This window comes from Thamnophis elegans, chromosome 8 (genome assembly GCF_009769535.1).
Source record: "Thamnophis elegans isolate rThaEle1 chromosome 8, rThaEle1.pri, whole genome shotgun sequence".
Taxonomy (NCBI): domain Eukaryota; kingdom Metazoa; phylum Chordata; class Lepidosauria; order Squamata; family Colubridae; genus Thamnophis; species Thamnophis elegans.
This window is the reverse complement of record NC_045548.1, coordinates 28,896,271-29,152,873: the sequence shown is the minus strand read 5'-3', so window position 1 is coordinate 29,152,873 and position 256,603 is coordinate 28,896,271. Positions and strand designations below refer to the sequence as shown.

Genomic DNA, 256,603 nt, shown 5'->3' with positions numbered 1-256,603 from the left:
ACAAGTGGCTGTCCAGTCTCTTCTGAAAGACCTCGAGTGATGAAGCACCCACAACTTCTGAATGCAAGTCGTTCCACTCCGTAATTGTTTTCAATGTTAGGAAATTTCTTCTTAGTTCTAGATTGCTCCTCTCCTTCATTAATTTCCATCCATTATTTCTTGTCTTGCCTTCTGGTTCTTTGAAAAATAACTTGACTGACCTCTTCTTTGTGGCAGATCCTCAAATATTGGGACACTGCTATCATGTCACCTCTAGTCCTTCTTTTCACTAGACTAAATAAATGCAATTCCTGAAGAAGGATTAAAGCACAGGGGACTGGCAAAGCCCCAAAACAATGGCAAACAATGCTTTATTTTTGAAAAAATATTTATTCACTACATTTTTATATATCTCATCTCAGCCAAGTGAGTGTTGCCTATAATGTTGTCAAGAAAACTGTAGGGAGGTGTTGTCATCAACAAGCGAAATTTAAATTCTCCGCTTAGCATACTTCACTAATGAAAAACAATGCTCCTGAAAACCAATGGACGTTTAGTTATAAAACTATCTACTATTCCTCTTTATTTTTATTTATTTATTTTGCTACGCCAGGGATTCCTATAGCCGTCTCGCCCTCGCCCTCCCCGCCGTCGAGCTAAGGAAAGGAGGAACGGGGGCGGAGTAGTCTGGTCTGTTATCCTATAGAGAAACGGGAGCTGCGGTAGAATTAAAGCAATCCCTCTACTGTTGCAGCCGGCATCTGTGCCGCTTTCGGAGAGCGCCATCCTTACCGTTGCAACCATCTCTCTCTCCCTCCCGTACCTCGGCGTTGTAATGTAAGGTGGGGGTCGCGATTTCCTCGACGCGTCTAGAAATGAAGTTAGAAGAGCTATCGGTGTACTTGGAAAGTAAGGAGGGCCTGTTGGCCTCGGGGATCGGCTGGTCTCTGGTACTGTGCTTTGGAGCAGCGTATGTCTGCTATTATCTCAGGACGATCGCCAAGGTAAGGAAGGCTTTCTGTTCTCTCGCCGCCTTTTAAAAGTGGTCCGGGAAACCCACCTGATGGCGGACAGAAAGCGGGTCAGTCAGGTCAAACGCCTCTCGTCGCCAGGCTCTGACCCACTTCGAAAGAGACACGTTAAGTTATCCATAGTTAACGTTATAAGCTAGGCCTTGAGGGCAGCAAACGGTTGGGATTTCGGCGTCTGAGAAAGCCGGGCGCTTTAGGAGAGAGAAAGCAAGGGGCGAGATTTCCCCTTCCACATTTTAAATGAATAAAACGAAAATCGGCTTGATTTTTTTTGAGGGGGGAGAGGTGTTGTTTTTCCTGTGTAACCTGGTGATTGCGCAGGACACACTGCAGAGGAACCCGGTGCCAGGGGAGAGCAAACGACCACGCATACAGGAAAATCTAGGCTAAGGACTGAAATAAATGGAATGCATTGTTCTTTCTTACTACAGCATTAACACTTTGAAATAAGGCCCCTAATTCATTGGTCTTTTCCGAAAATACAATTCAGATGGTATTTTTTTGGGGGGGGGGACGACGACGACGACGACGACGACTTCCAGAATTTTAGCCAGAGGAAATGGCAGCAGTTTTATTCAGAGGACACTAGACAGGACAGCTTAAAAACTGTGTTCTTTGTGTGACATATAGCTCTGCTATTCCTATGTAGCAAGCCAAAGGAATAAATTTGTATTCATAGTAATATTACCCTCTTTGCCACTTTTAGCTATTCTCAACTCTTTTGCTAGGCAAGGTTGTGTGAATGACTTATTAGCTAAATAAGTCTTAATGAAATCATGGTCAAAAATATTTGAATGTGCTTATCCTCATAATAAATGTGGGCAGCATACAGTTAAAAAAACAATACCATTATAATAAAAGAGAAAAAGAAGGTGATTGCCTGCAGACCAGTGAAGCCAGCACATTCAAGGCATTCCCACAGAAGGCACATATTTTCCAGTACAGTATCCTGGAAAGAACAGGGCTGCTAGAGCATATTTAAAAGGCAGCAGGATCAGAGATACTTTAAAGTCCTTTATCATCCCATCCCCACTAACCTTAGGCACTGAGATAAGTACTCAGCCTTATCATTTGATTGATGCAGGGTTGAGATACAAACTTGGGTATCATCAACATATCAATGATACTGACCCTGTGGTGATGAATGACCTCACCTACTGGCTTCAAGCAGATGTTAAACAAGAGAGGCAAATTGTGGGCCTCAGGCTCAGTCCTTCCACACTGGAAAAACACAGTGACTGATGGTGTGAAATGTCAAGGAGAATCGAGGCAATAAGGGCTGCCCCCATCTCAGCCCTTCCAGAGATCATCAATAAGCATAAAGAAGCTTGAAACTTGACTGAAGAGTCAAATAATTTGCTTCCTCTCAGGCTCTCTGAAGTTGCTACCTCATAATTGCTGCAAAAAATTGCATTAAAATTACAAATGTGGAAGGACATCTGGATTTTTATGTAGGTTAACAGAATTTGCACTGTGACTCAGATTACAAGCACACATACTGGAAGAGCAAGCATTTTTTTTAAAGCCCTTGCTCAGTTATTGTCTTGAGTAAAATGTTTCCTTTGTCTTCTGCAATGTAGGGGAAAATGGAGTGAATCATTATTAAGACTTCGCTTATGTGTCCACAGATGTTGGTAACAGGCTTACATCTAGAAAGTAATGGAGAAGATATTGACATTCTTCCTTTAGAAAAACAGGTTTAACTTACTATAAATCATTCTCTGCACATTACACATTGCTAGGGTTAAGGATCTTGGCATTCTCCAGTGCACTGCTCGGAGAGTCCAAGCGTGGGTTAACACAGCCTATCTGCCCTTGGACTGAGTGATGTTTTTCTCTTGACCACGCCTCCCTTTGCCTCACCATGCTCAGTTAAAAAACTCAGTCCGCCCGTTGGGACTCTTTTGGGAGTGCTCCAGTTCAAGGACAGATAGGCTGGAGTTTTTCCCACTTTCTTGGACCACCTTGATTCATCCTTATATTTAGTAGATTGTGCAGATTCGTTGGAAGGCTGAGAGGTCACCCGGGCCATCCCTGTCACCGCCGGTCGCAAGCGGTCCAGGGCGTGTGAGCCGCTTGCCCAGCGGCTGCTGGCGAGCGGCGGGGGTGGTAGGAGGCACACCCAGGCATTGGATCCAGGCTCTCTCCCCCAACCGCCATTCAGTGAAAGCTCGCCGGGCGTTTTCACCGCTAGCTGGAGCGGTTTCCTTTCTGCCCGGCAACAGCGGCGACGGTTAGCTGCTTCGTGCACTTTTCCCCTCAGGAGATTTGGATTTGGCAGGAGGAGGCTGCGTGCGCACCAGCCGCCATTTTGATTCGCCAGAGCAAGGTCGTCGAGAGAAGAAGTTTCTCCAGCTTCGAGAGAGCGAAGTCCAAGCTTCAGCCAGGGGAAAAGACTCGTCTCACCTCTCAGCGAACGCAGAATGCTGCAGGGAGGAACGGGGCCAGTCCGGGGCGCCGGCTGGCCTTCCTTTCCGAAGCTAAGTCTCGGGGCACCGAGGGCAGTGGGAGAAAGGACCCTGGCCTACAGGCGGCCCTTCCCTCCCGAAGTGTCTGTGAAGGCGCTTTCCGAGCTGGCTGGCCAACGCGTGTGCCCGTTCCTGCAGCAGCTACCTTCCAGGCCTGTGGTAACTTGAGCATGGCTGAGGAGTGCAGGAAGGCCTTGGAGGAACAAGCAGGGCCCTCCAGCAAGCGCAGCAAGCTGGATCCCGTGGCTAAGAAAGGCAAAGGGCACAAGGGTCCTAGTGGCAGGTCTTCCCCAGGGACTGCAGGGACCACAGTGGAAACCAGGGAGGTGTGTAGGCCCCACCAGCAGGCGGAACCCCCCTCGGCTCCTCATAGCAGGGACAATTCCCCCTATATTAGGGAAGCCCAATCCCCAGGGGGCAGCGAATTCTTTTCGGGAGAGGACTGTGAATCCAGGGATCCCTCACCAGAGGCTTCCTGAGGTTATCCTGATTCCCCTAGCTCTTCCATCAGAGAAGAACAAGATTCCCTTCTGGGCTCCCTGCGTGGGGAGGGCGGATCCAGCTCAGGCAGAGCAGGCCGCAGCAGGCCCCACAAGCATCGCCCAGGGAAAGGCAAAAGTCAGGCCCTTTCGGCTGAAATGAGGAAGGCCATTTCCCAAGGGATAGCGGAGGGGATCAAACATAGGGGCTCTCGCAAGGCTAAGGCCCCCAAGAAGAAGCATCAGGCCAAGGCCTCCACCTCTAAGGAGCCGGCCTCTACTTCTGCTTCATCCTCTTCCTCTAACTCCGACTCTTCCAGCTCTGAGCAGGAGGGGGCTGAGGGATTCGTGCTGTCTGAAGATGAAGATCTGCCCCCTGACAAGCCGGCCTTTACTGGCCTTTTCAAGCCGTCATTATTTAAATCAATTCTGCACAAAGCTATGACGGCTATGGAGCTAGGCCCCACTTCTAAGCCTGAGGCTGCACAGGCCTCCACATCCAAAGATCACAAGCATGGGCTATTTAAAGAGACAGTTTCTGCCCCAGAAGTCATCCCTGTCCCTGACCTCTTCATGGATGTCGTTCAGCGCCAGTGGGTTCAACCAGGCACGCTGACCAACCCCAGTGGGGGGGATAAGATCCTTTATTCTGTGGAAGGGAAAATGGAGGACATCCTGAAGTTTCCAGAAGTGGATGGCCTGGTAGTGTCCTTAACATCTAACTCTAACCTGCCAGCGGAGCTTCTGGAGGGATTGAAGGCCGAGGACAAGAGGTCGGAGAAGGCGTGCTACAAAACTCACATGGCATCCGCCTGGGCCATTAAGGCGTCCACCTCTGCCTCATTTTTTACCAGGGCTACCTTATTCTGATTAAGACAGCTCAGATCCAGACCACCTCCCAGGAAATCCCGGTGGCGCCATGAGCTCACAAAAATTATTACTGCAATTGAGTACTCGGCCAACGCCTCCTTGACTGCTGCCAAATTCGCGTCCAGGGCTCTCGCCTCCAACATCACTTCTCGCCGCCTCCTGTGGCTTCGGCACTGGCAAGCCGAAATGAAGGCCAAATGGAAGCTGGCATCAGCTCCCTTCAAGGGAGGTCTCTTGTTCGGAGATGCCCTGGACAAGTTTGTCACCGAAACCAAAGACAAACGAAAAATACTTCCAGCTATGCTGAAAAGAGGCGAGCGTAAGGGATTCGGTTCCTTTCGTAAACAACCTTACAGGAACCAGGAGTCAGGGCCTTCACCTCAAACATCCTCTTATCAGAGGCCCTTTCAGCAAGGGGGAGACAGACACCAGGACAGACCCTCCTTTGGGTCTCGTGCCAGACAATCCCAGTCTTCCTTTCGGAAGCCATTCCGAGGAGGCAGCAACAATAATGGCAGCTCCTGTCCCTTTCGTAAGGGGAAGTGACGATCACAGGGGTCCTCCCATAGCGGGTCGGCTGCAGCTGTATGCCGATAGGTGGGAGGAGATAACATTGGACAAGTGGGTCCTCAACACCATTCGGAAGGGCCTGGTTCTGGACTTTCTAACCTTTCCCCAGAGGAAGTTCCTGCGCTCTCCTACCCCCAGGAACCTAGAAAAGAGGGATCGCATGCGGGCCGAAATCCTCCATCTCCTCCAGATAGTGGCCATAGAACCAGTCCCCAGAGATCAGGAGGTGAGGGGTTTCTATTCCATCCTCTTCCTAGTCCCGAAGAGTTTGGGTGGGTGGGTGGAGGGCCATCTTGGATCTCAAAAACCTGAATCAGGATCTAGCCTACAAGAGGTTCAAGATGCAGTCGCTCCACTCCATCCTGGACTGTGTGAGGGAGGGGGACCTATTGACCTCAATAGATCTCAAAGAGGCCTACCTGCATGTCCCCATCCATGCAGCCCACAGGCGGTTCCTGAGGTTTTGTTCGGAAGGGAAGCATTATCAATACAAAGCGCTCCCCTTCGGGTTATCATCAGCGCCCAGAACATTTACCAAGATACTGGCAGTGTTAGCGGCCCATCTCCGCAGCCATCCGGTCCGCCTGGAATGTTATTTGGACAATATAATTATCCATTCTCTCACCACCGAGCAGCTCACCGCGATGTCACACTGACTGTGCAGACGCTGCAAGACCATGGCTTCTCTGTCAACTTGGAGAAAAGCCAGTTCCGGCCGTCCACCCGCATTCAGCATCTGGGTGCAGTCATCGACTCCTCCTCCTGCCAGATATTTCTGTCGCCGGATCGGCTGTCCAACCTGAGGCACAGAGTGAAGCGCTGCAGTCTTTCCAGGTTGGTGCCGATAGTCCAGCTGTCTCAGCTCCTGAGGATCATGATATCGTGCTTGAAAGTGGTCCCCTGGGCCCGTCTCCACGCCAGGGAGCTGCAGTGGGTTCTGCTGCCGATGCAGAGGGCAAAAATCAGCAACTCCCACAGGCGCATTCGGCTCCCGCAGAAGATGATCCGATCTCTGGCCTGGTGGAGGTCCAAGGCAGTCAGGAAGGGCTGCCTGTTCAAAGAGCCAGAAAGAGTCGTTGTCACCACGTACACCAGCCTTCTGGGGTGGGGCGCCCATTGTCAGGGTCAGCTTGCCCAAGGTCAATGGACTCAGAGGGAGACTGCCCACAGCATCAACTGGCTGGAACTGAGGGTGGCCCGACTTGCACTGTGAAGGTTTGCCAGTCTCGTAAGGGGGACTCACGTTCTGTTAATGATGGACAATGTGGCGACAAAAGCCCATATAAACAGACAGGGGGGCACTCACTCAAAGGCTCTCATGCTCGAGGCAGAGGCTCTGGGCAGGTGGGCGGAACATCATCTGGCTTCTCTCAGTGCAGATCATATCTCCAGGACCAGCAACCGTGAGGCAGATTGGCTGAGCCGCCAATGCATCAACCACTCGGAGTGGCGCCTGCACCCGGACCTGTTCCAGCAGATCGTGAGGAGATTCGGCAAACTGCAAGTAGACCTGTTTGCCACACACACCAACACACATCTCCCACGTTTCTTCAACCATTACCACTCACCTCTGGCGGAGGGGACGAACGCACTGAGGTCCAAATGGCCTCAGGGACTGTTATATGCGTTCCCTCCTCTACCCCTTATCCCTCAGGTGGTGAGCAAGCTCCTGACCGAAAGAGCAGACCTTCTTCTGGTGGCCCCCTTTTGGCCCAGAAGACCCTGGTACGCAGACCTGGTCAGCCTCTCAGTTCAGAGACCGTGGCGAATCCCTCAGGGCCAAATCTCCCTCAGCCAAGGGGCCATCAGTCATCCGGACCCTCAGTGGCTGCAGCTAGCCGTCTGGCACTTGAGGGGGAACTCCTGAGGAAGCTGAACTTCTCTGACCAGGTCATTCGAACGATTCAGGCGTCCAGGAGACCTTCTACTACTAGGATCTATGATGCCACCTGGGCTGCCTTCTCTCAGTGGTGCAAGACCAGGGACATTGTGGACTCTTCAGCCTCCGTTCCCCAGACCCTAGACTTTTTGCAGGAGGGTCTGGATAAGGGTCTAGCTGTTAGTACACTTAGATGTCAGGTTGCAGCACTGTCCACCATCCTGGCCAGGGGTTCCTCGCATTCTCTGAGTCAACACCCTCAGATCAAGAGTTTTCTCAAAGGAGCTGCAAACATCAGCCCTCCGGCAGTTCACCGGTACCTGTCCTGGGACCTGCCATTTGTCTTGAGAGCTCTAACGAAACCTCCATTTGAGCCTCTGCGCACGGCCAGTCTACGCCACCTAGCTATCAAGACTGCCTTTTTGGTGGCTATCACGTCTGCACGCAGGGTGTCCGAGCTGGCAGCTCTTTCTGTCAGGGAGGATCTGTGCGTGGTTCACCCCAACAGGGTCATTCTGAGACTCGACCCTTCCTTTACCCCGAAAATTAACTCTCTGTTTCACAGGACTCAAGAGATTATATTACCCAACTTCTGTCCCAATCCTTCTCACCCTAGAGAGCGTGAATGGCATAAGTTGGATGTGAGGCGTGCCGTTCGTACCTATGTAAAGAGGACTAAAGAATTCCGCCGTTCAGAGGCGTTTTTCATCTCCTTTCTTCCTGCGTCCCTTGGCCGCAAGGTCTTATCGCACACAGTGGGTCGTTGGTTGCGCGCTGGCATCAAATTGGCATATGAGCACCAGGGCAAGATGGCTCCGGGCCGGGTCACTGCACATTTGACTAGAAGCGCTGCAGCATCAGCGGCCTGGGCTACCCAAGCATCTATCCTAGACATTTGCAGGGCGGCCACGTGGGCTTCATCCACTGCTTTCATAAGGAACTATAAAATTGACACCTTTGCCTCAGCCGAAGCCTCCTTTGGGAGAAGAGTATTACAAAGCGTAGCTGAAAATCCAGAGGCTCCGGTTCTTCCCCACCCTGGGACTCAATAGCTTGGGCATATCCCACACTTGGACTCTCCGAGCAGTGCACTGGAGAAAGACCGTTGACTTACCTGAACGGTCGTTCTCGGGGCACTGCGAGGAGAGTCCAAACCCGCCCGGGGTGTTTTTCTTACATGTTGTGACTGTATTGACTGTAACTAATTACAGGACTGTCTACCTTCGTTTTTTAACTGAGCATGGTGAGGCAAAGGGAGGCGTGGTCAAGAGAAAAACATCACTCAATCCAAGGGCAGATAGGCTGTGTTAACTCACGCTTGGACTCTCCTCGCAGTGCCCCGAGAACGACCGTTCAGGTAACCAACGGTCTTTTTGGCAATTTCTTAATTCCTCTCTTCTATGTGCCTGGTGCAGGCTTGGATATGTAAGAATAATGTAAGATAGTACGTTAAGATATTTTACAATAGCCACAGTTACAATACTCTGTTAATCTCTCTCCCCCCCTTACACAATTATCTTTTATTTTTCCTATGTACATGGAACCTAATAATGGTACATTCTTGGGAAAATGTACTGTTACAAGTACATATGCTATGTACATAATTGCTTTACTTGCTGTACTACTCCTTTTTTGAGCCTGCTGAGCTTTGTAGATATAGATTCCTTGTCTGCAAGTTTAAAAACTTGCAAGAGACTTAATCCAATCTTTATCTTTGCAGGCAATTATTTCTGAAATTTGCAAAATGTTACCCTGCTTTGCTCCTATTTATTTCAATGAGGACTTCAGCAAATTTCTTCACAATATTGCACTTCTGATTTGTTATTCCCAGTCCATCTCAGATCTATTTCCAGAACAGCAGATTCATTGTGCCTCCCTGTAAACTTTCTCTAATATTGTCTGATGTTTCCTCGTTTCTAAATGTCTTTCTAGAAACCTCAGCTGATAACTGGCAATGAGAACTTGTGCCAATTTCTGCAGGACCAATGCCCGGTGTTGACAGAAATATACTACCCCACTGTATGGTGCTGGGAAGGCCATTTGCAAACACTTCTACGCCCTTTCATTACATCTAAACCAAATGTGCAATATAGGAAGTAAGTGCTGTTTTCTTTCCTACACAGCTGTTCCTTCCAGAAACTATAGGAATATCCATTCTATATATAAAACCAAATATTTGCTTAAATCTTTCTTCCTTTTCCTTTCTATCCTTTCCTTCCTTTTATCCATCCTTCTTTCTTTTCTTCTTTCTTTCGTCTAGACTGACTTTGAGTACTTGTCTATCACATGTTCTACGAATGTGTAGAGAGGAGAGCACAGGCACTCCATAGACCTCTGCATCTTTCCCAGAAGAAAAATTTGGAATCTGTACTTTTAGTTGCCTGCACATAAATGTCTACATCAAATAAAAACCTTAAGTGTATAGGTATACAGCAATATTTTGGTAGAGGAATTGGTAAGAATGAGCCAATGCAAATGCAAAAGTTCTCCTCTCACAGCATATTCTTGGAACATCTGAAGAATCACTTCTGAGCTTTTAGAAGAGAAGAGTAACATTTTAGAATGCAAACTACAGGCTATGGAATTTTTTCTAAAGGTGATTTTGCACTTACCATTAGTCCAGATGTTATATAGACTTGCATTATATTTTAAAACTTCTTTCAATAAACATGAATAAGAACAAATAAAGTTACAGTAACTCTACTATCATTAACAATGTCATGTTGGTAAAAAGGGTATTTATGAAAAGTCAATTTAGGAACAAATTTGTTACTATATCTAGCTACCGTTTTCTTTCTATTTCACAAAATTCCTTTCCGTTGCTTTTTAAATGGGAATAATTTACAACAGAAGCTTTCAACATTTAGTTATATTTCTGTTCAATACCTCTTATATACAAGTGAATTGGTGTAACTTATTTGTTAAGTAATTTGCTTAGTAAATGTGACAAGAAAAGTCGTAAAATGAGGCAAAACTCACTTAACAAATTTCTCACTTAGTAACATAAATTTTGGGCTGAATTGTGGTCAGAAGTTGTGGTCATGAGGACTACTTGTATTCCAAGAGCTGTATTTAATTATTTCCCTTTATGTGAGAAGTTTCTTTTCTCTCACTTTACAAATGAAAGACATGGCAACTTTTGGAGCATCTTTGGGAACTGACTGAGGGGGCTAATGTGCAATCTTACATTGAATAGGGGCCTGGTTTTACACTGCATTTCTGTAAAACTGTTTACTGTTATTGTTGTTCTTTTTCTCAGTGAACTTGTTACAGCTACAGATGGAGGACAGATTTCCCTGGACTGGTTTGATAATGACAATAGCATACAGTACCCTGATTCTAGCACCAGACCTACTGTCCTATTGCTGCCTGGCCTCACAGGAACAAGCAAGGAATCATATATTCTTCATATGATTCAACAGAGCAAAACACTGGGATACAGGTATAATAATTTGTCCTTGACATTTCTGTTATAATTTTGTTTGTGCAATGGAAACTGTGATTGTCTATAATACATGCAAGAAATTAGAGAAAATTTCCATCCCTGATTATGCTTTAAAATGCATGATAAATTCACAAATGTTTATGGGCCCCTTTGGAAAAGGTTCCCAGAAGTGATGAGAATTAGCTTCAAGATAATTAGGCCACATCAGAGACCCAGTTCAATGTACAAGGCTAGAAGTGGTGAAAAATGTTACAAATAAAATTAAATAAAGGGAACAAATATGAAACTGGCATTTCCATAGAATCTTGGAAATTGAATGAGACTCCTTCTTGGGTCTCATTATGAAAGGCCATCTTGTCCTCAAGCCCTTTAAATTTTTAAAATAAAAAGCCACATCCTATTATACACATTTTTCCATATCCCTCTCTTGTCCCCAGGTGTTCTTGTAAAGATGCTACATTTGTAGCCTCCTTAGAAGCAATTCCCATAACTTCTCTGAAGTATGAATCCTGAGGATATAAAAAAAGCAAACCTAATCAGCAATCCTGACAAACCATACTGTATCAACTGAGGTTAGTTGCAGAACATGGTAGCTTCCCATCATATGTGATGTTGGATGAGAAAACAGTTTTGTGTCTCTTTGTTTATGGCTACTGTACCTGGACAATGAAAATGTTAATACTCTCATCTAGTAATTATGTTGATTTTTTTTCAACCCAGATCTTAGAGCTCTAATGTTAGACCCCCTCCTCCAATATTTATTCTGACAGGACAGATATAATAGGACTCATTCAAAAACAAAACAAAAAGTAACATGCATGTAAAGTAGCCAACTGTGCTTTTTTGTGGTGCTTACAGTCCTTAAAAAGTTCTAATGGAACTTCACCCCTGTAGTTTGCTCCCATTCCTCTGCATGGAAAGCTGCTTGTGTTTCATCATCCTAGTTCAAAGCATGGATTTCTTGCATGTTTGTGAAGGAATGTCATGTCTGTTTTAACTGGCAAGATACTTTTTTAGAAATATGCTCCGGCAGGAGACTTTTGATAAAATAGATTTTCCCTGGCTCAGTGTGACTTTCCCAAGAATCAGTCAGGCCCAGCCCAACAGCATTGGGCTCTGGAAAAATGGAGGCTCCCCCAATAGAATAGTAGGTGGAAGCCAACTACAGGCAAATTGTCTCCTGACATGGTAGCATGGTGGCTGCTTTGCGTGTGCCTTGGACAGGCGTGGTTTTCAAATCCACTCATAAACTGATTCAGCTGTGTATAGTGTACAACTTGTAGGGTTTTCAGCTGAGCTAGTCGAACCAAAGGCTAACACAGGCCCATGTTTGCTAAAGGCAGGATCAAACTGATAGGGTCATTGTCCTAAGTCAGTTTGTACTGAGTGTTGGCTACTGCTGTTTTATGAAATAATAGAAAATACTTGTAGCTTGGGCTTTAGACTTTGGCAGTGATTTGCTCTCCAAAGATTGTTTCAATTTAGTTTCTGAATGTTTCGTTATCAGACTAGGTAACACAATCAGCAGGCTTGTCTTGTCCTATTCCTCTTTAGCTTATAAATCTTGTGTGCCAGTGTGATCAGTTGGAATAGGACAAGAAAGTCCTGCTGATAATGTTACCAAGACTGGTAACAAAATGTTCAGGAACTAAATTGAAACTGCTGTTTTATTTCCAGATCATTTTGTCACGTCAATAAGCTTCATCTTGTGAAGTTTTTTCTTCCTTCAAGCCATTTTGCAGGAACCCATCTGCAATGTTATTTAGAGCTGAGTGCAGGGGATCTTCAAAGCGTATCAGCCCAGAGTCAAATCCCAGATTTTTCTGCAGTTGAATTCTCATCTTATAAATCTCACTACAAGTCCATGTATTTCTTCAGTGTACTTTATTCTTATTCTACGTTTCCTCTCATCTATAAACAAATGACTTTTGGGGCCTTTCACCCTCATTCTGCTTATCAGCCAGCTTCTTACCATACTTCTAATTCCTCCTTCCTGCCCCCACCCTTCCCAGCAAAATAGCTATAGGTTTGCAAGACCTTTTCATGTATTGTCTCCATCCAAACCCTCATTGCCTACAATCGTGGTTTGGGCTGGTCATCCCAACTCCACTCTTCCCTCTTCCCTTCTACCTCCTGGCCTAAAACGCTCATCCCTTCATCTTTCTTAAGGACCTGCTTGGCTTTTGCCTGTGAGGGTGATTCCAACTTTGTTCCCTAGCAGTGTTTTCAAGAGACTTAAAGATTATAGTCTGCTGCAAACAGCAACTGGATTGCTCCCATACAAAAACATTGTGATTGTTTGGGGGTTCAGACATACAGAAAGGCAGAGAGAGAGATAAATTAACAACAGCGGGCAAATTAAAAAGAGAAGGACAAACTGATGAGACATGGCATTCTGGGTGCAAAGACTGTTACTCTTCTCAGCCTGAAGCCCACTTGCACCATGGAATTGATCTTTTGTTAATAAAGAGACACTTGCCACCCTTAGTCCGCTGTAGGTATTACACTACAACATAAACACTGCATTTTTCAGTGAGAGTTGAAAGTACCTCATCACCTTCATCAAAATTGGCTGCAGCATGTGCACCAGAGGGAAACATGTTAATGAGGAAGTCAGCTATTCCCTTCCTACGGATCCATATTCTCAGCCTTCTTCCTGTTCTTATCTATATAGCTACAGATGATTTATTATGGGCTACAGAAAAAAAAAAGACAGATACAGAAAACGTACATCTGTGGAAAATTCATGTTTTTATTCCTTGTTTTGAATCTTTTGGCAAATAAAAAAAACAATTGAAACAGCTTTCAGATATGTGGCTCTTCACTTCCAAGAATACTCAAATGAACAGTTCTGGTAAACAGTGCTCTTTGTTTGTCTTTTAAAGGTGTGTGGTTTTTAACTATCGAGGAATTGCTGGTGAAAATCTCTTGGTAAGAATTGCTCTTAAGTAAAGTAAGAACATTGAGCAAATGTAATGTAGTGAGTATAACTGAAAGAACGTTACCATTCTTTACGTGTTGAAAAACTTAATTCCTTGGTGGTTTTTCTAAATTTATTTTTATTTATCAAATTTTGAAATTACCCATCTCCCTCAGGAGGACTCTGGGTAGTATATAAAATGGACAAAAATGACAAGTATGATTAAGAAATCAATGTTAAATGTGGATTAACAGGTGGGAGGACAATGTTCAGGGAATTAATCATCTGTGTGTTCCTCTGTGAGCTTTAAGCAAGGCCGCAGTGTTTTGAAAGGCCAGGAGAGTAAGAGCCCCACCTCACCTTTTGTGGGGGCAATGTTCCAGAGAATTGTATTTATTGTGAATCTATGTTTAAGCTTGTTAAAACCTTCTAAGCTAGAGCAGCAGTGTTTGTTAGCTGGAGATAATGGCAGAATTTCAACAGCAGAAAGAAACTTTAAGTCTGCAAAAGATACTCTCAGAATTATAGAAATTATCAAATACATATGAGAGGATAGAGAAGAAGTTGGAAGAGTTAGACCATCTAACAGTAAAATATGATGAAGAAATTGGTGAATTAAATTGAAGCACTAATTCCATTTAATACTGTGTTCCTTAAGTTGAACAAAAGGGAGACGGGGGAACCCTTGCAGGGCAGAGCTGAAGAGTTTGCCCAATTTCTCGCGGACAAAATTGCTCGGTTTCGGTCGGACTTGGACTCCATCCCCGCAGCTCCAGCCGAGACACAGGGGGATCAAGTAGAACAACTCTGGGTTGAGTTTCAGGATGTTACCCCCGGGGATGTGGACAAGGCCATGAGAGCTGTAAGTACCTCCACCTGTGTTCTGGATCCGTGTCCCTCATGGCTAGTTACGAACTGCAGTGAGGTGACACGAGGCTGGATCCAGGCGGTTGTGACCGCCTCCCTTCGGGAGGGGAACTTCCCCGCCGCACTGAAAGCGGCGGTGGTGAGACCCCTCCTAAAGAAACCATCTTTGGATCCAGCTGTCCTTAATAGTTATCGCCCGGTCTCCAACCTTCCCTTCCTGGGGAAGGTTGTTGAGAAGGTGGTGGCCTTCCAGCTCCAACGGTCCTTGGAGGAAGCAGACTACCTAGACCCCTTCCAGTCAGGCTTCAGACCCGGCTACAGCACAGAAACCGCTTTGGTCGCATTGATGGATGATCTCTGGAGAGCCAGAGATGAAGGACATTCCTCCATCCTGGTCCTCCTTGACCTCTCAGCGGCTTTCGATACCGTCGACCATGGTATCCTTCTGCGACGACTGCGGGAGGTGGGAGTGGGAGGCACCGTGCTACGGTGGTTCTCCTCCTACCTCTCGGACAGGTCGCAGTCGGTGTTAGTGGGGGGGCAGAGATCGTCCCCTAGGCCCCTAAATTATGGGGTGCCTCAGGGTTCGGTCTTATCCCCCCTACTATTCAACATCTACATGAAACCGCTGGGAGAGATCATCCGCAGGCACGGGATTAGATACCATCAATATGCGGACGATACTCAATTGTATCTGTCCGCCCCGTGCCAACTCAATGAAGCGGTAGATGTGATGAGCCGGGGTCTTGAGGCCGTTATGGGCTGGATGAGGGCTAACAAGCTTGTGCTCAACCCAGAAAAGACCGAGTGGCTGTTGTGTTTCCCTCCCAAAGATCTGACTAGTATACCATCACTCAGGCTGGGGGGTCAAATTGTATACCCCTCAGAGAGGGTTCGCAACTTGGGAGTCCTCCTGGATCCACAGCTGTCATTTGACCACCACCTAACGGCTGTGACCAGGGGGGCATTCGCCCAGGTTCGCCTGGTGCGCCAGTTGCGACCCTACCTGAATCGGGAGGCGCTCACAACAGTCACTCGGGCCCTAGTGATCTCCAGGCTGGAATACTGCAATGTGCTCTACATGGGGCTGCCCTTGAAGAGCATCCGGCGACTTCAGCTAGTGCAGAACGCAGCCGCGCGAGTGATTGCGGGTGTACCTCGATTCACCCGCATAACACCTATCCTCCGCGAGCTGCGCTGGCTACCTGTCGATCTCCGGATGCGCTTCAAGGTGCTATTAATCACCCATAAAGCCCTACATGGCAGTGGATCTGGATACTTGAGAGACCGCCTTCTGCCAATTACCTCCCTGCGACCAATAAGATCACATAGATTAGGCCTCCTCCGTATTCCATCGGCCAGCCAGTGTCGGCTGGCAACCACAAGGAGGAGGGCCTTCTCAGCAGTAGCCCCGGCCCTTTGGAACGAGCTCCCTGTGGAGATTCGTACCCTCTCCACCGTCCAAGCCTTCCGCACAGCCCTGAAGAACTGGCTCGCCCGTCAGGCCTGGGGATAAGGATAATTGCCCCTCCCCAATGTTGTATGGATGTTGCCTACTATTTTTAGTATATGTCTCTATTTTGTTGTCTGTATCCCCCCTTCCTAGTTTTATGTGAGCCGCCCTGAGTCCCCTCAGGGAAAAGGGCGGCCTACAAATTCTAATAAAACTAAAACTAAAACTAAAACTAAGTGTTCCCAGAAAGAAGGCAAAAATCTCTCCTCACATATATTGCATTCCTTTAGATTGCATCTGCTAACGCTAATATGTAATATAAAATGTAAGATCTGGTAATTGTCAAAATACAGGGCAGAAGAAAACAATGGTGAAATAGGATTGGCATTGAGAACCAGCATTTTCAGCCAGTTGCCAAGCTTTAAATGAATTAAGGGAATTCTCCATTCTTTCTGCCTTTGCTGTTGTTTTTCCACTTTGTTGCTTACTCCCCCAGAAGAAAATGGCAGAAGACAAAGGCTCCTAATCACTGTCACAGATTAATTGCGCTACTTATCCAAGAAACAGCAGTTGCTCCTTCAGGGCAATGGGATGGAAAGCCCAGGCTCCATGTCACCCAGAGGAGGGAGGGGTTGCCTTTGCTGTTCACCATCCAGGTGAGATGCAACAGCTGTTCCTCATGCTTTTGCAGCTCTCTGGGAGTGGAATAGTAGTTATAGTGGACTAGTAGTAGACCTGCTAGTTTTCTCTGCAATTAACAAGATGATGAGAGAAACCACCACATCCTAGGAGGAAATTCACCAGAAGGAGGCAAGAGAAATCTACCAAAGGCACCTAATTAACAGCATTCTCTCAACCCTTGTTTTTAGAATGAACTATATTCTGAGAATCCAACAGTTAAAAAAGCAAGGCATGAATAATATAAATAAAATTTATGTTTCACCTTTTGAAGTAGATTTGTAGAAAGCGCAGGGATCAGCAGAAGACAGGCCTCTAGGTTCTCAGTCAGATAAGCAACCATTTTTAGATAGCAGGGAGGATTTAATATATTTTACTATAATCTGCACATTTTAATTGACTTCATTTGTTTTCATTATCTCCTGCGTGTTCCATAAATCACTTATTATATTGTTCATATTTCTGCAATCTATCAGGGATCCTGATCTAAGCTTGAAGGAGTTCCTTTGTTTGCAATGAGGATAAAATAGGATTTTGCAAGGAGATGGTGCTTGCCATGTCATATTTACAATTTTGAAGAATTTAACTTGTTCTATACTTTAGATTTCAAATTATTTTGCTAAATTAGAGTTGTAGGAGTTTCCTTTGCAGACTTGAAACTTTTCTGTTTTCTTGAGCGCATCTCATTATATTGTTTGAAAATTTTAATTTATAGCATGCAAGACAAAATGCAGCACCTGGATCTACTCCAAAAGTTGCCCAAATACAATGACCGATATCATTTAATCTTCAATGTAGGAGATAGGAAGCTTAATAGATGCATGAGGACCAATCACATGACCTATGTTTACGTTTAGTACAATTTAAATTCAATCAGTGAGAGCCAGTTTAGTGTAGTGGTTAAGGCATTAGGCTAGACACTTTGAATTCTAGCCCTCTGGGTGATCTTGGGCCAATCACTTCCTCTCAGCCCTAGACAGGAGGCAATGACAGACCACTGCTGAAAAACCTTGCCAAGAAAACTGCAGGGACTTGTCCAGGCAGTCTCCAAAAAGTGGATATAATTGAACAGAAAAAAATCAATCCCCCCCAAAATTTGTTTTTACAGTAGCCTTTAGCAAACGGCATAAAAAGCTAATTGGTCTGGATTTAAAAGGACTGCATGTTCCTGACCTAGGGAATTATATTTAGCTCAGGCAAGACGTATGCATAGTTTTGCTTAGGCTAGCAGAACGATGCACAAATCCATGATATCCAAAGCCCAATGAGTTGATCTCACTCCAGTTCTCTGAGCATTTAGTTTTGCAGCACACCAACCACTCTACAAATGTATGCTTTAAAAATATAGGTGGGGTGGAAGCCCAGCAAATGCTAAAACGATAGCATAAGTATAGGTAGGCTTTGGTTTAAAACCTCTATTGAGTCCAAAATGTCTGTTGTTAAATGAGACAGTTGTTAAGTGAGTTTTACCTCATTTTGTTACCACAGTTGTTAAGTGAATCACTGCAATTGTTAAGTTAGTAACACGGTTGTAAAGTGAATCTGACTTCTCCACTGACTTTGTCAGAAGGTCACAAAAGGTGATCACATGACCCCAGGACTCTGCAGTCATCATAAATATGAGCCAGTCGTCAAGCATTCAAATGTTGGTAGTGTGACCATGAGGATGTTACAATGGTTGTATTAAAAATGATCATGAGTCACTTTTTTCACTGCCATTATAACTTCGAACAGTTGAAAAATGAAAGGTAATAAGTCAAGGATTACCTGTACAGTGGTAACCAAAGCATCACATTAGAAACGGCAGGTGTAACGTCAGATAAATTTGTTTGGATAAGTCTCCATCCAAATATGTAATACATGAGAGCTAGAGCAGCAACTTTCACCGAAAAAGGTATTTCTTTTATAATGTGAATTATGACAGTTTTCATGTTGAGTCATCCCTAGAAATTAATTAGGAATCAAATGTGAAGTTCTTCACTGAAATTAGGTCCATTCCAATTTTTGCTCCTGATCTAAAATATCAATAGAGATTTTCAAGGTAGAGAATGATTAGCCAACCTGGAAATGGTAGAATTTCACATATATCACAGTTATAAGGTGCCTTGTCTCTGGAAGTGATTATAGGGGGTGAAGCAAACTTCAGTTGATGAAAAGCATACCAGTTAAAGTTTATTTACAGTCATAGTTCAAAATAAAGTACACTGTAGTACAGTCAAATAAAGCAAAGTTGCTTGAGGGAACAGAGAGACGGAGATACAAGTTTGGGAAAATATAATAATAGAATTATAGATCATCCCAGCAGAATTAAATTACTCAGCAGTCATTATCAACCTCAGGGCCTTCTCATGGCACTTATAATCAAAGTAAATGGGGTAACTTCTAACAACAATGAAACATTCCTACAAAGAGGTATATGTAGGTGATAGATAAAACTTTATTATTATTCGTGATCAGTAAAACAAATCTATTTATTTTGTGTTCATTACATCAGGTTTATAAATTCATTTGTCATGTATACATTCATTTGTACTGTATATATCTATGTTTGTACAGATAGTCCTTGACTTACAAAAGTTCATTTAGTAACTATAGTTACAGTGGCACTGAAAAAAGTGACATGATCATTTTTCACACTTACGACCGTTGCAGCATCCCCATTGTCATGTGATCAAAATTCAGACAATTGGGAACTGTCTCATATTCATGACCGTTGCGGTGTCTCAGGGTCATGTGATCACCTTTTGTGCCCTTCTGATAAGCAAAGTCAATGGGAAAACCAGATTTACTTAACAACTGTGGCAAGAAAAGTGACAAGATGGAGCAAAATTCACTAAAATGTCTCACTTAGCAACAAAAATGTTGGGCTCGATTGTGGTTGTAAGTTGAAGACTACCTATATACTTTCATTCATTTCTATATTCGTTATTCAATATTCATTATTTCATTGTGAAATAATTTTATCCTATCCTCTGTTAATACAGATACTATATCTGTATAATTCTTTTGTGTATTGCACAAAAACTAGCACAGAACTTCAATGCAAATACTGTTCTCTTTGAATATTGGTCTTATATTGCAAGTTAGATATGCCCCACATCTTTCTGAGAACTGAACTTTCACAGTGTAAGGTACATCTCTATGATACAAACAAGGTAGCAACTTACTAATAACCATTTGAAGTTCATCATCTTCACATGGACACCACTGATTAGAGCAAGGCACTCTCCTTAAACTTTGTTCAGAAGGAACAATTTGATTATATTTAAGCAAGTTCACATGAAGGCTCCTCTCTGGTTTGTATCTATGAAAATTATATGTGTTGCTGCTATGAGTATGATCAGAGAGTATATTCCAGTGGTGGGTTGCAGACGGTACACCCCGGTACAGGCATACCGGAGCCTGCCCGGAGCACCGGGTACCGTTTCAGTACGGTGTTCCGGAAGGCCTGCCCACCCGGGTTTCTTACCTGTCTTTAAATCCTTTGGCGCTTACACGCATGGCGCATACAGCACCTGTGCGACGTTCCGCCCAGCAGCTGGAGCATCGCAGAGGCTTGCGGAGGCATCGCTGGATGGTAAGACTCATGTGCGCACTGCATGTGTATACACGCGTGCTGCACGCGTTCATGTGGAGGACACCGGGCCCCGTTGCAACCGTACCAATTGCAAAGGGATCCGGAACCCACCAAGGGTATATTCCTGCTTGGCAGTGAATTCTGTATAATTTAAACATCAACCTCTTAATTTATTGTTTAATGATCTCTTAGCTTTTATACATCTAAAGCAGAGGTATCAAATTCATGGCCCATGGGCCGGATGCATCACACTCTGGCCATGCCCACCCCCATTTTAGCGAAGGGGAAAAAAAGTCGCCATATGTCATGTGACGATAATGTGACTCTGTAAGTTTGACATCCCCGATCTGGAGGGATGGAAGTTCATAAACCAAATCAACAGTTTTTCCTGTACTACTTTGCTCTAGGATAATTGGTAGTTTTCCAACAATACCAGTGGTGTTAGCTCAGATGGGGAAAACATTTGAGTCAGTAATTTAAAATGTTACGCCAGGTTTGTGTTTTATTAATATGTGAAACTAGTGTATACATTGAATAGCCTTACATGTTTAGTTTGATAGCTTCAAACTATTTATAATACATTCTTTTCAGTCATTGAATTTTCTGTCTCTTTTAAGATAAATATAGAAAAATATACAGTGATAGATCAAGTATTTATTTTAATTATATCTCAGAAATAAAAATATATTTTAACTGGATTTTGAAATTATATATGTTAACATTATATTTCATTCTAAAGTAGAGGCATTTATAATCTCTGAATATGCATAATTACATACAGTCATATTGAGTTTGAAAAAATAATCAAGGCAGATATTACAGTTAAGAATCCATAAGTGAACAGATGCAATATTCCTGTTTTTTTTTTAAATAGTCCCTGATTAAAATATATATACATATAAATAATGCTTAAAGAAGACTTTGCACAATTACTTTAGGAAGGCAGATCTTTTTAAGTGGGGCTGAATATAGATTATTCTTTTAAAAACAGTATAATTAATCTATAATTTTACAGTAATTCTGTTATTTGCCATTTATGAACAGCCATTTCAAATAGGGATGTTGTATGATATTAAAAGACAAGTAATTTGTTCAATTATCAATTACTAATGAACTAAAATTCATATTTTGCTCTGACTCAATATACAACCTGATTATATAATTTATTCTCCTTTAGGCTCACCCCCATCTTTCAAACCCTGTTTCTTCCTCTAAAATTTCTAGTATATCTTTGATCCTCATTCATTTATATGCCTCTGTCTCTACCTTTCTTATCTCCTTCCTTTTAGTCCTCCATCTCCCTTCTTCCTCAGGTTAAATCACATAATAAATCATAACAAAATACTTAAGATAAACAGCTCAAGTGTCAACTTTACCAACTTCAGTTCTACCACCTGCAGCCTAAGTGAAGGAGTTTAGTTATTGCACTGACTTTAAAATAGCTCAGCCTGGATTTGTAGCTTAATGTGTCCATAAATGTATGAGCCAAGGTGGCGCAGTGGTTAAATGCAGCACTGCAGGCTACTGCTAGATCAGCAGTTCAGCGGTTCAAATCTCACCGGCTCAGGGTTGACTCAGCCTTCCATCCTTCCGAGGTGGGTAAAATGAGGACCCAGATTGTTGGGGGCAATATGCTGACTCTCTGTAAACCGCTTAGAGAGGCCTGAAAGGCCTATGAAGCGGTATATAAGTCTACTGCTATTGCTATAAAGGACTGAACTGTCCTCTGGATCTCTCAGGTGTTTCTACTTTAATTGCTACCTTGTAAAATAAATTATACATAAATACATCAGGGAGTGTAAGAGATGTGCAGCTGGTTCAGGAACTGTTTCTGGCAAATTCCTTCAGCTTTCTAATTGAAAAAGAGAAACTCATTCTAGTTTGTTTTATGAGTTGATTTTATACTGAGTTAAAGAGCATGCAACATTTTGAACCTTCAAATTAGATAAATAGTAAGAATTGTATTAGGCTTTAGTAGGCTATAAAATTAAATGTGGCAAACTCATTTAACAAAGCAGGTAGGGTAGATTTTGGTTTAGGGGTGGGCTTCAAAAATTTCAGAAACGCGTTCTCTACCTGGTTGGATGGGTGTGGCCATGGTGGGCATAGCCTAGTCGGCCTCCTGCATCACGTTTTCACCTTCCCCAGGCTCCAGAGGCTTTCCTCAAGCCTCTGAGAGGGCGAAAACTGCCTCCCCCAGGCTCCAGAGACCTTCTGGGAGGTGCATTTTTCCCCCAGTCTCCGCACAGGCCCTGCATTTACCTCACATCCAAAATGGGCCACATGGAGACATCTGGGCGGGGTAGGGTGAGCAAGGCCAGCCAGGGTGTGATTTGGAGATTCTCTGAACCGGCCATAATGTTAGCTATGGGTTCTCCCGAACCTGGGTGAACCCATAGCAGCCCACCCGTCTGGGCTGCTTCAAGTGAAAACCTTGAACATCTACAAAAGTATCATATACCTGTAGAGAAATCTCTTCTGTCCTAGGATAAAATAACTATAGTGCAGTCCTTTCCATTGTGTCTGGGCATATGTGCCTTGTTAGTAGTCACTGTATCTGATGATATGTATCTGAAACTGGGTTAAGTTGCAAATGTATAAAGTAAATGATATACGTGCATTTCTTGAACTACTACACTGATTAGGCTCATGTAATGTATTAAGCTAATATCAAACAAATCACAATGCTTTGGATGATTCTTGCATCTATGCCTTCTTGAATAACCAAGATTAAATCTATTTATATTTATTAGCACATAATTGACAGAAATTTACTAATGGCAGAAGATTTGTTTATTTTTAATCTTCCTTATCCTGTAGTTATTATCTTGAGGGTTGGGGAATCCTTGAGAGCAGTTCAGGAGGCAGCACAGGAAACGCAGTGAAAGGGAGGAATCAGCCAATGTTCTTCCCCAATGGAGGGCTAATGTTAGTTCTTTCTCCGTGAAATTACAATCTTCAACCTTCTAAAGCAGTGGGTCTCAACCTTCCTAATGCCGCGGCCCTTTAATACAGTTCCTCATGTTGTTGTGAACCCCAACCATAAAATTATTTTACGTTTTCTGTATTTTTTTGACAATATGTGTTTTCCGATGGTCTTAGGCGACCCCTGTGAAAGGGTCGTTTGACCCCCAGAGGGGTCCCGACCCACAGGTTGAGAATCACTGTTCTAAAGTGTCATTAGAGCTATATTAATACACTGCATGTATTGCACTCAATAGCATCCTGCTTTGCTTCAGTCTTATTTGAAGTTAACCTAAGTTATGAGTATACTGTTTTTCATTTTGGGGCTCTTTGTAGACGCCAAGAACATACTGTGCTGCTAATACAGAGGATCTGGAAACAATTATTGATTATATACATAAGTTATATGCTTCAACTGCAATGATGGCAGCAGGTGTTTCGATGGGAGGGTAAGTATTTTTGTAATGGAAATCCCAAAGTTGTAGATTTATCACATTGGGGAATAAATTGATTCTGAAGAAGGCCATTCACCCATACTCACTAAAATCTTAGTGGCATCTGATGGCAAGCAGATAAAAGCTCATTAGATAAATATTAAGAAATGTTTAATCTCATTCTTTCCCTCACAGGAATACTATATCAGTTGACTGAAGGAAGTCACAAAAATCTTCATGAGCAATTTCCACTGGTGGAATCAAATCCTAAAACACAATTTAGTATTAAACTCAGATTTGAACACATTGATGCTAAAATAGTAAATATTGTATTATTAAAATCCTATTGTTATTTCAGCCTTGTTAACAAAATAAACATATACTAAAAATTAATCTAGGTAGAGAAGAAATAAAGATTAGAAATTGATCTAAAGAATGTTAATGGTGCTTTGTCTTGAGTGACTTGTCTTACGTTTCACTAGAAACATCTTTCTTTAAAAACAAAAATCTTATCCCCAGCGTGGGTCCCTTTTAGGAACAGCATAGAAAGGTGTGGCAGATATACCAGCCTTTCAGTATATCATAATGGATTTCTGGATCCAACTCAAGTGATTCAATGCAAGCCTTTTGAGTTCCAAATTTGAAAACTGGCATCATAATAAATTAACAATGAATTAACACTGCAACTGGAATTGTTTACCATTGAATCTGTCTCAGAGGTTACAAAAGCTAGTGCAAATATTCAGGATAGGTACAAATACTTTGTGAGATCATTTTTTTCCCAGACTTCTCTTTCTCTCCTGTTTGTAGCATGCTTCTTTTAAACTATTTGGGCAAAACTGGGAAAAAAACACCATTAAAAGCAGCTGCAGTGTTTTCAACAGGATGGAATGCTTTTGAATCTGCAGACTCACTGGAAAAACCAGTAAATTGGCTTCTTTTTAATTATTATTTAACCAGCTGTCTAAAGTCTTCACTCACTAGGTAAGTGAAAGCCAAGAACATTTTGAAAAAAAATTGTTAGTATGAAATTCAATTCCAGTGAAAAATGTTGTCTAAAGAATCAACTTCACCTAAGATCATCCCTCCTAAGATTGCTGTCTGTTGCCCTATCGATGTAGAACAACAATTATGTTGCAAGTCAGGGAAAAAAAGTCCTTCAGTACATACACTGAAAAATTGTATGCAGTCTGATCTGCTATGGTAATACCTGATTCCAACCTCAATTCAGGAATGAATTCTTTAGTTGACCTTAGCCAAGCCATCACTTCAGTTTTTGCCTTAACGTGCAGATGTTAAGAGTCTGAAGATTAGTGATTTGTCATCATTGTTTCTCCAGCAAAAGGGATCGAGGAAAGAAGAACCAGTTTTAATCTCATAACTTTTCCCCCAAAATCTTTTATTAGTTTATCAAAAATATAAAATACAAAGAAAAATGAAAATAGTAGGAATGTAGGGGAGGAAAAAGGGAAGAGGAAGAAGTATAGAGGAAAGGGGGGGAAGCATTGACTTCCAACTCTTTAGTGCAGTAGAATAAGAAAATAACATACAGCCTCAACTTTTTACTTTTACATAATAATATATACTAGCCAGTTATATAACAACAAACCTATCTAATCAGCAAAACCCAAACACAAAGTTTCAGTTTTTTCCATCTCAATCACAAAGTCCAGAAACGAGTTTTAGTCTCATGATTGAATGTCTTATTCTTCACGCTATGGCAGAGATCAAAACTTTTATCTTTAACATTATTTCTCTGAAACATTCTGGGATCTTCAATATTGCAGTAATACAGCTGCCCACAAGAATTTCAATAAACATCATTTATAGTGTGGTACAGGATGGCCATTGAGCCATTTATTTTTGAACTGACATACTGTACATGGGTATCATTTAATGGCATGGAGCACAATATCTTTCAGGCATCCAGTGATTACATCCTGAAAGTGAATTGAACCAAAGTTACAAATTTTCAGTCACTATAGCTTTATGTCTTCATAACAACTTATCCATGATTTACTAAATTAGCATTTTTCCTGAATTCATTGGTCATAATTGCTGTGACCTGGAACCAAAAGCTAGACACTATAAAGACTAGAATATTGTGCAAATTCGGATTTGTTTGACAGCTTTTAATTTGGTTTCTGTATTTTTTTATAGACATCGGCAAGTATTTGATGAGCTATTTAACATGAATCTTGTAATGAAGGTATGAGTGAATCATTTGTTTCTAAACTTTATTTTTTATTAATGAAGATAAATTCATAATTTTAATTCCATATTTCAGGCTAAGACTATTAGGGAATTTGACAAACAGTTTACCACAGTCATGTTTGGCTATCCTTCAGTTGAAGCTTACTATGAAGATGCTAGTCCATGTCATAAACTGAAGAAAATTGGAATTCCAGTGTTGTGCTTAAATTCTCTGGATGATGCATTTTCACCAGATCATGGCAAGTTTTATTTTTTGTTCTGTTATGATGATGCTCTTAATTGATCTTGAATTGACTGCCCTTAGAAATAAATTTGCATTGTATAATTTTAAAATATTTACAGAGTAAGGCAGCAATGAAATAGGATACGGATGTGCCAACGCAAAGATTGCCAAATTTGGTTTCAAGTAAAAGTATTTTATAAACTATAGTTTATAGCCTTATTTAAAAAGAGAGGTTTTACGTAATAGTTTATAGCCTTGCTTAAAAAGATGGATTTGATATAACCTCGGAATCCATTTTTTGATCCAGATGCAAAGTAGCCAATTATCATTCCTAATTTCTAGTCTTGTAATCCAAAAGAATGTTTACATATTGTGTGTGTGTGTGTGTATGTATGTATGTATGTATGTGTGTGTATATATATATATATATATATATATATATATATATATATATATATATATATATACACACACACACACACCTTTATAACCAGTACTTATCGTTTATTAATCTGTTTCCTACATCCAAATATCTAAGTAAATCATTAAGTTCCAGTACTTGCAAATAATTTTATGAGAGTATTAATATATTTTTCTCTTTCCCTGCTACCTGTTTTATTTCTTCAGCTATACCAGTGGAAATTGCAAAAGAAAATACTAATATAGCTTTGATCCTTACTTCCTATGGAGGCCATATTGGTTTTCTGGAAGGATTGTGGCCAAGAAAGTGCACATATATGGACAGAATCTTCAAACAATTTGTTCAAGCTGTGTTTGAGCATGGGAGAAAAATTGTTACTCTCTAGCAATTTATCCAAATGATGGTTGGAGCACAGTGTCAGAGTAATTAATCTTAATGCACATACTTAACACTTAATCAACCAGAAAATGAAGAAAATCCATGATTCAGAGCAAAATATAATTTTGCTTAAATATTTTTGCAGTATTATTGTTTTTGTCTCATATGACTTTTAAAATATAATTAAAACCATTCATAAAATTGCACTTATCTAAAATGATTAGATATTACTCAGGTGTTTTAATTTCAATAATTCAAATGTAGGAATCAGACATTTGATTACTTGTTCTAATGCACTTTATGTTCACAAATATGTGAGAGCACAGGAACAGCTTCTATGTGGGTTCAGGCAATGGCTAGGAAATGCTAAATACATATTTTAAAAATTAATAAAAATAACAGTTCAAGAAGCCATAGATTGTAGCAGTTATTTGTTTTTGCATCTGTTACACAAATACATTGCAAACTCTTATGTTTAAAGCTTTAAGTTGTTCTAGGTGTCTTATTTTTAAAATTGTTATCAAATTATAACATTTATATTTATACCAAGTATTTTATCTTAAAATGCAGAACAGAAATAAACTGCTTTTTAAAAAAACAAAAGCTAATTCTTCATTTTATAATTCTTGCATTTAAGGCTTACATAGTTTACATAGTTTTGTGTGATTGTGATGGGTAAAATATGGTTCATATGAAGACAATTTAGCTTTTCTTTGAATAAGAGTTGACAGGAATAGCAATAGCAATAGCAGTTAGACTTATATACCGCTTCATAGGGCTTTCAGCTGTCTCTAAGCGGTTTACAGAGTCAGCATATCGCCCCCACAGTCTGGATCCTCATGTCACCCACCTTGGAAGGATGGAAGGCTGAGTCAACCTTGAGCCGGTGAGATTAGAACCGCTGAACTGCAAATAACAGTCAGCTGAAGTGGCCTGCAGTACTGCACCTTAACCACTGCGCCACCTCAGCTCTTAAATCAGTACTGTAAATTGTTTGACTCCCACTGGATTTTTTCCAGTTCTCAATCCTTATGTTTAGAACTTTAGAAAAAAATACAAAATATTTTCAATACCTTCAGGAAAAAGAAAAGGTGATTCTTTGCAATTTTAGGAGGTCATTGAAACTGACTACAGTTGCTTCCTCCCAAAATGTTTTTATAATGTTTAGTGGGTAAAGCACATGATACTAAACAGCCATGTCAGAATTAAAGGGTGAGTTAACTCTAGTTGGCATTTGATGAATTAGATTCCTCTACCTATTCCCACCTTTCTTTCATTCATCATTCTAATAAAATCTTGTTCAAAAACTTTTTCTATTATAGGCTTTTCCATTGTAAAAGACAACATGTTGGTGAGGATGAAAACTGAATATATGTTGTAAAAATCAAGCAGGAGCTTGGAGTTATGATTTCCTAAGGTGAATTATAAGCTCATAATAAGAAAAAAAATCAGAAATGAGGTTATCGGAAAGGCTTCAATAAGGAATATTTTAAAATACTGTAGTCATAACTACATTCCATTCTGAGTCTCATTTCTGAACTTCCCCCTAAAATAAACATCATTTGTTATATGCAATACAACATTGATTAATTAGAATGCATAAAAAGTATTCTTACTTTACTCAGAAGTATAGTTGAATTCTGAGTTTTCTCAGTGAAAGAGCTGAGTTTAAACTAGGACGACAGTTTATTTTGGGCTGGGGGAAAATCCATTGCTAATGTCCAAAAGCAGTATTACAGTAAATCACAAATTCGAATGTCTCAGAATTGTCAGGTAAGATATATTAGAGGAACTTTATCAAAAAATTCTATAAGGAATAGTATTCTTAATTACTTATTTTTTCTTCAAGGAGTTAACCGTACTTTTATTAGAATTAGTCCAGAACCTTCCAATTCCAAGTAGTTACTGGTATCTTGCCACCCCAAGGAAGTGGTCTGCTGTCCTCTTTTTATGGCTTGTTTTCAAGAGTCTTTTACTTTGATCAACTCTTACTGATTTCATGCCCCTCCCCCATTTCCTTTGTAGTTCTCTAATTTCCTGGTGAGTCTTTCCCATCTGAATATTAACCAGATCTGACCTCAGTTTGCTTTTTTGAGATCACTTACCAAGATTCATAAGAACTAGTACTATACTGTATATTTTTAATCTTTCAAGTTATGTTTTATCCTATTCAGCTTTTAGATAGAACTATTATATTCCACTTTTGATAGTAACATTTTCTAATGTATCCAATACACTGCAAGCTTTCATTTGTATTATTACATTCATTTTTATCATTCTCTTTCTATGTAATTTGATTCCTCCCAGGGTATTTTACAGATGATGCATCATTTCTCCAGATATCTCGTCCTTGCTTTTTAGCAGAGCTTTCATTACTGCTTCATCCATCCCTTTTGACTCACATTCATCAGAGGCTCACAAAGATTGCTGGCATTGGGAAACCTTTATCTCTATTGGAGCATCGCAGTGTTTGTCAAAAGCTAATGACTGATATTAATAGCCTTAAGTGGAACCAGTTTCCTAAATGCCATTCCTTAATACGGCCCAAATGGCACAACATAAGAGGTACATAAGAGGAAGTGTCATATTTTTTCAGAGGATTCTTAGAAACAGACTAGTAGACCTAGACTGTAAAAATTTGGAATGTTATATTACATCATATTATGTTACATTATATTCATGAACATATTTTCATGGAAAAAATAAAACGTGGAAAGGGGCAAATCTGAAGCTCTCGTAAGGATAATTTAACTGTTTATGACTTTCCTCTAGAAAAGAAAAGTAAACCAAGCAAACCAAGAAAAACTTTACAAAAAGCATATTCTAATAAAAATATTTAAGATCAAATTGTACACAAGTAGTCCATAGATTATGAAAGCAATTTTTAACCTACCCTGTTAGCTTCTCCACTGACTACTTTTGGGAAGCTGGCCGGAAGGTCACAAATAGTGATCCCATGACTGCATCCATGTGAGCCAGTTGCCAAGCACCCAAATTGGGATCATATGACAATGGGGGAACCACAACAGTCAGACTAGTCACATCACTCCTTGAGCACCACTGTGACTTTGAACAATCAATGAAGAGATGAGGAATACCTGTACATATAACCTCACTTAATGACAGTAGCTGTAAAGCACAGCAGTGACTATATCACTTACCATCAGAAATCCAAGCCTTCCCCATTGCTGCTGTTAAGTGAGACAGGGGTTGTTAAGTGAGGAGCTCCTTGCAACTTCCTGTATTCTTGCAACAAACGAAAGGGGAAGTTGTCAGGAATTCCCAAGACCTAAAACAGCTTGCAAGCAAGCTTACTGATAGATAAGCAGTTGCTGCTGGATGGGGGAGTGGGGTAAGAGGGTGGCCAGTGAGCTTGAAGGGGCCAGGGTGGCTACTGCCAGGCACAGGACTCTGAGCGACTTCCTGGATCAACTTCAACTTTCCCTGCCAACAGGAAAGGTTGCCAAATTGGCAATCGTGAGATTGAGAGACAGCACAACCAGGACAAATGTGAAGTGGTAGACAAATTGCAATCACATGACTGCAGGAGTGCTGGGCCAGCCAGAACTTCGGGGCTGGTCGTTAAGTCCCCTTTATTCAGAACCATCATAATTTTGAACCGTTGACGAACACATGGTCATTAACGGAGAACTGCATGCAAATTTACTTTAAAAAAATCAATGTTCATACTTGTCCCATGAAAGACTGCCTTAATTACGGTAATACCATTTGTCCATACAAGGTAAATAGCTAAAGAACACAATATTTAAAAAAAAATAATCTAAAGGACATCTTTCTGAAATAAAGGCCGTATGGCATTCCAATCATATTACATCATATTTTATCTTTAATATTTCTTTGCAGCAAACCTGTACTCGCGCATTGCTTAAGACACATTAGTCAGAAGCAGGAATCTAAAGCATTCTGAAGAAAACTACGCCATGCTTCGTAAGAGAGACACTCCTGATTGTAAACAGAACGGGCATTAACTGGTTTTGAAGAACTCTATGGTTCTGGAAACCGGCTCTAGGCACTTTTAATCAACTGCGCATGTGCAACAGCTACTTTCGCAACTCCTTTCGGAAATCCGGTTTGACGTCACTGTTTAAGGAGACAAGCGAGTCTGTTCGGTGTCAGGTGGTAGCGTTCTGGGGCGGAGACTTTGTTGTTGTAAAGAGCGAGAGAAAAAGGTAATCGCTGATACACTTCTGGTTCCCCAGTACAGAACTTTGGGAAAAGAATATTTTGCCGAATTTAAAATGTGATTGTTTTTCAGTAAAGTAGTAAAACAGAAATAAAGCGGATCGATTTAAATAACATTGGACATTTATTAGATGAATTCGATTTCTTTGATTTATAGTAAGAGATATGCTACTAAAGTTTAATAACTTGACGCTCCTTATTGTTAGTAGCTTTACAGCGTGCGAAGCAAAGTTTTTAATCCAATGACAACGCTCTCCTCGGGATTCCAACATTTCCTCAAAGAACGGAGGAAAGAAATTAGTCACAAGTTTGAATCTGTTCATTAAACTGTTAGCCACATTTCCTGGATGACCTTGACAACAATAATATGTTAAACCTACACGCCGCCGGACTCTCAACGACTTTTCCTCGCAGATTTCACTGCTTATTAGTTTGAGAGTGTCTAGATGCTTCTGTTAGTTGAAACAAAATGTCCAGTTTTGTAACAACTGGACAATAATGAAGGAATTGAGTAGTCAGTTGTTGTTAGTTTTGCAACTGCAGCATTTCTAGATTTGTCTGCAGCATTAAACTTCCAGATTTGGAGGCAACTTGTTGGAGCTGGTTAAGACTGTGGTGCAAGTCATCGGATTTCTTTGACATAAATGATGAATACATCGGCTGCGAAATTTGATCAGCGAACCTTTGGATGACTTGATGTAATCCGAGTTTTCTGCAATTCCTTTTTTTTGGGGGGGGGTCATCTAGCGGTCGTCCGATTTTTTTTATTTTTATTTTTGCATTCCAGACAGAGACCCTAAATAGATTCTACGGGGGAGCCTTTTCCTTCGAGCAAAGCATGCTTAGCTTTCTTCCTTTTCTAACGCACTTTCTCCTTGACATAAAAGCAAAAGTGCCCTAACAGGGACGAGGCAAACTTGTTCTTTAAGAGCAGCGGTCTCCAACCTTGGCCATTTTAAGACTTGTGGACTTCAACTCCCAGAGTTCCTCAGCCAGCTTTGCTGGGAGTTGAAGTCCACAAGTCTTAAAGTGGGCAAGGTTGGAGACCCCTGTTTTAGGGAACTGCAACAATCACTCGTCTCCCAATGTGCGAGAGGGGCAGAACTTGTAAAAGATCTGCGGCCTTTAAAACACGCCGGTCTCCTTCCCCTCACCCTCACCCCCGTATATGGCGGACCTTGAAACCTGCATCAGACAACCGGAAATCCATCTTGGAAGCGACTTCAGGCCCGACCCTTCCCCCCCCCGCGCCTCTTCAATCCGGATGCGAGAGGCGTTGTGGTCGCCTCGGCTCGCTCCTTGTTCTTTCGTGCCGGCCGGGTGACATGGGGAGTTGGCGGCGCTGACGCGGAAGCCGAGACGATACCGGTAGTTTCCCGAGCACTTTGTTCCTTTGCGGCTCTTCCGACTCCTTTGTGGGTCCGTCGTTGGGCAGGTAAGGCCTGCCGGGGGTAAAAAGTGGGGTCGCTCGGCTCCCTTATTCTAGGTGACGAGAAGGGGCGCAGGGGGGAAAAAGGGGGGGGGGAAACAGGGGAGGCCTTGCTGCGCCCGGCTCAGTTAATCCTTCTGGCCCGTCCAGGGCCGCTGGAACAAGACTAATATAGACCCATAAATCAATGTCGTAATTGTACATTTATTAATCACATTCAAACGTACTTGGAAATATATTAAATATATAGAGATGAATATATATTTAAATATGTCCTCCTGTTTTTTCCTTGTCCTAAACATCAACAGCACCTTTCTTTTTCCTCCATTTTTTTGACGTCCTTCCTAAAGATCTACCTATTATTCCACACTGCCTTTGACTTTTAACTCTTCCTTCAAACCTTAATTACACTCAACTAATACGCTGAATTTTCCTCCCCTCTTTTTTTTTGTTCTTCCTTGTTTACTGTCTATTGGGGTGGTAAAATCCAGATTCCATCCCTGCTGCCTGTGAAGTTTTAACATATGCTTTAAATGATCCAATATTGTTTTTCTTTTTAAAAATTTGGTTTTGTAATTTTTTTTTTTAAAAAACCCTCTTCAAGGGCCCCAGAACAGTATACTGGCTGCACCCCTTTCTCCTCAGGCCTGGGCCCATCCGTAATGCCTGGTAAGAAGCCAGGCTAATGATCAAAGGACCTTGGCGGTGAGGAAACCCGCCTTTGGAGGGTTCCTGGTGCTCTGTAAGCTTGGTGGTTTTCTCTCAGACATTTCATTACCAAACTAGGTAACTTCATCGGAGGCACCTGCGAGAAAAAACACCAACCTCAGAGGGCACCAAGGACCCCACAGTCCCAAATGTTTTCTTCTGTGGAGGAGGAGCCACCTGGTGGCTCTGCCTACCTTTGGCTTTCCCTTTCCTGTAGCCCAGTATTAGATTTAACAGATTAACAGAGTTGGAAGGGACTTTGCAGGTCATCTAGTCCAACCCCCTGCCCAAGCAGGAGACCTATATCTGCCTCTACCCAGGATTGAACTCACAACCTCCTGATTATGAGGCAAGAGCTCCACATTCTGAGGAAAGTCTGGAAAGGATTCCCTTTGGGGCCGCAGAGGGATTCTTTCAGTGTGAAGTTTTTGAGGCATGTGCTGCGTTACTCGGTTTGCTTTTCTTACAGGATTGCAGTATGGTTAATCTGTGGTCCTTGTTTTACTCATAGTTTGTTCCACTAATAATCTGCTTCACAGGCTAGGTTGAGTCATAAACCATGGCTGCAGCCAGAGGGGTTGCTGTGCACATTCTGCTAAGTCAAACCCCAAATGGCTTCACTTGACACTAGCATTAGAAATTCATGCTTCCTGAATCTTCTCCTGTCCCCTGGAAGCCGTTCAAATGTTATTCTATCCTGTGGTTTGTGGAGGTGCGCTAGCTGGCCTTTTTTTTTTAAAGCAACCATGTATTTTGATGGTTAAGGCAGACATTAAGCAGGCTTTTGAAGCTAATTTCTACTGTGGATTGTTGATCTCAAACTGTTTTTGCTTACCTTGATCTAAACAATGTGATTTTTCTCTGCCCTGGGATTGCGCTTTGTTTTCTCTGTATTATGCACTGTTCTGCTTTAATAATAAGATTGAACCTTACATACATTCCGAAATTGTATTACTGGTTCTCCATGATAAATGCGCAAGTTAATGTATTCTGTAACCCTGGCTAAATGTTCTTGATATTTACATAGTGTAAAATATGTGGAACCTGTGTATAGTTTGAGAAAGTGGCAGTGTAAAATGTAGGTAGCCTTTTACATAACCCTAGATTGTTATCCCACATATACAGAATCGGGGTGTAGTCAGTTCTACTACACATGTTGCATCAGTTATTCCCAGATTCTTCTTACTTCTCTTAATAAATAGTTTACTATAGTAGTTTTACTATAATATAGTAGTTTTATTTGCTTCAAAGTCTTAATTTTTCCTCCATTCCTTGAATCCTATATTCATATGCCTCACGATTAATTGAAAACAAAATGGGTGAAAGAATACTGCCTTTCAGTTTTTCCTTCTTAGGAAAAAGAATAAGTTGAGAAATATGTGTGTTATATGTATAATGTCTGTGTGATGTACTTAATCATGAAAAGACTTTTCATAGATGCAACTGTCTGATATTAGTTGATTTAGGATCCAAGTCAACTTCTGTCACAACCAAGCAAAGAAGTTTAGAATAAGCTTAAACTGAAAATATGTTACGAAGGCTTAAAATGGAAGACAGTAGATCATTAGAAGCTCTTCTCCTCACCATGATTGGGATACCTCTGACGTTTTTTTTGGGGGGGGGGTTATGAAATGCACATAGATCTTCGTTTCTTGGCATTGAAAGTTTCCAAGTTACAGTAGAAATTTACAGAACATTCAGGGGATGTACATATTTCTTCAATGCATTTGGGACAAATATATTACATCTCTATTTGTTACTGTTTAATGAGTAAGAAAAGTTGTTTATTTCCCCCCAAAACTTATATAATGGCAAAGTTACAGGAATTTTAAAATAATTTCTGGGCCCATAAGTCTTCTTAGAGAATGATGTAAAGCAAAAAACCGTACACTTATGGCCCTGATAATGTTAGATATACAGTAAACCATAACTGTTAGTATGTTAGTTTTTCATGATATGTGTAATTTAATCTTCACTGACATTAGAATATTGTAGGAAAAGCATGATAAAGAATAATATGAACATCAAAGGATGAAATGAGACATATAATCCAGATGTTTTCCAAATATATGTTGCATATCCTAAAATTGCAATGAAACTATTTTTTAATTAGACATCTGTGCTCAAAAGTAGTGGCACTACCACTAATATTTTATTGTTCCTGTGTTTATAGGATATATATAATGCTCTCTTTGGATGTAAATTCATAAGGAATGCATTTTTCACAGATCACTACACTTCTACTGAAGCAGAATTTGCTTACAAAACAATACTTGTGAGTAAACCAAGTCAACATGTTAAGCTTCTAATTTAAAATGTATTTTTCAAGAGTATAGTTATAAACGAATATCCTTTTCTTTCAGAAATGGCAGCACAGAAAAGGAAATCTGTGCTGGTAGAATCCTCTGCTAAGCGGCGGAAATTGAATAAAAGTAATAAATCAGTTTCTACTAGCAAAGAAAGAAAAGTACAGGATGCTAAATGCATATCAAATAAGAAAGCAGTGCCGAAGAAAGAAGTGCCCCAAGTCTCTACCACTACTAACAGGTCAGCTGTCAATAAGTTTATAAATAGAGCTGCTCTGCCATATTCCCAAAATAAGCAAGCACAAAGGAACTCCAAACAGACTTTAAATGAGTTAAAGAAGAAAGCATGTAAAATGGTGTGCATGAAAAGGACATCCTTAACATCTTTAGGTAAATTACGTCCTGCACAAACATCTCTGAAATCTTCCAAACTAAAGCATGCTAATTCTCTGAATCTTTCAAAATCTTCTTCCAAAATCTGTTCTAGGGGGAAGAGAAAATGCAACATTGTCAAAAATAAAACTTCCTATGAAAACAAGAAACCAAATAAATCACCTGTAGATTCTAAAACACGTTCTACTGAAGCTCAGTGTAAAAGACATGCAGCCCGGTGTGGTAAAACAAGTCATAAGAACCTGCATTCGAAATCACGACCAATCAAAGAAAATACCAGAAGAATTACAAAATCTGGAAAATATATTAGTAGTAGTAACTTAGAGGTTCAGAATTCTAAAACCCCTTCTCTTAAAAAAACAGCTTCTCAAAACAGTGAAGCAAGATGGACTAAAACTTCAAGTGAAAAGCCTTGTGATATTGACCACAGAAACATAGGGAAAAAATCAGTGGGCAATGATTCTATTAAAGCTGTCAGAATTAGGCAAGAACAATTACCTGTTAAACAAACTAAAAAAGTACCTGAGAAGGACACAGTGCAGGACCTTTCAAAGTCACAACATGCTGTTTCACATGGACATCAAACTAGAAGATCGCCAAGATTTCAGCAGTCGTCTGATGTTTCTTCAATATCTTTGAGAAGCAGAAAAGTCAAAGAAACACGTGCTTCTGTTACAAAGCAATGTAACCAGATGAAAAAGCTAATGCCGCAACTTAAACCTGAAAAATTGAAACATGTCCACCAGAAACCAGGAAAGTCTGCAGAAGACAATGATCATCAAATTGAAAGAAGAAAAATATCAGATAATAAAAAAAGGGGTTGCTTCTCCCCAAAAAAACATGAAGCGGATTCTGAAATCAGTGATTCAATTATATCTCAAGATAAGCCAAGAGAACTGAGAAATAATTTGGAAAGTAATAAAGAATCAGAAAAGGTTGCCAACACAATTTCCTGTCCTATAAATTCAGCTTGCAGTATAATAAGCAAAGCAAAGTCAAAGCACAAAAATGGAAAAATCGTTGTAAAAGCAGATAGAGTTTTACCAGTACAACCTGTTTGCCAACGAGAGGATGTGGTAAAATCTAAAAAGATTAGCATTCTTGAACTGTGTGAAGAAATTGCAGGTGAGATTGAATCAGACACAGTAGAGGTAAAAAGAATTTCTCCTAATCCTGACTATAGAAAAGAGGAGGAAAAAAATCCAGTGCTTGAATTGCCACAGGACATAGTATTAAATGATGGGAAAACTAACCAGAACTCTCAATGTAAGAGGTTTTTTCCCAGCAAAAAAGGGATGTCTGTCAAATGTACTGTAAATGGCAGACATAGCACAGTGAACAAGAATTCTAAGTGGACCAAAATAAAATTAACTAGGGTCAATCATGTGAGCCATAGTATCTCAAGTACTCCAAAGCTTGATGTTTTAAAATGTAATGATCCTGAAGAACAACAAGCCAGAACTGTAGAAATACACCTTCCAGAAGTTCAAAGGAAATTGTCTCAACACAATGATAGCACAATATGTGAACAGAAGTTAAATAAACCTGATTTTGAAGGAATCCAGATTAAAGATAGAATACTACATGCCAAACAGTCCACTGTACAGAAAATAGAGAATGGTTTGTCTGAGGCAAAACATTGTCCTGGGCCAACAGCAGATAAGGTAATTATTTTGTAATTTTGTGATATAATAGTATGACTTTGTATTTTATTGCGGAATTAGTTTGTTTCATGGGGCAATATGATGTACTTTGAGGATGAGTATAATGCAGTACATTCTGTTTAAAATAACCCATTATCTCTATCATGCATGTATCATTTATAATTTATTACATCATTTATCACACATGCCGTAATAACTTTGCAGCTTGACTATTGCAACATGCCTACAGTGGGGCAAAAAAGTATTTAGTCAGCCACCAATTGTGCAAGTTCTCCCACTTAAAAAGATGAGAGAGGCCTGTAATTGACATCCTAGGTAGACCTCAACTATGAGAGACAAAATGAGAAAACAAATCCAGACAATCACATTGTCTGATTTGGAAAGAATTTTTTTGCAAATTATGGTGGAAAATAAGTATTTGGTCACCTACAAACAAGCAAGATTTCTGGCTCTCATAGACCTGCAACTTCTTCTTTAAAAGGCTCCTTTGTCCTCCACTCATTACCTGTATTAATGGCACCTACTTGAACTTGTTAGCACTATAAAAGACACCTGTCCACAACCTCAAACAGTCACACTCGAAACTCCACTATGGTGAAGACCAAAGAGCTGTCGAAGGACACCAGAAACAAAATTGTAGACCTGCACCAGGCTGGGAAGACTGAATCTGCAATAGGCAAGCAGCTTGGTGTGAAAAAATCAACTGTGGGAGCAATAATTAGAAAATGGAAAACATACAAGACCACTGATAATCTCCCTCGATCTGGGACTCCACACAAGATCTCACCCCGTGGGGTGAAAATGATCACAAGAAGGGTGAGCAAAAATTCCAGAACCACACAAGAGGACCTAGTGAATGACCTGCAGAGAGCTGGGACCAACGTAACAAAGGCTACCATTAGTAACACACTACACCGCCAGGGACTCAGATCCTGCAGTGAAGGTTGAAGGTTTATTGTATTTATATGCTGTCCTATTCCCGAAGGGACTCAGGGCAGCTAACAAACCCAAGGGGGGGGGGTAAAACAAGAAGGGAATACAACAAACAAAGTACAAGAGAATTTAAAAAGATAGTCAACAGTCACACAATTCGAGGGGGGAAGGGAACTTGTCAACCCCAGGCCTGCCGGCACAGCCAGGTTTTAACGGCTTTGCGGAAAGCCTGGAGGGAGGTGAGGGTCCGAATCTCCATGGGGAGTTCGTTCCAAAGGGCCGGAGCAGCCACAGAGAAGACCCTCCTCTGGGTAGTAGCCAGATGACATTGGCCAGTAGATGGAACCCAGAGGAGGCCTAATCTGGGGGATCTAATGGGCCTTTGGGAGGTAATTGGCAGCAGGCGGTCTCAAGTACCCAGGTCCAATACCATGAAGGGCTTTATAAGTGACGACTAGCACCTTGAAGCGTATCCGGAGACCAATAGGTAGCCAGTGCAGCTCGCAGAGGATAGGTGTAACGTGGGTGTACCGAGGTGCACCCACAATCGCTCGCGCGGCTGCATTCTGGACGAGCTGAAGTCTCCAAATGCTCTTCAAGGGCTGCCCCATGTAGAGCGCATTGCAGTAGTCCAGTCTTGAGGTCTAGACATGCCAGATGTGTCCCCCTGCTTAAGCCAGTACATGTCCGGGCCCACCTGAAGTTTGCTAGAGAGCATTTGGATGATCCAGAAGAGGATTGGGAGAATGTCATATGGTCAGATGAAACCAAAGTAGAACTGTTTGGTAGAAACACAACACGTCGTGTTTGGAGGAGAGAGAATTCTGAGTTGCATCCAAAGAATACCATACCTACTGTGAAGCACGGGGGTGGCAACATCATGCTTTGGGGCTGTCTCTCTGCAAAGGGACCAGGACGACTGATCTGTGTACAGGAAAGAATGAATGGGGCCATGTATCGTGAGATTTTGAGTGCAAACCTTCCATCAGCAAGAGCATTGAAGATGTAACGTGGCTGGGTCTTTCAGCAGGACAATGATCCCAAACACACCGCCCGGGCAACAATGGAGTGGCTTCGTAAGAAGCATTTCAAGGTCCTGGAGGGGCCTAGCCAGTCTCCAGATCTCAACCCCATAGAAAACCTTTGGAGGGAGTTGAAAGTCTGTGTTGCCCAGCGACAGCCCCAAAACATCACTGTTCTAGAGGAGATCTGCATGGAGGAATGGGCCAACATATCAGCAACAGTGTGTGCCAACCTTGTGAAGACCTAAAGACAACGCTTGACCTCTGTCATTGCCAACAAAGGATATATAACACAGTATTGAGATGAACTTTTGATATTGACCAAATACTTATTTTCCACCATAATTTGCAAAAAAAATATTTCCAAATCAGACAATGTGATTGTTTGGATTTGTCTTCTTATTTTGTCTCTCATAGTTGAGGTCTACCTATGATGTCAATTACAGGCCTCTCTCATCTTTTTAAGTGGGAAAACTTGCACAATTTGTGGCTGACTAAATACTTTTTTGCCCCACTGTATATGGGGCTGAACTTGGAGACCACCCGGAAGTTTCAAATGATCCAGAATAAAGTGGCATAAGCAATGATGGGCATTCTTGGTATGCCCATGTAACACCTCTGCTTCGTGAACTATACTGGTTGCATCCAGTGCAATTGGCTGGCTTCTGGGTGTGATTCAAGGTGCCGGCTGCTATCTATAAAACCTTACATGGCATCAGGACTCATTATTTGAGGGACTGCCTGTCTCTCATTGTATCTGTTTGACCACTTTCATCTTACAGGGTTGGCATACTTTGGGTTCCTTCAGTTAATTTGTATCATTGAGTGGGACCCTGGAAGAGTGCCTTTTCTGTGACAGTGCTTGGCTGTGGAAGATCCAGATCCCCCCCCCCAAATTCTACTGATGTTCAGAAAAGCGGTGAAGACTTGGCTCTTCACCCAAGCTTTTGGCAAGGGAGAGTGAGACCTCTCACCTGACTCCATCTGATCTGTCACGAACAGGGTAGCACTAAGAGGCAATACATTACTAAAAACTAACTGTAAAAAGATGGTTTGAAATATTTTGTCCACATTTTTTCATATAGGTAACTGAGCATCATGGGAAAGACAGTTAAGTTCAACACAATATAAGTTGACTTATCTTTTAGATTTGAGAGATTTTCTTTGCTAGTTCATTGGGAACTAGAGGTATCTCTGAAATAGAGTTTGTGCATGTACTACACAGTTATTTACTATACCTCTTGAAGCCATAGATAGGTGGTATATGCAAACATAGCTATATCTCAGTATGATTTGCTAAGTTTATAGGGTACTTTAAAGGATGGAAAGTTTCTAATGTTAACATGTTTTCTGCAACTTCTTAAAGCAGCTGCATTTTTTTCAGAGCCTGTTTAGATGCCCATTGCAGTGCTGTGCCATTTTAGGGAAAGGGACATTTAGTTTACATTCAAATATATGTTCCTGAATGCTTCAAAGCACCTTTTTGCTTTGAATCAGAGCTCTGCACAACCCTAAGATTCCTTGAAGATTGAAAGTATTGTTTAGAATTTCTAAATTCTTTATACATTTGCACAAAGAAAACTGGTTAATATTCTCATGAGATAAATTACCTCTAGCCCAGCTATTGCAGAAGTCCTTATAATTTATTGCATCTCAATAATTTAATTATGCAAACATGGTAGAAGTTTCTTAAAGTGAGCAGGAAGAAAAATTTAAATTTTTGAATTGGTAAGATCTGTTGTATGTTTGAATAAATGACTCTTGTATATCTATATCTATATCTTTAGAGTTTCAATTTAGTGTTCGCTACACATCCAGAAAATACTTCAGTGAAAATAATTTCAGAACAAGAATCAGTAGTGAAGCAAATGAAAAGAGAGACAACAGAAATCAAACCTCAAGGTAAACGTCAAATTATATCTCATATTAAAGCATATTTAATTATAGATAAAATAATTTATAGTTTAAATTCAAATTTATGTGTTATGATATATTTAAAAAACTATCTGATCAAATAATCATGGAACTTGGAAGGAAGCAAGGGTAATCAGATGCAACTTTATTTCCATTAATAGGCTAACCTGTGCTTAGAGGATTGCTAATAGTATACCATAGATGTTAGCCTCTGTTTTGCTGCTTGCTTTTCGGCTGCCATTGAAACGGGGAGGGGGGGCATGGTATTTGGGTGTGGGAATTATTCTTTGCAGGAGGGCTGTTAATTGGGGGTTGTTCTCATCATCTACTGCGCATGTGGCAAGGAGAGGAGTTTTCTGCCAAGGCCAACTGTCTGGCATACCAACCTGATGATGATTTTTGAACATGTCAGCTGTGGAGATATTGGATTGGACTATGGGCTGGGGTTACCAAGGGGAGGGGAATGGGTCATGTATTGATATCTATGCTTGTGCGCGCTTTTGCTCAGATCCAGCTTTGCTTAGCTTCTATTTAATTATAACCAGTAAAAGTACTCTTAATTCTGCAAAATGAAGTTGAGTGGTTTCTTTCTTGGTTATTAAGTGAAGCAGCCCTGGCAATAAGGCTTATCATAAAAATGGCAAAATGAGGCTACTTATAGCTTTTTTTGAACTGATCTTACCATTGGCAAATTAAATTTAACTGATTTGCTAATATATTGACCAATGTATGCATAACTGTAAGCCAAAATTTGTTTTTTCATGATATTTTCAATATTTTGTAATATGTCATAATGAATTAGATTCATAACAACACAAAGGGCAAAATGTAACAAACTATATCATTGATCAACTTGATGTATGAACTCAACATTACTGCAGACAGGCAAAGTAATCACTACTTGTTGAATCAATTCTTGGGGTTTTTTTTTCTTATAGCATCAAGAACAAAACAGATCAGAAAAACTAAATAGGAATAAGATGGCATTCTAGATTTAGACCCAGTGACTCTAATATAATACAGGCATTAAATTGCTGCTGGAAGTAATGCATAGTTACATGATTTATAAACTAGTAAAAACATGGTGCTGCTTCACTCTCCCCAGTCAAAACTGAAATACTGAGGGTTTTTTTTTTTCTTAAATGAAACCATCTTATTGGTTTGGCTTTCACAACTGCTATCAGTTGGGCTTTGTTGAGCTATGGGGTTTAGTGCCATGGTCTAGACAACAGCCTAGTCAGTCCCTGCACAGTTGCTGTGGTCTACGTAGCAGTCCATCTTGCTCCTAAAAATGCCAGCTTCTAGTTGTCAATGAAACTAAGGAAATCTGTTGCCTAGATCACATTCATTAAACCCTGAAGCCCAATATTGCCCTTTTTTATACACTTTGTGTATACAATATAAGACAAATATAATCTGTTATATTAAAGATACTTCATAATTCATAATCTATTCAACCTTTGTAGGTCTAAATTACATGAAGTGTGTGTCTTTCATTATATGTGTGTATGAGTTCATAGTATGCATTCTTAGCTAATATAAAACTGAAGGAGAACTTGCTTAAAGATAATTATCCCCCCAAGTAGTCTTTATTATATATTCATTGATAAATATGAAGTAATATGGAGTACTTGGTTGTCTTTGAGTTTGGTTGTTTGATTACAGATGTTTCAAACAAACATCCAAGTTCAGGAACATCAAGGACTCCAAGTTTAACCCTGAGCTACATATATTCTCCTCTAATGCAGTAACATATTGATTTATCGATAGATCCAGTTGGTAAACAGTTGGTTCAGACTCCTGCTAATAAAACCTCTGAGATAAATGAGAGCAGGTACAGTATTTTTAAAAATTATTTTATATTTTCTTATATTTTATGCTGCAATCTTTTACAAGTTTGTTTTAAATTTGCCAGTCAGTTGTTAAGAAATATCTAAGTATTATCAACTCAGACTTAACATTCTTTCTTTAATATTCCCTTTCCTAAGGATATAACCTGAGCTCAACTGGCCAAATAATCAGACACCTTGATCTTAGGCTGGTCTTGATAAAGGCAGATTTCTGTGAAATGAGATGTGTGGGTGAAGAAGCACACAGACCTGGCACCTCTGGTTGGGTAGAATTAGGGATATGGCCCTGAATGAGCTCTGGGTTGCATATCCTACAGCTGCCAAGATTCAGAAGAAAGGCTAACTGCAATTTTAGAGAGAGTCTAATGGGCCCAGTAGCACTGCACTGTAGATAATGGTTGCAAAGGATGATAAATGTGACTGTGGGTCTCTTCCCAGTTGCTGATCCTGAGCACTCCCCTGTTTGTTAGAGGAGTCAAGAGAGATGAAACGGGGGGGGGGGGGAGGGACCTAGTATAACAGTGCTACAATACCAAAACATAGTACAGCCCTGTAATGGTTCTCAACATGGGCATAAACCCATGTTGAGAATCAGACACTGACTGGCAAAATGTGAATACTTCTGTATTTAATGGCATCTGGACTGTCTGCAGATGTTTTGAGTGCTGCTATGCAGAAGCTCTGTTTGTACTAAAAGGAGTTGTTTCAGTAAGTTCTGGGAGGAAAATCATCAAATCACAGGGTCACCTGTCACAGTGAAGTGTCACTATACTATTGCTACTTAGTTGTATAACCATCAAGGCCAAGATAGGGATACTATTAAAATCTTGAACACAAGCAGATACAAGATTAAGTCTGGTAAGAAAAGATGTTGCTTGTTAGTTAGTAAGTTCTAGGAACTTAAGTTCCAGTGATTGTGCTTTCCCTGCAGGAGCAGATCTATGGTTAGGGGATCCTCTTGGATTTGCAGATCCTGCTGGAGAAGCAGGCAGAAGCCCTGGTAGGAAGACAGTGTACCAGTTACAGCCCTAACTGAGCTGGAAAAACTTAGATATTGTAACTTCTACTCTAGTTGTTGTGAGATTTACACTATTACAATGCATCATATACTTGTTGTCTTTCAAGATAATCTCCAAGATGCATCAGATTGTGGCAGCCAGGATATTAGAAAGAGATACCTATGTTGTAGCCACACCAATGTTGGCTGCCCATAGCTTCCAAGCTCGGTTCAGACAGTTAATTATTACCGAAAAGCCCTACACAGTACAACTCCAATCATATCAGAAGTCACTTTAACCAGTATGAGTCTTCCTGTCTTGTATAGTTGTACAGGAGGGGATCCATCCCACTGAACATAAAGACGGGTTGACTAGGATGCAGGACTGTTCCACAGTAGCTCTTGCCCTTGAAAGTACTTTGCCCCCAGATAACTGTCTGTCTGTAAAACTTCAGACTCTTCAGAAGACATCGAAATCATTACTTTTTAAACAGAAATTTAATAGCTAGCCATTTTCTTTGTGTAACTGTCAGTAATATGAGTTAATGGATTTATGCTGTTTTTATTGTTAGGGGCTCAACATTTGTACATTGCCTGACTCTTTTGAGAAGGCAGTATTAAAATGAAATAAGCAAACATTCAATAGAGACTTTTAAAAGGCTGTGACTTTTGCACCTAATAGATAAGGAGAGTTTCTGCATGTTTTTGTTTTGTTGCTGTGATTATCACTTTGAAAGCATTTGCTCTATATATCCTACTTTTTGATACTAAAATGAAGCAGGAACAGAATTGTTGTTCAAATAGGAAGTCTTCCCTTTATCCTGAAGAAAAAAGAAGGCATAGTTCCAACTTCCATCTTAAAGATATCTAAGTAAAATACAGGTAGTCTTTGACTTAGAACCATAACTGAGCCTGAAATTTCTGTTGTTAAGTGAGACATTTGTTAAATGAGTTTTGCCCTATTTTATGACCTTTCTTGCCACAGTTGCTAAGTGAATCACTACAGTCGATAAATTAGTAACCCGGATGTTAAATGAATCTGGCTTCCGCTCTGACTTCACTTGTCAGAAGATCACAAAATGTGATCCGTTGACCTGGGGACACAGCAACGGTCATAAATATGAACCAGTTGCCAAGCAGCTGAATTTTGATTACATGGTCATGGGGATGCTGCAAAGGTCGTAACTGAAAAATGGTCAGAAATCACTTTTTTCAGTGCCATTTTAACTTTGAACGGGCACTAAACGAATTGTTGTAAGTCAAGGACTAGCTGTAATTGCTTCCATTTATGAAATAAGGATTGAGGATGGAGTATGTGGAGGTAGTCTGTTTTTCCTTTTGCTAGGAAATACCATCATGCAAACACCACATCTCAACAGATTAGGTTCACTTTAAAAAAAAAATTAAAACCCAGCATGATAAGACATGAAGATCTTAAATAAAATCTTATTCTTTGTGGACAATCAAGCTGATATGTGCAGCCTTTGTTTTTCAGATCAGAAAGGGATTGGCCTATTCCTTTACAAACTTTGCTTGCTTTAAAATGTGAGAAACATTTTTTTGACAGAAGCGTAGCTAAATTATTTGATTGCCATTCTTCCAGGAGTTTAAGGTGTCTTGTATTGCACTCTGTTCTACTTAGATTTAATATTAATTCAGTTCAATTGTATGGAAGAGAGATACATTTTTATTATAATACATACATAAACAGTAACTTTTGTGAATTATTTTTATGCATAAAGGGCATCTGTGCCAAAGATTCCATTAACAACAAAATGTGATGGCTTTCTTACATCTGAAGAACATATTCAAAAATTAAAAGAAGCTGCAAAAGATGGCGATAAGCAGCTAATCATAGTAAGTATTTGTGGATAGCAAGTTACTGGTTGTTACTTTAAAACAATTATTCAATGTCTGTCAGGCTTTTATAAGTTAATAAAGTATAATATGTTAATGAAGTAGAAAAATATTCTTTCTCTTATTGTGTAAGTAGAAAAATGGGTTAAATCTAATTTAAAGGTTTCTTGTAATAGTATACGGTAATTTTCCATTCATTGTAGTGAAGAAATGTATTATATGTATTTGATGTACAGCAGATATGGCCATCCAGTATCTTGGACTGAAGGCTAAACCATAAAATATGGTTGCTGAAATTGGGTATGTTTAGTTTAATGAAAAGAAGGACTAGGGGTGACATGATAGCTTTGTTCCGATATCTACAATTGAGCCCAAAAATTATGTTGCTAGGTGAGAAGTTTGTTAAGCGAGTTTTGCCCTATTTTATGACCTTTCTTGCCATATTTGTTGTGAATCACTGCAGTTGTTAAATTAATAATACCATTGGTAAGTGAATATAGCTTTTCAATTGATTTGGCTTGTCAGAAAGTCACAAAAGGTGATCACGTGACCCTGAGATCAACTATCATAAATATGAACCAGTTGTCAAACATCCAAATGTAAATCACATGACCTTGGGGATAGTGCAGTGGTCATAACTGTGAAAAATGGTCTTATGTCACTTTTTTTAGTGCTGTTGTAAATTTGAACGGTCACTAAACAAAGTGTTGTAAGTCAAGGACTACCTGTATTGATTTCCTAGTTCTCGGTTCCCCAGTTCTTGATTTCCCTGGACTAACAAAAAATAATAGGAAAATGTGCTATTTTACCATACACATTTTAATTAACAGGAAAGATCATGTATAACCCTAAAAATATTGCCATGACCCAAGTTTGCTTCAAATCCCAACAAATGTATTTTGAATGCTCTTCATAGTTGCTATCCTTGATATTGAAAGTACTTTGTATATTTTAATGACATGGGTTTGCAGCTATTTATGTTCCATAAATTGTATTATTTGGTTAGGAAAGTTTCACAAGCTATATTTTAACTTTTAATATATAGGATGCAGGACAAAAACGGTTTGGAGCTATTTCCTGTAATATTTGTGGAATGCTCTATACAGCTTCAAATCCTGAGGATGAAACCCAGCATCTGTTCTTTCATAACCAGTTTATAAGTGCAGTAAAATATGTGGTAAGAATATTTTTTCTTTGCTCCGCTCCAAAGCATAAAATATTTTATATAGCATCTCCAAAATTATACTTAAAACAGCAGCAAATCCACTTAGAAATATTTTATTTGTTAGTTTAAATAAAATAATGAAACATGCTTGTTCACATTTCTCCTAACTAATTCTTCCGTGAGTAAATATTATATCACCTCTAAGTTACTTAATACTGTCTGTACTGTATAGTGCTTTGGATTCAATTCAAATCCAAAAAGGTATCCAGAGCACTTAGAAATCTGCCTGTCACCCTTTCCAGGAATCACATGTCAGATGCAGAAGGCATCCTTTGAAGCATTTTTGGAATCAAATCAAAAGCAATCTACAGCCCTATTGCACATGCATTATTTTATGCTTTCACATAGGCAGTGGAAATAATATTGCCCATAGTGGTATTTTAGTATAAAATTTTGTTTGGCTAGTAGAAAATAATTAGCATTTAATTGCGCAATTTATTTTTAAAAACCATATTTCATATAAGATTGTTGAACTGACCTTTTTCCCCCCCCAGCAATTTATGTTAGCAATAGCAATAGCAGTTAGACTTATATACCGCTTCATAGGGCTTTCAGCCCTCTCTAAGCAGTTTACAGAGTCAGCATATCACCCCCACAGTCTGGGTCCTCATTTCACCCACCTTGGAAGGATGGAAGGCTGAGTCAACCTTGAGCTGGTGAGATTAGAACTGCTGAACTGCAGATAACAGTCAGCTGAAGTGGCCTGCAGTACTGCACCCTAACCACTGCGCCACCTCGGCTCTTAATATTCAGAGTACTAGAACTCTATTTTCTTTATCATATGTGTTACCTTCCATAACTTGTATTTATATTGATAAGACCTCCAGGATAATTGAACTGAACTCCCCCAACTGCTTCCAAAGTCTACCACACAAATACAAACTTGTTCAAATCTAGCTGCTGATTTAATGATTTACAAAAGCTTTTACTAGTTTCATGACCTTATTGACCTTCCTATAAACTATTGCCTACCTATGGAAGAAATACATTACTAAAGCTCTGGAGAGCAGGACTTTTAAAGCATCTGGAAAAGCAGTGGTGGTGGGATAGTAAAAAAATGAATAATTGAATGATCAGAGCTTAAGGTAAAATTTGAACATCAGTTTTTTAACCTCTTACTTATTTTTGTTAGGCTGGAATTCAAAATAGAAAACCCAGAAGCTAGAATACAAGTTGCTTCTTCTATATTAGCCTATATTAATGTTTCATTACAGTCCAAATATATGCATTTTTTTATTGGTATTTGTTTCCAGCTAAAACTGGATTTTTTGAAACATCATAACCAAACTGGGTGGATTTATGGAAAATAAGTTAAATCTTTTATGTGATATAATTTTTTGTCCTTGTATATCACAAATAATAATTTAAACTAAGAGTAAAATTATGTTTCAAAAAACGTCAATTCTCAAATAATTATTGTTGCAGCCATTTATTTATTTTAGTTTAATTAATGTTTATGTCTTAAAATTATTCTCAACAAATACAATATTTTAAACACCATAAAAAATCAATTCAAGGTGCTCATATAATTTTTCCTTATTAAAACATCTGTGAATTAAATTTCTGTAGCTGCCATTGCAGATGTATTTGACATGAACAGTTCTTTCTTTTCTTTTTTAAAGTTTTTTTAATTAATTGAATAAAACAAAAGAAAAAGAATACATAAAATTATAGATCAATTATGGAGGGATGATGTGGCCATTGCTTTGGAATAAATTACCACTGGAACTAAATTAAATCCTTCTATATTACCCTCTAAGTCTAAGAGAAGGCTATAATCATATTTGACTTCTATTGTCTGAGTTTTTAATGTATAATATTTGTTTTTAATGATAGCTTTATTATTATAATATTTTTGTAAATTAGCTAAAGCCATTAAATGAGTGGATAGCGTAGATGTGGATATATATTTTCTAAATAAATAAAATAAATGCTAGAAAAGTATCATCCAACTAACCTTTTTCAGGTGTTAAAATAATATTTTGGGACTCTAAAATTAAGATGACTTGCTTTATGAATAGGTGGCTTAGAAATCTGATGAAATGAAATGATCAAATGTAATTGTTATCACAAGTGATACCAGAAAGATCTTTATTTGAATTATTGTGTTAGCCTCAAAAGATCAGGAAGTGAAGTTCCAATTAAACTGATTTATTACTAATCATGCCTATGCACAAGAATCTATACATCTAGTTAACACTATCTTGGCATTAAATAAGGGTCAACAGAATTCAAAAGGAGTTGCACTTAATCTGTTTGTGACCACATAAAGAAACTCTAAGCTAATTCCCCTTTTGGCCCCGTCCCCAGGTTCTGCCTCTTCTCCTACAAATTGATAGTATCATTTCGGCCTCTTTTCTTGGGTGAATGTTATAACAGTATGTAACAGTATGTAGTTATATACATATAAACAGTGTGTATATAAGTGTCAGTGGAATATAGTTAATTGTTTAATTTTTAGTGAGCTTTCTTTTTCTCTCCCCCCTTTTTAAAATGAACATAGGTTAGACTTTTGAATTTATTAGCCTACTTATGGTACTTTTCTTTAAACTTCCTATAAATACTGCTTTAGGCAGCCATTGCAAACAACATAAACTATAATTTATGGATAAAATTAAGTCTTAATAGACTTAAGTGGCTTTTTGTTTTGTTTTTTCATGCAGGTACTGATCATTTATCACCATCAGTGTGGATCTGAAGAAGAGTTAATTACCTCATTTTTGAGTATGTTTAACTTCAGATACACACAGCATAGCAACTGTCCCTTTTAGGGTATTAGAAGGTAGCTATTTGTTTATAGTCTCATTTTTGTGACTATTAGTTCTAATTAGTGACACAAATGATTTCATCTTTTGAACCACTGAACCACTGCATGCCATTCAGTTCACTGAAAACCTCCTGGAGGTCTGTTGCATGCCACTTATCAAAATGTACACATATTTGTGGAGGTAACTGTGTTAAAGAAATGCTATAATTGTACATATATATAAATATATAAAACATACATAAATGTACATATATACATATTCCTACTTGCACATACAAGCTCTGGACTGATTTTGGGGAAATTTGCTGAATGAACAAAATATTATTTTAGTGGAAAAGACTAGGGCTGCCCAATGCTTCATGTTTGAATCCAACAAAGTGCTGTATCGGCATCTCTCTACAACTCTTGAAAGCAGCGGCCTTTTCCTAGGATTATGTAACAGATATGGAGGGCATGTATTATGTTTGAACTCCTACGTATCTAGAACCAACTTTTGTCCAAAGTGTCACTCAGCCCTAAAAGAGTTGTAAAGTGCAAAATATTTTCATAGTTTTCTGTGGAAGCTTTTGAATTACACAAGCTATATTTATGGACAAGTATAACTCCATCAAGTCAGGAGTTTTGTTTGCTAAGCAAGGGTGAATTATTTAACACAAGCTAAAAGTATAATTGTAAACAATGTATTAAAGTTTTGTGTTTAGCTGAGCACTGTCTTTTCCTTTTTAGGGGTGGAAAAAAGAGAGAATTTTGTCTGAGTATCCTGATGGTAAGATTATAATGGTCCTTCCTGATGATCCCAAATATGCACTGAGAAAGGTAAGTGAAATGTCTTGAATTGTATTTTGTTTAATGGACAGGAAAAGGCTTTGCTACACTTTTTACAGTGGTTTGTTATTGTTAAGAATGTGCTAATAAACACCTGCAAATAAATTTTTTGATCACTGACGTTGCCAAATATATACAGGACTTTCCACGTTTTGATTATTTTAGCTATATTAACAAGAGACTGGCATGACAAGATGTTGGTAGAATATATGAATTTAATTTTCAGTTAAAAGATCATAGGGAGAAATAAACCATCTTCCCTAGAATATTTAAATAGAATTGTTTGCATGACATGACAAGTTTAGTAGCAGAAACAAACCAATGTGTCTTAAACTGCAATGTGGGAGAGATTGACAGCTTACTTGTGTACTATATCACTGCAATGCAAAATATCAGAAAATTTTGGCTAGAACAAACTTAGTGTCTCTATGATTATATTAAGCTTGTTTATACAACTTTACTATAATTTGAATTCTAGTTCTATTACATTCAAGTATACATTATACATTTTAAAGTTTTGTTTCACTATTGCAGTTTTGTTTTTCTATTATGCATATTTTCTGTGTGTGGGTAGATGTGTTAAATATATTTTCCTTCCCCAAATAGGTAAAATTTGATATAAATTACATACCCAAACACTAAATCTGTACCTATATATATTGAGTTTTGAACAATTATGAAAAAATACTTTTGTTTTTTAAATGTTTTCTGTTAGAGTGCATATTTTGTTCTTTTTAAAAAATATATGATTTTGAATATATTGGTTCTAAGACTTTTTATGTTGTTTATTTGGCAGGTTGATGAGATCAGAGAGATGGTTGATAATGATCTGGGATTCCAACAAGCTCCTCTAACATGTTCCAGAACTAAGACACTATTATTTATTTCTAATGATAAAAAAGTAATTGGCTGCTTAATTGCAGAATATATTCAATGGGTGAGTAAACTGTGGATAACTATTGTCCTGTTTGTTACATTTTTCTTAGAAAGTTTGTATATTTTTATTTAAAATGTGGAACCTCTGAGAATATTTCCGGTGAAAAATTAATAATTAAAATAAGGACATTTCTGTTTATAACTTAAAATGGGAAAAATGGATGGAGATAGAATGTAAAAATAAATACCAATTCTTAAGGTAGCAGTTATTGTAGTGACCACCTGAAATACATATAAGAGACGTCTTCTCATCTGTTAGGCTTCAATTTGAAAATTGCAGTGCAGCACTTGGTTGCAGAAAATACAGCAATCCAAGTTCTATACTAGTCAGTTGTGTTTTAATTCTTAGTGCTACTTCTAAATCTCTCAAATACTGGTGCAAAATTCATTATGATTTGAAGATGGCTGCAAAGAGAATCAAGTTTTTTCTGCCTTGTAATCCTTGTGCTGATTTTTCCTGCCATACTTTTTCATCCATTGGAGGAAGGACTCTCAGCAGGTCTGCATTTTGAGCTATTTGCTTGTGTGATGACTGTAAAAAGCTATTTCTTATATGGGAGAGGGGATGTGTAAAGTTCCTCAACCATCTGTTGGATAAGGAAGTGGCATGTGGATTTTCCCATAATTCTAGCCATCTTTTTTGTTTCAAATAGCAAGGCTACTGAAGATTTTAAAAAATTGTAGAACTATAGAACTATTCCAAGAAGTGTAGTCATCTTCACTAGGTGAAGTGTGAGGTGTGACACAATGAACTGTAGCTGCACTAGCTGGTCAGTTGGTATTTCCTTCTTGGGCAGCTGACATAAATCATGTGTATAAAATTCATTTTATATTGTAATGACCACTTTGTGTGGGGCTATTTAGCAAATATGACTGGATGTAAATACCATATTTGGAAAAGAGATAGTTAAAATAGGAATTAGTTATTACAAATACATTAATATTAAGATCAATCATAAATAATGCTAACTACTGTTGTTATTGTTTCCCAAGGGGTATAGAGTTATTGAAGAAAAGATTCCAGATATTAGTTCAGAAAATGATAAGCTCACTTTTGAAAGGCAAAAGGCCTGGTGCTGCTCAACAACTCCTGAGCCAGCCATCTGTGGTATTAGTCGCATTTGGGTGTTCAGCATGATGCGACGGAAAAAAATTGCTTCTCGGATGTTAGAATGTTTGAGGTAAGGACCTTTTGTATTAACGATTTACAGAGGCACCTACGTTACATTGAAAAAGGACAGGATTGCTCACATGGCATTTTAAATTTTCTGACACCCTCCCTGCTGTTGCCCCTGACTGTTATAACTCTAAATAAGATACAGTCTGTATTCAACTTTTACTTTTATCTTAGAGTAGTAAAATACCTCATATACTGTTTAATCAATTGGCAGTAAACCAATCCAAGTAAGAATTGTTAAATTGTTCATAACTTGTTCTTTGGAAACTTTTAATTATGAGAGCAGATGTGACTATTTCAGAGGTGTGATCATTTTAAGAGGAAGACAAGATTAGTTAGCATTTGAATACTGGCTTTTGAGAAGTATTAAAAGACATTGTATTTGGGGCAGTATTTTTATGTTTGTTAACTCCTTGATTCATCAGTATTATTTGCTCAGTAGGAAAGTATATGTTTTTAAAAAGTTTCTTTGCCAGTTTTATTTTGTCACAGTGATTTTTTTTTATCTTGTCTTTAATCAGAAACAATTTTATATATGGCTCATATTTAAGTAAAGAAGAAATTGCTTTTTCTGACCCTACCCCGGATGGAAAATTGTTTGCAACACGGTATTTTGGTACTAGTCAATTTTTGGTATATAATTTTCTCAGTGGACAACAGCCTCAAAGTGGTAACCTTTATTAAAAAAAGTAATGAGAAATCATTAACTCTGTTGCTTAATGTTGACCAACAGATTTGGACTTTTATTAGCAGTGAACTCAGGTGTAGTAACAACCAAAAAGATGATGGTTGTATTTTATTAAAACTGTAAATAGCACAGAAGTAGAATAATTTTAATATTTTTATAAAAAAATATTATCTCTAGTACACTAGCCATGTTTACATGCAGCAAATAATTTGTTCATAGTGGACTGTCAATTAGTGCAAGAACTATGGTCGCCATTTAAGTATATTTTGAAGTTCACAATGTAATGGTATACCTAAGGCAAGGAGAAAGTCAGTCTGTATTTGGTAAAGGTGTGAATCTGAGAATCCCCGTAGAAATTTAGACTGATAATTTCCATAGCTGTTTAGAGGTGTGAAAGTATTCTGTATTCAAGATCAGTAAAAAGTAGGGTCTAATCAGTGTATATAATTGGCTCACTATATTATGTTGAATGGAAATAATTTTAAAAAAAGATACTAGCTTCTTTTGAAAAGTATGCCTCCAACTATACTTTAGCAATAGCAAATTGGGTATATACTTTAATTTGTGGACTTCACGATACTTTAGCCTAAACCCCTCTTTATTTCAGAGGGTGTATATAATGAAAAACTACTGTGGCCTTCTTGACATGTATATAATGTAGATTTTAAAAATAAAACATTTGATAACTTTTAAATAATCTACTAATGATAAATGTATTTAAGCAATGTCTTTGATATTATTGACTATTAAAAGTTGATTGAAACACTGGTCTGGTGTAATAATGATTTTGGGTTGTTAACAGTTGCAGCATTTACATTTTGGTGATCACAAGCAGGTACCATATTTTTCAGACTATAAGACGCACCAAGGTTTTGAAGAGACAAATTAAAAAAAAGTAGGTAGGTAGAGGGATAGAGAGGGAGAGAAAGAGAGAAATACAGTAGGTATACAATACAATGCAGTAGCAGAGTTGGAAGAGACCTTGGAGGTCTTCTAATCCAACCCCCTGCCTAAGCAGGAAACCTTATACCGTTTCAGACAAATGGCTATCCAGCATCTTCTTAAAGACTTCTGTTGTCGGGGCATTCACAACTTCTGGAGGCAAGCTGTTCCACTGATTAATTGTTCTATCAGGAAATTTCTCCTCAGTTCTAAGTTGCTTTTCTCCTTGATTAGTTTCCACCCATTGCTTCTTGTTCTACCCTCAGGTTCCTTGGAGAATAGTTTGACTCCCTCTTCTTTGTGGCAACCCCTGAGATATTGGAACACTATCATGTCTCCCCTAGTCCTTCTTTCTATTAAACTAGACATATCCAGTTCTTGAAACCGTTCATATGTTTTAGACTCCAGTCCCCTAATCATTTTGTTGCTCTTCTCTGCACTCTTTCTAGAGTCTCCACATCTTTTCTACATCGTGGCGACCAGAACTGAATGCAGTATTCCAAGTATGGCCTTAATAAGCCATTATAACATCGTATTAACACTTCACGTCATCTTGATTCTATCCCTCTGTTTATATAACCTAGAACTGTGTTGGCTTTTTTGGCAGCTGCTGCGCACTGCTGGCTCATATTTAAATGGTTGTCCACTAGGACTCCAAGATCCCTTTCAGAGTTATTACTGTTGAGCAAGGTACCACCTATACTGTACCTGTGCATTTCATTTTTGTTGCCTAAATGTAGAACCTTACTCGTTTCACCATTGAATTTCATTTTATTAGATAGTGCCCAATGTTCAAGTTTGTCAAGATCCTTCTGTATCTTGAGCCTATCTTCTGGAGTGTTGGCTATTCCTGCCAGCTTGGTGTCATCTGCAAATTTGATGAGTTCCCTATTTATTCCCTCATCCAAATAATTGATGAAGATGTTGAAGAGTACTGGGCCCAAAACAGAGCTGTGGGGTACTCCACTGCATACTTCCTTGCATGAAGATGCAGTTCCATTGAGGAAACATGTTAAGTGCGGTTGGTCAGCCAGTTACAAATCCATCTGGTGGTGAACCCACATTCTTCTATTTTATCTAGTAGTAGGTTATGGTCTACCTTATCAAATGCCTTACTGAAGTCCAAGTAAACTATATCGACGGCATTCCTCTGGTCCACTAATTTTGTCACATTATCAAAGAATGCAATAAGATTAGTCTGGCATGATCTGTTTATGACAAACCTATGTTGGCTTTTGGCTATTACTTTGTTTGCTTCAAGGTGTTCGCTAATTCGTTGCTTGATTATCTTTTCCAGAATCTTTCCTGGTATTGAGGTCAGGCTGATAGGTCTGTAGTTTCCTGGATCTTTTTTTCCCTTTTTTTGAAGATGGGAACCACATCAGCTCTTTTCCAGTCCTCTGGCAGTTCCCCAGTGCTCCAGGATCTCTGAAAGATATAGTTCAGTGGTTCTGAGATCTCGTCTGCCAGTTCCTTCAGAACCCTGGGGGATGTAATCCATCCAGTCCTGGTGATTTGAACTCGTCTAGGGTAGACAGGTGCTCACTTACCATTTTCTTCCCTATTTCAATTTGTGTTCCTAATCTGATTTTTGTGGTGCTGTTTTTGATAGGTTGGACTGTTTTATCCCTTTGTGTAAAGACAGATGCAAAAAATGAGTTGAATAGTTCTGCTTTCTCCCTGTTGCTTGTCACCTTCTTGCCACTTTCTCCCAGCAATGAACCAATTGTTTCATTAACTTTTTTCTTGTTTTTAACATCTTGGAAGAAGCTTTTTTTGTTATTTTTTACTTTTGTGGCAAGCCTGTCTTCATTGTGAGCCTTAGCTTTCCTCACTTCATCTTTACATGCTTGGGCTGTTTGCTGATATTCTGTCTTAGTTATGTCCCCCCCTTTCCACTTTTTATACTTATCTTTTTTGTCTTTCAATTTGTCAGAGAGTTCTTTATGCAGCCATGCTGGTTTCTTTTGGGAGCTATTACTTTTCTTCTTCATTGGTATTGTGCTAGACTGGGCTTTTGCAATCTTATTTTTCAAAATTTCCCAAGCTTCTTGAGTTGTTTTCCCCTTAACGATTCTCATCTATGGAATTTTTCCCAAGCTCTAAGTTTATTGAAATTAGCTCTCTTAAAGTCCAAGCCTCTCGTTTCACTTTGTTCTATTATTTGTGTTTGTATAATGTTGAATTCCAATATTGCATGATCACTTACACCCAGGGTTCCTGTGGCTTCAACACCTTGTATCATTTCCTCTCTGTTAGTGAGAATTAAGTCCAATATGGCTGATCCCTTGTTCCCTTCTCTACTTTTTGGGAAACAAAGTTGTCTGCTAGGTTTGTTAGGAACCTGTTGGATCTTCCACTTGGTGCAGAGTTTGTTTTCCAGTTGATGTCAGGGTTGTTAAAATCTCCCATTACTATTGTGGTGTGCTTCCTATATACCTCAGTTATCTGACTAGCAAAAAGTTCATCTACTTCCTCTGCTTGGTTGGGTGGCCTGCAGTATAGACCTATGGCAATGTCATTTCCCCCTCAACCTTGCATTCAAGATAGTTCTCATCATTATTGTGCTCTATTACTGTAGAGAGGTAATTATTTATTATATATAGTGCAACTCCACCTCCTCTTTTAGGGAGCTAGGGAGAGAGTGAGGGTAGGGAGGGAGGGAGAGAGTGAGAGTAGTTAGGTAGTTAGGTAGATAAAGGGGGGGAGAGAGAGAGGGTAGGTAGGGGGGAGAGAGAGTGTGTGTAGGTAGGTAGAGGGCTAGAGAAATGATAGAGAAATACAGTAGATAGGTAGGGAGAGAGCGAGAGTAGGAAGATTAGTAGGTAGAGGAATAGAGAGAGAGAGAAATACAGTAGATAGGGAGAGAGAGAGTGGGTAGGTAGGGAGAGATATGTATATACAGTAGGTAGGTAGGTAGAGAGAGTAGGTAGGTAGGTAGATGTTTCTAGGTGTATTTATCCATGTGCTGAAGAAGGAAGTCGCTGACAATCTGCAGCACCTAAGACTTTGTTTCTGCTGGCACAGCACTTGATCAATGTAATTCTCATGAATCAGTTAAAGAGCTTTCCGAAAAGAAAAGAAAAAGTTTTCGCACTCTGCAAACCTCCCCAAAATGGTCCGTTTTTCACGAAAAAGGCCCCTTTCCCCCCCAAAAAGGTATGAATAGCCTTGGGGGGCCTTGCAGAGTGCTCCGGGGGGGACAAAAACGAGGAAAAAACGGCCCATTTTTTGTCAAAAAAAATTGCATGCATAGCCTGATGGAGGCTTATAGACGGCTAGTTTTTTGCTCATTTTTGCACTCCCCAGCCCCCAGGAGCTCTCTGAAAGCCTCCATAAGGCTATACACGGCCATTTTGGTGAAGGGGCAGGGCTTCGGGAGGCAAAAAATGCTGTATTCAGTGTATAAGACACACTCAAATTTTCAGCCTTTTTTTTTTTTTTTGAGGAAAAAAGGTGATTCTTATACTCCGAAAAATACAGTAACTTAATATTTCAAAGGCAATTTTCAATCTACATGTAGCTTGATTAGTTCAAAACAGTGCCTTATACAGTTTAATAGTCTAGTTCCAATGTTTTCTAGAAATGTCTCCAAATGGTCTGTTCTTCAGGAATGCAATGGATTTTGATGCTAGTACATTTTCAGGTTCATTATGTACAAAATAGGCTTGTGGCCCCATTCCTGGATAATTGTGTGTGAGAAAAAGATTTAGTACTGGGTAGGTAGTATGCAAGCCGTTTCCTACCCTGAATATGTCACAAACAGAATGGCTACCTTCATGTTTAGTCAGTGCTAATACAAGCACCTTTTCATGAGAAGATATTGTCGAATAATGTAGATTGATTAATTATTAACTTGTTAATTTAAGGTTATACTATACACAAAATATAAGCTTACCTCCTAAAACTTAAAATCTGGAAACATTCATAGAGCCTGCAAAAGAAATGCTGTAACCATGAATTACATAACATTTTTCCTTCTATTGAACTTTTTTTAATGTATGTCTGTCATCATTTTACAGAAGTGCAATTAAAATGGAGGGATAGAACTCCCATTGGCTATTCTTAAGGTTGGTTCTAGGCCATAAATCTCGGTGGCGCTTATAATTCATATTTCCTAAGGTGGGATAAAACAAATCTCTCTTTATTGAGGCAAGCCTATTGATCTTAACTAAGGTTTGGACCATGTGAGTCATCAGTTCATGAATTCTTCTCGACCACTTTCTGAATCTTAAGGTAATTTTTGTATCTTCTGTAACAGCAGCCATATATTTTTGAAAGCTTGTATGTATGATTTAGAAGCTGCTATGGCTGTCTTTGTAATTATTAAGCATTATATGAGCCTTGAAAAAGGCAATAGCTTTTTAACAAAGAGCTTCTTTTTCTGTGCATAATAAAACTCCTTGCGAATATTGTAGTATTGCTTCCTGACACGCTAAACATCTACAGTCACCTTGGATTAATGATTAGCTAGTACAAGTTTAAATGTTAGCTTATGTATTGGCTGTTCAAATTGTTACTAAGTTGTTCTATTAGTAATTGGTCAAAATAAAAATTCTGAGAAATCATAGTGTGAACCTGATATAGAAAGCATTAATTGATTAATCACTGGCATGGTGCAGAATCTGACAATAAAACAGAAGTACATCTAGCTGGTTCAACAATAAAGAAAAAATATTGTCTCTGCCCTGGTCTATGTTTAGACTAATGAGCATGTTATATGGATTGAACCAAGTGCCAGATAAAAGTGCCATTACATTGGTCTACACATATATATCATTAATAATGAGAATATTAAATATTTGCTTTCCAGTAGCAGTAGATAAGGGATGAACTACAGTAAAGGCTCTTACCTCCTTTAACTGGTTAGTATTAAATTACAATCAGGATTAGAGATTAGTTCCCCCATGCACAGACAACAATCACACTACTCTTTCTGAGGCTTAATAAGGCTTGATGTCACCAATATGTACTCTACAGGACCATTTAGTCCTATCTAATCCCAAGTAATACCTTTCTTTCCATCAGCAAAGGGGCATCTTGTGAACATACTAAAATTGCAATTTTTAACATTGGACATGTGCCAGTGTAAAGGAAAATTGAAATATTCATACACTGGTCTCTGTTTATTTGTATCTTCACAATATGGCTAAGCTTCTGAAATGGACAACAATGTAACCTAGCATACTTTTATCGGAAGTGATACAACAATATATGCCAAATGTTTTTCAACTATGGCAACCGTAAGATGTGTGGACTTTGATTCCCAGAATTCCCCAGCTCACATGCTAGGACAGTTGAAATCCACAGATCTTAAAAATGCCAAGCTATAAAACCACTGATTTTAGATGCTATTGTTTCTGAAAGTATAATTACTCAAAATAATTGTGAAACATTATTTCTAATTTTTCAAATACTAATTCTAAACTAAAAAATGTACATCACTTACCTTTTAAAAAAATAGAAGAACAAGCAAATCAAAACCAAATTAAAAGATTGATTGTATAGTTGAAAAAAGAGCCTTAAAAGTATTGTATTCGTGTGGACCAACAGAAAGTTTGCACTATATTAAGACCAATACTTCAAAGGTAATAACATTACTGAATTTAATGAAAGAACATTATAAACATACTATATAGACACAATTGCAGACAGCTTCAGTTAAAATAAATGTGAGGTAGACTGACTAGTGAATCTAAATTCACCATGTTTTGGTTAAAAGAATTTTACACCAAGGACTGCTTCAAATCTGAGAAATTTCCTACAGAGTGAGTAGCTCTATGTAGGAAACAAGATAAACAAGGAATTGTTGACAAACAAGCTGAATATGTGTTTTATATATACATATATGCATATACTGTATGTATGTATGTACACATGTTCTGTATGTTCTCCATAACAAATGTGGCATCTACATCATCACACTGTTGATTTACAGATCACGTACTTTATTTCTTAAAAGTTTATCTCAGTAGGAAACTGGTCAAGTGTGAAGCAGTCCTAAGAGAGCAACATTTACTCTCTTTTTAGAGATCACATAAAGCAACTGTATAAATTACAGAAATAGAATCTGAGTCATTTTTTAAAAAAAAATTACAGATTTTCAGTATAACCTGAGACTTGTCAATTATTTATATTTAACAAGCTCACAGGTAAAATAATGCTGGCCTTTTAATACATTCATATCATCACCTTGCTACAAGGCTTGTAAATGAAATAATATCATTACATTTGGTATCTTGCTCTGATCACCTGTCCCACTTATCATATTCAGTATTTATTTCACTATTACAGAAAACTTAACATTTAGATTGTAAAGATACTTACTGAAGAGGTTTCAAAGAATATTTAACCAAAACTCTTTTGTCTTTGCTTTTGTGAAACTACCGTATTTTTCGGAGTATAAGACACACCAGAGTATAAGGCGCACCAAGGTTTTGAAGAGGCAAATTTAATAAAAGTAGATAGTTAGATAGAGTGATAGAGAGGGAGAGAAAGAGAGAGAATACAATAGGTAGGTAGAGACAGAGTAAGGTAGGTAGGTAAATACAGGGATAGAGAGAGAGAGAGAGAGAGAGAAATAGAGACAGATAGAGAAATACAGTAGGTAGGTAGGTAGAGGGATAGAGAGAGAAATAGAAAGATAGAGAGAAATAAAGTAGATAGGTAGGGAGAGAGAGAGTAGGTAGGTTGGTATGTAGAGGGATAGAGAGAGAGAAATATGTGTGTGTGTGTGTGTGTGTGTATACACACACACACATATATATATGAGAGAGAGATACAGTAGGGAGGGAGGGTAGGTAGGTAGAGGGATAGAGAGAGAAATAGAAAGATAGAAATACAGTAGATAGATAGGGAGAGAGAGTGGGTAGGTAGGTAGGTAGAGGGATAGAGAGAAAGAGAGAAATACAGTAGGTAGGTGTATCTGCTAGCATAGCACTTGATCAATGTAATTCTCATCAATCAGTTAAAGAGCTTTCCAAAAGAGAAAAAAAAGTTTTTGCACTCTGCAAACCTCCCAAAAACGTCCCGTTTTTTGCAAAAACGGCCCCATTTTTTTAAAGGCATGAATAGCCTTGGGGGGCTTGCAGAGTGCTCTTGGGGAGATGGGGGGGGCAAAAACGAGCAAAAAAACCCGGCCCATTTTTGTCAAAAAATTGCATGCATAGCCTTATGGAGGTTTATAGAGTGCTCCTGGGGGCTGGGGGGGGGCAAAAATGGCTAGTTTTTTGCTCATTTCTGCCCTCCTCAGCCCCCAGGAGCTCCATAAGGGCATGCATGGCCATTTTGGTAATGGGTGGGGTTTCGGGAAGTAAAAAATGCTGTATTCGGTATATAAGATGCACCCAGGTTTTCAGCCTCTTTTGACGAAAAAAGGTGCGCCTTATATTTTGAAAAATACGGTATTTTGAACTATCAGTTGTTCTTGTCCAATTTAGAAAATATCTTTTAAGATTTTTCCACATAATCACACAAAGCATTGCTTAGAAAAGAGAATAGAGTTTTTATACATCAATGATAAACAAACAAAATATATTCCCGCACAATTTGTTCAACAGGGAGTGCACTAGTAAATTCTAAACAAAAACTGCACAATTTGGATAGCATGTGAGTTAAACACTTGCTCTGATTACACTCAACAGTAGTAAAAACCATATGGTGCATCAAATACAATAAGAACCTGCTACTCAGGAAATACATTTTCTTAGGTATAAAACATAGTGTTTGCTAACCACTTTTATTCTCCTTCAAAAATGGCCCTAAACCTCGATTGTGTGAAAAGACCCTTTATTCGTCAAATGCTCAGCTTCTATTTTTATACCTCTTATCAAGGGTCAAAGCACCTGGAATTTTAAGAACATAGTGCAAACTTCAAATATATAAAGAAGATTTCAAAAGCTTTCAATTTGCAAAATTTGCAATAAAATGGCAACTCTTTGGAAACATTTACAAATTATGTTCAGCCTCATAAAACTACAATGAAACCTAGATTATCTGACACCCCCTACTTGTAATTTTTATGTAAATTTTTATTCCCAAAATGTAAAGGTACTTATTAAAGTATAAGGCAAATGTTATAAGGGTTCCAAAAAAAGAATATACTAAAGTAAACAATTGTTCATTTGAAATATGCTACATTTATGTAAAAGTACAATAAAAACAATAGATTTGAAAACCATTACTTCCCTTTCAACTTCAATATATTATGCTTTTCATCATTTGTAAACAGCTCTTTCACAAGGTAAAAAAAGTTGCATGATTAACACTTTGTTCTAAATGCAGCTTGGGCAGGTGCTTCATTGAGAGTTGCAGGTATCATCCTTTGTATTTAAACAGCCCCAAACAAATTACTATTTGTTTTCATCATCTTATGAAATAGGCTGCACAACTTTAAATATCTGTGTAAGAAATGTAAGATTTGTGTCCAAAGGAAGAACTACAGTAAAGGATAACATAAAAGAAATTGAAAATTGACTAACAAGCAGGAAATAAGGGGAATTCTGTCTATAGGTAGTCTTCGACTTACAACAGTTCATTTAGTGACTGCTCAGTTAAAACGGCACTGAAAAAGTGACTTATGACCGTTTTTCACAATTACAGCCTCCCCCACAATCATTTGCAGCCTCCCCACAATCATGTGATCAAAATTCAGATATTGGGCAACTGGTTCATATATTTATGACCGTTGCTGTGTCCCGGGGTCATGTGATCACCTTTTGCAATCTTCTGACAAGCAAAGTCAATGGAAAGGCAGATTCACTTAATGGAATCAAGAAAGGTCATAAAATGAGGCAAAACTCATTTAACAACAGAAATGTTGGGCTCAATTGTGGTCGTAAGTCAAGGACTACCTGTTTTGTTAACTGCAGTGTGAAGACCTGATTGTACTAGACTCATTTAAACACTCAGCATATTTCACAGCACAAAGTGCTGGTGCAAAGAACCTCACTTTTACACAACTTAATGCCTATTTAAAATTTAATACATCTCTTTCTCCCTAATTCAAACAAATAAAAAGTCCAGGGCTTGATCCAGTCAAGCATATGCATGATATTTGCATATGAAGGACTTGTGCTAAGCTCAGGAAAGCTCCAGTTCTCCCATTCCCCACCAAAGTACAGACATGTGCAAGCAGTGCAAGAGGCATTGCAGCAAGAGATGCTCCGGACCTACCACCCATTTCCCTAATTCTGTGCCATCTAAAATCTCTTGAGCTTTGGAGCAGAAGCATGGTGCCAAGATGCCAGATCGAGACAGGACTACTGCCCTGTTATGGTGCCTCCATTTGGCCATTTGCTCACACTGGCAAATAGGGGGAACAGAGCTGTATGAGCCCCATGGAGCCAGTATTCAACTGCTTCAAACCATATAGACTGGCCCACTTTTCCAGGTGTGTTTTAGATTGTTGGAAAGCATGCTGTTGTTGGTCCCAATTCAGTGGAAAGTGATTCCTAAAGGACGTCTATAATTTAATTACATAATAAAGTACTAAGCCCTGTTTTTTCCTATTCTATGCTGAGTATCTTCATCACAGAATAGTAAAATGCTCTTCATAAAGCACAAAACATTTTCTAACCCCATCACTCGAAAAAGCCAAAGCATGTGAGGCATCCACTGCAGAAACAATTCCTGGAATTTCAGCTATGCAAGAAACAAGAAGGTTATTTAGCCATTTCAAAACAACATACCATAACACTGAGGACAGAAATCATTGGTGGAGCTTAAATACACTGAGGAAACAATATGCAAAAGCTATCTATTTAGGCTGGCTGAACAGATACTTTCCAAACCATGGTCAGTGATGATCTGAATGCAAAAGCAGGTTTGTACGCAGCCTCTCCTTTGGGATCCAGTTTCATATATATTGTTGAAGGGAAAAGAAAAATCATGTCACCTACACAGATTCTCTCTTCACAAAGGATCTCTGGATTTAAATCAATAACGATACCCCCAAGCTGCATCTTTATATAAATGCCTGCCATACATTCACTGATTTGTTCAGGCTTTTGAAGTAAACGTTTTAACTTGTGGAAACTTTGCCAAAACAGTTTTAATACATTAAAAAAAATTACAAACCGTCACCTAACACTGCACAGAAAGTGAATAAAGTTTATTCTTTCAAACACAAATATCTGTGTTTTGTAGTTTTAAACCCCTGAGTTTAGACCGTACAAAAAGTACAGATATGAAGAGAAATGGACAGCATTCCTCAGTACATCATCTTCAGACAAGCCCACTTGCCTTGTATGTGTCTCCTGTAATTCCAGCTGGCAGAGGCCAAAAGTAATTTCATCCCCCCTCCCCTTTAAAAGATTTCTCCATATCTTAGTCACAGTGGATATATCGTCTGCAAAATCAGTGGCCCAGGAGGAATCAACTTGAGATCAATGCTCTTTCAATCATAAAATAAGAGAGAAAACTTCTAAAACTGGGCCTCAATTCGGGGAAATCCTTAAAATAGTGACTGGACACAAGTCTTGGGTTGCACTTTGCTCCACAATGATTGTACATTAACCGAAAGAAGGAAAAAGAGATAATTCAGCTCATCGGGTTGTCTTGCATCCTGTGCCTTTGACTCAAGCTTTTACACATGGCGCCCAGTCAGAAAATAGAGCGGCTTGTCATCAGAGCTGTTAGCCGTTTGGAATTCATCTCTCAGACGGAACTGCCACTCATCTTCCAGCTCTAATCGCACAATGGTTTGACGCAAGGAGCTCCTGTCTTGGCATATCACACACAGTGTTGCACCTACAGTTAAAAGATGAAATTAATCAGCAGACAGTTTATACCACAGTTTAATTTCTACAACATTTATCTTCTGCGATAGCTCTCAATTGCTTGGAAACATTATTGCACGTTTTAAAAAAGTAACAGTAAAGAATAATAGTAAAGGAGCCCCAGTGGTCCAATGGTCAGAATGCAGTATTGCAGGCTAACTGCTCACAACCAGAAGTTTGATTCTGACCAGCTCATGGTTGACTCATCCTTCCATCCTTCCAAGATGAGTAAAATGAGAACTCAAATTGTTGGGGGCAATATGCCGACATAAATTGTCCGGAGAGTGCTGTAAAGTACTATAGGGTGGTACAAATGTCTTCAAATTAAGACAGAGATCATCGCATAAATCTCAAATCAAAGTATACAAAATACTTCCCTGATTTTCCTACCTAAGAAAACATAGAAATACAGAGATATTAATATGTTACAGATTTTATTACATCTATAGTGTTAGTTTTGGATTATTTCGGCTTTTTTGTGGAATCTGGATAAAAACAATGTATAATATGTTAAAAATATACTAAAATAATAAAAAATGCAAGGAAGAATCTGCACAGTGTCTCCTTTGGGTCATGGAACAAGGATGAAACTGTTAGTGACATTCCAGGGAACTGCCCAACTGCCTCTCTTATACAGAAGCATACCACATGTAGCCTTTCAGAAAAATATATTGTTGATGGACAGAGCCCCTGGGCTCTTTACAGTACTCAATACTGGAACTGGTTGTTCCAGTATTTCAGGAATAAAAAATAAACAATTTATAGGATATTAAGGAGCAGCTAATTCAAAATTATTTAATATGTTCCCAAATAATAGAGAGCAGACTGTGTTTAAATGAGTATGCATTTAAGAACCAAGAATGAGACTATTTTGCTTCTGGCTTTTTCATATTTTAGGGGTAAAGGTATTGGAGGATTAGAAAGTATAACTGGAACTAGAAGATAATGCTGTTTTTCATTACACTTCCACAACTTTGTCAAATAAGGGTTGTTACATTGCACAGCATATAATGGCAATGTCTGTTCAGTCTATCCTTGTTAGGAACGAGTTAGCAAATTCTATATAGAAATCACATTACCTTTCAGGAATTTGAACCTTTTAAGAAAGTCTGGTCCAACAAAGGAGTCACAAAGATAGAGAAGAAGACCACTGAAAAACACCCCTTCACAGTTGACATTAACCGAATGTGGACGTGAACTTACATAGCAAAGAGCTACCTATACCAGAAATGGGAACAGACACACATACATTTAAGTTTTCTTTCCTTAAAATGTTCTTATCTCAACATGAACATAAATATCTTATCAAATTAGCTTTAACAATCAATGGCAAATTCAAAACACATTCATATTTAGAATGTAGATTAACCTTTTAATAAATCACAACTGTTTCCAAAACACACAAAGAGAGTTTAAGAAAATTACGGCAAAAGTTGTTTAAACAGTAAAAAAGAAATGGGAAGAATCGACAATATGCTGAAGAGCATTATATTTGTCAATATCTTGGCAAACGGTTCTCAACATCCAAAATATTGATAAAGCAATTAAAAAGAATAATATCAGTCCTTTAGCTTGACCAAAAAAAAGATAAAAGTCTCAAGATTGGAATTGCCTTGCCACATTCATTACTTTCAAAGTAATGACTTTATTTCTACTGTGTTATAAAATACAAGGTTTCTGGATACGTACCTGCGGCCCAATATTCAAATAGCAATCAACAGCTAAGACTGGGTTTTTAAAATTGTAGATGGCCTTTGGGAAAAGCTTGTAAGTGGCATATTGAAGGAACTTCTCTAAAAGGAATTGAGCTGGAGCTGCCAAGAGGGTATGCTCGCTGTCTGGAGCACAAACATACTGAAGAGGTATTAGTGGAGTCAAACTTTCTGAGACCTAGACAGGAAAACAATACATCCATGTGAAATATACTGAGAATATTTAGGCAGTTCAGAGTACAACTAGTATTCAATTATCAGTTTAAAATGTTGGACAGAGTGGGGAAAAAATGGAGCTAAACCTGAACAGGTCTTGGGCACACTATCCCTCTCTGGACCTTCTCTTATTGTAGTGGTTGTGAAGTGGTACTTCAACAATAACAGCACACATCAGTGATGCTGGACAGCCAGTACTTCCTATACAGGAAGACAGCCAGTTTGGTCTAATGGTGAAGGCACCAGGCTACAAACTGGAAGGCTGTGAGTTCTAATTCCACCTTTAGGCATGAAAGCCGGCTGGGTGGCTTCGAACCAATCATTCTCTCTCAGTCCCAATCTGCCTCACAAGTTGTTGTTATGAGGAATATAAGAGGAGGAAGGAGTATTAGGTAGGTTTGCCATGTTAAGTTATTTGTAAAAATAATAAAGTTGGGAAACAAACAAACAAACAAGCAAACAAGAAGGGGGGAACCATTAAGAAAGAATTAAAATATTCCTATAACAAGCGTTCATATTTATACAGGGACTGTGTAATGATGGCATGTCTAAACTTATTTATAAACAATCCCCTTTTAGTTTTAGTAGAGTTTTAGTAGGAGTGTCCAAATCATTTCATCTGAAAAACATTTCAACATTTCACATTTACAGTAAATTGTTCCTAACATACTGATCCATTTGTGTCAAAAACATTTGTGTCAAAATCAAAGGCCTTGTTAAGCATGAAACACTTCTGAAATAATCAGAGCTATAGATTACAGCAACCTCTTTTGAACTCAAACTATTTCAAATTCAAAGTAGTTTACAACCTCAAAAGCTTTTTGTGATTTTTTTTCATTATTATTTCTAAAAGCAGCCTTTATTCTAGGCCTGATTCCTGCACTGCACTACAGCTTGTTAGAAGCATTCATTGAAATCAGTCAGGAAGCAAGCAGACATCTGGCAGCTGCAGAAGTAAAAGTGTCTATCAAATATGTTTATATTTGATTTCTTCTTTATGGACCCAATGATTAACCAATTCGAATAGTTGAATGATTATCAAGAAAGAAATTGAAGGCCTCTTGAAAAAGACAAGAGCACAGAGCCACAGTTGCCAAACAGGGTTCCTGCACAAAGCTGAAATATTTCATGATATACGTAAAGCATATGGATGGAAAGAGACTAATAAAATTGTATCACATGGAGAAATCAGCAAGTACAGAAATATAACCAATGAATAAGTAAAGCAATGGCTTGAAATGGAAGGAGACCAGAGACTATAAGTCATAAAACCCATTCAAACAGAACAAGAAATTCTTTTCCTCCTTTTCATCTAATAATCAACTAAGAGATTGTAAATCTACAGAAGAGCCCATTAAGGGTGGTAGGGGTGGAATCTAGTGCCAATTGCATTCTTCTAGATAATCCAGTGAGCAAGTTTGTCCGATAGTGAGAGGATCAGGACATGAACCAGCTGCTTTGTCATTTGAACACCTATAAAAAGTCAAGTGGGACTGAAACCAAAGGACACTTGAGACAAATCTATGTTGATGGTGAACAGGAAGATTACATCTTGCTGATCTCAGGGATATCGCAAAATCTCCGAGAAAAGCAAGGCAAAATCTTCTGCTGGCAATAAAAATTCCAGTCTATCAAGGCTGACAAAGTCAGGGCAATATGGAGAAGTGTTAAGCTGGTGAGAAACTTTTATTGTTTTAGAAAAAATGGACTGCCTATAAAATTTAAAAACTAACTTAAATCAAAGAATAGAAGAACTTAGCGGCAAATTTGATTTTTGTAATGGTTCTGGACAGTGGTTATCTTACTTTCTAAATGTTATTTACATAGATTGATTCTAAGTAAACCTTTTCAAATGGATGGATTACCCTAACATTACTTCTGACTCTCTGTAAGCTACAAATTGGCTGTTTACATCTTGACACTTTTATTGCTTGGCTGTTCTGGTTTAAGATCTGATAAGATTGTACAACTGTTCCTCTGTAGTTTGTTTTTGCTTGCGAGTGTGTTTCAATCTTGCTGAGCTTCTAAGAAAAAATACAACTGCGTATAAACATGGCGTCTCTTCAAGCGATACTTTTAGCTTTGAAGAGGGTGTTTGATACAGAGGAAAGAATTGAGAGAAAATTGGACTATTTGGTGCATTTGGCAACAAAATGTGATGAAAAAACTGAGGATGTTCATCAAATACAAAATAAGAAGATGGAAATTCAAAAAATTGAAATGGAAGAGTTTGAGCCTGTTGATATTCGTGGCAATTGGTTTATTTCTGAAGGAGGAAAGAATGGAATATTCGAAGAGGAATTAAATGGAGAGAAAACTTATTTCAAAGGACAGGACATAGAAGGAGAAGAAAGCATTAAAGAACTTATGGACTATGAAATACTATTTGCAAAATATTTGATAACACTGCTGAGAATTAAAGATAAGCTGGCAAAGGAAACAGAAGGAGGGCATCAACATTATATGAGAGATACTACAAACAAGAAGGTGCAAAGAGGACTCCGTACAGACTTATTTAAAAAGAAGTTTGGAGAATAGGATCCACAAATGGCAGTAGATATAAGATTGTTTTGCTATTGGAGAGATGCAGGTTGATAGATGGAAGAGTATAATTCAAAATTAGCTAAACTTAATTAAATCCAGTGATAATAGGTATAGTTAAATAAAAATTGATAATGATAGTAATGTATACAATGTTGAGCTGTTATGATAAGTAATAATTGGATATGAGAAGGGAAGGTTAGAAATATTTTTGGACTATATATAAAGATTATTAATAACAATAATAAAAAAACAAAATTAGACACAGTTAAGTTTTAACTAATAGGGGGAAAATGTTATGATATAGGATATAATTAAATAAAGAAAGGATAATGATAATAAATTATATACATGGAGGATTAGAAAATTTTGGTATTAAATATTATGGATGTTTAGCTAAAACAGGATATGAGGATTTAATGTTAATGGAGGATTTTATAAATAAGTAAATGAAATGCCAGCATGTGGTTATGTATTAAATCTTGGTATATTTTAGGATGAAGGACGTTTAAATAACTATAGTCAAATAAAAGTGGAGTCATGATGATAGTAATATAATAAATATTTGAGTTGATATTTGAATTAATATGAATTATATTTGATGATGGTGGAAGAGATGCACAAAAGCCTTTTGTAACCAGCTGATACACTTTCTACAGTATGTAAAGAAGGAGGATTTGTATGTTTGTTTTGAAAATAAAAAAAATTACAAAAAAAACCCAAAAACAAATGTTTGTGAATTGAATCAAGACCATTAAGGATATCCCCCAATGGATTCTCAAGGGTTAGGGTTAGGCATGATTTGTATGATTCCTTATTAGTACTGTCTCTTAATGACTGGGAAAGGAAAGTTAGTTACTGCTTCTGTTAAAGAAGCCTTAAATAATGATAATAATTACATTCCGTTCACCGACAAATGCGCACACGACAAAAGCACACCGACAAAACCGCGGCGAGAAAACTGTGATGTCGAAATCGCGCCCACATAGGAGCGCTGACAAAAGAGCGCCGACAGAAGCACGCCATCAACAAACAACGCGAAAACAACGTAAGAACCCTAAACCTAAACCTAACCCTTACCTTAAACCTAATCACGCTTCTGTCGGTGCTCTTTTGTCGGGTCATGATTACATTCATTACATTTGAATGTCACCTGACTCCTGTTGACTCGCCAATCAATTGCAAATCAGTCAGATCAACCAGATCATACCATGACACAATGCCAAGCACTGAATGTATCACTTGGATCTGCTGTGGCCTGTCGACCACCAGCCCCTCTAGCAGCCAAATCAGAGGAGGAGGAGGAGGGGTGGGAGTCAGGGTCAGAATCAAGGCAACCTGAGAGCTCCGAGGGGAAAGAAGGAATGGAGCTGGCAGAGAGAGAGCCTGAGCTGTCCGTCAGCCCTCAGATGGAGAGTCAACCGTCCCCAGGTCGAGGTGGCTGACGAGGAAGAGGCAGAACAGCTGGGTCCAGTGCCTGATGCACGGATCGCGCAGAAGGCAGAGAAGAGGAGAGCAGTGGAAATCTATGAGCCAATCCTTGGGAAGGAAGAGCCACTGCTGCTAGTGAAGCCCCACCCTAGCTCTGGGGATAAAAGGCAGGTGGCAGAGATAAATAGATGTGGCGGACGGATTTGTTAGTCTGTGATAAGAGATAAACTTTTTGCCGGGGCTGCCGGCAAAGGAATCTTTTGAGTTCACTTTAGAAGGTTTGTCATATTTGGGGAGCTGGGTCAGAACTGGACTACTACTCCTGGCCTAGACAGATCAATGATTTGTTCCTTGGAAATGTTCCCCCATACCTATGACTTCATAAGGAAATGGAAGTGGGGAGAAGAGAGGGGAATACAAAAAGCATCTTTTTCTACTCACCATGATTTTCGGTTTAATATCAAAATCCTTTTGACCGCCAACCTGGATATATTTTTTCATAAGGCTGAAGTTGTTAAAACAACAGATAAGCAGGCCACTGCTGTTTGTTCTCAGATTAAAATCTACATCTTCACAGAAATACCTATGCAAATGGACATAGATTTACATACAGTTATATAATCTGATGCTCTCCAAATAAGTTGATACTACAGTCCCTAGAATTTCTCTTTGGTATTAGATACCCTCATTGAGATTTCATAGAGCTGAAATCTTAGCTGAAAATCATAGGCTTAGGAAGCTAATTAAGACTTCTAGCTTAGAATTGTACAATACAAAATCACAGCAAAAGGCTCTATATGTACAAATATTTTACAGTTAACACTCCATATAATTTACACATTAAGATACAGTCACTTGCTTAGAGGTTTCACCTACATCACCTCCCAAATAAAACACCTAAAATAATGTTAATCCAAAGTTACTTCTTCCTGCCAGATAGCCCCTGGGAGGACAAATAAATTTCCTTGGTCCCAATTCTGAACCTTAGATAGTAAATGAGTTTCAAATTAGAAAATGATTGAAAATATTCATGGAGAAAGTGTTTGGTTACAAGACAATTTTCTTCCATGCTTGATTTCTGTTCCATACAATGTCCCAAGCTGCCAAAGAAGGAAGGTAAAATTAGCACCAGGCAGAAAAAATATTTTTCCTCCTCCTCCTTTCCCCATCCCTTATTAGTATTGATTTAACCTGATGAAATAAAATTCTGATCAAAATCTCATGGATGAAATAAGATGTTCTTGCATCTGAGTTTTCTACAAAGTGCTCAAGAGGAACGAAGGCAAACCTTTTGCCCTTCACTGTCCATTCCTCTTTCCAGCAGACATTAACCTCCTACTTTACCATGCTCCAAATAACTATTGAAGAAAAATGTCATGTATGAACTTGTCTCATTGACCTTTTTCTGGAGAGTAAATGTAGGCAGGCAAGGACAAGGAGAGAAAACATATGAAGACATCCAATCTAGCACCATATTTGACATGCATACTTTTACCCACCTGTTCAGATCATATTGCACATTTTGGGTCAGGTCTATGTTGAGCAGTATAAAATCATGTATGTGGCATCTGGAAAAGGGGACTTTGAGTGCTCTAGAATTCAATTTGCTGTTCCATTTCTGGATTCCCAATATTGCATAATGGACAATTTTGGGTGTGGCTTCAATATGCTGTAGAACACTCTTTAGAGATACATTTTTACTGGTTGATCCTTGATCTATACACTGACTACTGAAAGGCAAAAAGCCAAAAAAACTGGGTAGATTAAAACACAGTGATAACTACAACACATACATGAAGATAATATGCTTAGGAAATGAACATAGAAAATGGTACAACAAATGCTATTGGATCACTGTGAATCAGACTTAAGCTGCTATTCTACAGTCTTTCAGTCTTTTAAGCTAATCAAGAAGTGGCTATTTTTATGAAGATTCTTGTACTGGACGCCTTAGGAGGCTTCCACATAGCACCATTTTCACTCCCCAATATCTCTCAATTGTTTTCAAGCAACTGTGCGATTGTCTTGACTCCTCCAGATTTCAGCATGTAGAAAATGGACAAGGAATGCCATAAGCTAAACAATGTTTTATATCTGAACAACAAAAGAATGCAAAAAACATATCATGTCCTCAATGCATCATTCCAACCATTTCCATTTTGGAAGAACAAAATTATCTTACACACTCTATGTCCGGGAAAAGGGAAACAAAATAAATTATTTGCAACCATCTCCAATTCATATTTTCAATTCTATTAAATCAAATTCATTAATGGACACATACAACTGCATTATGATATTGAATAATGGCTTTAAAATTAGAAAGATAAACCACTGAATACACTTGAGATTATCCTTAGCATATTGCCCTTTATTTTTTTTAAAAAGCTGTCAAACAGTAGATATAGCACTGAACAGTGTTTCAAGTATTTTAGCTACTTTGGTGCAATATTTATATGATGAAGGTTTCCTAATAAAGCAAAGGTGCCATCTTACTAATCCTATCCTGTGTCATAAAATATCCCATTTTAGATGCCTAAAGGAATATCTATTTCATGTTATCAAATATCATCATCAGAGCAAACTGGCCCTTTCTTGCCTTGAACCAGTGGATATGACATTAGGACTGATCCAAGATTCGTTTCCTAGTTATTAGTGCCACATCAGCTTTGAGAAACTTACCTAGATTGTTCTTGGACAACATGACTGTTCCATAAGACACAAGAATCATCCATTACAACAATAAATGGCCAAACACACTGACGTTTAACTCCCAGTTCCTCCAAACGATTTCTTTCCAGTTCCAGGTTATGATAAGAAAGCTCTTTAATTAGGAATCTCGCAGCACCTGAAAATAGGTAACAGGGAGACTGGTATTTCTAATTTTTTGAGTGGCAAAAATGGGGTTGCATGAAAAATCCAAAGAGGAACAGATTCTAAATTAAAGCTAGATCAGTGTTTTTCAACCTCAGCAACTTTAAGATACAAAGTAGGATTTTTCTTAGTTTGTATTTTCAGTTTGCTTCTCTATTTTTTCAACTTTTTTAAAAATTTAAACAACACAGCCAAAAGATGAACAGAGGTAGATGCAAGCATTTTGTATTGACTCATCAGTACCTGCATTACAATAACACAGTTAAAATTATCCTCAAATATAAGATCTAGCAAGAGTATTAATTAAGCCTATAACATATCCAGGAAAGCAACCAATGGCCAGCCACCTTGCATGCGTAGAAACGGCTTTATGTCAATCTACGCCCCATGTGGGGCTGATTTTAATTGTGTTATTCTAATGTAGGTACTGATGAGTCAATACAGAATGCTTGCATCTACCTCTGTTCGTCTTTTGGCTGTATTGTTTAAATTATTAAAAGGACTGTTTTAAGTTTTTTCAAGTTTAAAGATTATTTTGTTAATTGTGCATCTATAATTATTTTTAGAAAAATAAATTCTTTTAAAAAGTAATAAAATGTACATGAATTTAACAATAGAAATAAGCAAGCTTACTTTTAAAGATGCTACAAAGAAGGGAAATTACTACTATTTAAAAGTTTACTGATAACTAGACTGAAATATTTTTATACATGTCCTTAATTGTGGATTTTTATCTTCTTTCTGTCTTGCAAACAAAAGGAAAATGCCATCTTCTAGACTTTTATCTTGTCTTACTCACCAACTCCTGCATTGTTGAACATGCCAGGTAGAACCAGCATGATATGGTTGGGCCAATATTTGCGGTAAAGTGGCATTTCATATTCCTTGACCACAAGAAGATGGAGGTGGCTGATGCCTTCCATGGCATGATAAAGATTCAAGAGACCATGTTCATGACGTCCACTTGAAGGTGTAAAAATAGGACTCTTTACTGCATTCAAATTCTGCAGGATGACAAGCCAAAGGAAATATAATGTGTCTCATATATGTGCGCATTGTCCATGATTTTAAGGTTACTTTTATTGTACCAGTCTACCAGAGCCTTCACCTCTCCACTATAAGCATCTTTACTGTTGTCCCAGATAAGACCCACCACTGACGTGTCATCCGCATACTTCACAATATGATTCGTAGAAGATTTGGCACAGCAGTCGTGGGTCATCAAGGTGAACAGTAGCGGACTCAAGACACAGCCCTGTAGTGGACCTGTACCAGTGGTGGGATTCAAAAATTTTTACTACCGGTTCTGGGGGCGTGGCTTGGTGGGCGTGGCAAGGAAAGGATACTTAAAATTGCCATTCCCATCTCACTCCAGGTGATGGATACTGTAAAATCTCTATTCCCTCCGACTCCAGGGGAAGGTTACTGCAAAATCCCCATTCCCTCCCAATCAGCTGGGAATCGGGAGGCAGAAAATAGATGGGGGTGGGGTCAGTCAGAAGTAGTATTTACCGGTTCTCCAACTACTCAAAATTTCTGCTACTGGTTCTCCAGAACTGATCAGAACCTGCTGAATACCACCTATGACCTGTACTCAAGGAGATGGCGTTGGAAACTTTTCTTCCAACTTGCACAAACTGAGGCCTATCAATAAGGAAATCAATCCTTACTTAAATCAATACTTGTATGTATCTATATAATTCACCACGTCAGTCAAAACACATTTCACTAACCTTATCAGACACAAGAGGAAGACGCATGCTTTCCAAATGTCTGCCCTGTTTACTGAAGACAAAATAGTTTTCTTTGGATTTAGGAATGATAAAATGTAGCTGAATCTCTTCTCCTAACATTGAGGATGAGAATGTAAAGGCATGTAGGGTAGAATCAGACATCTGCACACAAGGGAGAAAAAGATATTGTAACACACTAAAGAGACCAACTTGTAATATTAACCAGCTTTAGTTTATGAGGCTATATTATCAAATGTTATATTGTATATGTGGGCAGCGTATTTGGATTACTCTTATGAAAATCTTATCAGCAAAATAGGGTCTATTTTCAATAAATGAGATTTTGCATGCTGTTTGATTCATCTTCATTTTGCATCACAATTTAGGATAAGAATGTTTTCATATTGCTGGTAAAACGTTTCCCGTAGTCCAATACCAAGGAATATTGGCTAGAGCTATGTAATGCTTTCAGAAAAGATGTTTCACAACACACAGAAATATGAATATAGCATTTATCTACAATATAGATAAATGTTTCTGGCATCACATGAATACAGCAGATACCTGTACAATCCCATAAAATGACACAACTGAGTTAATAAGTAATCAGTAGTGCTGTGTTCATATTCCTATGTTTTTTCAAGAACCTTTTCCAACAAAAGCTAAAGCATCTGTAGTCATGTATTTAACATACAATAGCTTTTTCCAAAAGAGGAGACAAACACCTTATAAATTGCAAAATGCTTTCAATATTTTAATCACTATTCCATTCTGTTCTCATAAAAGCATCACTCTTAGTAACCATTTGTTTCCATCAATGGGACCCTGATGGAAAAAAATAATGCCTGCTAGATGGAAGCATTGCATACCGAAGGTGAAGGATTTGTGTCCATATATTGATGGCACTGTTCACAGTGGTGGAAAGTATTGTAAGCTGCGTACTTCGTCAGCATCATAGAAACAGTATTACGCTTTCTGAATTCTTCAACTTTGACTTCTCTGTTGGGTTCTGTGAAGAAAGGCAATGAAAGGGAAACAGCCAAATTAACAAATCCTAAAAATTATTTGCTAAAATACTCCAATAAAATTTCTGAAAATCTAGGTAGGAAGAAGAAACTAGTGTTCCCTCACCCTGCTTTATTTTTTGCAGTTGCTCTGTGTAGACTGGACTCATAAGAACATATTTGGGATCATGCACACTGAGATCAAAATTCATTTTACTGACAATTTCAACGTCAGGCCACTGATCACTGCCAGCCTGGGCAATTTCATTTTCTTCCACGTGATCTAAAACAAAATATGAATAACTAGTTAATACTCAAATCATAGTTTTGTGTTATCTAATTTCCTCATACAGATTACAATATTTTCAGTAAATATTACAATAACAATGTTAAGTATATAAAAACTATGAAGTGTTTTAGAGAAATTAGATAAATGTTTCTAAAAATAATATTTTATCATCAGGGAAAATGTTGGTCAAGAATAATTTGATATTCCTACTTCTGATTTGTCATTACTTCCTCCACTTTTTTGTGTTAATACAAGGTCAAATTTGTATTACTAGAGTTGGTTTTCTCTTTTCAGAGTACTCTGTAAGCTTCACACATATTAAAGAGAACTGTCTTGAGAAATTAGAACAGAGGTCCTTAGTACTCACTGATATTAATATCTTCCTCATCATATACGTCTACCTCCAGCAATCTGATCAGCATTCGAAAGAGAATTCGTAGGAATTGCAGATAAGAGCCAGTTTTCCCAACCTAAATAATAATAAAAAACAGCTTCTAAAAATATATTATCAGAAAGGTATATTCATTTTGTTCTGGGATCTGCTGCTTCAATCATTTCAAAAAATAATCACTGTTCGTTCAAGCTGTGACAAACAAAATATATGCATGGCAATACACTTTAGAGCACCAAGTTTCTATTAAGTGGGGTTTCAGAATATTAATTTTTTAAAATAAAAATTGACCTATCTTGTTGCACAATTAATTTTTCAAAATTAATAGTTATGCCTCAAAGTTATTTTAGATAAAGTTCTGGGATGTTAATAATTCATGAGCAGCTTATAAAATCAAATCATCTTCACAGAAATCTTGTTTAATTAATGTTTGGTTGCTCAAAATTTCATTGCTGTAATTTACTGAAGATTCAGTGATTTCTTGCAGGTAAGAAAATTACATGCTTACATTTGGACTTATTCAACAAAACAAAGATTCAGATTATAACACCTTCAAATGAATTATTTGATTCAAATGTTGTTATCTAATATTATTTAAATCAACTTCATACATAATCAATCAGCTCTTCTTCTCTTAGTGGAAATAAAATGCTCAATAACATTATTTCATTTATCCATTCTATTTTTCCTCACTATCCAATATCAAATATTGGATTTAACCAATTCAGGACTCATTCATTCATACAACTATACTACCAGTTGCTGGAAATTATTTTTATTTAAATCAGGTTTTTATCCATTTTTAAAAGAACAGAGAGCTTTTCAAGTCATACGCTTCATGTAAAGTTCATCACTTATTTTTAAAAAACTCTCTTTTCACTAAAACTTGTGGGAGGAACATGACAATTGTACAAGTCTAACATGAACTAAATTGTTACAGTAATTGTGAATTACTACACATTGTAATTTTTCCTATAAATCTATGAACTCCAAGCTTTCACATAAAGCACCAAAAATGTTAGAACTTGCAAATGTTGTCCGTGTACTGAGGTGAGTAGAATTTATTATCATTTGTTTAATAGCCTTCATCACTGTGAAAAGAAAATCACTGAATGATCAGGGACCTTAACAAAACGATCCATTCATTTTGAATTGCTGGAAAGGTATTACTAATCATCTCAGAGGTCTCATCAACCTTGGAAATTAATATTCTCTGATACTGTCTTTATAGGGGGTGGCCTGATGGCTCAGTGGTTAAGACATTGGGCTTCTCAACTGAAAAGCTGACAGCCCAGATACGAGACATGAGTGCTGCACAATGTGGTGAGCTCTCATTACATGCCCCAGCTTCTGTCAACCAAGTTGAGTAGATAATTAAGTACTGCTTCAGTGGGAAGGTTACTGCATTCTGTATTTTTACGCTGCCCACATGATGATGGAAGCATCTCTCAGGCTTCCTTGGCTAAGAATCAGAGATGATTACTGGCCCCTTCAGTCAGTCATGACTGGATGGGGGATACCTTTAAATCTTGATTTATAAAATGAAAGTGGCTTCCTCAAAAAACTGTTGCCCTAAAACTAAGATGAAGTCTTAGGTTAGGGCTGAAATTATTTCAGTGGATAAAGTTTGGATGATCAACTGTTTCCTGCTTTATATATTATTTTCAAGAAGCTTCAGTTATATTTTTGTGGACAAAATTTATTACAAATATTAAATAGACCCCAATCTCCACCATGTTCTGATATAAAGAAAATAATATTTTGTATCCCTGACTACAGATTTCCCCTTGCCTGCAGGAAATAGATGTATGTCATCAACAAGCATAAATATGCAAGGACCAAAAAGTTCTTTTAAAAATTATTACTCAGCTGTAAAATCTAAAAATATGTCCTATAGCATTTGACTGAAGACTTTGTGGGATTTGGGGCATATGATATGAGCAGATGATAAATCAGGAAAAAAAAACCCTCAATTATGAAGTTAAGACTGAGGCAGTAGAAGAAAGGGAAAACAATAGCTAAGGTGGAAACATGGAATCAAAAGGATCCCTGGAATTCCTTGCAAAAGCTGCAAGCCAAAGATTTATCAAGAAGGTCAACATCTTTCCTTGTAATGACCAACAGTCCAGTCCAACTCAATGGCACCCAACTATATGATAATAATTACTACTGTTTCTACTTATGCTAAGTATCAGAAATCTATTTGAAGCTGAGCTTCTGCAGTAGCTCATACTCAATAGGAAGAAATACTGTGAAATTCATTGACTATATTTGCACATATTGATAAATTGAGATTTGCTGTTTACTCTATTAGTGACTCTTTCCACAAGTAACTCAAACTAACAGGTAGGATATATAATATCTATAACCAGGCTCCAGAATATTTGTTTCCTGTATATTACCCCAATTAATTTGGAATTGCCCTAATTTATAAATGTAATTCTAGATTTTTCAGGAACAATTAACTAGAACTCTGGTTTAGATAGCATTAAACTTTAGCCCTTCCTAGTTATTTTTTATTAATGTCCATAAAGGAAGGACACAGTCATAGAAACAAGCGGGCATGCACTAATTTGTTGCTCATTCTTACAAACATGCAGAAGCATGCAAAATTCTGTTAAGAAACACAGAGAGTTAAGTAACCTGACACCAGCTCTGCTCTGAATCCAGTGAAGATGCCACCACATCTGCTCTGAAGCATAGATTTCATGGCTTGATTATACATAGGTTGAAAGAGAGAAAAAACCCAGTATAGTGTGCAAATGTCTCTGGAAGGTCATTGGTTTGGGGCCCAACTGACATCAAAAGAATTATATTTTCACTGCAAGGATGTAATGATTCACATTATAATTGAAGCATTTAATATTACAACCTGGAATAAAAGTTTCCAGGGAATTTACATGCTCCAAATACCACAGTGGCTTATAAATTATATTTCCCAAGGTGTATTTTATTATTAATAAATGTGAAGTACTAAATATTTTATTCCTTCTTATTTTGTAACAGCACCTTCCTTAACCTGCTTAGATGTTTTAGGAATTTGTACTTCCAGAATTCCTAGCCAACATAACTTAAAAGTGGGAAATAATAGCAATAACAGTAGACTTATATACCGCTTCATAGGGCTTTCAGCCCTCTCTAAGCGGTTTACAGAGTCAGCATATTGCCCCCAACAACAATCCGGGTCCTCATTTTACCCACCTCGGAAGGATGGAAGGCTGAGTCAACCCTGAGCCGGTGAGATTTGAACCGCTGAACTGCTGATCTAGCAGTCAGCCTGCAGTGCTGCATTTAACCACTGCGCCACCTTGGCTCATCAAGCACATCTTTCCAACTCATCTGGAAGAAGCCAGCCTAGAGAAGTCTGTTCTGCTCCATAATGTCTATTTACCTGAGGTGGCCCTGTAAGAAGTAGCCGTCGTGGATGAAAACTCCTGCTGCTAGTAGTTTCACCATGGTTGCTGTAGTCTGCATGGTGTTGCCGTGCAGCAGTCCACTGTCGATAGTAAAGAGACTGCTCTTCACTGGTCATATCCTTGTGAAGCAAAGGCCTCAGCGAGCTCACCCAAGACATGTCAGCATGAGGTAACAAAGCAGAAGAGAAAGGTGTCTGGCCACTTTTCTGTGAGCCAAGGAAACAATAGGCAGCTTTTGACAAAATCACAATTCGGGGTAAGCATATGTGCATTGTCTTGCAATTTTTCACTGGCTGGTTAGGCCATCGGAAGGTCTGGCTGACCGAAGGGGAAGCTGATGACAATTTAGTCGTGGTGCTGCTGGCTATCTGGTTGGCTAGAGAGTCACATTCTTGTTTCAAAGACTCCCCAGCCGCACAGCCTTCATCAACAGAGCTAGTGGCAACATTCTGGAAGTTCATAGACTGTGACAGTTTTTGAGACTTGTCTGTTGCACTGGAGGAGCTCACTCCATTTTCTGCTATAGATCCTGGAAGGTAGATTGAAAGGAAGGAAAAGGAAGGCCTGAAGGATATTCAGTAACATATAATGCATAATACATTTTTCTGCAACTTCTATACCAAAAATATCCTGCTTACATCTGGAGCTTTGAACAAAAGTTCAGGAGAGGATAGGTAAATAGATGTGAACAGAGAATGAATTCTATAGTACACATTTAAGGACATGCAGAAATGTAAACAGTCCATATCATCACATTCCTACAATTTGTAAAAGGTATAGGAATCTGTCATCAGCAAAAATGCATCAGGAATCAGCAAATGTTTAATGTGTAACCATCATTCCACAAAATATCTTCACAAATAAGATAATATTTTGAATAATTTTCTAAAAGATACATTACAAATGGCCAGAAACTGTGAAATATCATAACGTAAGATTCATGCAAGATTTATGTATCACAAAATTTCAGCCATGTAATCGAGAAATGTGTCATTGTAGTGCCATGCTGTAAAACTAGTGTACAATGTTTAGATGGCAAGGATTCATGTACAAAAAAATACTATCAATTTTTTTCTTCACCAGCCCTATGATATTAATAGCAACTAGAAAGCCAACAATTAAATATAATTTGCACTATGAAGGCAGCAATGATAAAAACATATTGTCTTTTGTCAACCAATTCCAACAAGTCTAATTTCTCCAAATTTCAAATACAATGATCTAAAAAGGAACATCTAATGAGAGTATAATTTCCACAGATTTAGGGCTACCAGTCTGGGTTGCAAAAATCCAGATGATCTTTATATGGCAGTAAAGATAGCAATTTGTTTGCATCTCTTTGGTGCCCTCTAATGGGTATCTGGATTTTTGTAGTCAAATACCCAGCACAAATCTTATACAGTAGAATAAGAACAAGAATCCTGTCCAGGAAGGAAAGAACAGATCTGAGTCAGGGTTTGATAAACATTTTGGGGTCATGGTCACATCAATATTTATTATTTTGTTAATGAGATTATAATTCTTGGAACAAAGTTTTTTTCCTCTTTTCACAAGTATTTTATTCTAACTACAGCATGTCTGAAAGAGACTTTCACTGTCTTCAGAGCTCAACAAATATTTGAATAAAAACAACTTTAGTATTAGTTCTACATACCCTGGCTACTATGTTCACTTTCTAGACAAGAAAAAAAGCACAATAGACCAAGATTCTCTCTGCTATTCAGCTGGCAGCAATGATTGTGCCATCCCTGCTCACTGAGCTATAGTCAATAAAGGTCAAAATTAGTCCACATCAGGAAAAATATATCTAATATTGGCTTAGAAAATAAATATCATTTTTTTTCATAATGCTAATTGGAAGAATGTTTCAGCCTTCCACTTATATTCAAGGCTATTTGAAATCCTGCATAAAGAAAAAGATATCCACTACTAATACTATGCAGTTACCTTCAAAGTATCTCAGACAAGAGGGATGCTATATTTAGATTCCATTATAGCAACTTACCAATTTCCTGGAAGTCAACTGAATGCTAACTATGGTCCTATGTCTAGACAAGATAAAGTGGCCATTCTAGGGGTGGACTGGAACAGGCAGGAGCCACTCTAGCCCAACAACTTTGTTGTAAGAAAGATAGAAAACTTAAGGTTTGAGATCTATAAGCAGTTCCTGAGCCCTTTTCTGAGGCAGAGACACCATCAACCTACATGATCATTAATTGGCAAGGGTTTCCTACTATTTTAAGGGAAAAATAAAAAAAAAATAATATTCTGGAAGCCTTAAAGCAGAGCTTTTTTAAATACCATTTTTAAAAGACTAAAAACCAAAGGAATAAAATGAAACTTACAAAATTTATGCTTCAAACCTAGGAAATTAGCCCCTGTGGGGCTACCCTTATGTGTGATGCAGTCCTTGCCAGTTGTGGCCTTCGTTTGCCTAAACATATTAAAGGCCACCTCTGACCATTCAATGCAGCCTTAGAATCAGGCATTTGAGCTAACTAGCCACTCCAGAGAACGTCACAATTTCAGTTCTCACCTGAGGAGTATCCAAGGTCCTAATAGCAATGAATAAAGGGACTACAGTGGCTGCCTCTCGCATGTTGACATGGGCGACTCTCATAGCCACCTTACAAGGCTTCATTCTGCTAAGGGCAGACTATATTGATTGGATGAATGTCTCATTAATAAGTGAGGGAGGAAACTGTGATAACTCTGAGGATGGCTATAACACTTCTACTTTAAATAATGGCTCCTCTTGAACTGCCTTTGCATTCCCATTTCACCTCTTTCATCTCCATCCCCTCCATTCTGAAATAATAAATCTGGATTGTATTAAAACTTCACCGATATCCATTCTGTTTTCCACTTGTCCTAGACTCTCCTAAAAATTACTGTGTTTTTTCTATTTTATTATAACCACTTGTTCTGCTATATCCTGGATTAGCAGTGCCTCCTGGACAAAAGGCATTCACTACAAGCTACAGCACTGTGAATGATAAAATTAAGAACCAACCTGAAGTTCCAGTCACAGCACTGCTGTTACTTTGTGGCCTCTCCAAGTCAATCAACAGCTCATCAGTATCATTCTCACCAATGCTGGTCTTCTCTTGCTCCTTTTCACTAAGGTCAAGAGCTACAATAGGTCCTCGAACTGCCTCCTTGGAAACATAGCAGCATGCTAGGCCTACTTCTTGTTCTAAGGCTGTGCGAGTTAAATAGCTTGAATCAATCAGTCGAAGATCACAGTATTTCAAAGACCTGGGGGGAAAGCAATATAGAAAGACTCGCTGAATGATGGGGTTGTTGTTTAAAGTGATAAGTGAACCATATGCACAAGGCAGGAAGAGTTTGTTTGGTTTTTTTGAGTTTTTATTTTAACTTTGCTAATAAAATTAAAAAACATTGAAAAAAAGGACAGAGTTTTTACCCAAATAAAATAAACTGCAAATGAACTGTAGTGCTTTATAAAATATGAACTTGTCAGAGTTGTTTGGTTGTGATATTTAGGATATACAGGCAGTCACCATGATTTTTCAACATTCTGTCAAACCACATTTTGTCTAATTACTAATCCGTGTTTTTGTTTGTTTGTTTGTTTGTTTAAATTAGGGTTTTAAATTATAAGACTAGATGGATCATTTCCTCAAATCAATGGAGAAATCTAATGCTTTTTATTAATATGTTTAATTAGATTCTCTTCATCTAGTTTTAGGATTTGTGTGGAGATCAGATTGTAGGTCATATTTATGCAAAAATATTGAAAGTTCAAAGATATTCACAAACTTTTATGATACTTTGTGCATCTATGGATATCTCTCCTCAGAATCTTCCAGGCATCAGGATCATTACTAAAAATTCTGGGACTTGAATCCCATACAACTAGGCAGCAACCAGATTGATAAAAACTAACTTCTAGCAGTTTATAGCCAGCAATGTGCAACAATTGCCAAAAAAGCCAACACAGTTCTAGGCTGTATAAACAGAGGGATGGAATCAAGATGACGGGAAGTGTTAATACCACTTTATAATGCCTTGGTAAGGCCACACTTGGAATACTGCATTCAGTTTTGGTCGCCACGATGTAAAAAAGATGTGGAGACTCTAGAAAGAGCGCAGAGAAGAGCAACAAAGATGATTAGGGAACTGGAGGCTAAAACATATGAAGAACGATTGCAGGAACTGAGTATGTCTAGTTTAATGAAAAGAAGGACTAGGGGAGACATGATAGCAGTGTTCCAATATCTCAGGGGTTGCCACAAAGAAGAGAGAGTCAAACTATTCTCCAAGGCACCTGAGGGTAGAACAAGAAGCAATCGGTAGAAACTAATCAAGGAGAGAAGCAACTTAGAACTGAGGAGAAATTTCCTGACAGTTAGAACAATTAATCAGTGGAACAACTTGCCTCCAGAAGTTGTGAATGCTTCAACACTGGAAGTTTTTAATAAGATGTTGGATAACCATTTGTCTGAAGTGGTGTAGGATTTTCTGCCTAGGCGGGGGGTTGGACTAGAAGACCTCCAAGGTCCCTTCCAACTCTGTTATTCTATTCTATTCTATTCTATTCTAGGCCTTATTTTTGGGGAGGCCTTATTATTTTTGATGTGCAGGAAGCGACGAGTGTGGTCACCTCATGGCTGTTGCTGTGTTGCAATATTATCGGGGAGGGATTATTTTCGGGGGAGGGATTATTTTAGTGCATGCACTCTAAAGTCTGATGGGGCTTATTATCCAGGAGGTCTTATTTTGGGGGAAACAGGTATGAAAATTCTATCTGTATTACTGAAGACATATGCTGGCTTCTTCTATATGTTATACTTAGGTTTGATAACAAACTGTGATCTTTGGGATTTGAAACTCAATCAAATATTTTTTTTCAATCAATACTGTCTATTTTCACAACTGCCTGTAGTTGCATATGATTTTTCACTTCAATTATAAGACAGAAAAATTACAAATGTGATGTTGAAGATTACCAGATTGTCACCTAAAGAAAGAATTGGAAATATTTAGATATTTTAGGAAGCTTTTATATTTGCACTATAGAGTAACTCAACATACCTGGGAAATGTTTCTCCTAATGGATCCTTGCCAGTTAAAACAACAATGCAAGGTAGACCTTCTAAATCTTGGTACGTATGAGGAAGCCAATCATCTTCTTCATTTCCTCTCCATGCCTATGAGAAAGAATAACAAAAAAGCTTTCAATCTCATTAAGGTTGTTTTTATATGAAAAAAAAATCCTAGTAGAGGATAGCCATCAAAAAGTAGAAAAAGTCTGTAAGCAGCAGGAAATGAGTTTCAATTTGTATACATTTCCTGTATACAAATTGAAACTCTTGCATTAGAAATCTTCTACAACTCAACTCCCAGAGCCAAAACAATGAAAAGTAAACTATGGCAGTTTCAAATAGTTGTTCCTTTCTTCCTTATACAAATGAAGTTACGGCATTTTTCAAATCTCATGTTCTTTTTTTAAAAAATTGCATTTCCCAGGTCTTTGTCTCCTTTACTAGGATCCAGCCATACTGGCTGTTTTGAAGGTCAGAAGACATGACTGAGAACCTTCAGAAACTCCATGGCGGAGAAAATTATTTTTGACAGAGAATCTATGTGCTTTCTTCTTCGCGCTCTGTGGTAGCTCTGAAGTTGGCAGGTAAAAATGGCTACATTCACACTAGGCAAGCTTATGAATTAGCATTATGTGTGATCTGTCTTTAAATCTTGCCATGTTTGGTACAAATTTCATCTGTTGTACAAACAAACCTACAAAAAAGTAGTGTATGTGGCGGGGTACATAACTAAACCCTACACAAAAAATATTCAATGTCTGATGATCTATTATCAGAGTCTGCCAATAGCACTTGAACAAGTACAAGCGGATCAGAATACTTTCATGTCTCTCAGTTAATATTCATAATTTGTGGCCATAATTCTGCAACATAGTTTTCTTTGTTTTATAAAATATATACAGTTTCATTAAAGAAGAGAGAATGCCAGTATTATATCCCCCTACTATATCCTGCTTCTATCCAATAGAACATCTCTGTGGCTTTGCCATAAGAAGTTTAACAGAGAAATCAAACAATGGATTGCTCTATGCTTCCATGCAAGCTTAGCAAACATAAACAAGCCTTTGAAGCTAACCTTTAATCTTTTCACAAAGTGCTTGGCAACCATAAGCTCTGAAGCTGGGTTCCCCAAAATGATCTCAAAACGATACTGTAGACCTAGTTTATCTCGTGCTTCTTGCAGCCTCTCTTTTGCCAGCATTGCCAGTTGCACGGAAGGAATTCGGATCACTAACATGTGGCCGCAGCCATTCTTATCCTTGCCAGGAGCAGTGATGATATCATCCATTATGCTGAGCGTTTCTGGTGTGCTGTGGTCTCTTAGTGAGGACATGGTAGTGAGAGCCATCAAGGCTTCCAAATACTGCTGAATGAGGAGGTAGCAACGAATCACCATACTGTGCAGCCTGGGATACCTTGAAAGGATGGAGTTTTTTTTTTAGTAATTTTGATATAAACATATCTGGCATGAAAGATGATACTTCTATTCTGGATAGTTGGAGTCCCCTGTGCTGTGTTGTGGGCATATAAGCAATGTGTTTAAATATATATTTTAATTTGAAGATAGAGATGACACAGATGATCTCTAGTAGAAACAATCTAAGCAAATACAAGAATTTCCCACGGAAGTAATATTACTATTTATAAATATTTATTTATTATTATAACCTCCAACCAACATGGTCCTACAGGCTGAAAATTCTGGTGTTTGTATCCCAACACAGCCAGTACTATAGGGTTGGAAAAGGTGCCTTAGTATTTTTATAACTGAACTTATTCCTGACTTATACAAAGAGTACTGGAAGAACCCAAAGACTCGGTGGTTTATGAACAGCAATCCCCTTAATGAATGGATGCTTGAAAGCAAACCAATAGTGCAATCTAAGCGAACGCTTTGATTTATCATAATTTTCAAGCTTACCACAAATTATTAGATGTCCTTTTGGCACCTTAGAGACAAATAAATGTATTATTACAAAAACCTATGGCCCCTTTAATCAAATGTGTGTGTGTGTGTGTGTGTGTGTGTGTATGTATGTATGTATATGTATGTATGTATGTATGTATGTATGTATGTATATGTAGTGATCCCAAAAACATAGACCAATAATAAATTTGGCAATGTGATGCAGTGAGTTTGACACCCATGGTCTAAAGTGTTACGAGACACATTGTTTTGATTCAACAATGTTCTCTCAAAACTGTCTCAATAATTAACTAAGTTTAAATCATTGAAAGATTATGTCAGGGGAGCAATTTTCAAGCCTATTAATTATTTCTTACATTTATTACATTACCACAATTTGGTGCATTTTTATTATTAGCCATTTTAAAAATCTTTTTAAAGTTAAATATATAAGAAATGAATTTATGTAAATACAATAATGATAGATTAGGTACATACTAGTCATTTTAAAATCATACTACTGAACTTAGAAAACTAAAAAGGATTAGATCTGATTAATATTTGGCTGAAATACAACCCCCCACCCCAAGTAAATACTAGGGCTGTGAGTTAGACTGGGAAGTTTTTAAAAAGTCATATCTTATTCTTTTTGGAATATATGACAAAAGCATTATTCTTTTAAGGCGGATCATGTTTTAAAAGATAGGATCACTCACAATGTAATTTAAAGACAACTGCTAACAGCCATCCTCAGATTTATACCAGAAAGATTTCAATATGAACAATATTAGTATTAGCATTCTTACTGTTTCCCTATTTACATGTAGAATTTATTAAATAAAAGAGACTTTCTGAGTTCCGAAACATACAGCTCCAACTTAGTACTATAACCAAAGCATTTACCTCTCTAAGAGTGTATTCACCATTTTTTCAAAAATGTCATCACATCTCAGAAGAGGGCTTGTGATTCCCCATTGCAGAGACTTGCTGTATTCATTCAAGCCAAAGTACAATTTCTCATCTTGGGTTATTTCCTCCTGTTTGATACATTTCAAACAAAGCTCAGATCAGATTATACTTACCCTGCATTTTATTGGCTTACAAGTCCAATTTAAGTACTATGGTTTTACAAGTCTTCATTTCTTAGAATTTAGATACAATAAATTGTCGATTATCTTCCTCTATATTAGGGGTGTCAAACTGGCGGCCCACAAACCGGATGTGTCATGTGCAGGCCACACCCACCCCAGCTCCACAAAGGGGAAAAAGTTGTGATACGACATATGACAGCAACTTGATGCCATGAGTTTGACATCATTTTTCTCATATGATGTAATTTATGCCTGTCATTTCCCCCCCACCCCAGGTATCCCCTAGCTTCAAAATTAAGGCAAATGGTAAAAAGGGATTTTGAAGTGAGGATCCCTCTGTGGCCAAAGCCTTAAAAATATTCCTAGCTTTTTCTACATTGCTACATTTTGAAGTGAGTTATTCTTTTAAAATACTATTAGTTGAAAATTTTAATCAGTATTTTATTTCTTTTCTTGTGTAATTCAATCCAGAAATCAAATTCATCACTGAAAGGCAAAATTTAAATTCCTGAAAATAAAGGTGGGATTAAATAATTTCTAGGACATCAAAGGTAAATAAAGGCATTGATAATCTGGCTGGTTAGTAAACAGAGTACTATAGAAGATGACTACCTTATGAAACCACTCCCTCCTTCAATAGAACCAGATTTTGATAATAAACAATCAAAATTAACTAACAAAGCAATCCCCCTCTTTATTATCAGTGCACATGCTATTAAGAAAACTTTAACATTACCTAAGTATTTTATTTGTAACCTTTAGACTCTTACCATATTGCCAAACTGTACCCAGTGCACCTCGTTCGCTGAGTTGATTCGGGATTGGAGAGTCTGAAGAGCATATGGGAAAGAACTCACTTGGAGGACAAGGAGATTGAAAGCTTCAAGGACTTCTCTGCAGTTTATCACTCTATCAGCAAGTCCTTGACAAGGCTCTCCATGAGACAGAGAGCTTGAGATAGCACTGGGAAGAGAGTCAAAACATAAAATGTCTAGTATACAAAAATAAAAAGATTAAAACAGAAACGACAAGATCCACTCAGTTCAAAAAGAAGCATGATCCATAGTTTTACCCACCCCTGTCGTATAAAACCAAAAGGTCACTTCTGTGAAACCTGTAGCACTGTTCCTGCTTAAATATTGGTACCAATGAAAGTTACCCTTATTTCATATAAAATATTTCCACACATTTAGAACAACAGAGAACCAATTTACACATAACTCCTCATTCTGGTAACAAAACCAAATCAATAATTACAGTTGTAACTGCCTCCTTCTGAATAAATTTAAAAAAAAACACCCCAAGACATCTTTAAAACAGGTTTGATATAGTTCAATGACCTAAGGCATTTAGTGTGACATAACTGATCACCGTATATACTCGAGTATAGGCCGACCCGAATATAAGCCGAGGCACCTAATTTTACCACAAAAAACTGGAAATTATTGACTCGAGTATAAGCCTAGGGTGGGAAATGCAGCAGCTACCGGTAAATTTCAAAAATAAAAATAGATACCAATAATGCCATTGCCCATTGAATAACATATACAGCCTGCCTGTGCCCATTAAATATACAGTAGCCATTGTAAAAATTTGCTCTGGATAACAAATTATTATCACACAATACCGGTGTATTCAATGAAATACTTCACTCACCTCATGATGATGATGTCCCACTGTGATGATGATGTCCCGTGCAGCCACGGGAGCGATGTCCCGCCTCCTATGACACACGGCACAGTGATTCCTATCATTGGATCACTGTACCAGAGGAGGTGGGACATTGCTATGTGGCTGCTTGCCATAACAAGGAGGAGGTGGGACATCGTTGCAGAGCGGCAGGAGGGGGAGGAAGGGGAATCGTAAGACAGCCCTGCATTACATTAGAACGTGAGGAGGGGGGATGGTGCGGTGCGCGCTGCGTGGCAAACTGACACAGAGGGAGGGGAAACTCACAGGGGCGCCGGGCCATTCACGAGCGTCACCCAGCGGCATGGCCCCGCCCATTTTTCTCCTCAATTTCGGGCAAATTTTTCACTGACTCGAGTATAAGCCGAGGTGGCTTTTTTCAGCCCAAAAAGTGGGCTGAAAAACTCGGCTTATACTTGAGTATATACGGTATAAGCAATCTGAGAAACACGCCCTCACTATTGGTTTATAATCTGAAGTCTATGGTTTCATTTTCAAACTTATCTGGCTTTACTTCAATGCCTTACCTTGTTAGATCCACATGAGCATTGTCATGCACAAGCACAAAAAGAGTATATGGATTCTGTTTCACTCGTCTCATGAAGCTATCAAACTTGGTTTGGACCTCATTGTCAAGCTGCACAACATATTTTTCTGCTCTTTGGTAAGCTGCTCCACTTTCTTCAAGCCCTAAATCTACAAGAACACCTAGAAGAAGAAACAAGAGTTTAGGTATTTAGGTAAAAGGTATTTAAATTATCAATCTGTATATGCCTATAAAATCCATGCTATATCTGTATGGATAGTATCATATACAAATGTGTCATGGCCCACCAGCTGCCAGTGAAGCTGGTGGCAGACTCTGACGATGAGGAGGTTGGGAGGAACTTGGGCCAGTTCTGGAATCTGGAGAAGGCTCTGATGAATTATCTGCATTGGGTGCATTGATAGAACCAGGCCATTCAATATTTTCCAGCTACCGGAGAGCCAGCTGCCTTTGGAGGCTGATATGAGTGAGGAGAAGGAACAGCTGGGGCCTGTTCCAGATGCAGATATACACAGAGCAATTAGGAGAGATGAGCAACAAAGGACAAGGAGTTGACTCAGGAAGTAAAGCACACATGAATGCTCCCTGGGAAATAAATAGAAGGAAAGGGGAGTGGTTGTCATAGGAGACAGTTCGTATTTCTGAAGATTTTGCTCATTGTGTTTTGTGCCAGAAAGACTGCTTGCCAGAACTTAATTTGCAACCTTTCTGCTGGGAGCTCACGGCCTTGCAATTATCAAAAGGAACTGATAAGGTCTGTTACTGCAGTTAACTACTTGAAGGACTATTGCCTGGTCTTTTTGGTGGCTGAATGCAATTAATCTACAAGAGTAAATAAAGAGGGGTTTTTTGTGTGACAAGGAGTCTGTTTCTTGCTTCTGCTAAGGCTGGGTCAGAACAAAATGTGCAACCATTGTTACAAGACCAAAATATTGTAATTGTGGCATATTGTGGCATATTTACTCAGTCTAATCACCTAGAAAAGAATAAGAAAAATCTTTGTGAACAAATGAGAACTAAGTTTTACTTTTCTTACAGCCTCTTATCCCAAAGAGGCCATTCAACAGCTTCAGAGACTATTTTTTCATCTATGAAATCTTCTGTGTTAAAAAGCCGTGTAGCTATTTGCACTAACACTTTGTGCTACCACTTTGTAAAGCTTTAGAAAATTGCTTCACAGTGCAATGTAAGCAAAGCATCTCTTTCTAAACAATAAGAACAGCTGTGCTTTTTGCAATGCTCATCCAACTGCTTCAGAAGGTGCTCAGTTTTCTTCATATGATTCAGAAAGAGATGTTTTATTCAAGCTTTACTGAAATTGCTTCAGATGAGAGGCCTATGAAATTATAAATCATAATAAAAAGTTCTAATAGGACTTTCAATGAACAGTCTCCTATATAGCTCTTCTATCTCCCCTTCGCCGGAAAATAAGTTTCTGCTGGATTTAATAAGCTTTTTGGTTATTTACCTGATTGTCGAATCCGCTGGATGGTTTGTTGAACAAGGACCTCTGAATGAGGAATGACAACAATAAAATCTACTTTGTTGAAGTGGCCCAGATCCAGACTTTGGTTGCCACTATCTGCTATGGCACACACTTGTGACAAGAGCTTTCTGGCAACTGTGAGTTGTGGTTGATAAATCTGGAAAGTTTCAGAATCAAAGTCTAGGATAAAGTAGAATCGTCATTTATTTTCTGGTCCAGAAGTTGGCACTGAAATCCACTGCTATATGTGGCCCCAAAATCCAATGTCTCTTGTATTTTATAAGTTATTATTTTAAAACAAAAAATATATAATATTATAATCTACATCCTAAAATAAGCCTCTTAGAATTAGCCCCTAATTCTACCCATATGCATTCATGTTGTATCATCATTCTGCTTAACTTTCTCCAGATGAAGCTTGTGATGGAGCTTTCTCCATCACAAACAATCTTAGTTGTAGCTCCTGGACACCAAACCATGTTAGTCTCTCTTGTGACTTAGAGCAGCCTTACCTAATTTGGCACCTTCCTGATGTGAGCTTATTGTAGCTCCCAGAATTCTAAAATTTCTGGAAAGACTTTTAGAAGTCATATTCCACACACATCTAAAAAATGAGAATTAGAGAACGCTGATCTGTAGAAGTCTGACCATTGGTTTTATCTCTGAAGTGAACTATGCCTAGCCTTGCTTTAAGAATATACTGTAAGAACTGGACTAGAATTCCACTCTTCCCTTAAAAGGTTTATGGTTTGGAGAAATACATACTAAAAGTAAATAATGTGTCAATAATATTTTGAATAAATATTATAATAATATAATATGACATACTGTAAAATTCATTAAATACATAGCATAAATAAATAATTTCAATTTTAAAACAATAGTCTAAATCTGTGCAGCTACAGTACACACACACACACAAACACAAAACATGTATGCTACTGATATACTGTTACTGATCATACATAATAATATTACTGACACATTATTTATTTTTAGTATGCTTTTTTATTTAAATGACTGCCAACAGAATAGTCTAATCCCTAGACCATTTTTTTAGAAATAAATTCAGTAAAATCAAAATAATTATTTAATGTAAATTTAAAGCTGTCATCTTTTGCCAATAGGATAAATATCATACTATTATTTTAGGGGAAAAATTCATTCTACCTGGAGAAAAACATAGCAATACTGATGTCCAAAATGCATGCAAACAGATATTCCTTTTAACTTTTACATTCATTAGAATATGAACTCCTTCCAAACTTGAGGAAACCCCCACCAGTAGTTTCATGATCTGATTTCAAGTTTTCTGTGGTTTCACTGTTTAAGCAGGTGATACAAAATTATCCAGTACCTATGAGGACCCTGACTGTTGGGGGCAATATGCTGATTCTGTAAACCACAGTGAGTGCTGTAAAGCGGTATTTATTTATTTATTTATTTATTTATTTATTTATTTATTTATTTATTAGACTTATATACCGCTTCATAGGGCTTTCAGCCCTCTCTAAGCGGTTTACAGATTTTTTAGCAAATTGAGTCAGCAAATTGCCCCCACAGTCTGGGTCCTCATTTCACCCACCTCGGAAGGATGGAAGGCTGAGTCAACCTTGAGTCGGTGAGATTTGAACCGCTGAACTGCAGATAACAGTCAGCTGAAGTGGCCTGCAGTACTGCATCCTAACCACTGCGCCACCTCGGTATGTATGTGCTATAGCTATTGCTATGTACAGACTAATGTTTGACATAAATTATTTCTTATGAGATACTCCTTACCCAGTACTTGAGTGGAAACCATGGCAGCTGCTTCTTGAGATGATACACATTCATTAACATCTCCACTGAACGGAATAACGACGTTATCTCCCCGTCTCTGTTGCATCATCTCTAATAACTTGTCCAACTCGTCACCTGGTAGAGAAGTCACTCATAGTATAAATATTTGTCTCATTAAATATTTTGTAAGAAATGGGGGAAAGTCATGTTATTACTTTAAACATGAGTACCCAGAGCCTCATTTATTCTCGGCTGTTTCATTACTTCAAGGTATGAATTTGTGGATGTGTATCAGAGTGGATTTGCTCAGGAGGGTCGTGCCAACACTTTAAAGCCAGGTGCTTCAGTTAAAAGGCCTGCAACTTTAAGGCAAGAACACCATTTGTGATGTAAAGTTTCACTCAATCAATGTTGAAGCGATGTTTTGTTTTTATAACTGATTGGGTGATTTTAGGAACCTCCTGCCAAAGTTAATTTCAAAGAGGAAACTGTAGACTGAGTGTGTTAGATTTTAGAATCAAAAGATTGAAAATAATAGTTGATTACCAGCATTGTTTGAAAAGAAAACTTATTCTATTGCCCTCAAATTTCTCTCCTGCCTGGGCAAAACACACAAGCTTGATAGAAGAGATAATTAAATTAATAAAGTTTGCACCAAATGATTCATTTGTATTAAACAGGAGGGGGAGCTCTTACAGCATAAGGTAATATTAAGAGGAAATAAATTGATGCTTTTAAGAACTGAGGAAAATAAAATTATTTTCTTCCTATTATCTCTTTTTCTTTACTTTTACACATGCACTCCTTCATAAAATTTCTGAACCAGTTTTATGGATCAAGATTACCTTAATCTTTTAAAATGATAGCCTGCAATAATCGGCATTAAATTTGTTAATTTCTGAGTTGATTATTTTTGTAAATGGACACATCAAAGTAATGGCAGACTGGAAGAAGGCGGGGCTTAGCAGTGAGAAGATGGAGTTTCAGGCTACTCCTGAAATTCCTCTATACCGAAGGATTTTTGGACGGGTTCTTTGAACTCTAGCTGTCCCGGAGACGACAGTGAAGGTGAGGAGAGACCCAGGACCTCAGAGACACCCGCAAGTCTCTGGGGGGGGGTATTAACTCCTCGTGCCAATTCCTTTCTGGATTAGCTGCGTGCTAACTGAAACTGCAGGTTGCCCCTAAGAATGGTAGAAGTGATGTCATCTGGTAAGCTGATTTTATTATCCAAGAGAGACTGTTCGCATTAAAAACTTAAGCTAACCTAAACCAAAGAATAGGAAAATTTAGCGGCGAATTGGCTTTTTTTAATTGATTTATGGCTGGTGGTTACTTTACTTCTTAAATGCTTCAAGAAACTCCTCGACATCCTCCCCCCTCTGACTCTCCCTAAGTGGATCGTAAAATTTATTTTCTACTAATTAGCCCGTCACGATTCGACATTTTTATTACTTTATTACTTGGCTCTGTTTACGATCAGATAAGATTGCACAGCCTGCAAGAGAATAAGAAAAGTGCTTCGAAGTCTGTGGGGAAAAAAAAAAAAGAGCTTGCAATTTTTAACTGCGACACATCATGGCGTCTCAAAATACCTCTAAGATTTCATTTCAGATTCTTTTTTCCACATGTAGAGGGCTTTTTGACTCTTATCAAAGGCTGGAAAGAAAATTGGATCATCTGATTTTAAAATATGAAGTAAAAACTGAGATCGTTGAATGTTTAAATGTTCCTGAAATACAAATGGAAAATGTGAGAAATGGTGTCTGGTCTATCTCAGAGGAAGAAAGGAGGGGGGGAGCTATAAAGAAGACTCATTTAAAGAGACAGAGTGCAGGAGGAATGGAAAATCCACCCTTGAGAATCAAAGTTAATTTGGAAAATTTTACAAGCCCAGGACAACATTATTATTTCATCACTGACATTCAGAGTCCAAAGATGCGAAATTATCTTTGTCTGGATTTGCTTATGAAAACATTTGGTAAATTTATCCAACGCGTGGCAATTGGTTTGAGAAGATTTTGCTATTGGAGAGACACTGGCTGACAGATGGACACTGGAGAGATGGACACTGGAGAGATGGACACAGATGGACACTGGAGAGACACTGGCTGACAGATGGAAGAACGTAATTTAAAATTAGCTAAATCTGATTACCTTAATGTGTAATAGATATAGCTGAATAATGACTGATATGGATAGTAATATATATAATTTGGAACTGGCTGATAGATTGAAGAATACAATTGAAAACTAGCTAAACCTAATTGCTTTTTTTTGTAACAGATATAGTTGAATAATAATTGATATTGATAGTAATGTATATAATGTGGAGTTGATATGATAACTAACAATTGGATATGAGAAAACATCTTTAGATTATACATAAAGAGTATTAACTACAATAATTATCACTATTAAAAAAACTAAATAAAATACATACAATCAAATGTTAATCAATACTGGGAAAATGTTATGATATATGATATAATTAAATATTATGGATGTCCAGCTAAAATAGGACATGAGGATTTGATGATAATAGAGGATTCTACAAATAAGTAAATGAATTGTCAGCATGTGTTATGGATTAATTCTTTAGCATAGCTAAGGATGAAGGACGTTTAAATAACCATAGGTAATTAAAACTGGAGGTATAATGATGTTGATATGGTAAATATTCGAGTTAAGATATTTGAATTAATATGAGCTAATGGAAGAGAAGCACCAAAGCATGTTGTAACCAGTTGATATACTTTTTTTTTTTTTTCATAATAGATACCTGTGTTTTGTTTTGTTTTCCTGCCTGGTCTCTTGTCGTTTTTGTCTTTTTTTGTATTATTTTTATTTTTTATTTTTTATTTTAATTTTTATTTTTTATTTGCCCTTTTTTTTTCCTTTTCCCACCGGTGTGGGCAGGTATTGTTCAAGATTATTACTTTTATTAATATTTCTAAATAATAATTACAGTTAAATGAAAATGGATATATAATAATGCTTGAGTTAATATGAGTTATGTTGGTTGACTGTGGAGGAGATGTACCAAAACTTATCTGTAATTGATTGATACATTTTCTACAGATGTAAAGAAAGAAGCTGTACCTGTTTTAAATTAAAATTAAAAAACATTTATTAAAAAAAAAAAGTAATGGCAGACTGTAAGATTCACTTACCTAAAGATGTGTTTTTGAAATGTGATGCCAGAAAACTAACTTTTCCTGTAATGAGCTCGTAACTTATCTCCTTTAAAAACTCACTGGTGGTAAGCATGCTCTCTGCCAGAGCTCTAGACTGGTATTGACCTATGGAAATATGAGAGGGTGAGGTGCGACAAGATAAAAAAAGATCAAGACTTTGCTTATGTGAATTTTACCTTTCTGTTTTTCTTTTAATACTTGCCAGAAAAGCTAAGTAGCCTTATGTAATGAAGACTCCAGTATATCTTTTATTTACTCAATCATCTTGACAATCTAAAACTTCTGGATATATAAACTTGTAATCTCTCATTATATAGTAAAGATTTTTTTAAACTACTCTTCCAGAAACCTATTAGTAGCTCACCTTCTAAAAGAGAAAGCATAACATTAACAAAAAGGATTTATTAATGGAAACTCTGCCTTCAGTCCCAACTACGTCAGATCTCACTGTACCAGCAAATGCATTTTGCATTCTAATCTATCATTAAAATACAAATTTGTTTTGTAGATTATTAATTTCCCACATCTGGGGACATATAGCTGATTGAATTAAATTACAACTCCTATATGTATTCATGTGTGGTGCTAATGTTTAAAATCTTACATACATTCACATAGAAACAAGTTTTATTTAACTATTACATTATCCAAGATTTCAAGGAGGCATAAATTAGAAGTCTGTCCCTAATTTTATCCTCCCCAAAATACATCTTGAGGTAGGATGACATAGTATTACTGGTCCAAGGTCATCCAGTTGACTCAGGGGTTGAGCAGGACTTGACTCTCCCTGGTCTAAATCCAACAAATGAACCACACACTGATATCTTTGAGTAAACATAGGTAAGATTGTTAAACCATTTAGCACTCTAAATCTGCAAAACAGTGATTGAAACATACAAATCTGTCTCTTTCTGTCACCATATTTGGTTTCTAACCTATATTAATAATAGCCAGTTTAAGCCACCAGACTAGAAATCAGGAGACTGAACTTTAGTCCTATCTTAGGTATGAAAGCCACTGGAGACTTTGGATCCAGTCATTCTTTCTCAGCCCAATTTACCTCACAACTTTGTTGTTATGGGAAAATAAGGGGAGGGAGGGGCATTAGGTATTTCCACCTTGAATTATTTTGGGTTACTTTTTAAAAATAATAAAGGTGGAATAATAATGTCTAAATAAAAAAATCAAACACAGAAATGGTACAAAACCTCCCATAGCTCTTTAGCTTCATTTAATGCCATTTGAGAAAGTCTGAATGTTTTTAAACCAAGAACCAAAAATAGCAACAGGTAAAAGTAGAAAATTTTAACAGACTATTTTGCAAGCTAGTTCTTTCCCATCCAGTAGATTAGTTCATTGTGCAAGTCAGAGTTAAATCTACTTTCCTCCATATCAGACATCGGATTATTTGCCTGAAGGGTTAATATCTAGTATATTGTTTTAAAATTAAAATGAAATGTTGCTCACTTGGGTGTGTATGTGTTGTGTTGTTTTGTTCTATTTCTTATCATAGAAATCGATCACATATTATTGCAGGAGGGAGGACAGTTCAACCACAACAAAGACTATGATTCTGGATATGAAATCAGTTGGGGCTAGAAAAGTACAAGAATTGAAGGGCTGAATGGGCTGGAGAAATCATTTACTCCCTCCATTTTCAAAAGGCACCAATGTTCTTGCTATCACCAATGAAGTGGGGGAGAAACATCTTTCTGGAACGTTTCTGAAAATCTGAATGTATCCATTTTACATTTCTAAGATAGTCAAGACTAACTTCTATGGAAAGTTTTTGATGGTTAAAGTTGATGGTATAACCCACATGCCAGGATACAGAATATTGTATATTGTCTTGTGAGTATTCATGTTGTCTATTTATGATTTTTGTTTGGAGTTGGTCGTATAAGCAGGTTATTTAAAAGTAGATTTCAGTCAGCCTTCTGTCTGTTTATCTCTCTGACTGGGATCCAACAATAACACAAAAACTATATGTTTGAAGCATGCTGATACACCAAATATTTGTATTACATTTCAGTAAAAATGTAGTTGATACTACACAAAAAATATACCTACCTAAAACTATCACACAGAACTCACTTCCTCTGATCTTCGAGGTGCAGATAGCAACCACATAATCGGGCACCTTCTGTTGGTGCTTCATTTCAGTCAGTGACCGCAGTGTTTCAGAAATGCCTTCTGCCAAGGAATTCTGAGTAACCACCACATGTACCATGTCTTGGGAAACGCTAGCAATTAACTTAGCAAGCCATGGAAGTTGAGCTGGCGACAAGGAGGTGCTCGGCGCATTCATTTGTAAGGATTGTTCCCTTGAAGTAAATTCCTGCATAGCTTTCAGCATGATCTGTTCAAATTCTTCCCTGAGAGGTATCTTATCAGGACCTGCAATGTCATTAAATATGGAATCAAAACATATCATAAACACCTCCTTCATCAACCTAACTTGTTTTGTTACTAGGTCAGAATCCTACCAAAATAATCCAATCAAAATAGAAAGTTTCCCCACTTAAAAACACCAGCATCTCACTGTGAATAGATTTAACTATTATCATAATATTCACAAAATAAGAACTATTTGGCAGAAATTAAGATGCTAAGTACAGAATAAGATATCAACAGGTTACTTGGTTTGTTTCTTACAATCGTTCCCTCACTCTCTTCTTGGCAGCCATCCTTTTGGTGGTGGGCTACTGTTCGCACCTCAGTGGCATTCTAGAACCTGCACTATATTGGATTGATAATGACTATCCGCATAAATTAGGAAACAATTGAAACAAAAGATTCTTCTATTTTTACCATTCCTGTAATTTTATTACAGTGTGTTTTTAGGGGGATAGCCAATGACAGAAGACTCCAGCAGTTGTTCCTTTGCCTTAATGCACAATCCACTATGCGGTCTCCAAGTACACTAACAGAGATAGAGATGGCAGCAATTTTATCATCATATACAAAAGTGTAAGAAGAATGTGTATAAATCTGCATGCCTGTGGAAGCTTTACTTATATAATGTGAAATTCCCTATTTTTACAGCTTTCTAAAGCACAGATACATTGGATTACAATTCCCATTATTATGAGATATTTTACTATGCCTACAATATCTGAACGTTCCTGTAGTATAGTCTCCAAAGGGAAGCTTTCAGAAGGACAAATGTAACAAATATAAATGTGTTATGTGAAGGCTGTTGTATGTCTAAGCATGCTATAATATACCTAAACCAGAACATTCAAACAGCCTGATTGATCAGGATATATAATTTTTCTCATAATAAATTTGAAATGACTGTTCAACAGTTTATTATTTATTAACAGACAATAGGTCTATTAAAAATGATGTAAGTCTAATAGGTCTATTAAAAAAAGACCTCTAATGGATTTCATCTGATTTAGGAATTATTTAGAATTGTAAGAGAACAGAAAATTTCCCTGATGCTTCAGTTTGCTCAATGTCAAGAAAAACTCAAATTACTTATAAAATTCACCTTTTAACCCTTCAGGACCAGAAAGTTTCCTTTTTTAATATGTTCAATTGCTTATATAGATTAATTGATCCTGCTCTATTATATTTAAGCCATAAATTCTTAAATCCTAAATATCCTAGACTTAAATATCCTAAACTTGCTCCATTTCCCCAGGTGTGCCTACACCAATATTTGGCCCCTAAAATAAATTCTTCAAATAAGTATATTCATGACAATACTTTTCGTAGAAACCCAATTTGATTCTGACTAAGTACATATACAGAAATCAATGTTATGGCTTTATTATCAAACTTCATTTTAATTAAAATATCTCTTTTTAAATCTTTTCTACTGTGAAATCAACATTAGCTTTAAGTAAAATGCAATCATTTTGGCTTATTACATTATAATTTTTATTCCAAAATATTTGTCTTTTCCCCCCAATATATATGTTAGTTATAAGAAAAGTTCAGATAGACAAATTTAAATATTTACCAATTCTAATTCTTTTCATTTGATCTCCTAACTTTCTAGCATTTAGAAAAACTATCCTATGCTATTCACTGCTGACCATTTACACTTCTGTCCTATCATTTTTACCCAGTAAACTCATTAACAATGAAACTTTATTCCAAGTCAATTCATTTGCATTAAGTCTAAGAAATCTTGAAAAAACATTTTTTTTGCCTTTCCCCACTTTCTCATTTTTTCTCTCCATTCCCCTCCCCAACTACTTCCCAACCCATTTAGACCACATATAAAAGCAGTTCACAGAGGACTAATTAAACCCTTGAATTTAAAAACCTGACTTTCCCCCCAGGCCTTCCTTTAAAATAGTTGGGTGGACCCCTTTAAACTGTAGAGAATGTGGAAGAATTGTTTATTGTTCCCTCAGACACCCCTTCTTTTATATTCTATTGTTGTTTACTAACACTGTAAAGCAATCAGAGTTGTTTTGGAGTTAAATGACAGAGAAATTAAATTAATTAAATACTGTAGACAATTCTCTTGAAACATAGGAATCTTCTTTATGGATAAGATGACATTAACTAGAAACAAAACTCCCATTTTATGTTATTTGTATCCTGCTATTATTATTTTTTACAAATAACTGAAGGCAGTGAACATATCCAACACACCTTCCTCTTCCAATTTTCCTGACAACAGCAATTCTGTGAGTTGGGCTGAGAGAAAATGACAAGCCCAAGGTTTCCCAGTTGGCTTTCAAGGCTAATACCATATTTTGTGTTTTGGTCATTCTTCCACAAAGGCTGAAGACTTTTCTTTGCAACATGATTGAACTAATATCTTGAAAACATAATATTTTATCTCTGTCCCAATTTATGTCTTCCAGCTCACAAATGTTTTGCTGTCTCTCACCAGAGCATTTAGAAATCTTAGTATTAATTGTCCTTCTACATGTTTATCAGAAAATTTTATGTCTTATAGCTTTCCATTAAGCTTGCAATGAAATATACAGTTTTTCTACATTTCTACATTTTCTCTAAGACCCACATGATTTAGTCTATTCTGATCCTGAATAACATAAAATCCAAATAATGTCTGTAATGTTTCCAATATCAATATTTATTTTTGGTAACAACTTCATATACTTTGCCAGCATTTTGCCACAATATGAGAAGACAATTCTTTAAGCTGTTCATTAACTTGTTCAAACGTAACTGCCAATTTTTGTCAAATTGAATGAGCTAACCTAACCCCTTATATCTTTAGATTTTAGCTGAGTTTATTTTAAGAATTTCCAATGGACCATTTGAAAGCTTCATCCTGAATGGTGATCAATTTTCCTTATATTTGTAAAAGCATCCTCTCCCACCATTACTTTTTAGTTACTATAGTGGAGTGCCACTTCAGGATCAAACATGTACGCCTTAATTCCTCTTTTTTGGAATGACCTTTCTTTGACATTTTTTATTACTAGTAATGCCAGTTAGCCAGATATTTATAAAAAAATGAATAGCAAAAGTTATTAGAAAAGATGGTTGAGAAGAGACCAATGCATCATCTTTTCTGGTAGCTAGCAACATCCTCCTCCATTTTCTCACCCTTGGTTCGAATATTTAAAGAAACCTGAATACACACTTAGATTTATCCTGGCAATGTTAGCAGATACTAAGCACTGCCCTACTGTATGGATGTGTTCCATTATTACAGAAACTTGTTTTTTGTAAGGGCATTAAGATGAGTATAGTTCTTGTTTTGATCAGAAGTGTTCAGAAGTTAGCTTTTCCTCACTTTGTCTCACCTAGCCAGTTGCATCAGGACATAATAGGTTCATGAAAGAAATAGCTAACAGGTTGCCAAGGAAATGTTTCCATTATCAAATCAGCATATAAAATAGTCACTGAATATTGATTGGCACATAGGAATTAAAGGAGTAAAGAGAACTTTTACTCTCAGATTTTGATCTATGCTCAATCAGATCAATACGATGGATATTGGAATTAAAATACATTCCTCAGAAAAGGAATGATATATATGAGCGGTGCTCATCTCTGTTTCTTGGCCAAGGAAACGAGCATTGCCTAAAGATAGTTTCCATGGTCATATGGCCAAAGGTAAAGCTTTTCACTGAAGTGGGACCTATTAATAACATTTGCTTTCAAACTGCTAGGTGAGCAGAAGCTGGGGCAGGAACGGGAGCTTACCCCATTGGGCAGCACTTGGGTCTTGAACACAGGCTGTTAGCTTTCCAGCTGACCAGCTCAGCATCTTTAACTGCTGAGTCACTGTGCCCCAGCTCAAAAAGAGAAAGTACATATTACGAAATTTTGTTTTTGTTTTTGTTTTCCTGTGAAATTTGGATTGCACATTTACAAGTACAGTAATTACAGTAAAAGTATGAACACTGAAATTTGCTACACATCTGATTTTGTAATATGTACCATTTAATATGAAAGAGAAAGTTCATATTACAAAATCAGATGTGTAGCAAAATTCAGTGTTTGTGGTTTTGAGCAGGACTGTACTTTTAAATATGCAATCTGAGTTTCACAGGAAACAAACTCGTTAGTGTGCATTTGGTAAAAAATGAAGCAACATGCAATGTATGTAAACACATGGAGACATGTATATACTTTTTACATTGCTTTTACTAAAAAAAAATACCTAAAAAACACTTAATCCAACTCTTTAATCTTCATTTTCCACTTGTTACATGACACTGAAACATTTCCTGAGATGTTTCCTGTGACGTTTAGCCTAAATTTGAGAAAACATTCAGTTATTTTGGAATAGAAGGGGAGAGAGGGAGTGACCTTTGTCAGTTACCAGGAATATAAAGTCCTGTTACAGGAACTTTCCATATTTTTCCCTAGAAAAGCAGCCATAATATTCGATCAAATGTTTACAAATATTTTTGATTTGTGGGTATTTATTCTTTTAAAAATAACATAAACATAGATAAATGCAGATGATACAGTAATATATAAAACTCAAGGGAAAATTTGTCTTCCCATCAGTGTGGTTAACATACGGTTAGATTTCAATAATTTTTATATCAACTGAGGTTTCAGTTAGGGTTAGAACCAAGTCTTATATATAGCCATATATTTTCAAATCCATACCAATTTTCAAAACTGCTTCTTTGATTTTACACCTTTTCCCAAATACAGGATTCCTGAAGCAAAACTCCTGGAATACCCAGTAAAATACTGAGAAAAGAGATAAAGAATACTTGAATCTGCTGAATGATGGTTGCCTTGTGCAATTTTACAACAAAGGTAGATACACAAAGCATAAAAATATTGTATTTGCTGTAAATAATAACGGTTGTGAAGAAGTGTGTGTTTTTTAAATTTTCTATTATACACTTTAACCATTTAGATCAAAGTTATTTGAAGCACTGTATTTCTCTTCAAAACAAGAACTTCATAAATTATTATTATTTCCCAAGAGAGGAACTCTTATAAAATATTTGTGAAAACTCTTGGCTAAAAAAGCACCCACGTATGTTACTGCGTAAAATGTGCTTAAAAGGAAGATAATTTGTGTGCATGCAGTCATGTGCATTGCTGTCTGCTGCAGATTTCACAATACAGTTCAAGGGCATTTCAAGTATCCAACATCAACCATTAATGCTTTTACAAATACAGATTAGCCATATTGGGGAGGGAAACTACTCATCAAGGAACACTGGTGCTATTCCAACGATGAGTCAGAATGATTTGCAACTAGTAAGCAATCCATATTGGGTTCTTACTCTAATGAAGTTGCAAAATTTGAAAAAGGTAAAAAATTATCCTGAAACATATTTATTTTAAGTCCTTTCTATTTTCTTAATAGGAATTGTATGCAAATATACCTTGTGTAGAAGCTGCCCTACTTGCTTACATTTACAGAGTAGAATTTATCCATTCATGCAGTGAAGCCTTTCTCAATGAAAGCAGATAGTTATAATTTAAAATTGCCCCAAATTGAAAAAAAAATGAAAAAGATGTTAATATTCCTAGAATGAGGGCAGAATAACGCCTGTCCTTATTTTTGTGAGACTTAGTCTCACAAAAATTGACCACAGAAGATTAATCTCTTATTATAAAAAATAAAGTTTATTATCTGCTGATTTGTAGGAGATAGTATCTATGTACACCTCCCCCCTCAAAGCAATATACTTTTTAATGTCTTACCTAGCCAGACAAGATACTGTATTGTTAAAATAATCATGTTCTCCACACTTAGTAACTGATTCCCAGTTAAACCAAAAAGATCCAAATCTTTATTTTCCAGCTGAGGAATCTTGTAGGAATTCACTAGCAATGGACTTACTACAATGTCTCCAACATTCCCATAGAAATAAGGTAAAGTGCCATAACCTTTAAAAAACAAAAAGAAAAGTTCAAATTACTGCAGAATTGTTTTTCAATTTTTTAACATTATGAAATAAAAATTATTGTTAAGCAAGGAATAAAGATACACTTTCACACAAAAATATGGAAAATTCTTTTTTTAGGTGGGATGTAAAGACCATTACAGACCATTACTTAACAATGATAATTTAGACCAAGAGCTGGTTACCAAGTATTCAAATTGTAATCAGATGATTGCAATGATTCTGTGACAGACGCAACTATGAGGATTGGTAGTAAATCTCCTTGTTCAATGCCACCGTAACTTCAAACTTTTGAACAAATTTATTCAGTGAGGACTACTTGTATAAACCTAGATGACAAAGACATCTATGCATTTTAAGATCTAACAAAAATGAAGAATAGTGTAGCAATGGTTGTAACATTAGTAGAGAAATAGATATCTTTCTCTACTATCAGTAGTACTAACATCCCTCCTAAATCTCAATTTTAGTTCATTACCATAAATCCAAATGTAAAAGTCATAGGGGGAATTGTTTATATGCTCTTTTTACCTGTATCTTCATGCAATATGCAGTTTTTTAAAGTAGTAATCAATAAAATATTTTCATACTGTCTGTAGATTTTTTCTGACATAATTGCAGATTTTATATATATACTTTTTTTCTAGGTATACTGACCCTTTCTGTCTCAGTAACGTGACAATGTCTCAAGTTCAGAAACTGAAATAGCATTCTGTTATTTTATTGTTTTATATACAAATGTTAAAATCTAGCACTAAAATATATACTCTTCTTCAATAGGTATGAATGAGATTACTATTTCTTGGAAGGAATGAATGAAAGCAGAACACAAATGACAAGCCACACTGTAGCATGGAATATATGTAATATAAGTACAGGTACATTACACATTACATTTTCATCCCTTTGGGACCATAAAGATTTTTTTTTCCTCCAAGGAAAAGTAGTTCTACCAAGATCATTTTTGGATACAATATTAGGTTTCAGAATTTTAATCCAAAAATAAACAGTAACAAAACCAAAAAAAAATCTCCAAGAGAGTAACAACTGTAGATTATTGTACTACATTATCTGAGATCTTACCTATTAGAATCACTGGTCTGATTCCAGAGTTAATCAGCAGATTTTCAGGAACTATTACAGTCTCCCCTGCAGGGATGGGTTGAGGCTGTAAAATTCCAGTTAACATTGATTGCGGAACTGGGACAGATAAAAGAGGCTCTATAAAAATACAGAAAGGGGACAGATCTATTATAAAAAGACTCATGCTGTGATTTGGCCTTATGAACAATTTAAGTTAAAAAAAACCCATTCTTGTTCTAGAAATCATTAAACACAATAAAATTCAAACTACACTTCATTTCTTTTTGAAAGTATAGTTAATTCTTTCAAACCATGAAGGCTCTGTCCTTAGCTCACCCTTCCAAAAGAAGTTATATATTTTTAAAAATCTAAGTTTGTAGTTGTTGGAGGTGAATTAGAGAGGAAATGATGCCTATACAATTTCCTCAAAGTCAGGTATTATAACAGAGCTGCTTACAAAGACTCCATTGAAATGTTACCTATACAAAGAATCAATACTAACTTATCACATCACATGCAAATAGTGAAACATTCTCACAGACTTTTTCAATTTTAATTTATCATATCCTAATCACAATCTCCATAAAATCAAAACTTTAGACACAAAGGAGCTATAGAGAGTTTTAAAGATAAAGATGTTACTTCAAGCATATAAAGTATAAACCCTGTTATTGCAAAGCTGAATTAAAGATTTGCAATAATTAAGCACAGTAAGAGAAAAAACACATCTTTTTAAAAGCCACATACATATTTTTTTGCTTTAATACACAGTTTGTAATTATCCAGGAGAAATATATGCATTTTTAAAAATATCTAGTATGGAATACTGTTATCCATTAACATTTTATTTCAAAGTAATCCCATTTCAGCTAGCAAACACTTTTATGGATGATCTAGGTCAAAGCAAGGTGGGGGAAATACAACCCAGCTTACCATCCCTGGGGTTTCCTCTTAAGTTTTTATACTACTGCCTACAATGTCCTTCTGGGCCATCTGGCAAAATCAGGCTTTGTTAGCAGTGCTCATTCCTCCTGTCAGAATGCTTCCATAAGATGGTGTTGGGGAAGTCTGTTTAATAACTAGGTCAATGATCTATGCTGTCCCACCCCATGTGATTTAACATCAACATCAGATCTCTTGAGAAGCTCATTTTGACCTTTTGCATGGGGTATCATCAGTTTGCAGATGATACCCAGCCCTATAATTGTTGCCTTGGTAACAGCTCTTCTTTCTATCCTTCAAGGCCATTTCCTATGACCTCTACATATCTCTCCTCCAGATGTGTGTGCTGGACTGTAACTCACTATACTGAGAATGAAGGCAAATGACATCCAACCCATTTGGAATGCACAAGATTAGATAAAGTTGTTGTATAGGGAAAAGGGCATGTGGAAGAAAGACTGCTGATGTACTTACCTATAGTAGAGACAGCATTAAATAGCATTTATCAGTTTAATTTATGACCCGTAAGAATAAAGGTTTCTGTCATGATATATAGATCCATGTCGGAATGATATTTTATGTAAAATGCATGTATTGATAATCTACTGAGATGAAATTAAATACAATCTGTACAGACATCAATTGGGAGACTTGGATTTATATCCACCATTTGGTCATGAAATTATTGGGAGATTCTAGTAGAGCCTAATTTGGAGATAGATGTTGTTGTACACCTGAGCTGCTATAGCAAAGGCTACTTATCAATTCCAGAAGTTAATTAATTGGTTAAGGTGGATATATATCTCAAGGTCACTGGCTGAACACACACACATATCAGAATCTTGCCTGCTCTTGGAAGAGGCCGGATAGCAGGAACAGGCACAATTACACCAGGAGGAAGGGCTGGGGATCCAGGAGACCATCCTCGGTGTCGTTTCTTGGGTGGGCCAGAACTTGTCAGGGTAGCTAAGCAGAATTAATACACACAAAGAAAACATAAATAACAAAAGGTATATTTACCTTCTATATGCTTTAATGTCCACCCCATATAATAAAGCATTTTTATTGACAACTCTGACTTTCAGAAACTTTATAACTGCTGAAGTCATGCTAATAAAGTAGGTAATAACAAGGTCAAGAAGTTATTTTTACTTTTCTCTGCAGCTATATTAGAGGCAGATGGTAACATCAGTGGTTTGGAGAGAAAGGGGAACTGAATGCAAAAAAACTACAAATATTTTTAGACAATTGTAAAACAAGCAATTGCACTTTGGATCAGAAGAACACTGTAAGAAGATAACAAAGCAGGGGGTTTAACAGGATGGGTAAAATAACACAATATGGCAGCTATGCCACAGCTCCCAACTTTTTTGGACTTTCCTACAACAAAGAGTATGTACAATATCTCTGAATATTATGCAAAGCAAAAGATCAGTATTTGATATTTGGATAGCACGCTAAAGTTTTCTGTTCCACAGTTGACAATTATTATAATTATCCCCAAGGAATTCATTTTCATCTTTTGTCTTATTAAAAATAACAGTTGGGACAGGGTTGTTGTTTTTTTAGCTATTTGGAAGGCTAAAATCTACACAATTTTTCAAAAAAAAAAAAAAGAATACTTTTATATGTCCAGAATCGCTTGTCTTCTTTGTTTAAAAAAATGGAAGATGATCCTTTTATTTAGCTATAATTTATGAAAAATAAAATGAAGAATGTTGGTTTTAATCCTAGTCACATGGAAGCTAACTGAAATTAAAGGAAATGCATTTTAAATTGTGGAATAGTAAATTTACTTACATGTCGTATTTTGGAAGACTATTTTGGTTCTTTACTCTTTCATAATAAAAGTTAAGGTTTTTTTCCAATATGGGCATTCTTTTTTACAATGTGTTACTGAGTAGTCTTGACAAACCTCAGTTTCTGGCATATTTTTCTATTTCTAAAAAAAACTATTAAATCTATATTATTCTAATTAATCAGTTAGTAACTTTGAAAGATAGGGCATACTAAAATTAAATTACTGACAGCACAAATAAAAAGATATTTAATCATCTTAGTTCCCCTAACTGGCTTCAGGTAGACCCTTGGGAATTAATATTATTTCAAAATGTTTCAAGCTCGAATAGATCAAATATCCTGAGTTAGAACTTAATGTATAATATTGTGATATTGTAACTAGAAAAACTAATAAATAATAACATGGTGCAAAATAAAGTGATCCAGAGAAAGGAATGGCAATAAGTCTAAAAAGTTAAAAATAACCAGTAGAATATACATTTTATGGGTATAATCTTTATAAAATGAATGGCTTACTTTACAGAAAAGTATTAAATAATGAGATGCTGGGGGACTGTTCTGGCAACTTTAACTGCCAATTGGAGTTCTAATACAGAAAACTTGCATTTTACAGATGACATAGTGTTTCAACCTTTTATTTTAGTGGGTTTATTATTTAATAAATAATATGATTTAGTGTACAATATTAAGGATAAGGATAAGAGTAAAATGATGAGGCTAGTGATTAAGAACGAATTCAAGTTCTGCAATGAAGCTCACAGGTTGATTTTGACTAATTACAACCTCTTAAACCTACCAGCTTAGCTGTGGAGCAAAAATAAAATGGGGAAGGAGGAGGAATAACAGAGGTAGGGAAAAATCTATTTAAATCGGTTACATTGTTTAAATGAAATGCAAATTATATATGCAACAAGTACATGAATGTAGTAAAAAAATAACATTCCAATAGGACAGCGTATTGTTTGGAGCTACCAAATTTGAAGAACAAAAAAATGGCAATCACTAGGTGGCAGCAAAGAAAATACAGAAAAAATTAATTCTTTGCTGTCATCTAATGGTTAACTAGATTGCTGCAACCTAAATCTGGTAATCCTAGTGTTGGTAATAAGTATCACAGAAACCTGATTTGAGTGCAATATTATTTTAAAGTTGTCTTCACTAATTTGAAGCCTTTCTGATATACTTTGTGCCTTTATATTGATTGATCTAGGTGAGAATGGTAAGAATTAAACATATTTGAAGGATACCAACAGGAAGACATGTGAAGTATGAGGTATTTATCATCTGTTTTGTTCCACGAAGATAATTCTATAGCAAATTATTTATGTTTTGTGATACTTTACACATAACTTTTACATACTAGAGTCTAAGTAGTCCTAGATTGCAATGAGTTTGAGTGAAAATGTATTACCTGTTGCAAATGTGTTTCCTACAAGTTGTCCAGGCAAAGCAAGTGGTCTCACTATGTTCTTATTCCGAGTCAAATCTTGAATTCCACTTAAATTAACAGCAGAGGAAGACTGTGCTTCACTGAATACCGAGATCTCTGTCAAAGAGATAATTGTAACTATTTTTTTAAAATCTACAATAATTTTTGAAAATGTGTCTAAGATACAGTATCATCACAAGAGGGTTTTTTCAGATGCTATTATGAATTTTGAATGTGTTAAATCATATTTATCATATGTACATATAATGTACTTTTTCCATTATGGATATCACCTTGCTGTTTGTATGTATACTGAGAGCTTATGCACTGAAGACAAATTCCTTGTGTGTCCAATCACACTTGGACAATACGAATTCTATTCTATTCATCAAAGGAATAGGCTAAATCTTTGAATAATTGACCTGTGATTATTACCATTATTTTTAAAAGAGGTTCCTGCATGTTTTTTCACATAATTCCACAATTTAGGAGATAAATGGCTTAATCCTATATTGATACACTAAAAAAAATAAATCCATTTTTTTCAGTGAGACTTGCTACTCAATAACTGAGTTCAGAACTGCAACCTGAACTCCTAGATTCATCCAGTAGATGCAATATCCTATTGATACATATATAAAGATGAAATAAATTGATATTCCAAAGAATATGTGGATGCGTTTTATTCTTCACTATTCATATTCCAATCATCTAACACAGGGTTGTCAAACTCCTAGCCCACAGATCAGATGTGTCACACGCTGGCCATGCCCACACCCAGTTTAGTGAAGGGAGGGGAAAGTCCCAATACGTCATGTGATGATGTGAGTTTGATATTTGGTTCAAACAGAACCAAATATGAGTATGTATTAAATTGAAGCCAAATGTATTTTTTTTCACTGTGCTAAACAAGGTCACACTATGTTTGTATGTATAAGGTTATAAAGTACATTTATCTTAAACTCTCTTTCCTTTTAAATAATTTGGTTTATGTAGAATTCCAAAGTCTGCTTAACTAGAGACAAAACACTAGAGAGAAGGACAAATAAAATGATTAGAGTTATCTCTAATTGTATTGTGCAGCACAGTGCTAGCAAGTGAGAAAGGAAAATAGTAGATAAAGAGAATTTGTATGATAATGCCAAGACATAATTGGTGTTAACAGGATCAGCAGCTTAGTTCAAGCCTTCATTTCATCAGCAAAACTACTGAGTCCCTAATGCCTCTAAAATAATAGGGCAGATTTCTTCCTCTTAAGTTCATCCAAGAAAGAAAGATGTTCTGTTTCTGTCTACCATACTAATCACTGTAAAATGACTATAATGTATAAGTTTAATCATTTCTGCTACTCCTTTCAACTCTCTTAATATAATCAAGCTAGGGATTTTTGAACTGCACTTGTGAGCTGGAAAACTCTAACCCTCTGCTTCCCACGGAAAATATGGCAAACTAGGCCTTCCTTCCAGAGTTGAAACTGGAGGTAGGAAAAACATCAAAACTGTACAGAACTTTGGAAGCAATTGGGACACTTTAGAAATACAGCACAGTTGTAGGCCTGTTAAATGGTGCCTCTCTTATTTTTTTTTCTTATGTTTTGAACCTACTTGCTCCGAGGGAAGCCTGCGATAATGGCTTGCAATGCTCTGCAGATCAAATCCCTCATTCAACTTCAAACAGATATGCAATTAAAAAAATCAAAAAAGGTTTCATTGTTTACTGAGGCAAGACTAAACGGGTGGATCTCTGTTCTAAATATTTTCATATTGCCCAATATATATTTCAAAACCTGAGCAATGGACTTTCTTTATGCTCTTTATGCATATGTGTGTGTGTGTGTGTGTGTGTGTGTGTGTGTGTGTGTGTGTTGCATTTGTGCTGATAAATAAATAAAGGGAGACTAGTATAGATCTATTTCAAGCTATTTAGCTCTCATCAGCTAGCCATACCCTTACTGGGAATCGAACCTGGGCTGTATTACATATCAGGCAGCTATATTAGCCACTGAGCCACAGGATCTCTTCCTTTATTAGCTGGGCCAGGGAAATAGGTATGTATTGTATGTATGTATTGTGTATGCAACACAAATGTAACAAAGGCAACAGTAAAAATAATGGCTTTCTGTCGTGATGGTCTCTTGTGATGAGTCGATAGACAGAGAAAGGAAGCAGTAAGCTTCCTCCCATATTTGGGCATACCAGGGGTTGTGACACAATACATACACACACACACACACACACACACACACACACACACAAAATATGCTGTCTCCTTTGTTCTTCCAGGTCTTTCTTCTTGTTTTCCTGAAACAAGCATTTCTGCCATTATCAATAATGCTTAATGAATGACTCTTAAAATTAAGGTGCTGTAAATTCCCCCCTCGTTATTCCTGCCTAGAATTCTCTATTACTTAAAGTATGAGTAAAATAAAATGTACTGTTTCCCAATTAGAGGAAGTCAAATTGTTATGCATAATTCCTAGTCAGCATGGGTTCTAGCCTTGCTGGTTCATGATAATGAAAGCTGTAGTTCAATATATCTTGAGGGTACAAGATAGTCCTGACAAAAGCAGAATCAATTACATGTGATAATTTAATCTATACATTATGCAAAGTGAGCAGATTCTTCTAAATTGCAGAATTTAGCTTTACACTGCAAAGGATGTTGTTGACATTTTATGACAGATTAACCAATTTTAGAAATAAACAGCTCCAATATACTTGAACTGTATGTAGTTCCTGCTCAGAAAAATGTACACAAATGATTTCTTTTGTCCCCAAGTTACATTTTAACATGGGCTCAATCTTCTTCTCAGTGCTATTGATATCCCAACTTGTCTGAAATTGTTGTGACCTAACTGTGAACTTTTCCTTGGAAACAATGTAAACTGGTTTTCACCAGATAAATTAATCTGAGCAAAGCAAACAGGCTATTCTGAAGGTATACCAATCCCATTGAAAGTAGTCAGGGGAGGAGGCAACAGAAAGAAGATAGAAGGGACATGTCCTAAGAATTGTGCCAAGATCACAGACCCTGGAAACAATACACAGCTTTCAGGAATGAGGGGAGGCCAAGAAAGGTAGAAAGGGGGACACTGAGCAATTCGAGACTGGACATGAAAACTCTCATTTGCAAAAGGATCAACAACTGCAACATGGTGAAGTTTTAGCAGTACGTTGACATATAACCAAGGAATCTGGAGAAGATTCTTCTCCCATTACTATTTTCCAAAATGATTTACCTTTTTCTATCGGTCCACCATAGAAAGTGTACTCACATATTGCATTACAGTATGGTATGCTGGTTTAACAGCTGCAAACAGGAAGGCACTACAGAGAGTGATCAATTTGGCACAAGAAACCATTGGTTGCTGTCTGATACCACTGGATGACATTGCCAGATCTCACTGCTTTAGCAGAGTAAGGAAGATACTCAGAGATGATTCACACCTGGTCAGTGTCTCTTTTTACTTCTACCATTGGGCAGAAGACATCAAAGTATAGCCAGACGAACAAATAGGTTTAAAGATAATTTCTATCCTTGGGCAGGCTTTTAAATACAACCACAATCACTCCATGCACACACTAGTTTTTTTTCTTTCTTTTTTCGTTTCTGCTATAGTTTTGCACTAGTGAGGTTAAAACCAATTTCGTTGTATTTAAGTACAATGACAATAAAGATTATACTTATACTTGGGTGCCTGTCAGCATTTAATGGCAGGTTAGCTGACTATGTTTAACCAGCAAAGTTACAGAACAGATTTTAGTATTACAAAGATTTACACCACCTTACTCAATCTTCCACATTTATGGGAGTTTTTTTGGTTGGAGAGCAGTGACCATGGAGATCTTAGTTCAACTTCACACATGATTAGAGAGCTCCCTAGCGGATCTGTATCAGTCATAACCAGCCCCATGCTTGTTTTCTGAGCATAAAATGAGGAATAACCCCGATCTCTCTCTCTCCACATTGAAGAAGTTTATTAGAAAATAGTTTAAAAACAAGGAAGAGAATATATATAATTCTATCTTTTGAAGATTGGTGGCAAATATAGCTTACAAGGAAACCTCCCTTGAGGTGAGAGTCTTATTCTGCTTTTAAAGATGCATAACAGTAATTCTATACTAATCTATAATATTTGCAAACTCAGGTGAAACAGGACTCTAGTAGCTTCAACAATTGTGTAGTAACAGGTATCTACAACAACTGCAATTTTCTTTTCCTTGCAGGCCAAGGTATATATTCCATTTTCTCTTCAAATGTGAATGGGAAAGGAGGGGATCTATACTAACATCCATTCTTACATTTTCTAAGGATATGATTAAAATTAAATTGCTGAAATAGATTGCCATTCAACTTTTTAGCAGCACCTAATTAATCAATATTGTTTAATTATTGAATTGGAAGCTACTAGAAAAATACTGGATTGGGAAGTAAAAATCAAAATACTGAAATGAAAAAATAGGAACTTGTTGTTGCTAAGAAAACTACATGGGAGTTACTAGCAGTTGAGCTTGACTCAAAGAAAAAAAAAATTTACCTTTAGCCAGTCTTCTCCAATTCTTTTCTCTTCCCAACAAATTCAGTTCTGAGTTTCATAATTATATTAAACAAGTTATATTTAAACAATTGAATGCATCTAAATAAGATATTTAATGGTTGTATATTAAAAATAATGCCCACATAAATAGTTATTATTAGATAGGGACTCAAGGAAATCAAATTAACTGTATACAGAAATGAAAGACTCAGATACAGAAGCAAAGATATGGCCAGGGATTTTCTGTGGAACAGAGCACAGTTCGCTCATGCACAAATTCCAAGTCAAGCTAAAATAGAAGAATAAATCAACCAGTTTCTATATGAACTCAAACATATACCCACCATATTCAGGCAGGAATCTCTTTGAAGTCCTGGATTTACTGAGAAGGAACCTCTGTAATTATGAAATGAAATCAAATAGATTTTAAGGAAGAATGTGAATACTGACAAAAACTAAGAAACGAAAGAAAGCAGACTGGATTCAGAACAATAATAGAAATTACTAAGAGGAAAAGAGAATCCAAAGCCAACAAGGGAAAAGGTCCCAAAGAGAAACTTAACAACTTCAGAAAGCTGCTAGAAGACATTAAAATATGTGTATTTTAATCTGTATGTAATATCTATAGATATATCAACAAGGTCAGCTTTTCAAAACATCTCTAAAATCAAGAGTCTCCAGTCTCAAATTGATATCCTAAAGGAAACCAATGGACAAATAATAACTGTCAAAGAAAAATGGAAAAGTACATTAGAATGATATATTGTTTGAAGTTATCTAAGATAGCTAAAAAAAAGAGGTTAGATCAGCACTCTAGACATTGTCAAGTCAGCTACTCTGATAGAAACTTTACATAGGGAGAAGGAGGAGAATTCTAACCAAACCATGGCAGTAAATCTGGAAAATGACCCAGTGGCCAACAAATTAGAAGAGGTGAATCGACATATCAATCAATACCAAAGAAAGGAAAATGAACAGACCATGAAAATTATCACATAATATATTAATTCCACACACTAGCAAAATAATATTAGAAACATCCAATGCAAATCAGAGCCCAACCTGAAATGGGATACACCAGATGTTCAAACTGGCTTTAAAACAAGATACATTATTATTTATTTATTCAATACAATACAATACAATAGCAGAGTTGGAAGGGACCTTGGAGGTCTTCTAGTCCAACCCCCTGCCTAGGCAGGAAACCCTACACCATTTCAAACAGATGGTTATCCAACATCTTCCTAAAGACTTGCAGTGTTGGGGCATTCACAACTTCTGGAGGCAAACTGTTCCACTGATTAATTGTTCTAACTGTCAGGAAATTTCTCCTCAGTTCTAAATTGCTTCTCTCCTTGATTAGTTTCCACCCATTGCTTCTTGTTCTACCCTCAGGTGACTTAGAGAATAGTTTGACTCCCTCTTCTTTGTGGCAACCCCTGAGATATTGGAACACTGCTATCATTTCTCCCCTAGTCCTTCTTTCTCTTAAACTAAACGTCCTGCAACCGTTCTTCATATGTTTTAGTCTCCAGTCCCCGAATCATCTTTGTTGCTCTTCTATGCACTCTTTCCAGAGTCTCCACATCTTTTCTACATGGTGTGACCAGAACTGAATGCAGTATTCCAAGTGTGGCCTTACCACACTTAGCTGCTGCACACTCCTGGCTCATATTTAAATGGCTGTCCACTAGGACTCCAAGATCCCTTTCACAGTTACTACTACTGAGCAAGGTACCTATACTGTACCTGTGCATTTCATTTTCGTTGCCTAAATGTAGAACCTTACTCTTTTCACCATTGAATTTCATTTTATTAGATAGTTCTCAATGTTCAAGTTTGTCAAGATCCTTCTGTATCTTAAGGCTGTCTTCTGGAGTGTTTGCTATTCCCTGAGATATTGGAACACTGCTATCATGTCTCCCCTAGTCCTTCTTTTCATTAAACTAGACATACTCAGCTCCTGCAATCGTTCTTCATATGTTTTAGTCTCCAATCCCCTAATCATCTTTGTTGCTCTTCTCTGCACTCTTTCCAGAGTCTCCACATCTTTTCTACATCGTGGCGACCAGAACTGAATGCAGTATTCCAAGTGTGGCCTTACCAAGGCATTATAAAGTGGTATTAACACTTCACGTGATCTTGATTCTATCCCTCTATTTATGCAGCCTAGAACTGTGTTGGCTTTTTTGGCAGCTGCTGCATTCTGCTGGCTCATATTTAAATGGCTGTCCACTAGAACTCCAAGATACCTTTCACAGTTACTACTACTGAGCAAGATACCACCTATATTGTACCTGTGCATTTCATTTCCCTTGCCTAAATGTAGAACCTTACTCTTTTCACCATTGAATTTCATTTTATTAGATAGTGCCCAATGTTCAAGTTTGTCAAGATCCTTCTGTATCTTAAGGCTGTCTTCTGGAGTGTTTGCTATTCCTACCATCTTGGTTTCATCTGCAAATTTGATGAGTTCCCCATTTATTCCCTCATCCAAATCATTGATGAAGATGTTGAAGAGTACTGGGCCTAAACAGAGCCTTGGGGTACTCTACTGCAGTGTTTTTCAACCACTGTGCCGCGGCACACTAGTGTGCTGTGACATTGTGTAAGGTGTGCCGTGGGAAAATTACTTTATATATAGTCACTATAGGCACAGAGTTAAATTTTTTTAACATTTTCTAATGGTGGTGTGCCTCGTGATTTTTTTCATGAAAAAAAGTGTGCCTTTGCACAAAAAAGGTTGAAAAACACTGCTCTACTGCATACTTCCCTCCATGTAGATGCAGTTCCATTGAGGACTACACATTGAGTGCGGTTGGTCAGCCAGTTACGAATCCATCTGGTGGTGATGCTGTCTAACCCACATTCTTCTACTTTATCTAGTAGTAGGTTATGGTCTACCTTATCAAGTGCCTTACTGAAGTCCAAGTAAACTATATCGACGGCATTCCTCTGGTCCACTAATTTTGTCACATTATCAAAGAATGCAATAAGATTAGTCTGGCATGATCTGTTTTTGATAAACCCATGTTGGCTTTTGGCTATTACTTTGTTTGCTTCTAGGTGTTTGCTAATTCGTTGCTTGATTATTTTTTCCAGAATCTTTCCTGGTATTGAGGTCAGGCTGATAGGTCTGTAGTTTCCCGATTTATTTTTTCCCTTTTTTGAAGATGGGAACCACATCAACTCTTTTCCAGTCCTCTGGTAGTTCCCCAGTGTTCCAGGATCTCTGAAAGATATAATTCAGTGGTTCTGAGATCTCATTTGCCAGTTCCTTCAGAACCCTGGGGTGTAATCCATCTGGTCCTGGTGATTTGAACTCGTCTAGGGTAGACAGGTGCTCACTTACTATTTTCTTCCCTATTTCAACTTGTGTTCCTAATCTGTCTGTTTTTGATAGGTCGGACTGTTTTATCCCTTTGTGTAAAGACAGATGCAAAACATGAGTTAAATAGTTCTGCTTTCTCCCTGTTCTTTGTAACCTTCTTGCCACTTTCTCCTAGCAATGGACCAATTGTTTCCTTAACTTTTTTCTTGTTTTTAACATGTTGGAAGAAGCTTTTTTTGTTGTTGTTAATTTTTACTTTTGTGGCAAACCTTAGCTTTCCTCACTTCATCTTTACAGGCTTGGGCTATTTGCTGATATTCTGCCTCTTTCCACTTTTTAAACTTATCTTTTTTGTCTTTCTGTTTGTCAGAGTTCTTTATGCAGCCATGCTGGTTTCTTTTGGGAGCTGTTATTTTTCTTCTTCATTGGTATTGTGCTAGACTGGGCTTTTGTAATCTCCTTTGTTTAATAATCAAGAAAGAAACCACTCAACTCCATGCTTAGAATTAAGTGTACTTTTACTAATTACAAACGATGAGTAGCAAAGCAAAGCTGAGTCTGAGTAAATTGGCGTGAAAGCAATAGATATCATGTATAATTCAATCCCCTCCCCTTGGCACCCCATTTCATTGTCCAATAATAATTCACCCAACCGTCAGGTGGGAGATGTCTTCAAAAAGCATCATCAGGGTGGAATGCTGGACAGTTGGCCTTGGCGGGAAACTCCCTTCTTCCACATGCGCAGATAGATAGTCAGGACAGCTCCTAATAACAATCCTCCAGTACATAATGATTCCCCTCCCAAATACCATGCCCCCCTCCCCGTTTCAATGGCAGCCGAAAAGCAGCAGCGAAGCAGAGACTGACATCATTTTTCAAAATTTCCCAAGTTTCTTGAGTTGTTTTCCCCTTGAGGATTCTCATCCATGGATTTTTTCCCAAGCTCTCTCTAAGTTTATTGAAATTAGCTCTCTTAAAGTCCAAGACTCTAGTTTCACTTTGTTCTACTACTTGTGTTTGCATAATGTTGAATTCCAATATTGCATGGTCACTTGCCCCCAGGGTTCCAGGGGCTTCAACACCTTCTATCATTTCCTCTCTGTTAGTGAGAATTAAGTCCATTAAGGCTGATCCCCTTGTTCCCTTCTCTACTTTTTGGGAAACAAAGTTGTCTGCTAGGTTTGTTAGGAACCTGTTGGATCTTCCACTTGGTGCAGAGTTTGTTTTCCAGTTGATGTCAGGGTTGTTAAAATCTCCCATTACTATTGTGGTGTGCTTCCTATATACCTTAGTTAGCTGACTAGCAAAAAGTTCATCTACTTCTTCTGCTTGGTTGGGTGGCCTGTACTATAGACCTATGGCAATGTCATTTCCCCCCAACCTTTAATATTGACCCAAATGATTCAAGATAGTTCTCACCATTGTTGTGCTCTATTTCTGTAGAGATGTAGTTATTTCTTATATATAGTGCAACTCCACCTCCTCTTTTATTTTGTTCTATTTCTTTTAAATAATTTAAATCCTTCTAGCTGTATTTTCCATTTGTTGGTTTCATCCCACCAAGTTTCTGTAATTCACAATGGGCAATTGAGAATGCAAAACAACACCAAGGTCAATATATGCTTTCTTGATAGAAATGTCTTTAAATTGTATCAACCATGTCAAGTTGTGGAATGTCCTTAAGAAAATTGGAATTCTAGAGCACCTTATTGTTCATGTGTTATCTCTTCAAAGCAGGCCAGGTTAGGAAATATACTTCACAAGTTTGATAGTAATTATTCTTTATTGGTGTAGGCTATAGTAAAAGAATCTTGAAAGCCATCCTATGTTTTCTTTTCTTCCCTCTTTTATACCACTTGATTAGGGTATCACCAGTGCGAGTTTCTTTCAAATGTTTTCCCTATTTCTCATGCTTAACAAATGTTTCTTTTTGTAACTTTCTGCATCACTCCTTCAAAGTCACCTTTATAGCTCTCTACATCTGATGCAAACGTATACACAGAACAGAAAGTCACAGTCAAGAAATGAGATTACAGTTACATGTAAAAATACAACCAAACCATTCTGGGAACTGACAAAGAAGATTAGTGGGTAGCTTCTTCTTAGAACTGACAATTAATCAGCAGTCAAGAAATACACAACAACACTTGGCAGGTTAGCAATGAAAGGCTTGGCAAAAATATTCAGATGTTGTGACATCTCTATACCTACAAAGTTCAGAATGGTTTTTTCTGTAAACTGCATGAAAACAAAAGTTGGACTCTGAAGAAACAAAATAGAAACAGCTTTTGAACTGCAAATATCATGGACAGTCAAGAAACAAAAACATGCATCATATAAAATAAATCAGTCCCAAGCCCTCACTTGAGGTACAAATAACCTGGCTCAAATTAACATATTTTGGATACGTCATGCAAAGACTTGGCTCCCTTAAAAAGTCCATAATGCTGGGAAATCTGGAAAGAACAAGTAAAAGAGGAAAACCAGTAGCAAGGTAGAAGACATGACTACAGTGACAATGGGTTCACTGTTGGGAGTCCTGAACGGCCAGGTTGGGAACAAATCATCTTGGGAAGGTCTATCTATGTTGATTGAATGGCACGTAATCAAATCAATCAATAGTTAAATGATTCACTTGTCAGTTCAGGAAAACTTTCACAAAGAGGTTGGTTGCACTATGATTAATTTCATCTGCATGTCCACCTCAAAAGGGAATCACAGGGATGTCTTATCCTTGAGAGAAAACCAACAAGGAAAACAGCTAACTGGATCTCATTAAAGAAGGACACACTATGGATTTTCCAGTTCTGCCATACTACTGAGCTTTTCCTAATTAATTAAATCAGTTCCTGGATGGGCCTTTGTGCTGCAGAACTTTTCAGCAGAAACAGCATTACCATGCTAAACCAACCGTTCCCATTTCAACCCCAACCATATTCCTAATCATATCACCAGGTAGCGGGGCATATCTTCATGTCCCTTCACCCATTATTATTATTATTATTATTATTATTATTATTGTTGTTGTTGTTGTTAATTGTATCACAGCGTCTAGTTGTTTCACCGGATTTGGCATTGATTACTAGTCGGGCCCCACCCATGGGCCTAGGACGTCGTAATGTATTTTCGTAATATGCGTGCAGATCCAAGGAGTGCGGCTTTTTGCATTTGACTGATGGTGATTTTGTCAATTTTTAACTGTTTTAAATGTAATTCCAGTGCTTTTGGAATAGCACCCAGTGTGCCGATTACCACTGGAATTACCACTGCTGGTTTGTGCCATAATCATTGAATTTCGATTTTTAAGTCCTGGTATTTCGCGATTTTTTCATATTCCTTCTCGTCGACCCTGCTATCACCTGTTATTGCGATGTCTATGATTGTAACCTTATTTTTCTCAACCAGTGTGATGTCTGGTGTATTATGCGCCAGTATTTTGTCCATTTGTATGCAAAAATCCCACAAGATCTTGACCATCAGATTTTCAGGCTGATGTTCCCACCAGTTTGTTGCTGTTTTAATATTATAATTTTTGCACAAATTCCAATGGATCATTTGTGCTACTGAATTGTGCCGCAATTTATAATCAGTCTGCACGATTTTTTTACAGCAGCTGAGTCTGTGATCAACAGTTTCATCAGCTTCTTTGCAAAGTCTGCATTTGGCATCATCAGAGGATTTTTCGATTTTGGCCTTAATGGCATTTGTGCGGATAGCTTGTTCTTGTGCAGCCAGGATTAGTGACTCTGTTTCTTTCTTTAATGTACCTGCTGTTAACCATAACCAAGTTTGTTCACTGTCCACTTTATCTTTTATTTTTTCCAGAAATTGGCCATGCAATGCTTTGTTCTGCCAACTCTCCATTCTTGATTTTATCACATCTTTTCTGTATTCTTGTTTCGTCTTTTGGACATTCAATAGATTTCTGTTCTTTACTTCGATTAATAGATTTTCTTGACTTTCTTTTAAATAATCAGCCAGTGCATGTTTTTCTTCTTCAACTGTTTGCTTCACTTGTAATAATTCTCTGCCACCTGATTTTCGGGGCAGATATATTCTATCAGTATCACCACGTGGATGTAAACTGTAGTGCATTGTCATTAGTTTCCTGGTTTTTCGGTCCAAAATGTCCAAATCAGTTGTGTCCAGTTAATTAAAATAATAATAATAATAATAATAATAATAATAATAATAATAATAACAACCTTCAAATTACTCACAGGCATTATTGCAGATAACATGATGGATTATTTGGAAACAAACAACATCTTGCCAGTAGAGCAAAAAGGCAACAAAAGAAGGAGCAGGGGCACAAAAGATCAGCTTCTAATTGATAAAATGATATTAGAAAATTGTAAGAACAGAAACACGAACTTGAATATGGTCTGGATTAATTACAAAAAGGCATTTGACTCACTGCCACATAGTTGGATCATAAAATGCTTAGAAACAACTGGCATTAGCAAAAATATTACATCCTTTACTGAAAAGGTGATGAAACAATGGAGAACTGAGTTGGCAGTAGGGAATGAGATCTACGGAATGGTTAATATCAAGCGAGGAATTTTCCAGGGTGATTCACTTTCACCTCTTCTCTTCATCATCGCACTATCAGTAATCTTTAAAAAAATGAAATTAGGCTACCAAACAGCCAAAGAAGCTGAAAACATTTCGCATTTACTATATATGGATGATTTGAAACTCTATGGAAAGTCAGAAATAGAAATCCAATCATTGACAAACACAGTCCGAGTATTCAGCACTGATATTTCAATGCAGTTTGGCATGGAAAAATGTGCCATTGTATCCATAAAAAGGGGCAAAATCACTGCATGTGAGGGAATTGAAATGCCCAATGGCCAATTAATTAAATGCAAAGAAAATGAAGCCTACAAATACTTAGGCATTCTGCAGTTGGATAACATCAAGCATGGAGAAGTAAAAACTATTATCAGGCGAGAGTACACCAACAGAGTTAGGAAAATTTTGAAATCTAAATTGAATGGTGGAAATAGAATCAAGGCCATAAATACCTGGGCAATACCAGTTATCAGATACACAGCTGGTATAGTTAACTGGACACAAGCTGATTTGGACCTTTTGAACCAAAAAACCAGGAAACTAATGACAATGCACTACAGTTTACATCCACGTGGTGATACTGATAGACTACATCTGCCCCGAAAATGAGGTGGCAGAGGATTATTACAAGTGAAGCAAACAGTTGAAGAAGAAAAACATGCACTGGCTGATTATTTAAAAGAAAGTCAAGAACATCTATTAATCGAAGTAAAGAACAAAAATCTACTGAAGGCCCAACAGACGAAACAAGAATACAGAAAAGATGTGATAAAATCAAGAATGGAGAGTTGGCAGAACAAAGCACTGCATGGCCAATTTCTGGAAAAAATAAAAGATAAAGTGGACAGTGAACAAACTTGGTTATGGTTAACAACAGGTACATTAAAGAAAGAAACAGAGTCACTAATCCTGGCTGCGCAAGAACAAGCTATCCGCACAAATGCCATTAAGGCCAAAATTGAAAAATCCTCTGATGATGCCAAATGCAGACTTTGCAAAGAAGCTGAGGAAACTGTTGATCACATACTCAGCTGCTGTAAAAAAAATTGTGCAGACTGATTATAAATTGTGGCACAATTCAGTAGCACAAATGATCCATTGGAATTTGTGCAAAAATTATAATATCAAAACAGCAACAAACATCAGCCTGAAAAAGTCACCAAAAATCAGATGGTCAAGATCTTGTGGGATTTCCGTATACAAACGGACAAAATACTGGCGCATAATACACCAGACATCACAATGGTTGAGAAAAATAAGGTCACAATCATAGACATCGCAATACCAGGTGATAGCAGGGTCGCCGAGAAGGAACATGAAAAAATCGCAAGATGCCAGGACTTAAAAATCGAAATTCAATGACTATGGCACAAACCAGCAGTGATAATTCCAGTGGTAATTGGCACACTGGGTGCTATACCAAAAGCACTGGAATTACATTTAAAACAGTTAAAAATTGACAAAATCACCATCAGTCAAATGCAAAAAGCCGCACTCTTGGATCTGCACGCATATTACGAAAATACGTTACGACGTCCTAGGCCCCTGGGTGGGGCCCGACTAGTAACCAATGCCAAATCCGGCGAAACAACTGGCCGCTGTGATACAATTGTATAATAATAATAATAATAATAATAATAATAATAATAATAATAATAATAATAATTATTATTATTATTATTATTATTATTATTTTGGACCGAAAAACCAGGAAACTAATGACAATGCACTACAGTTTACATCCACGTGGTGATACTGATAGACTATATCTGCCCCGAAAATCAGGTGGCAGAGGATTATTACAAGTGAAGCAAACAGTTGAAGAAGAAAAACGTGCACTGGCTGATTATTTAAAAGAAAGTCAAGAACATCTATTAATCGAAGTAAAGAACAAAAATCTACTGAAGGCCCAACAGACAAAACAAGAATACAGAAAAGATGTGATAAAATCAAGAATGGAGAGTTGGCAGAACAAAGCACTGCATGGTCAATTTCTGGAAAAAATAAAAGATAAAGTGGACAGGGTACAAACTTGGTTATGGTTAAAAACAGGTACATTAAAGAAAGAAACAGAGTCACTAATCCTGGCTGCGCAAGAACAAGCTATCCGCACAAATGCCATTAAGGCCAAAATCGAAAAATCCTCTGATGATGCCAAATGCAGACTTTGCAAAGAAGCTGACGAAACTGTTGATCACATACTCAGCTGCTGTAAAAAAATCGCGCAGACTGATTATAAATTGCGGCACAATTCAGTAGCACAAATGATCCATTGGAATTTGTGCAAAAATTATAATATTAAAACAGCAACAAACTGGTGGGAACATCAGCCTGAAAAAGTCACAGAAAATCAGATGGTCAAGATCTTGTGGGATTTCCGTATACAAACCGACAAAATACTGGCGCATAATACACCAGACATCACACTGGTTGAGCAAAATCAGGTCACAATCATAGACATCGCAATACCAGGTGATAGCAGGGTCGCCGAGAAGGAACATGAAAAAATCGCAAAATACCAGGACTTAAAAATCGAAATTCAACGACTATGGCACAAACCAGCAGTGGTAATTCCAGTGGTAATTGGCACACTGGGTGCTATTCCAAAAGCACTGGAATTACATTTAAAACAGTTAAAAATTGACAAAATCACCATCAGTCAAATGCAAAAAGCCGCACTGCTTGGATCTGCACGCATATTACGAAAATACGTTACGACGTCCTAGGCCCCTGGGTGGGGCCCGACTAGTAACCAATGCCAAATCCGGCGAAACAACTGGCCGCTGTGATACAATTGTACAACAACAACAACAACAACAATAATAATAATAATAATAATAATAATAATAATAATAATAATAATAATTATTATTATTATTATTATTATTATTATTATTATTATTATTATTTGGTGATACCAAAAGTGAAAAACCAGAAAAGCAGGCCACAGTTGAATTCTGGAAAGAATTGTGGGAAAATGCAAAGGACTACAATAAGGAAGCAAAGTGGATACATGACTTTGAGAAAAGCATTGGCAACAAACAAATGCAAGCATTAGAAATAACAACTGAGATGGTCAAGAATCGAGTAAAAAGGTAAAGAATTGGACATCACCTGGAAAGGACCAATTACATGGTTTCTGGCTCAAATATCTGACCAGTTTACATGCAATATTGGCCAGGCAACTGAATGAAATTTTACAAAAGCGCCAAATTGATGAATGGTTGACAACTGGAAAAACATACTTGATTCAGAAAGATGCAACTAAAGGAACAACACCTGAAAACTACAGACCAATAACATGCTTGCCAACAACCTTCAAATTACTCACAGGCATTATTGCAGATAACATGATGGATTATTTGGAAACAAACAACATCTTGCCAGTAGAGCAAAAAGGCAACAAAAGAAGGAGCAGGGGCACAAAAGATCAGCTCCTAATTGATAAAATGATATTAGAAAATTGTAAGAACAGAAAAACGAACTTGAATATGGTCTGGATTGATTACAAAAAGGCATTTGACTCACTGCCACATAGTTGGATCATAAAATGCTTAGAAACAACTGGCATTAGCAAAAATATTACATCTTTTACTGAAAAGGCGATGAAACAATGGAGAACTGAGTTGGCAGTAGGGAATGAGATCTACGGAATGGTTAATATCAAGCGAGGAATTTTCCAGGGTGATTCACTTTCACCTCTTCTGTTCATCATCGCAATGATCCCACTATCAGTAATCTTAAAAAAAATGAAATTAGGCTACCAAACAGCTAAAGAAGCTGAAAAAATTTCGCATTTACTATATGGAAAGTCAGAAACAGAAATCCAATCATTGACAAACACAGTCCGAGTATTCAGCACCGATATTTCAATGCAGTTTGGCATGGAAAAATGTGCCACTGTATCCATAAAAAGGGGCAAAATCACTGCATGTGAGGGAATTGAAATGCCCAATGGCCAACTAATTAAATGCAACAAGAATGAAGCCTACAAATACTTAGGCATTCTGCAGTTGGATAACATCAAGCATGGAGAAGTAAAAACTATTATCAGGCGAGAGTACACCAACAGAGTTAGGAAAATTTTGAAATCTAAATTGAATGGTGGAAATACAATCAAGGCCATAAATACCTGGGCAATACCAGTTATCAGATACACAGCTGGTATAGTTAACTGGACACAAGCTGATTTGGACATTTTGGACCGAAAAACCAGGAAACTAATGACAATGCACTACAGTTTACATACACGTGGTGATACTGATAGACTATACCTGCCCCAGAGTCACTAATCCTGGCTGCGCAAGAACAAGCTATCCGCACAAATGCCATTAAGGCCAAAATCGAAAAATCCTCTGATGATGCCAAATGCAGACTTTGCAAAGAAGCTGATGAAACTGTTGATCACATACTCAGCTGCTGTAAGAAAATCGTGCAGACTGATGATAAGTTGCGGCACAATTCAGTAGCACAAATGATCCATTGGCATTTGTGCAAAAATTTGTGCAAAAGTTTGTGCAAAAAAACAATTGTAGTATAATAATAATAATACAATTGTATCACAGCGGCCAGTTGCCCACCCAGGGGCCTAGGACGTCGTAACGTATTTTCGTAATATGCGTGCAGATCCAAGCAGTGCGGCTTTTTGCATTTGACTGATGGTGATTTTGTCAATTTTTAACTGTTTTAAATGTAATTTCAGTGATTTTGGAATAGCACCCAGTGTGCCAATTACCACCACTGTTCCCTCTAAGGTGCGCGCCTGCGCGGCCGCGCACGTTGCAAAAAAACCCCGCGCAGAAGTTTTTATCTGCCGCGCAGAGATTTCTTAAGGAAACGTGTGGAAGTCCTTTGCAGGCGGCTACAACTGAATCCGGCAGTGCTGTTGCCTGTTGGAGAAGGAGGAGGCGAACTAGCCTGCCACCACCGCCCACCGCCAGCCCCGCTGCTCTTCCCGCCCCCTTCTCAGCCCCACAGTCCAGCGGTCGCAGCAAAAGCAGCCCCGGGTCTCCGCTGCCGCTCCCCGCATTTTCTGGACGGGGTCTCGCAGGAAGGAATCCCCTCTCCAAGGGATCCCCATCCAGAAAATGCGGGGAGCGGCAGCGGAGCCCCGGGGCTGCTTCTGCTGCGACCGCTGGACTGTGGGGCTGGGAAGGGGGCGGGAAGAACGGCGGGGCTGGCGGTGGCAGGCTGGTTCACCTCCTCCTCCTCCAACAGAACTGCCGGATTTCCGCCTAACGCTGTGGGGGCGCCAGCGGGAGCTTTGGCGGCTTCACCTCAGCCACAGCGCTGGGCAGCAAATGTGTTGGTGCTGTTTGAGGAGGAGGAGGCAGCAATAGCACCTGAGGACAGGACAAGAACCAATGGAAACTTGTCAGGAGACTCAAGCTGGAAATAAGGAGAAATCTGACAGTAAGAACAATTAAAATCAATGGAATCTTAATTCATTTGCTACAGGTTTTCAAAAGACTGGAGGGCCATTTGTCTCAGATGATATAAAGACTCCTGCCTTGGACAAGGGGCTGGACTAGAAGACCTCCAGTATCCCTTCTGATTCTATGATTTTAAAAACCACAAGCTTTTTACAGCTCGCTTGCAACTTTACCAAATTTAATTCAGCCATTTCCTTTTGTTATTAAATGGGTATTGCTAGTTCAATGCACATGCACTCCACTTTTAAGATGCTGAAAAAATCCCCATGACCTGCAACAAAATTCATTCTTCTACTCTTATCTTGCCCTAACTTCTGATAGGTTCCTGAAATATAGATCTATAAAATTTAGTGAAAATATCTATTTTAATACAGACTCGTAAAACAGATTGGGACAAATGACATTAGTGCTCTGGGATAATAGCAGGTTTACTCTATTTGGATTTTCAGATAAAAGGTATCTTTTGTGCTAAGTTCTAACAATGTAGTTCTCTAATGTAACTATGAAACAGTCCAAATATATAATTCCCCTCAGGGAGGAATTCTGGGAATTGAAGTCCACAAGTCTTAAAGCTGTCATGTTTGAAGACCCCTGGGGGGTTTTTTCCCCTAAAGGGTTAGGGGTGCAAGGGTCTTGTAACAACAGCTTTAAGACTTGCGTGCTTCAAATGCCAGACTTTCTGAGCCAACATTTTGGTTGCTAAGCAGGAGCGTTGTTAAGTGATACTGATATTACATAACACTTTTAATTAAGCGGCTACCTTGAATAAACATAACTTTGAGTTTCAAATAATACTGATTTTGTTGTTGTCTTAGGTGACATATGTGAAAAAAATTCAGGTGCTCAGGCATGAAAATATGCCGCTCAAACACTATACTTTTCCGCTCACACTGAAAAAAAATTAGAGGGAACATTGATTACCACTGGAGTTACCACTGCTGGTCTGTACCATAGTCGTTGAATTTCGATTTTTGCGATTTTTTCATGTTCCTTTTCTGCGACCCTGCTATCACCTGGTATTGCGATGTCTATGATTATGACCTTATTTTTCTCAACCAGTGTGATGTCTGGTGTATTATGCGCCAGTATTTTGTTCGTTTGTATACCGAAATCCCACAAGATCTTGACCATCTGATTTTCGGTGACTTTTTCAGGCTGATGTTCCCACCAGTTTATTGCTGTTTTGATATTATAATTTTTGCACAAATTCCAATGGGTCATTTGTGCTACTGAATTGTGCCGCAATTTATAATCAGTCTGTGCAATTTTTTTACAGCAGCTGAGTAGGTGACCAACAGTTTCATCAGCTTCTTTGCAAAGTCTGCATTTGGCATCATCAGAAGTCTGCATTTGGCATCATCAGAATTATTATTATTATTGTACAATTGTATCACAGCAGCCAGTTGTTTCGCCGGATTTGGCATTGGTTACTAGTCGGGCCCCACCCAGGGGCCTAGGACGTCGTAACGTATTTTCGTAATATGCGTGCAGATCCAAGCAGTGCGGCTTTTTGCATTTGACTGATGGTGATTTTGTCAATTTTTAACTGTTTTAAATGTAATTCCAGTGCTTTTGGAATAGCACCCAGTGTGCCAATTACCACTGGAATTACCACTGCTGGTTTGTGCCATAGTCGTTGAATTTCGATTTTTAAGTCCTGGTATCTTGCGATTTTTTCATGTTCCTTCTCGGCGACCCTGCTATCACCTGGTATTGCGATGTCTATGATTGTGACCTTATTTTTCTCAACCAGTGTGATGTCTGGTGTATTATGCACCAGTATTTTGTCAGTTTGTATACGGAAATCCCACAAGATCTTGACCATCTGATTTTCGGTGACTTTTTCAGGCTGATGTTCCCACCAGTTTGTTGCTGTTTTAATATTATAATTTTTGCACAAATTCCAATGGATCATTTGTGCTACTGAATTGTGCCGCAATTTATAATCAGTCTGCGCGATTTTTTTACAGCAGCTGATTATTATTATTATTATTATTATTATTATTATTCATTAAACATGAAACTCAGTCAGCTGAATATTCAAAAATGCATCACAAATACCATTGATTTGTACCAATGGTTGATACGCGTTGCTGCCAGGGTCCTAGGTATCAACCAAGTATCTACTTAAGATATATAATGTTCCTAATAGTGCAGTTTTTTGCAGTTCCACTGGTGTTATTGCAGGAAGCTGCAATTTGTTGATGTATTTTATAAAATTCTTGGATTATTATTATTGTTATTGTTGTTATTGTTGTTGTTTTTATATACTTTATTCATTAAACATGAAATTATCATTATCATTATCATCATCATCATTATTGTTGTTGTTGTTGTTATTGTTATTTTATCACCATCTTCATTACTGCTACTATATCACCACTCCATCATTTAAGAAGATCAGGTGCAATATTAATTTGTAGAGATAATATAGTACTAATCTACTTCTAAAGGGAAATTATATCTGCTCATCCATGTTGCTTATTGATGACTTTGAACAAGTCACTTTTTCTCACTTTACATACTGCACAGATACAATTAGGCACATCTGAGGTAAACTATGTGCTTTCCTTAGATGATTTATTATTAATGTAGGAGCTTTATGAGTTTTATAAATAGATACAAATTCAGAAAAATGTAAAGGCAGACTCCAATATATTATTAAATCTGAAAGCAATTAGCAGAAAATGCCACTTATGTTTACCTGTTCATTTTTCGACAATTATATAATAACATGACTCCTCTTCACCAGCTACCTAAAATTATATTTGTGAAATAGAAAAGCTTGTGTGGGAGTAGATGGCTGGGAATTAATTTCTGTACAAAACAACAGCAGCTTATATTTGGTACTGGTACCCAAAATAAATTTCTTAAATTGAAATGTCATGTTATGCCAAATTCCAGTTGGCAAATTTCGCTGCTCTAGTAAATAAAATCTGAAATATTTTCCTCTGCTCTAATCCATGGAAGATTATGCCATAATAAACCAGTTCATTTAAAAATATTGTTCCCGTGGTCAGTGAACTTAAGCAACCAGAGTTTGAGAAGGCGACCTAACTACCTAGTACTATCTTTGTCAGCTAGCCTTCTTTAACCTGTTGATTTCCTGGTATGTTTGGATGATATATCCCATCATCACCTGGGGGACAATAGGGGTTATAGGCTAATATGCTTCCTGGGCACCACACTGAGAAAGGCTATTCCAAACACTACTCTATTATTTATTTATGGTTCTTATAATGCTATTCAGAATCTTCAGTGCTACTTACTCAACGTGTAGCTTCCTCATCAATTTGTGTCTATGAGTATGTGGATCAATAATCAATGACATATTTCAAAAAAATCTCTGTCCTGAGTTACTCCCGTAACACTTTTTTAACCAAAAAGCACCTCTTTTCATCCACACAACCTTGCTGGTGAAACTTCAAGGATAATGTGACTGTTTTTTCAATGAAAGATTACAATTCTGGCAGGAGGTGAAAAGGATTTAGCAGTTCTGTCCTGACCAAAAAACACACATACAGAAGGTAGATACCAAGTAAATAAAACCATGATCAGCTGATAAGGAAAAGGGGAGTATGGAAGATATGATTTACCAACTTGGCAGAAATAGCCAAACTACTTAGTTTACATATTATTACACATTATTCATTTCCTTATTATGGAAGTCAAAGTTTTCACAAAATAGCATTCTAAATATTCTTTCCATTTATGCTGAAATATTCTAAACCTGTTAAGAAGTTCAATCACACACAGTATATATGATTCCTATACTTTCAAAATACAATTAACCTCAGATAACCTAGTAGGCAGTGCTAAGGACTTGTGGTATGGTATTTTCTATCTCTTACCCTTACTAAAGAGTAGATAAAGTATTAGTAATTATTATCAATCTACTTTAATAATGATGATATAGTTCTACTGCAAAAATCTGTCAGTAAGTATGGATATTTTGTCTTAAAGAACAAAGACTTAAAATTTAAAATTCAATGTGGCAACTTTATATTGGTATACAAACACAGTAGTGTTAAAATGATAACTACTCCTTTATACATTTGCACATGTTGTGTTTAAATGTAGTTATTTCATTAAATTTATAATTGTGATCCAGGAAAAATCTATTTTAAATCTTTATTGACACTAATACCAACTAAACACTTAAGATTAATTAAGATGGCCAGAAATTATCTCTTCACTGAAAATTCTGTGAATAAGACTGGAAGACAACAATTTAAAATCTCCCCTGGAAATACTTTCATTCTCTAAATCACAGTTAAAGAGTAATTTAATTGGCTGTAAGGTAAAGGTAAAGGTTCCCCTCGCACATATGTGCTAGTCATTCCCAACTCTAGGGGGCGGTACTCATCTCCGTTATAAAGCCAAAGAGCCAGTGCTGTCAGAAGACATCTCCGTGGTCATGTGGCCAGCATGGCTAAATCCCCAAGGCACATGGAACACTGTTACCATTCCACCAAAGTGGTCCCTATTTTTCTCTTGCATTTTTACATGCTTTCAAACTGCTAGGTTGGCAGAAGCTGGGACAAGTAATGGGAGCTCACTCTGTTATGCAGTACTAGGGATTCGAACTGCCGACCTTTCTGATCAACAAGCTAAGCGTCTTAGCCACTGAGCCACCCCGTCCTTTTGGCTGTAACGTCCCTTCAAATTTTAATTCCAATTCAAATTAACATATATATTTATTAAGCAACAACAGATCAAAAGTAGCTGTGTATTCAAATTCTACTCTTCATTTTATGAAAATAGTGGAGTATGTAACTGGGGGGGGGGATCTTCCCAATGGTCTGAGGACAAATCACACTAAATACAGAATTATCCTCCATCTAAAGTTGCTGTTCTGCAGTATTAGTACTTGAGGAATTCTACCCTTACAAATTTTACTTCCTACATCCACGCTGTAGGGCAAAGGCCCGAAGTGAGACATCTGCTCTTTATATTTAAAGTCCCCACATAAGACTCCAAAATATGCAAGAAGCCAGTATTAATGAATCATGAACCTCCACTCAAATCTCCCACTAACCTATAAACAATAGGAAGAGAGAACTTGTCATAAAATCCTGGAGATACAGAGGCCCCAAAGAGTTTTTACTGTACTTCAGTAGGAAGTCTTTGCAAGCCTTACTGAACCAAATATATAGAACGAAGCTTCATCGTAATAAGTATATCTTTTGATGGTTGGCAACTATTATGTTCTTTTTTGATACAGACTCCAGAATAAGTTATAACTTAACATCTTTTATTATATAATAAGTTTAAACATTGCATTCCACCTAGGATATCGCAACCAGAAATTTTATGATTGGGGGCTTCACAGCTACAGAGGAGCTGTAATGGCATCATAACCATTACTCCACAAGTGTCACCTTTAGGATGCAATGGACTGTCAGCTCCTACCTGTCTGGGTGAACCCTGGCTTGTATCCATTGGTTGTTCCACTCTCAGGAGTCACAGATGGAGATGCTGAAGAACTAGGTTTAGCAGAATGACTAGCAACAGAAGAGTGCCTGCTTCTACATTCTGCAAGTAAAGCAGCTATAGTACATATTTAAGCAGCCAGGTTGACAGTGAGACAATGTAGCAGAACAGATATATGCAAAAAAACAAAACAAAACATGTTACTGGGCAATCAAGAGTTAATTAAAAAGCAAAGTTCTTGGAATTTGTTAAAGATTATTTTCAGTTTAGAAATCTTTAGAAAATTCATGCAGCAGCCATGATCCTAACTTTGTTATGGGAAATACAAGAATAATTTCAAAGAAAGCATACCTTCCATACAGAGAGATCTTAAAATCAGATATGTCTAATATTATAATTCTCCGCATTTCTTGTGCATGGGAGCAAAGATAACATTAGAACAAAGGGTTCTTATAGAACTGCAACATCAGTATATTCCTTATACTAACTACAGAAACACTTCTAGGAAATTGCGGAAGACAAGCCTTAGTTATCATTCTAATATATAAGGCCTTGCACAAGACAAGGGGGGGGGTGTTATCAAGCACAACCACACCTACAGCCATGTTGTATTAATTAGACGATGACAATGAGAAGCTGCTTGCATAGAAAACAGTTTAAATAGCCATAGGATTGGATTATAGGGTTATTTTTAAGACGATGTCCTTTCTCCAGGAAAAATGTGTGGCAAGACTATCATGTTAAACACAATTTTGGCAACTTCTGGAATAAATATCCACATATGCTGATCATCAACTGTTACATAGAATTCTTGGAATTCTGTGTTTTGCCCTATGTTGTGTCTTATGAACATGATATTTTGATTAGTTTAGGCTAACTTCTTTATCTCCACTATCTTCACACATTTCTTATGCTGTATTTTTACAATCACCTATTTAGAAGAGAATTTCACTAAGGCAATTTATTTCCAAGTAAACATGCATATAGTTGTTATATTAGTGTTTATTTTTCCTTGAACTGATCTGTTACACTAGACTAGAGGTAGGCAGTCTGTTCCACAACATTTTTTTATTGTGTAGAGGCTAACTTCCAAAATTAAGCCACTGTATATTTTTGGAGTTAGCCTCTACACAATAGAAATAGCTAGATTTGTGTGGAGAGAATTGCGGGGGAACAATTATGCAATCTTCTACCAATTAGAAAAAGATCATCCTAGTATACATGATTCTCGTAGGCTTATCAATCAGAAGCATTCGAATATATTTTGTTTTTCACTGACATAAGCATAACTTTTACCTTTCAACTTCATTACTTTATGGGCTGCTTTGAGACAAAAATTGTCCTGTGTTCCTTATTAGAAGGATAAGATTAAGAGGAAATGAAGTAAACTACTTTGCAAGAAAATATTATTATGCTTTAAAGATGAATTTGATGTCCTTTAAAAATAGTTGGATAACCCTAGATTGAAGAAGGCTCTCCTTTAATATGGAAAAAGGTCCTTCAGTGGCTGATGAGAAACACTTAAAACCATATATAACATCTTACAAACTAAAAAGCTAGGTTTACTATATAATATCATCTGGAAATTCCCTCTTTTAAGAAAAAGCATTACAAAACAATGTACTATTTAGCCATTCTAAAATTCAATTTTCTTAATGTTCCCCACACACACTCAAGAACATCCAAGATGATATTTCTTACCTTTCCAACATATAAGAGGTCCCTTTGACAGCACACCTTGAGCATTTCTTATTAGGTGGTACTTTAAGTGCTTCTGCTTCTTTGGCTGAGTGGTGAGTTTCAAATTAATGTGGTTTGAAAATTCAGTGAAATACCGAAATCCTCTTTCTCCACAGCCTATACAATTTCCAGAAAAACCTGCAAGGTTGGAGAAAAGTATGATGGTTTTACAATTTTTCTTAGATATTTGATAATTTTGCTTCTATTCAAGTTCTCTTCTTTGAATCCACTTGGCTTAGTAATGTATTTCCCCCTGCACACTGATAGTTTAAAGAACAAAGAAGAATAATGAAATCTACATTTTACACGTATTATCATCAAACTTCCCTTGGTGTACCCATAGGCATCTGTTCTGCAAAATGTGTAGCATGCTATCATGACAGAAGTCAACTATTCAGTGCTGAATGGAAGCTCCAATAGATTTTATCAGAGATAAATAGGACATCTAAATAGGGGGGGGGGGGGAAACATTCCCATTCCTGTTCCAAAATACCAAAGAAGACCAGTTGAGAACACTGTCATGGAAGGATAGTTGTTAGGAAAAGCAATTAAAGATCTTTTTACAAAGACATGTTTATCTACTGTGAATTAATTCCAAAGCTGTATTTTTCCATATTTTTCCTTAATTTCCTTAATTTTTTAAATAATACTATGGTATTTTGAATTTTCAAAGGTTTTTTTCTTTTGATATGGATAAATGATTTAGGGCTACAGGAGAGGAGAATGGAAAATACATATACTTTGAATTCTATGGAAATTCCTGATGTAAGAAATAATCTATGTTGTCACTGCAGAGATTTTTTGCAACATAGTAAGGCAGAATTTCAACAAAAATTGAAAGCTCATATATTCTGAACAATAATGTAATTTCTTCAAAATACAAAAGAAAGGTTAGCAGATCAAACCAGTTTGGCAAGGTGGCCTAATTACATCTTATATCTTGAATTCTCCTAGATAGTTAGGGATATAAATATTGTGTTTGATCTACTGTAGACTGTCCACTGATTTCAGAAAGGACTTTGCATAGCCGTCAATATATTTTCTTAATTATTATAATCTAAGGTTAGGCGATTTGTTCAGCCTTTGTTAGTTGGTTGCTTTAGCTGTCACAGTGGCAAAGGAAAAAAAATGCTACTGTCCGCTTTTTTAAAAATTATGGGTTGCATCCAATAGCAACAAAAAATGGAACACCTGTCAATGCACATACTTTTATCTACCAGTAGCTTCTCCCTTTCCAGAATCAGAAATCTCTTCCAAATTGGAAATGGAAGAGGAGAGAATCAGCAGAAGCCTAACAATATAATAATGATTATAGCCTCATACTGTCATACCACTAGATTTTAAAACTTGATTTGGAACTTAAAAGATGAATAAAATACAGTCCATAAATTTAGAAACAGAATCTTTTGAACAAAAAAGAATACACGTTTATATTTTGAAAATTTCTCTCACATTTTCAGTTAATTCTGCTTGAAGACTATTTTTCTTGTTTAAATGAAATCTGAGTTAATCTGCTTCTAAAACTCCACAAATGTTGCCAAGAAAATCTGAGGAATGCATCCAGGCAGTTACCAAAAGTCAAGGCTGACTCAAAGACACAAAGTGTATTAATTTAACTTCCTCAATAGTTCAGTCTTCTGAGAGAAATACCATCTGCCAAAAACTAAAAATTACTAAAAATGGGTCCATTACTAAAGAGGCAAAGGAAGAAGACTCCTTCCTTTACACATATTTGAATTTTTTTTCCATTGCACAAATTAAAAAGGTTTTTAAAAGTCACATATTTTCACATTAATACCAGAAACAAAGAGATTGGAACATTGGATTACAAAGCAATTAGATGAGAGTTGAACAGAACATTTATGAAAAGTTTATGTGCAACACAGAATAGAAATTTGGATATTCCACAGAAAGTATTTGCAAAACCTACGTTTTTACAGGTTCTCAGACTGCCTGCTTATTCATGGTTGAACTGGGAATTATAATACAATTTATTTAGAACAGAGGGCTGATTTAGAGGATTAGAAACTGATTGTTCCAAATGAGAGGAATTCACTCTTCCCTGAATCATTAATTTCCATGTGAACATGAGCAAACTTGAACACTATAATCCAGTTGGCCCTTGTCTCAGTTGAATTGTTTATGCCAATCTCCAAAATCCTTGCTTTGTTCAATTATCTGCCTTTGATCTTGGACTAACCTATATACTTGCATTCCTGCCACATAAAGACTTTTACAAAGTAATCTTTAACCTACTGCTATAATTCTGATCTGATCCTGTAGAAATACCATCATTTCCAGGATGCTGAAAAAGAATGTAGTGAAAAAAGTTGTAGCTATACCTTCCAATTTCTAAAGGCTTCCAAAACCTAATACTTTCCAACTATCTATTAGAGTTCCATCTCTCATAAGCTCTAACCAGCACAGGCCAATTTTGGAACACTATGAGAGCTGAAATCTAATACAGCTGGAAAAAATAATCAAAGCTATATAAATTTGTACAAGCTAATATGCATCTCATATTATGGCTCTCATATGTGGTTTACTAGAAAAAGCCATAGCACTTTATTCATATTCCAAATGGGTAAAATTATAGTCAGGCCCTGTCAGACAATGTTCAGCCAGGCCATCTAAACCAATCACATTAAATTATGATCCAGTTCATTGAATATATTACAACAACACTTCCGCCATGAAAATCAAAAGAAGCTATTTTATATAAGCTACAAATGAATATAGGTAGTCCTTGATTTTTGAGCCCAAAATTTCCATTGCTAAGCAAGACAATAATTTATTTATCCCATTTTACGACCTTCTTTGCCACAATTGTTAAGTTAAACACTGCAGTTGCACAATAATATTTATTGTGTATTTGCTGTCTCTGGCTAAAACAAATCCCTGCATGCAATGGATCTGACATTGACATTGCTTGACAGAAGTTCTCAAAAGGTGGGTTACATGACCCCGGGACACTGAAACTGTCATAAAAACATGCCAGTTGTTAAGCGTCCAAATTTTAATCAGATTATCACGGGGTTGCTGCAATACTCATAAGTGGAGGTGGAAGATACCACTAATGTAATTTATTGGATCCCCTGCATGGATTGCTTGTGAGTATGTAGGACAAATGGGGAGGAAGCTAACCATCAGATTGCAAGAACATAAGTGAGTGGTCAGACAAGGAGATTCAAACCTACATTGTAACGAACTGCTAATAAGATTGTTGGCCGAGCATATACAAAGATAGCCAGGGAAATGATTGAAGTCTGAGAAATGAGCTCCTTCTCAGTCAACAGGAGTACTGGTTTACTTAGGGAGTAAGATGGCGCAGTGGTTAGGGTGCAGTACTGCAGGCCACTTCAGCTGACTGTTATCTGCAGTTCAGCAGTTCTAATCTCACCGGCTCAAGGTTGACTCAGCCTTCCATCCTTCCGAGGTGGGTGAAATGAGGACCCAGACTGTGGGGGCGATATGCTGACTCAGTAAACCGCTTAGAGAGGGCTGAAAGCCCTATGAAGCGGTATATAAGTCTAACTCCTATTGCTATAAGGGAGAACTTGACAGCACAAGGAAACAACAGCCAATGACTTAGTAGCTGGCAATCAACATCCCAATCAACCAATAAGAAGCCACATCCACTCAAGTACCATATAAATATTATGCATAGAATAGCCAAAGTACACATTCTGGTAGTGAGAAATTCCCTGAGGATGGGCTCCAGCACAAAACCAAAAATCTTTGGTTCTGGTTGGATTGGATCCACTCATAAGTGTGAAAAACAGTCATGTCACTTTTTTCAGTGTCATTGTAACTTCAAATTGTCACTAAATGAATGCTTGTAAATTGAGGACCTCCAAGAGAATTGACAAAAAGGAAAGGTCAAAGGCAGTCATTTGAGTAAAGTATGTAACTTCCTTAATAAACTTTCCCACTGAAGGAAAAAAATCCTTTGGATCTCAATCTTGTGTCTATAATTATGCTCTTAATAGGTTTGCTAATACTGACAGATATATAGACTGCACTTAATAAAGTGGAAGATTCCAAATATTTTTTCTCTAATGAAAAAGCTTTCAAAAACTCTCCTAGGATAGCACAGGGAGAAAGCTTTGACGTGAATTAATCCAATATAACATAAATTCAGTCCACTGTAAATCTGTCATATTATGAGGAATAATGAATGAATTCTCATTTACCTAAAAGTGCATTTTTCCCATGGTCATCTGGCAGAAATCTTTTATCAACAGCACAGACTAGAATATGCTCAGGAAGATTTGGAGACTTAGCTCCAACCAACAGGAAGCCTGGTGGAATATCAATCTGTTCCATACGCAGCGATACTAATCGCAAATCTTTGCCGGCTTGACAAAAACCTGAAAAGAAATCATACATCATGAAACAGCCATTTAGAAAAACTTCCAAGTACACTGGTCACTCTGGGCATCATATGTCTAACCCCTTCCCCTTTCACAAAACAGTTACCTGGTTCATTAGTTTATCATGAGCAAAGGACACTAGATGAATTAGATATATAAAACAAATGTAGATTCATGAAACAAAATTAGGAGTTTACGCACTGTGTTGTGCTCCTCAGAGAGAGAGAGAACTTAGCAGTAGTGTATTGTGCTAGTAATTTTCACATAATACATTTGACAGAGTTTATTTCTCATACATAAAAATGTCATAGCAAATAGAAAAATAATATTTTGCCTACCCCTTCTTCCAGCTCCTGTAGAACAATTGAATACAAAAGATGCCCTCCTTTTCTCTTTGTGAATCAAATGTGCAACTGTGTACTATCAACCTAAACAACATTACCTGCAACAGGATGCATTTCTGGATGCAATACAGGAAAACTGCCTTAACAACTGGAAGATGCCTCTAAATCCCCAAATCCAAACAGGCTTTCCCAGATGCTCCAGATTATTTGGATTAAACTAGCAGTAGTCTATAGCATCTCATGGGAAGTCTCTTTTAATAGAGAACATTAGGTTGATGAAATATGAATGTCAGTCACAGGCTCATAGATGTCTACAACCATGCACAACATTTTTGTCTACAAAGAAAGATACATGGCAGTGTTTTCTGCTGCAGATGGAAAACAGTGTGCTTGTTACAACTACGATATTTTGGTGAAGAGGAATTATTCAGAGGACATATTATTTCCAAAACCACTTCTTGCTCATTCCTTCAATGTTCAAACTGCAAGGGCCATTTGCTTCTCAATTTAAAGCTGGGACAAGCACTTTTCCTCCACTGTGAAACACACATACAAAAGAGGAGGGGGGAAACCCTAGGACTGTAGGAAATATGATTGTTAATGTAGTGACATCACCAAAGGAGGATCAGCCAAATGTTCAGTCTGAGTTCATTTGGGAGGGTTTGGAAGTTCTAGTGCAAAGCAGCTGTATGAATTCCTCCAGTCAGGATGTGGCAACCTGTTTCACTGTCTGATAGTTCATACAATAGAGTTTACAAGTTCCTCACAATGTCTATCTTGAACTTGCTTCTTTGTAGCTTTAACTATGTAGCATTTGTTTTTGCTATATTTGGTTGAATAACATTTTGAGGAGTCTATTGTATTTATATAAAATATAATTAAAAAGTCATATACCCTTACACTCATACAGTATAAGCCTTACTGTTTGTTTGCCGAAATGTACTCATCCAACATTATTTGTAGCATACTGTTTACCAGTGACCAAATGATCTAAATATTCTTATGCATGTAATCATCTTTTTAGATCAAACACTCAGCAGTAACAATTACCATGAACAATGAACAGTAGCAATTACTGCTAGGTATATAAGAGAGAAAGCCTATGCCAGAGGCACATAGGGATGAAGATAAGGAAAGCAAATACCACAAGCGATAAGGAAGAGCAGGGTGGTCTTAATTACAACTAACAGTATTCCACAACTTTAGCTGAAAAAGTGCTAGAAGGGGTATTAGCTGACAAAATGGTGTTACAAAGAGCAAAATAGATTTAATTAATCATAGAAATAGACTATAAGAGAAAGAACTATAGCCATTTTTGGAATTCTCTGAGAGAAATTCAAACATCTTAATGTTTTCATTTTAAGAACACTTTACTTTGCCAAAATCTATTGTTTACTGAAAGTAAAACAAAAAAATCCATCCATTCCAGAGGCGGTATCCAGCAGTTTTTGACCTGTTCTGGATCTTTTGAAACTTAGTGAATATCGAAGATGCAGCATTCTAGAAATTAAAGATTGAACAGTTCTATAAAAATGCAGACTGTTCATTTTAGCCAACATTAGCCGATAGCTATTGTCTTAAGGCAAGAGTACAATATTATTTTCCAGAACCCAATGAGTGTCTTTGCAATTCTGTTGTTTTGAACAAAAGAGACATTAGCATTTTGAAATAAGGACTGCAGCATGAGCTCAAAACAGCAGATAATTAAGGGATGCAAATTTACTTCTCTAAAGTAAAAACAAACAAAAAACCCCTTACATTCTTATTCCACAGAAATGCAAAATACCAATCCCTGGAGCAATTCATTAGGCTCTATTTTCAATGGTGTCCATTCAATCAATCATTATTTGGAGTTTAAGAGCTTGCTGCCTGTCAGAATTGAATCAACATATCCATATCCTCTAATAAATTGCCATAAGATATTTCTGTTTTCCAGAAATACAAATCTTTGCATTCCACACTCATCTTTTAAGCAACTAAGGAGAAAAGAGTTTGGCTAACCCAGTTGTGAAAATACAAACAAAAGGTCTGAAATTGTGTAAAGCAAAAATTGTCTCTGTCCCCTACTATCCCCCCTTTCTTTAACAGTAACAATTACCATCTCTTTTGTGAGGTACAGACCTGTTTTTGTGCTACTTTAAGGTAAGGATTTTGCATAAGAATTACATACTAGAATTTATATTAAAAATGCAGTTCACAGTCACTTCCATTTGGTATTTTCACAGTTGCTGAGTAACACAGACCTCAGTTTGACTCTTTCTCATATTGCACTTAATAACCAAATCACATCATCAGTAATAAATAATACCCTTGTTAAAAAATAATAAAAACAGAATACACATCTTATAAATGAAGCAATATGTAAACTAAAATAAATATTTTTATTTTACACATACTCTGGAGGCTCTATTAAAGTCATTAAAAATAAAAAGGTGAGTAAAAAGACCATGAGGATTGAATAAATGCTTACTGACACTAAATTAAGAAAAATACACCAAATTGCAAAATTAATTTGCACTATAGGTCCCTGAAAGCTATTGAAACAGCAAAAGATGCTAATACCAACTGTTATCATATTGTTATTGCCCACCCATCCCGCAATCCATTAGGGAGAACCATGTGCCAGAGAGAAATTTAAAGAATTGTTTCTCTCTAAATCTAACCAATCATGTAGAAATTACAAGAGCAAAAAAGAAAGAGATGTTTTTCCATCCCATCATCATCAGAATACAAATGTCCCACAGTTGATATTCCTTCAATACATAGGAAACAGGTCGGTACTGACAGCAACAACATATTAATTCAAAGATTGCAAGCTTGCTTCTCTAATGGAGGGGAAAGATCAGAAGACTGGTGCTGTTGCTGAGCATTTGTTGTCCAAGATGACATTCTGTCCAGTGGTAGGGCCATAGCTATTACCTAATTGATCAGTTTATAGAGACATTACATGCTATTCAGTTATGGTCTCTACATGAAGTTCAGATTTTAAAGTAAAAATCATTTGACCCATAACTGCAGTCTTTATTGGAAAATCAATTGTATATTTTGGACTTGCCATATTGGTTTTTTATGCCTACAGGCTACAATGGAACAAAATATCACCAAACAAAACACAGGATGTTTAAGGGAGACTAGATGAACTGGTGGATTGAAACACAAGAAATGTTCTGATCCAAGGGAGGATTAATATTAATCTTATCAAACAGTTTTCTGCTGAGAATATTCAGTACATCATTTGTTTAAACATGGCTTTCACAATTCCCATAGCAATAACTTAATTTTTTCATATAGCCTTGAGCCCAACAATGTAATTGCTATGATTTTTATGTATGACTCACTATATGACTATTTTGGTCTCAGTAAATTCAGTGAAATCTGTTTCCAGGTAAGCATGTTTTATACTGCAATCTTAATCTAGTGCAAATAATTTGTCAATCTTTTGGCAAGAGAAATAAGGGCAGGAAAGTCCAAAGGTCAAAGAAGTGAATGAAGTTTAAAATGAAACTAGTCTGAAGAGAAGCATATATTTGTTGGCTAAAAAAACCTGGATTGTCATTCTCAAGAATCTCACTTCTGTAAATAAAATTCTCTTCTGGTGTATTTTTACCTTAGACTCTCTGCAACCTGAACTGCACTTTATGTGGAAATTTTCAGATTTGGAAGTGGGAAAGGGACTGCTTTCTTTAATGAACAAAACATTTTCTTCATATAAGTTGTTAAAATATATTTTTGCCTGGTGCCATCAGAAAGACAAGCCAAATTCTATCTAAAAATACAATCTAAAATTCTTATTTTAATTGTAAAGTTAACCAGAATAATACTATTCCAGAAATACACAGGCCATGTTTCATTTTTGGATTAAGAAAAATACTGCATGACTTATTCTGTATTTTATAAGATAATTAGAAGATATTTATAACATAGTTTAGAGGAAAAAAGAATTTTCATAAGGACAATGATTGAAAAATATGGTGGATCTTAAACATGTTAACTAAAATTATTATTAATATTTATGATATAGGATTTAAATAAACTATTCCTCCTTGACCACTTCTTACTATGCCCTTTAAAAATACAACAATTTGAGCTATTTCCACTATTTATGCTCAAGTAACATAAACATAATCAGACTTCAATCTTGCATTTAGTTTGCATGCAAATAAGTCCAATTTTAACTGAATAAAAATATTTCACAAAGGAGCCTTAGATACTATAACATTTCAAAGTACTATAAAACCCTAAATTTTGGAGAAATTCTATTGAACCAAATAGGATTAGCTTAAATCAGAAGCAGACATTATATTTTTATGATTTTTTAAAGATTTTGTTACAAAAAAAGTTATACGTTCATATCACAAATGTATCCATAGCATAATTTATTTATTTCTAACTTTGAACAAAGTAGTATTCTGCAAGGTCTGACCCTTCTGCAGTAGTGGGTTCTGGATCCCGTTGCAACCAGTACGGTACGGTTGCAACGGGGGCCGACGATCTCCACATGAACGCGCACAATGCACACATACGTCTTACCATCCAGCAACGTTTCCACAAGCCTCCACAATGCTCCAACTTCTCAGTGGAGCATTGCACAGGCACTGTACGCATCATGTGCAGAAGCACCACAGAGTTTAAAGACAGGTAAGGAGCACGGGCGGGCCCTCCGGAGCACTGTACTGGAACGGTACCCAGAGCTCCAGGTAGGCTCCGGTGCGCCTGTAACGGGGTGTACCGCCTGCAACCCACTACTGCCCTTCTGTGAAAGTAACACAACCATCATAAAGCAACTGCTGCCCTTTTCCTGTATACCTGCGACATCACAATCTACAATTTATATAGAGGCAAACTGTTTTCATCATTTGATAACTGCTCTGCCACAGACACCTCTGATTCTGCATGAAATGTTAGATAGAGAAGATTTAAACCAACCATCAGTAGTGCAAGATCCTTCTGGGGCAGGTTTCTGTGCATATGGGATTGGTGGACTACTGGAATCAGACATGTCTTCATCCTCCTCATCTTCTTCTGTTTCATTAATAGTCTGGCTGGTGGAAAAATCCAAACTTCCATTCTGAGTGTAACGATGCATCAATTCTTTGTCTAGCTCTTCCACTTTTGGTTTCACATCTGGAATGCATGATTTTAAAAAAAGTCAACCAATATACCTTTAAAAAACATACTTCTGAAAAACATCTTTCAAAAGTAATAATAAACATTTTACATAGCATAAGAACAATTAGAATATGCCATACTTGCTTGGTTACCTTCCGGCAAAATAGGAGGTTGCTCAGGATCAAGATAGAGCTGGGAGAAGATGGGCCGAGGAACCACACTATTACATCTGAGGGAGGCCTCTATGGAGTTATGAAGAGCTTCTTCAAAACGGGCAGATTTTAATTGCCCTGCATAAGAATTCCCCATGATCTGTTAATAAATAAAATGAAAATAAATAAAAATTAAATTGAATTAAAAATAAAATAAAATAAAATAATTAGGGTTTCATTCTTTTATTATGGAAAGCAGAAGTGATGTTTGAACCAGGGGTGAAATGCTCTGAAGTCTGCTACTGGTTTGTTTCGTGCGCATATGCACCAAATGAGCACTTCTTGATTTTGCCAATCTGCTTTCAAAATAGAGTTCTTTTCAGTCATCTTTTCTTTTGCCTTTTACCTCTATTGAGCATCAGTGTAAATTAAAATGTACCACGACAGATCTCAGGAAATGTAGAACAGGAGATGTTCAATAAAAGTCAGTATGTAGAGATCTTCAAGGATAAATAGTTAAAAACAATATCTGTTTGGGTAGTACTTGCTTTCTACTCTATTTCATAGAAATGTGATAGCAATTTTGTTTTGGCTGGATTGGCTACTTCCCACAACTGAACCAACATCAAAATGTCAATGAAATAGAGGTCATACAGAGATCCACCTGGGAAAGCGTAATTAATTTTTTCAACTTTAATTTCCTAGCCATCATAAATTCCCAGTTGTCATGAATTCAGACGATTGTTAGTTAACATGTATATTGTAGTATTGTGGGGTGAGGTGTGGAAATAAATCAAAGAAATTGACCATAATTGACATAACTAAGGCAGAATATTAGCAAATAGCCCAAGCCTGTAAAGATGAAGTAAGGAAAGCTGAGGCTCACAATGAAGAAAGGCTTGGCACAAAAGTAAAAAATAACAAAAATGCTTCTTCCAAAATGTTAAAAACAAGAAAAAAGTTAATGAAACAATTGGTCCATTGCTGGGAGAAAGTGGCAAGAAGGTGACAAGCAACAGGGAGAAAGCAGAACTATTCAACTCATTTTTTGCATCTGTCTTTACACAAAGGGATAAAACAGTCCAACCTATCAAAAACAGCACCCCAAAAATCAGATTAGGAACACAAGTTGAAATAGGGAAGAAAATGGTGAGCACCTGCCTACCCTAGACGAGTTCAAATCACCAGGACCGGATGGATTAAACCCCAGGGTTCTGAAGGAACTGGCAGATGACACCTCAGAACCACTGAACTATATGTTTCAGAGATCCTGGAGCACTGGGGAACTGCCAGAGGACTGGAAAAGATGGTTCCCATCTTCAAAAAAGGAAAAAATAAATGCAGGAAACTAGAGACCTATCAGCTTGATCTCAATACCAGGAAAGATTCTGGAAAAGATAATCAAGCAACAAATTAGCAAACACCTAAAAGTAAACAAAGTAATAGCCAAAAGCCAACATGAGTTTGTCAAAAACAGATCATGCCAGACTAATCTTATTGCATTCTTTGACAAAGTGACAAAATTAGTGGACCAGAGGAATGCCGTCAATATAGTTTACTTGGACTTCAGTAAGGCATTTGATAAGCTAGACCATAACCTACTACTAGATAAAGTAGAAGAATGTGGGTTAGACAGTATCACCACCAGATGATAACCGCACTGGCTGACCAACCACACTCAACGTGTAGTCCTCAATGGAACTGCATCTACATGGAGGGAAGTATGCAGTAGAGTACCCCAAGGATCTGTTTTGGGCCCAGTACTCTTCAACATATTCATTAATGATTTGGATGAGGGAATAAATGGGGAACTCATCAAATTTGCAGATGACATCAAGCTGGCAGGAATAGCCAACACTCCAGAAGACAGACTAAAAATACAGAAAGATCTTGACAAACTTGAACATTGGGCACTATCTAATAAAATGAAATTCAATGGTGAAGAGAGTAAGGTTCTACATTTAGGCAAGAAAAACAAAATGCACAGGTATAGTATAGGTGGTACCTTGCTCAATAAGAGTAACTGTGAGAGGGATCTTGGAGTCCTAGTGGACAACCATTTAAATATGAGCCAGCAGTGTGCAGCAGCTGTCAAAAAAGCCAACACAGTTCTAGGCTGCATAAACAGAGGGATAGAATCAAGATCACGTGAAGTGTTAATACCACTTTATAATGCCTTGGTAAGGCCACACTTGGAATACTGCATTCAATTTTGGTCGCCACAATGTAGAAAAGATGTGGAGACTCTAGAAAGAGTGCAAAGAGCAACAAAGATGATTAGGAGACTGGAAACTAAAACATATGAAGAAGGGTTGCAGGAACTTTAATGAAAAGAAGGACTAGGGGAGACATGATAGCAGTGTTCCAATATCTCAGGGATTGCCACAAAGAAGTGGGAGTCAAACTATTCTCTAAGTCACCTGAGGGTAGAACAAGAAGCAATGGGTGGAAACTAATCAAGGAGAGAAGCAACTTAGAATTGAGGAGAAATTTCCTGACAGTTAGAACAATTAATCAGTGGAACAGCTTGCCTCCAGAAGTTGTGAATGCCCCAACACTGGAAATCTTTAAGAAGATGCTGGATAGCCATTTGTCTGAAACGGTATAGGGTTTCCTGCCTAGGCAGAGGGTTGGACTAGAAGACCTCCAAGGTCCCTTCCAACTCTGGTATTGTATTGTATTGAATTGTATAATTCTCAAACAAACCAGTTAAATACATGTGAATTAATACTGAAATACACTGATTTTAAGATACAGAGAACTTGTTTAAATCATTGGTTTTAAAAATACTTGGAGTATTTCCTGCTCTAAAATTGCTATTAAATTGCTTTTCAATAGGAAGTCTTTTTGTTGTTGTAGAGTTCTAACTGTAATACATTAATACATTATTACTGAGGTAAGTAAATATTAAAACCAATGATAGATTTTAGCATCAAGTAAATTTTCATGCAATCCAAAAACAAACAAAACCCAAATAAACTAAAACCTTTAAAATGTTCAGATTTCTGCTTTCTAGAATAAGAGAAAATGAATATTGTTTCTTAAAATGTCCCTGTCCTGAGCTTGAGAACCCTTTAGAACAGAGATGAAGTTACAGTAGCTTGCCCAGCATACATACACTCCAGGCTACAATTTTGTTTTATTTACTTAATTATATTTCACACTTCTTAGCTGCCCATCTCTTCAGTTTGCCATGGACTTCCATTGGACAATTTTCCCTGTTGTTCTGAAAATCTCTTTACTTACACACACACACACACACACGGAGGGAGGGAGGGAGGAAGGGGGGGAGAGAGAAACATATATATACAAAACACATAGAGCTCAATTAAATTTATGCACATGGAATTAGAACATTAAAATGCACATATATGCAAGCACAAAAACAGCCTTAAAACAAACATGTCTTTCCTAGATTTTTACATCATTTCTCCAAAGTCTGTTGCGGAACTTTCACAGTGACATATCCAATATATTAAGATTAGCAATGTATTAAGACAATGGCTATTTGGGAGTTGAAAATTAAATCATTCGGATGACTGGAAAAATGATGAAAAATGCAATAGTGGTCTAAAAAAGGAAACCTGTACCAATGAAGAAAAAGTTATAACCAACATGTCATGAAAAAGACCATCTTGAAGAAAAGCTCAGAAAATGCTCTGGATTCAAGTTAAAGTAACTTCAACAGGTGCTTACCTATTTAATGGAATGTTCATGAACACTTTCCATTAAAGTGTGTTAAGTTCAGTTAAGGACAGACTGTGGTATGCATTTCTAAATAATTGCATTGAAAATACAATCTACCACAAACCTCTTCTCATAATTAATGTGGCTTTTAGAAAGAAAACTAAGCCCAGATAAGTCTTTGGAACTTCAATAAGCATAGCTTTAACTATAATTCATTGCATTTGACATTGCAATTGAATGGCATGTGAAGCAAATTGTCCTAGCATTCTTCTAGTTTACTACCATAGCAACCCCTTAATTCAGTTAATAAGATGCAAAGTATTAAATTACAATATTGGCATACTTGTAATGTTAACCCATGTCTTCATTAACACAGTAGTTATATAATCTCATTATATAATTCAGTGTTTTTGAATTTGCAGTAGCTTTATAAAATGATTAGCCTTTCTTAAAATTACCAAGATTGTAAGCCCTTTGAAAAATCAACAAATTTCTTATATATCTGCTTTATATCTTCTTTTCCATTTCTTCCCATTTATTATATAAATCCCATCAAATTATTTAAACCCCCTATCTATGATTAACTGATATCATCCATCTTCTAAAAAATCACAATTTTATAGTAACTCTACCTTCTGCAACAAATCATTATTTGTGTAAATACAATCTATATGCAGTACTGCTAAAACTCTTGTTATCATAACAATTACCTAGACATCATAAGGCAGGGATGTCAAACATCGCCCCATCATCACATGACATACAGTGACTTTTCTCTCCATCGCTAAATGAGGGGGGGCTTGGCAACACATGACACATCTGGCCCGGGGGCCACTAGTTTGACACTCCTGACATAGGGCAACAATTTTTGAATGAAGGTACCTTAAATAGACTAATTTACAAAATGTTTTCAAAATCTAGGACACATGACCACCAAGGGAAATTTGAGAAAGTTGTAGCTGCTATAGTGCTATTTGGCTGCTGCTGTTGTCCAACAATTTGCATTTTTAATGATCTGTGGCAGTTTCCCTGTCTCTCACAATCCCTTTCTCTCTTCACAAAGAGCAGCAGCCACTTGGGTTGCTGGGAAGGAAAGGAAGGGATGGAAGGAGGACCCCTCAAGTACCCTTCCCAGACAACCCATTGGAATTCTCAGTTACATTTCACAGCTCTTTTTAATTTAGCAAATATTGATCATTCAAATATTGTCCATTTAAAACACTTTTCTACTGTGTATCAACTTCTGCAGTCAACTTCCAATATTTATGGGCTGCACTTTCCAAGGATTCCCTGCAGGTGTCTCTGTAAAATCTGAGGCCCTGGAAAAGTTCCATGGTCATTACCAATGAACTAACACTGCCTTCATGGTTCTAACAAAGAACAGTTTTTCTCACATAAAAACAAGTGCTCAAGAAGGGAACAGGTGATATTTCAGTGCCATGGCAACACAGTTGCTATATTTCACTGTCCAATTGCAGTATATTTCACAGCAACAGAAAGGAAATAATGCCTTTCTCATGCTTGAATAATGTCTTTAATTTTTTTCCAACAAACTAATTTCAATAATGGAAAAAATATAGAAGGGGGGGGGAAAGGGCAGAAATGCACAACTAACTCTCCCCTATATTTGAGACCAAAGATAGAACAAAACATTAAAAATATATTATCCCAAAGGTACTTTTTGAAGAGGCAACTGGAGTTTCTTGTTTTTCTTTGAAGATATTTTTCTTCTCATCCAGCTTCTTGGATGAGAAGCAAAACCTTTGGGACAACCATGATCTGGGTGACTGAGAATCTCCATAGACATTAAAATGTCAGCAACTTTTGACATACATGGTTCACAAAGAGATCTTAACAATCCAACAAAAAGAAAGGTTCCTTAATACTCAATAGAGTATTTTAAAATTTTACAATTGTCTTCTTTCCTGAGTGCTACTGTTTTTAATTCAGTTTCCAGTGGAAATTAGGATCATATTTATTAACTACAATAAAATGCATTATACTTATGCATATGTGCCTCTTCCATGTCCTTTGTCACACATAAAAAAGAATGCCTTTTCTCACTCCTCTCACTGTCTGACTAATACGCCAATGTTATATTTGCAATTTGTAGCTACAACAAGAAACTCACGGATTATTTGGAACCTTATTATTTAAAGAAAATAAAGGAAAAGTTGGTACCTAATAATATATGCATTCTTCATGAATTTGAATGTTGAAGACAGGCAGACAACATTAAAAAATAATGAATAATTTGCCTCAGACAAAAATAACCATTCCTATATTGGTTTGCACATTTCAAAATATTTTGGACAAGTGCCTAAGGTTTGTTTTTCCTTGTATTTTTAATCTGAAAACATGTCCCCTTTATATTTGTTTCAGCGTTCCATCTTAAATAAAACAACTGGGGACTGAAGACTTGGGGGCTCAAGACTTGTTTTCTAAATTTAATAAACTTAGGTCCTTCCTTCAGCATCTCCTTAAAAACAGCTCACTTAAAATGTTTTCGATTATTCACTCTCATTAAATCTAAGACCAAAAAAAGCAAGAAAGTTCTGCTCAGTTTTTTTCCCTAGTAACAAATGATTTTAAAATGCTTAATCTGAAGTCAAGAGAGCTCAAATCTTATGAGAGTGAGTGAAATACTATTTAAAAGCCTAAGTCTGGAAAGCGACTTACAGAATGGCTTCCATTATGTAATTTGGTCTCCTTGTCTTTCTCTGAATATACTACCAAAGCTGCAAACATTTGGCAAGGGTTGTCCTTTCACTTAGACAAAAGCAGCCTTCCTTACCTAAATCACTTTTTTGCATCAGACTCATAAAAACCTTCCCACAACAGAGATTTCAAGAAAACCCTTTAAAGGTTTAGGATATACCTTCTTTGCTAAGTAACAAAATACACCCCATGGTGTCTGACCCCCCACTCAGCTGTCTTATGACCTCTGCAATTGTTGCAACTTCACTTCGGGGGCCACAGAACTTAACTCCTATATCAAAAAAGAGGACAGCCGCTTCCTCTGAGCACCTGGTGAAACAAATGCCAGCAGCATCCTCCCCCACTCCTAGGTCCCAGATGTTCCCACAGCTGCCTTGGTGTCTATGTGGCAATCAGAAAGCAACAATTAGGACCTAGATGATGGCAATGACCCTCTTATTTTACTGGGTCTGAACGCTCTATGGGGCCTCCTGGCCTTAAGGATACAGCAGGTCATAAAACAGAAACAGATCTTCAGCCTCTGGGAAATACGAGAGGATTTTTTTTAAAGAACAACAAGGAACAATAGAAGTCCAAGTTACAAATAAAGTAAGTCAAGCCAGTTGAACTCATCAGCAGCAAGAACATATAAGTTATTTGACCTCTCTTGTTGAAATAATACATATTCTACATTTCCCCCTTTGATTTCTATAGATTGTGTTTTACAAAAAAATTCAAAAATCTCTCATGTACATCAAGTGTTTGATTTAAATAAAACCTGTTTCAATTTACAAAATTAGTTTAGTTGGAAACCTCAAAGGACATCACTTCTGGCCTCATTTCTTTATTATGGTTTCTCTGTTTCATTTCAAAACCATACCATAAAAGGTGTCTAAAGACTCAAAAGTCATGGAGATTTCTCTCTCCAAAGATCAGTATTGTATCCTTTATTATTGAAAATACACTTCAAGAGACTAAAACATTATTCACTCAGATTCACTGTTAAATTGATTTTGATTCTTAATTTCTAAATGCATGGCTATTGCTGTAATGTAGGCTAAATATGGGTAAATAAGATGAAGTTTAAGGTACATAAGACTGATGAAGTGCTTCTGACTGAAAAACTCAGACCTACCACTGATGCTTGCCTTCCCTTTGAAGGAGCACATTTGTGGATTTGGGAATGCTCATTAATCCAATTCAAGTATTGGGTTTTAGTTGGGGATAGGAACTCAGAACGCTTTGTATATTTGGGTAGTGTACTAATCATGCAATCTCTCATTGTGGAACTTCTTACTTGTGTACATGTGTAGGACCCCTAACCTTTTATTAATGGTGTAAAGCCATTACATTAAAACATTTTAAGTACGTAGATTAAAATTTTAGGTATTCCTCAACTTACAACAGATCATTTAGTGTCCATTCAAAGTTACAACATTCAAAGTTACAACAGCACCAAAAGAATATATGTGACAATTTTTTACACTTAACAACCATCTCCATGGTCACATGATCAAAATTCAGGCACCTGATTTATGACATTTGCAATGTCCCAGGGTCATGTGACCACCTTTTAGGACCTTCTGAAAAGCAAAGTCAATGAGGAATCCAGATTCACTTAATAAACTGAATTACTAATTTAACAACTGCAGTGATTCACTTAACAGCTGTGTCAAGAAAGGTCGTAAAATAGGCAAAACACACTTAACAAATGCTTCACTTAGCAACAGAACCCTTGGTTTCAATTGTGGTCATAAGTCGTAAATAAGTCATAAATTTCAGTATTGCAATATAATCTTAATGTTACATGATTTCATAGAAACACACATTAACACAATTTTCAAGATTTGTGTATTTTATGACAATATATTCTAGCAACACAGGCAATCAGTAAGGGTATTACAAGTGTTTTCTCTGTGAACACAGATCTTTCCATTTTTTTCATTGGCAAAAATGTCATGATATTCTCAATATGCTTTGCCAACATCTTGCAAGATTTGATGATTTCATATTTTAGTCACTGAAAATACTTTAAAATGGAAATTTATTAATTTTGGAACCCTATAGATGTCCTTGCATTCTGTGGTGAAAACAGACCAAACCTTAAGTGGGTGATCCTCAAAGATTTTGATGCTAATGTAGTAGAGCACGTAAAATAAAGCTTGTGGGGCAGCACACTCAGTTAAAAGATTGAAATTAACCATTTAATTATAATAGCTTTATACAAACAGCATAATTATATCAAATTGACCCAAACTATTTTGTACTCTTGCTGACATTGAAAATGTTACCGATGATAAATGCATTACAAATATGGAAACAATACTACCTTCTTTTATGTTTTTCAACCTTCGTTAAATACATTCATGATGGATGATTGTTCAAAGTTTTTCTGCTGCTACTTGATTCAGGCTGTTGAAAATGTTAGATACCTGTGAAATAATAAAATAGTTTAAAATGTAAATGACGGATTTAAATCTTGATATAGCAGCAAAGACAGAGCTTCTTAACAATACTTATTTCTTTATTTGGTTTTTATCTTGCCTTCATTATTCAAGATGTAAAACATGCATAATATTCTTTTCCTCCTCCTATTTTCCCAACAACAATAAACCCGAGAGATATATTGGCAGAAAAAGATAGGACCCAAAGGGCTTTCATGCCCAAGATGGGATTAGAACTTATAGCACTCTAACCACTACACTGAAGTAGCTGTACTATTTTGTTCTTGACTATTTATTATTGCTTTGAGCTTTGAAATAATACCCATTGAACTAATAGGACTGCTAAATACATCTAAGACTAATACACACACACACACACCATATATGTCTTAGATGTATTTAGCATGTGTGTGTGTGTGTGTGTGTGTATGGCAATAGCAATAGCAGTTAGACTTATATACCGCTTCATAGGATTTCAGTCCTCTCTAAGCAGTTTACAGAGTCAGCATATTGCCCCCAACAACAATCTGGGTCCTCATTTACCCACCTGGCAGGATAGAAGGCTGAGTCAACCCTGCGCGGTGAGATTTGAACCGCCAAACTGCAACTAGCAGTCAGCTGAAGTGGCCTGCAGTACGCCACTCTACCCACTGCACCACCTATGTCTTATGTATGTATGTATGTATGAGAGTGTGTGTATACATACATACATACATACATACATACATACATATATATTACACACACACATACTACATACACATATATTATACATATACATATATACATATATAATATCTACATATATACATATATACATATATACATATATACATACTATAAATATACATATATACATATATACATAGTATACATCTATACATATATACATATATACATATATACATATATACATATATACATATCTTACATATATAATATATACCCTATATACATAATACATCATATACTATCATATATGTTTTATTGTTCTGATAAATAAATAAGGGAGGCTAGTATAGATCTATTTCAAGCTATTTAGCTCTCATCAGCTAGCCATACCCTTACTGGGATTCGAACCTGTGCTGTATTGCATCTTAGGCAAACATCTTAGCCATTAAGCCACAGGTCTCCTCCTTATCAGCTGAAGCCAGAAAAGACACTATATTTAGTGTCACAACCCCTGGTAAGCCCCAATTATGGGAGGAAGCTAACTGCCTTCCATCATCTGTCAATCGGCTCGTCACAAGAGTCCATCACAACAGAAACCCAATATTTTTACTTTTGCCTTTGTTATATTTGTGTTTTATTTGTGCTGATAAATAAATAAAGGGAGACTAGTATAGATCTATTTCAAGCTATTTAGCTCTCATCAGCTAGCCATTACCCTTACTGGGATTCGAACCTGTGCTGTATGGCATCTTAGGCAAACATCTTAGCCATTAAGCCATATGGGTTCTGTCGTGATGGACTCTTGTGACGAGCCGATTGACAGATGATGGAAGCAGTTAGCTTCCTCTCATAATTGGGGCTTACCAGGGGTTGTGACACTAAATATATATATATATATATACATGGTTCCACCACAAAACCGCGGTCAACTAAAGCGCGCTCGACGAAACCGCGTACCTGACGTCATCACAGCGCGATGAAAAAAGCACGCTGTGAGCGGTTTAAAGCTAAAATTAACGCGTAAACCTAAACCTAACCCGCCCAACCTAACCCTAAACCTAACCCTAAACCTAACCCTAAACCTAACCCTAAACCTAACGCTAACCCTTAGCCTAACCCTAAATCTAAGCCTAACGCTTAACGTACCCTAAACCTAACCCTAACCCTTAACCTAACCTAAACCTAAACCTAACCCTTACCTTTACGTGAATCGGCTTGCTTTAAAAGCGCTTTTTAAAGCGCCCTTCTTTCTCTGCGGTCGTTGTTGTCGCGCTGCTGATGACGTCAGCGACGCGCTTTAATCGGGCGTGCTTTAGTGGACCGCGGTTTTGTAGTGCCACGTATATACATATATATATACAATATTATATATACATATATATATACATATACATATACATATACATATACATATACATATACATATATATATATATACACACACACACATACATACATACACACACACACACACACACACACAGACATACATACATACTGTCAAATACCTGATCATAAAACCTGATCAAACTGTACTGGCCAGCATTTTACTTCCTCCAACAACTATAGTAGTACAACAGAGAAAAATCTGCAATTTTTCTCTCACCATATTGAAAACAGTGAGGATGTTTTACTTACACACACACACACACACACACACACACACACCGTTTTGTATACCATTTGTTTCTTATTTTAATATTTTTAATAGTTGTGTTTTTATCAGCTGTGGTTTTTATAAGTACCACTCAAAGTCACTTTGTGAGATGGCCACAAAATTGATGGTAGGTAGGTAGGTAGGTAGGTAGGTAGGTAGGTAGGTAGGTAGGTAGGTAGGTAGGTAGGTAGAAAGGCAGGCAGACAAATTTCCTCTTAATTTAGGGAAATGTACCAACACCAACTTGTTCGCCAAAGCCATAGTCTCTAGCCAGTTTGTGATAATCAGGGAAATACCATTTGATACTTCTTTTTTTAATGTGTCCTAAAATCTCCTTTCAAATAAAAATCTAGAAACAAATCATGTTATATGTTTAAAAACTTAAAAACATCCCTTACATAGGCTAGTCATATATTCAGGGAAGTATTAAACATAATTGGCTCTAATGAAGATGATGGTAATACGTAGACTGCAAATTAAGTATATCTTCTCTATAATATTTTCAAAACATGCTATTAATATAATAAGATATTCAATTCTAAATAAAAGTACTGATAATTCTAAAATTATACGGTACCAACTTTATTAATATGTGGAAGAAAAAAGCTGAAATGTATGAATATTTTAAGTTTGCAATATTAAAGGGATTAATTAAGCAACATTATCCCTCAACATACACTGGGCAATATAAAATAAAAGGACAGTATTTGAGATATATATATATATATATATATATTATATATATATATATATATACCACACACACACACACACACATACATACATACATACATACATACATACATATACACAACACACATATAATATACATATATATACATATACATACATATAGATATATACATATACATACATATAGATATATACATATATACATACATACATACATACATACATACATACCTACATACATACATATAGTGTCACAACCCCTGCTATGCTCCAATGGGAGGAAGCTAACTGCTTCCATTATCTGTCTATCAGCTCGTCACAAGAGACCATCACGACAGAAACCCAATATTTTTACTGTTGCCCTTTTGCCACATTTGTGTTGTATTTGTGCTGATAATAAATAAAGGGAGACTAGTATTAGATCTATTTCAAGCTATTTAGCTCTCATCAGCTCGAATCCCAGTAAGGGTATGGCTAGCTGATGAGAGCTAAATAGCTTGAAATAGATCTATACTAGTCTCCCTTTATTTATTTATCAGCACAAATACAACACACACACACACACATATACACATACACATATACATATGTAATGCTGCAATTCTAAAACAGCTGAATTAAAAAAGAATGGGAAAATAAATTACATTGTAATCTGAGGTTACTTAAAAAAAATGTCTATAAGTGGTCTAACCACAGGAGGAAACCATTTTCTGTCAGTCTCAGCAATAGAGAAGTTTATCGAAGACAACAGTGGTTGCAGGAGTGGAGGAGAGCCAAGTTTTAATAAGGCTACATATAATTTCATTGTCATATAGTTCACTAAATACCACTGTTTTATCGCAAATGTTAAAAGATCATATAATTCTACCCTTCTTTCACATAATCTATTCTGATTTAGGAACTGAAAGTCAAGGTGTCCATAATATTTCCTTCTATAGGAAGCTTTTGTTTTTGGAAGGAGCTGCTGGCACTGAAACATGACCTTGAATGGCAGTTCGCTAATCCAAATTTTTCTGGGGTGTGTGGTAGTGGCGATGCCCTAAACAAGCAGCACAACTTAGATGAAAGCAATACATTTTTAATGGTGCAATATTATACTGAACGAAGTCTCTGATTGCTTTCCACAACATCCAAGAATTTAACACAAATTAATTAGCCTCCGAAGTGAACAGAAGACATGTCTATATTGCAGATGATCCATAGGAAATCAACACTTTCTGATTTGCAGGTTTCTTCAACCTCTAATCCTCACCATTGTATTAAATTTTACGAGAATCAACAGTGATGATGATCAAAGTCAAGCTATATTGTTTCAGAACAAACTGTGGGGAGACATTGCAAAGACTTTTAAAAATAATTAAAGTCCATAATCCAATTTCAACAGTCATGAAGGCTAAATCTGCTATTTTTGAGGCCACGTGCTGAACATTTCACCTGCTAGTAATGACATCTTTGTATTGTCTTCTAATACACTCAAAGCTAAGACCTTTGGCCCTGAGCCACAGACCTCTATTCAGGCTGCACACATTCTCTTAAGCACCCTGAGCCTTGTTGTCATTCTCATTCTTTCATCTATTATTTACATTCATTGAGGAGGGTTGAGCTACTCTACCATTCACAAAGCTTTAAAGCTTCCAATCCTCTGAATTTCTTTGCCTTTCCACTCCTGATTCCTGCCTCATGAACGCAGCAAGCAAGCAAACTGATGAATCATTTTCAAGCCATTGGTTCTAATGGCTAGGCACAATCAGAGAAGCCTCTTCCAAGTAAAAGACACATTCTGCCAGTTTGTCCTTAACAGCAAAGGTCAATCTTTTTAAAATTAAGGTTTTGTGTCTCCATTCAGATACACGCGTTAAAAGCAATCAAATGAACTGGAAAACCACAATATAGAGTAATGCTACAATTTAAATCCTTTGATTTCTTAATGAAGAAATGAGATCTAATAGAATAATCTGGCAAAATTTCAAACGAATAAAGCAGCATGCAACAAAACAATATTTTTCAGAAGAAATATAACCATACAAATTTGCATTTTTTGAACCACAAAATGAAAGATTTGTAAATATAATTTACTCACATCAATAAACATCCTTGAAAAACATGGTTTATCTACATTATTTTTACATGATTTACTACATTATTTTTCTCTCCACTATCAGAAAACTTCATATAATTCTTTTTCCTCGTATACTGTTCAAAGGATAACAATATGCAACTTTTAAAAATGGAGGAGATTGCCATGATTTTAAAAGTCAGCTCTGATCATGACTGTTAGGGTTCAACTATAACAATCTGTGTCCCATCTTGGTGTTTTTTTTCTAACAATGTTGTTACTCTCTTGTGAAAGCCTCCAGCCCCCTTGAATTTCTTATTTTCACCATTTGGTTCAACCAGCAGTTCACTTGAGATTCATCCATCTTAGGATGCTTCAAGTGACATATGCTCTTAGAAATAACCATACCGTTCAGTGAACAAAAGATAACATCACTTCTAGGAAGCCAAGGGGAGAAATACAACAGCAGCCTTGATAGCATGTCCCTACATCAGTCAATAAATATATTGCAAACCCTTACAAATTGAAGAAATGAAGTAAATGCTTGAAAGAAAACAACACGGATAACAATTACAAGCAAAATGATGGTTAAACCCAGATCATTTTATTTAAAAATTGTGCTTAAAAGTGAATTCTAAACTAATGAATCAGTGAATCAACTAAATGAATAAAAGTGAATCAATTAAAAGTGAGTTGATTCTAGATCTAAACAGCAATTCCTAAAACAGAAGCAAAATGATTTACTCCTTTCTACAAGGAAAATCTCTACAGATATTTCAACTGAGAAAGTGGACATTCCAACAGGATAATTCAGCTGATTTGGAAAAACTTTAAAGCATAAAATTTATATATCTTAAAAGGAATCACAAAGGTGCCTTTTTCCAAAAGGCAATGGGCTTTCTTAGGTTCCCCCCCCCCTTTTTGAAAATCTTTCACTTCTCATCCAAAAAGCTTCTTCAGTTCTTGAATGAAAAATCAAATGTTTTCAAAGGAACACCCCCCTCCCAAAAAAAAACCAGTTGCTTTTTGGAAAAAAAGCACCTTTGGGACAACCATGACCTGGATGATTGAGAATCTCCATAGACATTAAAAGGAACCATTCCACATCCAATGAGAGAATTCACAACTTCTCTGGTCTAACATTTACTTGTTAAAGTAAGCAGCAACAGTTATTACACACAATGTATTATTTCAATAGAAAAAGTAAAGACAAGAGTAAGAAAAGGATGCTGTGTTGAGCTATAGATCACTTTGTAACAACAGGTTTTATTAATATCTTCCAACAACAAACTAAAGCAGTGGTTCTCAACCTTCCTAATGCCACGACCCTTTAATACAGTTCATCATGCTGTGGTGACCCCCCAACCATAAAATTATTTTATGTTTTCCATTTTTTTTGAAAATATGTGTTTTCCGATGGTCTTAGGCGACCCCTGTGAAAGGGTCGTTCGACCCTCAAAGGGGTCCCAACCCACAGGTTGAAACCACTGAACTAAAGAGATGCTATATATGAAAAATAGCCCATCCACTGAATCTGAATGTCTACCTCTTCTTCTATACAAAGAACTTAAATGTTTCCCACATTATTTTTATCCAGAAGTTAGAATAATGTTTTCCATTAACAATGATCATTTATTTCTGTTCCAACAGAAGAAGGTAGAAAGTGAGTACAGAATCCCAAATCACTGTAGCTCATGCTTATAAAAATAAACTAACTTTCACTTTAATATCTCAATTCAATAACTACATTTAAAGAAACTTCCTTCATATCAAACTGCATATGAAACAAGAAAGACTGAAACATCATGGAATATTTCTTTGTTGATGATTTGAGAGATTCAAGTCCAGGTAATAATTTGGAATCATTAGTTTAAAAACACATAAACTGAAATATAGAAGGCAAGGATTATTTTTTTACAAAGCTTTTCAATTGAAGTACAGTATCACATTATTGTCAACAACAGGAGAGCTATATAGAAAATGTCAAGAAAAGGCTGCACCATTAATTTTAGTATCAAGTAATATCCTGCCAAGACTGAATAAATGCACATATGGTCTGAGTCAACTTGACTCCTGGGGATTCATGGACACAATCATTCAGTTTTTTGGTAGGACTAAGAACGTGGTTTTCCACTAATTCTTCTGAGATGTTTTTAGACTTTCTAATATAGTCCAGACTCCTGGATTTTCTGGTGGTCTAGAAGTACATTATTCTTCAATGCAGAATGAAGGCCAAATCCTGCTTGCACAAATTAGTATGAGATAAACATTTGGCTTCTGAGTTTTAAGAACATCTTAAGTTTTCAGAACTTTTTCACAATATATGGAAGGGTTTCTTAAGAGGCTACCATTTTTTAAAATACAAATTTGCAGATAGCACAATATTTCATTTTGGTATTTAGCATATAACTCTGCTAAACTTATTTTGTTATCCATTTCTGATACAATATTACATTTTATAAACATCCAGATAGCAAGCATGTTGTGTGATTCATAACATCTGGAAAATACAACAACCGGTTGCTCAAACACATTTCCTCCTGTTACCGGAATATATTAGCTAAGAAGCTGCCAGGGAAAGAACATGACCTTGAAATGACAACTCTACTAACCCATGTCTTAATTGGTAGATTTTTTCCTCAAAGATCCTACAAAATTAGCTACTTTTAAACACAATAAGATCAATATGAATGCAAGGAAAAAAGTACATTCCCCTACGGCCAGTTGTTAATGCATGATTGATCAAAAACAAAACAAAAAATCCCTGTAGCTTTCCAAATCACAGCTAGTCCAAAATATCTCCTCTCTCTTGACAAAAATCCATCAAGTGAAACTCTGAAAGGGTTCACCCTTCACCAGCCTATTTGCACTTCAAAAACTCTTTTAATTCCCTTCAGCTAAACCCCAGGATTTAAAACACTGCAAAATAAAGACTGTTTGGGTGTCATTTATCTTCCTTTTGGCCTCTAGTCATAGCAGTAAAGTCTGCCAGTTTTGAAAGAAAAAACATTTTATTTTAAAGAAAACTTCCCAGACTCAATCCTTACACAATTCATGCCTTTACATGTACTAATCTACAATTAAGAGATACAGTGTTCCTAAACTGGCTATTGAAATCCACTGATCTATGATCAGGCAGGTTGGATGAGGAGGACAAAAAGTTACTTTTTTACTCCCATCACATCACCCAGCAGCAAGTTTTAATTCATATAATTTTAATTAACAACATACTAGCCAATATACAAAATATATTTTATGATTTCTGCAGTATAACATGAATGGAGATTTCATTGGGCAAAGAACTTTCTTAAATCAGGGCATTCTAACTTCACTTATGAGTTGTACCCTTAATATTGGACACATTCTGCAATATATGTTTGAGACTTTTAAGTATAGCACATACATAACTTCTGTTATTACGTCAAAATCTAGGTCCAGTGATAAATTACGATTGTCATCAAATACAGTTATCATCTATTCTCACTCTGCTACTGATTTCAATGAATTTATTTTAAAATAAAACCTGTTAGCTATTAATGATATTTGACTGAGATGATATGTCCTCAAATATACAATTGATGGTGAAAAATAAATGCTAAACCTTTCACACATTTCTTAACTCCCTTATGTTTTCAAATTAAAAAAATGCAATGAGATAAAACCAAATTTGGAGCTGCCCTATTCAAATATTGCCTGCACAAACTAGAAGCAAACATTTATTTCTAGTTTTCCCTTCATGACTAAATTGCATAGCTCATCTATAAACAGAATTTGAGAAAGTCAGGTTCCTCTCTATTCAAATCTCTTCTTTCTACCAGAGTTGCTTTACAATTCACACAACTGGATGGGGAAACTACTGAGGGGTGTAGGTTATTAACTATTTCCTGCTTAGGACTTCCCCCTCAATGAATTTTTATCTAGTACTTCCAACTCCTAAATCAGGACCAGATTAAGACCCAAGGATGTGATAAGCCGAGCCGAACAATGGTGCCCTTTGGCCCTTCTATTGCTTAACTGACAAAACATTTAGACTCAATAAGTAATGAAGGTGAAATAAAAATTCAGCCTTCTTCAATACCATTCTCCAGCTACATCAAATAAGACGTTTTAAAAAATATTTAACACTAAATAGCAGTAAACAATATAAGCAAATAATTCACTCATAACTTAGGGCAAACTATCACTAATATTTTAATTCATTTTTAATCAATGTTATAAGAGAAAACTGCAAATACAAACATTTAGTGAAACTACTATCAAGTGTGAGAGTGAAAGAGTTAAAGGCATAATAATATGTAACAACAACAACAACAACAACAACAACTGGGGGGGGAGCCTTTGTGCTATCCCCTTCCCTTTGTGACCTAAGTATGGCTTATGTTGCTTAATGGTGAATAGGTTGCTTCCCTAAGTATTTAGTTTGTCAATCAATATGTGCTAAAGGAAGTTTTGCTCCATTTTATGACTTTTATTTCCACAGTTGTTAAGTGAATCATTGCAATTGTTGGCAACATGGAATTTGGCTTCCCCTTTGACTTTGCTTGTCAGCAGGTCACAAAAGCTGATCACATGACCAAGGACACAGCAATTGTCATAAACACATACTAGTGCCAGGCTGTAAATCTATATGACTGAATCATACTGAACATATGATTTTTTGATGATTTGCTTTGAGTTAATTATGCTTTGTTGATACTCTTTCTTCATGTATATCAAACACATTCTTAGTTTTAATTGTTTTATCTATATAGATAGAAATTATCAAATGAAACCATGTGTACAATATGTTCAGTTTATATTACCATAAATTACAGGTAGTCCTTGATTTTCAACAGTTCTTTTAGTGACAAAGTTCAAAAGTTACAACGGCACTGAAAAAAGTAACCTATGACCATTTTTCACACTTATGACCGTTGCAGCATCCTTTGGTCACTGATCAAAATTCGGATGCTTGGCAACTGGTACCCTGTTTCCCCAAAAAAATAACTCCCTGGATATAAGCCCTAGCGGCTTTTGAGCGCATGCGCTAAAATAAGCCCACCCTGAAAATATGCAGCAGAACTGTGGTGACCGCACTCACCGCTTCCTGTACCTCAAGATAAAGACCTCCCCCAAAATAAGGCCAAATTATTTCGGGGGTCAAAAGAAATAAGACCCTGGCTTATTTCGGAAAAAATGTGTGTTGTGTTATGAGGTATAGTTCATAGGGTCATGTGATCAGCTTTTGTGACCTGCTGACAAGCAAAATCATTGGGGAAGCCATATTCACTTAACAACCATACTAACATAACAATGCAATGATTCACTTAACAACTGTGGAATAAAAGTCATAAAATGGAATAAAACTCACGTAACAAAAGTCTTGTTTAGCAACATAAATTTTTAACTTCTTGACCTGCGACCAATTTTGTGGTTGTAGGTCAAGAACTATATGTATTATGATTTCAATGTTGAAAAATTGAAGTAAAATTGTATGTCTAAAGAAACCCAAATGTTGGATATGGTACCAATGCAGATATTAGACTACACAGTAGTCTAGGAATGGTTTCCAGTGTGAGGTAAAATATATAATTTTCATTAGCCTAATGAAAGTTTCTTTGCAGCAAAAAGCTATACTTGGATAGGATCTGAGGCATGAAACTGAATGATCGCCTTATTGCAGTGTATTGCAGGGAATCATTTCTTTACTGCATCTTACTTCCAGGAAACTAATTGTTTTTTCTTTGAAATTGAAATTTCAGAGGCTGTAATTTGGTGTCCAATTCACTGCAACACATTAATTTTAGCTTCGCAAGTTAATAAAGAGATGATTCACAGAATGCAAAAGGAAATCATCCCTATTTACAAGGAACTAATCACAGTACTGTATTATATTGGTTATGGTTATGAAAATAAGTTAACCATTGACAAAAGGTTTGCATGATCTCCTTTAACATTAAGAATATAATCATGACTCAAGTTCTTTTTATAACACAATCCTAAACATATTTAACTAGGAGAATGTTCTATTGCACGGAACTTACTTGGTGCATAATGAAAATATTCACTAGATAGTACAATATCATCAGAAAGTACTTAACCCCATGTATCTTTTGGGATTTGGTAAAAACAGTGTCAGAGAACTTGCATTCTATATTATCCATGATTATGCTGATTTATTTGCTGGAGACCATTTGTCTAATGGATAAGCATGTTAAAGTACTTGCAAATGTTATAGGGTTTGCGTTTTGCTTTTGCAATTTTCATTAAAAATGATGTACTAGTACTTAATTTTCATTATTTCAAGGAGGGACGACAGTAACTGTATATATTATAATATCGACAAGGAGCATTTGATAGTTTTCCAATAATTGCTGTTTCAATCTTACCATTAGTTATGTGAATAATGAAAATATAGAAACGAGATATCTTTTCCACCTTTTTTGTTATTACTAGGAATATAAATCCCAGAATTTACAGTCAACATGTTATAAAATTGAAAACAAGCACCATAAGCTACTTGGACATCAGTTTGGTTCAATATAAATCTTCTCGTAAGTGAATAGTCTCTAACTTCCTAAGCCAACAATCCATGATTAAGCCTCAAATAATGAATTTTAGAACATGACAAAGAATACTAAATGCAGCACATCTCCTGTAGTCAAGTACATTAGAAATAGGCAACCTGTGTGTACTTCTCCAGAAGGACAAAACTACAAACTTTAAAAGCCATAGCCAAATTAGCTAATCTGTAAGAGATGCTGAAAGCCAAAAGCCTATAGCATTAAGAGTTTTCTTTAATTAATTTAATTAATTTTTTCATTAATAGTTTTCTCACAATTGATAAACATAAAGGATACCCATAAATCAATTGTCTTCTGCGCTATTATCCCTATGGTACAGAAGTTCATTCCAATTTATATCTTTTAAGAATTCTAACAGAAATGCTTGTTTGAAGCTACCAATGGACGATAAAATTATGAAAAAAGTTGCAAAATTAAGGTCCTATTAAAATATTATGCAAAACAGCCGGGGGCGGGCAACTCTCTTAAGCTAATTATCTCTAGAACATGCAACTCAAAATACCTTTATGAATTCTAAGTGGTAAAATTAAGAGTGGACGAACAAACAAGGGCAGGTACAGTTATGACCAATAACTGTTCCAGAGGAAGCATGCATCTATTCAACATCCCTACAGAACAGCCTTTCCATATTATAATGCCCTTGTCAGTTCCTGGAAGAAAGAAGTCAAAAGCTGCAGATCAGCTCCTTTACTAATTCCAGACTGCTTTTGTTCTTGCCCTTTTTGTTTGACTCTACAACTGGTTGTTTTATTTTCTATATTCAGCCATTATTTACTGTTTCTCTTGACTTGGACAGCAAGCCCTGACCCTACTTGCTGACCAGTAAAACAGTCAGTACTCAGGAGGGAGATAGCACTCAAGAATTGCAAGAAGGCCTTTCCCTGAAACAAAGAATGAGCAAATGGATGCACTCAAGTGCTATTCCAGATGCCTGGAGTTTGATTTATGAAAGATCACTACCTTTAGAAACAATTATTGCAGACACTTTTTTGCGCCTCACCCTGCCATCAATTCCTAAACATGCCATCAAATGTCCACTTTTTGTTTTCATTTTTTTACCTTTGCAAGAGAAACCATTCTAAGCAGACCTTAGGCATCTCCTTTAAAAAGTGTTAGCCACAAAAGTTAAACTAGGTTAGGGAGTTTTCTTCAGTAACAAACTACTTAAACATATTGAGAATCCTAACAGCTGGTTTATATAATCTAAAACCTGAAGGCTATATAACCAGTTAAAAACAGAATATGTACTTTTTAAAACAAGGTATAAAATGCTTCTATATGAATAATGTTATATATCTTGTAACTGCAACATCATTTTTAAAAACATTAAACATACATATTCATCACCCAGTTATCCTTTGGAGTAACTTACCGTATATACTCGAGTATAGGCCGACCCGAATATAAGCCGAGGCACCTAATTTTACCACAAAAAACTGGAAAAGTTATTGACTCGAGTATAAGCCTAGGGTGGGAAATGCAGCAGCTACCGGTAAATTTCAAAAATAAAAATAGATACCAATAATGTTTTTGATATTTATTTCAAAGAAAAACAGTAAACTAGCGGTGTATTCAATGAAATACTTCACTCACCTCATGATGCTGATGTCCCGCTGTGATGATGATGTCCCGTGCAGCCGCGGGAGCGATGTCCCGCCTCCTATGACACACGGCACAGTGATTCCTATCATTGGATCACTGTACCAGAGGAGGTGGGACATCGCTATGTGGCTGCTTGCCATAACAAGGAGGAGGTGGGACATCGTTGCAGAGCGGCAGGAGGGGGAGGAAGGGGAATCGTAAGACAGCCCTGCATTACATTAGAATGTGAGGAGGGGGGATGGTGCGGTGCGCGCTGCGCGGCAAACTGACACAGAGGGAGGGGAAACTCACAGGGCCACTGGGCCATTCACGAGTGTCACCCAGCGGCATGGCCCCGCCCCTTTTTCTCCTCCATTTCGGGCAAATTTTTCACTGACTCGAGTATAAGCCGAGGCGGCTTTTTTCAGCCCAAAAAGTGGGCTGAAAAACTAGGCTTATACTCGAGTATATACAGTATATGCAGATCACAGAAATCACCAAAAAGTAACATGCAAAGATTTTTTAAAAGGAAAGGCAAACCTATGTTACTTAAAACACCATTACTCCTCTCTTTCCCTCGGTTCTTGCAAACCAATCTTGCTTCTACCATGAGCTGTGTTTTACAAAACTAATATAATAATCCAGCTGAAACTGCTTGAGAATATCATTAACTTTTCCCATGGGATTTCACCTAAGAAATGCAAAAATGCTTTACAGTTACATACCCCACATTGAAACGACACATTTCTGTGGAATTTAATGTGTTTACAGTTTTCACTACTTCCATTTTTCCTTTAAATTTAAACTTCCAGAAGGACTTTATGTATGAGATTGTTGTATGCTTATAGGGCAGTGTTTCTCAAACTTGGCGACTTTAAGTCCTGTGGACTTCAACTCCCAGAATTCCCCAGCCAGCTGGCTGGGGAATTCTGGGAGTTGAAGTCCACAGGACTTAAAGTCTCCAAGGTTGAGTAACACTGTTATAGGGTAATTCCATGTCAAGTGGTCTGACTTCAGAAAGTACCCTGCTCGATCATCACGGATTTTGATGAAATTTGATATGAACATGCACACACGCCCCAATGAATATTGGGAATGATTAGGGAGCCACACACCACTTGACATGGAATGATCCTATAACTATTTCAGTGGGAATGGTTTCTAAGGTTTCTTTCAAGTACAGAGGTCACATGAATCTAAAAGCAGAGCACCTAACTGTAGCTGAGATCTGGCAGCTGATTAACTTTTGGCTTGCATGCTGTGAAGAGAGTTTTGTAAAATCTTCTCTGAAGCTGAGGGAGCAAAAATGGCAGCTCCCACCTTATTCCACCCTCTTACACCTTCTGGAACTTTCCCCCTCCACCTTAGGTTAAGGTACTGTGATATGTGTTTCCTTCTCCTGCTTTTCTTCTTCAGGAATGGATGGAGGGGGTTTTGTTACCCTGCATAATTATTCTTTTTGCTTTTGTTGTAAAAGAAAATAGCGGAGAACACAGAGGACAGTGGTAGGTGCTCAGTGGAGTTCCACATTTCCATTTCTCAATTGTCCAGCTGGAAGGCCCCCCTTTCCTCTTCTTTTTCATCCATCAAAGTCCCACTGAACTACCACAGCTATGCAAAAGAACCGTATATAAGGCTGGAAGCCAGTAACTGCATGGAAGTGGCCTAACTAAAAATTTGAACTTGTCTGTCTGTAACAATAACTTAAGCTTGCTATATTTCAGTTCGATTTTTATTAGGAAAAATGAGATACAATCTGAAAAATGAAATAGATTTTAAATTAATTTGAAACTTTGTTTAGTGAGCATTAATCGAATAAACTTGTAAAGCTCCCCAATCTCTTTTTTTGGGGGGGGGGGTGAAATGCCAATTCAACATATTCGAGAAAATCTGCAGCAACACTTACAATTGTTCTGTTTAACAATTGCTCTGCTTCACCCAACATTAATTATTCTCTCCTATCTTGAGATGCCTGAAACAAAACAATGCTCTATGTAGGAAAGTAGGAAGGATTTATATCTTAAACCAATATTTCTCAATCTCAGCAACTTTAAGATATGTGGACTTCAGCTCCCAGATTTTGATAGCCCAACTGTCCCAGCTGATAAATCCATCTTAACATTGCTGAAGCTGAGAAACATTGCTCTAGGTCAGGGCTGTCAAACTCGCAGCCTGTGGGCCAGATGCATCACGCACTGGCCACGCCCACACCAGGTTTAGTGAAGGAGAAAAAAGTCCTGATATGTCATGTGACGCCATGAAGACACGAGTTTGACACCCCTGCTCCAGAGATGGTATTCAGCATGTTCTGACAAACTCTGGAGAACCAGTAGCAGAATTTTTGAGTAGTTCAGAGAACCAATAAATACCACCTCTGACTATCCTTGCCCCCATCTATTCTCTGCCTCACAAGTCCCAGATAATCGGGAGGAAATGGGGATTTTGCAGTAACCTTCCCCCCGGGGGGGGGGGGAAATGGACATTGTTAGATACCAGAAACAATGGTAATGGTTTACACCAAGGTCCTCTCTTCCGGCGGGAACAGAGATTCACTCTGATTGGCCGAAGGGTCTGACAGCTCCATATAAAAGAGCTGCTCTCAGACTAAACCTTCGCTGGATTGTACATAGTTGACTTGTGGTAATTATAAGAAGCCTTGAAAGCCAGAGTGGCAGTATCTACCAGCTTGCCAAAATGACACAATATTCAAAAGAAACAATAACTTCACAAAACATCTTGACTGGAATTCAAAACTTATTGGAAATAACAGAGAATTGAGAAGACGATGGAAAAAATAGAGTTTATAACAGCAAAAAATGATGGGGTCAGTGTCCCAAAAATTGAAGGGGAAAATGATTATAAAGATAAAACAACTGATTACTTTACAAGTGGAGTGAACATGGTTGAAAGTGTGAAAAGGGGAGTATGGAAAAGGGAATTAGATTGACAGGAACTACACCTCGGATTTCAAGGCATAGAAGAAGAAAAAAGAGGAAAATGATGGGTTTAAGGAGAGAGAACTTCTCAGAAGCAAGATTAACAACGAAAGATAAGGTGATTAAAATAGCAGATGGAGGGCATCGAGATTACTTAAGTGATGCTACAAGCAACAAGCTGCGGAGAGAAGTCCACAAAAATTTTATCACAGAAATAAATAGATCAATTCCACAAATGACAAAAGAAATAAGACTGTATTATTACTGGAAGGATACAGGCTGATATATGAAAGTTGATAATAAAAAAATAGTTAATTTTAGTAATTAGTGATTAGTAATTTAGTAATTTCTAGAGTGCTATGTTAATAAATAATTGATAAGGATTATAAGGTACATACATGTGTTGGTTTGATGAGAGGAAATTTGATATAATTAGTGAATGGATTTTTATGTACTGGTTTAATAAAAGGAATTGGGATATAAATTGTAAACAGCAATTTGGAAAGGAGGATTAGAAACTTTGTTATCAAACATAATTAACTTTTACTTAGAACATGCTATAAAGGGGTAATGTTATTAGATGATATTAGAAATAATTAATGAAATGCTACGATGTGCTTGTGTTTTTTTAATTTTGGACTACTTCATGCAAAAGGATGTTAAAACAACCACAGTCAAATAAGAAATGTGGTATGTTGATAGCAACAACCACATGTTGATATATAAAGATTTTTTATTTAAAATACATAATGTGATTTGAATTATAAGTAATGGCTGTGGAAGAGATGCATGAAAGTTATTTGTAACCAATCGACACACTTTATAATATGATTAATGATTAGTAATTTAGTAATCTTTAGAGTGATATGTTAAATAAATGATAACAAGGTACACACGTGTTGGTTTGAAGAGAGGAAATCTGATATAATTAGTGAATGAATTTTTATTACTAAATAACAATTATAATAATAACAATGAAATGACAAGGGCATACTTAATAATATATATATGTACTTGCTTGATAAAATGTATTTGGATACAAATAGTAAACAGCGACTTGGAAAAGAGGATTAGAAATTTTGTTATCAATCATAATTAATTCTCACTTAGAACATGTTATAAAGGTGTAATGTTACTGGATGATGTTAGAAATAATTAATGAAATGTCATTATGTAGTTGTGTTTTCAATTTTGGATTATTTTATGCAAAAGGACGTTAAACAATTATAGTAAATGAGACTGGGAGGTTGATAGTAAGATATAAAGACTTTTGATTTAAAATATACAATGTGATATGAATTATATGTAATGATTGTGGAAGAGATGCACGAAAGTTATTTGTAACCAATCAACACACTTCTACAATATGTAATGAAAGATTATTTTATTTTATTTTTTGTATTGTATTTCTCTGTTTAATCAAAAATAAAAAAATCTTTTTTAAAAAAAGAGCTGTTTGTTACTCTGAAGCCGGAGTGTGCCTTCATTCACCCGATCTAACACTGGCGATGAAGGTGGGATCGGAAGGCAACTAGGCAGACAAAAAGAGCACGACAATCCAGCAAGTCAATCCAGCCCGGAGCATGGCGCAGCATCGAGCAGCCATCTTTGAGCAGCAAATTCAAATGCACCCAGGAACACAAGATGACAACGCACGCCCCACTGACTCCGTTCAACTCAGCCACCGAACACTGGGAATCCTACATGATGAGGTTCAATTGCTTCCTCGAAGCCAACAACCTCATGAGCCTTTCTGAAGGCCGGAAAAAGAATATGTTCCTGAGTTACTACGGACCAGAGGTGTTCAAGACGGCGAAGGATTTGTCCGAGCCAACGCCACTCCAATTGGTCGTTTGGTCGGTCTACAGCAGACACTGAGAACACACTACGCTCACAGACCATCTAAATACGTCCGGAGGCATGAATTCAACATCCATAACCAAAAAGAAGTGGAATCCATCAATGAATATGTTGCAGCACTCAGAAAGGCCGCAGTGTACTGCGAGTTTAGAGATCTGATGAACTATTACTTGACCGCTGTGTTAGGGACATTGGCCTGCAGAGGAGGTTATTAGCAAAAACTAATCTTATTCTCCAAATTGCCCTAGACGAAGCCAGGGCTACTGAGTCTTCAATTAAATCAACGGTAACCTTGCAGTGCCAAAATAGTCCAAAGAGCACGCGGAAGAGCACAGGCATGCATCGCGAGGCCATAGAGCCTGAAGGCTCGGAGAGTGAAGATGACAGCTACTGCATGCGCAGTGATCGCACCAAGCCAGCACGAAAAGTTGAACCGCATTTCCCGCCTTGCACTGGCTATGGAGACCACCTCAGAACACATTGCCATTTCCGCGATGCCATCTATCAATGTTGCGAATGCAAGGGGCACATCGCCAAGGTCTGCAGAAGCGATCGCCCCACTACAACCTGGAAGCCCAGAAGGATACCTAACTGCCAGCAGAGGCCCAACCAAGGGGCATGGTAGCCGCCACCATGGTGAACAAAAGGAGACACCAGAGTCACCTACCACACCTCCATAGGCCAAGTCCGCACGAAGCGGCCAAAAAAGCTGAAAGTCACAGTCCTCATTGAGGACTCTCCATGCAATAGGGAAATTGACATGGGATCATCCTTGACCATAATGTCTTGGGCAGCGCTCAAACAGGCTATCCCTAGCCTTAAAAAGCATCAGCTGGGGGTTCCAGACATCCGCCTTCACGACTACCAGGGGAACCGAGTGGGCCAGGGGACCTTCCGAGTGACGTTCAAGACCTTCTGTGGCTAGCTACCAAGGATGGTAGTCAATGGAGACCTACAGAGCCTCCTGGGGCTTGACTTGTTCGAAGCCCTGGGCCTAAAAGTGACCGGAATCAATGCCATACAAGACAAAAGCACTGAGGAATTCCTTAAGGAGTTTGAGGATGTCTTCGGCACTGGTCTAGGTAAGTATGAGGGGACTCCAATATCTTTTAACTTGGACCCCAATGTAGCCCCCATCAGGCTAAAACCCAGGAGAGTACCTTTCCCTCTCCATCCTAAAATTGATTTGGAACTAGACAAATTAATTGGCCAGGGTATCCTAGAGCCGGTAGATCATGCACGCTGGGAGACCCCTATAGTGACACCTGTCAAGCCTGATGGGTCTGTCCGGATCTGCGCGGATTATAAGTGCAAGATAAATAAAGCTTTGCAGCAAAGCACTTATCCTGTATCCATTGTACAGCATTTACTGCACTCATTAGGCCCCGGAAAAGTTTTTGCAAAATTAGATATGGTGCAGGCATACCAGCAGTTGCCTGTAGATGGCACCACGGCGGAGGCCCAAACCATCGTGATGCACAGGGGTGCATTCAAATGCACCCGCCTTCAATTCAGAGTTAGTATCGCTCCTGGACTGTTCTAAAGCATCATAGAACGGCTTTTGCAGGGGATTCCAGGAGTTGTCCCCTATTTTGACGACATATTGGTATCGGCTGCAAATAAGGTGCAATTATTTAAAAGATTGGGAACTGTTCTGGCCAGAATCAGAGACAAAGGCCTCCACCTCAAAAATGAAAATGCTAAATTATTGTGCCAAGGGTTGGATTCCTAGGGTGCCTCATCAACGGCTCTGGGATTCACCCAACCAACAAAAAAAGTAAGGCAATCCAGGACGCCCCTATACCTTGCAATCAGACCGAACTGCAGGCATTCCTCGGGCTCCTTAACTTCTACAGTGTTTTTCTCAAGCAGAAAGCCATGGTTGCTGAGCCTTTGCATCGGCTTCTCAGCAAACACGCCAAGTGGTCCTGGGCAGAACTGAAGCAGCCGCATTTGCCGCAGTGAAGAAACTGCTGTCAGCGGACACATTTTTGGTCCAATATAGCCAGACCCTGCCACTTGTGCTAACGTGCGATGCTTCCCCATTTGGCTCACTCACAAACATTGTCTGCTGCCAAGTGGAACTACAGCCAACTGGACTGTGAGGCTCTGGCTGCAGTTGCCGGCATGTCCACAAGTACATCTACGGCCGTGACTTTGAACTTATCACGCACCACAAACTATTGCTTGGATTGCTGGCTGGGAACCGGCCTACCCCTGCTTCTTTGTCACCACGAATGACCAGATGGACAATTTTCCTTGTGGCCTACAATTATCGCCTCATCCATTGACCTGGCTGTACCTTGGGGCATGTCAAGGCCTTGAGTCGATGCCCACTGCCTGAACTACTTGCAGACCCTACCCCCGAGACGCCAGTCCTCCTCACTGACTGTCTTGAGGCTGTCTCGTATTGTGATGTCGCCCACCACTCAGCAAAAGACTCTACATTCCGACATGTTTTGAACTGGGTGTGGAGGGGGGGCCAAGGGTCCTGTGGGGTCTGAATTTAAAATGTTTTACTGCAAATGTGATGACCTGTCAGTAATAAATGGTTGTTTACTGGGGGGACTGGGTCGTTGTTCCACCCAAACTGTGCATTGCAGTATTAATAGGCCTTGCATGTACGGCATCCTGGGATTGTCAGGATGAAATCTTTGGCCAGGAGTTACATGTGGTGACTTAACATGGACAAGGAGATAAAAGAATGGGTGGCTACCTGCACACCGTGCCAAGAGTCCAGACCAGCTTCTCCAGAGGCACCCGCTAAGGGGTGGGAACGACCTCAAGCACCATGGTCTAGAGTGCACATAAATTTTGCTGGCCCTGTTCATGGCCAGACCTTTATGGTAGTTGTGGACGCCTACTCAAAATGGCTAGAATTAGTCCTCATGATCTCTACCATGGCAGAAGCGGTCATCAAGGCACTACCGAGACTTTTCTCCACTCATGGCCTGCCCAATGTTTCGGTCTCTGACAATGGGCACCAATTTACGTCCATGCAATTCGAGACCTATTTAGCAGCACAGGGAATCAGACATGTCCTGGTCGCGCCATTCCATCCGGCTTCCAATAGTCAGGCAGAGAGAATCGTGAGATCTGCAAAAAAAGCCCTATCCAGGATGGGCCCGGGAGATTGGCAAACACAGGTTGATCAATTCCTCCTCATACAACACATCACGCCAAGTGCTACCACTGATAGAAGCCCTTCCGAGATTCTAATGGGTCGCCGGCTAAGGTCCCACTTAGACCGGCTACACCAAACTACTCTGCTGTATCGCCCCCAGATTCGACCGGCACAATAAGAAACTTTAGTGTAGGGGATCAAGTTTATGCCCACAACTATGCTAGGGGAACTCTTTGGATTCCTGCCACAGTAATAGGCATCACAGGGCCTCGCTCTGACCTATTAGAGCTCGAGGACAGTCAAAATTGGAGACGGCACATTGACTAATTCCATGGCCGCATCTCCAACTCCAGTCTTAGGCAACCAGAGGTAACACCTGCACGAGTTAGCCAAAGCCCTACACAAAAGGAGCACGAATTCACTCCTTCCACGACAACTCAATCCCAAAGGTACTGGGGCACTTATCTGTAAGTGTTGTATGCCCGCAGCAAGTTCCGAGCGAACTGCTCCAGAAACTCCAGCTGCGGCCTATGAGAAGTTCCAGGAGCTTCCACCAGGCGAAGCCGTAGAGACAACAGGTCCATCTGACCTGACTGAAGAACACCCACCAACTGAACTGCGCAGGTCTGGGCGAGCCACCAGAAAGCCCACCTACCTGCGTGACTATGTCACAAGTCGGTTGAGCCCATCTAAGAGGGGAGGGGTGTTAGATACCAGAAACACTGCTAATGGTTTACACCAAGGTTCTCTGTTCTGGCGAGAACAGAGATTCAGTCTGATTGGTCAAAGGGTCTGACAGCTCCCTATAAAAGGGCTGTTGTTAGACTGTATGTATGTTGTATGTATGTTTATTATACTTGTATGCCGCCCTATTCCCGAGGGACTCAGGGAGGCTAACAAACAAGTGGGGAAGGGGAAGATACAAAAAACAAACAAGACAAAAACAAGATACAAAAACAGCTTAAAAGCTACATAACAATCACAGCAATTCAAGTGGGGCTGGGAACTCATCAGCCCCAGGCCTGCCGGAACAGCCAGGTCTTGACGCCTGAAGTGTGGTGAGGGTCCGAATCTCCACGGAGAGATCATTCCAGAGGGCCGGAGCAGCCACAGAGAGGGCCCCCCCCGGGGTCGACAGTCGACATTGGCTAGCTGATGGTATTCGGAGGAGGCCTAATCTGTGGGATCTAATTGGTCGTAGGGAGGTAATTGGGAGGAGGTGGTCTCTCAAGTACCCAGGTCCGATACCATGTAGGGCTGAACCTTCGCATAGTTGACTTGTGCTAATAAAGAGCTGTTTGTTACTCTGAAGCCGGACTGCGCCTTCATTCACCCGATCTAACAGAGATGTTACAGTATCCTTCCCCTGCCAAGCCCACAAAGGCATGCCACGCCCACAGCACCAGTAGTAAAAAAATTTGAATCCCACCACTGCCCTACTCTAGGTAATATGGCTGTGCAAAGCATTGAAGGACAGCCCTTTATGTATCAGTGCAAATCAGTGGTGAAATTAATTTTTTTTCCTACCGGTTCTGTGAGTATGGTTTGGAGGGGGTCATGTGACTGGGTGGGCATGGTTATGTAGTCATGTGACTGGGGTCAAAAGACAGAAACTCACTTTAACAATGTCCTGCTAGAGAGGGGGTTGGACCAGATGACATCCAGGTCCCTTCCAGCCCTGGATTGCTATGCTCTTTCAAGGTATCCTCTGAAGCTGCATCTAGTGCCAGGTTTGTAGTCCTTCCTCCTTCTCCTTTTCCCTCTCTCTCTCTCTCTTCTTTCTTTTTTTTCTTTCTTAGTACCCCCACTCCCCGTTTTTGGCCTAGCAAAAGGGAAGCCTCCTGGGAGCAAAAAATGACACCTCCCCATTTTTGGAAGCCTCTTGGGAGCAAAAACAGACCCCCCCCTTAGCACCCCCCCATTTTTGGCCTAGCTTTTTTTCACTTTTTAAAGCATTATTAATGCTTTAAAAAGTGGAAAAAAGGCTTCCGATGATCACGCAGCTCACAGCTGAGCCGCATGATCCTCGGAAGCCTTTTTTTTTACTACCAGTTCGCAGAACCAAGGACAATTGTCCCTACCGGTTCAATTGGAGCAGGAGGATTTCACCCCTGGTACAAATTCTCAAATCAACTACATGCTGTGGAAAACTGGCAGACAACTGCAGGAAAGAGGGGGTTGCTTGCACCAATATGCTTTGCACAATTCAACGTTTACCTTCTTTTCCCTATCTCAATATTGAAAAGACTGATTCTATTGCATCTTATTGCAGCTTAATCCTCAGACTAAGCTATTCATTACAGGCAGCCCTCAGTTAACAATAGTAATTACAGTTATAAAGAGAAAAGTCATGTGACTACGTCACTTAGACATCTGGTTCCATACAGATGGCAAGTTTTGGCACTTTTGGTTGCTATTATTAAGTGAAGTTATTAAGTGCAATGTCACATGGTTGTCATTTGCAATCTCATTTGTAACAGCTTCCCATTGACTTTGCTCATTGGAAGCAAGCAGCAAAGGTTGCAAATGGAGAGCATATGAATATGTCTGTATGTATGTATGTATGTATGCATGTATGTATCAGTGGTGGGTTTCAAACATTTTTAGAACCTCTTTTGTAGGTGTGGCCTGCTTTGTGGGAGTGGCTTGCCAGCGATGTGACCAGGTGAGCGTGGCCAATTTGAAAAATGTGGTGAAACTCACTTAACAACACTCTTGCTTAGCAACCAAAATGCTGGCTCAGAAACTCTGGCATTTGAAGCACAAATCTTAAAGCTGTCACGTTACAAGACCCTTGCACTCCTAACCCTTTAGAGAAAAAACCCAGGGGTGTTCAAACTTGACAGCTTTAAGACTTGTGAACTTCAACTCCCAGAATTCCTCCCCTCGCTCTTCATCTTGATGATGTGTGGATGGGCGGGGGAGGGAGCTGGAACTGGTTCTAAACGGCACTGTAGTATTGTGGAACCTCTTCTATAGAAGAGGTTAGAACTGGCAGGAACCCACCCCTGGCATGTATGTATGTATGTATGTATGCATGCATGCATGCATGCATGTCAAATAACAATTCCCATTGTGAAGCAGAGTATGGGGAAAATAGAGAGAAAGTTAGGCAGATCTAGATATTGAATTTCATGTATACACCTCCTTCTTCATCCCCACATCAAAAGCCATCATTGTTGGCTTCTGCATTCGTCAGGGTGGTTTGGAAACTGGCCAGCATGCTACCGATTACATTTCCACCCAGTTAGTTTAACCTTTGAAACATGTCAGTCAGTGGATAGACCACTAGGCAAGGTCAGCACAACCCTGTCCATGCCAGCATTCTCTTTCTATTTGCTCAGAAAACAACAGTGCATTCCACAAATCCTTTCCTATGAATGCAACTTGTAGCTGATCTTCTTTCTTGGTATAGGATACTGCAATAAATTATCCTTTGAGGTAAATACATATTCATTTAAACTTTTTGCCCTTTAAAAAAGACCTTTGTCTATAATATTATGAGATTTTATTAGAATTGTATTAGATGCTATTTTAATGATGGTTCTCAAAATAAATCCACAGCATGCAAACAATAAATTGTGGGTAGATTGAATACAATTAAAATAACACAATGTTCATATGAATTTTTAAATTTCTTTTTAGGTTTTTTTTCATACTAAACAAAGGGGATTTGTTTACAAACATACACTACACAAAACAAGCCTTGTCTATTTTTCTGCCTAAATATTTTTGTGGATGGAAACACAGAGCTGACAAAGGAGATATCAATTATTTATTTTATGTTTATTTATTCCACCCTTTATTATTTTTACAAATAACTCAAAGCAGCAAACATATCCAGTCCCTTCCTTCTTCTATTTTTCCCACAACAGCAACTCTGTAGAGAGTGACTGGCTCCAAGTCACCTAGCCCACTTTCATGGCTAAAGCAAGAGCTGAATTTAGGGTTTTCTGTTTTCCAGCCTGGTGCCCTAACCATTAGACCAAACTTGCTTTCATTATGCTTCTCATTTATGCCTCATTCAGAGACTGACAAACCTAGAATAAACATACAGAATAACAGAATTGGAAGACTAATACAAATGCAATAGCAGAGTTGGAAGGGACCTTACAGGTCTTCTAGTCCAACCCCCTGTCTAGGCAGGAACCCCAATACTGTTTCAGACAAATGGCAACATCTTCTTAAAGTAAAGGGACCAGATTTTAACATTGGTAAAGCGGGACAACATTGATGGGGGGGGGGGGTTTCTTGATTAAAAATTTGGTCCAAAAGCCTCTTTCTTTTTTTATTGAAAATTTTAGAAAAAAAACTTTTACAAATGTTCAAGTTAGTCTCTATAACTGTACAATCAGTAATTATACCTAACAAGAATAACTGAGGGGTAAACTTTATCCTTTTTTTAAGAACGTTTTGCATAATCCCATATTTTTATCCAAAATGCTTTTACCTTTTTACAAGTCCACTATATATGATAATATGTAGCATCGAGACAATCACATCTCCAGCATTTAGGTTGTAAATTCGGATACATACAGGCCAGTTTTTTAGGATCTAAATGCCATATATAAAACATCTTGTAAAAGTTTTCTCTCAAATTCTGGGCTTGTGTAAATTTAACATTTCTTATCCAAATCTTTTCCCATGTATCCCATGTATTATTGGTTTTTCAAAATTGTGTGCCCACTTTACCATACAGTCTTTAACTAATTCTGTTTCCAAATCCATTTCTATTAATACATTATATAGTCTCTTTATATGCATTTGACTTTGATCCCTAATTTGTTTTAGTAAATTATCCTCATTTTGCATAAAACCAATTTTTTGATTTTTTTTTTCCATCTGGCCTGTAATTGCCCATACTGAACCCATGTTTGAATTACCTTTTCTCTTTTAGTACATTCAAGGGTTTTAATTGTAATACACCTCTTTCTAAGGTGAGAAGCTGTCTGTATGTAGTTACATCCTGTTTTTGTACTATATTTATGTTTTCTATTGCATGTCTAGGAATTGCCCACATAGGTATTGATATTTTGTATTGATATTTTTTCCAGACCGCAATAGAGCATTCCTTAAAATGACTTTTAAAAATTCTTATCCCCTTTTGTCATATAGCAAGTAAGGCATGCCAACCATATACCCAAATCATGCCCTTCAATATTAAGTATTCTATCATCTGTTAAGTTAATCCCAATCACTGATTACTGATGAAAACTACTGCTTCATAATATAGTTTTAAATTTGGCAATTTCAAACCTCCTCTCTCATGTACATCTTGCATTATTTTTAGTTTTATTCTCGGCTTCTTCCCTGCCCAAACAAATTTGTTAATGCCCTTCTGCCATTCTAGCAAATTGGCATCTTTTAAAGTATTGGTATCATTTGAAAAAGAAATAAAAAATTTAGGCAAATGCACGTAATCTATATTCTTGATGCCTAATCTTGATTCCCTGTAAATCATTGATCCCCGTATTTTATTCAACAATAATTCCAGGGTTATAATAAACAATAACGGGGATAGGGGGCAACCCTGGCTTGTACCTTTCTCGATTTAAATGGGTCTGTTAAACTATAATTTCTGCTGTCTGTTCCTGATATATTGCTTTAATTGATTGTAAAAAATATTCTCCTATTTGCATCTTTTGCATTGTTTTCATTAAAATTGCCAGTTCACTCGATCAAAGGCTTTCTCGGCATCCAAAATATAAGCGCTGCAGGGATTTGATTATTCTTTCCCAAGTATTCCAGTATATAACAATTTGTCTTACATTACTTCTCATTTGTCTCCCTTGGAAAAAAATGGTTTGATCATTATTAATCAATTGCTGAATAACCAACATTAACTTATTCGCTAGTATTTTGGTAAAGATTTTATAATCTACATTAAGTAATGATATAGAGTTCTATAATTTTTTTGGTTGAGTAAAATCTTGATCTTCTTTAGGTATCAGGGATATGAAAGCTGTCTTTCCAAGATGGGGGTGCCTTCCCTTCCATTTGGATCTTATTAAATAATTCCTTAAGGGGTTCTACCATTTCTAATTGTAATTTTTTTGTAATAAGCCGCTGTCAAACCATCTGTACCCAGTGCGTTCCCTGCCTTTAGCTGTTTAATTACCTGGAGAATTTCCCCCGAAGTTATTGGTTGATTCAATCTTTCCCTCTGCTCATCTTTAACTATGGGTATTTTTATTTGTCCAGGTATCTATCTGTATCTAAACCTTGTATTTTATCATTCGTATAAAATCCTGTAAAAAATTCATGAAGGCCTTTGAATCTCATCCTGTTGATGCACTTCCTTCCCCTTATAATGTATTTTCAATATATTGCGAGATTTCTGTTTCTTCCTAATCAAATATGCTAACCATTTAACAGATTTGTTTTGCGTTACAAAAAGTATTATGTTTTGCATATAACAAATTAGTAGCCACCTGGTCTGACATCAGCATATTAAGTTGCGCTCTTAATAAAGTAATTGCTTCTTTAATCTTATCTCCTGGGTTTAATATAACCTCCTGTTCTATCTTCCTGATCTCTTCCTCTAATTCAGTTCTTTTTTCCCAGTTTACGTCTATGTAACCTATTTAAATTTATTAGGACTCCTCGCATGTACGACTTTACTTGCGTCCCAGACCATTTCCATAGATGTGCCCTTATTCATATTAAAAACAAAATATTCTCTTAACAATTTTTTACATTCATTAATATTTTCTCATATCTAAATACATTTTCATTAATCTCCAAGTCCTTCTAGCTTCCTTCCCAAATTCCAGCTCCATCCAAACCGGTTATGATCTGATAAAGCTCTGGACATACCTTCGTCTTCTTTACCCTAGAAAGCAAATCATTTGTTGTTAGTATAAAGTCAATCCTAGAAAAAGGATTGATATCGATCAGAGAAAAATGTAAAGTCATGTTCTTTTGCATTCCTTTCTCGCCAGGATGTCTCTCAGTTCGAAATCATCCATCATATCGAAAAAGACTTGAGTAGTTTCGCTCGCATTTGGGTATTTTGCAGGAGACCCTTCTTGTCTTTCTTGGTATCCAAAACCACTGTTCCAATCACCCATTAATATGCAAGATCTATAGTCCCAGTGTATTACTTAGTATGGAGCGTTTTGTAAAATTTGTCTTGTTGTTGATTGGGAGCATATATTCCCATTAGAAGCATCTTTTTCCTTTCTAATACCAGTTCTATTGCAATATATCTTCCTTTAGAGTCTGCTTCAATTAATTCGGCTTTCATGTCCTTTCTTAAGTAAATAACTATACCATTTTTCTTCTCTGGGGCAGAAGCTACAAGTGTTGTCCAAGTCTTGTATTGATCAGATATTTCTGGTCAGTTGATATAATATGTGTCTCTTGCAGGCAAATTATATCATTCTTAAATTTTTTCAAATAATGATTATTTTCTTCTTTTTCTGTGGGGAGTTTAAGCCATTAACGTTCCAGGTTAAGAACTTAGTTATTATCCTTAGCTCCCTGAAGCTTTTAAGAGCCATCTGAAAATCCTGTAGTTTGGCTTTCAGCCTGGCTCCTCTCACTGCTTCTGAGCTAAAACCTGTGAGTTCTTGGACGGTAGCGTGTGTTTGTTGCAAAGCTTGTTGCTTTTTAACTCTTGTTCCATTCCGTCTAGTGATCATGCGGTTTGTCTTTGCTCCTTCGCTCCTTCTAGTTCTGAGAAAGGAAGTTGATCCAGCCTTGATAATCCTTGGGTATCTTGCTGTCTGTCCTGTCCTTCTTGTTCTCTTTCTCTGGGTCCTGGAGGGGGGATGTCCAGCCTTCAGTATATTATTATAAAAATCTGAGCCTATCTTTGCCCCTGGTAAATAACTGCTAACCCAGCTGGGACCTCCCATCTGAACTGTAGCTGATGATTTTGAGCTCATCGACTAAAGAGGCATAGTCTTTCCTTGATCTCAACATTTTGGGTGGTATTTCCTTCAAACAGTCACCTCCTGACCCCCAATTTGCAGCTTGGTTTTGTAAGACTCTTGCAATATCGAATTCCTCATATCTCTCGTGGCAAAATACACCACAATGTCTCTTGGGAGTTGTTTTTGTCTGGCGAGCCAGGAATTAACACAGTATATCAAGAAAGCCTCTTTCTTGACAGCGCTTAACAGCGTTGTTGGGGCCCAGGGATCAATTATCCTAGAAAATGGCCAATTAATTAACCCTTCTCTCCCCGCCTCCTCTCCGGCTTCCCACCGGCAGACAAAGCTCGTGGCCCTCTCCCCATCCCCAGGCCCACCTTTCCCCTGGAAATCTCGGCAGAGGGCTCTCCAGACGGACCCAGAGACAGCCTGATCCGCACCAGCCCCATGGCCAAGCCTTGGACGACGACAACAATCTCAAACGCCGGATGCGCATCTGTCCACGGCACCACCTTGGGTAAGGAAGGAAACTACTGTTCCCGACATGCAGCGGGAGCAAGGAGCCGCCCCAGGTTCCCAGCATCCTTTGCGGAAGGAGAAGAACTACGTCTTCCAGCAGCCCCTTGGAGCCCCTCCCCTCCCATGCCTGAAAAGACTTTGGGAAGCGGGAGCTTGCTTTGCCCAGGGCTTGATTCGGGAGTAGTGCGCAGGCCCAGGCAATGCCTGTGTCTTCAATAACCATTGCTGCTGCTTCTGGGCTGATGGGGCGGTTCCCACCAGATGCCCCACCCACCCACCCCAAAGGGGGATGAGGAGCTGCCCAAAATGAGATTTCTCCCCCCCCCCCCACCAATGCAATAGGCAATCAGACAGAGGGCCGGAAATGCTCTGCCCAAAATACAATACAGTAGTCCCTGATTTACAACTAAAAATCGGGACTTTTTAAAATGCCGCAGGACGTGGAACAAATTATTAAAAATTGGGACTGTCCCGCCAAAAGCGGGACGTCTGGTCACCTTATCTTAAAGATTTCCAGTGTGGGCATTCACAACTTCTGGAGGCAAGTTGTTCCACTGATTAATTGTTCTATCAGGAAATTTCTCCTCAGTTCTAAGTTGCTTCTCTCCTTGATTAGTTTTCCACCCATTGCTTCTTCTTCTACCCTCAGGTGACTTAGAGAATAGTTTGACTCCCACTTCTTTGTGCCAATCCCTGAGATATTGGAACACTGCTATCATGTCTCCCCTAGTCCTTCTTTTCATTAAACTAGACATACCCAGTTCCTGCAACCGTTCTTCATATGTTTTAGTCTCCAGTCCCCTAATCTTCTTTGTTGCTCTTCTCTGCATTCTTTCTAGAGTCTCCACATCTTTTCTACATTGTGGCGACCAAAACTGAATGCAGTATTCCAAGTGTGGCCTTACCTAGGCATTATAAAGTGGTATTAACATTTCACGTGTTAATACATGGACTAGAAACCTTGAAGGTCTTCCAGTCCAACACCCTGCCCAGACAGGAAACCCTACACCACTTCAGACAAATGGTTGTCTCTTCTTAAAAACTTCCAGTGTTGGAACATTCACAATTTATGGAGACAAGTTGTTCCACTGATTAATAGTTCTAATTGTCAGGAAATTTCTCCTTAATTCTAGGTTGCTTCTCTCCTTGATTAGTTTCCATCGACTGCTTTTTGTCCTGCCTTCTGGAGGACAGGTTGCCTTTGGAGAATCGGATGACTCCCTCTTCTTTGTGGCAACCCCTTAGATATTGGAACACTGCTATCATGTCACCCCTAGTCATTCTTTTCATACAATTTATTTGGTTTGCATACAAATATGATAAAGGGCAGTTTACATAAACCAAGTTAGAGAAATACAAGAACATTATAAAACAGCAAATGGAGTATAGTGCATAGAAGCATAGTTCAATTTACTGCACTAATAAATTGATAGTCCTCTTCCCATACCAACCACATCCTCAATCTCACTAGCCCTCATTCTACATATCTTCATTATCATTCCACAGGTTGGGGACTCACATTTCGAAGCAGGGAGCCATTGAAATCAATCTTGTCCACAGTTGGAATCCTGGAACTCACTGCTCCTAGTCTATAAGAGACTTCAATGATGAAGACATTTGGTAGAGAGCAGAACCAATTGGCTCACTCCCCAGTCACGTCATGTGAAACGTTGAATACAAAAGTAGGAAAAGAAGATTGAATTGGTTGTTTCTCTAAAGGTTGTAGCATCTGAGGAACCTTTGTTAGGCCTAGTTAGCATGTGGATGGGGGATTCCTAGAGAAATCTAAGATTTAAATTACCGTAGTTTGGGAAGTTAAAAACCCATCTCAGGAGGAAGTTTGTATTTTCACTTTATATTTATCCTGCTCGCTAAAGCATAATTTAATTAACTCCATTTTATGGATTCACATAACCAATTACATCTTATTAGCTGTTTTGTGTAAATATTATGTAAAATATAGTTTTATATTATTTTACATTTTTACAATGAATTTTATTTTTTATAAGTAGAAATGTTATCTGCCAGAAAAAAAATAAAGAAGTGGTGTTTTAAGAACTGTTTCAAGTAACTCACAACAGTATTCCAATAACAGAGGTTATTAATATTCTTTATGCTTTTGAAGAGTGTACACCTAACACATGCAGTAGACTTCTCATTATACTGGAAATTGTACATTTGAAAACAGACACAATATTGTCCCTTGGACAGAGCAAAGAGTACTCAAAGCTGGCTAAAAGCAAACAATTCAATAATTAGCAAGTTCTTGTTTTCTGACAGAAATCTGCATTTTATTCAAACTCTAATTTTGATTTTCTTTTTTAAAAAAAGTTGCATTCTAAATGTGCAAAATCTGGCATAGCATTTCTGATTTTTAAAAAGTTACTTTGAAATAGTGCATCTATTTTCTTTACAGTTAGATAATTACATCCCACTTAATCTTTTACAACCTGTTAAGATACTTGCTTAATGTGAATTCTTGCCTGTTTACTTTATTGTAAACCCATATTTATCTGCGTTGTTATTTAATGGCATTATTTAATTTCACATTTCAAAATAGTAAGAATAGTATTGAAAAGGACAAGCAAAGTTTTTCCCCTTCTCAAAGATTAAAGGATTTAGTTCCTTTAAAGATGCTTGGAATGGAAATTGTCCTTAGAATCAATCCACAGCCTTTTTAAAACAATCTTGGGTTGAGCCAAATAATGTGATGAATGTTTTCTAAACACCTTCAAAGATACTTAGAAAACTGCAAGGTAAGGACAATTAAGTCTTTTTCTTTGGAGTTCCTGTCCTGTCACAGATCAGAAGGATGACATGCTAGTCTTCCCAAGTAGGGGAAATGTTGTGTGTGCATGACCACAATTAATCTCTGGCAGCCTTGACAAAGAAGTGCCTTGACAAAACAGTTTTCTGATTTCCTCACAGAACAGAGTCTGTTTTGATCCATCTTTCCTGCTTCCTGATCTCTTCTTACCAACTAAAAACATCAGCAGATCTGCCTATCAGCTGAGACAGCGGGAGGGAGAAGCCTAAGTGATGGATGATTCAACACTCTTCTGTCATTGCCATTTAATGGTAAGAAGCTATTGGTAGAAACTTAGTTACAGCAGTTAAACAAATATAACAATCAACCATTGTATTGTTTGAGCTAATCTAAAAGAACCAAGTGGAGGTTAGCTAAACCAGATTCTAAATCTAGTCATATTTCACTGAAAGGACAGTCCAAACATATGCAGATTGGAGGAGAGTTACTGTTGCTATTCTTGTCTTTCATAAACACATATTTCTCACACAATTTTCATTTAATCAGTACTCTGCATCAAATCATACCACAAACTTTTTCGAACATTTAACTAATTGATTGAAAATGAAGAAAAACGCAAATCCTGGAACATACAGATGTATGCATTGGCAAATGGGTAGCAACCTGAGAGAGATTAAGAAACGAAGAGAAGAAAATATGCCGTACATATATGTCACCATTTCTTCTACATTATTAGTATCTACACTACTTCTCATAATTGTTTTCCTTTTTTTTGGAACATGTTGGGGGCTAGTACTGGTAAATCCATTTCAAGGAAATGCACTTCCAGGAAATTGCATTGCCTCTTATTGTAAGTGATTTTATTTTTGGTAATAGCATTTATCTGCTCAATGTGATTTTTTTACATAATCTAAAATCAGATTTGGATAATCTGAGATCCATTGGGCCCTTTTCGGTGTCCCATTATGACCATCCAATCACAACACAGTAATAAGGACGTTAATATGCTTAATGGGATTATTTTATTACAACAAAAAGTCTTCAATCAAAAACATTAAAAATAAAACACTGATAAGGGCCTTAAAAATCCAGTCCTTTTAAAAATGTCATAGCCATCGCACTGTTTTGTCTTTTATGCTCATCAGTGGCAAAAAAAGAAAAATGTATAACAAAAATTAAAGAGTGGCCCAGAAGTAATATTGCTTTCCCCTGTTATAAACTACCATACACACACAGAGACACACAGAGTAGTAAATAGATCAATAAAAATTGTTTTGTATTCTATATAACAAACTCTCCAAACTACTACATAATCATCTGGCACCCTTTGTAATATGTTTATTTAGAAAAAAACTATGTGAAATATTTGAGTTCATTCAAAATATTGATTTTATGAAATTGATCTGTATAAAGAATTCTGCTAAAAAGTGGCAGGCAGCATGATCTAAATATGACAAAGAAAAAGGGGGTATATATGTATGGTGTTTATTTCCAACATTGGTCAAATTCATACTGAGGAAATATTATGATATTTACTAGCAATGTATTTTACTATTGCTTTAATAGTAAGACCCCTGGGGTTTCAGCAATTGCTCTCATCTTGGCAACTACAGCTGTTGAATTTAGTTCTGTTTATCAGCAGCCTATAGCTCTCACCAGCAGCTTCTCTGTCATTGTTTGAAAAGAATATGGGTTCCAACTGATGAAGGAACCATACAAACACAGTTCTTGATTGCAGGCATTCAGACTCAAACAATGGGAAATCCTAGAGTAGCTAAACAGGCTTCATCTTGCAAGTCACTCAGCAAAACTAAAATCAGACAAGTTCAAGCACTTCCAGGAATAGCAAGGCAGAAAAATACATTTCATTAATTACCAAAAAGAATTATCTTTACACAAAGGAATAGGTTTTCAATATTAATGCTCACATGTTATTTAATTTTGAGTAGGAAGTCTCAAAGGCAACTGGACTTTGTTTTTTATTTTATTTTTTTAATATTTCGCTTCTCATCCAATAATCTTCTTCAGAATCAATTGATTGATTAGGAGGGAGAGGTCCATTCTCCACTCCTATACTGTGGAGTACTTTTTCTCTTCCTGTTTAATATGTACTTGAAGGCATTAGGTGAGGTCATCGGTAGCCATGGGATGAAATATATGCATGCTGATGATACCCAGCTGAATCTCTTTGCTCCTGGTGAAGTCAGTGATGTTTCTTATATCCTGTCTCATTGCCTGTACATATTTGATGGGCAATAACAAGGTTTGACTCTACTGTGGCATGACTGAGTGAATTTGATTTTGGAGGACATGTGGATCTCGGAATTTACTATGTACACTTTATGGGGATCATTCAGAACGTAAAACTCAGGTGACTGTCATGGCAAAGAAGGCCTTTACATAATTGTGGGTTGTGCACCAGTTGCACCCACTCCTGGACTGAGAGACCCTACATTCAGTTGTTCCCACCCTGGTCACATGAATTACTTAATGCACTCAACAGGGGGCTTTCCTTGAAGAAAATCTGGAAGCTTCAGCTGGTGTAAAAGGCAGTGGCAAGGGCAGCTATATCCAAAACTAGATCAGTGCCATATTACATCTTTGCTTGGCAAGCTGCCCTGGCTACCAGTTTGCTTTCTGGATTCCATTCAAAGTGATGGTAATAACCTGTAAAGACCTGCATGGCGTGGGGCTGTGTTTTTGGCAGTGGTTTGCTCTCCAAGCTTGTTTCAATTTAGTTTCAGGACATTTTGTTACTGGACTAGGTAACATTAGCAGGATTTTCTTGCCCTATTCCTCTTTAGTTCATATATGTCTTGTGTGCCGGTGTGGTCAGTTGGTCATGACTATGTTATTTATTATGCTGGGGCTGGCTATGTTATTTGAGGGAATTCCTCTGATCACATCTACCTATCCCCCATCAGGTCGGGCAGAAACAGCATGCTACAGTTCCCATCCATTAAAAAATGTCTTCTGAGATAGAATCCAGACGGAGGAGTTTTTCTGCTGTGATACTCACTCTTGGAAATAAATATTGGTAATTAGTATAGACAAAGCAGTGTTCTTCTAACATGCACTAATCCCAATTGCAGTCAGTAAATGAGAACAACCTGTAACCGCTCTCTATGCTTCACACCACCATTACTAGATCCCCAAGCCAGATGGCAAAGCTGTGTCTTAAGGCCTTTCAGAAGGAGAAGAAAATTGGAGCCTGTCTGATCTTGGCACAAGGATGTTTCCAAGATGCATTATTCAAAGCAAGAATTGGCAAGAGGTCAGGATCTTGCTCCAAAGCAAATGTGGCAGGTGGAAAAACCGTCTTCTATATTAATCTTCTTTAAAAATTAATATAGATGCAGAATTCTTCTTTTATAAAAAAAATATTGTTTTTTTCTTTAAGAGAATTTCAGAATAACTAGCACAACAAACACGTGTTTTTGTTTTTATATTTTATATTAGTTTTTACATCTTTTTCATTATTGTATTCTGTTTGTGGTTGCAGTAGCTTTATTTTTAAAAAACTGTCAACCTATTATGTTGTCTAATGGAAAGTTTATGAATAAACACTTTAATCATAAAAATACAAAACATGATTACATTTTAGACATAACAACTGATGAAACAGAAAACTCTGCACATTTAATCAAGAAATGCCTTGTGAGGAATTTATCACAAAAGTATCCACAACAACTTAAATGTGAATAGGAATATATGTTTTGCATGTATACAAATATAAAAAAATCAAAAAAATGTTGCAATGTCTTTTTTATTCATTTTTCTTGAATGAAAAATTACCTTCCTAATGGACTCACATACCTAATCTTTGTAGTTAACATTTTACTTCTCAGTGATCTGTTTCCAGAGAAGGCTAGTTAGATCAGAATCTTTAGAAAGCTATATTAGCAAGCCAAGAACAACAGCAAAAGTTTATGGTAGTCTTTATAACCTTACAGATACAGACTGCCAAGAAAAGCAGCCTGAAGCAAGATATGAGGACTGCGTAAACTTTTCAAGTTTATCTGTACCATTATAACCTTGACTATTTAGATTTGGCACTTTCAACATAAAAAATATTTGTTTTCCCTGCTTTCTGTTGAATGTTCTGCTTGATAGCTTTCTCCTAGAACTGCAAAAAGGAGGCCAAGCAATTTCATGGGAATGAAATTTTCACTTATCTGACAAATTTTTGCTCCTCTCTCGAAAGTTATGTTTAGAATCTAATGTTTTAATTTCCTATGGAAGATTATATTCATATATAAATCAAGAATAGATCTCAATGAAACACTTCACCAAGAATAATTCCCAATCCTTGCCCATGAGGGAGATTGAAATAGTTCACCAAGAATAATGACTTTAACAATGTGAATAAATTATTTTCTTTCATTTTACTGCAATAAATTTAAAGAGGAAAATACCTTCAAACTGTAATTTAAAATAATCAAAATGATTATTATTACCTCTTCAGCACTGTATTGGTAGCAAGGGATCTTTTTTCGCTTTCATTTGAATTTCAATTCTCAAGAGGTTTAGCATTTAACCCAGTAAGGTTAACAGCAAGGAACCAGGCAAGTTGTTCATACTTGTTGAATCATATACTTGTTGAATAGTCTTTTTCTGATAACTGGAGCAAAGCTGGCCCAACAAGAAGTCATGCTGTAGATGCACTTATATTACCAGACATTGGAGGAGAACTATGTTAATCTATGGTGACAAAAAATCAGGAATCTGGTAAAATCTAAATCCTATATCAGTTTTACTATTTTGTGCATCTGATTAAGTAATCTGCACTCATGAAACTTTATGCCTTTTAAATGTGGCATCAGCACATTAGCAGAATTCAAATATCACAAATTCCAGGCAATAAAAACTTATTTTAGTAAAAACAAATGCAAGCAGAAAAAACAAAAAGTGCAAAGATTTTTTTCCCAGCACCCCAGTAACCCAACTTTTTTCTTGGACACCATGAAAAAAGTATTTACTTTCAAAACTAGACTCCAGGGAACTTGCATCCATGAACCATGCCAACTCTCTAGTATTTCCCGCTTCAATGTAGTCATACAGAATTCCTGTCTGATAAGAAAACAGAAGGAAGAAACAACTACTAATTGTTTTACTCTGATGTCAATGCCTTAGTTAAGAAATCAACCAAGTCAAACAATTCATTGAGCCCAAGTCTCTTCATCCAAGAAAGAAAGTAAAAGGCATGAAGGAGTTAAATAGCCTCCTCCCCGAAACAATGCCAGTCCCACACCCACACTCATCACTCCAAGTTGGCTGGGCTTTGAAGAACAGTGCATGCACATGCAGCTCTGCCCTTACTTGAAGAAATAAAAAAACCACTGTGAAACCTTGTCAGATCAACAGTTTGCAAAAAGGACTACTAGAAGTTCACAGTTACTCTTCACTGCTGGTTTACACCAAACATGTGATTGTCCAAATTAAACAAAAAAAAAACCCCACCCAATTAATTTTTTAACCTACAGCAGGTATAAAAGCCAGTTAACATTTTCAGCACACATAAATATTGTCCAATTTAAAAGCAATTTCATCTTCAAATGTCTTAGAATGATGTGGACTTAAGGAATTTCAGGCAAACTTCCTACACAAAAGGGTTTTAATAGAAGCAACATCAAATTCAGTAACTTTTCATATAAAAATAATGGCAACCAAGTGTTTTGATCGATTGAGTCTATTGATTGAGGCAAACTATCCTCTGAAGAAGATGCATGTATGTATATCTGGTAATACAAGAGAGATAAATTGGATTCACACATTACACTAACTTCAGTTTAATAAAATACAGTTAATAAAATAGAGTATAATTTGTTCTCCCAACATGCTAAATTATAAATCATAAACTATAAACTACTGTAGTTTATAAAGTACAGTAGTTGAATATACACAAGAAGCTATGTAAGTCAAAGCAAAACAAGCAGCAAAAAAAATCACTGTAGTATCTGTGTGTACTTACACAGAAAGAGAAATAATTATTCTGAGAAATTTAGAATTTCAATGACTTCTATTAATGTGGAGAAGTGATAATACCATTCACTAGACACTGTGTATTCCATATTGCATGATGTAAATATCATTGTTTCTCTTAGCAATTTCTAAATGCATAATTAATAGGCAGAGATACAGCAACAGATTGTGAAAAAAACAGTATCCTATTAATCTAAATTGGCCGATTTTATTCTTGCACTAGGATTCTTTAAATCCATTGGGAAAACAGTGGAAACATATTACATTATCTCAATTTTATTAAGGCACTCTTCCTCAAGCTAACATTCCTTGGATGCGTAGCCCTATAGTTCTCATCATCTTGTAAAGGTAACAAGACCTACTGTATACCTGTGTTGACTGATGAACAAGGAAGCTGAAGTCTAACATAAATGGAGAGCACAATGTTGGAGCAGAGCATTGTAGAAGTAAACTGAGTAATTCTTATTTTTACTTTAAAAAAAAAACCAAAATATTTTGACCATAAGATGGCAATTGAAGATGCTGGCTATGCTAACATTCAAGTAGCAAAAAATACTATGTCTCAGATGTCAGCCTTTTTAGAAGCAGATATTTTTTATTACCGTATATCAAAGTCCTTTGGTGTAAAAAGCAAGGAAGATTCAGAAAACAGTGTAAGCATAGGAGATAAAGGTAACCACAAAAACATTGATAAACATTTTTAACGGATTAAGATCTTCTTTTCCACCACCATCCCTATTTCTTTGCCCCCATTAGTTCACCTTCCTTTAACTAAGATTTGTTTCTATACCAAGGATCCACAGTCCCCGGGCCATGGCCCAGTACTCGGCCATGCAAGCAGCATCCCACAAGCACATGCAGCTCCCTTTGTGCAAGGAACAATCCACCCCTGCTGGTCCACAAAGTTGGAAAGGTTGGAAACTCCTGTTCTACACTGTAAATTGGCTCTCGTTAAAGACTTTAAGAGTGCTGCCAATCCTGATGTAAAATTTGAATTTGCCTCTTAATATGCTAGCTATAGTAAAATGTGTGCATAACTATTTAAAAAGATTAGCCTTAGGGTAATATAAGCCCCATGAAATTTAATGAGTTTAATACAGACTAGATGGATTTGCACGACTGTACTAGGGAATGATCTGGCTCTCTTCTTGAAGCAATTTGCTGAAGAACAGCTTTTCAAACAGGTTCACAGATTAACAATCTGGTCTGCTTTCTCAGGGAGTAATGTGATTGAACTGTACAAATCAATACAAGCAGCACTACCAATTGAAGTATTTAAGGTACCTAAATACTGTAAAGGAGATTGGATTCTGAGATCAATCAATCTGAGTTCAGGATATCAGTTAAGGCATGCTGGGTTGCTGTAAAAATAGAAAAAGAGGATGTAAATTGCTTGTGATCCGCTTTCTCTCTCCAGCCCTTTGTATTTCTGTTCCAAAGGTTTAGAGCCCTCCAGAACAATATGGGAAGTGATATGTAGAATTGTTACAGAGGGTTCAACTAAAATTGCCTCTATTCTTCAATTCTTAGAGACCCAAAATGGAGGAAGACCCTTCTGGAAAACAAAAAAGGCCTTTTAAAATAAAAGGACTCTGATAGTTAATAGCCAGTAACCTCTCACTAGGAACATTTGTAAATAAATAACCTTTAAGTGTTTAAAGGTTTTGCATTATAAAATACAGAGCATATATTATATTTAATATGACAGAAATCAATCTGGTGAAGATTAAAGTGCCTGACTTCTTCATTCTTTAGGGCTTGTATTCTCACCACTGCAGTCAGTATTTTCAAGGGATAATGTTTTATTCAGTGCTGCTCAATCAATATATTAGAAATGAATGAACACTGAATGAGTGACAGGTGTTTGTGTGCATTTTCACCTCTATGGTGGTTGCCAACTCAACTATTTCTATGTTTGGTCTCTTTTTCATAAAGCAACCTAATCATTTTTAAGAATTTCAAATACATCAGTCCCCTTAATAGTAACTTACAGTACAGTGGCTAATAAACTTCATAATTCAAAAAGTCAAATACACAACAGAGGAGGAAGCCATCATTTTTGCAAAAGGCATTTTGATGAGTGAATATTTGATTCTGTTCCAGAAAATCACAAGGTCCATAACCTTGTGGAATGAATGGGCAATCTAATCTTGATCAGCTAGAATGAGTTCAGAAACACTACAAGCTGCTTTCAAAGCAACCACCTAAATTTTGAAAAAGACACAGCTGTTCAATTATTCAAAGAGAGGGTTTTGTTTGCATTCCTTTGCATAACAAAACACTTGTTTTGAATGCCTTTCAATCCTAATGGAATTGTTTAGACCTTAGATCACAGCTACTGAGGATGCCATTCTCTCAAGGATAACATCAAGAGAAGCCACATTCCAAGGAGCTGAAGCAAGTGGTTGGACAACCAAAAGCCCAAGTGGAGGATTATCCATTCTATTCTCTGTTCTTTGCCACTATAGAAACAGAAGTCTAGGATGGAGGAAATGCCTGTTTGCTGGCTGTTGAAATTAGCTCACTCCTATTTTAAAATAAACTTTTCAGGTCAGGACATCACCACTTATCTTGCACAACAACTTGCCTGTTGCTATCCATGTAGACAACATCAAATTATGAAGGAAGATGCTAAGGGTAGACCAACAATAACAATTGCCATAAAGCATGGAGATGCACTAATTCCTGCCCAGTATTAAAGGATGCCGTTTTCTTGGGGCAACTGGAAAAGTAATTTTTTAAATCTATTTAAATAATAATTTAAAATAAGAGTTTTTCATTGTGTTAAAAATAAAATCAATTAGCACTGATATATGCTAATTACCAAAAAAGTACCTTTAAGTAGAATTGTATATTACCTTCTAAATCTTTACATTTTCATGATATGAAATATTCAGCAACATTATAGTCTGTTTGGTAAGTACACATTTCCACCTATTTCATTAAAAGAGAATTTCATCTCCATATGTATTGTATTTCTCAGAGGTTATTCCGAAAGAAAATCTCACACATAATGTCACTTTTCTAAAGAAGTACAAGGCCTTGTGTATTATACCACACAGGATTACTTAGTAGGAGGTCTTATTTGCTGTTTTAGAGTTTGTTAGATGACTTTTGCCCCATTTTATGACTTTTCTTGTCACCGTTATTAAATGAATCATTGCAGTTGATAAGTTAGCAACCTGGTTGTGAAGTGAATCTGGCTTCTCCATTGATTTTGCTTGTCAAAAGGTTTCAAAATATGATCACATGATCCTGGGGCACAGCAGTGGTCATAAATATGAACCAGTTTCCAAGCATCTGAATTTTGATCACATCATCATGGGGATGCTGCAAAGGTAATAACTATGACAAATGGTCATAAGCAGGGGTGGGTTCCTGCCAGTTCTAACCTCTTCTATAGAAGAGGTTCCACAAATCTACAGTGCCGTTTAGAACCGGTTCCAGCTCCCTTCCCCCGCCCATTGTCACATCATCAACATGAAGAGCGAGAGGAGTAATTCTGGGAGTTGAAGTCCACAAGTCTTAAAGCTGTGAAGTTTGAACAACCCTGGGATTTTTTTCTAAAGGGTTAGGGGTGCAAGGGTCTTATAACTTGACAGCTTTAAGACTTGCGTGCTTCAATGCCAGAGTTCCTGAGCCAACATGACAGGAGGAGGAATTCTGGGAGTTGAAGTCCACAAGTCTTAAAGCTGTCAAGTTTGAATACTCCTGGGTTTTTTTCTAAAGGGTTAGGGGTGCAAGGGTCTTATAACTTGGCAGCTTTAAGACTTGCGTGCTTCAAATGCCAGAGTTTCTGAGCCAACATTTTGATTGCTAAGCAAGAGCATTGTTAAGTGAGTTTCACCACAGTTTGCAAGTTGGCCATGCCCACCCAGTCACATGGCTGGCAAGCCACTCCCACCCAGTCACATGACCAGCAAGCCACTCCCACCTACTCACATAGCCAGCAAGCCACAAAGCAGGCTACACCTACAGAAGAAGTTCTAAAAAAATTGGAAACCCACCACTGGTCATAAGTTACATTTTCCAGTGCTGTTGCAACTTTGAACGGTCACTAAACAACCTGTTTTAAGTCAAGGACTAACTATATTCTGTACAATGTACCGCTTTAAGTGAACTTATGTAAATATGTTTTTATACATTGGACATGCTGTCCTAGATATTATTATTACATTTATATGCTGCCGACTCTTTAACTCCAGGTCTTAGGTTATGGTTGCTCGGAATAACCACATTAATGTTTAAAGAACAATGGTTTCCCTTATGCCAACAAAAATGAATTATTAAAGAAATGATTCTTGTGGTGAATAGCAGTATCATAATAAAATTTGTGTGGGATTTTGTTTTGTTTTGCATTTTGGCGCATGTCATCAATAAACTTAAGCACAAGCCACCAACTTCCTGCTGTAGAAATTATTCTGATTTTGGACTATTCCTCTTCTGCATTTCCTCTGAAGAAGGAAAAAGGACAACTGCATGGGATCATCTCTTTGGCATGGAGACTTTTCTTCCTGTGCATGTAGAAGAAAGTGATGACTTAGCACTCCATGTGAATGCTGCCTCTCCGTAGGGATACTTTCATGGAGTTAACAATGCCTGTCATTATATAAATCTTTAAAAGAAGACAATGGAAAAAGATATTGCAACTTTACATACCTACAAGTCTGCAAGGATTTATATTTGTGTTCTTTACCATGTGTTTTAAACTTGAAGTCCTTTTAAGTATATAACAATTAAACAGGAAATAGCAAAGTCATAATCAGTAACCTTAGATCTTTTTGAAGTGCCAAGAAGCCAAATGACATCCTACTGAGTAAAACAACATCACACCTTTACAGAAGTGTCTGATGAGGGAGAAAGCATGAAATGGCTATCCTATTGTACAGTGAGTATTTAGAAACCACGTAGCTTAATAAATAGATTAAAAAAGATTTATCCTATATTTCTTATTTGCATTTCACTTTAGATTCATCCTTTTAATAAATCCTAACTGAACTGATTTTACAAATAGCTTTAAGTGTGAACTTCACCTTTAAGTGTGAAAACAATGTGAAAAATATTCAATTGTCTGTCTCAAAGGGAAAAGCCAAATGTAAAAAAGAAGAAGCGGAAAACCAATTCTAACGTCTATATTAGATCACTATATGGACTATGTACAGTTTACTTAATATCAGAGTCTAATATTATATAGACATGATTCACCATCCAGCTTTACGAATACAATTATTTCAAGATAAAACAAATAAGGCTATTTGCCACATTGTACTGCAGATAGAACTGTGTTACTAATTGAAGCAATAATTGATTTCCCCCCCCCAAATATTAAGCATGTTTTCCCCAATATTAAGCATATCATCCACAATATTAGTGAAGAGAACTGACTAAAGTTTAAAATTATGCAAAAGAATTCAAACTTTTTACTATATTTGTACATAGTCAGAAATTATAGTTCAGTAAACTCCAGAATTTTAAAAATAAAATTGTAAATTAATATAAGAAATTAAATAGAACATGTACATCTTCAATAGGGTCAATATAGGTTATGCAGATATATAATTAAGAGCTCCCTGTGAAACAAAAAAAAATTTAGGATGGTATCAGATGATGCCAGAAACAATTAAACAAATGTAGACTCAGTAATGTTGTCTTTCCCCTCCTTGATGCCCTCCAGTTCAGTTCAACTATATATACACATCAACTTTTGAATTACTGATCTTGCAGTTCAATTTCTCTGGAGGGAACAAAGCAGAAGCGTGAAATGTAAAGGGGTAAAGAAAACATCATTTCATAATGGTTGCTCTACTTCCCCATACATGTAAATCCACTGCCTCACACATATTATGTCAACTTCAACATCAATTCCATGTTTATCTTTAGTTCTCCTCAGTTCTTTTGGTGCAGAAGAGGTCAGGAAATCAATGAGGTAGCATCATTCAAAGCAGGCCATTCACTGGGCACTGAAAGGGGTAACTGCCCCATAACTGCAGCGATCCATTTCCAATTAGCATCACACACAGAAAGTGACATACATCATTTGCATTAACAATTTTTACAGCCACCTTAGGTAAAAAGGGCAAGGGTAGGAAATTTATTTTTACTTCTCTAAAATGTTTTTGAATAAGATTTGGCAAAATGTTTTATTCTTATGGGAAGAAAGAAATATCTTTTCCCCTTTCCATTTTTAAGCTCTTTACATATGAAATCTAAAACATTTTTAAAATGAGAACCACCCATTAAAAAAAAGATCTGGATATATAAACTTATTTCATATATTTTACAAATATAGGAAAAAAACAGTCCAAGAAATTAAAATAAATGCATTAAATGCATTAAATGCATTAAATGCATTAAATGCATTAAATGCATTAAATGCATTAAATGCATTAAATGCAATAAATAAATAAATAAATAAAATGATTTAAAAGAAAAAAATGTCAGACTCATAAAATTATAATAATGTGAAGGACGAAAACCTAGGTTTTGTCCCTTGTGATTTTTTAAAGTGTAACTTTTTTTCTGAAGGTTTATTGCCAGGAAAGGAACAGGAGAACATCTGCAAACTAAATTTTAATTGCTCGCAGCAGCCATAAGCTATTTCAAAGCAACAAAGGATTTGTGACAGTGATGGGATTCAAATTTTTTACTACTGGTTCTGAGGGCATGGCTTTGTGGGAGTGGCTTGGTGGGCATGGCAGGGAAGAATACTGTAAAATCTTCATTCCCTCCCCACTCCAGGGGATAATTACTGTATCAATGTTTCAAAATCTATCAAAGAAAAAAATGCATGAAAAAGCAGCCCATAACCATCGCTATCCAGAGCCAAAGGAGACCAGGTTCCTATAGCATTAGCAGATGTTAATAGAGTAACAGATAAGCTGCAGCAAATTATCTTCTAAGACTGTGTTTCTCAACCTCTACAAAGGCATGCTGGTTGGGGAATTCTGGGAGTTGAAATCCATATATCTTAAAAGTTGAAAGGTTGAGACAGACTGTTTCTGAAATAGAACTTCCCAAGTTACGTTGTACAGTATATTTTTTAATTTTCTGACGCTGGTGTGCTCTATTCATTGCTCTTCTCTCTCTACACCATTAACTGCATCTCTAAAGTTTTCCTTTGTTAAAGCACTGAAGTTTGCATGTGATACAAAAGTCATTGGTCTCATTCGAGACGTAATGATTCTGCATATAGGCAGGGGGTTGAACAACTGGCCCTGTGGCGCAGCCAGAACAATCTGGAACTTAAAACTGTAGAGATGAGTGTGGATTTTAGGACGAGCCTCCTATGCTATCACCTCTTACTATATTCAAGCATGGTATCAGCAAAAGAGTCCTTTAAGTTTAGGTTCTAGATTTGCCAGGATTTGAATGGATACCTAAACATTAGCACATACTTACAAAAAGCACAACAAGAATTTCTTCCTGCATCAAAACTTAGGAAGTTAAACTGCCCAAGAGCTGTGATACAGTTCTACAGAGGAATTATTGCGTCTGTCATATGTACTTCTATAACTTTGATACAGTAACTAAACAGAACAGGTACAGACCTCAAATGCAGGGGGGGGGGAGACAATTGCAACTAGCCTGCCTTCCATAGAAGACGTGTATATTGTGCGGGTCAGAAGGAGGGTGAGGAAATATAAGGTGACCAGATTTTCAGATTGTAAAGAGGGACACCTTTGACCGGGAGGGGGGGGGAGGCCTTGATTAAAAATTTATACGGAGCAACAAACATTTTCATATAACGCAAAAAATAATTATGTAATATTTTTTAATTTCAACATAACTAAAATTTACAAATATAAATTGTAACTGTTGCCAACATCAAAATTTTGATCACGTGACCATGAGGATGCCTGCAACAGTCGCTAAGTGTGAAAATGGTCGCTAAGTGTGAAAAAATGATCATCAGTCACTTTTTTCAATGCCATTGGTAACTTTGGTCACTATATCACCTTTCTTGCCACAGTTCTTAAGTGAATAAACTGCAGCTGATAAGTTAGTAACATAAGTGAATCTGGTTTCCCCATTTGTCTTTGTCAAAAGGTCACAAAAAGCAATTACATGACCCCGGGGACAATGAAACCATCATAAATACGAATCTGTTGCCAAACATCAAATTTTGATCGTGTGACCATGAGGATGCTTGCAACGGGCGCTAAGTGTGAAAATGGTCGCTAAGTGTGAAAAATGGTCATCAGTCACTTTTTTCAATGCCATGTAACGTTGGTCACTATACCATCTTTCTGCCACAGTTCTTAAGTGAATAACTGCAGCTGGTATTTTTGTATTTTGGATAGAATCTTTTTTAAATAGGTCTAAGGACAATTTTAAAAAAGAATCCACACAGAATAAATTGAAGTAAAACATTTCAAAAACTATTCCACACAGAATAAATTTAAGTAAAAACTATTTTTAAAAAATTTCTATGCACATATATTTCAAAGTATTGTGCAAAGAATTTTAAAAATGGTTTCACTTCAATTTATTTTGATATAATCTTTTTAAATAGTCTAAGACAATTTAAAAAAGAATACACACAGAATAAAACTATTTTAAAAATCCTAGCACAATAAATAAAATATTATTTTAAAATACCTTATAAAAGGAAAAAACTCGCTCCCTTACCAGCAGGAAGCCTCAAGTCAATCCAGAAGGATGTAGATGTTAATACAAAGAACTGAGTAAATTAAAATGGTGAAATTAGTCAGGGGAAATATTTTTCAAAGAAACTTTGCCACCATTTTGCAACACGAGCTGACCTCCAATCTCGTGCCCCTCCCTTCCGGAAAATCCAGGAAGGAACACTCGCAACTTCTCTAGCCAATTATTTCCTGGAGCTCTATGGTACTGGGTCATTTTTTCTTATAAAATGAGGTAAAAGGGGCGCGGGGGGGGTCCGTTTTGTTGCTTTAACATTTTAATATCTTCAATGAAAGAACTGAGACAGAGAGGGATTAGATGGGGTATCTTTTGTCTTGCCCCGGTTAGGATTTCTTAAGCAAATCCACTGGGCTTTCAACATGAAGCCAGAAAATCGGGACTTTTTAAAACGCCTGGGACACGGGACAAATTGTTAGAAATCGTGACTGTCCCACCGAAATTGGGACGTTCTGGTATCTTAGGAAAATATCTACAGACCCTTCACAAACTGTTACAACATAAACTGTTACAACTCATCCCCTCAAGATGCCACTATAGGGCATTGCATGCCAAAATACTAGACACAGGGACAGTTTTTTGCCTCGGGCCATCACTCTGCTGACCACCTAATCTTCACAGTATTGTCTTATGTCTAGGTATATTTACCCATGTTGCATGGCTGTACTATTATTATTGTTGTTGTTATTCTTCTTCTTCTCAATTTCTCTACTATCCCCTCGTATTGGTATCATTATTATGATAATTATTACTCGGTTGCTTTGCATGTACACTGAGAGCTTCTGCACAGAGATAAATTCCTTGTGTGTCTAATCACACTTTGCCAAATCAAGTATTCCATAATTCTGTAAGATTCTTTATGACCCCATACCACACCTAAGTACTGCAGCAAACTACTCCTCCTTTCTAATTATCAAAAGAGAATAACAGCAGACTTCTTAGGGGATTCGTGGAGCTCTCCATTTTCTTTTCCATGAGGAATATTATCCTGCTCATGACAAAAACCCAGTTCATTGCCAATATAACGCTTTTCTGAACATTTCAACAAAGCTTGCTGAGGAGAAGGACAGAGGACTTCAGGATCACGACTTCATAAGACAAAGAAAATTCATGCTGTTGTTAGTCCCAAGGCAACACAGAATAGCAAGAGAAGAATTGAGCTGCGGAAAAAGAGCAGCTTATTTTCACACTTACAAGGAGAGGTAGCAGAAGTAGAGCTGTCTAAAAGTAACAGCAGTGTGCAAGAAAATAATTGCAAAACAAGGAGTTCAGCAAGGAGTTGACATTGAATCACAGGCAAAAAAACATCCCATAGTTCTATATCTTCAAAACAAAGTAGCCAGAATCAGTAACATCACTAACTACTGATTTAGTGAAAAAAAGATACATAATATACGTAACAGAATCTATCACTTACCACAGAAGGTGTTAACAAAGCAGGCTTTCTATAACATAACTCATCTTTTAGATGTGCAACCATTTATTTCTACAGCATACCGTAGGCCTTTATCATAAATAAAACTCTGCCCTCACAATTCACATGTGCTTAGTAATCACCAAGAACACAGCATGTTGTGGCAGTAATCTCTGTAATAGGAGGGAAAACTCATGCATTTCAAGCTACATAGAGGAAAAGAGACTCTTAAAGCTACATTCAATTTGTATGAAAACACATTTCTCTATATACCAGTCAAGAAGAATACTGTTAAACTTCACACATTAGATTAACAGAAATTAGACCTGTCAATGACACATAAGAGTTTCCCCCTTATGACAAAAACTTTATTTTCTTGATTTGTTCCACCCAGTTGTCTCTTACCTCCCACAGTGTTCTTCCACACAAGAGGTATATTATGGCTTCATAAATCACAGGCACTCCTGCAAAGAACCTTGTCAAGAACATTAAATGCTAGATGGTTTCCCCACCCCCCCTTCCTTCCTTTCTTTCATTATTCTTTGGGAAAATACAAGCCTTAGTATAAAGACCAATTCAAAACACGAAACTATCAAAATACACTAGTACAGCTTTTTGGAATTGTAATTCCTCTGAGCCCATTTCATTACTTCTCAACTTCAGAATCATTATATAGTTTTTGTTTTATTTACTTATAGATATCATATACCCTGCCAGAATTTATTGTAAATATCTATTCAAAAATGTTATCAACGTGATTGGAATTGTCCTTTTGTTATGATAATTCTTGATTTAATTATGTTAGTGATTTAGTTGAATTCTGGCAGCATACATGATGGCCACATTTGTCTGAGTTCACTCAAAATGGTAAGCATAATCACATTAGAGCTTAGCATAATCTATAAAGTCCATCATTGTTTTCCAGAGGAAACATAGAAGCTGGTAAGGGCTAAATTCTTAAAACTGTTGTTCATCAGGACCACACAGATCCTTCAGATTCATGAAGTGCCTAAGCAGCAGGTTACCTAAAAAATTATCTTAATCTTCAGTATACAGCGGAATGTCTACTGTTCTTTTGCAGCTATTGAGTGAAATTTAGGGGGGGGGGACACAAAGCAAGCATAAGAACAAAGATTCATTCACTGTATCCAATATATCAATATGTAGGCAGAAGAGGGTTACCAGATGAAATTTGACTAAGGTTTTAAGGAAAAAGTTATACAACAAACTTTAGGTCTTTATTCTAAATCCTTGCCAAGAGTTAGGTTTAACATAAGTGCTGTGTGCTTGGACCAGATGATCATGGATATAGCTTGCATGTTTGGGGAGGGGGATCCCACAGAGAGCATGTTACAAACATATGGAAAAAAATTTAAATAAAGGGGAAGAAAACTGTAACCCTAAGCCTAGGGTGACCTTGATTTTTTTAAAATATAATTCTCAAGTGATAGCTGTAACTTGAAAGCCCTGTTCCCCTTTGTTGAAGCAAGAAACAAATATAAGCCTGAATGCAGGGATCTCATGTAAAAAAACAAAGAACCTTTTCAAATTTTCAAAGCCCTACCCTATTAGTCAACCTAAAATGCTGTATGCAATTCTTGGAAAGGTTGTTCCCTCCTGCCACATGGCATAAACAGAGCCTACTGTTTTCTCACTGACACTAAACAGACAACACTAAGTTTGTATTCTGCCTGAGAGGATGAAGGGAATATGGGATTCATAAATCAACAAGAATGTGCAATGACACACTGAACCAAATGGGGCATATTTAATTCAACTGCATCTGTTCCAAAACAAATGCTACGAACAATATTGTAATAGATGTTATATAGCACTTTTTCTTTTACCCACACATTTCAAGATGGAGGAAATCTACCTTTCCTTAACAGTACTAGAATAAAGCAATTTCTTATTACTGATGTTATACAATTTCCTTAGGAAATCATATGAGTTGTGGTGTTCTTGGAATTGTGGGGATCAAAGTCAGCATGCTTATATTTTATTTTGTTGACTCTGAGTGAAAAGATGTTGAAAGCCCAGTGGATTTGCTTAAGAAATCCTAACTGGGCAAGACAAAAGACACCCTGTCTAATCCCTCTCTCTGTCTCAGTACTTTCATTGAAGATATTAAAATGTTAAAGCAACAAAACGGACCTCCCCCCGTGCCGCTTTTACTTCATTTTATAAGAAAAAAATGACCAAGCACCATAGAGCTCCAGGAAACACTGGCTAGAGAGGGAAGCGACTGTTACTTCCTGGATTTTCTGGAGGGGAGGGGCACGGAGGTTGAAGGACTGCTCCAAAATGGTGGCAAAGTTTCTTTGAAAAATATTTCCCTGACTAATTTCACCATTTCAATTTGCTCAGTTCTTTGTATTAACATCTATATCATTTTGGATTGACTTGGAGTTTCTGCCTGCTGGTAAGTGACCTGGGTTTTTTTTCTTTTATTTTTTTAATGCATTTTAAAATAGTGTAGGTTTTTAAAAATGTGCAGCTGCTGTTTTTTTTATTCAAAACAATATGTGTAACACTATGATGTGCCATGGAAAAATCATTAAAAAAACCCTGAAAGAACAAAAGGTTTTTTTAGGGTATTTTCCTGATCAAAACTATAATTGTTTCTGCATGACACCCTTAATCACAAATAGCCAACTACACTTCATTCTAATAGTTTATTTCCTTTATTGTATGTGATTACTCAAGTCCAAAAACTGATTGGATAAACTCAAGTTCCACAATTTACTAAATATACAGTTACAGGAATTTCATGTATAGTATGCTGTCTCTTAGGGTTTATTGAACATGGGAGAATAATATGAGAGGGATTTTATGCAACGCAGCAGACAAGACATGGAGTGAACATAATACACACTTTACAATATTTTTTTTCTTTTAGCCATCAAATACTGCAGCAAGTGTGTCAGTAATAATAGAAAGACAGGCATAGGATTTTCCAGCCAGGTTAATTTTACTTTTTATGGTTTTGATGTTGTATTTAATTTTATCTGAATTAGAAACCTATGAAGGCTGTGCAACATTTTAAGGTGATATAGAATATGTAAGGCATGAATACAGTAGAACCTCTGGTCACAACCATAATTCGTTCCATAACTTTGGTCGCAAGCTGATTTGGTCATGAATCAAACTTAATTTTGGAAATTTGGCGCTTACCCCCAAAAAAATGGTGCAGAAGGGGAAATCAGCAGCACGGGGGGGGGAGGGGGAGAATGTGAATATTTTGGTCAGAAGCGTTCGTGACCAGAGGTTCTACTGTATAACATCTTCACTTAAGACTTAAGATTCACTTAAGATATAACATCTTCACTTAAGATTCACTTAAGAACTGTGGCAAGAAAGGTGGTATAGTGACCAAAGTTACAATGGCATTGAAAAAAGTGACTGATGACCTTTTTCACACTTAGCGACCATTTTCACACTTAGCGACCGTTGCAGCATCCTCATGGTCACGTGATCAAAATTTTGATGTTTGGCAACAGATTCGTATTTATGATGGTTTCAATGTCCTGGGATCATATAATCACCTTTTGACAAAGTCAAATGGGGAAACCAGATTCACTTATGCTACTAACTTATCAGCTGCAGTTATTCACTTAAGAACTGTGGCAAGAAAGGTGGTATAATGGGCTTAGTGACCAAAGTTACAATGGCATTGAAAAAAGTGACTGATGACCATTTTCACACTTAGCGACCATTTTCACACTTAGTGACTGTTGCAGCATCCTCATAGTCACGTGATCAAAATTTTGATGTTTGGCAACAGTTACAATTTATATTTGTAATTGTAGTTATGTTGAAATAAAAAAATTACAATACTATTTTTGCGTTGTATGAAAATTTTTGTTGCTCCGTATAAAATCAAGCACACCCCCCCCCCCCCCCGGTCAAAGGTGTCCCTCTTTACCAATCTGAAAATCTGTTCACCTTATACATGTTATGTCAATTTCTTAAAGCCCTAGAAGTACTTGTTTTCATATTGAAATATATGTTTTATTTTTTTAAAAACCTATGTAAGCACGAAGATCTTCTCAAGCATGTTTTAAATTCAAAATGATATTCCTTTACAGGACTAATATGTCCCAATGGAACAGAACTAAACAAAGAAATATTGTAAGCATTCACATTTAAAATGTGCATTTTTATCATGTAAAATATGATATAGCAGAACTGGAAGCTTTTAATACTGATACCCTACATTTCATCTATGAGATTGAGAAAGTATCTGTGGGGTTCTCCTCTCATTTATCCTCTGCTAGATAAGCTGGGCTGACAATCACTAAGGTCCAAAGTCACCATAATCAGTTGAAATTTGAACTAGAAAATCCTCTGTCCAAGTTCATGAGTTGATTACAGTACTCTGTCTGTCTCTATACATCAAATATAATGGTTATATGATTGTATTTGTTTTTGCACCCTTTTACACATTTTTTTAGTTAAATGGTGCAGATTTTGCAGACTTTCAGAATCTTAGGAAAATTCCAGATATTCAGTGGTGGGATTCAAATAATTTAGCAACCAGTTTTCTGTCCTAATGATTCTTCCAACAATCAGTTCACCAAACTGCTCAGAAGTTAACAAGTGTGACTGAATCCCACCACTGCAGATACTACAAATAAATAATAATTCCCAGTATGGTTGCAATGAATTTTAAGAACCATAAATGCATAATTCTTAAATTAGTAAATATATTAATGTATACTTTTCCTCTTTAATACAATATACAGGTAAAACTCGAAATATTAGAATATCGTGCAAAAGTTCATTTATTTCAGTAATGCAACTTCAAAGGTGAAACTAATATATGATAAGACTCATTACATGCAAAGCAAGATAGTTCAAGCTGTGATTTGTCATAATGGTGATGATTATGGCATATAGCTCATGAAAACCCCAAATCCACCATCTCAGAAAATTAGAATATTACATGTAATCAATAAAACAAGGATTGTACATAGAACAATATCGGACTTCTGAAAAGTATAAGCATGCATATGTACTCAGTACTTGGTTTGGGCCCCTTTTGCAGCAATTACTGCCTCAATGCAGCATGGCATGGAAGCTATCAGCCTGTGGCACTGCTGAGATGTTATGGAAGACCAGATGCTTCAATAGTCCTCTTTTCTGATGAGAGCAACTTTTGCATCTCTTTTGGAAACCAAGGACCCAGAAACCAAGGAGAAGAATGGAGAGGCCAATCAAGCACCGTAATCCCACGGTCATTGAACCAGTTTTTGGTGCTTTTGACAAAAGTTGCTCTCATCAGAAAAGAGGACTTTGGACCACTGAGCAACGGGACTTTGGACCATTGTGCTTCATTAAGACCAGGTTCAACGCAGCCGTCTACCAGAGATTTTGAAGCACTTGTGCTTCCTTCCGCAGACGAGCTTATGGGGATGCTGACTTCATTTCCAACTGCCCACACTGCCAAAAGTACCAAAACCTGGTTCAATGATTGTGGGATTACTGTGTTTGATTGGCCAGCAAACTCGTCTGACCTGAACCCCATAGAGAATTTATGGGGCATTGCCAAGGAGAAAGATGAGAGACATGAGACCGAACAATGCAGAAGAGCTGAAGGCTGCTATTGAAGCATCCTGTCTTCCATAGCATCTCAGCAGTGCCACAGGCTTCCATGCCATGCCACATTGAGGCAGTAATTGCTGCAAAAGGGGCCCAAACCAAGTACTGGGTACATATGCATGCTTATACTTTTCAAAGGTCTGATATTGTTCTATGTACAATCCTTGTTTTATTGAATGAGTCTTATCTCATATATTAGTTTCACCTTTTAAGTTGCATTACTGAAATAAATGAACTTTTGCACGATATTCTAATTTTCGGGTTTCACCTGTGTAGTATTCTAAAGTGATTGTGTTGATCTTACCAATGGATAAAAAAGCTACCGTATTAAATTGTATCCTGGAATAATCTCCATAAATTCTATATGCTTTTTTCATAAATTGACCATATAAGGAGGAAATTAAAACCAAAAGTGGTTTTAATCATGCTGAGCATAGTAATCTGTTTTTTACTTAGACTTTAGGCAAGCTCTTAGTTTCTATTCAAATTCATTCTACAGAATGGAACTCAAAAAGCCAAGCCAAAAAGAAAATGTATCTTTAAAAAAGAGAATTGCCTTTAAATTAGGCAACAAATGGCAGTGTGCCAGATGCTGTCTGCTCAAGCTTTATTGCCGCTCTAGGAAGCAATTTGTGTAATACTAATGTGTGCAAAACAGCATGTTGTTTCTATCCCACATATCTCTGCTCTCCTGGCTAGTTATGTCACAATGTCCCACAAATTGCCTTGAACCTAATTGCCAAAATGTTGAAAGTCAAGCTTTAGAAAATTGTTTCATGGATGTATGAAGACCTGGAAAATCACTGCTGCCAATTAACCAGCGATGAACCTGAATTTTAGAAAACATTATTTTGCTAATATAGATAAACTCCATGGATATGTCATATAATTTATATGGTTTAAGACCTAAGGCCAAATTGGCAATTTGTTTTTTTAAAAACAACAACAACATCCTCTATAAGTGATCAATTCACATTTCCAGAAATGGTATTTATTCCTAATCTGGTATTCAGAGTTAATACTTTCTGTAGACATTTCTGCTTCTGTTTAACAATTGAAGCAGATCATCAAATAAAATAAGCCCGATATTATACAAGATTTTTTTAAAAAAAAATGCTTCTCCTTTGTTTCTGAAGTAGCAAGTGAGAAAATAGTAGTTTCATTGTTTTATAAATTATGAAAGAACCATAAACTGTATCTCTATCCTGTTTGATCATTCTTTGCAGATAATAATCAACTCAATGATAACCTATTGGCCTTCCATAAGGCCTTGGAAACCTATCTCTTCCCCTAGGTCATAGCACTGGATAAATTTGTCTTTTAATAGCTGTGGAACAAGAAAATGATGTTGCTTGTTATGCTTTCTCTTTGTGTTTTTTGTTATTTTTGTTAATGTTTTATGGTATTTAGGAATCCAGCATCACTATTTATGAGCTGGGCAGCTCTATAAAGCATTTAAATGAAATAAAATAAATCCACCACTAATCAGAGATATAAAAGCTGCGAAGACAACTTGACTTTATTACGTATTATTTAGTCTGTAATATGTTTTTTATATACTGTAAAACAATGAGATTTTGGTGCAGTGATTAAGGTGCTGGCCTAGAAACCAGGAGAGGATAAATTCTGGTCTTTCCTTAGGCATGACAACCAGCCTTGGGGGCTAGCCACTCTCTCAGTCAAGCCAAGTCTAGCTCACAGGGTGTTGTTACCAGAAAAATGGGAGGCAAGAGTATTAGTTATGTTCACCACCTTGAGTTATATATACAAAGGTGGGCTAAAAATGTAAATTATTTCTGCTACTTTGCTCTGTCTTCTAAATATAACTGAATATTTAAAAATAAAAATAAATCCTCAAAGATAGACTAAAATAATTTAGCTTTGAGAAGAGAAGGCTAAGAGAGATATCATAGTGCAGCTGAAGTATCTACATGGTGGCAGACAAAAATGAAGGCCATTACATATTTTCTATAATTCCAGAAGGTAAGAACTTGAAATAACGGTCTTAAATTAGAGAAAAGCTAATTCCAGTTCAGGGGTCATTTACCTGTTTGAGAGTAGCTACCTGGGGAGATGACACACTTGCCTCCATTCACTCATGAGGCGATGAGTAAAAGGTTGACTAGATGACTTAAATGGCCCCATCCAATTCGATGATGGCATGAAATAGATAAAATAGTAATGTTGCTAATGTTCTGAAGCTATTTCAGAAACTGTCAAGCCATCTAAAAGAGTTCACATTAGCAATATTATATTGTGTGCAATGACTGGCAACAGCACTCCAATTTTTTGGCAAGAATCTTTTAATCCCCCTTTGAAGAATTTATGGATTGAAGCTGTGTTGTATGTTGGCAAATCAATAATTAAAGGGAACTCTTTTAATCCCTTTGGGGAAAATTATGGTCTGAGTATTTTGTGCATGAAAAGAGTACATTTCCCCTAAGGGAAATTTATGTTTATGTAAATGTTTATGTATTAAATTATCATCAGCAAGTTGTAACCCTCATAATAATTGCTTGAAACCCCACTTTTTATATAGGTCAAATCAGTATAAGACTTAAATATGATTTAGGATCATGATGCTTAGCTATGAAACAGTATGAAATTGTTTTACTGCTAAGTCTACTGCTATTTATCAATTTATAAATTATCTATAAATCAATTTATGTGAATTAGAGCATTTGTTTTATCAGATTTATTAAAATTCATTAATAACTATATTCTCTCACAGTAATCTGATTCTGGGTAGAGCACAAACTATGTTGCATTTAATATAACTCTTTATATTATTTAATCAGAAAGTCCCTGTACCTAAACTTCAGTTTCCAACACCCAGATTCACTGTTTCTTAATGTAACCTATTTTAAAAGATTACATTGGCAGGGTTGTTTTAAACAAGAGAAAAAGAAGAGCAAGAAAAAAAAGGAATGTGAAAAAAGTGTTTTTTAAGTCAGTTCTAAAAAATAACCAGCATGTCTGATATAAAGAGATCCAATTGATTCATTACATCAATTTCCATTTATTCCTTTTTTTTTTTCCAAAGGGCATTGTTCAAATTGCCCTAATTTGAAAGCAGCACAATAAGTGTAGGAAATACTTGACAATGAAGATGTAAAATCTCTGAAAACCAGTTACCTTAGTAACCCTGAGAATGTAGAAGAATAAGAATACACAGACAGTCAGAACCTCATTTCTAATTCTGCAGGTTTTAAAATGGAATACAGTCACGCTTTCATTAGGTTTTTGTTTTTCTCAGCAGGTCCTTGGCTTTTGAAAGGAAACCTGAATGACAACTAAAAGCAATTTCAATCTAATTCTTGATTACCCAGACTGATAAGGAGAGCTTTCTCCAGTGTAAACTTCTCAGGCGAACCATTGTCAGTGGGCTCTGAAAAGCATCATTAGCCACAATTCTAAATATCAAATTATAATCAATATAACGCCTTTCTCTAAACAGAAGGAATAAAATGGCAGCCTTTTGTAGATACATGCAGTTAATATTTAACCCACAAGTTCAGCAAAAAGCAAAGCAAACTGTGTTCCATTTGAAGGATCTTCTTATCATACAAAGTCCTACATTCATAAGAATCTTTGACATTTTAGAAGCTGAAAAGTAACTTAAGGAAATTTAAATGAACCTTGCAGGAATATATTCTGCAATAGAAAAAAAAGGTATCAAGTAGAAAAAAATCAACCATACCTTTTAAATATATTATTTAAGTCTTTTAAATATTTGCAAATAAGATATGACACTTATAGAAACAAATTGTTAATTTGCAAACTTTCTGTGAGTAAAGTCAAATTAAAAATTGTTCAGTAGTTAATAATGAAGATTACTTCAATGACACATTTAACACAAGATAATGAAATACTAGAAACTAGGGTAGGGGTTTATGGTTAGAAATCTTTTATAGAGGCTGGCAGAAATAAACGTGAGGAACTGATTTTAATATGTTTCAGCATCCTAAATGCTACAATCTAGTGTGTATGAGAACCATTTCACCAGACTAGACTGGAATTCTTATTCAGTAAAAGGTACTAAGAATAAAGTAATTAACAGTGTATAGAATTGAAAATACAATATTTAGGCTTCATGTAAGCAGAACAATATTGAAATCTCACTGAGATCAGCTAAATTTCTGCATTATTCACAATCAATTTAAAGATTCAAAATACTAAAAAATAGTGCCTAGAAATATTTGTAATTGCTTTGCAACACTTCACACTAAACAACTTGCAAATTCACTGAAATGTTTTCTCAAGGGATACTAATTTATTTTTGGAACAGAAATTAGATTCATGTGATTGCCCAACACATTTTTGAAATTACTAGAGGAAACCAGTAGCTAACTCTTATTTAATGACATTTGCCCCCCATTGCTTCGCAAACTGGGGCCTTTCAGATTGATTTTACATCTTTCAGAATTTTGAGTTAACACGATCCATATGAGTTCTGGAACCAATATGCATGGAAGGCACATAGACGTACATTCAAACTAGTCCCATTTTAAAATAATATAAAGGCCCTGTTTCTATAGTTATGTATCTACAGCTTGTAGATCTGGAATTTAAGCTTCAATTCTGTAAAAAGAGTATGCTGAAATTTATTATATGTGCTATTTAAATTTTTTTTACAAAGAAAATAATTCTAATATTGCTACAAATGATGTATTTTGCTATGTTAATATTTTTCCTTATTTCCCCTTAATAACATATTATGAGAAGATATTTTATAGGGAAATTACCTTGCTTCCCTCCTCTTTTCCTCCTGTATTGCAGAGTGTCTGTTATTATATCTGCATTAAAATACAGCTACCCATTGTTACAGAAGGAAGCATGGAGCTCACCAGTGGTACTTGGAATAGTATATTGTCATTAAAGAGGACCAATTGTTTGAGAGAAACAAAAGGGAATTCAATAGGAAGCCAATCAACTCAGGACAGATGGTGACTGATTCAGGTTTCACTCCCATCTCTACCCCACCTCTACAACAAAAATAAGCTTAGAAGGCATTTTCTGTTACTAAGCAACAAGATAAAGAAGGCATAAGTATTTTACTACATCTTATTTTCGCCGTTTCTCTCTGATTTAATGTAGGAAAACAATGCCATGCCTTAAGATAGTGATTGAGATGAGCTCAGCTGTGAATATAGCCAATCAAAGTTAGAATCTTAATTACTTAAAGCAGATGAGCAAAGATTAAAACCATGCAGTGATTTTGAAAACGTGTGTAGTAGTCTATGAATTTTTATCTATTTGTAAAGTTTCAACAACATGGACCGGACCCTTTTTTAAAAAAAAGCAACAAAAGTGAAAATCTAGACTGCTTTGTCACGTAAGTGATTCTATTCACCCATACCTAAGACATCCCAAAGTTCAAGTTTCTTTCCTTTCTTATCCTATGCTTTTTAGTTTCAATTCAAATCCAATGAACTCTGAAAAAAATGACAAAGACAACAATTTAATCCAACAGCCATTTTACTTCTTTAAAAAAATAGTAACCTGGTACCCAGCCAGGCTTACACTTTAGTACAGAAATATGGAAGACCATTAGAGGGAACTTATGACAGACAGACAGACAGACAGACAGACAGACACACACACACACACACACACACACACACAATTCTTTGTCATCATCTAATGATCATATAGCTCAGATTTAGTAGCTCCGGTATAATTTTTAAGGACAAATTAAAAAATATTTTATTAGCATCAAAAAGGAGTTTATAGAAATTGCAAGCATGGTAAATAGGTGTGTTTTACCCTGAGATAATTCACAAAATAGCAGAGTAGGCTGGAATGGAAAAAATAAATCATTATAAGGAATTTGCTAATCAAGGCAATATAATAAAGAATTTCTTTTGAGAGGAAGAGGAGAGAGCAATTCTCCCCAATCTTTACTAGAATTTTGCCAGCTGTTTTTTTGCATTTCAGCTGCAGAACAAGAAACAGGAGATTACATTTCTCAGCAGCCTTAACCTTTCTAATTTCTTGCAGGATAACCTAATGGCTCCAAAATGTCTGCAAAACTCAGAGCATGTGCACTGAATGCAGCAAGAGAGCAAAATGAGAAAACCTAGCAACACACAGTAGTTTAACAGTATAATTTTCTCAGAAGAAAATATGATGACCCCTTTACTTAGGCAGAAACATGAGGGTGAGGGAAGCCAAACAGTAAAAGCCCTTGGCTCAACTAGATTAGAATCACCTGACCTTGGTTTGCCTGACCTTGTTTTATACAAGTGGGTAACTACAAGATACACATTTAAATTAGACACATGAGTGACCTGCAATTAAAAAAAGATTTATAGTTATTATCTTTACCCCCAAAGTGTGATGGAAAGATCAATTTCTTAACAGTAGCCAAACCTCAGTTCCAAATGTGGGCCTCTTGCTATGCTACTGTCACATTCTTAACTTTTCAAAAGGAATGCCAAATAAATCTTTGCAAATCTTATTCTCCCTATCTAAATGTAATACCGACACATTGAGGCATTAATGCACATTCACACAGGCACTTTCTATCTATCTAGTGATACTCAGATATTCCAGACTAAAAGGCCCTCAGCATCTCTAGACGAAAGAAACTTCCACTGAGTACCAAACATATGGTCAAATAAAAAACCACAAGAAGATGGCCTTGACAACATGTGGTCCACAAAAATATTACTTTCCTAGGCACTTCTACTACATCTGCTGAATAGAATCAATTTTTTCCCTCAAGGTTAAGACTAGATATAATCACATTAGTATTTTGTTCATGTACAATCAAAGATTCTACTTAAATAATAAGCAGGATACTTGATCTGAAGCACACAAAATAAAGCCAACATTATATTTCACACAGCAAACAGCATGGTTTAAAAATCAATTTCTACATGTTCCAAACAAAACCAAGGAGAAACAGGCTATATCATCTTACTTTTCATTGCTATTGCCATTCTAAGAATTATATTAATGTCAAACTTTTAGCTGAACATAATATATTTAACAATATATTTTTTCTTCGGTTGAGCACACAGTGTGACAAAAATTGATACACTTAAATTTGAAAACTTGAGATGCAAAATTCATGACTTTTGCAGATTCAGTTCATAGAGTTTCAAATTGTAATTTCAGGGACGTTTCTGGTAAAATACAAATTGGCCCAGATTTCTCTTCCATCTAAATATCTTCAGCTGACACAGATACAATTGTATCTGTAATCATTCCTTGATTATGACCCTGTATCAGTTCTAAGAATTTTCGCTTATTCTTATTTACTCATTATACAGCTACAATAGCCGAGATGGTGCAGCACTGCAGGCTACTTCAGCTGACTGCAGTTCTGCAGTTTGGCTGTTCAAATCTTACCGGCTCAGGGTTGACTCAGCCTTCCATCCTTCCGAGGTGGGTAAAATGAGGACCCGGATTGTTGTTGGGGGCAATATGCTGACTCTGTAAACCGCTTAGAAAGGGCTGAAAGCCCTATGAAGAGGTATATAAGTCTAACTGCTATTGCTATTGCTGTAGAATTATGAGACAACTTTCAGCAGAAGATAATATGCTGTTTGTTCTTATCTTCTAACAGAAAAATATTTCCTACAGTATTTTCTACCAGATACTGAAAGGAATTTCATGGTGATTCTAACTTCCCTTACCCAATCTATTACAATCTTATCTTACATCTGTTAAATGATAATACTACTTTAAACACCAATTTGATTAGGTTTTCAAAGTTACCAAGAGAACTCACAGAGGGCCTTTAAGATTAAAGAAAAAAACGACGCTTTACATCTACAAGACCAGTGATGCTGATCGGAAAAGTCAGCACTAGCTTAAATACATACCTCTGAAACAATTAATCTATATAATACATTATATGAACTATTACAATAACAATTTGTAGTACAATTGTGATCTTGGTTTTTGCTACAGTAACTATAAAGATATAAACTGGAATCTTTTAGATTGGAGTGAGTATCATTCAAACAAATTATTAAATCATAATATATCAGAAAATTGCTTAGATATACTTTTGTGGAAAGATGATACTATTGTCTATATTATAATTTGGAAGCAATTTTTGGATGGGATTTGTGGGAAACATATTTCAGGGACAGTATATGAAGGCCTTGAATAGAGCACCTGTACTCTGGAGCAAAAAAGAAAAGAAATACAGAAATAGGCAATTAAATTGAAGAAGCAAAGACCTACGAGCAAAAGTAACAATACTTAATGCTTGTTAATATATCTTCAAAATAGCTTATTTTGCATTGCTCTGGAGGCAACACAAGACTTTCCTCTCAAACTGCCTTTGGTATGTTTGGAGAGCTTAGATTGTTCTTGTTTACATCCCACTTGTTTATTTAAATAAGAATAAAACTGAACTTTTAATTTTAAAAATTTGGGACACTGCTCTTACTTGTGGCTGGTCCATTTGTCTTTTGGCTCCTGACTCAAACTAGCTATCAGATTCTAAGGGCCAGGAAGTGGTTACTCAACATTTGCTACAACCTGACTATGGAGGGAAAAGAGAACAGATGGACACAAAAGGGAAAATGGAACAAAAGACTGGCTAAGGGGCTAGATAACTGAAGAAGAAGAGTGTCCTGTAGCAGCACCAAGCAAATGCATCCTCATCCTGCTACATGTTGGGTTAATGTGGTTTTTTTCCTGTTCTCTTTCATATTACAACAGAGTAGTGCCGCCACATCCTTCTTCTGTGCTTTTCAGGAACACATTTCCATGGGTGGCTGATCAGTGATGGTGTCGCTATACCTATTTTTTTTTTCATGGTGCTGAAATCTCCTGCTAAACTCCTGGCTGCAATACTCAATATTCCATCCCAATGGGACTTTAAACTTAAAAGTGACAGCATAACAACAATGAACAACTATATGCATATACAGAGAATATGGAGGGTGCCATGGCAAATTTTTATCTCATAGTGTAGTTGTCTGGTGGAACTTTGGCCAATTAGGTTTTACCTCTCCTATTTGTCAGCTAGAAAAAATGTTAATTGGTTCATGGTGTTGGTAGAAGGTTGGCTTCATCCCGTGACAAGAAAATGCAACCTTCAATTTTCATACAGTTTGGAGTGACTCGAGAGAGGAAAAAGGGTATAATTGTGTTATGTAGAAAACCTTTCAGAAACACTGGCAAAATAGGCAAGAAAGAAATATTGAGTTATGTTATATACCATGTACAAACTTAAATAATAGCCAAAATTAATGATGCTAAAGAGTGAGAGATTCAAGGCCGATAAAAAGAAGCTATTCCATAGTGCTGGTCAGCAACTTACATGGCTTAAGAAGTGTAGAGATTCACAGAGAACAATGGCTGCTAGTGATGATGACTATTATCAAACCACTAACTTTAGCAGTAACAATATGCCTGTAACAATATGCCAGTTTAGCAATAGGACAAGCTAGACATTTGATCTGATCCTATGTGCTTTCTTCATTTCTCAAGGTATCTGAATACTATATAAGATCCTTATAGAAATCCTCAGGGACACTAATTCATATGTTCTTCATTGTATGACATTCCATGCAATTTGATATATTTTTCATCTTTTTCAACAACTGATAAAAACCTGGCTTTTGAGGTAGATTCTTGAATTTAAAATCTACTCCCTTGATCTTCTTGCATATTCATAATTTAAAATAATTAGTGAATTTTTAAAGTTGCAAGTTTTACAGATTATTGAAACTGATCTTTTAATTATGATGATCTTTTCATGATTTTTAAAACTATTTTAAGATCCCTTTATAGCACCCAATCCCAGACATATAAAATTATTAACTGAAACATTCTTGTGGAAATATTCAGATATCAGGAAAGTTTCCTTCATTGTATTATCAAAGCCAGATATTAACTGATAACGGATATAAAAAGTTATTTCTTTGGGGCAGAGTAGTTAATATATTTAAATCACATTAAAATACTTTTTTCTCCTCCACATGTTCTTTTCTTATGCCATTAACAACTGGAAAGAGTTTACCACCCACCTATTTCAATGTTCCACACGTGTAATCTAATTCTCCTGATAAGCAGCTGTTCCCTTTCTTAATGTTATAAGAGTTAGTCAACACTCACCCTTTGCACTCGGAAACAATGAAGACCAGTCTCAAAACTGAGGAAAGGAACCCACACAATTGTAACTAGAGCTGCAATCTTGCAGACTTGCTGGATTAAGTACCACTGAAAATAAAACAGTTGCAGGAGATTTCATTATTGTTTTTCATAAACTGAGATGCTACAGGTATTTTTAATATGGTAAACAAATGCTAACTAGACAAAAACCAAGAACTGTGGGCAAAGCTTAGCAATTTAGGAGAAACTTAATTTAAAAAAAACCTTGCTGTTCATTCATTAAGCAAAGCTGTAATATTTTGTTTTGATGTTAGAATTTATTTTATTTAAACACATTATTTATTTATCAAATCAAGATTTTAAAAATCCTAACATTTGGATGAAGTGCAAAAGCAGCCAAAGTACAATTGAGATTCATCAGGAAAAAAACATTCTAAATTTATTTATTCACTGTAGTGACAAGTAATTCAACTCTAATGACTCTGGGCAACCAATAAGTTAAAAAGAACATTTCATACTGTAAATAGCCAAAAGAAAGCAAAAACCTGAGCCTAAAACATTAAAGTGTTAATAAAAGTCTCTACTTTCCCCCAGGCACATATTCCCTATCCCAACACCTGGGGAAAGAGCCAGGTGTTCAAGCCCATTCAAAGGACAAAAGAGTTGGAACAACTTGAAGCTCTGGGGGAATGGTGTTCCAAAAGGCAAATGCTATGACAGAGAAGGCATGCCACCTGGGTGTCATCAGAGGAGACATTTATAAACTGGGACTTGGCACATGCCCACTTTGTCAAATTTTACTAGCTGGACAGAGAGGCCGTGAAAGATTTTATAGATCACAATTAGCTTTTTCCGTAGGTTTCACGGTACTGAAATTCAACATGCATAACAAAGTTATTACATAGATGTATATAAAGTGTATCCTTGATCATCCATGTTTTTACACTCCAAACAAGTTGCACTTTCCAGGGGTTCTTCAAAGGCAGCTCATGTAAAGTACATTATAATAATTTACGTGCTGAGGTGACTATGGCAGGAATCTGTGAGAAAGATTTCCTGTCCAGAAAAAAGCACAATCGGCACACCAGATAAATCTGGGCAAAGTCCCCCCCCATGCAATAACGTCACATGCTATTTCAAAAGAAATTGCAATTCCAGAAAGTTCTCCTAATTGTACACCAGCTCTGCCTGAGAGAATGCTACCTTTTTACAACTAAAGGTAGCAAAACCTTGGAAGCAGAAGAACCAGAAACACATAGCTACTCAGTGCTCTCTGGGTCTTAAAGAGTGATCCTTCCCATCCAGACTTTGTCAGCTTTTTAGGACAGGTACTGCCTTAGACAGCCTTCTACTGTCTAAGACAATACCTTAGACTTCTCACTTGGCTTCTTTATATCCAGACATAAAGCTGAATATTATCAGCATATTGTTGATGCTTAATTCATTAATGAATGATCTCACTTGTTGGCTTTATGTAGATGTTACACAGAAGAGGTGTGAAGTTCTCCAGTACCTCACAATTCAATGGTCATCAGTTTGACCTCTCCTACTGGAATTGACTGTGGAGAAAGGAGAGCTATTACAATACCTTCCATTCTCAATCTATAATAATACGGGAACAATCTTGGGACACAGACGGAAGAGCAAAAACCTAGGCAACAGTCGGATAAATTAAATTTAAGTCCAAACAAGGAGGATGGTGAAAATGTCTCAGAAGGATCCTCCCTAGTTTTCAGGGGAATAAAAATGAAAGAATGAAGAGATACTTTGAGGCTTGCAAGGTTCTATTAACATAAGCTTACAAAAAAGATATAACAATCTTACAAGGCTAACATTAATCCAAGTGACTTTATTTGTTTACATGTTGAATATTCTTCACAGTGGCCTTGAAGATGTCCCCATGACTTCTTTCTCCAGCAAAAAGCATGTCACCTTGAACAAGGGCATTTATTACAACAGTGAAAAAATGCATTTGGTCTATCTTATTGTAGTCATTAATAGATAAGTCTACACAATTTTCTAGCAATCTAATTGGCTACTCGGGGGCTCAACATATTCTAAATCATAATTGTATGCATACAATAAAAACGACTTGTTAAGGACTAACTTGACCACTATTTGATTTCAAATCTTTTCTCAGTACATTTTTATAGCTCAGTCTCTGAGTATGAGAAACCCAAGAACTGAGGACTTCTGAAATGTACAGGTTGTAACCGTTTCAAAAGCTTCAGAGGAAGAACTGTGTGTACATGCAAATCTGGGTGCAACTTGTCATTATGAATTATGAGTAACAACAAATAATTGTCTAATAAAAACTGTATTTCATTCAGAACTGACAAATTGGTCTCCCTGTGATCTTTTGCATAATCTTCAAATCTGAAGCAAATGGCTGGGAAAGCAACTGTCCTTTTTCCTGAAGAATAATGCTTCATGGGCTTTATTTCACTTTGTCTTCAACTGAAAATTTTAAATTCTTGATTTTATGTTTTCATTGTATTAAGCAGCACTCTGACAAAGTAAGTCTGGATTCTGATGCCACAGATACATTAGTAAACGTATTTCCCAATTTGTAAATTAACAATGTAGAAAACACCATTCCTAATGTAACTTTTTTCAAAAAGAACAAAGCACAAACATATTGTAGACAAAATAATCTAGAAACTTTTCACCAAAGCACATATCGGCAAAGAAGCATGGATATATTCTCCCAACTCAATGCATGAGGTTTCTATAATTTCATATAGTTTGACAATGCAGAGGACTATACAGCATTATTTGACAGCAATTGTTTTAAGGCCACTATGACAATTTATGCATTTTCTATTTCCTGTATATTTGAAATTAGACACAATAATTTCTATTTACTAATGTGTGACTTATGGAAAGTGCTTTGGGAACTTCCAGATGGAAAAACTATGAAGAGAAAGAAGGGTAAAGGACATTGTTCATTCTCCTAAGATCATCAGATAACCCCCAGAGCGGGGGCAGGGGTAGCTATGCAATAAGGAACCATGTTGTCTGTTGTCCACCAACATATATTTTAAAATAATAAAGCATACAAAAACATCTACATCACAAAAAATGTGACATATGATTATACTGGGAGGAAAATAAACTTACACATGTTATGATGATTAAAATAAATTAAATGTAAAAAATCTCTAACAGCAAAAGATCAATCTAATAACTGTAGTAAATGTAACCTATATAATATTAATTCAATAATTAAGTTTATCATTAAATCTGTGCCATACATACAGCAACATATTATACAGCAAGATATTACATAATCTTCTCATGTTTAGCATACAGAGACTTTTCAAAAATAGTTACTGTAACTCAAATCCTGGATCCATTCCTTAAAACCAGGAGTGTAACTTTATTTCTAATTATATAAATTGGCTTTGTTATACACCCAGGCCTGATACAACCAAAACCCTTTCTGAGATGAAAATTTCTGCTTTTAAAGAATAAATTCAATTCAAGATCACATCACATTGGATCATTTGCAGCTTGGATCCTTAGGCAGTCAAAAGGGCAAGAACTCTCCAGGTAGGGAATTTTCCTCTATCAGTTTTCAAGGACTGCTGAGGGATGGACATGACATCATTGCAGAGCACAGGCCCTCGGGTGACTTTTTATCCTACCATACTTTTTTTTTCTTTTTAACTTGCTCATTTGCTAAATATCTAATAATAATTAATTTCGGGATGCCCCTAAAATACACATCTATCAATCACAATGTAATATTTCAATATCACTGATTCTCCCTCAGAGGCTTAATGCAAGTTTGAATGATTGAGATGTATCTACTGAAACATTTATCCATTGTGCCAGCAATCTTCTCCACAGAAGATTGCTAAAACATGGAAGAATTGTACCAAAGGGAAGCAACGCAGCATTGTGGTGACAAATTAACTAGGTTCATGATAGATTCTTAGCTATCATCAAGAAACAAAAACAAACACCTACACCATTTTGTGATTTAACAGAAACCAAGGAAGTACACAGCAGGGAGTGCTTAGAAATATGCCCGTATTATTAGATTATAACACTTAGCTTGAAAATAAAATTGCCCACATCAATCAAACATTTAGAGAACATGTTCACAAGAACCAAGTTAAAAAAGAGCTTTCATATTTTTGTGATATTTTGGGCTCCGGTTGCTTTGTGTTTTGCTTGAGCAAGGTATTACAAGGAAATACAATAAGCACAATCAAATGTCATAATAACTCACTTTTTAGGCATTAATGTTTATTTAAAAAGAAGTCTTAGCTCTGAATAGCAGCAAAACTGCTTATGTACTTCAGAATTGCAATTTACTTCCTGCCAGCCAATTGGTGATTTTAATAGATGCGAAGTGGGCACATACTAAGAAACTGGTGGAAACTCGTGCAGCCTATATCTGTTCTAGTTTCAGACCCAGTTTGAACTAACAAACATCTAGTTTAAGTCTCAAACCACTTAATCATATTTACTCTGAACTATTTGTACACATGGAAGAATTAGCTGGATTTCTTTCACGGAGCTGACTACAGTAGACATACACAATATTGCCAAAAGTATTCGCTCACAACTGAGTCTGATTATGTGGATGGGTGAGTGAATACTTTTGGCAATATAGTGTAGCTGGTTAGGAAAAAAGACCATCTACTTCTGTACAATAGAAGTCCCTGTTGTACAGGTGCTCCTCAATTTATGACCAAATTGAGTCCAAAGTTTCTGTTGCTAAGCAAGACAGTTAAGTGAGTTTTGCCCCATTTTATATTTCTTGCCACAGTTGTTAAGTGAACCACTGCATTTGTTAAGTTAGTAACATGATTATTAAGTGAATCTTGGCTTCCCTAATGACTTTGCTTGTCAGAAGGTTGCAAAAGATGATCCCATGATGCAACTGTCATAAATATGAGTCAAGTATCTAAATCATAAGTCACTTTTTTCAGTGCCATTGTAACTTTGGTCACTAAACAAACTGTTTATAAGTTGAGTACTACCTATATAAGCATTCAAGTGTCAGCAGGCAAAGCTGGGCTATAGGAAATTACATGAAATAGTGGAATACAGCAAAGTAAAGGAGTTAACCAAACAATTAAGTTCAAACAGCACACTATGATAACTTTTGCTTCACCACTGTGTGTTGAATCTAGCAGTCAATGCTTACAAGCCATAATGTCAGGCATTGCACAACACCCTAAACCCAAACCAATATTATCATTGTGTAACAATGTAAATCTAGCTTAACTGTCTTATCTCTTGGTGTTCTAAATGCATTTTTATCTAGAGTGTGTTGGTTTAATTTCTATCTTGTTTCAATATTGATTACGTTCAGTTATATTGCATTTGTTCTATACTGAAAACAGTTAAGCTATTCTATGGATAAAGAGCAGAGTAAAAATAATTTAAAATGTAATAGCAAAACGAAGAGCAACATCATCTTTCTCTCACACCAACTCTTCTGCACAGCAACAAGGCCATCTGAAAATCAACTCAATTTTCTAGCTGATGATTAAAGTTCCCAAAAATAGGAGACCCTGCTAAGCATGACAAATCTCCCAAGATGTCTTTCAAAAACCTCTTATCACATAACTTGACTACCTAGGCTTTTAATTAATAAAGCATTTATTATGAAAAAGTGTCAATAGGGCTGCATTCTGCAACACAACCAGATACAATTTCCATCATCCTCAAGTAAATGATATGATTTATACTCAGATACAGCTAGAATACTGGTTGAGGCTGTTCTGTAGCAAACAGCAACTAGAAAGTATTCAAAGAGAATAGCCAATGGGAACTAATAGGGAGGTTGGGTTGAATATGGAGCTACAATCTGCTTTATTGCACTAAGGTAATGAAAGCAATACTTTTACTAACACTTAGCATTTATATCAAATAGAAACCACTGATATCAAACAGACCATTTATATCAAACAGAAGACCACTGAAGAAATACCATTAGAAAAAAATGAAAGGATCACATATCTCGGTTTTAATTTACATGAAAGCTGGGACATGATCAGTGAAGTAAAGACAAGGATAGAGAAAGCTCAAACAGCATTCTTCAAAATGAAAAAGGTCTTCTGCAGTCAGGACATAAGCTTAAGACTGAAAATCGGAGGAGAGAGTTGGTCTCTGACAGAAAACCACTTGAAGAAACTAGAATCATTTGAAAAGTGGATTTACAAATGGCCATTACGTATAAGTTGGGTTGACAAAAGCACAAATGAGGAGGTGATAAGTCACCTGGGAAAACAAAGGGAAATCATCAAAGCCATTAAAAAGCGAAAGTTAGAAAACTGGATGCGACATCCAGAAAAATATGGCTACTTCACTTAATCCTGCAGGGAAAAATTGAAGGCAAACAAGGTCCAGGCAGGAGAAGAACATCATGGCTTCCAAACCTAAGGGACTGGTTTGGACAAAGCTCGGCAGAACTTTTTTGTGCGGCTGTTGACAAAAATAGGATAGTTGACATGATCACCAACATTCGATGATGGATATGACACAAGAAGAAGATCAAAGAGAAGGCAGAATTTGATTCCAGTTACGATCATCATTCAGGAAAGGAACAAGAAGAACAAAAAAATTAGTCTAAGTTTATAAAGGAAAAATCCAGATGTTGATCCAAGTTATCATAACTCTGGATACAACTAGATAATGTGATTTTAGAATAGAATATAATTCTTTATTGGCCAAATGTGATTGAATACACAAGGAATTTGTCTTTGGTGTGTATGCTCTCAGTGTACATAAAGAAAAATAAAATACATTCATCAAGAATCATAAGATACAACATTTGGTGATAGTCGTAGGTTACTAATAAGCAATCAAATCATACTAGGAAACATATAAAACAATATAAATTGTAAAGATACAGCAACATGGTTGTAATCTTAAGTGGGAAGAGATACAGTAGGTACTAAGAAGGATGACAAGAATAACAGTAAAACAGTCAGTAAATAATTTGACAGTTATGGGATTAATTATGGGAAATAGTTGTTTAGCAGAGTGATTGCATTTGGGGAAAAAACTGTCCTTGTGTCTATTTGTACTCAGACATAGCTAGAACTGCATATAGGAAAGATTTTGGAAAAAATCCGAATTTGGCCAAGTAGAAGAATTACATTTCTGAACAGAGAAACAGGAAAAATGTAGTCATTTTTTTTAAAGGTAAGTGCCTCCTCATCCAAATATTAGCAATATTTCATCAAAGAGAATCCAAATTTAAAAATACACTGAAATATAAAATAAAATATGTAAACCTCAATACAGTATATGGCCTTTGAATAAAGAATAAAAATAGGCCCACCTCTTTAAAAAAAGTTCCGGTATATATGCAAGGTAAGACCTACATATGTTTTCTATTTTTTATCTGAATGAAACAAATCAACAACTACCAAGAAAGTGAAATCCACCTCCAAAACCTAAACCTACTCACCATCAGTGATGTCATCTGATTCTCAGGAAGGTGCTATTTCAAAGTACCAGGAGCACTTTGAAGTAGCTCTTTCCTTGGAGACAATACCAGAATATATTCTCAGCAGGGAGTGCTTTTGCCAACTTGTTGCTGGGAATCAGCTTCAACTGTAGCTGTTGAAAAGGAACATACAGGGTGGCAAAAGCAGCTTCCTATTAACTTAAAAAGCTTAGGGTACCTTATAGACAGCTGGAAAGTCTGATGGTTTCATATAAACTAGCAAAAATCAATTTCCATGTATTACATCTTCCTAACTAGCAGATATACAGACCTTATGTATAGCTACATTCCATAGTTCTTAAGTCCAAGTTGCTCCATGCAAACGTACAGTGAGGTTGGAAACAAATTTTAGATAAACCAGCTTTGTTTTGTCATATCACAGATTAAATAGATTCTGGACTTAAATGCAACAACAAAATTAAACAAGCCAAGAAGATTCAGTCAATCAATTCTATAAGCAGCAGAAGCTAATGAGGCTTCAGATGTCCTCAATGCACATGTGGTGAAGGGAAATCAAAGGACTCACAATCAGAAATATTTTTGGGGGAGGGAGCGTGAAGAGGAAACTAAATTCCTATATAAGCAGTCAATGTTCTATGTAACTTCAAAGAACTGGTAGAATGTGTTCTTGGTCACAAGCTGTGCCAAAAAGATAGACAGCTAGAGTTTGCTCCAAAATACAAAATGTTCTCTTCCAAAGTATACAGCTAGATTAACTGGTGATCCAAATGGTTTTTGCAACATCTTTCTTACTGTCAATAATGGGAGGGGGTAGAGAAATATTTTCTAATATTTTTTTATTTAAGAGAGGATTATTTTTTTTGAAAACTGAAAATGTAAATTTATCATAAGAAAAAGCACTGACACATACTCCAAGCAAACATTTAGATCTGCAATAAACTGGAGTCAGTGGTAGAAATATGATCTCAGTCACTTCTGGATCTTTAAATCATATGTATATAATTATTGCCACCCCTTCCTACACACACACAAACACAGGATTCCAATTTGCCTGCCAACTCTAATGTCCATCTCCACTACCGTTTCTATTTTCTTCTTTCTTTTCAAACTGCAATATAATAATTCTGTGCTTGGTGAGAAAGAACGTTGGTCTTACCTGAACGCGTCCTTTAAGAGGAAGAGAGGGAGTGGTCATGTGTGGGTATTCTCAAAGCCTGATTGGTCCAAAGGCAAAGAGCAAACTGTTAAATACTGGTGCCTTCCAATCCTAACCCAGTTTCCTCGAAGGCGAGCGGTAGAACTGAAACAACAACAACAACAACAACAACCCGCCCTGGGAATCTCTCGGGCCCTCTCCTTGGCCCCAAAGGAAAACACTCGGGGCGGGTCGTTACCACTCCCTCTCTTCCCCTTAAAAGACACATTCAGGTAAGACCAACGTTCTTTTTCCAGTGGAAGAGAGGGAGTCGTGATGTGTGGGACATAGCCAAGCTTTAGTCCCAGGGAGGGAGAACAAGTTAACCACTAAGGCCCAAGGGGAGCATTGGCCGCCACTCTCTGCAAGATCCTCCGACCAAAGGATGTGTCCGCTGAAGTGAAGGCATCTAGATGATAATGTCGGATGAAAGGCATTGGAGAAGCCCAAGTGGCTGCCCAACAAATATCTTCAAAGGGGGCCCTCCTGGGCCACGCCGGCGTAGTTGCGGCACTTCTAGTAGAATGGACCGTTATCCCAGATGGAGCCGGGCGACTAGCCCCCTCTTAGGCCTCCACAATGGCCTGAGGCAGCCAATGGCCAATGGTAGCCGAGGACACCCTGGATCCCAACGTTCCCGGCTGGAAGGAAACAAACAAGGCCTTCATCCTGCGGACCCTCGTGGTCCACCAGAGGTAAATGCGTAATGCTCGGCGCACATCCAAATGGTGCCAGAGCCTCTCCCTGTCATTGGACAGGCCCGGACAAAAATCAGGCAGGACGATCTCCTGCGCCCTATGGAAAGGGGTGTTCACCTTCGGGATGAAGGCAGGATCAAGGCGGAGCACCACCATATCCTGATGGAAGTGACAGAGATCATCCCTGGAAGAAAGGGAGTCCACTTCCGAAATCCGCCAGGCGGAAGTAACCGCCACCAGAAAGGCCACCTTCAGGGACAACAACCGTAGATGAACAGACCAGAGAGGTTCGAATGGAGGCCCCGTCAAGGCCCTGAGAACCAGGAGAAGATCCCACGAGGGAAACCTATGGACGGGGGGAGGCCTGAGATTAGCCGCCCCCTTCAGAAAATGCTTGATCAGGGGAACATGAGAGAGAGAAGAAGACCCCCCACCCCCAAGACAGAAGATAAAGCCTCCACCTGACGGCGCAAAGTATTCTGTGACAGCCCCCCATCTAGACCCTTCTGCAGGAAGTCCAAGACATTGGGGATAGTGGCCCTGTCGGGGGAAATGCCAAGAGGAGAATACCACCAGACGAAGGCCGCCCAGGTGGAATTGTAGATGCGGGTCATTGACAGACGCCTAGACGCCTCGATGGTATGAATGACCCCAGAGGACAGGTTAGCCCCCCTCAGGAGTTGCCGTTCAAGAGCCAGGCGGTCAAATGGAGCCACTGGGGCTCCGGGTGAAGCAGAACTCCCTGCCGCAAGACCACCTCCTCCTGTGGAATCCTCCACAGAGGGGCCACCGACAACTGGACAAGGTCTGTGAACCAGGGCCTCCTGGGCTAATAAAGAGCCATGACTATGACTAGCACCTTTTCTACTACCACCTTCCTGAGGGTCCCCGGAACAAGGGGAATGAGGGGAAAGGCATATAGAATGCCCGGGGGCCACCTGTTCCAGAGAGCATCCATACCCTCTGCAGACCGGGACTGAAAACGGGTGAAAAACCAGGGGAACTGTGAGTTCGTTGGTGAGGCGAAAAGATCCACCAGCAGAGTGCCGAACCTCCGACAGATCCTCCGAAACAACGAGGGTGGAGCTGCCACTCGCCATTGTCCAGAGTTGCCCGACTCAGCCAATCCACTTTGGTGGTTGGAAAGACCGGAGATGTGTTCCAACACCAAAGACAACAGGTGCCTCTCCACCCAGGCGCCCAGCCTCAAGCCTCCAGCCAGAGAGCTCAAGAGTGGGTCCACCCCTGATGATTTATGTGGGCCTTGGTGGCCACATTGTCTGTCAGGAGAAGCACCTCCACTGAGGTGTGAAAGTGCGACAGAGCCAGATGGGCCACCTTCAGCTCCAATCAATTTATGTTGTGTCAGAGATCTGAGTCCGTCCACCTGCCCTGAGCCAACCAGGAACCCACCAGGGCCCCCCAACCGAACAGATTCGCGTCCATGGTGATGGTCACCCTGTCCGGCTCCAGAAGCAGCAGTCCTGCTGAATGGACTGTGAGAGCCACCATCCCAGAGAGGACAGGACTCCCACCAGAAGGCGGAGAGTCTGAAGAGAATTGCTCAACCGTCCCCTCTGGAATGGGATGAGCTCCCACTGGAGGGGCCGGAGGTGGAGTCTGGCCCACAGGACTATCCCTATACAAGAGACCATCTTGCCTAACAATTGCAACAATGTGAGGACCGAAACTAACTGACTTTTGTGAACGTTGCTTGCCAGCTGGCACAGACTCCTCTGATGCTCTTGGGACAGACGGACCACCACTGACACAGAGTCTATGACCGTCCCCATGTGAAGAATGCATCTGGAGGGGGAGAGATGGCTCTTGGGGAAGTTTACTGAAAACCCCAGATTTTGAAGACTCCGGATGGTGAGCTGAAGGTCTAAGATGGCCTGAGGAAGAGACCCCGCCTGAACTAGGACGTCGTCTAAGTAACATTGGAGTCTCACTGGAATGGAATGCAGAGTGGCAACCAGAGCCGCCAGAACCTTCATGAACGCCCGAGGAGCTGAGGCCAGCCCGAAGGGAAAAGCTTGGTACTGGTAATGGCGGGTCCCGTGAAAGAATCTCAGAAACCTGCAGTGACTTGATAGAATAGGAATATGAAGGTAGGCCTCTGTAAAATCTACCGAAGCCAAGAAGTCCCCCTTCCGGATGCCCTGAAGGATAGACTTGAGGGAGGACATCTTGAAGTGCCTGTACCCCAGAAAGCAGTTCAGGCGCTTGAGGTCTAGAATTGCCCTCCCGCCCCCCTAACTCTTTGGAACCACAAACAGGTTGGAGTAGTGGCCCAGGCCCCATTCCTCCAAGGGAATTGCCTCCACCGCCTGAATGTCAAGAAGGTGGGAAATCGCCTGATCCATTAGGCGGTGGCGTTCCAGGCTCTGGGACGGATGGAACGACCTGAAGAGATTCAGAGGGGTGGAGAGAAATTCCAACCTGAGACCCTGACATATCGTGGACCGGACCCAAGTGCCTGACGTGATCTCGTCACATTGATCCACATAGAGGGACAGGCGGCCACGGATGGGACGACCTTGTTATCTATCTGCCAGTTACGCAGCCATAAAAGCCGGCGGGAGGTAACAGAAGTGGCCAAGGCCATAGCCATAGCCATAGCAGTTGGACTTATATACTGCTTCATATGGCTTTCAGCTCTCTCTAAGCGGTTTACAGAGTCGGCATATTGCCCCCACAATCTGGGTCCTCATTTTACCCACCTCGGAAGGATGGAAGGCTGAGTCAACCCTGAGCCGGTGAGATTTGAACCTCCGAGCTGCAGAACTAGCAGTCAGCTGAAGTGGCTGCAGTACTGCACCCTAACCACTGCGCCACCTCGGCTCTCCTCCCCCATGACCGAAGCCTCACTAACCATGGAAGGAGAGGAAGCCCGATACTGGGCACGGCTTAAACTCCCATGCCTAGAAGAGTGAGAACTCCTGTCTCACTGGGCGATGCCACGCAAAATGGCTGCAGAAATAAGTCTTTTAATGCTTCCGGAAGATGCTCCAAATCCTCCACATCTCCATAGGAAGAACTAGGCCTCTGGGGAGCAAACCTGCGCAAGGGGCAAGGACCTCTGGATGTACCCTCCAAGGAATCTGCAGGGTCTCTCCTAGGGAAACCTGGAGACACTGAAGAAGAGGGAGAGGGAGACCTCATCTGCTGGGAAACAAAGAGAACCCTATCAGGAGAGGCCGAGGGAGAAGAGGGGCTGAAACCCCTGGGAGAAGAATGCCCAGAAAAAGGCCTGATTGATGACCTGGACCTGTCTCTGGAAGTAGGCCTCGAAGCATTTGCCTGTCTTTCTGCCCTTGCAAAGGTCTTTTCAAAGGCCTTGTGCCTCCTGGCCTCCTCTCTAGTGGAGGCCCTGGATGGGCGCTAGGCCTCACAAGGTCCTGGAGGAGGAACCCCCTCAGACCCCACACCAGGTCCCCCATACCCACCTGACCCTGGGGAAGATCCTATCTCTCCTCCATGCCCCCACTCATGTATCTGTCGAGGAGGAAGGAACACAGGCCTCTGTAGGCCCTGCCGGGACCTGGGCCTGTTGATATCGTGGATGAACTAGGCCAAACGCCCCTGGCTAGGCCTCACGACCATCACAGAGTGGATCAAAGGCCCTGCGCACGTGGCGGCAGCCAAAATGGCCACCGGAGCTCCGTGCGTGGGCAAGGATCCGAAGGGAACCTGAGCAGCTCAGCCAGCCTTCCAGGATCCAGCGCCGCTCCAAACGATGTCGGGGGAGCCACGCAGCATCCAGGCATGCTTTCCTCACCCCCAAGAGGTCCCCCACAATAAAACAAGGCAAAGCCACCCAGATCAATCGCCGGCTCCGCAGGCAGCTCGTGCGCTCCATGTGGCGCCAAAGCCGCTTTCTCTGCTGTTCTTGGTAAAAGAAAGCAGCCGCTCCTGTAGCTGAGTCTGGAGCTGGCACCCCCGCAATCCCAGGGATAGGGCTGAGGCTCCGGGCCTGCAAGGGGGAGTCTGAATGCCCCAACCGCCCAAGGCAGATAACTGTCCCTTGGGACCGCAGCTGCTAATTTAGAATTTAGAATTTAACAAATTTAAAATGTCCAATTAAACCAAATAAAAGACCAGATTGAAACAAAATTAATCCTACCTACAACCAATTCTCAATAGTGCTTGGACCAAGGAGACTGAGAGTAAACTGGGCTAGGATTGGAAGGCACCAGTATTTAAGAGTTTGCTCTCAGTCTTTGGACCTATCAGGCTTTGAGAATACCCACACGTGACCACTCCCTCTCTTCCACTGGAAAAAGCCCAGCTCTCAAAGAGTTTTTACAGGTAGTCCAGTAACAGCCACCACTGGGACTAGCAATTCTGGCACTAAGCAACATGGCCATAAGCAAGATATCACAGGACCATGACAGACATGACATCCTCATTTCTGCTGTGATCATTTAGCAAGGGATCACATAACTGTGACACATGATTTTAATTCTGGTTTCTCCACTGAATCTGCTTATCAACAAATCACATGACCATAGGAGGCTGAAGTGGTTGTAAGTACCCATTGGTTGCAACGTACATGAATCTTGATCACATAACCAGTCATAAAGTTACGATTCAATGCCATTGTAACTTCCGATAATCACTAAATAGGGCAGTCATTAAACAGTCATATTATTTCAGATGTCCATGGAGGTTCTGACTTTTAAAATCTCTCTGTGGCTATCCCAGTTTTATTTATATTGTTTTCAGAACAATTTTAAATAGGATACCTTCTATTTCTATATCAGAATATAGATATCAGGGAAATTCTGGAAGATGGAAGTTCACACAGCTTAAAGTTGCTGAGACTGAGAAACACTCCTCTAGATGTTCACATCTTGAATACATCTTGAATAGCACACTTCTTGTTTCTTAGTAATCCCTGCATGGCTTTGTTAGTATTCATTATGGAATCACCAGCAGAATTAAAAGCAAACTGCAACAATGCCAAATGACCGTGGCACGACAAAACCGCGGTCCACTAAAGCGCGCCCGATTAAAGCGCGTACCTGACGTCATCAGCAGCGCGACAAATACGACCGCGGAGAAAAAAGGGTGTTTTAAAAAGCGCTTTTAAAGCAAGCCGATTCACGTTAAGGTAAGGGTTAGGTTTAGGGTTAGGTTAAGGGTTAGGGTTAGGTTTAGGGTTAGGTTAAGCGTTAGGGTTAGGTTTAGGGTTAGGTTAAGGGTTAGCGTTAGATTTAGGGTTAGGTTAAGGGTTAGGTTTAGGGTTAGGTTTAGGGTTAGGTTAAGGGTTAGGTTTAGGGTTAGGTTTAGGGTTAGGTTTCGGGGGGTTAGGTTTAGGTTTACGCGTTAATTTTAGCTTTACCGCTCACAGCGTGCTTTTTTCGTCGCGCTGTGATGACGTCAGGTACGCGGTTTCGTCGAGCGCGCTTTAGTCAAATGCGGTTTTGTGGTGGAACCCCAAATGACAAGGTACCTATGCTGATATGGTCAAGTAAATACTGCCCTTACATATTAGCAATAGCCCAGTGCTTTACAGTCCTCTCAAAGCATTTTACAGAGTAAGCATATTTCCCACAACAATCTGGGTCCTCATTTTACCAACCCCGGAAGGATGGAAGGTTGAGTCAAATTTGAACCAGTCAGGATCAAACTCCTGGCTGTGGGCAAAATCAGCCTGCAGTACTACATTCTAACCACTGGGTCACTATGGCTCTTTTTGTGTTCTAATGGCTCATGCAAATATGGAAGTCATGGTATTTTTGTGCTGCAAATTTGGAAGTCATGGTACTTTATTTTAAAGTCGGATATCAAAATATCCATTACAGAAGCAGAAATAAAATATCTGCTACAAAAAAACTAATTTAATAGGTCAATGATAAATGTATTCACAATAAAACATCTCTATAACTTACATCAAAACATCCATGGTAAGAACTAAAAAAAATACTAGAAAAATCTTAGTGTTAATGCAAGTTAAGAAAAAAAATCCAATGAAACCAATACATTGTGTCCATGGCTTTAATAAAATAGCAAAACTATAGTTTTTAGTTTTCAGAATTTCTTATTTAACAATCTCAAAAGCCTGCATTGCTGACTTGCAGTCCATAGCTAACTGATACACAGCAGGAAAGCAACAGTCAGAAACAGCTTAGCAACTTGCTAATCTTGACTAGGCACAAAAGATCAACCTTGCTTGGGAGAAAGGTTCTATTCCTGGGCAAGAAAGACCAGTCCCTGAGGATCTAAGTTAAGGGCTTCGACTGGTAATGAGATGGTGGAGTGGGAACAGAAGGGGCAAAACAGGCTCCTGACTTGCCCATTTCCCACTCTTTAACTTTCTTCCTGCTGGCTTCTCTCCAACTACCACAGCTGGAAGATCAAGGGACAATAGAGCAAGTAAGGCAAGACTGTCTTTTTTCAAAAAGTCTGCCTGGACTTGACACTTGTTAGCCAAGGTAGAAGAGAACACCATCTCCCTGCTTTGCAAACTAAGGGACAGAAATAGATACCAATTGCAGTGGCAATGTACGGCAATAATTCTTCAAAAACTTAACCAGGAAAGGAAAACACCTGGCACCCCTTGCTAGCTGCATCTTATGGCCTGTTCTCCCCATGCCAAGCACTTCAGAGCTTCTGGTGGGTGGGGGTGGGGGTAGCAATGTAGCACAGGCTGAACAACTCTCTTGCCAATCAAGAATCCCAACAAAGCAGCTTTGTCTCTCACCTTCCATTCACAGAAGCCTTGCCAGACAGGTGGGGCTTAAAAAGAACTACATGTACGTAGTTGTAATTCAACTTCTCATGTACTAATTAATGAAAATTGTAGCCACAGTGAAATGCCCCTCCCCCAGTCTTTAAAGCAATACAGCTCTTTTTATTTAATAAATGTATGTGTAACAGCATATACTGTGTGGCATTTTCTATTCCCCCCCCCGCCTATTTTTACTCACTAGAGACATACATCAGTGAATGAAAGAGCTTCAGACCCATAGCCCTTGAGCTAATGAATGAATTCTCATCAAGCCCTCCAACTCAATCTTAAGTTAGAAACCCATTGAATTATGGTCTAATAATGCTTTTTACAAAAAACAAAGATTTGTACAAATATTTACAATCTGTCAGTATCAGTAAAGATTAAAAAACAGAATTTGGGAGAGATAAGAGTTTTAAGCTTCAGCCTTGAATACATTTACTAAAGAATTTCTGAGTAATCACATTTTAGGAATCAGTTACTAAAGGCTTTCACACATCTCTGGTTCATGACTAACCCTAAACCAGGCATGTTTTAATTACAGTTTATTGACTTTTGGCATTATGAACCCAAAACAAACAAACACATTATGGCTCAGCATAATGTATGAATCCAGCCAATCCCCAATACACCAATTTTAATAATCATGGAACTACTGTGAAAGGAACTTGAAGATCTCTCCTGAAACAGCACATCAAATCTAAGTTAATTGTTTCTCACAGCTCTGCTCATTTAAAAATTTGCCAAGCTTTCTTTCCAAAAAGAGGAAATATAAAGGTTATATTCATATCCACACACTTAGGGACAGAGAGGGAATTATTAGATTTCACTGTAATGGGAATTATTCAATTCAAACTTCCCAAAATTGGTACAAAATAAAATATTAAGTTATTTCTTAATTTATAAAAGAATTTGTAACTTACAATGTACAGCATTACATATATTAGGGGAAGCCTATGAAATATTGTTTGACACTTTGTTTGAAAATAGATATATACTGTATATTTAGAAACAAAAGTTCAAAAATGCCCATACCACAAGAAAGGCACACAAAGAACAAATTCTGGAAATTTGCAACTATATTAAAACAATTTAGGCACAAAAATTTAGTAAAACTAACTTTGAATTTAGGTGAATTTAATTGTACCTTTCTCTGGAATAAAATCTATGTGGTCTTCTGTGGAACGTTCACTGAGGGCCATATTCAAATAAAGACTAAATTCATGCACTACCACTGACTGCATTAATTTACAGGAAAAATTTAGTTAAGAAAGTTGATGCTGTAATAACCTGGAGCAAATATGCTGGAGTTCTTGAATCCAAAACTGAGCATAGTCAAACATGTATCTTGGACTTTAAAATCAATTTGGAGCAATGAAAAGTAAGATATTGTGATAAGAGTAGCTAATAAGAAAAGGCAGTCCCAAAAGGGTTTAGATCAGAGTGGTATTCAGCCAGTTCTGACAGGTTCTGTAGAACCAGTAGCAGAAATTCAGAGTAGTTTGGAGAACTGGCAAATAGGCTGGCCCCGCCCCCACTGCCTCCCGGCTGATCTTCTTTTGTTGCCCTGAACAGGAGAACAGAGCTGGAAAGCAGGTTAGTGGGGTGGGGAAGGAATGGGGATTTTGTAGTAACCAACCTCCAGGAGTGGGGAGGGAATGGGGATTTTGCAGTATCCTTCCCCTGCCACACGCACAAAGCCATACCACGTCCACAAAGCCATGCCCACAGAACCAATAGTAAAAAAAAATTTGAATTCCCACCACTGGTCCAGATACTTAAAGAAGTGAGAGATAGCAAAATAATTGCAAACAAACCATGAGTATAAAATAAAGGTTTTAGTTCTTCCCTCAGCAAATCATTATTGCTAACTCTGTAAATCACTTAGAAAGAGCTGTAAAGCACTATAAAGTGGTATATAAGTTTAAGTGCTATTGTAATGTATTAGAAATTATCATAAGGCCTTAACTCAGGAATAGATAGATACCTCAGGAATAGAAGATACCTTTCAGCTGTACTTTAATTCCAACTTAATAGCATGTTATATAAATTCAAAAAGGTACTTGGTAAGATCACAACCCTTCATTCTAGCAAGCAGGAGAGCTCTAAAACAAACAGGTGCACTAGTAGAAAAAGGCTGCATCCAATAGCTTTAGGCTATGAAAGCGAAATTATCCAGCTTTACCAACCATTGCTATAAATCAATTCAGTGGCATTGTATTCCTCTTTAACAATATTTGATTTATTATTTAGCAGTATCTAGTACTAAGTGATTTCAAAAAATTAAATAGCAATTGATTTACTCTGATAAACATAATCAACTCAGGGCATACATTAATGTCCATTTTAATCTAGTTATTGAATTTACCTGAAAAAGAATACCAAGCACTTTTGATTCTGAATTGAACAACTGATTAATAATTGAAATATAAGCCGCCTAGCTCCCATCCAGAAGCATTTTGTTTCATGACTTCTATTATCACAAGTTTAACCTGAACTATGAAAAATTTCAAATGAAAAGGAAGAAAGGGGCCTAGCTTCTGTACAGTCCAACTGGTGGCATGAAGGTATCTAAACACAGAAACTATAATTGAATTTTCCTGGGGAACTAGGCAGGGATAAAATAAGAATGCAGGACTCAATAGACTGAGAGATCCATATAAAGTTACTGGAACCTTCAACTTCTGAAATCAGAAGCACTGCACAAAGCTCTAGAACCATGAGAGTGAGAGAACTTAAATTTGATTGTACAGGTAGTTCTTGACGTATAGCTGTTCATTTAGTGCTTGTTTGAAGTTACAGTGGCACTGAAAAAAGTGACATGACCATTTTTCATACTTACAACTGTCACAGCATCCCCACGGACATGCACTCAAAATTCAGACACTTGGCAAAACTGACTCATATATATGACGGTTGCAGTGTTCCATGGTCATGTGATCCCCTTCTGTGACCGTCTAACAAACAAAGTCTGGGAAGCCAGATTCACTTAACAACTATATCACTAATCACCAAGCGCAGTGATTCACTTAATAACTGGGGCAAGAAAGTTCGTAAAATGGAGCAAAACTCATTTAACAACTCTCACTTAGCAACAAAAATGTGGGGCTGAATTGTGTTCGTAAGTCAAGGACCATTTGTATTTTGTGCAGCCTGCAGTTCCTGAATTCACTTCATAACAGATTCACCAGAGAATCAGTTTCAATACAGAGACTACCAGGGGTGGGTTTCAACCGGTTCGCGGCGGTCCCTGTGAACCGGTTGGTCGGCGAACCCGGAAGTAAGTAACTTCCGGGAACGGCGAAGGGCCTGCCCGCCCCCCACGGTCCTTACCCGGTTTTGACGAGTTCTGCGCTTCCACGCATGCGCAGGATGCATACAGCGCCTGCGCGATCCTCCAGGAGCAGCTGGAGCATCGCGCAGATGCTAGTACACATGCGTGCACCGCACGCGTGCACGAGGACGCTGCCGGCCCCGTTCCAACCGAACCGGTTGGAACGGGCCGAGAAACCCACCCCTGGAGACTACCAAATGTGCACTGTCACTGCCCAGTCAACTGTTGAGAGAAAAAGGTATCTGTGATTAAACAGCCTTAGGTGACAGAAGCATTTCCAGACCACAATATACAAATGAGGTGTCATGGTAACAGAATAATCTGTTGTGATAACGAGCCTCTACAATGTTATGATGGATTTCCAAGAATGATATGCCACTGTATCAGTTCTCTTAGATGTTCCCCTCTGCTTAACACCCGTACTTCAGTTCTATCAGGATTAAGCTTCAAGAGACTCATAATCTTTCTGATAAAAATATCAGGACCACACTAGGAGACACACAGACCCATTCAAATCTGAACCCACAGAAACCGTGATCAGTATCACCACTGAACAAATGATGCTGCAACTCATGGAATTTAATCTGTTCTCCCAATGGTCCCAATGTAAATTCTGAGCACAAAGAGAGACAGGAAGTATCCCTGTGTAATATTCATGAAGGTGGAACCCAGGAGACAAGGAAAAGGTACCCAGTATTTCTAAGGTTCAATCTTCCAAACAGTAATGAAATAAGGCATCACCAAACATGTGAACTGTTTTCCTACTTTTCAAATCCAATATCGTGTTATTATCTATACATTTATATATTAGGTCAAGTATAAGATCTCTGATGGTCATTTACATTTTAGTCATCCCTACTGAAATGGTTGCTACATGTAGGCTGTCCTTGAAGATCATCCAGAAGCTACGCTTGGTCCAAAACATAGCATTGCAAGGAAATATGGCCACTCCTTAATATGCCTATGTGACAACAATACTTTGTGAGTTGTACTGTCTTCCTATTTGCTTCTAGGTGAATTAAATGTGCTGTAAAGCTTACATGGAACACAACCAGGTTGTTTGTGAGACCATCTTTTTCCAATGACATCTGCCCATCTCATATGTTCCAACTGAGAGGGCATGCTTGGTCTTTTCCATGAAACAATGTAATCTAATGGGAAGCTAAGAGATATGCTTTTTCCATGGTGGTATCTATTTTCTGAAAGATTTTCTATCTCACTCCTGCCCTGAGTATACAGTTAACTTTGACCTTGTAGCAGTAGACAGCAAAGGCTTTCCTTCCACATATCAGTCAGGATAAGTGTCTATCAGACATTTAATAAATCACCTATTAACAGTTAACATAAAAACAAAACCTGTTTTTTGCTACTATATGATTTTGGGGTTTTTTCTCTATTGCTTTTTTTAAATATCCAATCAGATTTGTACGACAATTGGGCAGCCATATAAATGGCACTTATACAGTATGTATGTATGTATGTATGTATGTATGTATGTATGTATGTATGTATGTATATATATATATATATATATATATATATATATATGCATGCAAATATATATGAAATAAATTGCATTTCAGTGACAGATGAATTCAATGGAATAAATTCTAAGTAACAACTAAGAATACCTTCACTTTCTGTTAAGCCCCAAATAAATTTTAAAAAAGCATGCACTAGTGAAATAAATTGGTGAATAAAAAGCAAAAGATAAAAATCCAGTGAGTTAAAAATACCCTGAAAATTACCCCATTAAAAAATATAGTCATAGCAGTAACCTCACAAGGAATTGAGACCTAAAAAATCAGCTCAAGATCTTAACGGTTCATGTTAACATCAGATTTAGGAGATGTTTCCTTCCTCAAGGCAGTTCCCTATCTTGAAAAGGAATTCCTTACTGTCAAGATCCAGCCAGTTATTTCCAACCAGCACATGTTCAGCTTCAGTTACTGAAATTCTTGCTCCAAACTATTGACCAACCAAACTCTAGCAGCATAATGCAAATATACAAGGGCAAACAAAGGTAATTTTATCTGCAACATGCCTTGCAAGGCTATTACAATTTGTTTCCAAGGATAACTGAATCTGCCTGAAGGTCAAAATAAAAAAGGATCCTTATATTTAGTACAAATTCCACTAAACGCAAACACACCCATTGCCAAGAACCACAACTTTACCATTCTGTCCATTGTCACGTAAGCTTCCCAATTGGTTCCAGCTAGAGTTTTTTAGAATTGTTAATTTTTTCTCTAACTGCATTCCAGTTATTTTCCTTATTCACTAATTGCCCCAAAGTCCCTGGAGCACTAGGAAAGTAATATAGCTCTTACCAGTAAGAAAAAAAAAAGTCTAACAATGATCATATTGATTGCCTGGCAGGGGTGGGTTGCTGCCGGCATTACTGCCGGTTCGGTGCGTGCAAAAATAGACTGTTCTTTGCTAATCCTTCTTGTTACTTGATAACCAAAGTGGTGGCCAAAAAGCCTGAGTCAGCCAGGTAGATCTTAAGGAGCTGGTGAAGAAATTCATTTTAAATCTATTACCATTACCACTTCTACTAGCTCTGATGGAGGGTTCCACCACAAATCCGCGAAGCCCTTATCCGTGGAGACATAAGCGTGAAGACTAATTCGCGCCGTTCGAAGCGCTAAGGAAAAACGCGACCCTACTGCGATGACATAATTGCGGAGGGCAAATCCGCGCATTCCCAGGCACTCAGTACCCTAAACCTAACCCTAACCCTAACCCTAAACCTAACGCTAAACCTAACGCTAAACCTAACGCTAAACCTAACCCTAAACCTAACCCTAAAACAAACCCTAAAACAAACCCCTAAACCTAATCCTAACCCTTACCTTAATTGAAATCGGCTTTCTGCCGCGGCACCGTTTTAAAGCGCCCTTCTGTTGCCGCGCTGTTGTCGTGGCGGTGATGACGCACGGTGATGACGTCGTGGCTTTAGCGACGCGATTTTATCACCGCTATTTTGACGAGCGCGGTTTTGTCGTGCCACGCTGATGGAGGTCCAGCCTTCTATAGGCACTGTGTATGAATCCTCAAAATAGCAATTTGGATAGCCAGAAATGAGAGATATGTGGACAGACTATAGGTAGTATTTGACTTACAACAATTCACTTAGTGACTATTCAAACTTACAACAGCACTGAAGAAAGTGACTTATGACCATTTTTCACGTTTATGACCATCGCAGTATCCCCATGGTCATGTGATTTACATTCAGACACTTGATAACTGACTCGTATTTATGACAGTTGCAATGTTCCGGAGTCACGTGATCCCCTTTTGTAACTTTCTGTCAGGCAAAGTCAAAGGGGAAACTAAATTCACTTAACCACCATGTTACTAATTTAACAACTGCAGTGATTCACTTAACAAATGTGGCAAGAAAGGTTGTAAAATGGGGAAAAACTCACTTAACAAATTTGTTACTTAATATAGATTTTGGGCTCAATTGTCGTCCTACGTTGAGGACTACCTGTACAAAGCCTAGTTATCTTTTCCAGATAATGAAGACTGAGATCCAATTTATTCAAAATGAAATGAGTTAGAGAGTTTACTGAAATTAATTTTGGTAAGATTAATGTTTAAGTCTTTGCTTGCATTTCATTGAGAACCCTGAGGGGATGGGGCTTAACATTATTTTTCACATGATCTGGTTTGTTTTTAATCCCTTGTTATTATTTTCATATATGACTCAAGGCAGCAAACAAGCCTAATGTTCCTTCTTTCTCTAAATTTCCCCACAACATCTCTGATGTGAGAGTGTGACTGGTCCAAAGTTACCCACCTGGTTTTTATCTAGGCTATTCATCATTCATAGAAATCAAGTGAGAACCTTAATATAGGCTCAGAACCTGGTGACCATGCATTGATCTGGCATTTCTTAGCACTGTTAACTTTCTTTCTTTTTTATCCCTAAATTCATTGTTAATATTTAGAATGAATAGTATGTTTCCTCCCCATCAAAGAGAAATATGAAAAAAGTGAAAAACAGAAATTGCCAGGTAGCAATATAAAAGAACAGCAAATAAGAAATCTTAAAAAGAATAGTGCATACAAACACTAATTAATGGCAATAAATATTCACCGGGTCTGTAATTTTCAGCCTATTTAACTGAAAGTAAACATCACTGAACTTCTTGTGCCTTCATTAGAGGCATTTACAACACAGCTGTGCCAGATTGAAAAAAAGTATCTTTGTGTTCCATAGGATTTACTGTCACATCATTTTGTGTTGTAAATTGGTTTCTCATGTGTGTAAATTGAACAGCTGTACCAACAACCAGTTATGTTATAAAATTTTTATTTTATATTTAAAAAAAAACAGCCACTGTCTGGTTTTTATCCTACACTGTAGGATTTTAAATGAAAGTGCTTCAGACTAAAGCTGAACTTGAACAAAATCGTTACTCAGAATTAATTTACCATGATTCAATTATTACTCAGAGTATCTATTTTTCTGCACATACATTTTAATGATATGCTTATCACATAGGCTGGATAAGAAACATCTACAAGATTGGAGGGTTTTGTCACAATTAAACAGCAGTGTTGCCCTTCATCCCTTCCGTATGTGTGGAATCACAATAGATGTACAAAAGGGGTAGAGCTTGTCTTACAACAGCATGATAATACCCTCATCATTTGCTCCCTTTCACAGGCCTGTGGATTCATTCAGTACACAAGGCTAAAATGTGATTTGCTTGACTATAGTATAATGCATTGTGTAACACCTGCTTTAGACTACTACATATTCTCAGAATCATGACTAAACACAGTGTACAAGTAAATATGTGTAGGACTGTGTTGTGATTCTCAAGCAACAATCACACTGCATTAAGCCATTGTTTCTTTATTATTTACTAAATAAATCAGAAATGGCTACATTCACATTTTGATTTACTATATTATCTGACTTACCCCTGCCCAGCCTTCCTCTAGGTGAGACTGAAGCAAGTCATACTCTCACTAAGCATAGGATTGTTTAAACAGATTCAGCTTTAAATGCCTTATTTGAAATGAATAAATGATCCTATCTGCTGTGTCACCAACTTTTGTAGGATTGCAGAAAATGGGGTATTAAAATATGGGTCAATATTTTAAAAAATATACCAGAATTATCTTCTTAAATTTCACTAAGGCATAACTCATTGAAACACAGTCATCTTGACCTAGTGTGTTTTGCTGTGCAATTAATTTAAGGTTCAAGTACCCCATGAAAACACAACAAACTGTAATCCAATTCAGGATGGGTAGAAGCATGGTACAAACATACACAATACTTTGTGGCAAGGAATCTGCAAGAATAGACTTGGATAATTAGGAAAATGCACTGCACCAGCCCCCCCCCCCCAATAAATTTGACTATCCATAATTTGGATTTTACAACTTCTACAAACCTCAGCAATTCACAGTGTTATTTTATTTTCTCACACAGTTTGAATAAATGATAAATAGGTGAAGAAACTAACAACTCCTAAGCACTTTTTCAGCAAAGGCTGCGAAGGGGAGGAATTCTACCGCCCGACTCCGCGCGATTTCACATTTTATTTCTCCTGCGGTCTATCCCGCTTGGGTGAGAAGAGGCTGTCAACTGTCACCACAGCAGCATCTCTGCAAAAGGAACCAAGGTGTCCAAGCAAAACAGACCCACGAAAAAGAGTCGACTTTGAAGGAAGACACCCATGAAAACCGTCCTTGGGCCACAGGTTTCCACTCGCTTCTTCCCCAAAGGTAGCCAGGGTTGAGGATCGATCGACTGCCCCCGCCTCCTCGGGCTGCACTGACAAGCTGAATGGCCAGGGGCAGCCCTCTCGGCCAAGCCTCATCTTGGCAGATGGCCGGCAAAGCCTTTTTTTAAAAATTATCATTATTCCCGGGGGGGGGGGGACGGGAGCGAAGGTTTCAGGCTAAAGAGCCGCCGTCTCGCAGCGAATCTGACACTCGACATGCAAGGGAAGGACCCAGCAGGCTAAAGCAGGCCAAGATCTTTGCTTGGGTGCCTCTCTAACCCTTCCAACCTCCGCAGCCTTCCTTCCCCCCCCCTTTTTTTTTTGTAACCTCCGTTCTTTCCAACTGGGTCAAAGACGACCCCGAGTCCCCAGAGGCGAAAGCAACACCCGCCAGAGAAAAGAAGGCTTTCGGACGGACCGGCAACTCGTTTGCTGGGAATGGGGAGAATCCTTGATTTCAGAGCCGTTCCAAGGACAGCACAAGCCCCGTTCCGCGACTACTCGGCCTGCGTCCCCGATAGGAGTGAGAGCCAGCCGCCGCCTCCCCCCACGCCCAAATCCCCCCAGCTCCTCTCCCTTCCCCGCTTCAGCTATTTTTATTAGCACTTGGAGGGGTATTTTTCAGCTCTCCCGCATCAGAGTCGAGCAAGAGGAAAGAAGGCCCCGCCACAGCTGAAGCTCCGGGCGCTGCTTCTTACCGTGCGAAGTAGGAAGGAGTTCGGGAAGGAAGGAGAACGCCGGATCCCACGTCGCCTCTTCCTGCAGCCAGCTCCCACCCGCAGCCTCCTCCGCCGCACGGCTGCTCCGCAAAAGTCTCCCGAAGGCGCTCGCTGCCCGCTTTCTCCCTCCCCCCTCTCTCTCGCAAGCGCTCTGGCTTGGCTGAGGACAGAGAGGAGGGGCAGCGGAGCTGAGGGGTGGGGACTCCCGGACGATGCCTCCCCCTTACTCTGAAAGGGGAGGGGGGAGCGAGCGCCGTCCGGGGTGCGCGGTTGTTTTGCGGATTAAGCTGCTGCTCCCTTCCCTGCTCCGAATTTCTCATTCGCGATGTTGGGGAGGTGGATGGGGCCCTCTTTCTAGCGGCCGTCCTTCCTCTTACCGGCAAGAAGTCAACATGTTTTTCTGTCAGGACACAGCCACATAGGCATGACATTACTGAGTTGAGGTTTATCATTAGATCACCAAATATTTTTTTAAACTATTTCAGATGCTTATATGGACAAAGCAGTATACGTAGATCAGGAAGGTATCGCCTAGCTTATTTGGACACTAAACCTTGGAAAAGCCCCCTGCACCGAATCTCATTTAAAAAAAAAAAAACTGTACATTTGAGGAAATCTTACCACTTTCCAAAGAGCTCAGAAGTAAGAATCCAATGGAATAGCTGGTCCTAAAAAAGCCTGAATAAGCAGGAACACATTAAACTGCTACATGTTGTTGCACTAGTAACCAAAGTATTAAGGTGCATAAGTGCTATTCAGCTGGCTGAATTATTTGGATATTTGAGGTATAAAGACTGGTAAAAAGCAATTCAAATCACTTGCCTGGCATGGCCACCATATTTTGTTAAAAATCAACCTTGTCTTGGCATGAATGGTGAGGCTTCTTCCTAGTGGATATGGTTAAGGTTGCAATCTATATTAAGCATACGTATTACAAAGGTAAGGATGTGGTGGCTCAGTGGCTAAGACACTGAGCTTGTCAATCAGAAAGGTCGGCAGTTTGGAGGTTTGAATCCCTAGCGCCACTTAACGGAGTGTGCTCCCATTTCTTGTCCCAGCTTCTGCCAACCTAGCAGTTCGAAAGCATGTAAAAGTGCAAGTAGAAAAATAGAGACCACATTTGGTGGGAAGGTAACAGCTTTTTGTTCCATGCACTTTTGGCCACATGACCACAGAGATGTCTTCAGACAGTGCTGGCTCTTTGGCTTTGTAATGGAGAGCACCGCCCCCTAGAGTCAGGAACAACTAGAACATATGTGTGAGGGGAACCTTTACCTTTATTATAAAGGTGGGACAGACATTTTGAATTTAAACAAAACATTGGCTTGACAGAAATGTTGCGAGAGAGTTTGACTTGGTGGGCTCCTAATTAGTTTTTTTACAGAAAAGCTTACAGGAGGGGGAAAAAACAAGTAGTGCATTTGGATCAATATTTGAGGAGCTGTCCATCTGAAAGCCCCCTGGTGATGGGAAACAAAGCTTTACCAGAGGAGAAAAACAAAACAAAACAATGGGAATCAGCCAAAGGGACCCAAAATATGGATGCTTCTTTAAAGTTGAAGAAAAGGAAGGGAAAGAAGGAAATCAGAGAGGATGGACATTTGGTTGGCTGGACCACCCATCTCAAACCCCCTCCCTTCCCCTTTCCAACTTGTTTTTCAGGAAGACCAGCTTCTAGCCTTGGGGACTGAGATATCAAAAGCTAAACCAGCAAGTGATTCCTTTGAACTGACAACCATACAAATAACTCTTGCTCATAACTGAGCAATATCTTTCCTGGCACTTGCCAGGACAAGGAAGATTCAAAGAGAAACAAATTAAACCATAAAGCAATCCAAAAACCTGTCCTTGAAAGTTCAGGTAACGATTTCTACAACTACCATTCAGAGCTGGCAAACTTCTGAAAAAGATTGATGCTTATGGTGTGTGTGTGTGTGTGTGTATGTGTGTGTGTGTGATGAAAACAAGAATCATATTGCCAATTGTATAATTATGTTTATTATTAATCTCAAAAGATGATCCAATTACTACAAAATTAGTAATATATGAAAAATTGTATTATAAACAAGTCCATTAGCTCCTGCAAATGTCTATGGCCCTTTAAATAAGATAATACTGTGGGTAAATACTGACATATAATAAATTCCCCTTCATCTCCAAATCTGCTGAGTTGATCTCACTTAGTCAGAAAACTACATTTTCTCCTTCACAGTCTGTTTGAGAAATTCAAGCTCAAATAGATTGTTTGATTTCTCACTATTTGATTATTGAGTGCTAAACGTATGGACTGTTTTAAAATATTTAATATTCTATGAAATTAAAATTAGAACTGCTATTTGGGGTAATTCTCTCTGGAATAGTTGGTATTTGAAACAGGAGAAATATTGTGTATTGGACTTTGGCTTTTTAAAGGAGAAATAGTCTGGGTTTGTCATGTTAAACTTTAGATTTTGTTTGTTTACACTAAGATATTGGCACCTTTTTATGCCTTTTAAATAGGGTTGTCAGGGTTCCAAGTAACACCCCTAACAAAACAAAACTCAGAGGCTTGAGTTTCCTCAAAGTTCCATTTTATTAGCGATGCCATATTGGTGCATCTGGGAAAACCCGAATCTGAAAGCTTCCAGGCTTTCCCCACCCAAATGAAAGTTCAAGTCCCTGTCCAGCACCCACATGTCCGTCACAGGGTCCAATCAGGCACCATCACAACTGGAGGTGCCTCCCAGTCACATCACTCCAGGTTCAGGGAGAAATGTCCTTAACTCTCTGAGATAGAAATGTTATTTTGACTATATATCTCCCATACTTCATATAATCCCCCCTCTCATTTTACCACAGCATTAAATGTGGCAGGCCTGAAGGCCCAATGCAAAAGATGGCTTCCAGGCCTGACAAGAGTTTTGCTTAGAGCTAAGAGTTGAGATGTATAAAATTGAATTTCATTGTATATTAATTAATGTTAATATTTTAGAGCTCTGCTTGGACCTTTTACTTGGATAAAGAGAAACTGCTGTTTCTCTTTAGGGATATGGGATGGATATTGCCATGTTTACATATGCAATACCATAACATATTTGAGACACCTGCTTGACTATTTCTTCCATCTTCAAAATTTGGTTTTCTTAAAATTTGTAAATGTTGGTCATTTGATTGGGATTGTGTTCAAACAACATTCCAAATTAGCCAACCAGTTTGAACTACAATATGAAAATCTAGAAATGAGGTTGTCATAATCTGGAGTAGTTATGTTTTAGATATAGCCAGTGGTTGGACTGAAGCCAAGAGGTTGTTAAAAAATTATATATTTCCCCTTAACAAACAGGATTTTATTCTACTTGTTATACTATTATCTTATATTAGTTTTGTGTATTGCTGTATGGCCAACATAAAGTGTTAATCAATAATAATATCTTCTTGGTCTTTTGGCTAAGATCAAGGGTAGTATCTGTTCTTGTCAGTTTAATATCTAATACGTTGCTGTACACCACCCAGAGTCACTTTCCATGAGATAGGTAGACATACATTTGATAAATAAATATAAACTGTACTCCAGTGATGGGTTGCAGATACCGTTCCGGTACGGTGCTCCAGAGGGCCCACCCGTCCTCCCTCCTTACCTGTGTTTAAAGGCATTTGCGCTTCAGCACACGCGCATGGCACATACAGGCACCTGTGCAATGCTCTGCGGAGCAGCTGGAGCGTCGCATATGCGCTAAGATGCATATGCTGCCAGGCCCGTTCCAACCGTACCGGTACCGGTACCCACCACTGCTGTACTCGTTACCTAAAGGTATTTTGTAAGATAGCCAAACCCTTCCTTCAAAGATATGAGTAAAAGGCTGCAATTCCCAGCCATGATCTAACTATGTTCTGAAGGAGATCCTAAACCAACAGCTTTCTACTCTAGTTATTCTGCTCTAATAATCTTTAAAAAACCTGGACATTTATTGAGTATACATTAACATACAATTAGAAGACACATATTTTATGCAAGCATTTGTAACTGTGACCCATTAGGTTCTATTTGTACTTCATGGTAGTTGCCTTGTTCTACTATGCATTTTAGATTCTAGTATTCCATTGCATTTTAGCTTGCACATCTGTTTTGGGTGCTTTCCTTCCCCCCACAAAAAAGATTAACATAGAAGCCATTCATACATTCTTATTTATTTCTAATTTGGAGGCTAGGCCAAGTCCTAAAAGTTGGAAGGACCTAAAAAGGACATTGAAGCACCCTCAATTAAAATATTTATATCCTCATGCATCCAGTGAAGAAAATTATGGCTTCTGTATTTTTATCTAATATCATTTAAAAATAAGATACAAAAGTTTTGTCATAGACCCAGCTTCTTGTAAAGCAAGAAAACTTCTACATTTTCACACATACTTGCCTAAGCAGTGACTTTCAGATTGTCATTAGTATAGTGATCATTTTCACAGAACATGCTGTTAGTAAAATCTGAGAACGGAGAATGGATTGTGAAAAATCCATGCCCCTCTTCAGTTGGTGCAAGACTGAGACACAGATGTTAACAAATTCACTGAAAGTCATATAATTTGAAACAAGAATGACAAAAGTGCACAGATCTGAATCCTTAAGTATTAAAAAAAGATCTGATAGTATCTGAGATTATTGCAGAAAGAAATTCTGATGAAGATACGCTTCAGAAAAGTGTTACAAGTATGCATCAAGTTCTTTGGTTTCATAATTCAAGACCACTGCCACAAATGAATGAAATAAGGTGAGAAGATAAGGATTTTAAGGAGATGAAAGTTGAGAGAAGGTTCCTTACAACCAGTGTTGACATACTTTCTTTATCTGTCCTCCGTGACTCACTCTCGCAACAGACCCAAGTTGAGCAACTGGCATGCAACAGCTTCTGCTGATAATTCAGCTCATTTGGACACCTCTCCTATGAAGCATATAGTGAAGGACAGCGATTAGATGCCTTATTCAAGACTGGTTTACCTACTTATGTAGAAAGCACCATTGCTGTATCTACACTTGTGTTTTTATACAAGTTGCAGGTACCATTATGACTATGTATAAAATCTGTCTTGACGTTTATAGAAAATGCTGTTTTTCTATCTTATTTTGAACTGCTTGAGAATGTTTTCCAGATTTCTTTTGGTGTATCTCCCCTCCCCCCAAATTTCTTATTGGAAGATAGCAATGGGTAATATTGCTGGTGCTGTCCTTTTCTCTTTAATTTCTTTGTATCATTGTGAAAGGAAGAAGCTCAATGGAAGGAGTTCTATCATGATCCTTTCTTTGGAATGTAATTGAAATTTGGGATGCAGACTACTGAAGAGACCATAATTAAAGGTGGAAGATGCCGAAACAAACCTTGACCACAACACAATAATTTCAAGAATATCAGTTATTACTCATTCATTTTCTTCTCTGGAGGAAATGCTCAGTGATGGAGCAAAATAGATAGATAGAAATAGAAAATAGAAAAAATGGTAGGTTTTTTTTACATAGTACTAATTTCTATACTTAATTGGAACACTGATGAAACACATATATATGAGTGAATAATATATCTGCATCACATGGAATTTTCAAAAGTATTGTTGAGAAAGTTGTAGTTGCTAAGTGGCCTGTACTACTTTCTTTACTAGATTAGCAAATATCAAAATAGGAATATTAAAAACTGCCTTATCGCCATATGATTAGTCCATCCAGACCAATGTAACAGTATTTCTCCTGACTTTCAGGAAGAGAAGGGTTCAATATTTTCTGTTCCCTAGTCCTGGAGGAATTGAACATAAGCTCTTCTGCACCAAACCATGGTAAGATCAGAGAGACATGGTAGAGATCATACTTATCAGTTAAAAAAAGGTAACAGAAATTTAGGAAGGGACAAAACCAACTTAATACTCCTAGCAGTTCCTGCAAAAGGAGGTACATGTTTCTAGAATTCTAGGCCATTTTGAAAAGACTTGCCAAACCTACTGGGTCAGTTTCTGAGATCACATTTAATTGTTACCCTATTATTAGTGGACTATAAAGTGTCCTTGAGCAATGTGCTATTATGAACTGTTCAAAATCATGGTGAAGTTGCAGCTAGGACTGATAGGTGAAAATATGAGAAGGAACTTCAAAGGTCAAGGGGAAACTGTCCTTGTATGAATCCATAATAATTTTATAAAAATCCATTCTTTATTGTTTAGAGAATTGTATGAATTCAGGCAATTGTTTATTTCATAAATTGCTTAAATAAACCCTAGCTAAGCATTGTTTAAACTAAAATAAGACATTGTTTGTCTTATTTTGTAGAAAGAAAAAGAATAATGTGTTTTCTTATAGAAGTTGTAGCTTTATTTATCACACAATTATTGTAAACAGATGCATAATATCCTTAAGACATTCCTTTCTATAAATTGTAGCTGCACTGCGAGGTAATCAGCACAATCCTCTTTAGGCTTACTTTGAAATTAATCTCACCAACTGTAGCTTAATTTGTAAAAACATATGAATTCAATATTATTTCGTTTCTTAAAATTTATAGCAAGTTACTTTATAAAGTGTTAAGATACTTCATTTAATAGCTGGATCAGTAAAGTATATAATGTGCCAGAATGCATAGTTATAGTGGATTGGTTGGAGAGTGTGGGCTCCTGCATGAAGCAATGTACATTATGATTGGTTGCTGGGTGAGAAGGGGGAATTTCCTCCCCCCCGCCTTTTTCTTCTGTGTGCTACTTGATGATTTACATCATGATACATTGATGTGCCTGACTATCTTGTTTGCTGTGTATATAGATGTAAAATATATTTATTTATATAAAACTACAACTTCATGTCCGCATCTCTGGCTCCATTTGGATATCTGCTGCGCATTTCCCTGACATAAAGTGAGAAAATGAAGTTTGGTGAATACCATTGTAATGGTTAATAGTTAGTTTTATTGAAACAGGAAAGAGAACCAGAAATAAGTTGCAGCATTACTTCTTGGTCTCTCTATGGTTACCTGGAAAAAAATGACATAGCCTTTATACAGCTTGGAAATAAACACATGGTTTTCAGCCTTAGATTCAATTAACATCTTGGTATTTGGTATTTTGGTATTTATTAGACATTTATAGGCCGCCCTTTTCCCTGAGGGGACTCAGGGCGGCTTACAATCAAAAAGGAAAGGGAGTGTAGGACAATACAAAAAGAAATGTGCACAAAAGTAAATTAAACAGTAAAACTCAACATTCACTCAGCATTCGGGAGGGGCAAAAGTAAACTTATCCCCAGGCCTGACGGGCTAGCCAGTTCTTGAGGGCTGTGCGGAAGGCCTGGACCGTGGTGAGGGTACGAATCTCCACAGGGAGATTGTTCCATAGTGTCGGAGCCGCAACAGAGAAGGCTCTCCTCCGAGTAGTCGCCAGTCGGCACTGACTGGCGGATGGAATACGGAGGAGGCCAACTCTATGCGATCTGATGGGACGCAGGGAGGTAATTGGCAGAAGGCGGTCTCTCAAATAGCCAGATCCACTACCATGGAGCGCTTTATAGGTGGTGAGTAGGACCTTGAAGTGCACCCGGAGATCGACAGGTAGCCAGTGCAGCTCACGGAGGATCGGTGTTATGTGGGCGAACCGTGGTGCGCCCACGATCACTCGCGCGGCCGCATTCTGGACTAGCTGAAGTCTCCGGATGCTCTTCAAGGGCAGCCCCATGTAGAGCACATTACAGTATTCCAGCCTGGAGATCACAAGGGCTCGAGTGACTGTTGTGAGGGCCTCCCGATTCAGGTAGGGCCGCAACTGGCGCACCAGGCGAACCTGGGCAAATGCCCCCCTGGTCACAGCTGAGAGATGGTGGTCAAAAGTCAGCTGTGGGTCCAGGAGGACTCCCAAGTTGCGGGCCCTTTCTTGAAAGAGCTCAGCCTAAATTGATGTCATAAATTAATTCTAAATCTGGTCCTGTTAGAAAAAGTAGATACATTGACAAAAAACAGCCTTATGTTAAGTCTCTGTCATGCATGAGAACTTAATGGTCTTGTAAGAGCCGAGGTGGTGCAGTGGTTAAATGCAGCACTGCAGGCTACTTCAGCTGACTGCAGTTCTGCAGTTCGGCTGTTCAAATCTCACCGGCTCAGGGTTGACTCAGCCTTCCATCCTTCCGAGGTGGGTAAAATGAGGACCCGGATTGTTGTTGGGGGCAATATGCTAACTCTGTAAACCGCTGAAAGCCCTATGAAGAGGTATATAAGTCTAACTGCTATTGCTATTGCTATTGCAGCCAAATGGAAACTGCATAGAGACAATAATTTATGCATTCCAGGTTGAGCAACTGTGGCTCTTTGAAACTGTGCCATCCCAAGGACTGCTTTTATCACTCCCATGTGGAAGAATTATTCACTGGGTCATTGCTTCCACAAAGTCCTCTCAAAACAACAACCCTGCCCACAGTTCAATATACTTACACAGATGATTAAACGCAGATGAACCACCAATTTCAAACCTATAACTAGAAAGTGGGCAAATAGTTTCCTGTTGTGGCCCAGCAGGAGCCGTTGGAGCTGCCAATGGACTCCGATAGCGAGGACCCCTATGAGTCTGCTATGGAAGATGTGGAGGACCCTGGGCAGGGTCAGACTCAGAGCAGGGACCAGAGAGGCGCCTGAGGCGTGGAGCAGTGGGGAAGATTAAAGGGAGTTTGTCCCTGATGCCAGGCAACGAAGGGCGGAGAAACGGAGGCAGCAGTTACAGAGACAGACTCATAAGAGATAATCAAGCCCAGGTGGTTGTGGCTTGGCCCCTCCCAAGAGAGTATATGAGACTTTGGGAGGAGTCCTTTTGCAGGACACAACCGTTCATAGTAATCTGGAGAACTCCTTGTCTGATCTGTGTTGTGTTCCCGTGTCTGTTGGAGTATGGGTTGCTGCCAACGTCTTGCCAGTGAGTCGTGTCTGGGCTTTCAGCCAACAGGATTATAATTGCTGTGAATAAAGAGTGGCAAACAGCTAAGCCTGTGTCTGCGTTCATTACCGGACCGGGGTGGTGGTGGGCAGAACAGTTTGTGTCCTGCCCCAAACAAACAAAGTTTCATTAAGCCACAATGGGGCAATTACCTGCTGAGAACACCCAGTTGGCACAGCAGTTGGCTCTGCTGGCTGGCCAGATAGCTCAGCTGCAGGGGCCTGCTATTCCCCCCCCCCCAGCCTCGGAGGAAGTGTCTGGTGGCTATACCGGACAAGTTTGATGGCAGTCAAGCCATGTTTCCAGTGTTCTTGGAACAATACCAGCTGTTTATCAGCCTGAGAGCAGAGGATTTTCCCACCGACCGGGCTAAGGTGGGATTTATTATCAGCTTGCTCTCAGGCACCGCAGCTCATTGGGCTACTCCTCTGTTGTTCCAGGCTAGCCCTTTCTGGACGATTTCAGGGGATTTTGTGAGCACCTCAGACTTATGTACGAGGAAACAGCCACCAGACTGCTCAAGACACTGCAGCAGGACCAGGGTTCCTTGCAGGATTATGTCAGCGAATTCTGGCTTCTTAGCCAAGATTCAGCCTGGAATGAGGCAGCCCACATGGACACCTTTCAAGACAGGCTGTCAGATGACCTGCAGGATGAGTTGGTGTGGGTGGACAGGCCACCGACGTTCAACATGTTGATCCACCTGTGCTTCTGGATAGACGCCTGGCTGCAGAGGGGGGGACTTCGCCGCGCACCCCAGGAGGCCAGTAGAGTGCCAATTCCCCAGGAGACCCTAGCTTAACGGGAGGATCCCATGGAGTTGGGCGCTGCCAAACCCCGCTTGTTGCGATCTAAGATAGACAGACGGCGCACAGGGGATTTGTGTTTCTATTGCAGGGATCCTGGACACCTGGCCATGGTTTGGCCAAAAAAGAGTAGGGGTGTGTGAGGTATGCATCCTCCCTTCAGCGACAGAACAACGTGTCAGGAAATGGGCGGAGCCCGATCTGAGGGAGACTTTAGGTTGGGCGCATGCCGAAACAGAGATTGACGGCCCTCCCCGGCACATGATCTTGGCAGCATGCATCCTCCTGTCTGGTAGTCTGCAGGGAATTCCGGCCTATGCCTTGGTCGATTCCGGGGCTACCACGAACTTTATGGATGTGGCGTTTGCTACCAAGTACGCTGTCCTTATGTGTCCGGTGGACCCACTGATGCGGGTCGAGACCATTGATGGCGGGGTGTTTCTGTCTGGGCCTAACAAGGCTGCCACGCAGCCCTTGTGCCTGGTCCTCGGGAAGCATGAAGAGGCCATCCAGTTTTACATTGTTTCAGGCCTGCATTTCCCTGGGCTTGGCTTGCACGACCCTCAGATTTATTGGTCTCAGTACCTGCAATATGTCGACCACACCTGTCACGTCTGTGCGGGCCAGGTGCTCAGCTCGCCCAGGGTGTCCGTGCCACTGGACTTAGTGGAGTTTGCAGACGTCTTCAGTGAGCAGGAGGTGGACCAAATGCCGCCACACTGGACTTATTACTGCCCCATTGACTTGGTACCAGACGCGAAGCTCCCTGTGGGTCACCTGTACTCCATGTCCGAGCTGGAGTTGACCGCATTGCAGGACTTTCTGGACAAGAACCTCGCCCGGGGTTTTATCCGGCCCTCATCTTCATCACTGTCTGACTGGTTTTGTTCGTCAAAAAGAAGACCGGGGATCTGAGACTCTCGTCACCTGAATGCCATCATGGTGCGCAACCGATACCCGTTGCCCCTGATTCCTGAGTTGTTGAAGCGGCTCCGGGAGGCGACGGTATTCACAAAACTGGACTTGTGTGGCGCTTATAACCTGGTCCAAATCTGGGCGGGGGGGGCGAATGGAAGACAGCCTTTGGCACCGGGTACAGACATTTCGAGTACACAGTCATGCCGTTTGGTTTGACCAATGCCCCGGCAGTCTTCCAGCACTTCATGAATGATATCTTCAGGGACCTCTTGGATCAGTTTTTCGTCATTTACTTGGACGACATCTTGATCTACTCGATGTCTTGGAAGGATCATCAGCAACACCTACGCCTGTTCCTGCAACGACTCCGGGACCATCGTTTGTTCACAATCTGGAGAAGTGTCAGTTCTGGCAGACTACTACTGCCACACTCCTCCCAATGGCTGGTAAGACCCCACAGGGTGGGCCTCCTTCAGATGCCGTCAGCCAGACAATGTTGGCTGGCGGCTCCTCAGAGGAGAGCCTTCTCTGTGGCTGCTCCGACCCTTTGGGCCGAACTACCCCCAGAAATCCGGACCTTACCCACTCTCATGGCCTTCAGAAAAGCTGTCAAGACCTGGCTATTCTGGCAGGCCTGAGGCTGTTGACCTCATTGTTGAGGTCCAGTCCCAACTGAAACGAATGTATCTGTGTTGTTTTAACCTGTCTTTTTATTCTTATTTTCTTTTATTATTTTTCTTTCCCTCGCTGTAAGCTGCCCGGAGTCCTCCGGGA

The 256,603-nt window shown here is 37.8% G+C and overlaps 3 protein-coding genes and 1 pseudogene across 11 annotated transcripts; 3 read left to right on the top strand and 1 right to left on the bottom strand.

Annotated features, from left to right (window-relative positions):
* The first annotated feature begins 697 nt into the window (after window positions 1-697).
* ABHD3 (abhydrolase domain containing 3, phospholipase) lies at window positions 698-27,414 on the top strand. The gene is made up of 9 exons (XM_032223227.1): window positions 698-983; window positions 9,209-9,372; window positions 10,536-10,718; window positions 13,607-13,652; window positions 23,517-23,629; window positions 24,425-24,598; window positions 25,775-25,823; window positions 25,902-26,067; window positions 26,679-27,414. The coding sequence occupies exons 1-9, from the start codon at window positions 855-857 to the stop codon at window positions 26,855-26,857; spliced, it is 1,203 nt and encodes a 400-aa protein (XP_032079118.1). The 5' UTR covers window positions 698-854; the 3' UTR covers window positions 26,858-27,414.
* A 4,725-nt stretch (window positions 27,415-32,139) lies between these two features.
* Window positions 32,140-54,597, top strand: ESCO1 (establishment of sister chromatid cohesion N-acetyltransferase 1). 4 transcript variants are annotated; one of them, XM_032222885.1, is made up of 12 exons: window positions 32,146-32,488; window positions 35,364-35,465; window positions 35,554-35,737; window positions 35,984-37,553; window positions 41,296-41,410; window positions 43,193-43,256; window positions 46,012-46,126; window positions 47,172-47,303; window positions 50,845-50,934; window positions 51,740-51,880; window positions 52,873-53,060; window positions 53,578-54,597. In XM_032222885.1, exons 3-12 carry the CDS (start codon window positions 35,556-35,558, stop codon window positions 53,738-53,740), a joined length of 2,760 nt encoding a protein of 919 aa, XP_032078776.1. In that variant the 5' UTR covers window positions 32,146-32,488; window positions 35,364-35,465; window positions 35,554-35,555; the 3' UTR covers window positions 53,741-54,597. The 4 variants fall into 4 exon arrangements, with proteins under 4 accessions (XP_032078777.1, XP_032078775.1, XP_032078774.1 ...); XM_032222884.1 differs by having other exon boundaries at window positions 32,145-32,488; window positions 35,419-35,465; window positions 35,554-37,553; XM_032222883.1 differs by having other exon boundaries at window positions 32,145-32,488; window positions 35,554-37,553.
* An 8,954-nt stretch (window positions 54,598-63,551) lies between these two features.
* Window positions 63,552-245,345, bottom strand: GREB1L (GREB1 like retinoic acid receptor coactivator). 6 transcript variants are annotated; one of them, XM_032222456.1, is made up of 34 exons: window positions 245,166-245,345; window positions 219,320-219,424; window positions 155,159-155,261; window positions 146,434-146,605; window positions 146,111-146,308; window positions 140,661-140,837; window positions 136,429-136,605; window positions 134,707-134,844; window positions 111,396-111,530; window positions 109,031-109,150; window positions 107,243-107,380; window positions 105,957-106,142; window positions 99,906-100,232; window positions 97,812-97,940; window positions 94,639-94,773; window positions 92,842-93,039; window positions 91,354-91,534; window positions 89,908-90,100; window positions 88,950-89,083; window positions 87,216-87,555; window positions 86,130-86,245; window positions 84,085-84,329; window positions 81,047-81,600; window positions 77,632-77,734; window positions 77,103-77,258; window positions 76,841-76,980; window positions 75,972-76,133; window positions 75,038-75,242; window positions 74,047-74,212; window positions 72,864-73,094; window positions 71,806-71,947; window positions 67,154-67,354; window positions 66,544-66,682; window positions 63,552-65,435 (listed from the first exon to the last, which is right to left on the bottom strand). In XM_032222456.1, exons 4-34 carry the CDS (start codon window positions 146,600-146,602, stop codon window positions 65,272-65,274), a joined length of 5,799 nt encoding a protein of 1,932 aa, XP_032078347.1. In that variant the 5' UTR covers window positions 146,603-146,605; window positions 155,159-155,261; window positions 219,320-219,424; window positions 245,166-245,345; the 3' UTR covers window positions 63,552-65,271. The 6 variants fall into 6 exon arrangements, with proteins under 6 accessions (XP_032078347.1, XP_032078350.1, XP_032078351.1 ...); XM_032222459.1 differs by having other exon boundaries at window positions 72,864-73,091; XM_032222460.1 differs by having other exon boundaries at window positions 146,446-146,605.
* A 3,247-nt stretch (window positions 245,346-248,592) lies between these two features.
* On the top strand, window positions 248,593-248,689 carry LOC116512835 (annotated as a pseudogene).
* The last annotated feature ends 7,914 nt before the right edge of the window (window positions 248,690-256,603 follow it).

What these genes read in the sequence shown, in the direction of transcription:
- ESCO1 (XM_032222884.1), top strand. Translation starts at nt 35,556, where the DNA reads ATGGCAGCACAGAAAAGGAAATCTGTGCTGGTAGAATCCTCTGCTAAG. An exon ending in TTGCAGAATATATTCAATGG is followed by an intron (nt 51,881 to 52,872) that starts GTGAGTAAACTG and finishes TTGTTTCCCAAG; the next exon opens with GGGTATAGAGTTATTGAAGA. An exon ending in CGGATGTTAGAATGTTTGAG is followed by an intron (nt 53,061 to 53,577) that starts GTAAGGACCTTT and finishes GTCTTTAATCAG; the next exon opens with AAACAATTTTATATATGGCT.
- ABHD3 (XM_032223227.1), top strand. Translation starts at nt 855, where the DNA reads ATGAAGTTAGAAGAGCTATCGGTGTACTTGGAAAGTAAGGAGGGCCTG. An exon ending in GCAGGTGTTTCGATGGGAGG is followed by an intron (nt 23,630 to 24,424) that starts GTAAGTATTTTT and finishes TCCTGTTTGTAG; the next exon opens with CATGCTTCTTTTAAACTATT. An exon ending in ACATGAATCTTGTAATGAAG is followed by an intron (nt 25,824 to 25,901) that starts GTATGAGTGAAT and finishes TCCATATTTCAG; the next exon opens with GCTAAGACTATTAGGGAATT.
- GREB1L (XM_032222456.1), bottom strand. Translation starts at nt 146,602, where the DNA reads ATGGGGAATTCTTATGCAGGGCAATTAAAATCTGCCCGTTTTGAAGAA. An exon ending in CAGACCAGTGATTCTAATAG is followed by an intron (nt 106,143 to 107,242) that starts GTAAGATCTCAG and finishes TGTTTTTTAAAG; the next exon opens with GTTATGGCACTTTACCTTAT. An exon ending in TGCTGTGACTGGAACTTCAG is followed by an intron (nt 81,601 to 84,084) that starts GTTGGTTCTTAA and finishes TCTACCTTCCAG; the next exon opens with GATCTATAGCAGAAAATGGA.